Source organism: Erpetoichthys calabaricus, chromosome 18, assembly GCF_900747795.2.
Source record: "Erpetoichthys calabaricus chromosome 18, fErpCal1.3, whole genome shotgun sequence".
NCBI lineage: Eukaryota > Metazoa > Chordata > Cladistia > Polypteriformes > Polypteridae > Erpetoichthys > Erpetoichthys calabaricus.
In genome coordinates, this window is record NC_041411.2 from 22121378 (window position 1) to 22409735 (window position 288358).

Genomic DNA, 288358 nt, shown 5'->3' on the forward strand with positions numbered 1-288358 from the left:
GATAGCAAATTTCATCTGGCCCACTTCTGCTAGGACTTTCTGGCCCACTTACCACATGGATTGATGGCAAGAGGGTGGACCACATCTGGATGCCGCATCCCAGCCAAAACAAAATTAAAACTCAGCCAAACCTGCCGAAGTCTGCCCAGCACTGAACCAGATGAAAATTAACTGGGCCTCATGTGGGCCACAGGTCAGATTTTCACTTTGCTCATTTAAATATAAAATAATTTAAATATATAATTGTATATAATTTATAAATATAATTTATAATTTAAATATTACACCCTAGTAATATTATAAGTAGTAGTAAATATGGAGAAAATATTATAACTATATACTATATAGTTCTATACTATTCTATATGACTATAGTATTACATAGTATAATAGTATATAGTATTTTAAGTTACACTATTACTTATTTAATTACCAATTATTTACTCTTACTTTCCATACATGCTATCCGACTATCTACTGCATATCTTTAATATGAACAAACCCAAATACGCATATTTAAACTTATTACATTTTATTGTCATAGTGTAATGCATTTCAACAAACAGAACAATCCTGAATCTGCATTACATAATCAGTAACAATACATACTAAAGTTTGTAGATGTGACAATAATAAAAGTTATTTATATAGAAAAACAAAGTTCCTTGCGTCTGACATATCCAAATAAATAAACCACCATGACAAAATAGTCTATAATATTTACAATTTATACAGTTTTACATTACCATTTTCTTATGAATCATGTTATCATACAAATGGAAAACAAATAAGCCTGTATGTGCCTAAAAAACATCACATAGGAGAGATAAATAGATTTTTACTTTACATATTGAACTTAATTTTAACTGTTGTCTTGCACAATGAATTTAAATAAACGGGGAAAGGTTTCCTAAACGCAAGTCTTTAAAACAAGCACAAAACAAGAATCAAACAGTGATGGTAAAAATTTCAGTCAACAAAATGTACAAACATTTTATAAAGTCCATGATTGGATACCCACTATTACACAGTTCCAGATGGTGCCTGATGTTAGAACTCAGAAAGCATTGAATGAGCACTAATCTCTCTGGGAAGGTTGTGGCAGATCAAGGTATCACATTTGTCCAGCTTGTCCTCAGCAAAGGTTTAGAAGGCTGGTCTTAATGATGACTTGAAAGAACATGCATTTCACCTGCAGCCAAGAAAAGTTGATCAGTTACTTGAAATTATACTATTTCCTAATTAACTTCTTACTAGACGTGTTTGAGGGTTGATAGTGCTCACCTGATTCTTGATAGCTGTTCTTCCTCAGACGCTCCATTCTTGCTCGTCTCCCTCCATCCCTATCTGCAGCCAGATGAAGCCATCTCTTAATCCACATTTCTATTTCCTGAGTTGTGGCTCTTGATGTTAGAGTTTCTTCGTACTGCATCTAAAGTCATCATTATTACAGTCTGAGTCAATCAGCAGTTGATACTTGGTTATTTGTCAGACATGAGCATTGACTGCATCCAACCATAATGGTAAAGAAACAGGCTGCAAGTGCAGGCTATGTCTTTGTTGTTTATTTTCAGTAATAGAAGCGACTATATAAAATGTAGTTGTATTCTGACAACAAACAATATTTACAACTAGAGATATTTGTACAATACAGTATTTGCATTCGTTACTGCCTAAATAACTGGCTTTAAATACTTCCCTGTAGTTAGTTCACAAACATGACCAATTGCTTATCACTAATGTTTAACCCGACTACAGGTTAGCATCACTGCTGGCTGAAGACTTTAAGACCCAAAGTAGAATTTTATTCTGTACAAATAGATTGCACTCTGATGCAAAAGCTTCTTTCCCTCTGTGTCTCTGGAGAACAAGCTGGGGTATGCAAAAATGACAAATTCCTAATGTAAGAACTTTTATATGGAAAAGTAAAGTAGTTATCATACATGGCTATAATTTCCCTTTAACACCATTTAGTATTTTGCCCGATATATTTCATTTAATGTTAAACATTAGATCTTCCCCTCCCCCAATTCAACTGGGGTTTCCTTGGTGGCCGGAGGGCCCTGAGCAGCCACTTAGTTTGTTTACATCTTGACAGGACTATTAAAAAAAGTGTTTGTGTGTTAAGGTTTTTTCAAACAGTAGTTTGACAAGTGACATTTAATAAGGAACTATTGTCCATGTCAATGTGAAACTTAAGATGGTTAATGCAGAGAACATGTACACTTTATCTGGTCATAATGCATATAGTTTACCTTTAATAGCTTGATTGTAAACAAATCAAAAGATAATCTCAGAAATTTTCAGTCACAAGTTACTTCATTTTAAATGGCAGTGTATGCATATTGAAATTATAAAATACTCACCACTCACAATATCCTTAATGTGAAGGCTATGAAAACATGTTTTTCCATTTATTCCCCTCCAGTTAAGTTGTTTGGCCAATGAATTGGTGAAAGTTTGCCTCATGATTCTCCACACCGTGTCTCACATCAATGCCTCCTTGAATCCCAAGCAATGTAATCTGCCAAAGGTTTACAGAAAGAAAAAAAAATAATTCACTGGAGTTCATAACTTCTTAAAATGCTCGATGCAATAGAAACATTAGGAGGAATCCGAACAAGCAACAAAGTAAAATATACTAGAAGTTCAAGCACCTATGTTTTTAGGTAGCTTTCCAATAAAGCTATTAGGTGGAGCTATATAATAAAATGTACATGCTGAATCTTTGGGGTAAACTTGGACATGGGACTCCAAGCACCATTTCATATGATATGCCAGCAGTGTCAAATAAAAAAAGCTTTTGACAGTCCTTTAGCATATTGTCATGCCCAATACTGACGGCCTTTACAGATGTTCTGTGGTCAGACATGTCAAGTTATGAGCACTTCATTTAATTTTCAACAAAGATTTGACTACAGTAGCAGTCTTCAATACTCCCAAAAACTGACAACCATGCTCGGATAGGAATTTTTTCAGTCCTTTTAAAAATGTAATGTTGTAGACTGTTAGCTTTTCTGACTTAAATATATTTTAACTATGCCTACGATTTTGACTACACATCACAGCTTGTGCATATCTGATGAGCACCATTTGGGCATTTAAGACAATACAACTTGAAGCTGTCGTTGTTTGAAGGTATATGTTTCAGTTGTTATTAAAAAGTTCTTCCTTACTAGTTTTTTTTTTTTTTTTTTTTTTTTTAAAATCTCCACCAACTGCTAGGTCACTTTCAAGCTGTTGCATGGATGCGAGATCTTGAAGTGGAAGAATGTCTTTCCAGCACTGGATCTGAACCACTGTCACTACAGCATTTCTCATGTAGGTCTTGTACGGTTTTTAAATTCATTTTGACTTGCTCCATCATTTCCTGCTTAACCTGAATGTTTTGAAGAATGGCTAAAACAATGTACAACCACCACAAAATATCAAACAAAATATAATTGGCACAGACATTTACCAAAGGGGATGAAATGTAAACTAAAAATTGGCATGATGAAAAGTGGAAAAATAAAGGAAACAGATGAAGAGAATCCATCCATTCTCTTCCGCTTATCCGAGGTCGGGTCACCGGGGCAGCAGCTTGAGCAGATATGCCCAGACTTCCTTCTCCCTGGCCACTTCTAGCTCTTCCGGGGGAATCCCAAGGCGTTCCCAGGCCAGCCGAGAGACAGTCCCTACAGCATGTCCTGGGTCTTACACTGGGCTTCCTCCCGGTTAGACGTGCCCGGAACACCTCACCAGGGAGGTGTCCAGGAGGCATCCTGATCAGATACCCGAGCCACCTCATCGGACTCCTCTCAATGTGGAGGAGCAGCGGCTCTACTCTGAAAACCTTCTATGATGAATGAAAACTTGGGACGGCGTTTTCTCTTGCCTGGACGTGGGTCACCGGGGCCCCCCTCTAGAGCCAGGCCTGGAGGTGGGGCTCGAAGGCAAGCACCTGGTGGCCAGGCCTACACCCATGGGGCTCGGCCGGGCACAGCCCGAAGAGGCAACGTGAGTCCCCCTTCCCATGGGCTCACCACCTATGGGAGGGGCCAAGGTCGGGTGCAGTGTGAGTTGGGTGGTGGCTGAAGGCAGGGACCTTAGCGGTCCGATCCTCGGCTACAGAAGCTGGCTCTTGGGACGTGGAATGAAAAGAGAAGGTAAAATCAATTTAGCTGTATTAATGAATAAAGGTAATGAAGTGGGTCCTGTGAGAAACAAATACACACAAAGTTGCAGATTCATATTTACTCAAAATGTAAAACATTTAGGGGAATTTTCGTGCTTCACAGTTGAGTCTGGTTATCAGGGCTTTATTTAAAGTGACAAACAGAGGCAGCTATATTAGAGAAACTGAGATAAAACACTTACGGCCATTAATGTCTTGATTTGGTCCATCATTTTGTTGTGAGGTAGACCAGTGTCTAAATGCAGTATTTGTAATTTCCACACACTCTGGGGTTAGGTGCTCTTCCACTGTAGATGCACTTTGATTTTTGTAATAATTTCTCAGGCTTTTCATTTCTTGAGTGCATCTTCCACATTCAGTGGACCTACATTCAGAATGTAGCTGAACACTGTCAGGTTGATGCATCCTGCACATTGATTTTGCATTTCGTCCAAGTTCAAGGTCAGCCGATATCTTGGTGGTTGATTTTGAAAATTGAGGGGTTATCTTGGGTGGTGGAAGTAGATGGCTTTTGGGTTTGCTACAGACATCACCGTCGCCATCACTATCAAATCTTGTTTGCTCTTTGGGAAAAGATTAAGAAATTAGACAAAATACACAGTTAAACATACAACTGTACAATTATGAGAAAAAATGCTTTACCAATTTAGACAAATTTTCATGAATTAGCCTTGTGGTAGTTATACTAAATTACAGTATATAAATAAAATGAGAACTGGATCATTAAACTTAGTGTTCTCTTTAAAAGATCAAGTATTACAGCTTGAAAATTCTCTGTATTAACACAAGCAACAGTCGGCAGGTGATGCTACAGTTCAAGCATATTAACTATTTCAGGCTTACATTTTCCTTTGTCTTTTGGAATTTCATCGTCTTCATCTTCTGCTGTCTGCAAATCTGAGTGTCTTTCGGCAACTGGAAGCTTCAGTCTTGCAGTTCTGTAATTATCTGTTAAATTCCAGATGTAAGAGCATTTACTCTATAATATGGATATACAGTACTCAGGAATACAATTATACCAGGGTGGCACAGTGGTAGCACTGCTGCCTTGCAGTAAGGAGACCTGGGTTCCTGTCCTGGGTCTTCCCTGTGTGGAGTTTGCATGTTCTCCCCGTGTCTGCATGGGTTTCCTCCGGGTGCTCCGGTTTCCTCCCACGGTCCAAAGACATGCAGGTTAGGTGATTTGGAGATCCTAAATTGGCCTTAGTGTATGCGTGTGCACCCTGCGATGGACTGGAGCCCTGTCTAGGGTTTGTTCCTGCCTTGCACCCTGCTGGGATGGGCTCCAGCAGACCCCCCCCCCGTGACCCTTTTCTGGATATAGTGGGCTGGATGACACATGACAATTATACCAAATATTATAAATACAAACCTGTGTACATAACTTCAACCTTAAATGATTTCCAGTTTTCTTTCGGCTGCTCTTTATTATAGCCTTATGGATATCTCCAGTTTTATATGGTGGCCAAGCACACACTCCATTGGATACCCAATTGGATGGCACCAACTCAACTTCATTGCATTCTGAAAAATTCACACTGATACAGCCTACAAAAATTACTAAAAACAGATTTTTTTTTTTTTTTTTTTTTTAAAACATTTATAAAAGTCCTTGATAAATGCACTAACATGCATGCATGCTTACAATTACTAATCAAATATAAGTAACAATAATACATATGATTTATATACAGTAAATTATATTAGTTAAACATGATTTCATTTGTACAGTTGAAATAATCAAATTTGCTTACCTAGCAACTTCACACACCACCATAAATCAGTCCAGAATAAAGAATGCAAGTGGTGGGCTGATGAGAGTTTAAAAAACTAATTAGAAAAAAAGCACTTCTGAACTCTAACACAACAGGAAGGAAGAAACAAACAAACTGTACCAATTAATCTGTATTTACTGTATATGAAGTAGGGGGATTACAAGATATTTGTCATCTAGTGGCAAACTGACATATTTCAGCATGCCAGAACCAATAGGTAAACACTGAAGATTTGAGGAAAGCTTGGACACAACAAAAATCCCCAGGCATGAAGAATCAATTGGATATTCAAAAAATATGGCCTTGTGTTGGTATTCCTGACAGACATATTCCCTGTCTTCATGCACAATTTTGAACTATGACAATTTTGTCAATTTTAATACAGGAATCCCCTGTAGAAACTTTGATGACAAATCCATTAAACTCCACCTCTTTAAACTAGAGTACTACCTCAAAGTGTAATGGAACTGGACCATCTGAATGTTGCATTTTAAACCTCTTTTGAGGGTGTATGCTAAAATCAGAATTTAAATGCAAGAAGTCAAGCTCTGAAATCCTACGTATAACCTGTGTTAAAGGACAGTGAGGTCATCTAACCATTTTCTTTAGCTTTTAGATAATTTTCAAATGGAAAACCTGATATAACATCCATACTACCATGGACTTTAACATCTTGACTTAAATGAGTTAGCCCATGTACATTATAGCTGACCAACTCAGGACCATATAACTCACTAAAATGCTTGACAAATGCCACTAGCAGAGAGTTAGCAAAATCATAGTTGAACAGTACTCCGGACTTGCTAAAATGTATATACCCACAGAGAGCAGCATGAAATTTTGATACACCTCAGAGTGCACTCTCTCAAAACAACTGGACCCGTGTACAAGAATTGTCTCAACTCAGTTGCTTTCCACCGTAGTCTTTCAAAAAGTGAACGGGGCTTCCTTGCAAACTCGTTAGGAATGAAACCACGTAACACTACCAACTTATCAGAAATTGACACTTGACTGGCTGAAACACGGCACTGTAGTGGGCCATTGCTTCCTATCCACAAATCCAAGAGACGTCTCATTACTCCTAAGCATACAAGGTGCATGAAATCATGTGGGAATCCCTTAATTATATCTATGATTTCTGAGAGAGGTGAAGATTCTACATGGTGTGCATCATCTAATGTTTTAAATGATTCACCTGTTCAAAGACTTGCAGTGGTTTCTGGAAATGTCATACAGTGGTTTACATATACTCCTTTTTGTACACACTTATCACAACTGTGATATCCAGTGTGTGATTTTATGCCCTTAAGGCTCTAGCAGGTGCATCGCAAACTGAAGATAAAGTGATGAAAAATGTTTTTCCTTTCACAGGAAATCCTTTTCCAATTGTTTAACTCATTAACTAGAGCACTCAAGTATTCAGAAAGTGAGTTTGGTTTTGAACATCCACAGAACAATGCAATCAAAACTGGAAACTTAATATAATTCTTAATTCCAAGAACTGGCCAAAACTGAAGTGAAGAACTCTTAAAAATAGGAAGCCCATCAAAATTAAGTTGCAAATTAAAAGTGTGTCCACTTGGAACAGTTGACCATACCTTTTCAAAGAAAGCTCTCAGAGAATGTTTAATGCCAAAGTAATGAAATGAACCACCACCAAGCATTTCAACTGTGTAAGCAGTCTTAGTTTTCAGTAAGGACCTTGCATCTTTTGGCAAAAAAGCATGATTAATTCTGAGTATAGTTAGTAATGCAGATAAGGCAATTAAAGGGATACTGAACTGAACAGCCCAATTTCTCAAACTTGCCTGGAGGGCGTCCTGATAATCATTCTGCCCACAATCAGTTATCACTGTCACTGACTGGATTCCAAATCATCACAAGAACAACCAAACTGAGAAGTTTGAATCTCATCCACATGTATTTCATTGTGAGTGATTTCAATCCCACCACTAACCTGCCTTTCATTCTCCAATGAATCTATCAACTTATTCACCCTCTTTATAGCCCTTTTTCTCAGATTAATGCGTTACATTCCATTTTGCCCTGTCCATATTACCATGAAATACCAAAATACCTGTCAATGCCCAACTACTGTTCAATGCTGCAAAAGAAAAGGGACAAGAAAATATTTTTATAACGTATACATAGTGCTACGATTCAAGGCTTATACAGTGACAAACTACATTGAGATAAACGTTGCCTCCGTTCTGATTGGAACATTGTAAAAAGCTCCAATCGAGCACTCATTTGTCAAGACATACCTTAACAAAGTTTAAGTCTGATGCCACCTCCACCATTGGGAGTCTCTCACTCTATAAAAATAAACTCAAATTCGCGGGTTTTTACGTTTGCACTTCCGCTCATGCTAACTAAACGCACTAACAGCGAAAAATCTCGGTGTTTAAGCGGTTAAAAACTATATCACGTGCTAAAATACCGAATTTTAACGTTACTTGCTTGCCTTCGTCACCGCTTATTATATTTAATATCTGGATATCAAGTATTTAAGTAAAAAAAAAAGCCCGCCGAATAATTTAAAATGGCTTATATAACAGTTTAAGCACGTTACAGCACCTTGCATACTATGCAATTGGTTACGTTTTTCATAATATAAAAATTAACATGAACGATAATAATATATTAAATAATCGAATATTAACTTACCGCTTCACCATCAGTCAACTACAAACTTGTGTCTGACTGAACGGGCAACTGTTCGTCACTCAAGGTGTTCCCTCATTGGCTAACGAACGTCAGAAGGCAGTCTGATAATTCTCAATGGCTGGCCACAATGTCAAAGAAATTACCTTTTTTTTTTTTTTTTTTTTTTTTTTTAAGAACAGATTGAGAAAATTCGAATCCACAAAAAGGCTGAAAGCAGTCATGGCAGATGCTGGATACTTGTTGAAAATTCTGCCCGCCGTTTAGTGTTTAAAATTTGGAGAAAGTTTGTAAAGTTCACGATATTTCATCCTTGAGATGTGTGTTTGTACTTGTCACAAAGAAACGAGATCTAAAATAAAAAAACTCCGTGGTCAGTCTGATATTTACATGCATTTTGTAGCCGGCTCTTAACCACACCATCTTCGATTTTGAAATGAAAAATATATATTGACATATGCCAACTGTAAATATTGCATTTTATTTTAAAGACACCTCACCATGACCCGTCACTGCCCTATTCCGAGTCATGCATCCAATCGCAGAACTATGCTAATGGCCCAGTACTGGCCCACATATGCCGTACCGGAAGCTGATTTGGCGGATTCATAAAACTGCGCCACATGTGTCCCATATCCATCATGCCGCTGCCAGAAGTGAACCAGAGGTGCCAGTTTTAAACCAGATGTGGCCCACTTGCGGCTGCTATCTGGGTTAGGACAAGCGCCATATCGTTCACTCATTAAACTCGTTTTACACCAAGAAAATGACAAATATGAACTTGCGTAACTACCCGAGAAATACGTTGGCTTTTTAAAGCAAAACAACGATGTACAGTGTTAAAAAGACGCCACCTTTCTCGCCATGTCTCCACATGGACGGAAACGTTTCGTAAAGTAAACTGCTTACGTCTGTAATTAACGAAATGAAACACTCAGTACATTCGGAGTAAGATGGCTCTTATGGATAAGAGTTAGCTGAATGCTTTAACACCTAGAAATAGATGTGATGGGAAGTCAAATGAGTTTAAATCACAGTATAGTTTATAAAAATGAAACCGAATTAGAAAAGGTAAGCCATTTTTGATTTTGCGTAGCTATTTTGTTAACTTCACATACCAGTTTTTACAGTGCAATGAATAGCCTCTGCTCGTAAATCTAAGAAATCTGGTTTCTGACATACCAATTGTTTAAGCGCCCGGCGTACAGCATTATACATTTTCCGCAAACTGATCCCTTAGCACAACAATCAACCACACTCCCGCTTCACAGCCTCGAACAATGACATTAATTCATGTTCTTGTAATGATTCCCCCTCAAACTTTGCAAAGGAATGTGATCCTAAAACGTTTTGCAATATTTCTAAACGTTTGTGGGTTATGATGCACACCAAGCCCTGGAAAAGCATTTATCACTAGTGCTTTTCATCTTCCACCTGTACTTGACTCACATTAACTGGTCTCCTACCCCTACACAAAAACCTGTTTCACAAGGGACCACTTCTACTCCACTCAACCTTGCTAACTGCATTTAAGTGGACAACCACACATCTTCTGCCCAAATTTAAAACTGGAACATAGCCTCTAACACTGGTATATGTGCAACTGATATCTTGAGGGAAGCACCTTGAACAGCTCCACAAGGACTGAATATTCCAGCTCCTTTACACAGACACCTGCTTAGGTGTTGTGGCTCAAACCCACCCACTTTTACAAACAGACCATCAGGATGCCAGTAAAGGCACCTGTATACTTCCAATGCCTTTACCATGCAATGCCATATTGCTGTATACATGCCAATTAAAATTCTTTACCCCTTGACAAAATCATGACAAGTCATTCCAACTAAACCAGGAACTGCCCTCCATATTTCCCCAAAAGATGGATCACCAGCATCTTTCACCACCAAAATTCCTCTTTAGTAGCTTCTGACCCAGGCCACTATATCCAGTCCTAAACAGCCCACATATGGAATATCCAGCCCATTGGCTGCCTTAAGTCAAAGCCACCCACAATCAATTCCACACCCCTGGATTCAAAATCTCTGAAGAAACTAAGGTCTCCTAGATATAGGATCTAGGGTATCAATTCCAAGTACCCCTCCCATTACTACTGTCACTGTAGGACTCCACACAAGTGAAAGGTCGGACTAAATTGTGGAGCCAGTTATTTGGCCAGAGCCTGGCTGACCACCTCCTATTTAAAAGCTCTGAACAGGAGGGGGTTATTTCAGATACCCCAGCACCGGTCACCATATCCCAATTGTTCACCTCTTGTACTATAGCTGGCATGTAGTTCCTGCAGTTACAGGCACAATGCCCACTTTACTCACATTTAACAATTAGGTAACCTATCATATGCAGATTGATGCCACCTCCTAGATTTAAAACGCTGTCCTACTCAACTGCAGCTCCGTCATCGGTTAACCATTTAACTGTTCTTGCTGAGCTTTCACCATTTCAAATACTTCACTCAACTTTGCCGTTGTGCAAGAGTAAAATCAGAAATCGAAGTACTCCATTCCAGTACAAGACAAAACTCCCATGAGAGCCCCTCTCCTGCCCACAAAATTTAAACGTTTAATTCGTAGCAATTTTACTCCTATTTGAATTACTCAAAAAATTAATGCCACGCTGGATGGTAGTGACTGTATAACAAAAGCTAACATTCCATACATCTTTATTTGATCATACCCAGATAGTCGCAACAATGGAGTTATATTTTCAGAATTACACAATTAAATGTGATAATTTATTGAATTACTGACAAACTTAGTCTCCCAATCACGTGATGTCCCAAGAGTGAGGTAAACGGGAAAGACACGGAGTGAAATGGAGGAAGATGCAGCTCTTCAAACACTTCCTGCATTTACGCCAGCATATCCACTTAATTGAATGGCCGTCTTTTCCACTATTTCAGTATGCGATAGCGAAAAAATCCTGAAATAAGACGTGGAAGTCAGATTTCTGCATCGCTAAATAAATGTTAATCAGCACACCCATTACCTATGCAGAATACTAATTAAGAGGTCAAATACTGAGACAGTTAAACTGCTCGTTTACAGGTCGTAGTTTAGGACAAACGCCATATCGTTCTCAAACTGTCATTTTATTGGTGTAAAATGTTTAAAAAATATGAACTTGCGTAACTATCCGAGAAATGCGTTTGCTTTTTAAAGCAAACCAACGAAGTAGGTTAAAAAGACGCTACCTTTCTCGCCATGACCCCACATGAAGGGAAAGGTTTCGTAAAGACACCAACTGCTTACGTCTGTAACAATGAAATGGTAATTACAGAATTGATGTGCTTTATACTTGCATTCGGAGTAATATGGCTCTGATGGATAAGTTACAGCTGAATGCGTTGATGTAAAGACCTAGAAATCGATGTAAGAGGAAGTCATTACATTTAACTTGTGTTCAGTTCACACTATAGTTTAAATTATAACAATGACACCTAGAATTACAAATAAAAGGTAAACCCATTTTTATTAATGATTGTGTAGCTGTTTTAAGTTAACTTCACACATGTCAGATTTTTTACAGTGCAATGAATAGCCGCTGCTCGTAAATCAAATAAATCTGGTTTGACATACCAATTGTTTAAGCGCCCGGCGTAGAGCATTGATACATTTTCCGCAAACTGATCCCTTAGCACAGCATCTATCAACCACACTCCTGGTTTACGGCCTCGAACAATGACAATACATGTTTAACGATTTCCCCCTTAAAAAAAAAAAAAACTTAAGGAATGTCATCCCAAAACATTTTGCAATATTTCAGAACTTTTCCGTGGGTTGTTACCCTCAGCAATAGAGCGATGTTCTCTCCCCCTGGGCCAGTCCTTTCAACTGTTCATAAACAATCTGCTGGTTCTAATAGGGTCACCCGACAAGCGTTCATAAGATGAAATTTCACTCAATTCAGTGAAAGTCAAGCAAAATTACCCCTTAGACAAAAAAAAAAAAAATACAATAAGCAAGCTTTCAAAACAGCTCATCTTGCCTGAAGTTTCCTCGAAAGCTTGCATATTGTAATCTTTACTGGCCAACTAAAACAAGGTGTCATTTTGCTCAACTACTACATTCATAATGGCTAACACGGTACAACACCCTAGTACTACAGCCCTCCATTCACATAGCAATAGAGAACTGGGACAAGGTTGTCCCCAGAAAAAACATCCCACATTTCCTCTAGTTATGAACATGAGCCACTCTTTACTAGGTTCCATGGAACCACCCAGAGTCAAACCTGACAGTCCTCTTGCAGCAAAGCATCCTTTTCAATTCTCTCCTTTAGCAGTCTTTCCATTAACACCTGGAGTTGTTGCTTCAGGTCCTCCAATATTAAACCACCACATCTGCTGTCCAAGGCGCTACCCGAGATCTTCAGGCACACCCTAGAGCAGGGGTAGGCAACGTCGGTCCTTGAGTGCCACAGTATGTGCAGGTTTTTGTTCCAACCCAGTTCCTTAACGAGAACTCAATTATTGCCGATGAAGCACATATTGCTTAAGTGACATTTTAATGCTTCATTTTAGTGGTCTCACTTATTTCAATCTTAAACTGCTTCATTCAGTGTTTTAATTGCTCCTTATTAGCAATAAGATGTAAAAGACAAAGCAGCCAGCAGTTCTCCAGCTAGCTTCCCCCCCCCCCCCCCCCCCAATTACATCTGTGTGTTCATCATGCACGGATTGATTTAACACTTAATAGAAAAGGGACAGACTGAAAATGATCTGTTTTAGGCTTCAAATCATTTGGATGATATCCTTGGAAAGGAAAAAAATCTACGATATAAAAGCCTTACATTGCACAGACTAACAAGCCATAAAATTAAATAAGGTCTGAGATTGGCAATGATTGGTTTCAAATTAAGCAATTGGGTTGAATGAAAACCTGTAGCCACTGCAGCTCACCAGGACCGACATTGCCTACCCCTGTTTTACATCTTATTGCTAATAAGGAGCAATTAAAACACTAAATGCAGCAGTTTAAGATTGAAATAAGCAATTAAGGTTGGAGAACCTTAAGCAAGACCACTAAAATGAAGCATTACAATGTCACTTTAGCAATATGTGCTTCATCAGCAATAATTGAGTTCTCGTTAAGGAACTGGGTTGGAACAAAAACCTGCACATACTGTGGCACTCCAGGACCAACGTTGCCTACCCCTGCCCTAGAGGACTCTTTAGAGCTGGTCACGTTTACTTTCCTATTACCAATCCAGATTTACACAATACAGTTACTCAATTCACCTGTATTCTTCAACAAGGCTACACCAAATTTCTGTAGCACAAGTCCAGCATTTAAAACAAAGGCTCATGCATTTACTCATAAATTAGCAAGTAATTAGATACAATACAACTCACCAAGGCTTGTATGAACACAAATGAACTTCCTAACATGCATGAAAACCACAAACCAAAAAAGTGAAATAAAAAAGCAAACCATGCAATAAAGCAAGCCAAACATTGAAAATACATGACAAGCCCCTTATATCAAAAAAAAAAAACCCTTTCAATTAGTTACTACATCTTGACTCTTAGTACACAATATACTAAATAAATACTTAAAATTCCCCCTACAAAACCCTTTAAAAAATAAATAAATAAAAACATACCATAAAACCAACCAGTTAAGGCACAGCTTTCACATCCTTGCTGCAAACACCCAGCTCAGCATTGCTCTCCTTGCACAGCTGCCTTGAGGTGCCTTCTGGGCCAATTTATACAGGTGGGTGGCTTAATTTCTTAAAGAGACACTCACACTATTTAGGCCATCCACTTTACTAATCCTACATAAATGTCACAATTGTCAAATTAGGAATGAGCGCAATATTTTTGTGAAGAGAACAATGCAAGTAACTCAGCTTTAATGCCCCCAGAACTTAAGTGTAAGTGTAAAACAGAGGACCTGGCGACTTCTTACAACCGAGACAAATCTGAGCAAAACATTCAAACCGTCATATTTATTTAAGACTAACGTTTAGCTCAGGGGTAGCGAACTCCGGTCCTGGAGTGCCGCAGTGGCTACAGGTTTTCATTCTAACCCTTTTCCTAATCAGTGACCAGTTTTCACTGCTAATTAACTTTTCCCCCATCGCTTTAATAGCCCTGTTAGAAGAGTTCAGCCCTCTGAATTAATTCCTTTCTTCATTAAATGACAGCCAAGCAGAAATGAGATGTGAAACGATCTAACAGATGACCAGCTAAACTGGGGCTTCAAACTCCAACCAATTTCACTCCAATCACTTTCTTAATTAGAAGCCAATTCTTGATGTTAATTAAACCCATCATTTAATTCCATGGCTTGTTGCTGCTCTCATTCTGTCACAGCACACATTTTGAAAACTGTTGTTTTTCTGTTTTTTCTAAGAGCACCGTCAAAATGTTTTGGTGACCTGAGAGATCAACCTTACTAAGGCCATCACCTCTTTAATTTCAGATAATGTGTAATGGGCACAGGGGAGCTGGTCATGTGGTGGCTTGTTTTGTGTCTCATTATTGTTTGGCTGCTAATTAAAGAAAAAGAAACAACTATGGGATCTGAATCAAGTTAATTAAAAGAAGTAATCAGCAGCAAAAACTGGTCACTAATTAAGAAGATGGTAAGAATAAAAACCTGAAGCCACTGCGGCACTCGAGGCCTGGAGTTCGCCACCCCTGGTTTAGATAAAAGTCTAAAATGGCCTAGCATTAACAACGAATTTTCAAAAGATGTCATTCTAAGAGCATTAAGTAAACAATTCTGCAAACCATTTTGATTTTCACTTGTAGGACACATTTATCATGATAGCATACTAGTGATGTACTTAGAGCTGGAGTAATAATTTTAAACTGCCAACAAAATAATTGTGCAGGAGCAGGTCAGACGTGTGAACCGATAAAAAACAATGCAGGATAGACAGATGGCAACAGGTCTGATTTTTTTAGGGACACTGGTAATGTAATCAGTTTAAAGTACAGAATAAAGAAGATAATAATGGAAAATGCAAGTTAAATCAAAAGATGTTATTATGCTTACAGACAATAAAATAATACAACAAAAATGCACATCTTTGTATATAAGACAGGTATTGAAATAAGGACTGAATGTTGTGAAAATCTTACATTTTGTAGAATAATGTGGAACATTATATTTTCTATTTTATCAGATAATAATAGTAACAAACCATATGTTTGGCATATCTTTGTGTATGTGAAACATAAATAACATCTAGCTTAAAAAAAAAAGATATACGTGAGACCCAACCATGATGATGCTGAGTTGTAGTCAGACATGCTACCATCTGCCCTATTGTGCCACTACTGTAGACTGACACTAAGATCCGCCTTTTCTGACTACAAAATTTAAATCATCATTGTGGTTGTCTCTCTGTTTTTTCAAGAACCAAATGCATTTTTATGCAAGGTTGACCGATTAGTCAAAACCATTTTTTCATTGATTGTCTGCAAATAGCCAAGAATTTGTCAGTGAGTCCATCAGCGAGCATGTATATGTCTCTCACAAACATGCTTGAAGGTTTTTGAACCCCTCAAGGTAGTCCTCATTATTTTAGATATTGTAGGGATATTACACTAAACATTTTAACTCATTTATTATTAGACTATGACATTTAAGAGATGACCAGATATTGTTGTGTGTGGAACACAAGAACTGTTATCTGGACAGAGAAGTCCAAAATTAAACCGTACTTCCAGAACTTTTCAAGGTTGTCCAAGTGGTCTCTGGCAATCTTCAAAAGGGCGACTTTCATATTATTTTATAGAAAGAGCAAATTCCTGGTGACCTGTTTATAGATGACCTTTTAATTTAAGGTTCTTCTACTTGATCTGTGTGAGATCTGTGAATATCATTGTACCTGTTTCCTCTTGTATTATATCCCTAGAGAGAGTTTAGGAGGGCAGGGTGTTTTGGCAGTGTTCCCATCACTTTAAATTCCTTCCACTTGTATGCTATTTTACTACAAGTAGGATTTTGAAATGGTTTTATAACCCAGTTTGACAAGTTTCCACCATTTTTCTTCAGTTCTGCTGATATTTCCTTAGTCCAATATATAATGCTAGACTTTTTTTCCACCCCCACCAATCTGATTTTTCAAATCTTCAATTTCAATGTTTAGCTTGGTTAATTGGTTAACATTCCACCAATTGACCCACTTCACCTTATATTAATTGAATATAAATCACAGGACCAAAGAATAGTATAAGAAAACTATAGGAACAACATTAGTTAGATACCTCAGAGTGACAAAAGTCTTTTTTGAAAAATGTATCCTGAATGTGTTCTAAACTCTCCTAGAAACCAGCAATGAAATAAACAAAAGCTTTCTGAAGTTAAACTGAGAGGTCGCAATTATCTCCTTGACAGTAATGATCAGGCATATTAATCATCAACACCTGTGTATTTATTATTAGTATTAATATACTGTACTTATTAATTAGGAGCAGCTGACTGAAAAATCAAGGAAGAGACCAGAAGATAAGGAGTAGTGTAAATGTTTAGAGAACTAGCAACAAGTTACTCATACTTTAAAAGCGGCCTGTTATGCCCTGGCCGTGTCATTAACATTTATCGAACTCTTAAATCGGTTTCCCGTAATAGTTAATCACGTGCAAGGGTAAGACTGCAACCAAAAGAAAAGCACACAAAAGCCAATTATCCACTTAATCCCTCTTTAATATTAAATTATGAACGTGTTAATATGGAAACACTGACGCAGCTGCTTTGATCTTTGTGCATAATTATTACCAAACGTATTGCTGAAAACTGGAGAAATTGTGAAGTTTTAACCAAATGTTACCGTAATCGAATCATCAGAGCCGGGCCGAAGCATTAGCGAACTAAGCGACTGCTTTGGGCTCCCGAGGCCGCCAGAGGGCCCCCAAGACCGCTTGAAATGTCCCATACGAGAACTTATTTTAAATTGTTATTATTAGAATTACAAGGTTCTAACTTGCAAAACATGAAAAGAAGAAGCAGTAAATTTCAAGGAACATAAACAGTTTATTCATTAATTGTTACAAAACACAAACTGGTGTTGTAGCAGTGTCTGCATTTACTGTATTAGATGCTTTCTACAGTTTAACTGGTCTGGTTGAGTGATACGACAGACCTTTCTGTTGTCTATACGTTGTCAGCAGCCTGAAGAAAGTGAATACTTAATTTTAGCATTCTCATGACAGCATCTTTCCAAGTCCAAAATAGAACAATGTCTTTCGTTTTCTTCTTTGAGCTTGAAAAAATTATTCCAATTCATCATGTCATCTTTCATGGCGACTCTGCCGAGTCATTTTCGACAAATTGTCAGTCTCGCCAAAAAGCAACTTCTCGGGTCTCCCGCTTTGCCAGGATTACAGAGCACCCATCATGTTATTAAAACGAGGAAATACTTTGGAGGGCACAAATGAACGCTATTCCCCTATTTCTGTATGATGCAATTTACTCAGAACATACTGGAAAATTGCTGCATTTTAAACTTAAAATATATGTAATTTTGCATGGCGTCGGACATAAAATGTGATGTATAAATCGTGACGTATTCTGGCATGGAGCCGTGTCACTCAGATTTAATTTACGAGATTTATTCAAAATCTCATTAATTACTACGTGTTACGGCCCCGCAGTGAAGCAGTGACAAGGAAATGGGAAAAATGATGGATAGAACTTTATAATCTTAAGGGAACATATTCATATTTTGTGAAATATTATGTCTACAGTAATCACACAAAAACACAATATTATGTTAAGCTTGTGTGTGCTGGTGTCACGAATCGTGTGCATTTTAAAGGATATTATATTGGATGCGGGGCGGCACGGTGGCGCAATGGGTAGCGCTGCTGCCTCGCAGTTGGGAGACCTGGGGACCCGGGTTCGCTTCCCGGGTCCTCCCTGCGTGGAGTTTGCATGTTCTCCCCGTGTCTGCGTGGGTTTCCTCCGGGCCCTCCGGTTTCCTCCCACAGTCCAAAGACATGAAGGTTAGGTGGATTGGCGATTCTAAATTGGCCCTAGTGTGTGCTTGGTGCGTGGGTGTGTTTGTGTGTGTCCTGCGGTGGGTTGGCACCCTGCCCAGGATTGTTTCCTGCCTTGTGCCCTGTGTTGGCTGGGATTGGCTCCAGCAGACCCCCGTGACCCTGTGTTCGGATTCAGCGGGTTGGAAAATGGATGGATGGATGGATATTGGATGCGATCAGTCAGACTAACATTAGGTTACAGTCTTCTCTACGTCGAAAAGCTGCAAAAAATATGTCACAGAAAAGGACATATCCTTCTGGAGCAGAGAAAAGAATCCATTCATCCATTATCCAACCCGTTATATCCTATCTACAGGGTCACGGGAGTCTGCTGAAGCCAAACCAAGGCCAACACAGGGCACAAGGCAGGAAACAAACCCCGGGCAGGGCACCAACCAACCGCAGGGCACAAGCACACACCAAGAGCACAAAGTTAATTTGTTTTTGAGTTAATTTTATGTTCTTCCAGTTGCATTAAATGCATTGCTTTTGATTATGTCCATTTAAGTTTAACCAGGCATCTTAAATCACACGTTTAGCTCGCATGTGTTTAGTGGAAGTACAAAGAGTCTCATTAAATATTTCGTAGTTATTGATTACTGGATTGTATTGATAGACTAAAAAGTTGCTTTTATAAACAGTTGTATTTATATTTCGTATATGGTGGAAGTAAAAAAAAAAAACAAACATAATGACTTTTTATAGTGTTTTCACGTTCGGAGTGAAAACCTAACTGTAGAATGTGTAGATTACCTTTGGCCCAAGTCACTCTGCATAATTATTTAGGAGTCGGAGTCATGGAGTCAGAATCAGAGTCGGAAGCAATTGCTGGGTCAGTAAAAGTATACTTACTATGATTCCAACAAAATGTAAATGCTGCAAGTGATGACCGCCTTGTATCTTGTGCCATTTTAATCACATATTCTTTCTTTTCCTAGGACTGTATAAGTATCCACGAGTCTCTCAACTTTCTACCCACCTCAAAAATACTCCATTTTACATAAAAGAAAAGGAGCGATGGAGCTAAATTACTGTATTACAATCACAGTAACTTTTAGATTACTTGATTTTGGTTGTTATTTATTTATTTATTGAACTTCTGCAAAACGCTAAATTTCACACGTTGGACGTATCTATCTATCTATCTATCTATCTATCTATCTATCTATCTATCTATCTATCTATCTATCTATCTATCTATCTCGTTTCATAGACGTAACATCTCCGAGATATATTTTACGACATTTCTCACTGCTTGTCTGATTGAATATAACGCACATAAATTGCTCTATTCAAGCTATACGTATATACGTATTAACGTCTACATTAAATAACATTGTTTTGCGCAGTCCAGGTACTAAAATAAGGAATCCGAAGAGTTCAGCAGCCTGCTTTTGTTGACCGACATCAAATGAACCAATCATGTTCGTCTATTCCTATTTCGACACTTCTTATTGGCTATAAACTGATTATTAAGAAGCCCGCCAACCAGATTTCCAGAGAACGCATCCACAGCAGTTTAGTTTGGTAGTTAATGACGTCGAGAGAGTTTGTAGTTTTCGTTCATTTTTAAATATACAGTATACATATAGTTTCCTTTTCAGTGCACCTTAGGCAGAACTTCAAAAACAGACCTACATTATATGGCAGTTCAACATCAGAGGAGAAGGTTACAGAACAAACATGCCGCAGAAACTGGAGAAAAGGAAAGTGAAAGTCAATTTAAGACTACAGCTGTTCATTGATTTTACTCCTGAAATTTTAGATTATGTTTCACTGTGACAAAGTAAAAGACCTACAATATATATTTATACGTCTTCGCCCGAGGAAAGTGGCAATAAGTTTTCTGCGACATTCGTTCGGTCAGTACAAGTGGCTGTTATTTTTCTACAAGGGTCGATGGTTGCTTCTACAAAAATGGCATTTCATTTGAAGTATACCGTTTGGGCAGTGGAGGCAATACATAAAGCTGAGAAACTGACCAGTTTACCTTTCAAGAACGGGAATAATGCCTTGGAAATATTTAGAGACCAAAGAGAAAGAACCAAATTGATTCAAGGAATTTTGCAAAACACACTTCTAGACATATCACTTAAAATAGACTCTGAAAAGAGAAGACTGATTTGGGAAAATGGAGAAAAACTGGAAAGCGAGAATGGAACACAAGTATTCTTTGTCCCCCAAGAAGCTACGTTTTTGGGGGCTGATCGAGTGGATTCAAGACGAAGAGCCCACAATCAAAATGATGGCAATCTTGGCGACAGCGGAAAAGAAGGTAGGACCGCAAAAGCTCAGTCGGCTGCGCGCAATTGCAGCGAGTTCACAATCTGAATGCTTGTATTATACATTCTTTCATCAAAAAATCATCAAACTTTAATAACGTTCAACAACACTCAGGCTGAGAGACGGTGTTCAAGATTTGGGACCATGATTGGTGTACGAGGCAGCACCATGACACTCGTTCTCGGAGCGTGGGGACTTTACAGTTACAGCTAAGGTGATTCAGAATGTCCACTGCAGGAGGAGAACGGAGGATAGATTTGGTGTTACAAGGTAACAATGTTTTTTTTTTTAAATTCCGCTACCCCCTGAACATCACATTTTTCACCCTGATCCTGTTTTACATTGATTGACTAGAACAGATGGCATTTGAGACGTTTTTATGGGTTGAACAGATGACATGTATGGTGCTTTTACTGATATCAAAATCCCTGTCAAATTTGATCTGAAGACAGTGTAATGGTTAAGAACATATACAGTGCATTCAAAAAGTATTCAAACCTTTTCTTTTTCTGGACACTTCATTATGTTATACATTTATTGTTCTAAATGGGTAGATTTTATATTTTTGCCCCTCAATCAACACTTGATAACCAATAATTGCAAAGTGAAAAGATATTTTCAGAAAGGTTGGCAGATATATTAAAGTCAAAAACTGAAATATCATATTTATGTAAGAATTCAGACCCTTTGCTGTGGCCCTTCAAACTGTGGTTGGGTGCACCCTGTTTGCTTTAATTATGTGTCCAGGACTTGGCTAGAGCAAACCTGTGGCGAATTGAATTAATCGGAATTACTTAGAAAGACACACACTTGTGTATTTAAGGTTCCACAATACTGCATGTTGAGACAAAAACTAAACCATGTAGTCTAAGGAACTCTCTATAGATCTTTGTAATCATATTCCAGTGAGGCATAGTTCCAGACAAGGTATAAAACCACTTCTTAAAGCTTTGAGTGTTCCCGGGACCACAGTGGCTTCACTGATTGTGAAATGGAAGAAGTCTGGAAACCACCAAGACTCTTCTTAGAGTTTGCTATCTAGCCAAACTGAGTAATCAGGAAAGAAGGGTCTCAGTCAGGGAGGTGACCAAGAACCCAATAATCATTTTAACAACACTTTGGAAATCATCTGTTGAGATAGGAAACCTGTCGGAAGGACTACCATCTGAGCAGAACTTCATCAATCAGATGGAAGCCACTCTTGAATAAAAGGCATACAACAGCTCATTTGAAGATTGCCAAACGACTTTTAATGGACTCTGATAGCATAAGGAAAAATATTCTCTGGTCTGATGAGATAAAAAAAAAAGTAGTCTTTGGGCAGAACTCCAAGCACAATGTCTGGCTAAGACCTGCTCTTAAATTCACTGCTCTTCTCCTGCCTAATACCATCCTTCCATTACATTGAGGCATGGTGGTGGTGGCAGCATCATGCTATGGAGGTGCTTCTCAGCAGCAAGGACAGGGAGACTGGTTGGAATTGAGGGAAGGATGAATGCAGCCAAACACAGCTAATTATTTGAAGAAAATCTGCTCCAGAGTACATGCAACCTCAGACTTGGGTGATACTTTACCTTTTAGCAGAACCGTGACCTGAAGACAATGCTGGAGTGGCTTCAGGACAAGTCTCTGACTGTCCTTGAGTACTCCAGTCAAAGCCCAGACTTAAACCTCATAGAACATCAGTTCGAGAGATCTGAAGATGGTAGTTTATAGATGCCTCCCATACAGTGTGGCAGAGCTTGAGAGGATCTGCCAGGAAGAAATGGATAAACTGCCTAAAAAGCTTACATAGAATTACCCAAGAAGAATCAAAGCTGGAATTTCTGCCAATGGGGCTTATACAAAGTTTTGAATTATGGGTTTGAAAACATATATGAATGAGAGATTACAGTTTTTGATATTTTTTTAATTTGTATATCTTTCTGAAAACACATTTTCAGTTTGTCATTATGGGTTATTGAGTGTACAGTAGATTACTGGACATAAATGGCAATTTTATCAATTTAAACTTAAATATACAACACAGTTAAGTGTGCAGAAAGTGAAGGGGTGTGAATACTTTCTGAATCTATGTATAGTTGTATCCTTATTCTGTTTGAGTAGCATATGCTAATAAGAATTTGACTGTACTCTGTACATGTAACAATGATGACCCTAGAAACTTAATAGAAGTACAATTTGTTAAAATGCAGGATATCGGAAAAAGTAGTTAATTAATTCATCTAAAGAATAATAGACTGTTGTAATACTTTATAATCCAGCTGTTTAGATCTGTTGCTTGCTGTTCTACAGTTAATATAGTTAACCCCCAGTTTCTTAAAAGTCATTTAAGACATTTGTTTCCAGTTCATTCTAGAGCTACTTTTTGTACATATGAACTCATAAATTGATTAGGCTTTTATAATATCTTAATACCAATAACGCAGGACTGGAACTCAACATGTGATAGACCTAGGGTAAGATACGTGTCATATTACATAAAAATATTGGACAATAGTTTAGCAAAATACAGTATTAGACTATCCAATTACCAGAGAGGATGGGGTAGCTAACTAGCTTGGGAGAAGTAAACTTTGATTTGACTTGACCTTAAGTCTGCATCCTTAATATTTTTTCTTAATCCCCTGTTGCATGACCATAGTATAATGTATTTTACAATACATTACAATACCACTTAATCACTCAGTGCAGGGAGCCAAAGTGGTCACAATAAAACAAGTAAGAATTTCACTCAGCTCTATACAAATGACAAAAATAAACCAATCTACAGGAGTTTCCCTGCCAGTTGATTATTAAAAAAAGGAATCACAAAGTAGAAAGCCTTGTATCATCTGTTACACTGATTCACTTAAAGAGAAAAACAATATATCATTTGACATTATCCTGGCAATAATCCATAATTTCAAAACTACTAAAATTGAACCAATACAGTGAAGACGATAAAAAAAACACCTAAAGTACAATGTCTAGTTGCACCATGAGGGTCACCACATCTTCACTATTTGTATAACAGCATGCTATCTGGAAGAATCAATAAAAGCAAACCATCATTAATGTCAAGAAACAACTTGAAGCAACTAAAGTTGGCAAACATTCTTTTTGAACTAGTAATGGGGGCCACGTTGAGATGAAACCAAATTGAACACTTGTCATTCTCACCATCAGAAAGTTTAACATACAAAGAAAATGATGTAATTGCCACCATGAAATGTGGTGGATTGATGTGGGCTTATTCTGTTGCTCCCAAGGCCCTTGGTAAGATCACTGGCATTATACACTTGATATATATCAGTACACTCTGGTTGCTTCTGGTAGAACATTAGAAAATTGTGACAAGAACACGCTATTCAGCCCAACATGCTCATCCATCCTATTCATCTAAATTGTTAAAATAACATCAAGTTGAGATTTGCATGTCCCTAAAGTCATCCTCATGACACTACTTGGTAATTTATTTCATTTGTCTACAGTTCTTGTGGTAAAGGAAACTCTATAATATTCATATGAAACCTGCCTTTAACAAGCTCCCAGCCATTTAACTTACGCATAACCTCCATTGACTTGTACTGTACACATCGTGATATATATAACATAACATTCTACTAGTGCTCTTGATCGTTACTGTACACTGTTTTGATGTTAATCATGATGAGTACGCTATAACCCCTTGGCCCTTCTGATAAGATGTACTTTAATGTTTCAGCCCTTTGGTTGGTTTCTCATAGAATTCCAGTGTGTGTGTGAAAACCGACCTTCCTTGTCTGACACTACACTATTTGTATTGGTTCCTGAAAACAAAGTTCATGCAGTCCAAACTTCTTCAGTCTCTCCTCATAGCACATATATACAGTATCAGTCCTCATAGGTAAGTAGGCAAGTAATCCCCTCCTACTATATACCTTTTAATATGTATTGAGAGGGCAGCAACGCCTGTGCCACACAGGATCAAGGTAAATCACTAAATCCAAAAGCTAGTTTAAGAAGGCATTTGGAGTGTTCAGGAGTTGCTTTGCAAGTGTGTCTTGATCACCTGTGCAGGTCTCAACACCCTGGCATTAATCCCTTCTGCCTCACAAAAAGAAGCTCCACATCTGCATAACTTTAATACTTATTCTAGGCCTGACACCGGTAACACAACAGGAAGTGATGCGTACTAGACAAACATTATTATGAACAACATTTATTTAAGCTAGCAACATATTGCAACATGATGTATTAGAATATTGACAACTGGTTTGTGAGAAATTAATACACATTTGTACCATTCTGCCACAACACCCATCACCAGGAAAGCAGATGGGAAGATGAGAGAAGTATATTTGTAAACACTGCACCAGCTTAATCAGTCAAGGTATTTAAAATAAAAGCACTGACAGTTCTTGGAATTCCCACCATTGCCAAAAAAACTTTTTTCCATACTACTTCAGTTTTAGGCAATTTGATTTGGTTAGAACCATACCAATAAAAGTCTGATAGAAACATAATAAATAAGGATAAAAGCAATTAGCATTTCTCAACTGACTATATCCAACTCTTTTAACAATTAAACCTTGGATATATTCGTCCAGTTAGTGCCGAGGACAAAAGAAGCTCACAACTGTTGCATAGCGACTTGACAGATATAGGCTGTTTACATATTGGAAGAAGAGTGAACAGAGGATTGGTGGTCTTCTAGGGGTCAGATCAGGTCATTAAGGTCAAACTTGTAGGGCTGCAGGAATCCATAATGAGCATCTTAGGATTTTAGGTGTACTACACTCCACTCTCTTGCTGTTTCTTGTCCTCGGCAGCGATGGAAAACTGAAACAGAAAAGGTCAAATCAGTGGTGGCCCAGGAGAAAAGGGATATTGTTTCCCGTGACACACTGTTATTTAATAGTCTCATAAAGAATATCCTTCTTTGCTGGAAATGGTGGTACCCAGTAATTTCAAGTTTTCCTCTAGTTATACAAGCTGGCTACTGATAAATAGCAGTTGGAGTTTTCTTTTGTTTCACTTAAAGTCCACAATCCATTTTCCTGACATGCATTTAATTCCAATTAATTTAGGCTGTACTGTTTAATCAGTTGTTATCTTATTCTAGAAGCACAGAGACTGAATTCAGGATGAGTGTTGCTAGATTATCTTGACAGAATATGAGTATGAAAAGAATTCTTTGTGCGTTACAAATAAAGGTGTGGTGATAATGCACAACCTTCTGGGGCACCTGTCTTCGATGTGAGGGACTAAGGGATGTGATCACCCCTACATCCTACAGGAATTGAAATCCAATAACAGAATACAGACCACAGAATACAGTTATACTTTTTTTTTTTTTGATATGCATGTTCCATAAACAACCCAACTTCCTTCCATACCCAGAATGGCAATACAAATATCATGATTTAACACATTCTGAATTACCTTTAAATACCACCTTAACACATACAAAATAAAATGTTATCTTTTTGAAACATACATTGCAACAAATTAAAAGGTACCCTTAGTGAAACAGTTTAGTAGTTTTACACTTTCATCCTCCAAGTCCCAGCTATATAAACTTTTCTCTCATGGACAAATGCATCGCCCCAAAACAACAAAAAAAACAAAAAAAAAAAAAAAAAAAAAAACCACAGTTCTTCAACTTAACATGCAATGAATACAAGTTTGCAACCACACAAGCAAACCATTTTTTTTTTTATCATTTTTCCTATATATATTTTTCTGACTGATATTTTTCAAATAAATGGCATTTTCTGTACATACTTATAAGTAAATATAAAATGAGTAACAACATCTCGGCAAACAGGCTTTAAAGTGGCAGACATTTGGGATTCTGTGCGATTCCATGTTTGTAAAACAAAGTAAAAAAACACAAACATTGCACAAAAACAAGTAAATAAAATTATAATCAAATGATAAAGAAAGGGATGTAAAGAGGAAAAAAAACCCTCTAGAGACCCAGCTCAATATATTGATTTAGGAGACAGAGGGAGAAAACATGCCATTATAAATTAAATACATCCATCCATCCATTTTCCAACCCACTGAATCCGAACACAGGGTCACGGGGGTCTGCTGGAGCCAATCCCAGCCAACACAGGGCACAAGGCAGGGAACCAATCCCAGACAGGGTGCCAACCCACCGTAGGACACACACAAACACACCCACACACCAAGCATACATTAGGGCCAATGTAGAATCACCAATCCACCTAACCTGCATGTCTTTGGACCATGGGAGGAAACCGGAGCGCCCAGAGGAAACCCACGCAGACACGGGGAGAACATGCAAACTCCACACAGGGTGGACCCGGGAAGCGAACCCGGGTCTCCCAACTGCGAGGCAGCAGCGCTACCACTGCGCCACCGTGATTAAATACATTCTTCTTCATATCATTTGCTTTGCCAGTTCAATTCCTAAACTTGCACCAACAGCTGTTTATACATAAGGTGCTGCAGTTTTGTTTTGTGGGTCTTACATTGAGTATTATATTGGTCATTAACAAACAAAACCACTGCAGATTATAGATTAACACCCCAATTTTATCATGTTATTAATGTTATTTTATATTTGCTTCAGAAAAAGCAGCCACCACAACAGAACTGACAACTTATCCCTATAAACCCAGGATGTTAAAAACAAATACATTGTTACTGATCCTTGTCTTCCTTTTGATGCCCACATTAGAGTGACTAAGGAGACTCGCTTGAGGGGAGCATGTGAATATTTTCCATGTCATCTGCTAGTGTGCTCCCACTGGGATCAATCTTCACTGGCTTGCTTTTACTCCGTTTAGTTTCTGATTGTGTACCATTGTTACTTGTCAGTTCTGTTAGCTCTCCTTCAGTGCTATTCCAGGTGCATATGGACTGATGAACGGTAACTGTGTGTTCCTCCATTTGTTTCTGCAGACTGTCCATCTCCTGCCTGTTTGGTACAAAAACAATATATATAAGGAGTGGTCTATTACAATATAAAGAAGAAAAAACTTCAGTTATCCATGTTCCAATTCTAAGGAAGAAGCAGAATAGTTTTATTTCAGCTCTGCTGTTCTTACACCATATTATTATTCTGGATAATCAGATTAAGTATGCTAAAAATTAAACCGCGAAGAGACAATTTAGTACAGTTTAATTTGTTTTATACAAAGTCTTTAAATTGACACTTCTGAACCTGTGCTTGTGTTGATTGGGGGTGTGGGAGTTTCTAGGTCATGTAACTCCTGATTGAGACAGTATAGCATTTTTAGTAAGCATCCTGGTATGTCCAACACATAAAATACAGAAAAGTGTGTTTTAATTAAGAAATGGACATAGTTGTATTCCATAAATTATTAAGCACATTAGGTTTTTGTAACTAATAAATGTATTACATTTTATTTTATTGATTTGAGCATATATTTTACAGTAAAATACAATTGTAGGCACTCAAATACTAGTGCAAATGAAAATATTTTCCAAACAAAATTTACTCCTCATACTCCTACCTTTTAAAGAAATGTTCAAACTTAAATGACTCACCAACTAAATTGGAGCTAAATCTGAATGGGATGCCAGTCAAACACAAGATGAATTCAGGGTCCAGAGGTTGGGATCAACTGGTGCCAAGCACTCAGTCACCATTCCACCCATGAACAGCTGTCACTGCTGTTTGTGTAAACCATTTTAAATGGTTAACACTTTGCTCAATCAGTAAAAGCCTACCTTTAAATCTGCCAAATACATTTTTATATTTTTAGTTTACATTAATGGCAAATAAAGTAAGATATGGTGCACAGACTCCATTCCACCTTCTTTACAATATACAGTATATTAGAACTGCCGATGAATTATTCCTAATACGAGATTAAGATATTAAAAATCGCAGGGATTACATTTTAACGCACCCCCTAGATGCATTAATTTAATTCAGTATATCTGACCATGCTTCACACTTAATGAAACAATGGCAAGTGAATCCAAATCTACTAACAGCACTTGATCGTTTCATGTGTTGGTTCTTGATAATGGTCTTCATCCACACACACCAGTACAGTTGCCATTCAACCGTTGAAATACGGGACTATCCCATATTGGAACACAAAATACAGCATAATGTACTGAATCATTAAGGAACACAATGTCACCTATTTTCGTACACATTCTTTTATATACACTAGCTCTTCAAAGTGCAGAGAACAATATGATAACATGTAAAATTAAAGCAGTTATACAAACGCGGTGAATGAATTTTTGTGCCTCACTAATGTTGCAGACAAACACACACTGAGGGCCGAATGAGATTGCGTATCAGTGTAACCCTTGCCATTATGTTATGTTTACATATTGAAGGTTGCAAAAAAATAACCAAACTGTACCTCTTTTACATATAATTAGTATAGGATCATAAAGGAGAACCACTACCTTCTTAGTTACATATTCTGGCTGCGCCTTCTGAGGGAGTCAAGCCGGTACGATCCAAGTACTTGGCACCATTCTCTCTTCCATACCACCATGCGGTCTTTTCACAGAAATATTTCATGAAACAGCAATGTCGTATGTGTGCCCGAGTTGTATGAATGAAATGCGTGTTCGGCTACTTGTCTGTTATGCTTACACTAAGCATTACATGTCGTCAGTCCGTACCTTGTTCCTGCAACGCTTGCGTTAAGTAAACAGAGGAAGAAAGGTCGGTGCCACCCCCTGGAGGTTAATACAAGTATCCAACTGAACTCTGTTCAGTTTACTCTTGGGCGCCCGGCAAGTTGAGTCTGGATTAGTATTCTATTATAATTCTGCAGTGAAAAAGGAAGTTCAGTATTAGCACAGAAAATAATCCTAAAACCAAACAAAGAAACGTCACGCTGTACAGTATATACACAAACATACACATATATAAAGTGTACTAAATTGTCCTAGGCCAACCACTTTCTGAAAAAGATCATACCAAACGCGATGGACAATTTTATGGGTGATTTGTGAGAAGACCAGTATCACAGGTGACAAACATCAGCACTCGGCAGAAAAAAAAAAAAGTGCTAACACAGACACTGAGAAAAAGGGTAAAGACTTTATAATGGTAAATCAAAAACAGTCTATATACATTTAATTATAAAGCAATCCAAGGCAGCGGTGTAAATTTAAAAAAAAAAAAAAAAGCTTTGATTTAAATGCTGGGACGTTTCTAGAATCGATAGGCAAATCATTGCAACGTATGACTAGATAAATGTTCTGTCTCCTTCACTAGTTTTGTCAAAGTCAGTTAGTTTATAGAGCAAATTTACAACAATATCAGTAATGCTGTATCCAAAGTGCTTTACATTAAAACATACAATAAAATATAGAAATAAAGTACAATAAAATGAAATACAGCCAGCAATGAATTAAAGAAAAAAAAGAAGATGACTAATAGTAGGGTAACCATCAGTATCAGTGAATATCACTGAAAGCAAGACAATAGAAATTAGTTCTCAAATTTATTATCATAATTTAAAACAAAAAGTCAGCATTTTAAGATTGAAATTTACAGTATTTTCTGGACGACAGCCAATGTAAAGAGGGGAGGAGCCAAACCATTTACAACGTTTATGTGCAGGAAGAAGTTAATAATCAACTTTCAATTTAATTAAGGTCATCTATAAACAGTGTTATAAGGTAATGTTTAGTACTAGGTGTCCATGTTACCATATCTGAACTAACTGCAGAGTAGTAGATGAATGATTTACAGGCTGAACCTAAAGTATTACAGTAGTCATTTCTGCTTGAAACTAACTATTTTAGCCAGTATTTTTTTCTGGAGAAAGCAGGTTTTAAAGTTTAGAAATTTTTAATGAACTCACCAACGGATTTTGAATTGAGTATTTTGCCTTACTAATTGTTACATAAATATTTAATCAGTGTTATTTTTAATTATATTTCTGAATTTCCCCATGGGATTCATAATTTTTTTCATAAGAGAAGCCCATGTTGTAGAAATTACATGAATTTATTTTTGGGCCTCCACCTTAATTTCTTTTATCTATCACAGACATGAAACACACAGCAGACTTCACAAACTGAAAAGCTATGATATCTAGTTAACCCAGGCATTAAGCGGATAGCAGAAATTCATACCCCATTCTTAAAAAAAAAAAAAAACCCAAGTATTTCATTAGACCTGGTTTAACTCAGAATGCATAGAAATACAATTAATGTTGTCTTTAGTATTTAGTAACCCTTTAGTATTTGTGCCTGCTTGCTATAATTGCATTTTTGAAAGAATTATTTGAGCAAAGTGTTATTAGGTTTGCTAACCCAAATTGTTTTTTGTTTCAGGGTTGAAAAAGAATCGGACATGAGGCAGGTGGTAACCAGGACTATACAATAGCCCATTGCAAGATATGCTCAAAATGCCATCTTCGGGCTGTGGGAAGAAAGTGGATTATCTAAAAAGAAACATTCAGGCACAGGGAGAAAATGCAAGACCAACACAGAGTGACTGGAACAGAACCTAGAACACCCTGCTATGGTAAGCAGTAGCACTAACCACTATTTTTCTCACACTAATAAATGAATATATGAATCCATCAATTATTTGCTTAATTGACATGGATTCTTGGATGAAACATGTGAATAATCTTCTAACCACATCATCAAACCTTCTCCTGTTAATTCATTTTGACCTTCCTAAGAAAACAATACCAAGAATCTTAAGTAAAACACCTCAGTAACTGAGTCACTGATAAAGCAAATGTTTGAAATGAAAAACTTGCATATTCTGCAGTCCCCTTTGTCCAGGATTTAAAAGTTCTAAATAAGGTAAATCAATCACTTCTAAAGATTAGATATCCATCCTTTTTCCTAGCAGGTAAGTTAATACTTGACTATAAGTCGCATTAAGTTAAGAAAATGTCATTAAGAGGCAGGATTACTGCTGCAACTTTTTTTCTTTGGAATTGACTTAATTTAACATGTTACATTTATATATAGCTAACATTCTCAACTAATTCCATTAATGATTATCAATTAGTGAATAGATTTCAGTTGAGGAAAGTCATTGGTAACAGCTATAGTAGAATACTTATTGGACTAGAAGTGTACAGTATGTCCTAATCTTCACCCCCAACCCACTGCTTACAACAAAGCAGTTTCAATGTCCTGGTCCCAGTGAGCTGACAATCTTAAGGTAAGTTAGAAATGGGCCAAAAATTCTGTCAAAAGTTATTGAGCATGTTGTAGCCTTACAACGCACCAGTTACTTAACTTTTAATAATCTGATGGAACCCTTTCAGTCTGGTTTAAGGCACAGCACAGATGTGAAACTGCTCCGCTTCAGGTAACCAACGATTTACTTATGGCAGCAAACTCTGGACAAACCAGGATATTAATTCTGTCAGACCTAAGCACAGTATTTGACAGACATGACATTGTACTGTCTAGAATGAAAAACATGCTGGGTATCTCTGGCACTGACCTCCAGTGCTTTGTCTTACCTGACTGATAGGCAAGAGTTGGTTAGTCTTGGCAAAAGCAGGTCCAGCTCCGCGCCAGTCACACAAAGAGTTTGTCAGGGCTCTGTCCTCAGCCCTCTGCGTCTGTTTTTATGCAGATGATAAACTATTTCAATGTTAAAAGCAAAACTTCAGAGCTTTCTCAGCTCATAACTTGCCTCCGTAAGATTAAAACCGGGATGGAGCAGAACTCTAAAATTAAATTGCAACAAAACGGAACTCCTGCAAACTGGCACTAAAGCACAACTTAAGAAAATGAGCTCCTTCTCATTCACTCTAAACAAGATTCCTTGCATTAGAAGGTCTGATGAAATCACTGGTGTCATTTTCGATTCCTCCCTTTCTTATTCCACCCACATAAAACATTAAACTCCCACTTTCACCTTCATAACATATCCTGTGTTCACTCATTTCTCTCCTTTAATGCGGAGAAACTTCTCCCGGTTTTTAATCACATCCTGCATCGATTATTGTACCTACCTACTGGCAGGTTTCCCTTCTAATCTTATATCACGGCTCCAGTTGATGCCAAGCTCTGCTTCAAGAGTCCTAACACAGACCAGCAAACACATCACACCCATCCTGCTTTGTCTTCAGTGGCTTCCCAAGTCTAAAAGAATCAAATATAAAATTCTATTATTTACCTACAAAGCTTTAAATGGCTTTGCACTGGACTACATTAGTGACTTTCTCCATCACTCTGCTCCTGTTCACCCACTAAGATCCTCCGATTCTGTCAATCTTGTTGTGCCCCACACGAATCTGCACTCTATGGGTGACAGGGCCTTCAGCTGTATAGCACCCAGACTTTGGAATAACCTCCCTAAATTAGATCAGCGGACTCCATTCTTTTAAAAAAATTGAACACTCATCTCTTCAGGAAGGCTTTTACCATAACCGGATATTCTGCCACTCTGTTTACCTACCTCTCTAGATGCTCAGGATAATTTGTGTATGCTATATCACAAATGAGTTAAGGCTTTTTTTAGTATAGAAAAAATATTGGTATTTTACTCTGGTTTGTCTTTTATACTACTTAATGCTTTGCATCTCCTGTATTTATCTGTTCAGTATTATAAGCAGAACTATTTGTACCCAATATTACATATATCCTGCTGTTTAAGTGCCTTGAGCATGGGAACGGCGCTATTAAATTGAGTGGATACATTGATTTTACACTTATTCCAATTTTAAAAACTACAGTATTTACTTGTAGACTGCAGAATAATTTACATTACTTACCATTTAAACGTAGTGAGACACTCAAAATATTTAAGTTGGCTATCCATTCATTCCAAGTCACTCAACATTTGGCAAACACCCATTGAGTTTTGCTGGCTCCACTTGCTGCAACCACCAACGTATATTTGTAAAGCTCTGTCTGCCTCAGTGTTCTAATGGAGACCAAAGGTCCACCCATTATCTCCTGCATTTTCATGTTTTCTTTATTTACAATTTTCCACAATTTTTGTACTTCAGTTAGGAAGGCAGTGACAAAATAAGCTATTTAAATTCTAACTTAGTGCGCAAGTGTCAAATGCTTGATCAAGAATTAATCATGTGTTAATTTCTTCCCGGTTTTGAAGTTCTGTACATCTTTCAATGGTTGTTGTTTTTCTCTACCATTACAATGATGCCTTGCTCTTTACTGTAGCCTCTCAGTGAATACATTTACTTTTAATACTTGCCCTTAAAAATATGTGAGCTATATTCATATTATGCTCCTGTTGTAAATGGCAGACTTCTTGCATATATTGTATTGGTCCTGTTCATTTTTAGCACAACTGAATTTAACCCTTACAGTACATGTCAATTTCCAAAATACTGTAACCAATCGGCATTTTCAAAGGAGTTTATTGCAATATTTACAAACCCTGATGAATTGACTCTAAATTGGCCCTGTATGAATAAGTATTTGTGCTCTGAAGGCCTTGTATCGCAGGGTTGCTTCTTGCCTTGTCTCAACTGCTGTTCACTACCTTAGATAATTACATTTTCTGTTGGGAGGCCTTATGCCTTTCCAATTTTGAATGTTGTAATTTTACCTATTTAAATTCCATATTTTGATTTATTTAATTGCTGGGATTTGAACTTCTGGCTGTTAATCATAGCAGATCATAAATTTTACTTCTGCATTAAGTTATGTCCCTTTCTGCCCCTCATTGTGGGAAGTCCAGCATTTAACACAAATGCCCATGACCACTCCTGTACCAGAGTAACTTGCTCCCCAGTAACCAATCTACTGGGATCCTGAGACAATGCGGGTTCTGCTCCATGCTCCCTCCTTACTTTTGGGAGCCCTGAACCTGACACCGTCGGTAATGTCACTGATGAGTTTGGCAGGGAGGCACAACAAAAAAGGAGCAAGGGGATGGTGTAAAAAAGGCCAAGTGCTTTTTATTAAAAATCAAAACAGTGTCCAAATAGTGCAGTGCTTTAATTTCTCCTAAATAATCCATTAAAACAGTGAAATAGAGGTTTAAAATCCTTTAAAACAAGGTTAAAGGTATAGCTGGATCTAAAACAGAGTGCCCTTTTACCTGGCGGCTCCCCTGCTTCTCCCATCAGGCTTCTCAACAGGGGAGTCCCCTTCAGCAGACGGGCTCTCCCATCAACTGGTCTGGAGGCTTCCTGATCCCTGGCTTCGGTTAAGCTCCCTCCAGACAGACTGCTTCCCAAGCGACCAGGATGCTCTCACGGGGGCTCTCCTTCCAAGCCTGCCGCCTCCGCTGTCTTTTGCAGTGAACCACCCTCCTGCTGGTCACTCCCACTCCTCAGAACACCAACTGCCTTTGGCCAACATTTAACACCCCACTAGGTCTCACTGTCCAGCTGCCTAGGAGTGCTTGCTTGTTCTCACTCACACTGCTCTCTCCTTGCTGCTTCCTGCAACCTCTCTTCAACCCCCTGCTAACCACCTCTTAAGTGAGGTTTGCCTACATCACAAATTACCCTGGCAACTGATCAGCCACACAGTTTGTTATAAACCTGACCCTTTTGACATAGGCTGTGGTATAATGGGTCCACAGCTCAGGTGACCCCCTGAACAAGAGGTAAAGTGGAGAATAACCTGTGGAATGATTCAGTCACGTTATAAGCTAAAACCTCCTCAGATAACATGTGGACCGATTTTTTTGGTCTCAATTCTTAAGGCTTGTAATTGCGTCAAGTTCTAGTAAACCTTTCACATTTTCCATTCCCTGTGGGTGATATGGGGCGGTCCTGCTCTTCAAACCATAAAAGGCACACTGATAATCTTGTGCTTCAAAACATCCAATTAGAATAATTTGAGATACCATACCTAAACATCCATTCCTTTAAAGCACTGACCACAGTAGTTGCTCTTCGATTGCTTGTTGGCACTGTAATAGTGAACTTTGCAGACACATCTGTAACAAGACATCAATTCCATCGTGTGGTGGTTCAAGCAAAAAAAGCCATGGTGACAACTTCCAAGGGCTTACATGCTCTCCATGTACCCACTGCAGTTTAATCCTTGGGTTATACATCCTTTGATGTATGGTGTGAAACCTGTGAGCATTGTTTTACCAACTGAAAAAAAATTCAATTGGCAAGTGAGTTATACAACTTGACAACCACATCTTCCTGTACACTCTTGCACAACAATCTGCTTTTTCCCAATCTTCCCCCTCATTCACCACTCTGTACAGAATCCCAGCTTGTTCTAGAATTTGATAAGGCAATGGTACAGTGTCCATCTTGACTCCTTACCCCATTCAGAGGCTGGGTGGCTTACTTTTCCAAAAAGAGGAATCTTCCAATAATTTCATCCAAATCTAATAAACTTAGCTGTTCCTGTGAGAATTCTAGCAAGAACGACACTCTGCAAAGCATAGTCTAAATCTTTAGATTCTTGTGTAATGCATCCTTTAACACTTGCAATTGTTTGCACAGAAGTAGATTGTAGTTCAGGAGATGTTATGAAGCCTCCTACCTCTTGAACAGAAGATGCATCTGCATTACTATTCTTTCCTGGTCTGTAAATATCAAAAATCAGGCCAACTGAGAAACCCATCTTTGCTCTACTACCCCCAACAACCATCTACAAATAAGTTGTTCTGTAAAGACTAAATTTTCTCCCCAAATTGTGGGGCTTCAGTTACTGCCAATTTCAGGGCAAGAAATTGCAGTCATGCCATGAAGCATGAATCTACTTGCATATGCTTTGTGAGTGGCATCTCCAAAACACAAGTCTGATATTTGTATATGCCAACATTGGGGCAAGATTCACTTGGCTTTTAATTCCACAAAGGCAGCTTTGTAGTCCTCATCCCACAATTGCAGCAAATGGACCGGTGGAGATGACCCAACCTTTTCATTATTTTTAAAATCAAAACATTCCATACAAATAGATCAACCCCCAGAACATGGCCAGCGGAGTAAAACTTTGCTAGTAAACCTTTCCTGTTCTTACCAGCCCTGTGTGTAGCAAAGCTATGTAGAGGGGCTACAAACACTACCAGTTTTTCCTCAGTCAGTTTTTAAACCCCATTTGTAGAAAACAAACATGCCCAATGCTTAGTTTGGGCTAGGGTTTACTTTTAAGCCAAATCCTTTAAGGCACCCAAATACATGGTCCAGTCTATGTTCCACAACTGTGGCAGAAAAGAACCACATCATTCAAGTACAGCAATAATCTCTTCAACTATTTTAAGTTATTTGGGGCATTGCAAAGTCCAAATGGCATTTGATTAATCTCAAACAAGCCATATGGTGTACAAAATGCAGTTTTGGGCCCTTTTTGGCAACTGCTACCTGGTTATATCCTCTTGCAAGGTCCATTAGAGAGGAAAAAAAAAAAAAAAAAAAAAAAAAAACCCCACCATTTAAGGCATCCAAAGATTCTTTAATTTGGGGGAGTGGGGAAAAAAAGTCTTGCTTTATTCTGCCATCTGTAATCCACAATTGAGGGAACCATCCCTATGGGTCAAGTAGGGGCTACAACTAACCACCTTTGTTCTGAATGTGCCTCAACCTTCATATTCTCAGACTTCCAAATAGACAGGAACTTTGAGGTAATTCAGCAGGAGATTCCCATTGTATCCCAAATCATGGTCACCAGTGGACCAGATGCAGGTTTTTCAAACCTTTAACCTTTTCCACCTGACCCTTATCAAGCCCTGGAAAAGAGGCATTTCTCACCATCTCTTTAGTGCTTCTCTACCTGTACTTAACTCACATTAACTAGCTCCCCCCCAAAAAAGGGACTGGTTTCACAAATGACCACTTCTGCTCCACTCAACCTTGCCCACTGCATTTGAGTTGACAACCACACATCCTTTGCCCAAATTTTAAACTGGAACATACCATCTTAAGGGAAGCACCTTAAACAGCTTCACAAGGACTGAATATTCCATCTCCTTTGCACAGTAGACACCTGCTTAGATTAGTTGTGGCTCAAACCCACCCACTTTTACAAACCAACCATGAGGATGCCAGTAAAGGCACCTATTGTTCCAATGCCTTTACCATGTAGTGCCATATTGATGTATACATGACAATTATGAATTCTTTACCCCTTGACAAAATCATGACAACTACAGAGTCATTCCAACTAAACCTGCAACTGCCCTCCATATTTCCCTAAAAGATGGATCACCAGCATCTCTCACAACCAAAATTCCTCTTTAGAACTGGATATAGTGGCCATGGGTCAGAAGTTACTAAATAGCCCACATGTAATAACCAGCCCATTGGCTGCCTTAAGTCAAAGCCACCCACGATCAATTTGACACCCCTGGATTCAAAATCTCTAAATGTCTTCTGGATATAGGATCGATGGTAACATTAGTAATGGGAGGGGTATCTGTAATGTTACTGTAGGACTCTGCTCAAGTGAAAGGTCAGACTCAATTGCAGAGCCAGTCATTTGGGCAGAGCCTGGCTTACCACCTATTGAAAAGCTCTGAACAGGAGGGGGTTAGTTCAGATACCCCAGCACCGGTCACCATATCCCAATTGTTCACCTCTTGTACTATAGCTGGCATGTAGTTCCTGCAGTTACAGGTACAATGCCCACTTTACTCACATTTAAAGCAATTAGGTTACCTGTTTACATCTGCAGATTGAGGTCACCTAGATTTACAAGGTGGTCCTACTCAGTTGCAGCTTTGTTATTGGTTAACCATTTAACTGCTCTGAGCTTCCACCATTTCAGATACTTCACTCAAAACAGTTCTGATTTCACTCTTACAGAATGGTAAATACTCCATTCCAGTACAATGGAAATGCCCAAGAGTCCCTCTCCTGCCCACACAATATTTAAACTTTAGGTAAATTTAAATTCATGGCAAGTATTTTACTCCAATTTGAATTACTCCATTAATGCAACACTGGATAGTTGACAGTATAACAAAGGCTAAAATCCCATACATCTATTTGTTCATACCTGATCACATTTTCAGAAGTGGACATTTAAAAATCAAATGTCCAATTATTGAATTACTGACAAGCTTAGCCTCACAATCACATAATGTCCCAAGAAAGAGGTAAAAGGGAAAGAAACCAAGTGAATGAGCGAAATGGAGGCAGATGCAGCTCTTCAAACACTTCCTGCATTTACACCAGCATCTGCTTAAATGGTAGTCTTTCCACTACTTCATTATGCAATAGCAAAAAAATCCTGAAAGATGTAGGAAAATCTGATTTTTCTGCATTGCTAAATGTTAAGTTAGCCAGCACACATTGCCTAATAGTCACAGTATTTGACCTTACTGTTCTGCATAGGTAAACAGCTTGTAGTTTATGACAAATGCCATATTGTTCTCAAACTTCCTGTCATTTATGTGTAAAAAAAGAAAAATATGAACTCTAACCAAGAAGTGTGCTTGGTTTTTAAAGCATGTAGTTCAGGAGATGTTATGAACCCTCCTACCTCTTGAACAGAAAATGCATCTGCATTATCATTCTTTCCTGGTCTGTAGATATCAAAACCAGGCCAACTGAGAAGCCCATCTTTGCTCCACTGCCCCCAACTGTACCCAAGTCCTGTAAAGACTAAATTTCCTTCAACAAATGTTGAGCTTCAGTTACTGCCCTTTCCAGGGCAAGAAATTCTAGCTTCATAGCACTAATTATGCATGTTCTTCTGTTGGCTGCAATCTTCTACTTGCATATGCAATTGGTCTTCTGAGCTTCTTGATCCAGTGACAGAACTGCTCCCAACCCTTGGACCGGCATCTCCAAAACACACGTTTCACTGACATTTGCATATGCCAACATTGAGGAATTAAAAGCAAAGTTAATCTTTCGCCAAAGGCAGCTTCGCAGTCCTCATCCCACAATTGCAGCAAAAGGGACCCGTGGAGATGACCCAACCTTTTCCTTTTACAAGTACACATCCCATACAAAACGGATCAATTTATAATCCGATAAAAATTGATCAACCCCCAGAGCATGGCCAGCACAGTAAAACTTTGCTAGTAAAGTTATTGTTCTTACCAGCCCCTTATGCAGCAAAGTGACGCAGAGGGGCTACAATCCCTACAATTTTTCCCCTCAGGATTTTTACCTGATATGTAAAACATTCCCCCTCCCCAAATGCTTTAATTCTTTAAAGAAAACCCCCCCCCCACACACACCACATTTGCTAGGGTTCACTTTAAAGCCAAATTCTTTAAGGCACCCAAATACATGGTCCAGTCTGTTCCACAACTGTGGCCAAAAAAAAAAAAAAAAAAAAAAAAAAAAAAAAAACCACCACAGACCACAGCATCCAAGTACAGCAATAATGCTTGAAAGCGCTCATCAAGATTCTCACCAACTGTTGGAATGTACTGGGGCATTGCAAAGTCCAAATGGCATTTGATTAAACTCAAGCCAAAATGTGTACAAAATGCAGTTCTGTCTGACAGCTGCTACCTGGTTGTATCCACTTGCAAGGTCCATTAGAAAATGACCACCATTTAAGGCATCCAAAGATTCAATCTGGGGGAGTGGAAAGTCATTTTTGCATTCTGCCATCTGTAATCCACAATTGAGGGAACCATCCTTACGGGCCAAGTAGGGGCTGCAACTCTCCAACCACCTTTGTTCTGTCGAATATGGGCCTTAACCTTTATTCTCAGATTAGATTCCCATTGAAGTTTCCGTCTGTGGAAGTCACATGCTAAATTACCTCATATCCCAAATCATGGTCACCAGTGGGAAAACAGATGCACATTTCTAACATCCCTCTAGCCTTTTCCACCCCGACCCTTATCAAGCCCTGGAAAAGGGGCATCACTAGTGCTTATCTTTCACCTGTACTTCAGTCATTAACCAGTCTCCCCCCCCCCCCCACCACAGGGGCCATTTCACAAGGGACCATTCTGCTCCACTCAACCTTGCTAACTGCATTCGAGTTGACAACCGCACATCCTTTGGGCAAATTTAAAACTGGAACATGCCCTCTAACACTGGTTAAAGTTGCACACACACACACACATCAGGAGAGAAGCACCTTAAACAGCTCCACAAGGACTGAATATTCCAGCTCCTTTGCACAGTAGACACCTGCACCATACCGGCTTAGATTTGTTGGCTCAAACCCACCCACTTTTACAAACCGATCAGGATGCCAGTAAAGGCACCTGTATACTTCCAATGCCTTTACCATGCAGTACCATATTGCTGTATACATGCCAATTACATTTATCCCTTGACAAAATGACAGAGTCATTCCAACTAAACCAGGAACTGCCCTCTAATTCCCCAGAATATGGATCACCAGCATCTTTCTCCACCAAAATTCCTCTAGTAGCTTCTGACCTATGGCCACTATGTCCAGCCCATTGGTTGTCTTAAGTCAAAGCCACCCACAATTCCACACCCCTGGATTCAAAGTAATTGTTACCATAGATCCCATATCCAGGAGACCTTGTACAGGTACCCCTCCCAGTACTACTGTCACTATAGGACTGCCCAAATAACTAGCTCCACAATTTAGTCTGACCTTTCACTTGGGCTGAGCCTGGCTGACCACCTCCTATTGAAAAGCTCTGAACAGGAGGGGGTTAGTTCAGATACCCCAGCACCTGTCACCATATCCCAATTGTTCACCTCTTGTACTATAGCTGGCATGTAGTTCCTGCAGTTACAGGACTGATGCCCACTTTGCTCACATTTAAAACAGGTAATTTACATCAGAAGCAGAAGAACAGCCTTCTAAATCTAGGTGGCATCATACTCTGTTGCAGCTCTGTCATCGGTTAACCATTTAACTGCTCTTGCAGAGCTTACCATTTCAAATACTTCACTCAAAACTCCATTCCAGTACAAGACAAATCCCATAAGCCCCTCGCCTGTTCTGCCCACTAAATTTAGGTAAATTAGTGGCAATTTTTACTCCTATTTGAATTACTCAAAAAAGTAATGCAAAGCTGGATAGTGGTGACTGTATAACAGGCTAAAATTCCATACATCTTTATTTGATCATACCCAGATAGTCACAACAATGGAGTTATATTTTAAGAAGTACAATTTGAAAATCAAATGCGATAATTTATTGAAATACTGACAAACTTACAAAGTCTCCCAATCACAATGTCCCAAGAGTGAGGTAAACGGGAAAGACACGGAGTGAAATTGAGGCAGATGCAGCTCTTCAAAAACTTCCTGCATTTACGCCAGCATATCCACTTAATTGAATGGCCGTCTTTTCCACTACTTTTCAGTATGCAATAGTGAAAAATCCTGAAATAAAAAGACGTAGAAGTCAATTTTCTGCATCGCTAAATTAACCAGAACACATTACCTATGCAGAACACTAAAATAATGTCAAATACTGTGACGGTTAGGCAAACTGCTTGTTTAGGCTACATGTAGTAGTTTAGGACAAACGCCATATCGTTCTCAAACTCACTCTACACCAAAAAAATAAAATATGAACTTTAACTATCCGAGTTTGCTTTAAAGCAAACCAACGAAGTAGGTTAAAAGACGCCACCTTTCTCACCATGTCTCCACATGAAGGGTAAGGTTTCGTAAAGACAAACTTCTTACGTCTGTAACTGACGAAATGTACTAATTACAAAATTGATATGCTTTATACTTACATTCTGAGTAAGATGGCTCTGATGGATAAGAGTTACAGCTGAATGCATTGTAGTAAAGACCTAGAAATCGATGCGAGGGGAAGTCATTAAATTTAACTAGAGTTCAGATCACAGTACTGTAGTTTAAATTATACAAAAATTAGAAATTTATTGAATTAGAAATAAAGGTAAACCCCATTTTTATTAATGATTTTGCATTGCTATTTTAGGTTAACTTCACACATGCCATTTTTTTTTTATATATATATATATATATATATATATATATATATAAAAAACAGTGCAATGAATAGCCTCTGCTCGTAAATCAAAAATCTGGCTTCTGACATACCAATTGTTTAAGCGACCGGCGTAGAGCATTATCATACATTATCAGCAAACTGATCCCTTAGCACATCAACCAACCACACTCCCGGTTTACAGCCTTGAACAATGACATTAATGCACGTTCTTGTAATGATTCCCCTCAAAATAAAAAAAAAAAACCTTTGCAAAGGAATGTGATCCTAAACATTTTGCATTTTCCCCAAACTTTTCCATGGGTTATTACGCTGAGCAATAGAACGATGCTCTCCTCCTGGGCCAGTCCTTCCAACTGTATGTAAAACAATCTGCTTGTTCTAATGGGGTCACCTGACAAGCATTCATATGAAATTTCATCCCTCCATTCAGCAAAAAAAAAAAAAAAAAAAAAGCAAGATTACACTTTTTGGCTAACTAAAAAGATTACAATATGCAAGCTCGAGGCAACTCGTCTTGCAAAGGGGCCAACGTTTCCTCAAAAGCTTGCATATTGTAATTTTTATTGGCTAAAAGGTAATTTTGCTTGACTTTACTACATTCATAATAGCTAACACAGTACAACACCCTAGTACTACAGCCCTCCATTCACAGCAATATAGAGCACTGGGCCATGACCCCAGACAAACATCCCACATTTCCTCACATTATGAGCATAAACCACTTTTACCAGGTTCCATGGAACCATCAAGTCAAAAACAATCATCTTTGCAGCAAATGATCCTTTTCAGATTCTCCTTTACCAGTCTTTCCATTGAGGATCTGAAGCAACAACTCCAGGTGTTGTATACTAAAACACCACATCTGCAGTCCAAGGCACTACCCGAGATCTTCAGGGACACCCTAGACTCTTAAGAGCTGGTCACATTTAACTTTCCTACTACCAATCCGGATTTACACAAACTCAATTCACCTGTATTCTTCAACAAGGCTGCCAACTACACCAAATTTCTGTAGCAAAAGTCCAGCATTGAAAACAAAGGCTCATGCACTTAGACTCAAATTAGCAATTAGATACAATTCAACTCACCAAGGCTTGAATGAGCACAAATGAACTTCCTAACATGTATGAAAACCACAAAAAAAAAAACTAGTGAAATAAAAAGCAAATAGTACAAACAACAAAAGCCTTAGCACAGCATCTTTATCAACCACACTACCGGTTTACAGCCGCAAACAATGACATATTAATGATTCCCCTTAAACCTTGCAAAGAAATGTTATCCAAAAACATTTTGCAATATTTCAAAACTTTTCCATGAGTTGTTACACTCAGCAGTAGAGTGATGTTCTCTCCTTCTGTGCCAGTCCTTCCAATGGTTTGTAAACAATCTGCTTGTTCTAACAGGGTCACCAGACAAGCATTCATAAGATGAAGTTTCATCCCTCCATTCAGTGAAAAGTTAAGCAAAATGACTTATTGGCTAACTAAAAAGAAAGATTACAATATGCAAGCTTTCAAGGCAACTCATCTTGCCTGAAGGGGCTGAAGTTTCCTTGAAAGCTTGCATATTGTAATTTTATTGGCTAACTAAAGTGTCATTTTGCTTGACTTTACTACATTCTTAATGACTAACATAGTACAACATCCTAGTACTACAGCCCTCCATTCACATAGCAATAGAGCACTGGGACCAGGTAGTCCCCAGAAAAATATTCCAGTTTCTCATTATGAGCATAAACCACTTCCTCTTTACCAGGTTCCATGGAACCATCCAAAGTCAAACCCAACAGTCATTTTCTTGCAGCAAAGCATCCTTTAATTTTCTCCTTTAGCAGTTTTATTAACACCTGGAGTTGTTGCTTCAGGTCCTCCAATACTAAACCACCACATCTGCTGTCCAAGGCACTACCCAAAATCTTCAGGCACACCCTAGATGACTCTTTAGAGCTGGTCACATTTTTACTTTACTACCAATCCATATTTACACAAAAAAAAAAACTCAATTCACCTGTATTCAACAAGGCTGCCAACTACATCAAAATTTCTGTAGCAAAGTCCAGCATTTAAAACAAAGGCTCATACACTTAATCATAAACTAACAAGTAATTAGATACAACTCACCAAGGCTTGTATGAATACAAATGAACTTCCTAACATGCATGAAAACCAAAAAACCCACCAACAAAATAAGTAAACAGTGCAACAACAAAACAAGCCAAACTAACAATACATTGTGAAGAAAAACCATGACAAGCCCCCTTATATCAAAAAAAAAAAAAACCTTACAATTAGTTACTACATCTTGACTCTTAGTACACAATATACAAAATAAACTTAAAATTCCCCCTACAAAACCCTTTAAAAAAATAAATAAATACATACCATAAAACCAACCAGTTAAGGCACAGCTTTCACATCCTTGCTGCAAACACCCAGCTCAGCTTTGCTCTCCTTGCACAGCTGCCTTGAGGTGGCTTCTAGGCCAATTTATACAGGTGGGTGGCTTAATTTCTTAAAGAGACACTCACACTATTTAGGCCATCCACTTTACTAATCCTACATAAATGTCACAATCGTCAAATCAGGAATGAGCGCAATATTTTTGTGAAGAGAACAATGCAAGTAACTCAGTTTTAATGCCCCCAGAACTTAAGTGTAAGTGTAAAACAGAGGACCTGGTGACTTCTAACAACCGAGACAAATCTGAGCAAAATAGTAAAACTGTCATATTTATTAAAGACTAACGTTTAGAGCAGAGGTGGCGAACTCCGGTCCTGGAGTGCCGCAGTGGCTACAGGTTTTCATTCTAACCCTTTTCCTAATCAGTGACCAGTTTTCACTGCTAATTAACTTTTTCCCCATCACTTTAATAGCCCTGTTAGAAGAGTTCAGCCCTCTGAATTGATTCCTTTCTTCATTAAATGACAGCCAAGCAGAAATGAGATGTGAAACGAGCTAACAGATGACCAGTTAAAATGGGGCTTCAAACTCCAACCAATTTCACTCCAATCACTTTCTTAATGAGAAGCCAATTCTTGATGTTAATTAAACCCGTTATTTAATTCCATGGCTTGTTGCTGCTCACATTCTGTCACAGCACACATTTTGAAAACTGTTGTTTTTCTGTTTTTTCTAAAAGCACCGTCAAAATGTTTTGGTGACCTGAGAGATCAACCTTACTAAGGCCATCACCTCTTTAATTTCAGATATTGTGTAATGGGCACAGGGGAGCTGGTCATGTGGTGGCTTGTTTTGTGTCTCATTATTGTTTAGTTGCTAATTAAAGAAAAAGAAACAACTATGGGATCTGAATCAAGTTAATTAAAAGAAGTAATCAGCAGCAAAAACTGGTCACTAATTAAGAAGATGGTAAGAATGAAAACCTGCAGCCACTGCGGCACTCGAGGCCTGGAGTTCGCCACCCCTGGTTTAGATAAAAGTCTAAAATGGCCTAGCATTAACAACAATTTTTCAAAAGGTGTCATTCTAAGAGCATTAAGTAAACAATTCTGCAAGCCATTTTGATTTTCACTTGTAGGACACATTTATCATGATAGCATACTAGTGATGTACTTAGAGCTGGAGTAATAATTTTAAACTGCCAACAAAATAATTGTGCAGGAGCAGGTCAGACGTGTGAACCGATAAAAAACAATGCAGGATAGACAGATGGCAACAGGTCTGATTTTTTTAGGGACACTGGTAATGTAATCACTTTAAAGTACAGAATAAAGAAGATAATAATGGAAAATGCAAGTTAAATCAAAAGATGTTATTATGCTTACAGACAATAAAATAATACAACAAAAATGCACATCTTTGTATATAAGACAGGTATTGAAGTAAGGACTGAATGTTGTGAAAATCTTACATTTTGTAGAATAATGTGGAACATTATATTTTCTATTTTATCAGATAATAATAGTAACAAACCATATGTTTTGCATATCTTTGTGTATGTGAAACATAAATAACATCTAGCTTAAAAAAAAAGATACACGTGAGACCCAACCATGATGATGCTGAGTTGTAGTCAGACATGCTACCATCTGCCCTATTGTGCCTCTACTGTAGACTGACACTAAGATCCGCCTTTTCTGACTACAAAATTTAAATCATCATTGTGGTTGTCTCTCTGTTTTTTCAAGAACCAAATGCATTTTTATGCAAGGTTGACCGATTAGTCAAAACCATTTCTTCATTGATTGTCTGCAAATAGCCAAGAATTTGTCAGTGAGTCCATCAGCGAGCATGTATATGTCTCTCACAAACATGCTTGAAGGTTTTTGAACCCCTCAAGGTAGTCCTCATTATTTTAGATATTGTAGGGATATTACACTAAACATTTTAACTCATTTATTATTAGACTATGACATTTAAGAGATGACCAGATATTGTTGTGTGTGGAGCACAAGAACTGTTATCTGGACAGAGAAGTCCAAAATTAAACCGTACTTCCAGAACTTTTCAAGGTTGTCCAAGTGGTCTCTGGCAATCTTCAAAAGGGCGACTTTCATATTATTTTATAGAAAGAGCAAATTCCTGGTGACCTGTTTATAGATGACCTTTTAATTTAAGGTTCTTCTACTTGATCTGTGTGACATCTGTGAATATCATTGTACCTGTTTCCTCTTGTATTTCATGGCGACTCTGCCGAGTCATTTTCGACAAATTGTCAGTCACGCCAAAAAGCAACTTCTCGGGTCTCCCGCTTTGCCAGGATTACAGAGCACCCATCATGTTATTAAAACGAGGAAATACTTTGGAGGGCACAAATGAACGCTATTCCCCTATTTCTGTATGATGCAGTTTATTCAGAACATACTGGAAAATTGCTGCATTTTAAACTTAAAATATATGTAATTCTGCATGGCGTCGGACATAAAATGTGATGTATAAATCGTGACGTATTCTGGCATGGAGCCGTGTCGCTCAGATTTAATTTACGAGATTTATTCAAAATCTCATTAATTACTACGTGTTACGGCCCCGCAGTGAAGCAGTGACAAGGAAATGGGAAAAATGACGGATAGAACTTTATATAATCTTAAGGGAACATATTCATATTTTGTGAAATATTATGTCTACAGTAATCACACAAAAACACAATATTATGTTAAGCTTGTGTGTGCTGGTGTCACGAATCGTGTGCATTTTAAAGGATATTATATTGGATGCGATCAGTCAGACTAACATTAGGTTACAGTCTTCTCTACGTCGAAAAGCTGCAAAAAATATGTCACAGAAAAGGACATATCCTTCTGGAGCAGAGAAAAGAATCCATTCATCCATTATCCAACCCGTTATATCCTATCTACAGGGTCACGGGAGTCTGCTGAAGCCAAACCAAGGCCAACACAGGGCACAAGGCAGGAAACAAACCCCGGGCAGGGTATCAACCAACCGCAGGGCACACACACACACACACTAAGCACATACTAAGCGCACAAAGTTAATTTGTTTTTGAGTTAATTTTATGTTCTTCCAGTTGCATTAAATGCATTGCTTTTGATTATGTCCATTTAAGTTTAACCAGGCATCTTAAATCACAGGTTTAGCTCTCATGTGTTTAGTGGAAGTACAAAGAGTCTCATTAAATATTTCGTAGTTATTGATTACTGGATTGTATTGATAGACTAAAAAGAGGCTTTTATAAACAGTAGTATTTATATTTCGTATATGGTGGAAGTAAAAAAAAAAACCATAATGACTTTTTATAGTGTTTTCACGTTCGGAGTGAAAAGCTAACTGTAGAATGTGTAGATTACCTTTGGCCCAAGTCACTCTGCATAATTATTTAGGAGTCGGATCCATGGAGTCAGAATCAGAGTCGGAAGCAATTGCTGGGTCAGTAAAAGTATACTTACTATGATTCCAACAAAATGTAAATGCTGCAAGTGATGACCGCCTTGTATCTTGTGCCATTTTAATCACATATTCTTTCTTTTCCTAGGACTGTATAAGTATCCACGAGTCTCTCAACTTTCTACCCACCTCAAAACTACTCCATTTTACATAAAAGAAAAGGAGCGATGGAGCTAAATTACTGTATTACAATCACAGTAACTTTTAGATTACTTGATTTTGGTTGTTATTTATTTATTTATTGAACTTCTGCAAAACGCTAAATTTCACACGTTGGACGTATCTATCTATCTATCTATCTATCTATCTATCTATCTATCTATCTATCTATCTATCTATCTATCTATCTATCTATCTCGTTTCATAGACGTAACATCTCCGAGATATATTTTACGACATTTCTCACTGCTTGTCTGATTGAATATAACGCGCATAAATTGCTCAATTCAAGCTATACGTATATACGTATTAACGTCTACATTAAATAACATTGTTTTGCGCAGTCCAGGTACTAAAATAAGGAATCCGAAGAGTTCAGCAGCCTGCTTTTGTTGACTGACATCAAATGAACCAATCATGTTCGTCTATTCCTATTTCGACACTTCTTATTGGCTATAAACTGATTATTAAGAAGCCCGCCAACCAGATTTCCAGAGAATGCATCCACAGCAGTTTAGATTGGTAGTTAATGACGTCGAGAGAGTTTGTAGTTTTCGTTCATTTTTAAATATACAGTATACATATAGTTTCCTTTTCAGTGCACCTTAGGCAGAACTTCAAAAACAGACCTACATTATATGGCAGTTCAACATCAGAGGAGAAGGTTACAGAACAAACATGCCGCAGAAACTGGAGAAAAGGAAAGTGAAAGTCAATTTAAGACTACAGCTGTTCGTTGATTTTACTCCTGAAATTTTAGATTATGTTTCACTCTGACAAAGTAAAAGACCTTCATTCGAAGACCTACAATATATATTTATACGTGTTCACCCGAGGAAAGTGGCAATAAGTTTTCTGCGACAATCGTTCGGTCAGTATAAGTGGCTGTTATTTTTCTACAAGGGTCGATGGTTGCTTCTACAAAAATGGCATTTCATTTGAAGTATACCGTTTGGGCAGTGGAGGCAATACATAAAGCTGAGAAAGTGACCACTTTACCTTTCAAGGACGGGAATAATGCCTTGGAAATATTTAGAGACCAAAGAGAAAGAAAGAAAGAACCAAATTGATTCAAGGACTTTTGCAAAACACACTTCTAGACATATCACTTAAAATAGACTCTGAAAAGAGAAGACTGGTTTGGGAAAATGGAGAAAAACTGGAAAGCGAGAATGGAACACAAGTATTCTTTGTCCTCCAAGAAGCTACGTTTTTGGGGGCTGATCGAGTGGATTCAAGACGAAGAGCCCACAATCAAAATGATGGAAATCTTGGCGACAGCGGATAAGAAGGTAGGACCGCAAAAGCTCAGTCGGCTGCGCGCAATTGCAGCGCGTTCACAATCTGAATGCTTGTATCATACATTCTTTAATGAAAAAATCATCAAACTTTTATAACGTTCAACAACACTCAGGCTGAGAGACGGTGTTCAAGATTTGGGATCATGATTGGCATACGAGGCAGCACCATGACACTCGTTCTCGGAGCGTGGGGACTTTACAGTTACAGCTAAGGTAATTCAGAATATCCACTGCAGGAGGAGAACGGAGGATAGATTTGGTGTTACAAGGTAACAATGTTTTTTTGATTTTTTTAAAATTCCGCTACCCCCTGAACATCACATTTTTCACCCTGATCCTGTTTCATATTGATTGACTAGAACAGATGGCATTTGAGACGTTTTTATGGGTTGAACAGATGACATGTACAGTGGTGTGAAAAACTATTTGCCCCCTTCCTGATTTCTTATTCTTTTGCATGTTTGTCACACAAAATGTTTCTGATCATCAAACACATTTAACCATTAGTCAAATATAACACAAGTAAACACAAAATGCAGTTTGTAAATGGTGGTTTTTATTATTTAAGTAGAAAAAAAAATCCAAACCTACATGGCCTTGTGTGAAAAAGTAATTGCCCCCTGAACCTAATAACTGGTTGGGCCACCCTTAGCAGCAATAACTGCAATCAAGCGTTTGCGATAACTTGCAATGAGTCTTTTACAGCGCTCTGGAGGAATTTTGGCCCACTCATCTTTGCAAAATTGTTGTAATTCAGCTTTATTTGAGGGTTTTCTAGCATGAACCGCCTTTTTAAGGTCATGCCATAGCATCTCAATTGGATTCAGTTCAGGACTTTGACTAGGCCACTCCAAAGTCTTCATTTTGTTTTTCTTCAGCCATTCAGAGGTGGATTTGCTGGTGTGTTTTGGGTCATTGTCATGTTGCAGCACCCAAGATCGCTTCAGCTTGAGTTGACGAACAGATGGCCGGACATTCTCCTTCAGGATTTTTTGGTAGACAGTAGAATTCATGGTTCCATCTATCACAGCAAGCCTTCCAGGTCCTGAAGCAGCAAAACAACCCCAGACCATCACACTACCACCACCATATTTTACTGTTGGTATGATGTTCTTTTTCTGAAATGCTATGTTCCTTTTACGCCAGATGTAACGGGACATTTGCCTTCCAAAAAGTTCAACTTTTGACTCATCAGTCCACAAGGTATTTTCCCAAAAGTCTTGGCAATCATTGAGATGTTTCTTAGCAAAATTGAGACGAGCCCTAATGTTCTTTTTGCTTAACAGTGGTTTGCGTCTTGGAAATCTGCCATGCAGGCTGTTTTTGCCCAGTCTCTTTCTTATGGTGGAGTCGTGAACACTGACCTTAATTGAGGCAAGTGAGGCCTGCAGTTCTTTAGACGTTGTCCTGGGGTCTTTTGTGACCTCTCGGATGAGTCTTCTCTGCACTCTTGGGGTAATTTTGGTCGGCCGGCCACTCCTGGGAAGGTTCACCACTGTTCCATGTTTTTGCCATTTGTGGATAATGGCTCTCACTGTGGTTCGCTGGAGTCCCAAAGCTTTAGAAATGGCTTTATAACCTTTACCAGACTGATAGATCTCAATTACTTCTGTTCTCATTTGTTCCTGAATTTCTTTGGATCTTGGCATGATGTCTAGCTTTTGAGGTGCTTTTGGTCTACTTCTCTGTGTCAGGCAGCTCCTATTTAAGTGATTTCTTGATTGAAACAGGTGTGGCAGTAATCAGGCCTGGGGGTGGCTACGGAAATTGAACTCAGGTGTGATACACCACAGTTAGGTTATTTTTTAACAAGGGGGCAATTACTTTTTCACACAGGGCCATGTAGGTTTGGATTTTTTTTCTCCCTAAATAATAAAAACCATTTAAAAACTGCATTTTGTGTTTACTTGTGTTATATTTGACTAATGGTTAAATGTGTTTGATGATCAGAAACATTTTGTGTGACAAACATGCAAAAGAATAAGAAATCAGGAAGGGGGCAAATAGTTTTTCACACCACTATAAGGTGCTTTTACTGATATTAAAATCCCTGTCAAATTTGATCTGAAGACAGAGTAAGGGTTAAGATCATATACAGTACATTCAAAAAGTATTCAAACCTTTTCTTTTTCTGGACACTTCATTATGTTTTACATTTAATGTTCTAAATGGGTAGATTTTATATTTTTGTGTATTTAAGGTTCCACAATACTGCATGTTGCGACAAAAACTAAACCATGTAGTCAAAGGAACTCTCCATAGACCTTTGTAATCATATTACAGTGAGGCATAGTTCCAGACAAGGTATAAAACCACTTCTTAAAGCTTTGAGTGTTCCCGGGACCACAGTGGCTTCACTGATTGTGAAATGGAAGAAGTCTGGAAACCACCAAGACTCTTCTTAGAGTTTGCTATCTAGCCAAACTGAGTAATCAGGAAAGAAGGGTCTCAGTCAGGGAGGTGACCAAGAACCCAATAATCATTTTAACAACACTTTGGAAATTGTCTGTTGAGATAGGAAACCTGTCGGAAGGACTACCATCTGAGCAGAACTTCATCAATCAGACGGAAGCCACTCTTGAATAAAAGGCATATAACAGCTCATTTGAAGTTTGCCAAACGACTTTTAATGGACTGTGATAGCATAAGGAAAAATATTCTCTGGTCAGATGAGATAAAAAAAAAAAGTAGTCTTTGGGCAGAACTCCAAGCACACTGTCTGGCTAAGACCTGCTCTTAAATTCACTGCTCTTCTCCTGCCTAATACCATCCTTCCATTACATTGAGGCATGGTGATGGTGGTGGCAGCATCATGCTATGGAGGTGCTTCTCAGCAGCAAGGACAGGGAGACTGGTTGGAATTGAGGGAAGGATGAATGCAGCCAAACATAGCTAATTATTTGAAGAAAATCTGCTCCAGAGTACATGCAACCTCAGACTTGGGTGATACTTTACCTTTTAGCAGAATGGTGACCTGAAGACAATGCTGGAGTGGCGTCAGGACAAGTCTCTGACTGTCCTTGAGTACTCCAGTCAAAGCCCAGACTTAAACCCCATAGAACATCAGTTCAAGAAGATGGTAGTTTATAGATGCGTCCCATACAGTGTGGCAGAGCTTGAGAGGATCTGCCAGGAAGAAATGGATAAACTGCCTAAAAATAAAAGGTGTGCAAAGCTTACATAGAATTACCCAAGAAGAATCGAAGCTGGAATTGCTGCCAATGGGGCTTATACAAAGTTTTGAATTATGGGTTTGAATACATATATGAATGAGAGATTACAGTTTTTGATATTTTTTTAATTTGTATATCTTTCTGAAAACACATTTTCAGTTTGTCATTATGGGTTACTGAGTGTAGATTACTGGACATACATGGCAATTTTATCAATTTAAACTTAAATATACAACACAGTTAAGTGTGCAGAAAGTGAAGGGGTGTGAATACTTTCTGAATCTATGTATAGTTGTATCCTTATTCTGTTTGAGTAGCATATGCAAATAAGAATGACTGTACTCTCTTCATGTAACAATGATGACCCTAGAAACTTAATAGAAGTACAATTTGTTAAAATGCAGGATATAGGAAAAAGTAGTTAATTAATTCATCTAAAGAATAACAGACTGTTGTAATACTTTATAATCCAGCTGTTTAGATCTGTTGCTTGCTGTTCTACAGTTAATATAGTTAACCCCCAGTTTCTTAAATGTCATTTAAGACATTGGTTTCCAGTTCATTCTAGAGGTACTTTTTGTACATATGAACTCATAAATTGATTAGGCCTTTATAATACCAATAACGCAGGACTGGAACTCAACATGTGATAGACCTAGGGTAAGATATGTGTCATATTGCATAAAAATATTGGACAATAGTTTAGCAAAATCATAGACTATCCAATTCCCAGAGAGGGTGGGGTGGCTAACTAGCTTGGGAGAAGTAAACTTTGATTTGACTTGACCTTAAGTCTCCATCCTTAATATTTTTTCTTCTTCCCCTGTTGCATGACCATAGTATAATGTATTTTACAATACATTACAATACCACTTAATCACTCAGTGCAGGGAGCCAAAGTGGTCACAATAAAACAAGTAAGAATTTCACTCAGCTCTGTACAAATGACAATAATAAACCAATCTACAGGACTTCCCCTGCTAGTTGATTATTAAAAAAAGGAATCACAAAGGAGAAAGCCTTTTATCATCTGTTACACTGATTCACTTAAAGGGAAATACAATATATCATTTGACATTATCCTGGCAATAATCCATAATTTTAAAACTACTAAAATTGAACCAATACAGTGAAGATGATAAAAAAACTCCTAAAGTACAATGTCTAGTTGCACCATGAGGGTCACCACATCTTCACTATTTGTATAACAGCATGCTATCTGGAAGAATCAATAAAAGCAAACCATCATTAATGTCAAGAAACAACTTGAAGCAACTAAAGTTGGCCAAAATGCTTTTTGAACTAGTACTGGGTGCCATGTTGAGATGAAACCAAATTGAACACTTGTCATTCTCACCCTCAGAAAGTTTAACATACAAAGGAAATGATGTAATTGCCACCATGAAATGTGGTGGATTGATGTGGGCTTATTCTGTTGCTCCCAAGGCCCTTGGTAAGATCACTGGCATTATACACTTGATATATATCAGTACACTCTGGTTGCTTCTGGTAGAACATCAGAAAATTGTGACAAGAACACGCTATTCAACCCAACGTGCTCATCCATCCTATTCACCTAAATTGTTAAAATAATATCAAGTTGAGATTTGCATGTCCCTAAAGTCCTACTCATGACAGTACTTGGTAATTTATTTCATTTGTCTACAGTTCTTGTGGTAAAGGAAACTCTATAATATTCATATGAAACCTGCCTTTAACAAGCTCCCAGCCATTTAACTTAAGAATAACCTCCATTGACTTGTACTGTATACATCGTGATATATATAACATAACATTCTACTAGTGCTCTTGATCGTTACTGTACACTGTTTTGATGTTAATCATGATGAGTACGCTATAACCCCTTGGCCCTTCTGATAAGATGTACTTTAATGTTTCAGCCCTTTGGTTGGTTTCTCATAGAATTCCAGTGTATGTGTGAAAACCGACCTTCCTTGTCTGACACTACACTATTTGTATTGGTTCCTGAAAGCAAAGTTCATGCAGTCCAAACTTCTTCAGTCTCTCCTCATAGCACATATATATCAGTCCTCATAGGCAAGTAGGCAAGTAATCCCCTCCTACCATATACCTTTTAATATGTATTGAGAGGGCAGCAACGCCTGTGCCACACAGGATCAAGGTAAATCACTAAATCCAAAAGCTAGTTTAAGAAGGCATTTGGAGTGTTCAGGAGTTGCTTTGCAAGTGTGTCTTGATCACCTGTGCAGGTCTCAACACCCTGGCATTAATCCCGTCTGCCTCACGAAAAGAAGCTCCACATCTGCATAACTTTTAATACTTATTCTAGGCCTGACACTGGTAACACAACAGGAAGTGATGCGTACTAGACAAACATTATTATGAACAACATTTATTTAAGCTGGCAACATATTGCAACATGATGTATTAGAATATTGACAACTGGTTTGTGAGAAATTAATACACATTTGTACCCTTCTGCCACAACACCACTCACCAGGAAACCAGATGGGAAGATGAGAGAAGTATATTTGTAAACACTGCACCAGCTTAATCAGTCAAGGTATTTAAAATAAAAGCACTGACAGTTCTTGGAATTCCCACCATTGCCAAAAAAACTTTTTTCCATACTACTTCAGTTTTAGGCAATTTGATTTGGTTAGAACCATACCAATAAAAGTCTGATAGAAACATAATAAATCAGGATAAAAGCAATTAGCATTTCTCAACTGACTATATCCAACTCTTTTAACAATTAAACCTTGGATATTCTCATCCAGTTAGTGCCGAGGACAAAAGAAGCTCACAAGTTTTGCATAGCCACTGGTATGAAACCTGGAACTCCTAGTCTTGACAGATATAGGCTGTTTACATATTGGAAGAAGAGTGAACAGAAGATTGATGGTCTTCTAGGGGTCAGATCAGGTCATTATGGTCAAACTTGTAGGGCTGCATGAGTCCACAGTGAGCATCTTAGGATTTTAGGTGTACTACACTCCACTCTCTTGCTGTTTCTTGTCCTCGGCAGCGATGGAAAACTGAAACAGAAAAGGTCAAATCAGTGGTGGCCCAGGAGAAAAGGGTCATTGTTTCCCGTGAGGCGGAGTGGTGGCTCTGAGGCTAGGGATCTGCACTGGCAATCGGAAGGTTGCCGGTTCGAATCCCGTAAATGCAAATAGGGACTCTGGTCTGTTGGGCCCTTCAGCAAGGCCCTTAACCTGCAATTGCTGAGTGCTTTGAGTAGTGAGAAAAGTGCTATATAAATGCAAAGAATTATTAGTCTCATAAAGAATATCCTTCTTTGCTGGAAATGGTGGTACCCAGTAATTTCAAGTTTTCCTCTAGTTATATAAGCTGGCTACTGATAAATAGCAGAGTTTTCTTTTGTTTCACTTAAAGTCCACCATCCATTTTTCTGACATGCATTTAATTCCAATTAATTTAGGCTGTACTGTTTAATCAGTTGTTATCTTATTCTAGAAGCAGAGAGACTGAATTCAGGATGAGTGTTGCTAGATTATCTTGACAGAATATGAATATGAAAAGAATTCTTTTGTGCGTTACAAATAAAGGTGTGGTGATAATGCACAACCTTCTGGGGCACCTGTCTTCGATGTGAGGGACTTAGGGATGTTATAACCCCTACATCCTACAGGAATTTAAATCCAATAACAGAATACAGTTATACTTTCTTTTTTTGATATGCATGTTCCATAAACAACCCAACTTTCTTCCATACCCAGAATGGCAATACAAATATCATGATTTAAGACGTTCTGAATTACCTTTAAATACCATCTTAACAAATACAAAATAAAATGTTATCTTTTTGAAACATTCATTGCAATAAATTTAAAGGTACCCTTAGTGAAACAGTTTAGTAGTTTTACACTTTCATCCTCCAAGTCCCAGCTATATAAACTTTTCTCTCATGGACAAATACATCCCCCCAAAACAACAAAAAAAAAATAACACAGTTCTTCAACTTAACATACAATGAATACAAGTGTCCTTGCATCCACACAAGCAAAGCATTTTTTTTTTTAATCGTTTTTCCTATATATTTTTCTGACTGATATTATATTTTTCAAATAAATGGCATTTTCTGTACATATAAATATAAAATGAGTAACAACATCTCGGCAAACAGGCTTTAAAGTGGCAGATATTTGGGATTCTGTGCGATTCCATGTTTGTAAAACAAAGTAAAAAAAAAAAAACATTGCACAAAAACAAGTAAATAAAATTATAATCAAATGATGAAGAAAGGGATGTAAGGAGGAAAAACCCTCTAGAGACCCAGCTCAATATACTGATTTAGGAGACAGAGGGAGAAAACATGCTGTTATAAATTAAATATATTCTTCTTCGTATCATTTGCTTTGCCAATTCAATTCCTAAACTTGCACCAACAGCTGTTTATACATAAGGTGCTGCAGTTTTGTTTTGTGGGTCTTACATTGAGTATTATATTGGTCATTAACAAACAAAACCACTGCAGATTATAGATTAACACCCCAATTTTATCATGTTATTAATGTTATTTTATATTTGCTTCAGAAAAAGCAGCCACCACAAGTGAACTGACCACTTATCCCCATAAACCCAGATGTTTAAACAAATACATTTATTACTGCTGATCCTTGTCTTCCTTTTGATGCCCACATTAGAGTGACTAAGGAGACTCGCTTGAGGGGAGCATGTGAATATTTTCCATGTCATCTGCTAGTGTGCTCCCACTGGGATCAATCGTCACTGGCTTGCTTTTACTCTGTTTAGTTTCTGATTGTGTACCATTGTTACTTGTCAGTTCTGTTAGCTCTCCTTCAGTGCTATTCCAGGTGCATATGGACTGATGAATGGTAACTGTGTGTTCCTCCATTTGTTTCTGCAGACTGTCCATCTCCTGCCTGTTTGGTACAAAAACAATATACATAAGGAGTAGTCTATTACAATATAAAGAAGAAAAAACTTCAGTTATCCATGTTCCAATTCTAAGGAAGAAGCAGAATAGTTTTATTTCAGCTCTGCTGTTCTTACACCATATTATTCCAGATAATCAGATTAAGTATGCTAAAAATTAAACCGCGAAGAGACAATTAAGTACAGTTTAATTTGTTTTATACAAAGTCTTTATATTGACACTTCTGAACCTGTGCTTGTGTTGATTGGGGGTGTGGGAGTTGCTAGGTCATGTAACTCCTGATTGAGACAGTATAGCATTTTTAGTAAGCATCCTGGTATGTCCAATACATAATACAGAAAGTGTGTTTTAATTAAGAAATGGACATAGTTGTATTCCATACAATAGACAATAGAAATTAGTTCTCAAATTTATTATCTTAATTTAAAACAAAAAGTCAGCATTTTAAGATTGAAATTTACAGTACTTTCTGGACGATAGCCAATGTAAAGAGGGGAGGAGCAAAACCATTTACAACGTTTATGTGCAGGAAGAAGTTAATAATCAACTTTCAATTTAATTAAGGTCATCTATAAACAGTGTTATAAGGTAATGTTTAGTACTAGGTGTCCATGTTACCATATTTGAACTGCAGAGTAGTAAGTTAATGATTTACAGGCTGAACCTAAAGTATTACAGTAGTCATTTCTGCTTGAAACAAATTAACTATTTTAGCCAGTATTTTTTTCTGGAGAAAGCAGGTTTTAAAGTTTAGAAATTTTTAATGAACTCACCAACGGATTTTGAATTGAGTATTTTGCCTTACTAATTGTTACATAAATATTTAATCAGTGTTATTTTTAATTATATTTCTGAATTTCCCCATAGGATTCATAATGTTTATCATAAGAGAAGCCCATGTTGTAGAAATTACATAATGAATTAATTTATTTTTGGGCCTCCACCTTAATTGCTTTTATTTATCACAGACATGAAACACACAGCAGACTTCACAAACTGAAAAGCTATGATATCTAGTTAACCCAGGCATTAACCAGATAGCAGAAATTCATACCCCATTCTTAAAAAAAAAAAAAAAAAAAATCAAGTATTTCATTAGACCTGATTTAACTCACAATGCATAGAAATACAATTAATGTTGTCTTTAGTATTTAGTAACCCTTTAGTATTTGTGCCTGCTAGCTGAAATTGCATTTTTGAAATAATTATTTGAGCAAAGTGTTATTCAGTTTGCTAACCCAAATTGTTTTTTGTTTCAGGGTTGAAATGAATCGGACATGAGGCAGGTGGTAATCAGGACAATACAATAGCCCATTGCAAGATATGCTCAAAATGCCATCTTTGGGCTGTGGGAAGAAAGTGGATCATCTAAAAAGAAACATACAGGCACAGGGAGAAAGTGCAAGACCAACACAGAGTGACTGGAACAGAACCTAGAACACCCTGCTATGGTAAGCAGTAGCACTAACCACTACTTTTCTCACACTCTAATAAATGAATATATGAATCTATCAATTATTTGCTTAATTGACATGGATTCTTGGATGAAACATGTGAATAATCTTCTAACCACATCATCAAACCTTCTCCTGTTAATTGATTTTGACCTACCTAGGAAAACAATACCAAGAATCTTAAGTAAAACACCTCAGTAACTGAGTCACTGATAAAGCAAATGTTTGAAATGAAAAACTTGCATATTCTGCAGTCCCCTTTGTCCAGGATTTAGAAGTTCTAAATAAGGTAAATCAATCACTTCTAAAGATTAGATATCCATCCTTTTTCCTAGCAGGTAAGTTAATCCATCCATCCATCCATTGTCTCCCGCTTATCCGAGGTTGGGTCGCGGGGGCAGCAGCTTGAGCAGAGATGCCCAGACTTCCCTCTCCCCGGCCACTTCTTCTAGCTCTTCCGGGAGAATCCCAAGGCGTTCCCAGGCCAGTCGAGAGACATAGTCCCTCCAGCGTGTCCTGGGTCTTCCCCGGGGCCTCCTCCCGGTTGGACGTGCCCGGAACACCTCACCAGGGAGGCGTCCAGGAGGCATCCTGATCAGATGCCCGAGCCACCTCATCTGACTCCTCTCGATGCGGAGGAGCAGCGGCTCTACTCTGAGCCCCTCCCGGATGACTGAGCTTCTCACCCTATCTTTAAGGGAAAGCCCAGACACCCTGCGGAGGAAACTCATTTCAGCCGCTTGTATTCGCGATCTCGTTCTTTCGGTCACTACCCATAGCTCATGACCATAGGTGAGGGTAGGAACATAGATCGACTGGTAAATTGAGAGCTTCGCCTTGCGGCTCAGCTCCTTTTTCACCACGACAGACCGATGCAATGCCCGCATTACTGCGGATGCCGCACCGATCCGCCTGTCGATCTCACGCTCCATTCTTCCCTCACTCGTGAACAAGACCCCGAGATACTTGAACTCCTCCATTTGGGGCAGGATCTCGCTACCAACCCTGAGAGGGCACTCCACCTTTTTCTGGCTGAGGACCATGGTCTCGGATTTGGAGGTGCTGATTCTCATCCCAGCCGCTTCACACTCGGCTGCGAACCGATCCAGAGAGAGCTGAAGATCACGGCCTGATGAAGCAAACAGGACAACATCATCTGCAAAAAGCAGTGACCCAATCCTGAGCCCACCAAACTGGACCCCCTCAACACCCTGGCTGCGCCTAGAAATTCTGTCCATAAAAGATATGAACAGAATCGGTGACAAAGGGCAGCCCTGGCGGAGTCCAACTCTCACTGGAAACGGGTTCGACTTACTGCCGGCAATGCGGACCAAGCTCTGGCACCGATCGTACAGGGACTGAACAGCCCTTATCAGGGGGGCCGGTACCCCATACTCTCGGAGTACCCCCCACAGGATTCCCCGAGGGACACGGTCGAATGCCTTTTCTAAGTCCACAAAACACATGTAGACTGGTTGGGCAAACTCCCATGCACCCTCCAGGACCCTGCTAAGGGTATAGAGCTGGTCCACTGTTCCGCGACCAGGACGAAAACCACACTGTTCCTCCTGAATCCGAGGCTCGACTATCCGACGGACCCTCCTCTCCAGGACCCCTGAATAGACTTTTCCAGGGAGGCTGAGGAGTGTGATCCCTCTGTAGTTGGAACACACCCTCCGATCCCCCTTCTTAAACAGGGGGACCACCACCCCGGTCTGCCAATCCAGAGGCACTGTCCCTGATGTCCATGCGATGTTGCAGAGGCGTGTCAGCCAAGACAGTCCTACAACATCCAGAGCCTTGAGGAACTCCGGGCGTATCTCATCCACCCCCGGGGCCCTACCACCAAGGAGTTTTTTGACCACCTCGGTGACCTCAGTCCCAGAGATGGGGGAGTCCACCTCTGAGTCCCCAGGCTCTGCTTCCTCATTGGAAGGCATGTTAATGGGATTGAGGAGGTCTTCGAAGTATTCCCCCCACCGACCCACAACATCCCGAGTCGAGGTCAGCAGCGCACCATCCTCACCATATACAGTGTTGACACTGCACTGCTTCCCCTTCCTGAGACGCCGGATGGTGGACCAGAATCTCCTCGAAGCCGTCCGAAAGTCATTCTCCATGGCCTCCCCAAACTCCTCCCACGCCCGAGTTTTTGCCTCAGCAACCACCAAAGCCGCATTCCGCTTGGCCTGCCGGTACCTATCAGCTGCCTCCGGGGTCCCACAGGACAAAAGGGTCCTGTAGGACTCCTTCTTCAGCTTGACGGCATCCTTCACCGTCGGTGTCCACCAGCGGGTTCGGGGATTGCCGCCACGACAGGCACCGACCACCTTACGGCCACAGCTCCGGTCAGCTGCCTCAACAATAGAGGCACGGAACATGGCCCATTCGGACTCAATGTCCCCCACCTCCCTCGGGATGTGGTCAAAGTTCTGCCGGAGGTGGGAGTTGAAGCTACTTCTGACAGGGGGCTCTGCCAGACGTTCCCAGCAGACCCTCACAACACGTTTGGGCCTACCACGCCTGACCGGCATCCTCCCCCACCATCGAAGCCAACTCACCACCAGGTGGTGATCAGTTGACAGCTCCGCCCCTCTCTTCACCCGAGTGTCCAAGACATGTGGCCGCAAGTCCGACGACACGACCACAAAGTCGATCATCGAACTGAGGCCTAGGGTGTCCTGGTGCCAAGTGCACATATGAACACCCCTATGCTTGAACATGGTGTTCGTTATGGACAATCCGTGACGAGCACAGAAGTTCAATAACAAAACACCGCTCGGGTTCAGATCAGGGGGGCCATTCCTCCCAATCACGCCCTTCCAGGTCTCACTGTCATTGCCCACGTGAGCATTGAAGTCTCCCAGCAGAACAAGGGAGTCCCCAGAAGGTATGCCCTCTAGCACCCCCTCCAGGGACTCCAAAAAGGGTGGGTACTCCGAACTGCTGTTCGGTGCATACGCACAAACAACAGTTAGGACCCGTCCCCCCACCCGAAGGCGAAGGGAGGCTACCCTCTCGTCCACCGGGGTAAACCCCAATGTACAGGCTCCAAGTTGGGGGGCAATAAGTATACCCACACCTGCTCGGCGCCTCTCACCGGGGGCAACTCCAGAGTGGTAGAGAGTCCAGCCCCTCTCAAGGAGATTGGTTCCAGAGTCCAAGCTCTGCGTCGAGGTGAGTCCGACTATATCTAGCCGGAACCTCTCAACTTCGCGCACTAGCTCAGGCTCCTTCCCCTTCAGAGAGGTGACATTCCACGTCCCAAGAGCCAGTTTCTGTAGCCGAGGATCGGACCGCCAAGGTCCCCGCCTTCGGCCACCACCCAACTCACACTGCACCCGACCTCCTTGGCCCCTCCCATAGGTGGTGAGCCCATGGGAAGGGGGACCCACGTTGCCTCTTCGGGCTGTGCCCGGCCGAGCCCCATGGGTGCAGGCCCGGCCACCAGGCGCTCGCCATCGAGCCCCACCTCCAGGCCTGGCTCCAGAGTGGGGCCCCGGTGACCCGCGTCCGGGCAAGGGAAAACGCCGTCCAAAATTGTTTTTCTTCATAGGAGGTTTGTTTAACCGCTCTTTGTCTCATCCCTCACCTAGGACCAGTTTGCCTTGGGTGGCCCTACCAGGGGCATAAAGCCCCGGACAACAGAGCTCCTAGGATCATTGGGACACGCAAACCCCTCCACCACGATAAGGTGACGGTTAAAGGAGGGGAGGTAAGTTAATACTTGACTATAAGTCACATTAAGTTAAGAAAATGTCATTAAGAGGCAGGATTACTGCTGCAACGTTTTTTTCTTTGTAATGGACTTAATTTAACATGTTACATTTATATATAGCTAACATTCTCAACTAATTCCATTAATGATTCTCAATTAGTGAATAGGTTTCAGTTGAGGAAAGTCATTGGTAACAGCTATAGTAGAATACTTATTGGACTAGAAGTGTATGTCCTAATCTTCACCCCTAACCCACTGCTTACAACAAAGCAGTTTCAAAATCCTGGTCCCAGTGAGCGGACAATCTTAAGGTAAGTTAGAAATAGGCCAAAAATTCTGTCAAAAGTTATTGAGGATGTTGTAGCCTCTCAACGCACCAGTTACTTAACTTCTAATAATTTGATGGAACCCTTTCAGTCTGGTTTCAGGCACAGCACAGATGTGAAACTGCTCTGCTATGGGTAACCAATGATTTACTTATGGCAGCAAACTCTGGACAAACCAGGATATTAATTCTGTCAGACCTAAGCGCAGCATTTGACACAGTCAGACATGACATTCTACTGTCTAGAATGAAAAACATGCTGGGTATCTTTGGCACTACCCTCCAGTGCTTTGTCTTACCTGACTGATAGGCAAGAGTTGCTTAGTCTTGGCAAAAGCAGGTGCAGCTCCGCGCCAGTCACACAAAGAGTTTGTCAGGGCTCTGTCCTCAGCCCTCTGCTCTTCTGTGTCTGTTTTTATGCAGATGATAAACTATTTCAATGTTAAAAGCAAAACTTTAGAGCTTTCTCAGCTCATAACTTGCCTCCGTAAAATTAAAACCTGGATGGAGCAGAACTCTAAAATTAAATTGCAACAAAACGGAACTACTGCAAACTGGCACTAAAGCACAACTTAAGAAAATGAGCTCCTTCTCATTCACTCTAAACAGTGATTTCATCAGACCTTCTAATGCAAGGAATCTTGGTGTCATTTTCGATTCCTCCCTTTCTTATTCCACCCACATAAAACATTAAACTCCCACTTTCACCTTCATAACATATCCTGTGTTCACTCATTTCTCTCCTTTAATGCGGAGAAACTTCTCCCGGTTTTTAATCACATCCTGCATCGATTACTGTACCTACCTACTGGCAGGTTTCCCTTCTAATCTTATATCACAGCTCCAGTTGATGCCAAGCTCTGCTTCAAGAGTCCTAACACAGACCAGCAAACACATCACACCCATCCTGCTTTGTCTTCAGTGGCTTCCCAAGTCTAAAAGAATCAAATATAAAATTCTATTATTTACCTACAAAGCTTTAAATGGCTTTGCACTGGACTACATTAGTGACCTTCTCCATCACTCTGCTCCTGTTCACCCACTAAGGTCCTCTGATTCTGTCAATCATCTTGTTCTCCACACTAACCTGCACTCTATGGGTGACAGTGCCTTCAGCTGTATAGCACCCAGACTTTGGAATGACCTCCCTAAATTAGATCAGCCAACTCCATTCATTTTTTTAAAAAACGGAACACTCATCTTTTCAGGAAGGCATTTAATATAACCGGATATTCTGCCACTCTGTTTACCTACCTCTCTAGATGCTCAGGATAATTTGTGTGTGTATGTTATATCACAAATGTGTTCAGGCTTTTCTTTTAGTATAGAAAAAATATTGGTATTTTACTCTGGTTTGTCTTTTATACTACTTAATGCTTTGCATCTCCTGTATTTATCTGTTCAGCGTTATAAGCAGAACTATTTGCACCCAATATTAAATATATCCTGCTGTTTAAGTTCCTTGAGCATGGGAAAGGCACTATATTAAATTTTGAGTAGATACATTGATTTTACAGTTATTCCAATTTTAAAAACTACAGTATTTACTTGTAGACTGCAGAATAATTTACATTACTTACCATTTAAACGTAGTGAGACACTCAAAATATTTAAGTTGGCCATCCATTCGTTCCAAGTCACTCAACATTTGGCAAACACACATTGAGTTTTGCTGGCTCCACTTGCTGCAACCACCAACGTGTATTTGTAAAGCTTGGTCTTCCTCAATGTTCTAATGGAGACCGAAGGTCCACCCATTATCTCCTGCATTTTCATGTTTTCTTTATTTACAATTTTCCACAATTTTTGTACTTGTTAGCTTATTTTGTCACTGTATTTAATTTTAACAGTGCACAAGTGTCAAATGCTCAATCAAGAATTGATCATGTGTTAATTTCTTCCCAGTTTTGAAGTTTACTGTACATCCTTTCACTGGTTATTTTTCTCTACCATTACAATGATGCCTTGCTCTATACTGTAGCCTCTCAGCGAATACATTTACTTTTAATACTTGCCCTTAAAAATATGTGAGCTATATTCATATTATGCTCCTGTTGTAAATGGCAGACTTCTTGCATATGTTGTATTTATGGTCCTGTTCATTTTTAGCACAACTGAATATTTAACCTATGCACGTCAATTTCCACAATACTGTAACCAATCTGCATTTTCAAAGGAGTTCATTGCAGTATTTACAAACCCTGATGAATTGATTCTAAATTGGCCCTGTATGAATAAGTATTTGTGCTCTGAAGGCCTTGTATCACACGGTTGCTTCTTGCCTTGTCTCAACTGCTGTTCACTGCCTTAGATAATTACATTTTCTTTTGGGAGTCCTTATGCCTTTCCAATGTTGAATGTTGTAATTTTACCTATTTAAATTCCATATTTTGATTATTTTAATAGCTGGGATTTGAACTTCTGGCTGTTAATCATAGCAGATCATAAATTTTACTCCTGCATTATGTCCCTTTCTGCCCCTCATTGTGGGAATCCAGCATTTAACACAAATGCCCATGACCACTCCTGTACCAGAGTAACTTGCTCCCCAGTAACCAACCTACTGGGATTTTGAGACAATGCGGGTTCTGCTCCATGCTCCCTTCTTACTTTTGGGAGCCCTGAACCGGACACCAGTCATGTCACTGATGAGTTTAGCAGGGAGGCACAACAAAAAAGGAGCAAGGGGATGGTGTTTAAAAAAAAAAAAAAAAAGTGCCAAGTGCTTTTATTAAAAATCAAAACAGTGTCCAAATAGTGCAGTGCTTTAATTTCTCCTAAATAATCCATTAAAACAGTGAAGTAGAGATTAAAAATTCTTTAAAACAAGGTTAAAGGTATAGCTGGATCTAAAATTTAAAGCAGAGTGCCCTTTTACCTGGCGGCTCCCCTGCTTCTCCCATCAGGCTTCTCAACAGGGGAGTCCCCTTCAGCAGACGGGCTCTCCCATCAACTGGTCTGGAGGCTTCCTGATCCCTGGCTTCGGTTAAGCTCCCTCCAGACAGACTGCTTCCCAAGCGACCAGGATGCGCAGACAGGGGCTTCTCCTTCCAAGCCTGCCACCTCCGCTGTCTTCTGCAGCGAGCCATCCTCCTGCTGGTCACTCCCACTCCTCAGAACACCAACTGCCTTTGGCCAACATTTAACACCCCACTAGATCTCACTGTCCAGCTGCCTGTGAGTGCTTGCTTGTTCTCACACTGCTCTCTGCAACCTCTTTTCCTTCAACCCCCTGCTAACCACCTCTATTATGGAACAGCTGTGGCAAATCAGCAGCTTCTAGGAACAATTTGATGCAGATGACTCCACCCCTATGCACTTAAGTGAGGTTTGCCTGCATCACAAATCACCCTGGCAACTGATCAGCCACACCTAGTGTTTATTATAAACCTGGCCCTTTTGACACAGGCTGTGGTATAATGGGTCCACAGCTCAGGTGACCCTCTGAACAAGAGGTAAAGTGGAGAATAACCTGTGGAATGATTCAGTTATGTTAGAAGTTTAAAAAAACCTCAAATATGTGGACTGATTTTTTGGTCTCAATTCTTAAGGTTTGAGACAATTGCGTCAAGTTCTAGCAAACCTTTCACATTATCCCATTCCCGGTGGGTGATATGGGGCGGTCCTGCTCTTCAAACCATAAAAGGCACATTGAAACTTGTGCTCCTAACATCCAATTAGAATGAATCATTTCTGAGATCCCATACCTAAACATCCATTCCTTTAAAGCACTGACCACAGTTATTGCTCTTTGTTCTCATGTTGGCACTGTAATAGTGAACTTTGCAAACACATCTGTAATAAGACATCAATTCCAGCTTGTGATGGTTCAAGCAAAGAAAGCCATGGTGACAACTTCCAAGGGCTTACATGCTCTCAATGTACCCACTGCAGTTTAATCCTTGGGTTACACATCCTTTGATGTATGGTGTAAAACCTGCGATAGCATTGTTTTACCAACTGAAAAAAATTCAATTATACAACTGGAGAACCACATCTTCCTGTGCACTCTTACACAACAATCTTTTTCCAATCTTCCCCTCATTCACCACTGTACAGAATCCCAGCTTGTTCTAGAATTTGATAAGGCAGTGGTAAACATTGTCCATGTTGACTCCTTACCCCATTGAGGCTGGGTGGCTTACTTTTCCAAAAATAGAGGAATCTTCCAATAATTTCATCCAAATCTAATAAACTTAGCTGTTCCTGTGAGAATTCTAGCAAGAACGACACTCTGCAAAGCATAGTCTAAATCTTTAGATTCTTGTGTAATGCATCCTTTAACACTTGCAATTGTTTGCACAGAAGTAGATTGTAGTTCAGGAGATGTTATGAAGCCTCCTACCTCTTGAACAGAAGATGCATCTGCATTACCATTCTTTCCTGGTCTGTAAATATCAAAAATCAGGCCAACTAAGAAACCCATCTTTGCTCTACTGCCCCCAACAACCATCTGCAAATAAGTTCTGTAAAGACTAAATTTCCTTCCCAAAGTGTGGGGCTTCAGTTACTGCCCATTTCAGGGCAAGAAATTGCAGCCATGCTATGAAGCATGTATCTACTTGCATATGCAATTGGTCTGAGCTTCTTGATCCTGTGACAGAACTGCTCCCAACCCTTTGACTGGCTTCTCCAAACCACAAGTCTGACGTTTGTATATGCCAACATTGGGGCAAGATTAACTTGGCTTTTAATTCCTCAAAAGGCAGCTTTGCAGTCCTCATCCCACAATTGCAGCAAATGGACCTGTGGAGATGACCCAACCTTTCTTATTTTTAAAATCAAATCATTTCATACAAATACTGTAGATCAATTTTTAACAATAGGATTAAAACAAAATCAACCCCCAGACCATGGCCAGCAGAGTAAAACAAACTGCTAGTAAACCTTTCCTATTGTTACCAGCCCCTTGTGTAGCAAAGTTATGTAGAGGGGCTACAAACCCTACAAGTTTCCTCAAAGTCAGTTTTTAAACCCCATTTTTAGAAAAAAAACCTGCCCAATACTTTAGTTTTGCTAGGGTTTACTTTTAAGCCAAATCCTTTAAGGCACCCAAATACATGGTCCAGTCTGTATGTTCCACAACTGTGGCAGAAAAGAACCACATCATCCAAGTACAGCAATAATATTCTCTTCAACTATTTTAAGTTACTTGGGGCATTGCAAAGTCCAAATGGCATTTGATTAATCTCACAAGCCAAATGGTGTACAAAATGCAGTTTTGGGCCCTTTTTGGCAACTGGGCCCTGGTTGTATCCACTTGCAAAGTCCATTAGAAAAAAAATGACCACCATTTAAGGCATCCAAAGATTCTTCAATCTGGGGGAGTGGAAAGTCATCTTGTTTTTCCATTCTGCCATCTGTAATCCACAATTGAGGGAACCATCCTTATGGGTCAAGTAGGGGCTGCAACTAACCACCTTTGTTCTGAATGTGCCTCAACCTTCATATTCTCAGACTTCCACATACAGGAACTTTGAGGTAATTCAGCAGGAGATTCCCATTGTATCCCAAATCATGGTCACCAGTGGACCAGATGCAGGTTTTTCAAACCTTTAACCTTTTCCACCTGACCCTTATCAAGCCCTGGAAAAGAGGCATTTCTCACCATCTCTTTAGTGCTTCTCTACCTGTACTTAACTCACATTAACTAGCTCCCCCCCAAAAAAGGGACTGGTTTCACAAATGACCACTTCTGCTCCACTCAACCTTGCCCACTGCATTTGAGTTGACAACCACACATCCTTTGCCCAAATTTTAAACTGGAACATACCCTCCAACACCAGTATCTGTGCAACTACCATCTTAAGGGAAGCACCTTAAAACTGCTTCACACGGACTGAATATTCCAGCTCCTTTGCACAGTAGACACCTGCTGAGATTTGTGGCTCAAACCCATCTACTTTTACAAACCGACCATGGATGCCAGTAAAGGCACCTATTGTTCCAATGCCTTTACCATGTAGTGCCATATTGCTGTATACATGCCAATTATGAATTTTACCCCTTGACAAACTACAGAGTCATTCCAACTAAACCAGGAACTGCCCTCCATATTTCCCTAAAAGATGGATCACCAGCATCTTTCACCACCAAAGTTGCCCTTTAGAACTGGATATAGTGGCCATGGGTCAAAAGTTAAATAGCCCACATGGAATATCCAGCCCATTGGCTGCCTTAAGTCAAAGCCACCCACAATCAATTCCACACCCCTGGATTCAAAAATCTCTAAACAATGTCTCCTGGATATAGGATCGATGGTAACATTAGTAATGTGAGGGGTACCTGTAATGTTACTGTAGGACTCTGCTCAAGTGAAAGGTCAGACTCAATTGTGGAGCCAGTCATTTGGGCAGAGCCTGGCTTACCACCTATTGAAAAGCTCTGAACAGGAGGGGGTTAGTTCAGATACCCCAGCACCGGTCACCATATCCCAATTGTTCACCTCTTGTACTATAGCTGGCATGTAGTTCCTGCAGTTACAGGCACAATGCCCACTTTACTCACATTTAAAGCAATTAGGTTACCTGTTTACATCTGCAGATTGAGGTCACCTAGATTTACAAGGTGGTCCTACTCAGTTGCAGCTCTGTCATTGGTTAACCATTTAACTGTTCTTTGAGCTTCCACCATTTCAGATACTTCACTCAACTGTTCTGATTTCACTCTTACAGAATGGTAAATACTCCATTCCAGTACAATGGAAATGCCCAAGAGTCCCTCTCCTGCCCACACTAAACAAACAAGGTAAATTTAAATTGGTGGCAAATATTTTACTCCAATTTGAATTACTCCATTAATGCAACACTGGATAGTTGACAGTATAACAGGCTAAAATCCCATACATCTATTTGTTCATATCTGATCACATTTTCAGAAGTGGACATTTAAAAATCAAATGTCCAATTATTGAATTACTGACAAGCTTAGCCTCACAATCACATAATGTCCCAAGAAAGATGTAAAAGGGAAAGAGAGTGAATGAGCCAAATGGAGGCAGATGCAGCTGTTCAAACACTTCCTGCATTTACACCAGCATCTGCTTAAATGGTAGTCTTTTCTACTACTTCAGTATGCAATAGCAAAAAATCCTGAAAGAAAGATGTAGGAAATCAGATTTTTCTGCATTGCTAAATGTTAAGTTAGCCAGCACACACACTGCCCAATCGTCACAGTATTTGACTACTGCATAGGTAAACAGCTTTACAGGTTGTAGTTTAGGACAAATGCCATATTGTTAAACTTCCTGTCATTTTCTGTGTGTAAAAATAGAAAAAAAAATAACTATCCAAGAAATGTGCTTGGTTTTTAAAGCTTGTAGTTCAGGAGATGTTATGAACCCTCCTACCGCTTGAACAGAAAATGCATCTGTATTCTTTCCTGGTCTGTAGATATCAAAACCAGGCCAACGGAGAAGCCCATCTTTGCTCCACTGCCCCCAACTGTACCCAAGTCCTGTAAAGACTAAATTTCCTTCAACAAATGTTGAGCTTCAGTTACTGCCCTTTCCAGGGCAAGAAATTCTAGCTTCATAGCACTAATTATGCATGTTCTTCTGTTGGCTGCAATCTTCTACTTGCATATGCAATTGGTCTTCTGAGCTTCTTGACCCAGTGACAGAACTGCTCCCAACCCTTGGACCGGCATCTCCAAAACACACGTTTCACTGACATTTGCATATGCCAACATTGAGGAATTAAAAGCAAAGTTAATCTTTCGCCAAAGGCAGCTTCGCAGTCCTCATCCCAGAATTGCAGCTAAAGGGACCTGTGGAGATGACCCAACCTTTTCCTTTTACAAGGACATCCCATAAAAAGGATCAATTTACAATCCGATTAAAATTGATCAACCCCCAGAGCATGGCCAGCACAGTAAAACTGCTAGTAAACCTATTGTTCTTACCAGCCCCTTATGCAGCAAAGTGATGCAGAGGGGCTAATCCCTACAACAATTTCCCCCCCCTCAGGTTTTTACCTGATCTGTAAAACATTCCCCCTCCCCAAATACTTTAAAGAAAACCCCCACACACCACATTTGCTAGGGTTCACTTTAAAGACAAATTCTTTAAAGGCACCAAAATACATGGTCCAGTCTATGTTCCACAACTGTGGCAGAAAAGACCACAGCATCCAAGTACAGCAATAATGCTTGAAAGCGCTCATCCCAAGATTCTCACCAACTGTTGGAATGTACTGGGACATTGCAAAGTCCAAATGGCATTTGATTAAACTCAAGCCAAAATGTGTACAAAATGCAGGTGTCGGACAGCTGCTACCTGGTTGTATCCACTTGCAAGGTCCATTAGAAAATGACCACCATTTAAGGCATCCAAAGATTCAATCTGGGGGAGTGGAAAGTCATCTTGTTTTTCCATTCTGCCATCCACAATCCACAATTGAGGGAACCATCCTTACGGGCCAAGTAGGGGCTGCAACTCTCTCCAACCACCTTTGTGCTGTCGAATATGGGCCTTAACCTTCATATTCTCAAATTAGATTCCCATTGAAGTTCCCATCTGTGGAAGTCACATGCTAAATTACCTCATATCCCAAATCATGGTCACCAGTGGAAAACAGATGCACATTTTTCTAACATCCCTTTAGCCTTTTCCACCCCGACCCTTATCAAGCCCTGGAAAAGGGGCATCACTAGTGCTTCTCATCTTTCACCTGTACTTCAGTCATTAACCAGTCTCCCCCCCCCCCCCCCCCCCCCATTGGCCCCCAAAGGGGCCATTTCACAAGGGACCATTCTGCTCCACTCAACCTTGCTAACTGCATTCGAGTGGACAACCGCACATCCTTTGGGCAAATTTAAAACTGGAACATGCCCTCTAACACTGGTTAAAGTTACACACACACACACACTATCAGGAGGGAAGCACCTTAAACAGCTCCACAAGGACTGAATATTCCAGCTCATTTACACAGTAGACACCTGCACCATACCCACTTAGATTTGTGGTGGCTCAAACCCCCACTTCTACAAATCAGGATGCCAGTAAGGCACCTGTATACTTCCAATGCCTTTACCATGCAGTACCATATTGCTGTATACATGCCAATTACATTTATCCCTTGACAAAATGACAGAGTCATTCCAACTAAACCAGGAACTGCCCTCTAATTCCCCAGAATATGGATCACCAGCATCTTTCTCCACCAAAATTCCTCTAGTAGCTTCTGACCTATGGCCACTATGTCCAGCCCATTGGTTGTCTTAAGTCAAAGCCACCCACAATTCCACACCCCTGGATTCAAAGTAATTGTTACCATAGATCCCATATCCAGGAGACCTTGTACAGGTACCCCTCCCAGTACTACTGTCACTATAGGACTGCCCAAATAACTAGCTCCACAATTTAGTCTGACCTTTCACTTGGGCTGAGCCTGGCTGACCACCTCCTATTGAAAAGCTCTGAACAGGAGGGGGTTAGTTCAGATACCCCAGCACCTGTCACCATATCCCAATTGTTCACCTCTTGTACTATAGCTGGCATGTAGTTCCTGCAGTTACAGGACTGATGCCCACTTTGCTCACATTTAAAACAGGTAATTTACATCATAAGCAGAAGAACAGCCTTCTAAATCTAGGTGGCATCATACTCTGTTGCAGCTCTGTCATCGGTTAACCATTTAACTGCTCTTGCAGAGCTTACCATTTCAAATACTTCACTCAAAACTCCATTCCAGTACAAGACAAATCCCATGAGCCCCTCGCCTGTTCTGCCCACTAAATTTAGGTAAATATAATTAGTGGCAATTTTTACTCCTATTTGAATTACTCAAAAAAGTAATGCAAAGCTGGATAGTGGTGACTGTATAACAGGCTAAAATTCCATACATCTTTATTTGATCATACCCAGATAGTCACAACAATGGAGTTATTTTTAAGTACAATTTGAAAATCAAATGCGATAATTTATTGAAATACTGACAAACTTACAAAGTCTCCCAATCACAATGTCCCAAGAGTGAGGTAAACGGGAAAGACACGGAGTGAAATTGAGGCAGATGCAGCTCTTCAAACACTTCCTGCATTTACGCCAGCATATCCGTTTAAATGAATGGCCGTCTTTTCCACTACTTTTCAGTATGCAATAGCGAAAAATCCTGAAATAAAAAGACGAAGTCAATTTTCTGCATCGCTAAATTAACCAGAACACATTACCTATGCAGAACACTAAAATAATGTCAAATACTGTGACGGTTAGGCAAACTGCTTGTTTAGGCTACATGTAGTAGTTTAGGACAAATGCCACATCGTTCTCACTCGCTCGACACCAAGAAAATGAAAAAATATGAACTTTAACTACCCAAGAAATGCATTTGCTTTAAAGCAAACCAACGACGTAGGTTAAAGACGCTACCTTTCTCGCCATGTCTCCACATGAAGGGTAAGGTTTCGTAAAGACACCAACTACTTATGTCTGACGAAATGAAATACTAATTACAGAATTGATATGCTTTATACTTACATTCGGAGTAAGATGGCTCTGATGGAGAAGAGTTACAGCTGAATGCGTTGTAGTGAAGACCTAGAAATCGATGCGAGGGGAAGTCATTAAATTTAACTAGTTCAGATCACAGTACTGTAGTTTAAATTATACAAAAATTAGAAATTTATTGAATTAGAAATAAAGGTAAACCATTTTTAATGATTTTGCATTGCTATTTTCGGTTAACTTCACAAATGCCATTATTTTTATATTATATATATATATATATTAGTGCAATGAATAGCCTCTGCTCGTAAATCAAAAATCTGGCTTCTGACATACCAATTGTTTAAGCGACCGGCGTAGAGCATTATCATACATTATCAGCAAACTGATCCCTTAGCACATCAACCAACCACACTCCCGGTTTACAGCCTTGAACAATGACATTAATGCATGTTCTTGTAAGGATTCCCCTCAAAAAAAAAAAAAAAAAAACCTTTGCAAAGGAATGTGATCCTAAACATTTTGCATTTTCCCCAAACTTCCATGGGTTATTATGCTCAGCAATAGAACGATGTTTTCTGTCCTCCTGGGCCAGTCCTTCCAACTGTACGTAAAACAATCTGCTTGTTCTAATGGGGTCACCTGACAAGCATTCATAAGATGAAATTTCATCCCTCCATTCAGCAAAAAGTCAAGCAAAATTACACTTTGGCCAACTAAAAGAAAGATTACAATATGCAAGCTCGAGGCAACTCGTCTTGCATGAAGGGGCCAACGTTTCCTCAAAAGCTTGCATATTGTAATTTTTATTGGCTACAATAAAGGTTTAATTTTGCTTGACTTTACTACATTCATAATGGCTAACATGGTAAAACACCCTAGTACTACAGCCCTCCATTCACAGCAATAGAGCACTGGGCCCAGAAAAACATCCCACACTTCCTCACATTATGAGCATAAACCACTTTTACCAGGTTCCATGGAACCATCTCAAGTCAAACCCAACAATCTTTTTGCAGCAAATGGTTCAGATTCTCCTTTACCAGTCTTTCCATTAACACCTGGAGTTGTGGTGGTTTAGTATATGAGGACCTGAAGCAACATCTGCAGTCCAAGGCGCTACCCAAGATCTTCAGGCACACCCTAGACTCTTTAGAGCTGGTCACATTTAACTTTCCTACTACCAATCCAGATTTACACAAAAACTCAATTCACCTGTATTGTTCAACAAGGCTGCCAACTACACCAAATTTCTGTAGCAAAAGTCCAGCATTTAAAACAAAGGCTCATGCACTTAGACTCAAATTAGCAATTAGATACAATTCAACTCACCAAGGCTTGTAGGAGCACAAATGAACTTCCTAACATGAACAAAAAAAAAGAAAAAACCCACGTGAAATAAAAAGCAAATAGTACAAACAACAAAAGCCTTAGCACAGCATCTTTATCAACCACACTCCCGGTTTACAGCCGCTAACAATGACCTGTTAATGATTCCCCTTAAACCTTGCAAAGAAATGTTATCCAAAAACATTTTGCAATATTTCAAAACTTTTCCATGAGTTGTTACACTCAGCAGTAGAGTGATGTTCTCTCCTTCTGTGCCAGTCCTTCCAATGGTTTGTAAACAATCCGCTTGTTCTAACAGGGTCACCCCACAAGCATTCATAAGATGAAATTTCATCCCTCCATTCAGTGAAAAGTTACACAAAATGACTTATTGGCTAACTAAGAAAGATTACAATATGCAAGCTTTCAAGGCAACTCATCTTGCCTGAAGGGGCTGAAGTTTCCTTGAAAGCTTGCATATTGTAATTTTATTGGCCAACTAAAGTGTCATTTTGCTTGACTTTACTACATTCTTAATGACTAACATAGTACAACACCCTAGTACTACAGCCCTCCATTCACATAGCAATAGAGCACTGGGACCAGGTGGTCCCCAGAAAAATATGCCAGTTTCTCATTATGAGCATAAACCACTTCCTCTTTACCAGGTTCCATTGAACCATCCAAAGTCAAACCCAACAGTCATTTTCTTGCAGCAAAGCATCCTTTAATTTTCTCCTTTAGCAGTTTTATTAACACCTGGAGTGGTTGTTTCAGGTCCTCAAATACTAAAACACCACATCTGCTGTCCAAGGCACTACCCAAGATCTTCAGGCACACCCTAGATGACTCTTTAGAGCTGGTCACATTTTTACTTTACTACCAATCCAGATTTACACAAAAAAAAACTCTATTCACCTGTATTCAACAAGGCTGCCAACTACATCAAACTTTCTGTAGCTAAGTCCAGCATTTAACACAAAGGCTCATGCACTTCATCATAAACTAACAATTAGATACAACTCACCAAGGCTTGTATGAATACAAATGAACTTCCTAACATGCATGAAAACCACAAACCAAAAAACCCACGAACAAAATAAGCAAACAGTGCAACAACAAAAGCCAAACAATACATTGTGAAGAAAAACCATGACAAGCCCCCTTATATCACAAAAAAACCTTACAATTAGTTACTACAAAATAAACTTAAAATTCCCCCTACAAAACCCTTTAAAAAAAATAATAAAAACATACCATAAAACCAACCAGTTAAGGCACAGCTTTTACATCCTTGCTGCAAACACCCAGCTCAGCATTGCTCTCCTTGCACAGCTGCCTTGAGGTTGCTTCTGGGCCAATTTATACAGGTGGGTGGCTTAATTTCTTAAAGAGACACTCACACTATTTAGGCCATCCACTTTACTAATCCTACATAAATGTCACAATTGTCAAATCAGGAATGAGCGCAATATTTTTGTGAAGAGAACAATGCAAGTAACTCAGTTTTAATGCCCCCAGAACTTAAGTGTAAGTGTAAAACAGAGGACCTGGTGACTTCTAACAACCGAGGCAAATCTGAGCAAAATAGTAAAACTGTCATATTTATTAAAGACTAACGTTTAGAGCAGAGGTGGCGAACTCCGGTCCTGGAGTGCCGCAGTGGCTACAGGTTTTCATTCTAACCCTTTTCCTAATCAGTGACCAGTTTTCACTGGTAATTAACTTTTCCCCCATCACTTTAAGAGCCCTGTTAGAAGAGTTCAGCCCTCTGAATTGATTCCTTTCTTCATTAAATGACAGCCAAGCAAAAATGAGATGTGAAACGATCTAACAGATGACCAGTTAAACTGGGGCTTCAAACTCCAACCAATTTCACTTTAATCACTTTCTTAATGAGAAGCCAATTCTTGATGTTAATTAAACCCGTTATTTAATTCCATGGCTTGTTGCTGCTCACATTCTGTCACAGCACACATTTTGAAAACTGTTGTTTTTCTGTTTTTTCTAAGAGCACCGTCAAAATGTTTTGGTGACCTGAGAGATCAACCTTACTAAGGCCATCACCTCTTTAATTTCAGATATTGTGTAATGGGCACAGGGGAGCTGGTCATGTGGTGGCTTGTTTTGTGTCTCATTATTGTTTGGTTGCTAATTAAAGAAAAAGAAACAACTATGGGATCTGAATCAAGTTAATTAAAAGAAGTAATCAGCAGCAAAAACTGGTCACTAATTAAGAAGATGGTAAGAATGAAAACCTGCAGCCACTGCGGCACTCGAGGCCTGGAGTTCGCCACCCCTGGTTTAGATAAAAGTCTAAAATGGCCTAGCATTAACAACGATTTTTCAAAAGGTGTCATTCTAAGAGCATTAAGTAAACAATTCTGCAAGCCATTTTGATTTTCACTTGTAGGACACATTTATCATGATAGCATACTAGTGATGTACTTAGAGCTGGAGTAATAATTTTAAACTGCCAACAAAATAATTGTGCAGGAGCAGGTCAGACGTGTGAACCGATAAAAAACAATGCAGGATAGACAGATGGCAACAGGTCTGATTTTTTTAGGGACACTGGTAATGTAATCACTTTAAAGTACAGAATAAAGAAGATAATAATGGAAAATGCAAGTTAAATCAAAAGATGTTATTATGCTTACAGACAATAAAATAATACAACAAAAATGCACATCTTTGTATATAAGACAGGTATTGAAGTAAGGACTGAATGTTGTGAAAATCTTACATTTTGTAGAATAATGTGGAACATTATATTTTCTATTTTATCAGATAATAATAGTAACAAACCATATGTTTTGCATATCTTTGTGTATGTGAAACATAAATAACATCTAGCTTAAAAAAAAAGATACATGTGAGACCCAACCATGATGATGCTGAGTTGTAGTCAGACATGCTACCATCTGCCCTATTGTGCCTCTACTGTAGACTGACACTAAGATCCGCCTTTTCTGACTACAAAATTTAAATCATCATTGTGGTTGTCTCTCTGTTTTTTCAAGAACCAAATGCATTTTTATGCAAGGTTGGCCTCAGTGCCGTGAGGTTGACCGATTAGTCAAAACCATTTTTTCATTGATTGTCTGCAAATAGCCAAGAATTTGTCAGTGAGTCCATCAGAGAGCATGTATATGTCTCTCACAAACATGCTTGAAGATTTTTGAACCCCTCAAGGTGGTCCTCATTATTTTAGATATTGTAGGGATATTACACTGAACATTTTAACTCATTTATTATTAGACTATGACATTTAACAGATGACCAGATATTGTTGTGTGTGGAACACAACAACTGTTATCTGGACAGAGAAGTCCAAAATTAAACCGTACTTCCAGAACTTTTTAAGGTTGTCCAGGTGGTCTCTGGCAATCTTCAAAAGGGCGACTTTCATATTATTTTATAGAAGGAACAAATTCCTGGTGACCTGTTTGTAGATGACCTTTTAATTTAAGGTTCTTCTACTTGATCTGTGTGAGATCTGTGAATATCATTGTACCTGTTTCCTCTTGTATTATATCCCTAGAGAGAGTTTAGGAGGGCAGGGTTTTTGGCAGTGTTCCCATCACTTTAAATTCCTTCCACTTGTATGCTATTTTACTACAAGTAGGATTTTGAAATGGTTTTATAACCCAGTTTGACAAGTTTCCACCATTTTTCTTCAGTTCTGCTGATATTTCCTTAGTCCAATATATAATGCTAGACTTTTTTTCCACCCCCTCCAATCCATCCATCCATTCATTTTCCAACCCGCTGAATCCGAACACAGGGTCACGGGGGTCTGCTGGAGCCAATCCCAGCCAACACAGGGCACAAGGCAGGAACCAATCCTGGGCAGGGTGCCAACCCACCACAGGACACACACAAACACACCCACACACCAAGCACACACTAGGGCCAATTTAGAATCACCAATCCACCTCATCGGCATGTCTTTGGACTGTGGGAGGAAACCGGAGCACCCGGAGGAAACCCACGCAGACACGGGGAGAACATGCAAACTCCACGCAGGGAGGACCCGGGAAGCGAACCCAGGTCCCCAGATCTCCCAACTGCGAGGCAGCAGCGCTACCCACTGCGCCACCGTGCCGCCTGCCCGCCCTCCCTCCAATCTGATTTTTCAAATCTTCAGTTTCAATGTTTAGCTTGGTTAATTGGTTAACATTCCACCAATTGACTCACTTCACCTTGTATTAATTGAATATAAATCACAGGACCAATGAATAGTATAAGAAAACTATAGGAACAACATTAGTTAGATACCTCAGAGTGACAAAAGTCTTTTTTGAAAAATGTATCCTGAATGTGTTCTAAACTCTCCTAGAAACCAACAATGAAATAAACAAAAGCTTTCTGAAGTTAAACTGAGAAGTTGCAATCATCTCCTTGACAGTAATGATCAGGTATATTAATCATCAACACCTGTGTATTTATTATTCGTATTAATATACTTATTAATTAGGAGCAGCTCATAGATTGAAAAATCAAGGAAGAGTCTAGAAGATAAGGAGTAGTGTAAATGTTTAGAGAACTAGCAACAAGTTACTCATACTTTAAAAACGGCCTGTTATGCCCTGGCCGTGTCATTAACATTTATCGAAATAAATCGGTTTCCCGTAATGGTTAATCACGTGTAAGGGTAAGACTGCAACCAAAAAAATCACACAAAAGTCAATTATCCACTTAATCCCTCTTTAATATTAAATTATGAACGTGTTAATATGGAAACACTGACGCAGCTGTTTTGATCTTTGTGCATAATTATTACCAAACGTATTGCTGAAAACTGGAGAAATTGTGAAGTTTTAACCAAATGTTACCGTAATCGAATCATCGGAGCCGGCCCGAAGCATTAGCGAACTAAGTGACTGCTTTGGGCTCCCGAGGCCGCCAGAGGGCCCCCAAGACCGCTTGAAATGTCCCATACGAGAACTTTTTTAAAATTACTATTATTGGAATTACAAGGTTCTAACTTGCAAAACATGAAAAGAAGAAGCAGTAAATTTCAAGGAACATAAACAGTTTATTCATAAATTGTTACAAAGCACAAACTGGTGTTGTAGCAGTGTCTGCATGTACTGTTGGCTATTAGATGCTTTCTACAGTTTAACTGGTCTTGTTGTCTGATACGACAGACCTTTCTGTTGTCAGTCTCGCCAAAAAGCAACTTCTCGGGTCTCCCGCTTTGCCAGGATTACAGAGCACCCATCATGTTATTAAAACGAGGAAATACTTTGGATGGCACAAATGAACGCTATTCCCCAATTTCTGTATGATGCAGTTTACTCGGAACATACTGGAAAATTGCTGCATTTTAAACTTAAAATACAGTATATGTAATTCTGCATGGCGTCGGACATAAAATGTGATGTATAAATCGTGACGTATTCTGGCATGGACCCGTGTCGCTCAGATTTAACGTACGAGATTTATTCAAAATCTCATTAATTACTACGTGTTACTGCCCTGCAGTGAAGCAGTGTGGCCACATGACAAGGAAATGGGAAAAATGACGGATAGAACTTTATAATCTTAAGGGAACATATTAATATTTTGTGACATATTATGTCTACAGTAATCACACAAAAACACAATGTCATGTTAAGCTTGTGTGAGCTGGTGTCACGAATCGTGTGCATTTTAAAGGACATTACTTTATATTGGATGCGATCAGTCAGACTAACATTAGGTTACAGTCTTCTCTACGTCGAAAAGCTGCAAAAAATATGTCACAGAAAAGGACATATCCTTCTGGAGCAGAGAAAAGAATGAAAAAGAAAATAGAAGACGAGAAAAACGGCAAGATAATGGTATGTTGCTCGAAGAATTTCAGCATTTCACCATAATCACTTGCTAAATTGCGTTATTCAGTTCAGTCAGGGTATGTTCGGCTAACGTTAGCTAGTTGGGGGGTGAGGGGGGGATTCATGACAAGGATACAAACGCATCTGTGTCCTCGTTAAATCAATGTATGCCATAGACCCAGTTTCTGACAAAAAGTTAAGTTTATATATATTATTTTATAAAAGATGCATCGGTTTAGAACGGCATCGACTATGTCAACTAACCGTGGCAGCCCTGCTATTCGGGCATCAACAACAAAGTTGGCCGTCAGATCTCTTATAATGAGGTCATAAATGACTTTGCGTCCAGAAAAGCCAGGAAAGAGAGATTGTAAAGTGACAGTGAGGTAGATTGTAAGAGGAAGAAATAAGAATATCTGAAAAAGAAACAAATGCCTTACATTTTACTTTGGAATTTCTTTGCACGTCTGTACATAGTTTTCATAATTATTCAGCTTTATATTTTATTGTTGGAACAGTTAATATAATGTTGTTACAGGCTCTTCTTTTCATTTTATGACATTATTTATGTTTTTATTTAATTTATTTGATGTTGTCTTTGTTTTGGGTTGCATTTTTTATTTTTAAAATAAGTTATTTTATTTCATTAGAAGTTGATAGTTGTTCTGTACTTTTACATGTTGAAAATTTTTTATCAACAAAGTGTTTTAACATGCTTACAGTAAATGCATGGGTTACTGGTTTATTTGGTTACTTTTCAACACACCACATACAGCATACAGTTTATCACTGTACTCCAATCAAAGTACTGTATCTCTTTGAATAAGGATTTTCATCCCAGTCCTCATGTAGACAGACCAATTTTTTGCTCTAATTTCCCATTGGGATTAATAAAGTATCTATCTATCTATCTATCTATCTATCTATCTATCTATCTATCTATCTATCTATCTATCTATCTATCTATCTATCTATCTATCTATCTATCTATCTATCTATTCTAACTCCCCTCTTCAACAGAGCCAAGCAATCAGTAATTCTGAACAGCTGTTTTAGGTGTGCTGAGAGTTAGAATAAAACAAAAAGTGTCTAGTGGAGCCTGAGGGCTGGGATGAAAATCCCTGTTCAAAGAGATACATTACTTTGAGTAATATATATATTAAAAGATATAAAATGACCATTGTGATCAGTGTTTACTGCTGATACAAGTGGACTATTGACCTTTTCCATATATGACAACATAGGTCAGTCCGCTTACTAAAGTAGAAACAACAGCTTTAAATCATCATAATCTAAAAGTGTGACTGGCGCCAGTTATCCAGCCGTTCAATATATTTGTCTAATTTAAGTTTTGTTTTGTATTGGTACACTTTATTAATCTATGTACATCTCGCTGCCTATTTCAGATTTAGGAGATTAAAAACAATTAGGTAATTCCAGTAGAATTGTCATCAGTGTGGTGAAGGGGTGATATTTAGCTAAATCCCCCTATTGAAGTGAAGTTTTGTAATCGCGTGTTTTTTTTCTCCAGTACTGGCTTCGCTCCGTTTGATCTCTCTCGGCTTCTGTAGTTTTGTAATTCTGTTTCAGGTCTACTGCATTAGTTGGCTGGTTGGGCTGCTTTCGAAATGATGAAGTGAAAGCGGAGATCCAAAGCATCGGTGACTAGTATCGTTTGTTGCCACACCATTTTTAGTTTTTACACTTAAAATGTCGTACTTTAAGGTGGTCCGACGTCTTTGCGGACTGGCTGGCGGCTCTGCGGTGCTAGTTGCTGCTGCTGCTGCTGTCTATGCTGAATCCCGAGATTCATCTGGGGAGAAAGGCGGAGAACAACGCACGAGACGTTGGGGAGCGATTGGGTCTCTCTATGCAGCCCAGAAGTGGAGAGCTGGGACCGACGAGACGGAACCCAAAAAGGGAGGCTGGGACACCAACTGGGACAGGTAGATATTTATTGCTAATCGACAAGGAAAGAAGCCAGCGCAGCGGTACACATCCGTACGCGCGAAAATACTACAGTACTGCTGTACTACATCAAAGAGGAGAGACGACAGGTCAAGTTGTGGTGACTGTAAGGAGCTAAGAATGCGTGGATAACAGTGCGTTAAGTCAGTTTCAAGATCTTGTACTAGAATATTTGTATGGAATTTGAATATTAAAAAATGTGATGTATATTAAGAGCATATGGATGCTTAGAACAGAGAGGCGTTGTGCAAAATATATCACAACTCCGCTCATTACAAGCAGGGGGTAGAGGGTGACCAGCAAACCACCTGATTTCAACCACAGTATAGCCTATGTAAGAATCATGCAGTCAGTTATACGCAAACCATGGAAAAGGTTGTGTCCATTGCTACACTTACACAAAGCAAATTGTTCAGGATTATAAGGCGTTTATGGTATCATTTGTATTCTGCACAAAATGATCATGCAGGGCAGACTGAACAAATAAGATAGGAAGTGAAATTATGTTATGTTTTGACCATATGGTTGAAAGTGGGAACATATATGGTGGAACATATTATAGAAATGTGTATACCGTTATAGTGATGAGCAGAAAGGCTAGAGTGTGCATTGAAGAATATCAAAGGGGCATCTAGTCCATGTAGAACAAAGGTTTTGATATGTTTGGAAAGTCCACATGGAGCCAAAAAAAAACCCAAAAAAGTTGGTAGGTGAATTTGTTTTGGATATTTGTGCTGTGGTGTTTACACGGAATTCATTTATGGCTTGAACAATTCAAAGATACTTCTTTTTTACTCAGTTTTGTGTAAAAACCTTTTTTTCTTGTTATAGGCGGGAACCAGCATTTCAGACAAATGGAAAGAAAAGGGGAACAGATGCAAATGACATAGAGCTCTTTGTAGAGAATAAAAAGCCCAAAGCAACAAGACATATCTTATTAATCCGACATTCACAGTACAACCTGAATGGTCATTCTGATAAGGACAGGACTCTTACTGGGTTGGGTAAGTAAGATCTGCAGCCACCTTGTTGTTTATAGTCTGTTTCTGGTTGTACAATTGAACACTTGTATTCATCAAGGAGAGTTTTATCTAGGTACACAGTTTTCTCTTCTGGAAATGTTTGTGCTAGAGTTGTGCTATTATATGTTTATGTTCTTCATCCAGGTCATCTTCACTCAATTTAGGGGTATTAAATACTCACAAAGCACAAGGCAGGAATGGGGCAGTAGTTTTTAGCCAAGCACAATTACTCATACAAAGCCAATTTAGAATCAGCATTCAGCCTAACTTGTATGTTTGTAGGAGGAAAGTGGAATATTAGTACAAAAATCCATGCAAATGTGTAAAAGGATATGTCAGCACTCCATGAGCTGTAACGGCATTGAAATTTAAATGCAGTCTATTAGAAAGGTTAGACAGCTGCATTAATTAGTAACCAATTTATGAACATTGCTTGCTTATTAATAATTTCAGATTGTACATTTCATTGTTTTTTTGTCATGACTAAATAGACAGCCTTGTTTTTTAAATAGTCTGAATTGTTTTTATAAACTGTGCACTTAATAAGCCCTGAACACTAATAGTTAGTACCATGAAAAAGTATTTGCTCCTTCCTATTTTCCTCTGTTATTGGTATTCAACCAAAATCTAATGTAAGGTAAAGGGTACATGAATAGTTAACATTCTTATTATTACATTTATCTGTTTGACAAAGTTACGCAGCACCAGCTGATATTCTGTAGAAAAATTAAATGATCTATATTTAAATTAACCTAATCAAGTGTATAGTGAGAATCAGATGATTGAACATATTCTTGTTTGATGATGTCTAACACTGCTCAGTATACATCTTATGTATTTTGACCCTTACCATCAAAGTCAGTTTACTAAGCATAGAAAGTGAAACAAGCACACAATGCCACAGTCAAGGAAAATATTTGAAGAGATCAAGAAAGAAAGAAATACAAAAATATTAGTCTGTAAAGAGCTGAAAAACCATTTCTATGGCTCTGGGATGCCATCAAACCACAGAGAGGCTGGTCCTCACCCTGACATGTACTGTAAAAACTACAAAGGCCCTTTTGACATAAGGTAGTTGAGCTTGTAGTCATGAGGATTGGTTTTTAGCAAGAACTCAATGGCAGGAAGAAGAGAGGCCAGAGGTGATAGAAAAGTATGGAAATTATGTTACAATACATTCTACCCCAGCAGTAGCACTGGGCATACAAGGGATAGCAACCCTGGACAAGGCACTTGTTCATTGTAGGACCCAAACTCCAGGTCAGTTTAGAGTACCCAACACACACATCTTTGAGAATGTGCAAGGAAGACCCACAAGGACGCAGGGACAATGTTCAGAATCCACATGGTCTACAACCAGCAATTGTGCTGCACAGTTGTGTTTTTTTGCAGCAGGTTTAAACAAGTTGAATGTGTTTTTAAGTTTAACATTGTACATACACGGCATGCATGCACATCACTACACTGTTGCTCCAGGGGCTATTTTCATATAGATGTTTTTTTAATATTTATTTCACTGTCCAATACTGTAATGGAGTCCTGGTCCTATCACCCTGATTTTCTTTGTTGATTTTCTGTGGACATTAAGAGGCCACATTTCTGCCAAAAAGAATACTTTCTTAATGTGAAAACAAACATGCTTGCCTCATGAGTGCACTTCTTTGTGGAAGATGATGATGCAGTCATAGTTTTGGGTGACTGTATGATTAATCATTTGTTTGATTATTGAAGTCGTAAACAGCTGCATTTATTTTGAGATGGCTGAAAGCGCACAGCTTATAATTAAATGGGTGCCCATGATTCATGCCTGTTTTGTATTTACCTCCCAAATACACAATTAAACACTCTTTTAACTGTAGAGAATTTTTTTAAACTGTTTATAATGAAAAAATTAAAGTCTAAAATTGTGTAAATATGAAGATGAAAATATTTTTGTGACTGGCAATTCAGATGTTTTTAGTAAATCACTATGTTTAAGTAGCCAAGCCTGTGGATTCAAATTACTTTGTGTAATTATATAAGTTGATTGACAAATGGAGTTCTATAAATTGGGCAGGCTGGAAATCTGAAACACACATGTGCATGCTGGTTGACGGTAGGCTCTAAATTAAGCCAGTGTGTAGTTGTCTGGTCAGGAGCTTCCTACCGCCTAATGTTCAATTACCGTGGAATGTACAGTGTTAATTTGTCCATCCATCCATCGATCCATTATCCAACCCGCTATATCATAACTACAGGGTCACTGGGGTCTGGAGCCAATCCCAGCCAACACAGGGTGCAAGGCAGGAAACAAACCCTGGGCAGGGCGCCAGCCAACCATATTTCGTAGTTATTGATTACTGGATTGTATTGATAGACTAAAAAGATGCTTTTATAAACAGTAGTATTTATATTTTGTATATGGTGGAAGTAAAAAATAAACAAACATAATGACTTTTTATAGTGTTTTCACGTTCGCAGTGAAAAGAATTTGTAGATTACTTTTGGCCCAAGTCACTCTGCATAATTATTTAGGAGTCGGAGCCATGGAGTCAGAATCAGAGTCGGAAGCAATTTCTGGGTCAGTAAAAGTATACTTACTATGATTCCAAAAAAATGTAAATGCTGCAAGTGATGACCACCTTGTATCTTGTATGTTGTGTCATTTTCATCAATGTAGTAAATATAGTAATCTAATTCCAAATAGATGAGTTGGTGATACCATAAATTGCAGAGTCAGAGTTTGAATTTAAGGTTTTGTGTAGTAACGCCACAGCCCTGTTTTTTATTATTTATTTGCTTACTTATTTTTGCCAAGAGTGAGTTCATACAGTGTAAGCCTTACGCTGAATGATGTCAGCCTGTTGCACACTAGCCTTGCCCACACTCTGTTATGTAGTATTTTTTATTTTCACTGCCTTTGCTTTATTTTTTTAATAACTAAACTTGTTTTCATATCTGTATAGGATAGTTTTTTTTACTGACATAGTTTTATTAGACCAAGTTCTGTTTAGGCCATATCTGAACAATTTGTGCTGCTCTTTTCCTGTTTTATTACTAAAGATAAAAATCCTAAACCAGCTAAGTGAAGGACGAGGGTTATGTATTATTTGATGGCTGTCTGGTAATAATCTTTCCTCAAAGAAAATCCCTTCAGCTTGGAGCATTTTCATTCCATACAACTTTTGTTGCTAGCCAGTATGGAAGTGCTGCTTTTTACCACCTTGCACAGGCTGCAACAATCGACTTACAGTTGTTGTCAGCATTATTGAATTTTTCATAGATCATGTACAATATCTACAATACAATAAATCAGCTGCACAACTGTCTTTCTGAACTAAGATCCTGGATGGCTAATAATTTTCTTGATCTGAATCAAAATAAAACGGAGGTGCTTATAGTGGGTCCATCAGCTAAAGCCCAAATTGGTCTTAGATTTCTCGGCTCTTTCTCTGTCAAGTCCGCAATCTAGGTGTTATCTTTAACAGTAACCTCTCTTTTGAGAAACAAGTAAATTCTGTAGTCAAGAGTTGCTTTTTCCAGCTTCATCTTTTAGGTAAGATCAAGCCTTTTTTATCTTCTAGGGATCTTGAGAAAGCTACTCATGCTTTTATCTTTTCTCGCCTTGATTACTGCAACTCGCTGTATTCTGGGATTAGCAAATCCCTGATACACAGGTTACAGTTGGTCCAAAATGCTGCCGCTCGCTTTCTGGTTGGGGCAAGAAAGTATGACTCTGTCTCTCCAATATTAGCTTCTTTACACTAGCTGCCTGTCAGTTTTCGATTTTATTTTAAAATCTTGTTGCTAGTTTTCAAATCTTTATTTATCTGAATTGTGTGTTTTACACCAGCCATCCAGAGTGCTTAGATCTTCTGGTCAGCTGTTTCTGGTTGTCCCTCGTACCAAGTGCAAAACCAAGGGGGACAGGTCTTTTGCAGCTGCTGCTCCTCGCCTGTTGAACTCTTTACCTCATCACATAAAGGAGTCGTCTACAATTGAACTGTTCAAAACAAGACTAAAAACTCATTTCTATTCACTTGCTTTCCGTGACCTTCAGTAATACTGATGGTTTCCTCATTGTGATTATGTAACATTACTTCTATTTATTATTTATTTTATATATGTTCATTTATTTTATTTCTATTTATGTTATTCATGTTAATTGTATGTTTTTCTTTAATTCTATCATTGTAAAGCACTTTGGCCACAGCATTCCTATGCTGTTTTAAATGTGCTATATAAATAAAGTTGACATTGACAATATTATCCCCTCCTGAAAATAAAATTTGCTGGAAAATAATTTTGGTCTGAATACACCCATTTGTTTAATGCAGAGCAGCATAAGATCAAGCAATAGTAATTCTAAAAGAAAACATGTCTTGAAACATTTTCACTTGTTTACACCCCTTCCTCAGAATCGTTATCACCATTTTATAAGGATTCAAATCAGTATGATTAGAAGAACTGAATTTGCACTGCTGCAGCATTAGACTTCCTTGTAATCAATTGCCAATACACCCATGACCTGAATTAACCAATGACTGATTGCTTTATTGCCTTAAGAAATGTCACTTTTATTCCCTGCTTATTATTGACAATATTAAAGCCATGAAGGGTATGGGAGGCCATCAGAATAAATAATTTCACCAAACATAAAAATGCAAAAGGGTAGAAAGTCATTTCCTGAGACACTGGTATTCAGATTTTCACAGTTTACACTATGAAACTGCCAAGACCCTCCCAGGATGTTGTGCGAAAAGGAAAACTGATCAAAGAAGTTTAATTTGAAATAATCAAAGAATTTGAAGCTGACTTGGAGTAATCTGGTTTCAAAATCAGAATGATTGAAAAGGAAAAAAATGGAGCATGTTAAACTAGCCAGCACTGAATCCTGATCTCAATCCCATTGAAATATTTTGAAAGTAGCTTCAGTTTGCTACTGGTAAAAAGAATCCTTCAAACATTCGGAAGCAACAACAAGTTGTAAGTGAAGAGTGGAAGAAACAAGAGGTAGAAGGGGGCAGAACATTCTTAGATGACTGCAAGAAATGTTTGGAGTCTCTTACTGTCAAGGGTGATGTCATCAAGGGTCTTTAATACCTATTACGTTTTATTAAAGTGCTTTTTTTATATTAAATACATAATTGATTTTTCTCTTCCCTTCCTTTTGTGATTAGGTCAAGAACAAGCAGAGCTGACTGGACAGCGATTGGCTACTTTGGGGCTGAAGTATGATGTTCTCATTCATTCTTCTATGACAAGAGCTGTGGAGACAGCAAACATTATTAGTAAATATATACCAGGTAAATAAACAATACATTTTCTTTCATGGAAGATTTTTTTTCTTCAAAAGCTAACCAAACAATTTTAAAAGACTAAATGGTCTGCTTTGGGGTGTAAGTGATTTATGAAGTCCTATGTAAAATAATGGCTGTGATCATGATGTCTGATTAAAAACTGCCCCTGAATAGTCCCATAAAGAATATCGGTAATGAAAAATGCAACTTTTAAGAAGTGTACCTACTCAGAAATACTCTGATGTGAGCAATACTATGCTGATTTCATATGGTCTCTATATCCATTTACTTTGTACCTCCACAATGGGCTTCATTGACAGAGCCAGGTGGTCTGTTTTGGTGATTACCTTTCAGTACACTCCTTTGGTCATGTGTAAATCTTGTTACATGAATATTTGTCCTGTTATGCACTTAGGAATTCAAAGAGTGAGCTGTGATTTGCTTAGGGAAGGTGCTCCCATTGAACCAGATCCACCAATTAATCACTGGAAGCCAGACTCTGTGGTATGAATTACTTTTTTATTATTTGATTTTTTTTTTTCCGCCTAAAATGCAGCTTTTAGTTGATGATACTGTACATTTACACTCTATTGCTTTACTACCCTAAGCATCTGTAGACAACTAGTTGGTGAAACAGAGAGCTTATTTTTATTTAGCTGGAGCGATGCATATATTTACTACAAAATCTTGTGATTTCAGCAGTATTATGAGGATGGTGCACGCATTGAAGCTGCCTTCCGACGCTACATTCATCGAGCTGAGACCAATCAGCTGGAGGATACCTACGAGATTATTATTTGTCATGCTAATGTTATTCGGTACTTCGTGTGCAGGTAAGCACAGCCCAGGACTATATGTCAACAGTACTTTGACCAGTTAGAATTATAGTGACTACGTTTAGGAATTTCCAGAGAGGTATCTGAAACTCTATTAGTATTATATACATTTGTCACTGGAGAGGAATTGCTTAGTGTTTTGCTCATCTCTTTCACATCCATTCATGGGCGGTGGTGAAGGGCCTCCCAAGTCAGAAATGAATGCTTATTTCAGCTTTGCTAGAGAGGGATCTCCCCATGTTGCAGTGGTTAAAGCAGGCAGTTTTGAAGTCCTAGGGTCCTGCATTCACATCCCACTAAGGAAGTAAAGTACCTGAAAGGGGAAGGGGTGAGTGTTGTGGAGGCATGCTTCTATGTAAAAAGCATTTTACTTTTAGAAACTCGTTTTGGCTGTTAAGCTTGTGGAGAATTCTTTTTAACAAAGCTTGATAACCATTCACTGCTGATCCTGCCACTGCTGCAGATTTTCCATCTGAGGACAGAAAATTGAGAGGAGTGAGATCCTGAGTGATTCCTTGCCTGTGACAGCATTATTTGTCTTGCTTGCAGCATTGCTAGCTGACATGATGAACCCGTATAAACATGATTTCCTCTCACTGTAGTAAGTCAGCATTATATAGAACTGTGTCTGGGAATTGTGCCATTTGCATTTCTTTTTTCCCTGATGTGGCAGGGCTCTGCAGTTCCCTTCTGAGGGATGGCTGCGAATGGGTCTGAATCATGGCAGCATCACATGGCTTACCATCCGCCCCAGTGGAAGGGTGATACTCCGAACACTTGGTGACTCAGGATTCATGCCCCCAGAGAAAGTGACACGCTCCTAATGGGATTTGCTCTTTTATACCCACCAGTCTCGGGTGTTTCAGGCATCTGGAAAGGTGGAATCTTTTCAGGAAATGGCCTCAAGTGTCTTGAATTTACTGGTTTTTAATTGTTTTGATAATTTGTATTGATTTTGTGTGTCCAAGAAGTTTTTGTATTTTTGTTAACGTGGATTGTATCTTTTACCTGTATTGCCATGCAAACATAATCCAAAATCTTGTCAAGTTTAGGGCCTAGTTAACCTGTATGAGAAAGTGAGATTTGATCTTTAAGAAACATCGCAGCTTTAATTAAAACTCCTGTTTGTCCTGACTATTCTTAAATCATGTTGCTTTGAATTCTTGGAGCTCCGTCTTTGATTTTAAAGTGAGAAGATCCTGGACTTTGAAATCTCACTTAAGATTGCATATTGGGTTATTTGTTTTGGCCTGGTGAATTGTGTAGTGGTGTTACAATGTCTTATTTAAAATACATGTTGTGGGCTGCAAGTTCTTCATGGTGGCCCAACTTCCATATTAATTTAGGTGCAATTTCTGAATGAAAGAGCAACTGTATAATTGATTAATTTTAAGTAATAAATGTTATATTTGTATACAAACATTTAGATTGTTTGCATTTGGCATATTTTTGAAGTCTTGTCTCCTAGAATTATGGGATCTTTAAATGTGGAAAGTGAAACTCCTAAAGCTGACCCAAGTTATAAATCATTCAGAAATACTTCAAAAGTGAATAACCTAGTTGATGATTCCCTTGGCTGTGAAACTGAAATAACTGCTGACATCTGCCATTTAACTGTGAAAAGGTGTCATAATATATAAAGGGGGCGGTAGGGATGGGCTGGTAATGCTCAAAACTAAGACTGCCAGGTGTGCAACCACATAGTGGAGGAGTCTGTTTTACAACAACTGTTTTGGTAAGTACAATTGTATTCAAGAAAATTTGAAGTTATATTTTTGATTACAGTAAAAGAACCAAATTATGAAACCCAGTTGGTGGAGAAGGCAGGTGCTACTCTGTAGTTTCACATCCCTCCATTTTATGACTTTGGTCATGTGTAAGACTCTTAAATGTTTTATCTGTTTTACATGCATTGTGGAGAAACATCTGGGGATTTCACAAAAAAGACAAACCAACCACTGCTACTCTGCATATAGAATTGAGGCTCTGGCTCCATCAAACTCTGAATTGGATTAAGTAGATTTAAAAATGTTATTTTGAATTGTACATGTTATATTTTGCTAATGTTAGTGTTTCATGTGTTTTTAAATTGTAAGTATGATGGCAACCACAAATTATAAACTCAAAGTAATATGTATATATACAAATGTATGAAACAAATTATGAAATTTTGCATTGTTCAAAATTTATGCATATTGGCTGATATATTTCTCAGATGCTGTTTTAGCATTTAACTGGGAAGAGGGGACAGCTGTGTCTCTGCCATATACAGTATGGTTTACTCCATGTTTTAGGCCTCTGTCATGTTGCATGCACTAGGTTATGAGTTTCACACTACATACAGATGACCTTATGTTGGCCTGTACACTTCCACAATACAATTTGGAATTCATTGTTTTCTCAGTGATGGGAAGCCATCCAATCCTTGTAGCACCACCACAATTCCTTCCACCATTCTTAAGAGTATGGAAGCAGTTGTAGCTTAGTAGCACATCTTTCCCCATAGGGTTATTAAACATTGAGGTGGGCCCCTTGCAGACTCCAGTGAGCAGGAATGTTTATTTTTTGGAGATTAGCAGTTTTCCTTGTGATATCCTATCACGAAGATCATTTTATTGTTTTTCTTATCCTAAGATTATTGTAACATTTAAGTATAGGTTACATTTGATAGCCAAGTAGACTGGGACAAACGTAAAAAAAAAAAAAAAAATAGTGGATACAAGATAAAAAAAATGAAGTACTGTGTTTCATTTAAAATTATCTGTTCAAATAAAACTATAAAAGGAATTATGTTTACTTTTCGCATATAAAAATGAAAAAAAAATAGTAACAATATCAATGCCTAGAACATGTGCAGCATTGAACAGGAGGTAACATTCGTATGAAGACAGATTGACAAGGGAAGGTGGGGACAGGAATCTTGGGTTGAACAAGGCGATTCTGTTGTAAATGGAAATCAACTCAAATAAAAGTACAGAAAATGCAAAAGACAACAGCCCTTCGAATACGTAAACGTTAATTAAAACAATAAATGGTATGAATACCTAAAAACCACCCAATTTGCAAGGCCTTTGCTCAGTTTTGTTGTATCTTCAGCCCTACATCATTACATTTTGATTACATCTTGCCTGAAGAAGGGTCCTGAGTTGCCTCAAAACCTTGCATACTGTAATCTTTTTAGTTGGCCAATAAAAGATGTCATTTTGCTGGACTTCTCACCACATTCATAATGGCTTACACGGTACAACACCCTAATGCTACAGATGTATTAATGGAAAGATGTTCTTTGAAACAAACCCATTTGTATTTGGAATATAGGTCGCATCATACCAGAATACATGAAAACACAAGGTCGAGTAGTTCAAGTTGCTGACTTAGTGTTCTGGTTTGACGTACAATCTGCAGTTTTTTTGCCAAGTACTGAGACATGCATCAGGATAACTGTCCTGCTGAGTGAACGTGGCTATGCACAAGAGGGTGTATTAGAACTGACAAACGTACCTACTGACCCTTCCATTCTCTACTCTCCACTCTGATGGGTGCAAGGGTTAAAACTAGCCTGGATGAAATGCTGATCCACCAGAAGGCTCAAGCACTAATAAAGAAATAAAGGTTGAAAATGCTAACGGGGTACTAATTCAAAACATGCACTTACGGGAACAAAGGTTCAAGCCTGCATTCTCTTTCCTTTTGAATGTCTTCGGGTTACTGGAAATGTTAAAAATCATCACTGAAATGTGGCTCTGGCTTGGTAATTTAATTCTTAATACAAACTGAAAGTCTTTAAAGCAGAGATACTAGCTTTTTATTTAATGAAGGAATTTTGGAAAGACTCTTCTGGATTAAATTGGCCAAGAAGATTGCAGACCTGGAAGGCTGTACCATAACATACAAGAGAAGAAGTGGCACAGTCAAGAAGGTGCCACACTAGTGGGTAACCACACTACGCCTTCCTATCCTCAGCTCAATGTTAATGCTTGCTCACATCCCCAGAAGTCTGGGTCATACCCTGATTTTGAACATGTCTGGACCCTGTGGGTGGGTTTGAACCTTAATGTAGAACCCTTAAGGTGACTATACCTGTACATGAGGACAGTTTCTTGCTAAAATAATGAATAAGAAGCATTTTACTCAGAGAAATCACAAATACACAACAGCAATATTTTATTGAAATATGTCAACAATTATTTATGAAATACATTTTTCTGTTGGCATTTGACTTACAGTACAATCCCACTGTGTGTAAAATGACATGAACAGGGAAAGACAAAACAAAAGTTCACTGTTAAAATATTTAAATGAAAAAAAAACAAAACACTGCTGTGCATATTTTCTAAATGGTTGAACTGTTTCTTAAACAGTAATGTCCAAGTGTGCATTAAACCCCCATTTTCCTTTTCCAAGTTGCTCATATCATCTGGTAACTTGGCACTGGCTCACTGAAATGTTTCAGTCTCAGCAGCTGAATGTGGCTTGGATGTGCTGGGCTGTACAGTCCTGGACTTGCCCCCAGGTCAGTCCCTGTAACGGGAGAGGACATGTACATTCCGGGGCTGTACCTGCTTGGAGAAAAAAGGCCACTTCTGCATGGTGAGCTGGTATTAGTTGGCTGAGGTGTACACCTTCTTTTGAGCATGGCTGGGCTTGGCCAACTGGAAAAGAACAAGGAAGAGCTATGAAAGGGTAAAGAAAACGCAGTTCTCCTTAGTTTTGGAATTCTATCATTAATCATCTTAAAGAAACATGCTGGGAATTCTGACACCAAATGTTAGGAATGCCCTTCAACCAATAGAACTTGAAATTATACAACCTTTAATTAAAATTACTAATTCTCTCCACAGCTGTTTTGATTCACATTGTGATTCATGATTTGTCATCAAAGCTTTAAAACAAAGTGAAAAATGTCACATAAAATCAGCACAATTCAGAAGTCGGAAAGGGATAAGAAGTATCACTGGAAGGTACAGCTGCCACCAACATTCAAAATATTATAATGGAGCATGGTGGGTAGAGATGTTAAGTGTCTCATTATTCCAGGCCCCACTCTCCATTTAGCCTAATCTGCATGTCTTTGGTAATATGCGAGTAAACCAAACCAAAGAAGGATGTGAACACCCCAGAAGGACAATGACCACATGAATATGCGGAACCCATTAAGGAGTAGTGCTAACTGCTATGCTGCCAACAAATTCATCATCTGCTTTTTAGTTTTTTTTTTTTTTTTTTTATAACTAGATAATAATGACTTGGGAGGGAATTACATGGTTTGATTTTTCCTAAATATAAAGTCTTTTCATTAAAAGATGGAACAAACAACTGAACATATCCTTATGAAGACATGATCTGTTTAATATGTGCCTATTTGTGGTTGTTTCTTGATGTCAGAAGTGTTTTCATCGTCTCAGAAAATTTTGCTATTCATTTTACAAGCATACATACATGACAAATTGTATTATTTTGCGTATTTCAAAAAGCATGTCATAGTTCCTTGTGAAAGTAAGACTTCATCAACATTGTCCCCCAACCTAAAAGGTTAAAGTGTTAATGTTGACTTTCACTGATGTATGAATAGCATTCATAAACGGTACTGATCTTTTCACATTTCTGTCATCCAGGCCAGAAAGCAACATAGAGATCCCTCACTCAACTTACATTTAACTTGCTATCCCTTGAGGGGTGTCCGGTGAATTGTTTTATTACCAGCATTGCAGCAGGTAAAGCTGATAATTATTTAACCGAGTGATCATACACCCCACACTACACTGTTCTCCCTTCAATATGCATGAGTATCCATAGAACCTCTACTGATCATACTGATGCTGAAACTCTTCAAAGCAAACACATTCACAGTGGAACTTCGGTTCACAAACGTCTCAGTACACATACAAATCGGTTTACGACCAAAAGGTTCAAACTTTTGCCTCGGTTCACGACCACACACTCGGTATACGAACAAGCCAGTTTCCCTATCAGTTTGTACATGTTCAGTCTCTCCTTGTGCATTTCCTGTGCAGCGAGAGAGCATGCGACACACACACACACACACACACAAGCAGCACGAGAGAGAGACAGACGCGCACACACACAGGCAGTGAAACAGAGAGAGGGGGCTGGACTCATAAGGTAGAGAAGGCAGTTAAAGAATGCACTGGGCTTGATTTTGTTTTCACTTCTGTTTACAGCGATCGGTTCGTAGCGTGCATTGTTGCAATGTTACTTTTCTTGGTGGTTTATTAAATTATGGATTTTTTCAAATGTTCATTTTTTTTTCCCTGTGCTTAAAACTCATTAAACAAAAGTGTTTTTAGCGAGCGGTTCGTAGCGCTATAGCGCGAACTGTTGCAGTGTTAGTTTTCTCTGTTGCTCAAGGTTTTGTCAGTGTTATTCAATGTTTTTACATTTAGTTTACTATTACACTGTGCATTCTGTGGTTTAATTAACTATATTTGTGCTTAAAAACTAAAAAAAATATATATATTTACATACAGTTCGTATGGTCTGGAACGGATTAATTGTATTTACATACAATCCTACGGGGGAAATTGCTTTGGTTCACAACCAAATCGGTTTATGACCAGAGTTTTGGAACGAATTATGGTCGTAAACCGAGGTTCCACTGTATTAGGTTATTCTTCAAGTGTAAACAGCCTCAGTTTGAAAAGCTACACTCCTTGATCGATACCCTCAATGATCGTAACAAATTGACCATTACATTCAAAGAACGTGACTAAACAATTCCATGTGTTCAAAATGCAAAACTTTGCCCACATTCATTGTTCCCAGGAAGGTCAATAAGGTCAGTTTTTATAGAGGATGCATAAAGTAATCAATTTAATTACTGTTATACATGAAGTTCACAATTAGCCTCTTAAAATACTGCATTCTATGTTTATCCGTGTTTCTTCTTTGTCTTCTCAGCCTGAAAAAATTGCCACTGCATAGTCTACTCCAAGTGTGCATCTGTAACTAAAATTATTGTCATTGTTTGTTAAAAAAAAAAAAAAAAAAAAAAAACTGCAGAGGTTTTACTTTCAAATGGTAATACATTTGTGTCAGTGTGCTGCATTAATTGCTTGAGAGTTACAGATAAGAAAACAGACACTTGAATGGGGTGAATGCTTATCAAAGTGACATACAGGTCGTTATGTGGTCGTTTTTTTAAATGCCCAGTGCCTCAGCTTTCCAAAGATCTGAGGTTTGTCTTTCCTAACGCATATTGACTTGCCTCTGTAAACCTCAGGGGTTGCTTAATCGGACAATTTAATTTGTCAATTTTATTCGCAGCTCACCAGCAAGCTTTCATACTACAATGGCTAGCAGCTGTTTCTCTAACAAGGTAACTGAAATCATCTGCTCTCAAAAGAACCCCCATATTACTGTGGAAGGATTTGGTCACTTTTTGTGCAGATAAGAAGCTTTCCCAAGCTGCTTTGCCAACTGTGAATTTTAATAGTGGAGTTTTTTCATGTACATCAAGTAAATCTTCATATATTACACACTCTTATAAAAACAAAATGCTTTACTTATAGACAGAATTGTAATTACAGAAATTCTTATATAGGCAAACAACTACAAAACTCTAAAAGAAAACTTGGGCTATCTATGGGTGTTCTAACTCTTTATGGTGAATCAAATCAATTGGCTCAGCTCATCCAGGACAAGTACTGTTTTTAAGCTTAAATAAAATTTTACAATCATGACTTATGATTGGTGTTCTGATGCTGGTTATGTTATTACAATCCATTCAAATGTAAATTTTTTTTGCAACAGTCACTCATCTCATTTTCTAGCCTGCTATCTCTGTTTATTCTTCTCCCTGCTCTTTTGTGTTCATCTCTGGTAGCTGCTAATGTGAGCAGTTAGTGTTAGTCTTGGGACAAATGGGAATCTGGGATAAATGCAAATTTAAATATGCTAGTAGGCCATCCAGTCTACTAAACAGGTACACTCTCTTTAAGCAGTTGTAATATGTGCAAATCAAAATGGGAAATTTTTTAAGGGCTAAAAAAAACAGTAAAGATTGATTAACAGAGAGGCTGACAGACTCCTCTATGGTAAACATACTCCTGTTTGTATAACGATAATAATGTTAATGAAATAATACCAATTATATGCAAATACATATTTCAGTTCAATACCAGCAATGATTAATTTATTCATTCATTAATCCCTTAAAAATATCTTCTACCATATAATTATCAGATGAGAGTGCATAACAACTTTGTTGTCAGTGAAGTTTATACTTTGTATTTAAGTCAACATGGGGTATATCATTATCTTTATAAAACATCAATTTAACAATTACACACTTATAGTAACATAGCTTGAAGTGCACATTTACAGGCAGTAGCACAAAAAGGGTCATTTCACTTGTTTAAATGTTAAATTTAAACATGTTCATATGAAAACATCATACATTTAATCTTTCTCTTTTCATTCACATTTTCTTCTATACTTAAACAAACCAGCAATAATCGTTAAAATATGCATCAGTACTTGGTCGTCTTTGCTGCCTACATGTCGAATTCTTAAAGCAGAAGTGAAACATCTGCCCCATCCTTCCTTAAATCTTAACTTGTCTTTAACTTTCAGATGGCCCTGAGGTTCACCAAGCACACTACATTAACAAATAATAAACTCCAATGAGTTGTGTACGCCCCAAGAGCTAAATTTTAAAAATAAGTAAACTTCAATTTGTGTTCAAGTTGCTCAACATTTTGTTCATACTTGATTATGTCAGCTATTTAAAAAACGTACAAGCCTACTCCATGTAAAAGTCTGGAGTGACTGATCAAATTCCAGCTGACATCAAATGTGAGTCAACTAGACAGATTGCAGAAACAGATGCACATGCTAATTTTTAAAGATCACTTGGCAATTTGCTACCCTGAAATAGATTAAGCGCCTTTGAGAATGTTTTTGTTATTTCATCTGACATATTTGTGAAAGCCAATGTGTTCTTAATTGAATTATCTAATTGGTATTGATAATGAAATGATGCATTTATTTATATCGTAAATTTTGTTTTTAAATCAACCAAGGAGCCAAAAAAAAAAAAAAGATTCAAGCACAAAATCAGCAGAGTAGACATTCTGAGATGCAAATTCCACAACCGATGAAAACTCACAGGTACCTTTACTCACAAAATCACGAAGAGAAAACACAGGGTAGATGAGCCGGGAAATACATTTGCATGTTCAAAGGTGGTTAATAAAAGGACAAAGTTAAGAGTTCAAACTCTGAGGAATAAAATATGTTAACCATTAATTATGACCCTAATGTACGTTTATTTTGTAGTAAGTATGGAGATTTTTAAATTCTGGAGACAAATGGTTTTAGGATTGTTCCCAGTTAGTCAAACATTTAGCTTTGTTCTTACCTTTGCATGTCAGAAGTAGTATATGACAGAACTGTGTTTTTCCATTTGTGCAATGATGGATATTTCTGCATATCAATCTCTACTTCTGCTAAGGCTAAAAGTACATCATTGTCCAGTTTTGTTGGACTGTCACTATAAAAAGGAAAAGAATAAAATATATAAATTTTTGGTTATAATCTTTCACCACATTATTTTACACAAAACTGAATGAATAAAGAAAAAACTCAAGGCTGCAATCCTTCAGGTTGAAAACAGTGCAGTTTCATCTTAGGTATTTTATAAAGTATTAAAGGATTACTCCACCCAAAAATGGTAAGACCCGCTTCTCCTTCTCATTCATTGGTCAATAGTCCTGCCTTCAATTCAGAAATACAGAATTATGGAAATATGGCTTTCTGCTTATGATGAATGCGATCTTACCCAGTTTCACATCGTTTGCACAGATCTGTTATATCCAACTATCTTCTCTTCATTCTACATGAAAAACATTTTTTTTGCTATCACTACAAACTACATGGAGTAAAAAAAAAAAATCAGTTTTGAATTCCCCATGGAACACTTACACAGCCTTCTACCACCCACTCCTAAATCTGCTCCCTTTAAAAAAATAAAATAAATAAAAAAGGGGAGGTTTGATAATAGGATCAGCCCTTGGGGGTGGAGTGGTGGCTCTGAGGCTAAGGCTCTGCGCTGATATCCCAAAGGCTCCCGGTTCTAATCTCTGTCACTGCCAAAAGAGATCCTACTCTGCTGGGCCCTTGCACAAGGCCCTTAACCTTCAATCTACTATTAATATATTCTAAACAAAACCTAGTCAAAACACTCTAGATGTAAACTACTTAATATTGGAGAAAACATTTGATTTCCTATTATGGCTTGTTAAGTTTAGTATTTTAAAGCATTTGCTTCAACGAAAAGACAAAAAATAGTCCCCGCTTAACTTGTCAGACCCTGTCAGAATAGCTTTTCAATATCTTCATTTTCTTAATCTGTGCTCGCATCTTTCTAGCCATTTCTTGTTTTGCATCAATTTCCTGTTTTGTGAACAGGTCAAAAGCAAGCCAGACTGACAAAAAAAATGGAAAAATCCATGCCCACACTGGAATCAATTTATATGATATTCATATGATAATATATTCATATTCCAAGACATTGATTCACTAGGCTTGTGTGCCCGGTGATGTACAATACAGGTATTGCTTTCCAGAAACAGCACAAACACACAAATTCATTATAACATCATCACATATATTTCCACTGCTTGCTGTTAGTCAGCTGCCCCAAACTCATGGCTTTCACTTTCCAGCCAGCACCTTGAATAGTACAACTAGTTGTATTTGCTGACCAGCATCCACCTCTTACAGTATTTATGAAAACAATATGTAAACAAAGCAACACTGTGTATGAAAATAACTAAATATGAATTCTTAACATAATGATCAGTTACAGTTGTCATTCTGCAATGCTAGTGAAGATAAAAAAAATATACTTAATTTCTCTACGCAGACACTGGAGGCAAAAAAAAAAAAACTATGCAGCCACCTACACATACCTTGTGTGTTATAATCTATTTTGCATTGACACAACATAGCATAAGAGGCCAAAAGAGAAAGAACCCCATGCATTTCTCCTGTTAGAGGGGCAAGTAACACAAAGACAAATGTACTGTATAATCTTAAGACCACATCATGAAAATCTGCCTGTGTTGATTAAAATACTGGACACCAACAATTGCCCACTGTACCCATGACGAATGAAAATGTGTATTATCTTAAAAAAGAAAAAAATAAATAAATCCATTTCTTAATTTTGATATACAAGGGGTGACCCAATTAATCAGTAGCACAGGCCTAAGATGAAGTATCAACTCTTCCGCTAGGTATTACGTGCCTAAAGTCTTGTTAACAGTTGATTGACATGTTTTTCTGACATTTATTTCTACCATTGCAGTTGACTTTGGCAATGTTTTTTCTATAAAACATCAAGGAAATGAGGAATGTGTTTTTGAAATTAAGAGACACATTGATAGAAATTTCTCTTTGAAGAGTGCTATGTGAATCAACAACATTACACTGAACTACTGAGGCATCTGTGAGAAAGCATCGTGGGCACTTGGAAAACTGCCTTTTGCGACATGACAGCACACCATGCTGTCATTGTCAGAGTTTGTGACCAAAACAATGTGCTTGTTGCTTTCTACCTCCCATATTGACCAGATCTCAAACCCTGCGACTTTTATTTGTTCCCAAAATTAATAGAGACTGAAAAGGAAGATGATTTGGTATCATGTTAAAAATCCAGAAAAAAAAATCTCAGGAGATTCTAGACGCAGTAAGAAAATGTCTCCAGGAATGGGAGAAGCACTGGGACAAGTGCAATGCATCTTAAGGGGAGTACCTGTATTTTGACAGTGACTAAAAAGGTTTTGTATTATATATATTTTAAACAATTCTAGGAACTGTTGCCCCCAATCCCACCCTTGCACATGAAGATTTGTTTCAAAAACCACTTTTATATATTTCAATTTAAAGTCATTGATCATAATCAATTGTTGGCCTTCCATGGGGAATGTAAGATGTTTAATCTCCAGTGCTTCCTAGGTGTTCCCCAGTATTTTCTTTCATTGGACACATGGTAGCAAGAACCTCAAAACAACTCATTATGCAGTAACTTTTCTAAACGGTAATCCTGGACTGTAAAGCTCCTCACTCAATCAGAGAGAGGGTATCTAAGTCACCTACAAAGTAGCACCACTCTGTGGGCTTATAGTGTACCCATAATCTCTTTCGCTTATTAATGCTGATGACCACAGTTGAGACTAGGTATTTATACTGACCAGTAAATCAAAAGAGTTTATTCAAGGACTTGATGAATTATTTTGAGCACTACTGTCTAGAACACCGTCTGGAGTAAAGATGCCACTGTACCAGTTTGTTATTCACTCTTCTGATCTCCTTTAACCTTTAGCATCTGGAGATAATTATTCTCCTTTACGGTGGGAAAATGCATCAACGTCAAAGACAGACAGCAAGCCACGCTACCAGCAAAAAACTGTGACATCAGCTTCAGGGGGCTTTATTTTCATCATGGCTGTATTACACTTATCTATGAAAGATCAGGTTAGAAATACTGTACAATACCTCAAATATCTGTGAATGTGCAAAGAGCTGCTTTATTGTCCTAAAACCAAGATCGAATCAGCATTAAGTTATTTAAACCCAATATTCAAATGTCAACTACACTCTGCCTTTTGTCGACTTAGGTCAGAATTTCTTGCAAATCGGACACCAATTTCTCAATAGTTGGAACAGATCTTTTAGTCCATCAAAGACATTCCAGCCATATCCATCTTCTACATTTATGTTCAAGTCTCTTGCACACCAAACCTTCTGGGCTAATGCAGCCATAGGAATAGATCACTCAGATGGTGTCCCCTTTGAGAATGGTGAATCCACCAGGTGTAGCTGTTCATAAGTATGTTCGTTCATCCTTTCGCCAATATCCCCAAAAAGTCATTCTCCACGGCTACAGCAAATTTTTCACATACACAAGACTATGTTTCCTTTCTCTACCCTTTATTAAAGGCATCTTTACCATGCATTGCATCCACACAGCCTATGGCATTATGGAGGACCACTCCCACCCCTCTCACAATCTCTTTGTCCCACTTCCATCTGGAAGAAGGTGCTGTAGCATCTGAACCAGTTCTGCCAGGTTCTGCAACAGCACTTTGGCTGTCCGATCTCTGAACTCTGTGCTGTACCCACCACCCTCAGATCTGCTCCTAGTAGTTTATTTACTACTAGTAGTGGTTATTACTGATGTTTTTATTTTTAGATCTTATATAATCATTACTGCCTAAATTAATGCATTACTATATATTTTTATTTATGGATCTATTTATAATATAGTATGTTTTTTATTTGTCTCTCACTTGCCCCATGTTTATATGTTCCACCACGGTCCTGGGGATCCTACGGTGTATGGACAATATAGCAATACAGCCACATGACTTGACTTGCTGGCTCTCAGCTTATTGTGAAAACTGTTCAATTGGCACCAGAAACTCTGCTGTTTGGGTCCCGTTTTGTTTTCATTATGTTTACTCAGAAGAAAACACATACTTGAAAACTGTACTGAGCCATAGTGTGTGCAGGGGCCTACTGACAATGTTTAATGTGTCTTGATAGTTTAGTATACAATATAATAAAATGTAGCATATAGGCAAACATAAAAAGTCGTAGCATACAGCTCTACATTCAATAGCATAAAACAGTGGCAACAGAAAACAAAGCAGTATAATGGATAGTACACGTATCTATCTCTCTCTCTCTTTTATGTTTGATGTAATCAATGTTTCAAATCCATGAGAGGTCTTTCTTACAATGGAGCAGCACTTGGTGGCAGTCTTAGTCTCATTCTGCTTCCCAGTATTTGTGGGAAAAATTGTGTGACATCATGTAAAAACCTGATTGCTTAACTCAACATCATCCCTCTGCATTAGAGTCCATGAACTTGCTTTTGGGTTGCCACCAAGACAGGCACTGGACATTTTTCAGCTCAAGTTATTTGCAGTTGCTTCCTCTACTGGTCATTTTCAAAGGTTGAAAGGTTCAACTTAACCCCAAAACAGCAAAGAAATGGGTGAATGAGTTGGATGCATCAGGTACCAAAGTATCTACATCTACCATTAAGACAATCATTCAACACCATGCCCATACTCAGAGACTGCTATAAAAACAAATACTGTATGGCCTAACGTTTGCAGGTAATCACCAGGACAAACAACTGGCCTTTTGGAGGACTGTTGTGTTGTTAGGTGAAACAAAATTGAAATGTTTGGCCATAATTATCACCACTAAGTACAGAGGAGGAATGGTGAGGATTTTAAGCCAAGGAACACTATCTCAGCTGTGAAGCTTGGGGGTGGCAGCATCACTTTTGCAGGGGTGCTTTGCTGGGAAAGGGACTGGGACTCATCAGAAAATAAATGGCATCATGATGAAGGTGGATTATCTAGAAATTCTAAAGCAACACATTAAGACATCAGCCAGAAACTTTAAACGTGAGTCATAATTTGTCTTACAGAAGGACAGTGATGCAAAGTATACCTCCAAAGTTGCCTTTAAGCCGTTTAGTTACAACAAGATAAAAGTTCTGGAGTTGCCACTAGAAAACCCTGACCTGAATCCCATTTAAAAAAAAATAAATAAAAAAAAAAAATAAATAAAAGTTGTGCACTGCTAATCCATGTCCAAGCAATGAGGCCCACAAACTTAACTGATTTACTTTTGTCAGGAGGAATAGGTAAAAATTCCCACAAAATACTTATGGAAATAAAGTTGATAACCTAATTGACTTAATATAAGAGACGAGTAGTCACATGACGTGTATTGTAGTGAAGAATTGAGTTTGGAAGTCTTTAGCCTCATTGGATGTAAACATTTGACATGGCATCTGTTTTCTATTCTGAACAGAATGACTTTAATACATGAACTTCTTACGGAGTAGGACACAATAGGAAAACTTACCCATGAATGAAAAGGCCTTTCTTTTTAATTGTTGGAGGAGTTCTCAACAGAAACTCCTCTTGAGAGTTTTCAAGTGATTTATAAGAGGAGCTGCTAGACCCTGAACTGTTTAAATCTTTTCCCCCTTGATCCCAAGACAAAGGTCTAGGTCCATCTAGCTCTGAGGTCAAAGAACTCCGTGTCCTCCCATTGGGCACCTCAAGGTCCTCTTCTGCAGTAAGCCATTCCTCAGAGCTTGTACTGGACTTATCTTCTGCTTCCATTTCATTCTCCATGGGTTCACAATTTTTCCAGAAGCTACTACTCTTCAAATTGACTTTTGCAAACACACTCTCCTCTTTTTCAGAAAGTCCGAAGTGACTCATCTCACTAATAACCTCAGATAAGCCAATACCTTTAATCTCTGGACTTTTTATACCACCATTTACATTTTCTGACAGATTCTGTTCATGTTCAGTACATTCCTCTAAGGTCAGTCTCTCAAATTCCACCATTAAGTTGGATATTGGTGACAAACTGCTGTCAGATGGGTTTCTAGAAGGCCGTTCACCATTTTGTATCCGCTCATTGTCCACAGGGGAGCAGAAACCATTTTTGTTTGAGGAAATCATCTCTTTTTCTAGCTGGTGTTTTTCATGTTCAGCTGCAGCTTCTATAAGATCAGTACTGTGGTTAACAGGAAGAATATGGCATTCCAAACCTCCTGTTGCCCCAAAGCAGTCTTTTGCACAAACTGATGAAATGTTTGTTAAGGCAGCATTCTGTCTGTTTTTGATTTCTTCGAGACTCATGTCATCAGTCTCTTCCAGAAATGCACCAACGGATATAGAGTTGCTGGATTTTTTTGGCCTGCCTGTAGAATGAATAAGATAACAATATAACAACATAATATAAATCCACTCAAGTCTCATACGAACTTCTATATTATATCCAGAAGTATAGTTACCTACTCAAAATGATGACTAATGACACCTGCAATTCCATGTTGACTGCTAGTAACCGATTGGACTTCGAATGTGCTTTCAGTTTAAGAATTTGTAATGACATTTTTATCATTCTCAATTTAAACTTAAGGTATCTTTTATTCTACAGAAATATTAGAACCCCCCCCCCCCCCTCAATTTTATACAGTTCAAAGCACATTATGTCTCTAATTTGCATTTTTGTCTAGTCAAAATGATATCTTAAGTGTCTAAAATATAAATTTAGACATGTCACAATATAAATATGACTAGTGAAAGAAAAGTATTCAATGTTTCAATGGCTTGAAGGAGGCAGAAGCGTCCTATCTATGCTAAAGAAAAGGCATAAATAGTTAAAGTTCAAGCATCATCAGACATGACTGCAATTTACAATTACACATGCAGTCACTAAAAGAGCTGTGGCATTAGCAGTCATAATTAAAAGTGAAACATAACATCATATTTAAACATTCTGCATCTAGTTGATGCTTAACTGCTTATACCTTTTCTTGCCAGGGCTCAAAAGCTAGATTACAGTGTTGCCAACACAGCATTAACGTCTTTAAGGACAAAGCTGTATAAGCACCTAGATAAAAAATGTAAGTATCCAGAAGAGACAAACTCTTATGGGATTACAGGTGAACCTGCAGGCAACAAGAAAAGAGAAAGCCTTTGGTTACAACAGTTTAGGTGTTAAAGTCTGCTTGTCAAAGAATAATATTAAGAGCCACAATGTCATTTTAAAACAAAGGCACCAACATCACACAGATTGGAGCACAAGCTGAGGCAGACTGCAAGTTTCAGGCTTTGTCCTAAAAATCTTTGTCATTGTTCACTTTTGTTCTGCAAATTTTTCCTTATCCAACTGATCATTTTGTCTAAGAATTCCGAAAAGACCTATGGTAGCAACAACTGAACATGAAAAATGAAAAGCTTGGAGTAGCCCACTACAGTCCAATAGGAACTCTTATATAGCCTTTTATCAACTTCTGTCAAGTTGGAACCCTGATAAAGTATGTAAAACCTAGAAACTTTAAAAGCCGGTTAATAAGAAAAATGGTAAATCACAACTTAAACAAGATTCTGGAAGTGTGGAGACATAAAAAGGACCAGTTAAGAAATGAAATTGTTTTGTCAGAAGCCTACAATGGAACAGCTGAAAGTACACATAACTTCAGTTTGCTGAAGCCTTTAAAATGTAGGCAAATGTATGTAAATGTAACATGTAATGTAAACAAGATAAGAATTTGTATTCTTTTAGCTTTAGTGATTTACTATGGAAATTTATACCACAGTGCAAGTACATTTCTGTGATGCACATAAGAGTTTATAATGTCTTATATAGCATTTGCCTTACGGTGATTGGCTACAACATCAATTATAGCTGTGGAGCGTCAATAGTTACACTAGCAATATATTTATACATATCACATCAACGTAGGAGATTGCTCATTTTGGGCACTAAGGAGACTTTACACCAACAGTGTTATAAGTGACTTTCTATTTTAAATGGATGCACAACGAAGTGAGGTTTTGTCTCTAATTTGATGTAACTCTCACTACTTCCCTACAGTCCAATACATAAAGTTTTTTTATCTCCAGATTGCTTTACATTTTCTGGGGTCTAGGATTTTCCTTGATGATTAACAAGCACACTACAGAAAAAAAATATAAAAAATATAAAGTTGGCAATTAAATGTAACCAGACATCTACTTATTTTTTTCCAAAAGCTCTAAACTCCTATCTTAATGATGGATAAAAATATTTCATAGCCCGTTTTTAAAAGAAAAAAAATACTTTTGTGATTGCCTTGTGCCACTGAAAGAGAATAATGGAGATTCTAAATCAAGAACACCTGTAGTACACTTAAAATATGTAAAACTGTACTAAAGCACATGTGGCACCACTAACAGGTCTTTGGAGAATAAGAATAAGAAAAATGTATGTGTACAGAAAGGATTCTTACCCAGCAGGCTCTTGAACCTATTGCTGGTTTCATTTTCTCCCATTTCTTGCTTAACGGGTTCACTTGTATCTTTTTTACTTAAATATTCCTCCATCTTTTGAAGGCCTTCAGAAGAAGCCAAGTCAATAAAGCAGTCAAGAAATTCCCAGAATTCAGCCCAAGGTAGTCCTCTTTCATGGGCCAAGTCTCTGTAAATAAAAAAAGAAAACAAAAATTTTACATATATGTACTAATGAATAGAAAAAAAAAAGCATTGTTAGCACCAGCGTCTGGTTATATTTTGCACATTTTTAGGTTAGGGCTCTTGCAAGTATTAAGCATGTCAAACATCACAGCCTCCAACAGAAGGAGTCAGAGTTCACATGTCAACAAAAGATATAGTGCTTAACATAGTATAAAACAGACAGATGGCTTTAAGAAAAACACACAATTCAAGTCATTGTTGTTAATTTATATACAAGAATGTAGGTGATTTTTGATGGTATTGAAAAGTCTTGGCTTTTTAAGGAAATATTTAATATTCCAGCAATTATTATGAAATAAATAATAAATATAGCAGAACAAGTGTGCCTACAAAATGCATTTCACTTCAACACTTTTCTTCTGAATAACTTGCCTTCCAACTCTTTCCACACCTCTCTCATGATCAGACTTCATCACATGGTGAAAGTGACCTGCACGGTCACGAGGAGGAGTTTTCCATATTTTTCTAAACTCATCTGCCTGGGAGGGACACAAAGAAGAAGAAATAAAAAACAAATAAGATGGACTAGTTGTCCAAAATGCTGTTACATCTCCCTTTAATTAAAAGGTATCATAAAAGCTTTTTAAATGCAACAAAACAAGAAAAATCTTAAAAAATATCATCAAAGAGCTACTTCTGATTTTGACAAATAACATAAAACCAACAGCAAAGAATAGACAAAAAGATTGCCATTGCTGAAGATTCTGTTAAATAAATTACAAAGTTATATTTGACAGGCAGTGTAGATGGACGCAAATTAAACTGTCACCTTTGATGGACTGAGGGGACCTGCAAATGCTCTCACTGCCATAACAGGGTCCTTTGGACTGCCCATATTTCTAGGGGAGAACGGACTGAATGCAGTCTCCTGAGGGTCAGGCGACCAAGGAGTCCCAATAACAGCTGGTGAAGAGTTGTCAGTAGCTCGCAGCAAAGGTACATAGCAGCGATCTGTATGGAATATTTTGTAAAAAGAAGAATACATTTTATTTTAATCCATAGCCTTATAAAAAAAAAAATTATTATATATATATATATATATATATATATATATATATATATATATATATATATATACACACACACACAAAATAAATCAGTTTCATTTGCATAAATTAGAAAAATCAGTTACCTTCTAAGTAATCTCTGACCCTCCTTTTTAGCTCTTCAGATTTATTTTTACTTCTTTCACAGATGACCTGTAAGACAGAATAAAAATAGATATTGAATTGTTAAAACAAAAAGCTGTTGTCTGCTCCCCACATAAACCTCTTTATTCTAATGTGTTTTTTTCAGATTATTGTAATGTAAAAATGATGTTAATATGCCTGCAGTATCAATTTTGGGTTAGTGCAAGAAATTAATATACAACTAAAACACTTTCCAACACAGTGTCACATTTCCAGTATTGCATGTTCTCCCCTTTTCTGTTTATGAGGTCCAAAACACTCACAGTTCCTACTCCTTGCAGCTGCATTCTTCACTTTGTACTTCTGGCTGAGTGCTCATTGGTTGCGACTGCTCTTGCACACACAGAGCCCACCCATATGACTTTTGACAAAATTAAACCGGAGTCGCTAGACAAATGAGACTACATGATTTGGGGTCAACTGCTCGTTAAGAGTATGTCAATGTTTTGGGTATGTGTGATTTACTGTGGACTTACACTTTTGAACAGTGGGCTTTAAAAGGTTCTACGGGGAGAGTTTTCTAATGATAACAATTTTATTGTAAACATTTTGAGGTCTGTGCAGAAGAAAATATTCCTCCAAGTAAGAGAATTTCCATAGGTATGTAAACAGCTTAGAACTTTTAAATGGACTACCTTTGTTTAAAGGAACCACAAATGTTTATACTTGGATGACACCTCTATTTGATATTTAGCAAGTTAGGAATAACTCATGGGCCTAAAACCTTAGCGATAGATTCTTCAAATACTTTATTGCTATATAATTAACAAATAATCATTGTTTATGAATATAGCAATACACTGTTCATAGTTAAGGAATAATAAAAAGAATAAAAAGACTTTGAAACAGCCACTGTAACTAGGAAAAAATAAAAAAATTAAACCTCTGATGAAAGCAGAGTTGAGTCTACGTTTACTCTAAAGCTGCAAATGTGTGAAAAATTATGTTTGGGGGAAAGGTGGCATAGATTTTTGAGGCTATAGTGGGTACAGACATGCCAAAACAGAAAGACTGGAAACACATAGCCTCGATTTTTGCTGAGGCACACAGATGGCAAGGTCAGCAATTGGCACCAACAGCATAAATCCATGCACCCAACTTGCCTTGTGTAATGGTGCCATCTTGGCACACTTTGTCCCCTTAATACCAATCAATCATTACTTGAATGCCATGGCTTCTTTGAGTATTGCTGCTGACCAGGCGCATCCGTTCATGGCCTCAATTCACTTATCTTATAATGGTCAGTTCGAGCATGTTAGTGAACCATCTCATAAAGTCATCTCAGACTGGTTTCATGAAAATGAAAATGAGCTCAGTGGTCTTCAGTGGCCTTTGCAGTCATCAGGTCTAAATCAAACAAAACACCATTGGGATATGGTAGTATGGGAAATACAACTGCACATTTACATTTATGTTGTGTAAGATCTAAAGAAATCGTGTGATGCAATCATGTCAACGTGGGCCAGAATCTCAAAGGAACGTTTCCAACTTCTTGTGGAGTCCATGCCACAAAGAACCAAAGCCTGCTCTGAGAGGAAAAAATATAGTATGCCAAAGAATTTACTCAGGGAGCGTCGATCAACCTGATCTCATTCTGCTAGGATAAGAAATACAGGAAATGACAACGCTGACTAGAATGAATAGCCCGTTCCCTTACAATGTTATGTTTTTGTAATACTTAAAATAGTGCAATTAAAAGAAGACAAAACTTTATTTTAAATATATATTTATAAGCCTAAAACCATGTTAATTTTAAAATAAGACACCTGGTATAGTTAAAGTCACCAGAAGTTAGTAAATAAAGAGCTAATATAAAATAATGGATTTATTCTGAATTTGAACTAATATCCAAGGGAGGCCTAATAATAAATGTTCATAGATTAACAGGCTAAGAGAGACACAAAAAAAAAAAAAAAAAACACATGACGTACGTCTGCTGGCTCCTGGCCGTATTTATTTTTGCAGTGCTTTTCAATGTACGGATGTGAACACAATACATTCACCACATCTGGACGGCCAAACTTGCAAGCGAAGTGAAGAGGCGTTTCAAATCCCTGTAAGGAAATAAAGCTGCATGAAACACTGAAGAAGTAAAATCATTTTAAAAGTTTAATGCAGATGCATAGCAACTTTATAACCCTATTACTTGTGCAGAAATTGCAAATACAAGACACCCTTGTCCCAAAGTGCTCATTAAAGTATTCAAAATGAAAAAAGGCTAAATTTGACATAAAAAAAACAGATTTTATGGACCCCATTTACTGCATTATTAAGCTGTTTCACTGTATTTCATTGTCAGCTAGTGGACACTTCTGGAATTGTACACATTAGTGTGATATGTGAAGATTCTGGAAATCTCCAGCAATCCAATTGGCATGATGAAGCATTCTGCCAGTTGACCGCAATCAACCTTTTCGCATCATTTGTCCTAAAAGATGACAGATTACATTCTTTCCTGCAATATTTGGGATGTTAATCTTTCGTGAACTATATGGCATGATTCAGTTTGAATCAGATTGGTACAGCATGGTACTTGCTACAGGTTCTACTTTCCTTAGTTTAAAAACAACAGTGCTTAACACCAGCAAGACAAATCATCTACCCACTCAGTTCAAGGTAAAGACTGAAATAGAAGTTTACAGTAAACACAGTAATACTAGAACTACATCTACAATAAAACTTTTAAGAAAGAAAGAAATTATTGAAAAAAATTCACCCCCACTAGGTTACAACCACCATCTGGCTGCATTTTTTCCCACTGATTTATTTACTTTTAAACTTTGCTGGCTGATGAATGAAAATGGTAGTAGAAGCACCAATTATACTTACCACTTTGTCAGGAGTGTTCAGATACAGATCCAGTATGTAACAAATGCGTTTTTGCAGCATAGGTTCACTGTCATCTGGGTACATAAGGCGCATAAAATCTGGGTTTTCCAGGGTATCCAGGAGAAGCTGGCAGATAGCTGGTTGGTTCTCCTTGGCTGCTACGTGCATGACATTGTAACGACATCCTTCCTGTGGCAAATCCAATTGATATTTTAACAATGATTAATACACGAATTCACACAATATTTAAACACATCTTGGCAGATGCACTATATAAACATATATGATTTACAGTTGTAAATATAAAGATCTCTTGGTACCTGGCACTCTGACTAAAGCACAGTATATATTTTAGGGGTGTCTGATCGAAATTCATCAAATATAATTTAAAAATTTATTTCAAAAATGTCTTATTCAAAGGCAAAATGCTGACATTCCATTGTAAAAAATAATAATTGCTCGTTTCACCTTGCACTAATTTTGTCATCTTGATAACTCAAGACATTGCTATGCAATACTGCGGTATTTTGCGGGTCTGTCTTTGCAAGTCACTTCCATTATCATCCATTTCTCAATTTTGGACAGTTAGCTTGTTATCTTCATTAGTAAATCCATACCTCTCCATAATGTCTGCCTTATTGGTGTAGCTTCTTGACCTACAGGTGAACTGAGGGAAGATTTTTAAACATTTCTGCATTATAATAAAAAGTATTTTTCTGAATTGGATCAAACTTAAACCTAATATTCTTGACTGTTACTTTAAACATCACGGTCTTCATTTCTATTTATCTTTTATTACTAAAATACTTTATATCCCCACTTTATAAGAGCCTTTTCAACATCCCATCTAGTTACCTCTCCCAAGACATGGCGTTACACAATTAGCCTGCATCTTATGTGGCTGCTGGGTTGATCTATAATACCTAAAACAATGAGGCATAATTAAAAATATTCAGGCCACCTTTATTACAATTTTGCTGCATCTGGAATGGAGGAAAAAAAGACCCCATTTAGTTTAACCCCATCGTATTCCTCGACAGCTACTTCCCACCTGCAGCACTCAAATGGTGTCTGGTGCCACAGATTTATTAAGACAGGTACACACACTTTGTCTATTTTGCATCAATAGCGTTTATTTTATTTTTTTTAACTACATCCTATGTCTCTTGTGATTTGCTTTAAAACTTTGCTCTTTGTCATTCATTGCCTTAGAAGCTTCCTGGTAAATATTCAAACTAATTTTACAGAATTTTTAAGTTGCTGTGAATAAAAATGTCTACTAATTAAAAATTACAATGAAGACTTAATACGTAAAGATAATGACAATGCAATATTTAGTTTTTTTTTTTTAACTTGTGGGACATAAATAGATTCATAGTATCTCAGTTTAGGTAGACAATGAATTTATGTGTTTCAAAGGCCAAAAAGTTACTTAGCTAAGGAAGAATAAAATAATGACTGTCTTTAGTATTTTTAGGCATCATGGACAATTGTGTTTGGGCTTCACAAGTGCATTTACAGGCAATGCTATGTATGTCCAGTTCTAACTTGTTTATGACCATACCACTTTGTACTCATTTTTTGTGAAGGGGAGTTTTTTCATGGGTGATTTTTGTTTGACGGCTATAGTATTAACTCGACAGTGCACAAGTTTTACAGACTCACCATGAGGAAAAAATAAATAAAAATAATGATAATGTAGCTAAGTGCAGCAGTTGCTTGCATGACTTCTAAGGACTTAAGCCCCTTCTCATACTTTATTTTATGGCTCCTATCAAGGACAGCATACCTAGATGTCAGTTCTAGACTGAAGAAAAAGATGGCAGTGCAGATGCTTCCATTTAACAGCGTTCTCCTGCTGTGGATAATGAATTCTTTAACATTTACTTAATGGTAGCCCAAGTACTGCTAGGATTTTTTCCTGTTTAAATGAGCTCTTTTGTTCTTGCTGTTGCTCATGCTGCCAGAATTATAACACCTAAGTTTGAATACATTTGAATATTATGTTTAATTTGAACAATCAAAACTATTTTTTTGCCGATTTGAGGCCCCATATATATTTTGTGATGGACAGCTGGGACACCTTCTTAAGGGAAGGAGCTTGCATTGGGCAGTACCTCCCCCAGTTCAACACAGGGCACCCCCACAGCTTACTACTGTGCCACAGGTTTGAAGCATGGAAGCTCAACACCATTGGGGCCCAGGGCTGAGCCCTTATCAACGTGACTGCTGCCATACCCGGATGCGCGCCTAGAAGGAGACCATAGGACACCCGGGTGCTCTATAAAATGAGCCACCTCACTCCATTCAGGGAGCCATATGCATACACACACACATATATATTAGTACTATAACAATAAAAGAATCCACAAGCCAGTACCAAAAAATTAAAGAGGCTCATAAAAATATTTTTGAATTGTACTTATTAAACTTTGTGCTTCAAGCAAATAACACATTTTAAAGGATCTTTGTGGGAAGCTTGTGAACTAGGACAGATATATGGAGTACTGTATATATATATAATATTCTGCTTCTTGATTTGCAAATAAACTCACAATTCGCTCTACAATCAACAGTTTTACTCTCATTTTACAGTGTTGAGTTCATGGTCCTCGCCTATCCTGAAACGATGCCATGCAAGTACCACAAAAATGTACTAGGACTTGCTACAAAGCATGAATATTGTAAATGTTAATTTTGATAACTATGGACATTCTTTTGACATGTTTCCAGTTAAGTGTGGTGATTAGTTCTTGTTAATCTAGCTACCTGAACAACTGTTGGATTATCTCCTGAGCCAATCAAATAGCGTGGATTACTCCAGATCAGTTCTTTAAAGGTGGCTTCATCTCCTTTCTCCACTGCCTTTCTCAGCTTAGCAGTGAGGTCTTGTGTTCGGGGGCTTTTAAAACTGTTGGCTCTTTCTCTGTTGACTGTGTCAGAATCCAAGGATGATGTGCCATCTGTTGATTCAAACAAAATTTTGCAATATCTTCAGTTTCCATAAAGTGAATACCAAGGTTTAATATCTTTTACAAGTTAAAAAAAAAAAAAAAAATCGTAAATCCTTTAAGACACTAAAGACCATTTCATTTTTTTCATGCATAAGAAATAAGAAATCACTGAAAGAGTTCTGTTCAAATCTGATTATGTTCCAAACGTAGAGACCATTTTCAATTAATTTTTAGGACTATTAAAAACATATCACAAATAACTGCTATAAATCAACAAATATACAATAAATATGTTCTTAAGCCTCTTTTAAAAGGACAGACAAAAATCTAAATAATACAGCAACTGAGAACACAGGCTTTTTTGATTAAACTGCAAAGGAAATATCCTTTCTTTAAGGCACAAACTTTTTTTGCACTAATAGCTTTTCAGATTTTTATTATAAAGTGTACTTCAGAATTTGATACATTCCAGTAATTGGTATTATTCTGCAAAGTTCCTTCTACGCTTAACTTTAATATTGCCATAAATTAAAAAAAATTAAAATTAGCTTAATTTAAAATATAAAAGCAAAGAAGCTTCATACATCAATGTACTAATCAAAACATTAAATTTTTGTCAAAACATTGTAGTCCATACATTGCACATGTGTTGAATAGTCCAAAGAATATTTATATAATGTTTCTTCAAAAAGAAAATATTTAAAGGATACGTTCAGCATTTTTCACAATGTATATTAATTTGCAACATCTTATCTGTGTTCTAATGTGAAGCATTTTTTATAAGTAAAAAAAAAAAAAAAAAAAAAAAGCCCATTCTTGAGGTTTGTGGGTTTCAATGATCAGAAGTTCAAAAGTAAAAACAAAAACCACAAAACTTAACTATGTATGTTAAGAGTTGATCCACATCTAGAAATTGCATACATAGTGTAAAATAGTGCATCCATCACGTTTCAGGGAGGAAAAAGCAGCAAAACATTTTTGTGACATTCAACCATTTTAGAAAAGGCTGGCTGTGTGCTTCACCTCAATGCTCCTCTCCCTATGGGGCAACCGTTGAGGTCCAGGTGCATGATTTCATGTACCATTTTCATTTCACTCCTTTCCTGATGCTGTAATAATTGACATGAATATAACTGACACCATTAAAAATGAATGTTATATACAGTTACCTTTGGAAAAACTCATTCCTGTTTTCAAAGGAGAGATGGACAAAGAAGAGGAGCTTGGAGATGGGAAGTAATCACAGATGCCTTTAGCAAACTTCTCAGCATCATCTCTATTGGAAAAGGCTTTAAACCTAGACCCTTTCATTGTTTTCACTGCCTGGAGAGCTTCTTTTTTATCAGTGTAAACATGTACTCTGTCTATAGGAGGAAATCAGAATCAAAATGTAAAGTACATATTCACAGTTAACTTTACCACACAAACCTTTGCATATTTAAATAAAATCAACAGGTACAAATACTTTTGTCAAATTAAAAGTGAAAAGTGATTACTTGTAATATAAGAATGAAAATCACAGCATCTACCTACTAGTTTTGTATTTATATTAGGAAACACAAATAACCCAGCCACAGGGGATGCACAGACCAGTGTGTTTCTTCGTGCCAGTCCCAAGCCCGGATAAATGGGGAGGGTTACGTCAGGAACGTCATCCGGTGTAAAATTTGCCAGATCAATATGCGGACAATAACACAAATTACCATACCAGATCGGTTGAAGCCCAGATTGACAACGGCCGCCACCAGTACTGTTATCCAACAGGGTGCTGGCCGAAACTGGGGGCAAAAGAAAGAGAAGAAGAGGGGGTAGAAGTGTGCAGAGGAAAGAGGAGAGGAGGAAGGTAAAGAGAGTGGAACTGAGGGTAGGAACTTTGAATGTTGGCAGTATGACTGGTAAGGGGAGAGAGTTAGCAGATATGATGGAGAGAAGGAAGGTTGATATATTGTGCATGCAACAGACTAAATGGAAGGGGAGTAAGGCCAGGTGGATTAGAGGTGGATTCAAATTGTTCTATCATGGTGTGGATGGGAGGAGAAATGGGGTAGGGATTATTCTGAAGGAAGAGTATGTCAGAAGTGTTTTGGAAGTGAAAAGAGTGTCAGACAGAGTAATGATTATGAAGTTGGAAAATGGAGGTGTGATGATGAATGTTGGTTAGTGCACATGCCCGCAAGTTGGGTGCTCAATGGATGAGAAAGAAGATTTCTGGAGTGAGTTGGATGAAGTAATGGACAGTGTACCCAAGAGACAAAAATTGGTGATGGGAGCGGATTTCAATTGAAATGTTGGTGAAGGGAACAGTGGAGACGAGGAGGTGATGGGTAGGTATGGTGTCAAGGAGAGGAAAGAAGGTCAGATGATAGTGGATTTTGCCAAAAGGATGGACATGGCTGTGGTGAATTTGTATTTTACTAAGAGGGAGGAACATAGAGTTACGTACAAGAGTGCAGGAAGATGAACACAAGTAGATTAAATCCTATGCAGAAGAGTCAATCTGAAGGAGATTGGAGACTGCAAAATAGTGGCAGGGGAAAGTGTAGTTAGGCAGCATAGGATGGTGGTCTGTAGGATGACGTTGGAGATCAAGAAGAAGAGGAGCAGAGTGAAGGCAGAGCCAAGGATTAAATGGTGGAAGTTGAAAAAGAAAGACTGCAAGGTTGAGTTTAGGGAGGAGGTGAGACAGGCACTGGGTGGCAGCGAAGAATTACCAGACAGCTGGGTAACTACAGGGCAAGACATCTAGACAGAAGAAGGAGGAAAAAGGAAACCTGGCAGTGGAATGGGGAAGTACAGGAGAGTATGGCGAAGGAGAAGTGGGATAGTCAGAGTGATGCAGAAAGTAGACAAGAGTACAAGGAGATAAGGCGTTAGGAGAAGAGAGAGGTGGCGAAGGCTAAAGAAAAGGCGTATGATGAGTTGTATGAGACGCTGGACACTAAGGAGGGAGAAAAGGACCTGTACCGATTGGCTAGACAGAGGAACCGAGCTGGGAAAGATATGCAGCAGGTTAGGGTCATAAAGGATAAAGATGGAAACGTACTCACAAGTGAGGAGAGAGTGTTGAGCAGATGGAAAGAGTACTTTGAGAGGCTGATGAACGAAGAGAATCAGAGAGAGAGAAGGTTGGATGATGTGGAGATTGTGAATCAGGAAGTGCAACGGATTAGCAAGGAGGAAGTAAGGACAGCTATGAAGAGGATGAAAAATGGAAAGGCCATTGGTCCAGATGATATACCTGTGGAAGCATTGAGGTGTTTAGGAGAGATAGCAGTGGAGGTTTTAACCAGATTGTTTAATGGAATCTTGGAAAATGAGAGGATGCCAGAGTAGTGGAGAAGAAGTATACCGGTACCGATTTTTAAGAATAAGGGGGATGTGCAGGACTGCAGTAACTACAGGGGGATAAAATTGATGAGCCACAGCATGAAGTTATGGGAAAGAGAAGTGGGAGCTAGGTTAAGAAGTGAGGTGATGATTAGTGAGCAGTAGTATGGTTTCATGCCAAGAAAGAGCACCACAGACGCAATGTTTGCTCTGAGGGTGTTGATGGAGAAGTATAGAGAAGGCCGGAAAGATTTGCATTGTGTTTTTGTGGACCTGGAGAAAGCATATGGCAGGGTGCCTTGAGAGGAGCTGTGGTATTGTATGAGGAAGTCAGGAGGGGCAGAGAAGTACGTAAGAGTTATACAGGATATGTACGAGGGAAGTGTGACAGTGGTGAGGTCTGTAGTAGGAGTTACAGATGCATTCAACGTGGAGTTGGGATTACATCAGGGATCGGCTCCGAATCCTTTCTTATTTGCATTGGTGATGAACAGGTTGACAGATGAGATTAGACAGGACTCCCTGTGGACTATGATGTTTATGGGTGACATTGTGATCTGTAGCAAGAGGTGGGAGCAAATTGAGGAGACCCTGGAGAGGTGGAGATATGCTGTAGAGAGGAGAGGAATGAAGGTCAGTAGGAACAAGACAGAATACATGATTGTGAATGAGAAAGAGGTCAGTGGAATGGTGAGGATGCAGGGAGTAGAGTTGGCGAAGGTGGATGAGTTTAAATACTTGGGATCAACAGTACAGAGTAATGGGGATTGTGGAAGAGAAGTGAAAAAGAGAGTGCAGGCAGGGTGGAATGGGTGGAGAAGAGTGTCAGGAGTGATTTGTGACAGACGGGTATCAGCAAGAGTGAAAGGGAAGGTCTACAGGACAGTAGTGAGACCAGCTATGTTATATGGGTTGGGGACAGTGGCACTGACCAGAAAGCAGGAGACAGAGCTGGAGGTAGCAGAGTTAAAGATGCTAAGATTTGCACTGGGTGTGACGAGGATGGATAGGATTAGAAATTAGAAATGAGGACATTAGAGGGTCAGCTCAAGTTGGACGGTTGGGAGACAAAGTCAGAGAGGTGAGATTGCGTTGGTTTGGATATGTGCAGAGGAGAGATGCTGAGTATATTGGGAGAAGGATGCTAAGGATAGAGCTGCCAGGCAAGAGAAAAAGAGGAAGGCCTAACAGTTTTATGGATGTGGTGAGACAGGACATGCAGGTGATGGGTGTGACAGAGCAAGATGCAGAGGACAGAAAGACATGGAAGAAGATGATCTGCTGTGGCAACTCTTAACGGGAGCAGCCGAAAGAAGAAGAAGAAGTAGTTCTGGTCATTTTGTCCACAAAATAGACTACATAAATTACATAATGAATGTTTACAGAGATAAATTCAGCAATTAGACAAGTAATACTGTTGCCATTCGTGAAATATTAAGAGATATTAGTGTTCAATACATAACATTAATAAGTAACTTAAAGTTTGAATATACATGTATTAATTAACAAATGAAGGCAAATTTGCAGTGCACACTGCATATTCACTGCACTACTCATATTCGGTGCTTGTGTGGAACAATTCTGGGTGTGTTTGTTGTTTTGTATGTGTGAAGTTCAGGGTGCAAGAGTAGACCAGTCCAATAAAAAATTTAGTGAGTTCCACTCATTCCACAATAATTCAACAGTCTACTCCAACACATTTAATTTAGCAGCGTATATGAAAATTAACATTCTGATAATAATAATAATAGTAATAATAAGTTATTAGTAACAACAAGTAGGCAGTGTGGTATAGTGGTTAAGGCTTTGAATGTGAAGCTCTGAAGTTGGGGGTTCAAATCCTGCCGACACTGAGTAATAATAATAATAATAATTTTTTTAATAATTTTTTGCATTTATATAGCGCTTTTCTCAATACTCAAAGCGCTCAGCAATTGCAGGTTAAGGGCCTTGCTTAAGGGCCCAACAGAGCAGAGTCCCTATTGGCATTGACGGGATTCAAACCGGCAACCTTCCGATTGCCAGTGCAGATCTCTAGCCTCAGAGCCACCACTCCGCCCACAAGTGACCACAAGCAAGTTACTTCATCTGCCGGTGATACAATTGGAAAAACAAAATACATGTAACCAATTGTATTTTTAATGTTGCAAGTTGCCCTGGATAAAGGCATCAGACAAATATTAAGAAATAATAATAACAACACCATGCATACAGTTACTACAGTAAACTGAAGAAAATCACTATAAGAAAGTTACATTCAAAAAATTTCATGTGCTTACACCTGAGAAATCCATCTCCTTTCGGTCAAAAGCTAGGTAAAATAAACTGCTCACACAGTAAAGGACAATGTAGACACTACTTAATAGGTTAAGGGTAATCCATCCATTTTGTAACCCACTTTTCCACTTCATTGTCACGGAGAGCTACTGCATACCCTAGCAAAAATGGATTTAAGGCAGGAAACTGTCATGTTTTTAAGTATAATGTGTTACATGAATTACTGAAAAAATATATTAATGTGCTGCACTGAAAACCTAGAAATAACAGGTCATAGGCTAGTGTATCTTACCGTTTCTTGCCAAGATATCATCCCAAACTGGGCAGACTCCATAGTACAGAGGTGGTGATGCTGGTGGCCCTTTTGAAGGAGTCTGACATATGAATATCTCTCCACTGTCAGACGTTGCAGACTCACACATCTGTAATAAAGCATCTTCTTCTGGAGGATTCAATCCAACATCGTAGCCAAAATCTCCATCCTCACTTTGAGAGGAGGTGCCTACCCTTTGTCTAAAAGAATCCACCGGAACAGAAGAGGAACTAAGAGTTTTTGATTGGTCCTCTTTGGATGAACTTCCATCCGTTTCTGTTGAACAGTTTGTTTCAGGCTCTGGAGTCTTGTTACACTCATTTTTCTCAGCCTGGTTTTCCAAGAGAGCTCGGGCTAGCTTCCTCTCAAATATTGTGCGAGTTGTTGCTGTAATAGGTCCACATTTCAGTCCTGCTCCAATGATTTCCTCCCGAAGCTCATCTGGAGAAAGCTCCTTAAGTCTGCTTAAAATAGCATCCATTCTTTAGCTACCTATTAAAAAAAAAAGAACAGTCAAATCAAACCTAGCAAAACAGTTATTAAAAAAAGTTAACAGAAAATAAACAGAAAAGCATTTTTTATTTTTCATGATCTAAAAAAATATTTTAATGCCACACATAAATATCCCTGTTAAATCAAATAGCAGCTTAAGTTGAAAATAATCAATTTGTATAATCCACTAAATCAAATAATGTATCCAGGAATTAATTAATTCAGATTTAAAAATGTTTTCTGCAAAAAAAAAAAAAGCAGGCCTGTTGTGTCAGGGTATAGGGACATTTAAGCTTGTCTATAAAAGAGCTTTTCACATTTAGTAATGCAACTTTTACCATTCATCTTAGTCTTGAAAATAATTGGTGACATAAAATTAAACACTTGGGCACCTCCTGGTTTTAAAATGTTCATCTGTTAACCCCCAAACTCCATCAAAAAAAGGGAATTAAAAAAAAAAAAATAAAAAAAAATCAGGAAAAACGCTGGCAACGTCCACAGAGACACACATGCACTTCAATAATTTGGGCAGAAGAATCAATATATAGAATCACTGCACCACTGTGGCTGTTAAGTAGCCGGTGGTCATGGCCAAACTTTAAACATGATAAACTGTAGTCACTTGGCCCAATGTCCTTATTAAAATTCACATACAACAAATAAAGGAAAAGACTAATAGAAAACATCAATATACCAAGTGACACACTAGAAATTATTATTTTAGATGTTAATTTGTATTACACATTGTATATATCTTCAACAATCACACATATTTAATAATTATATTAATTCATATATACAGTTCAATATTAATAGAATTTTGGAGATAAGCAAAAATATAACATAGGTGGCATGGCATGAGTAAAATGATAATGTGCAGTAAACGTGATTAACAAAAAGTGGAAAGAGTTAAAACAAAGGCTTATAAAGGAGGAACATGTTAGGGACTTCCTTTTTTTTCTTAGAAGTCTCAGCGTTAAACAAATGCATGTTTTTGTGTGGTTCATAGGAGTTTTCCAAACAAAGTGGACACAAAGGATTAATTTCTTACCAAAAATTCAGAACGCTGCAAGCAGACCATTGACTGCCATAAAAAATTCTGGAACCCACAAAGACTGCATGACAGTCAAGTGAGTAGCCAACAATCTCAGCAAAAGTATCTTACAAATAATATGCTATTAAGATTAATTTCTTTACGAGAAGCCATTAACAGAATTACAGCATATCATTGGCATGACATGTAGACAGAGCTTATTTAGACTTCCAGCTCGCAAGTCAGTGAGGTATTAAACTTAGATGATGTTCACAAATACTACAGCCATGTTTGTTTGTACTCCAAAAAGACCAAGGGCATTCATTTTATCCTGTTATGTGTGCAAAATTAACTGAGGAGGCAGCCTTTTTCAATTGGTAGTGAAGAAAATATGCTCTGTTTGAAGATTAGACAAAAGAGTAACAATCAAAGGAATTAGATAATTACATACAAACCATGCAATCTCCAGAGATTAAAAACAATTAATAAAATGTAGTTATCAAAAGATAAGAACTACACAGAGGAACAAACCAGGTAAAGCATAAAGTCAGTTCTCCATTGTCTCTCTCACAAGTATAATAACCAAAGCAGTAGGCGTGTTGTATGGTGATAGAAATGTTTAAATAAATGTTAACACTCACATTAAAGAAATATAAATTAAATTAATGCTAAATGCAATGTTCACTATTTAATCTAGATTATAGTGTAAAATATATATATATATATTATATATATATATATATATATATATATATATATATATATATATTTATTATATATGAGTACTGAGGGTGCACTTGTACACACAAAACGTGTATCAGCACCATGTGGAGCCTACTTATTAAACCAGCCAAGGCCATACATGGCCATCACTATTGTAGGTTTACAAACTTACCAGGAAAAAAAAAAAGCTATTTTTTGGCTAACAGTTTTAATGTGCTGTAAAGAAAAGCAAAGTTACCATTAAAGCAAAACATCCATGTTCTTACATTAAAAACAAAAAAGATGTTGACTACCAAACTTTTTTTTTGTATTTCTTTCTTACTTTAAAAGTAGGATGAATCATTTAATTACTGGATATAATGAACCTTGCAAAGCATATACATAAAAACAAAAAAGCAAATGTTGTTACATCATAGCCAAACATAGCCCACTTCATATTTACCTGATGGATGACCCTGGCTTACAAATGTGTAGCAATGGTTAACAGTACCTGCTTTGGCTAGCAATGCGGCACACAGAGTATAAGACTCATTTTCAGAGACCCCTCAACAAGATGTACACAGTGTTGTTACATGTAGTTAAAAATTTTACGCAGATACAAAAACCTTTAACAAAACTACTATTTTAAAAGACTGCAAGTCACCTCAGACCAACCAATCTAAGATAGATAGATAGAACTTTATTTGTCCCCAGGGGGAAATCTGGCTTTTTACAGAAGCCCTTTAAATAATAAAAAAATAACATAAATAGGTATATTGGTAAATAAACAAACACAAGCACATGCACTTTGGTCTGACCACGTCTCAGAATGACTATACAGCAAGAAAATTTAAAAGAAAAAAAAGTTCTGACTTGGCTGTCACAGTTACAATGAGGCATTATGCAGACATATTGCTTTTGGTATAAAGGAGACCTTGTAGCGTTTCTTGACACTAAATAATTAATTGGCTGAAAGTCCTCAGTGTTAGTGTGTTACAAAGAAGATGTGCAGCATTGTTAATAATGGCACTCAGTTTTGTTCTAATTCTCTCCTTCTCTATAACCTCCAGTGGGGTCCAGAGTGTGTCCTATAACTGACCTGGCCCTTTTAATTAGCACGTTGATTCAGTGGGCCTCTAATGAAGAGATGTTACCAGCCCAGCACACCACAGGGTAGAAAAATAACATTTGCCATCATAGAGTTATAGAACATGTCACTTACCACATTAAAAGGTACAAAGTCCGCTTAGGAAGAAGGGCCTGCTCTACCCTTTTTTTTTTTTTTTAAACAGTTTCTCTGTGTTCCGAGATCAGTACAACCTGTCATTAATGTGGACCACCTCTTAATTCAGTCCTTGAATAGTAACTGGACATAGAGTCTCTTTGGTGCGGCTAAAGTCAATAACAAGACTTTTGCTCAAAATTAGCACAATTAAAATTATATAGTACACCATGAAGCTTATAATTTCCAGACCCTAGTAGTTCAATAGCCCCTACAAACAGACCTCTCCTGTCATTTGTTTTTTTAATCCCATAGATCAAATAACCCTAACAATGGTTAATAAACCTATCTGAGGTTTCCCTGGTTTTATATTAAAGTAGTCAAAGTCCTCAGCATGTGCATTGTGCACAAAAGCCAATCGTATGTCACTTTTCAAAATCATGCACAGTGTGCCTGCCAACTTGTGAGCGGCATAATATGTAACAAATAAAGTGCTGGACCCCAACATTACAATGAATTTTGTTCACAGAGGTCCAAGTGTACAATTACTTCATGTTTGAAATGAACAACAGTCTTTTATTTGAGTAATAGTTTATAATATTTGACTATGCATGTTCATACCTAAAATATATGGTTGGGTTAAATGTAGCGTTCATATGTCGTAACATTCTCAACACTACCCTAAGCGGCATGTCACTCCTCACACCATCACTCTAAGGTACACTTTCTTCCAGTAGAAAATGCATGTATCTTAGTCTGATATGTTATTACATTAACTGTTCATTTGTAATGAACACCATGCAGAGTACTGTACTCAGTACAGTCTGGAAAGGAAACTCACGCTTGCTATGCTAGTCTGCACTGGCATCTTGATGAAATTAACTCGACTTTACTACCAGGCAACAGTTACTATAAATTGTTTTGATGTTATAGCCAGACCTATAACAATAAGGTTACATTGCTATATATAATAAATGACACAATCACGCATTAAATATGAGAAAGATTATTAGCAGCAGCGCAGGCTAATTGGCCATGTTCCAGATTTAACCAGGTTTGCAAGTTGCCCCCTAATCATTATACTCTGGTCTTTGTGATACCAAGTTCCCTTTGGGATGAGACTCATACTTTTCATATCATCTAACACCACTTTCTTTGGCCTCACCTCTTCCACATCCATGTTTGTGCATCACTTCACCCAGTTGTCCTCTGCGTTTTGCTCCACATGCCCATACCCCTTTAGTCCATTTCTCCTCAGTCAGTACAACACCTATTGCCTCCACACCATGTCTTTATCTTAACTTAGAATTTGTCTTCCTTTCCCTCAGTCACACTTCACACATCCATCTGATCATTTTTATCCCTGCTTAATCCAGCTTTGTGTTATGTTTAACCTTCACTAGCTCAACCTGCAGATCATACTACTCTTCACACAGCTTTCATAAACTTTACCTGCAGGGTCTTCTTTACAAATCAGAATTGGAAACAACTTCTAGAATTTCCAACATTGAACATTCAACCTCAACATCACTGCTATGCCCACTTGGCCATCTGCACTCAACTTGCCACCTATGTAAGACAACTTCCCTACTTTTCCCAATACAGCTCCAGTTCGATATCTATATGTACAATTACTACTTCAAAATCATGAACGCATCTCACACACAAAGGTTGCACTTACCCGCAGACTACACCACCACAAGTTTCATGCATCCACTTCCAACAGCCTGTGCATTGGACTGCATTTATCCCAACACCTCTGCTACACGTACTGTAATTGTCAGAGTGGATTTAAACATCAAAAGAATCCCAATTGACTGTCCATTGTCTTTCAAGTGTCCGGCTCTTAAACTAATTGTTCTTTATCATCATCTAAAATACAATGCATACTTCTTATCTGATCTGACTGAACTATTAACCCACTTAAGTTCCTTTTCCCAGAGAGTCATTCTTCTTGGTGATTTCAACATCCATAATGACATCCCCAAATCTACTAATATTTTACTGCAGTGTTTAATGTAGAGTAATTTATTACATTTATGTAGCACTTTTCTACCTACCCAAGCACTTTAGATAGATAGTGGGGGAATCTCTTCAATCACCACCAAAATGTAGCATCCACCTGGATGATACGTACAATGGTAATCATTTTTGCACCACACATTAGCTCTCAGGTGGTGAAGGGGCGAGAGAAACAGTTAATCAATAACACACAGGGAATGAATAGGGGACTAAAGTAACAAGACCGTGGTGGGCAATTTAGCCTGGACATCATGAAAAACTCTTCTTTAATGTCCAGGGATTTTTTATGACCACAGCAAGTCAAGACCTTTGTATCGTGTCTCATCCAAAGGACTGTGCCATTTTTACAGCACAGTATCCCTGTCACTGCACTGGGGCATTAGGATCAACACACAGTGCCCCCTAAAGGCCTTACAGACACCTCTTCCACCATCAACCTTTTCCTAGACCATCGCCCACCCAAACACTGACCAGGCTCAAACATGCCTAGCTTCAGGTGGAATGGTAATATACTCCTGTAAACCTGCTAGCCAAATATAAGTACTCCACCACCACACACATCCAAATGAAATTCCAATTTATTTACAATTTCACAATAATAATGACCACTGTTAATCACAGACTTTATATATATATATGTATATCCCCTGTGCCCATTCTTTAAACTTTGAATATTGTGTAGGTGGAGGAGCAACAGTTGTGATGCTGCTTTTGTCTGCATTGTCTGTTGCTGTGTCTTATCTATCAACCACCTCAACCACTCCTTGACAAACAACTTCATTAAAAGGACTTTGACTCATCTGTCTATTTCAACTACCTGAACTGCATCTTCCTTTAGGACCAATCTTCAATAGCAGGCTATAAGATTTCTTTCTTTTTAGTAATTCTGGTGTATATTTATAGAGGAGATTTTATTTGTTCATCGAGCTCCAGCAAAATCCCACATTTCCACGTGGGGGGAGAGGGGGTTCTCTCCATCTATCTACCATCAAATCTTTACCAAATTAGAGACGGACTCTAAACATTTATATGTGAGCAAACAATACCGACATAAAATACCCCAAATACACGACATACTAATATTGACTGGTCGGGAATCGAATCCAGATCTCCGAACCCACGAGGCAGCAGTTCAAGTTCGTCAAGTTACAATGCGACAGCAGTAACGACTACACTGCTCTCTTTAACAGGCGATTTCAGTATGAAACCATCAAAATAAATTCCCCAAGTACATAAACATAATACGCGCAAGATCTTAAACTCTGGAGCTTTCAGAACACTTGTCCGCTCATTTTTCCGAGTTTTTCATTAATCTGGTGACAAGAAGATGCGAATGATACAGCATGTCGTACAGCTCGAGCAACTTGTAACTACTGAGCTCTGTTTTTACGGGTTTGCGTGTGCATTGTTTAAGAGCAGTATGTTAGAGAGGACTCGGCGGACAGACGTGATAACTACAACCCACAGAACAGGGCACGATCGTGTCGTTGCCCCGCATATGGCATTCAGTATTAATTCGACGATGATGAGCCAGCGGCGACGCCGGCAGGCACAATGGATTTGCCACCCTCTCCTCCCCCGGGCGATATAAATACATAAAAGTTATCTGCCAATGGTGTGAAGACAAAAGGTGCATTTCCACAAAGCCCCTGTCAACGCGCCACTGTCTGGCTGACCGACTAGCACTCCGGCCTGCTACCCATAGACAAGCCCCTGCCGCTTCTCCAGCAAGATAACACATTCTCGAAGAAACGGCTCGTACTCACCGGCCATCCTCCGATTCGTACTGTGCTGCAAATCCCGATCCTTTCAGCGCTGGGGCTGGCAAGACAAGAAAAGGAGCGGTCAGGTGGGTCTTAGCATCGAGCTGCGCTCATTGTTTACACGCGCAGCAACACGCGCCTGCGCACTAGCCAATGTCAACTGTCAGCCGCTTTGCTGAAAGAACTTGTGCGTTTCTGCGGATGAAGGGTAAAAAAGGAGAAAAAAGAAAGAAAAGAATGACAAAGCGTAAAAAGTCAGGGCGGAGTAGCATCAAGAGAAGAAGTCTAAAGAAGAAACGATGGGAGGGGCGCTGTCCCGAAATTATACAGGGCGTGCAATTTGTGACGTCCAGTTCGAGCGCCTCTCCTATGAAAAGACCCCGAAGATTAAAAAAAAAAAAACGGACGCGACAATTTCTTGGGTTTTTTTTTGGAGTTAATATACTATCGTTAACACTTATCCAAAACTACCCAGCATCTCTATTTATTCATCGTTTACTATACCAGAATGGCTGTTTTTGAATATACGAACCTAAAGAGCACGAGAGAGTCGCTATGTGCCCACTTGTTATTTACGACATTTGCGTGGTTTACATTCAAATATCCAGCCAGCCAGCCACTTAATATCAGACCAATCAGAACGCGCGATGGGCAGAGCCTAAAAGTAAGCCAATTCCAGACGGGATGCCAATCCCATAGCCACCCACGGGGCCCTGGCCAAGTTAGCAGGAACGGGCTTTGGGATGTTGGGTATTTCAGACAAAGTGATGGCAGAAAAGGTGTAACCAAATCGATTTGTTAAATGGCTGTTATGTACAAATATACACATTGGTGTTTGAAGTGGTTCCCCGCTGTTTATGCAAAGCACTTTGAGTAGGTTAGAAATGCGCTATATAAATGTTATTAATTATTATTATTATTATTTCAAACTCAGCTTCTGGAGGGCCACAATGACAGCAGGTTTATTTATATTGTAACCACTCTCTTAAATAGTAACTAGATGCGGTTAGTATTGGAATATATTTAATAGTAATAAATTTTATTTATATAACACCTTTGCCATGCTCAAACCACTTATGTATCTTTAACAGCAAGGTCTGGCTTCTGATTATAAAATTGGTTGCAACAAAAACCTGAATGAGACCCCTGCCCACATCTGTATTTTAAATATTATTTATTTTGATTTTTGAGGAAATCAAGTGTTTTTTGGCCTGAAACAGCTCACAATTTGTTAAATAACAGCTAGTTTTGTAGAAACTATAAGTGATTTAGGCTAGGAAAAATTAAAAATAAATAGGGTCAACATAGCTTTGTGTGATCTATTAGCTGCACAAACTTTCCACCCATTAAGAAAATGGTTAGAATGAAACCTGCACCAACTGTGGTGGGCCATATTTGAGACCCCTAGAGTACTGTAAAACATGTAACATGGCCTACCTACTAGTTGCACATAATTTATTTCCTCTCAACCATTTGCATTTCACCATGTACAGTAGTACCCGCTGAAAAAACGGTTACAATGACCCTGAGTGGCTCCACTCAGCGCCTTGTGAGTGACTGCTGTACTGAGTAAAGACTGGATGATCAACTTTGGTCCGTAATTGGGCACGAATTTCTGTGGTGGCAGGACACGAGTTGCAACATATAAATTGTCCGTTTAAATGGAATGCTCCTTTAACCTGAAGAATTTGGTTGGAAGGAAGGAGCCACTTTACAGTGCCAGGGCTTGCAAAAACTCTTCTATAATCACGTCTTCAGTAAAATCAAGAAAAAAGTGTGCTGCTGTTTTTAATAAAGAAAACATCAAGGTACATTAGACTAGAGTGGTTAACGACACTAAAAGACCTCCATGCCCTCTTTCTGATAATGATTTGGAGGGAGCATCCTATCACTTAGTAACTTTTGCTGAACATTACCTTAACTTGTGCCATGCGGCAATAAAAAATTAAGGATTAATGCGAATGACAGGGCACAATAAAATGACAGTAATACAAATAAATAAAACGAACCCAGCACCTGCAAGACATAACGTTCTAAACAGCATATAAAACACCAGCGCAACGCAATGTAAGGTCCACATTAAAAAAAATCTTTTTCTTAGAATGGGACTTACGCAAGACTTCGACGGGTCCTCCATCCATCAATTTTCCTACATCGCGTGTTTTATTGAATGAATCAAGGACGCCAACAACATTCAAACCTATGATGAAAACGGACGTTTGCGGAAATTCTGCAGACAGCCACTTGAATCTTCCTGTCGAGATCACCAAATAAAGCGCAAGCAGCGGAACGTGGATTCACCTTCGCTGCCCAGCACATTTGCCCATCATCGGCACTGACATCGCAAATTTGCGAGTTCCTGACAACTATAAAAAGACATCTCTCTTACTGTACATCCCGATCAGACTAGCCTACGTGGAAACAAACTGCCAAAAACTCACCCGCCACTCGACTCTGTGTGTCCCAGCTTCACCTTGTCTGATGCTTACTTCACGTCTCGTCGCTTTCGTTTTAGTTCGAGATGCGAGGGCGTGGCCTGCTGGTATGCCGGAGTCGTGAAGCCGAATTCGGCTCTGCGCTGCCCGAGCTACTGCCTGCATAAAAATGACAGCCAACGAGGGACGTGCGCTTCTGAAATGAGAAAAGGCTGCGAGTGAAAGCCATATGCTGGAAGTGGGAGCACATCAGCTGGGCGAGATGTGGTTCTACTTTATAATTATTCAGAATATTACTTGAGACAGACAGGGCTTATTGCGTATTAAGAAACTAAGATGCGTGTTGAACTTAAACTAGCTGGTCAAAGAATAAAATTTTATTTCTAAGAAATTTTAATATATGTACAGTCCTGTCGACGTCAGTGGCAAATATAATCCGCTTTAGAAATCACTTCCTTTGGGCCGAGTAGTAGGGATCTGATAGATTTTCCCCACATCCATCCATCCATCCATTTTCCAACCCGCTGAATCCGAACAATGTTCCGTTAATAACGCATTTGTTACGTTATTCGATAAATACGTAATAAACACCAAAAAAAAAGAATTCACAGCTACACCACTAGAGGACGCCCAAGGTCTATTTGTTTTTTCCATATACTAAAAAACCTTAAGTAGATTTAGGTTAAAATTTTTATTGAAGTGTTTTGTTTAATACTATAACAGCTACTGCACATAATTGTACGCTGTAATATTTACAACCGTGAAAAATATTCTTTCTTTTCCTAGGACTGTATAAGTATGCACGAGTCTCTCAACTTTCTACCCACCTCAAAAATCCTCCATTTTACACAAAAGAAAAGGAGCGATGGAGTTAAATAACTGTATCACAATCACAGTAACTTTTAGATTACTTGATTTTGGTTTTTTATTTATTTATTGAACTTCTGCAAAACAATAAATTCACACTTGGGACGTATCTATCTATCTATCTATCTATCTATCTATCTATCTATCTATCTATCTATCTATCTATCTATCTACAGTATATCACGTTTCATAGACGTAACATCTCCGAGATATATTTTACGACATTTCTCACTGCCCGCTCATTGCCTTGATTGAATATAACGCACATAAATTGCTCTATTCAAGCTATACGTATATACGTATTAACGTCTACATTAAATAACATTGTTTTGCGCAGTCCAGGTACTAAAATAAGGAATCCGAAGAGTTCAGCAGCCTGCTTTTGTTGACTGACATCAAATGAACCAATCATGTTCGTCTATTCCTATTTCGACACTTCTTATTGGCTATAAACTGATTATTAAGAAGCCCGCCAACCAGATTTCCAGAGAATGCATCCACAGCAGTTTAGTTTGGTAGTTAATGACGTCGAGAGAGTTTGTAGTTTTCGTTCATTTTTAAATATACAGTATACATATAGTTTCCTTTTCAGTGCACCTTAGGCAGAACTTCAAAAACAGACCTACATTATATGGCAGTTCAACATCAGAGGAGAAGGTTACAGAACAAACATGCCGCAGAAACTGGAGAAGAGGAAAGTGGAAGTCAATTTAAGACTACAGCTGTTCGTTGATTTTACTCCTGAAATTTTAGATTATGTTTCACTGTGACAAAGTAAAAAACCTACAATATATATTTATACGTCTTCGCCCGAGGAAAGTGGCAATAAGTTTTCTGCGACATTCGTTCGGTCAGTATAAGTGGCTGTTATTTTTCTACAAGGGTCGATGGTTGCTTCTACAAAAATGGCATTTCATTTGAAGTATACCGTTTGGGCAGTGGAGGCAATACATAAAGCTGAGAAAGTGACCACTTTACCTTTCAAGGACGGGAATAATGCCTTGGAAATATTTAGAGACCAAAGAGAAAGAACCAAATTGATTCAAGGACTTTTGCAAAACAGACTTCTAGACATATCACTTAAAATAGACTCTGAAAAGAGAAGACTGGTTTGGGAAAATGGAGAAAAACTGGAAAGCGAGAATGGAACACAAGTACTCTTTGTCTCCCAAGAAGCTACGTTTTTGGGGGCTGATCAAGTGGATTCAAGACGAAGAGCCCACAATCAAAATGATGGCAATCTTGGCGACAGCAATTCAGAAGGTAGGACCGCAAAAGCTCAGTCGGCTGCGCGCAAGTGCAGCGAGTTCACAATCTGAATGCTTGTATCATACATTCTTTCATCAAAAAATCATCAAACTTTAATAACGTTCAACAACACTCAGGCTGAGAGACGGTGTTCAAGATTTGGGACCATGATTGGTGTACGAGGCAGCACCATGACACTCGTTCTCGGAGCGTGGGGACTTTACAGTTACAGCTAAGGTGATTCAGAATGTCCACTGCAGGAGGAGAACGGAGGATAGATTTGGTGTTACAAGGTAACAATGTTTTTTTTTTGTTTTTTTTTTAAATTCCGCTACCCCCTGAACATCATATTTTTCACCCTGATCCAGTTTCACATTGATTGACTAGAACAGATGGCATTTGAGACGTTTTTATGGGTTGAACAGATGACATGTATGGTGCTTTTACTGATATCAAAATCCCTGTCAAATTTGATCTGAAGACAGTGTAATGGTTAAGAACATATACAGTGCATTCAAAAAGTATTCAAACCTTTTCTTTTTCTGGACACTTCATTATGTTATACATTTATTGTTCTAAATGGGTAGATTTTATATTTTTGCCCCTCAATCAACACTTGATAACCAATAATTGCAAAGTGAAAAGATATTTTCAGAAAGGTTGGCAGATATATTAAAGTCAAAAACTGAAATCTCATATTTATGTAAGTATTCAGACCCTTTGCTGTGGCCCTTCAAACTGTGGTTGGGTGCACCCTGTTTGCTTTAATTATGTGTCCAGGACTTGGCTAGAGCAAACCTGTGGCGAATTGAATTAATCGGAATTACTTAGAAAGACACACACTTGTGTATTTAAGGTTCCACAATACTGCATGTTGCGACAAAAACTAAACCATGTAGTCCAAGGAACTCTCCATAGACCTTTGTAATCATATTACAGTGAGGCATAGTTCCAGACAAGGTATAAAACCACTTCTTAAAGCTTTGAGTGTTCCCGGGACCACAGTGGCTTCACTGATTGTGAAATGGAAGAAGTCTGGAAACCACCAAGACTCTTCTTAGAGTTTGCTATCTAGCCAAACTGAGTAATCAGGAAAGAAGGGTCTCAGTCAGGGAGGTGACCAAGAACCCAATACTTATTTTAACAACACTTTGGAAATCGTCTGTTGAGATAGGAAACCTGTCGGAAGGACTACCATCTGAGCAGAACTTCATCAATCAGATGGAAGCCACTCTTGAATAAAAGGCATACAACAACTCATTTGAAGATTGCCAAACGACTTTTAATGGACTCTGATAGCATAAGGAAAAATATTCTCTGGTCTGATGAGATAAAAAAAAAAGTAGTCGTCTTTGGGCAGAACTCCAAGCACAATGTCTGGCTAAGACCTGCTCATAAATTCACTGCTCTTCTCCTGCCTAATACCATCCTTCCATTACATTGAGGCATGGTGGTGGTGGTGGTGGCAGCATCATGCTATGGAGGTGCTTCTCAGCAGCAAGGACAGGGAGACTGGTTGGAATTGAGGGAAGGATGAATGCAGCCAAACACAGCTAATTATTTGAAGAAAATCTGCTCCAGAGTACATGCAACCTCAGACTTGGGTGATACTTTACCTTTTAGCAGAACCGTGACCTGAAGACAATGCTGGAGTGGCTTCAGGACAAGTCTCTGACTGTCCTTGAGTACTCCAGTCAAAGCCCAGACTTAAACCTCATAGAACATCAGTTCGAGAGATCTGAAGATGGTAGTTTATAGATGCCTCCCATACAGTGTGGCAGAGCTTGAGAGGATCTGCCAGGAAGAAATGGATAAACTGCCTAAAAAGCTTACATAGAATTACCCAAGAAGAATCAAAGCTGGAATTGCTGCCAATGGGGCTTATACAAAGTTTTGAATTATGGGTTTGAATACATATATGAATGAGAGATTACAGTTTTTGATATTTTTTTAATTTGTATATCTTTCTGAAAACATTTTCAGTTTGTCATTATGGGTTACTGAGTGTAGATTACTGGACATAAATGGCAATTTTATCAATTTAAACTTAAATATACAACACAGTTAAGTGTGCAGAAAGTGAAGGGGTGTGAATACTTTCTGAATCTATGTATAGTTGTATCCTTATTCTGTTTGAGTAGCATATGCAAATAAGAATTTGACTGTACTCTGTACATGTAACAATGATGACCCTAGAAACTTAATAGAAGTACAATTTGTTAAAATGCAGGATATCAGAAAAAGTAGTTAATTAATTAATCTAAAGAATAATAGACTGTTGTAATACTTTATAATCCAGCTGTTTAGATCTGTTGCTTGCTGTTCTACAGTTAATATAGTTAACCCCCAGTTTCTTAAATGTCATTTAAGACATTGGTTTTCAGTTCATTCTAGAGCTACTTTTTGTACATATGAACTCATAAATTGATTAGGCTTTTATAATATCTTAATACCAATAACGCAGGACTGGAACTCAACATGTGATAGACCTAGGGTAAGATATGTGTCATATTGCATAAAAATATTGGACAATAGTTTAGCAAAATCATAGACTATCCAATTACCAGAGAGGGTGGGGTAGCTAACTAGCTTGGGAGAAGTAAACTTTGATTTGACTTGACCTTAAGTCTGCATCCTTAATATTTTTTCTTCTTCCCCTGTTGCATGACCATAGTATAATGTATTTTACAATACATTACAATTCCACTTAATCACTCAGTCCAGGGAGCCAAAGTGGTCACAATAAAACAAGTAAGAATTTCACTCAGCTCTGTACAAATGACAATAATAAACCAATCTACAGGAGTTTCCCTGCCAGTTGATTATTAAAAAAAGGAATCACAAAGGAGAAAGCCTTTTATCATCTGTTACACTGATTCACTTAAAGGGAAATACAATATATCATTTGACATTATCCTGGCAATAATCCATAATTTTAAAACTACTAAAATTGAACCAATACAGTGAAGATGATAAAAAAACTCCTAAAGTACAATGTCTAGTTGCACCATGAGGGTCACCACATCTTCACTATTTGTATAACAGCATGCTATCTGGAAGAATCAATAAAAGCAAACCATCATTAATGTCAAGAAACAACTTGAAGCAACTAAAGTTGGCAAAAATGCTTTTTGAACTAGTACTGGGTGCCATGTTGAGATGAAACCAAATTGAACACTTGTCATTCTCACCATCAGAAAGTTTAACATACAAAGAAAATGATGTAATTGCCATCATGAAATGTGGTGGATTGATGTGGGCTTATTCTGTTGCTCCCAAGGCCCTTGGTAAGATCACTGGCATTATACACTTGATATATATCAGTACACTCTGGTTGCTTCTGGTAGAACATCAGAAAATTGTGACAAGAACACGCTATTCAACCCAACGTGCTCATCCATCCTATTCACCTAAATTGTTAAAATAACATCAAGTTGAGATTTGCATGTCCCTAAAGTCCTACTCATGACACTACTTGGTAATTTATTTCATTTGTCTACAGTTCTTGTGGTAAAGGAAACTCTATAATATTCATATGAAACCTGCCTTTAACAAGCTCCCAGCCATTTAACTTGAGCATAACCTCCATTGACTTGTACTGTACACATCGTGATATATATAACATAGCATTCTACTAGTGCTCTTGATCGTTACTGTACACTGTTTTGATGTTAATCATGATGAGTACACTATAACCCCTTGGCCCTTCTGATAAGATGTACTTTAATGTTTCAGCCCTTTGGTTGGTTTCTCATAGAATTCCAGTGTATGTGTGAAAACCGACCTTCCTTGTCTGAAACTACACTATTTGTATTGGTTCCTGAAAACAAAGTTCATGCAGTCCAAACTTCTTCAGTCTCTCCTCATAGCACATATATACAGTATCAGTCCTCATAGGTAAGTAGGCAAGTAATCCCCTCCTACCATATACCTTTTAATATGTATTGAGAGGGCAGCAACGCCTGTGCCACACAGGATCAAGGTAAATCACTAAATCCAAAAGCTAGTTTAAGAGGGCATTTGGAGTGTTCAGGAGTTGCTTTGCAAGTGTGTCTTGATCACCTGTGCAGGTCTCAACACCCTGGCATTAATCCCGTCTGCCTCACGAAAAGAAGCTCCACATCTGCATAACTTTAATACTTATTCTAGGCCTGACACCGGTAACACAACAGGAAGTGATGGGTACTAGACAAACATTATTATGAACAACATTTATTTAAGCTGGCAACATATTGCAACATGATGTGTTAGAATATTGACAACTGGTTTGTGAGAAATTAATACACATTTGTACCCTTCTGCCACAACACCACTCACCAGGAAACCAGATGGGAAGATGAGAGAAGTATATTTGTAAACACTGCACCAGCTTAATCAGTCAAGGTATTTAAAATAAAAGCACTGACAGTTCTTGGAATTCCCACCATTGCCAAAAAAACTTTTTTCCATGCTACTTCAGTTTTAGGCAATTTGATTTGGTTAGAACCATACCAATAAAAGTCTGATAGAAACATAATAAATAAGGATAAAAGCAATTAGCATTTCTCAACTGACTATATCCAACTCTTTTAACAATTAAACCTTGGATATATTCGTCCAGTTAGTGCTGAGGACAAAAGAAGCTCACAACGTTTGCATAGCCACTGGTATGAAACCTGGAACTCCTAGTCTTGACAGATATTGGCTGTTTACATATTGGAAGAAGAGTGAACAGAGGATTGATGGTCTTCTAGGGGTCAGATCAGGTCATTATGGTCAAACTTGTAGGGCTGCATGAGTCCACAGTGAGCATCTTAGGATTTTAGGTGTACTACACTCCACTCTCTTGCTGTTTCTTGTCCTTGGCAGCGATGGAAAACTGAAACAGAAAAGGTCAAATCAGTGGTGGCCCACTTAAAGTCCACCATCCATTTTTCTGACATGCATTTAATTCCAAATAATTTAGGCTGTACTGTTTAATCAGTTTGGTTATCTTATTCTAGAAGCAGAGAGACTGAATTCAGGATGAGTGTTGCTAGATTATCCATCCATCCATCCATTTTCCAACCCGCTGAATCTGAACACAGGGTCACGGGGGTCTGCTAGAGCCAATCCCAGAGAACACAGGGCACAAGACAGAAACCAATCCCGGGCAGGGTGCCAACCCACCGCAGTACTAGATAATCTTGACAGAATATGAATATGAAAAGAATTCTTTTGTGCATTACAAGTAAAGGTGTGGTGATTATGCACAACCTTCTGGGGCACCTGTCTTCAATGTGAGGGACTTAAGGATGTTATCACCCCTACATTTTACAGGAATGGAAATCCAATAACTCATGGACTTGTCAATAAAGGTATTGAAAAATGTTATGAAGCTCCAAGCACATTGTTAAATCTTTCTGTTCTATAGGCAGTCCTCCATACAGTAGGTCCAAGTGCACCTTAGACCAGTGTTTCCCAACCTTGGTCCTGGGGGCACACTGTGGGTGCAGGTTTTTGTTCCAACCAGCTTCTGTTTTTAATTGGACTCCTGGGCTAATTAAGTGATGTGTTATTTCCCAAGTTCTGTGTTTTGGGAACAATATAGAATTTATAAAACTAAGTTTGGTTAAACTGTGGTTGAAGCTTACTGGTGGGGTTATTAAGCACTTAACAGGATAGGCACTAAGTGCCAGAAAAGTACACTCTTGGTATAAAATGTACAATGCAAAATCGATTGCTACCCTTTTTATTTCCCTAAGAACTGGAGACTATTCTCCATAAAGAATTGATCAAAGTGAAGGACTTGTTTGACTGCATTCCAAGAGGATCTGTCGTGAAGGCCAATGGCTTGAATTTTGATGCTGCTTTGTGGGTATTGAGTCAATCACACTTGATCTTCAGCACTCACGTGATTAACTTTTTTGACTTCAGGCATTTGCTTGATTACCTCATTTTTACTTTTGCATTGGCAGTCATGCAAATTTGTGGGCTTTGCTTCTATGCACGATAGAGAAAAAAAATAAGAGGCATGATACATGCAAGTTTGTAGAGTGGCTAGTATCCTTTTAGACGCTTTATAAGTCTTGTTCACACCATTGTTGTAGAGCAGTGTTTCTCAGCCTCAGTCCTGGGGGCGCAGTGGGGCTGCAGGTTTTTGTTCCAACCAGCTTCTGTTTTTAATTAGACTCCTGGGCTAATTAAGTGAACTGATATTTCCCAAGTTCTGTGTTTTGGGAACAATATAGAAATTATAAAACTAAGTTTGGTTAAAAAGAAAAAGATATATATATATGTTAAAATGTACCAAGCAGTTATATGGGAGTAATGTATTTTTTTCTTTTTAACAATATTTTCATCTTGATTTTCATTCTACTTTTCTAGGTGTTCTAATTGTTTAATTAATCCATTATTTACTAATTAGTGGGTCTGATGCTAAAGTAGTTGCAGCATTTGATTATTCAGTGTTGTTTGCCAGCGTGTCTGCTCTGCTCATTTTTAATTGTCATTAATAAGATACAACGAAGGGGATAAACTGCACAGAGAAAGGGCAAAATATAATGAAATCAACAAAAGAGAGTTAAGCATTTAAATCTATAGCAAAAGCAGAAATATTTCTAAATGTCTTATAAATGTAAAAATCATGCTGCTGTGCTTTCTTAATGAGGAATAAAAGAAAAACAATACTAGCTAATTAAATGAGATCAGTGTTATCAGGTGTTGTCACTGATTAGGAATCTGGTTGGAACAAAAACCTGCAGCCACAGTGTGCCCCCGGGACCGAGTTTGGGAAACACTGCCTTAGACAGTTAGATGGTAACTTATGAGTCACTCAGATACTTTAATTACAACAGATGATAAAGTGATAACTTCTGTGTCATTTAAATATTTATCATAGTGGCAATGCTAACATGGAACGCTGAAATGTATTGCTTACAAGACTAAGCTGTTTAGCACAAGATTTCCTGGCTAAAATATTATCCTCCTGAGCAACTAAATACACAAAGGTTACTTTGTATAATGAAATATGAAGTGTTTATTTTTGCCAGGAAAACGATAGCTTTACAAATATGGCTCAAATCACCAATGTTCTTTACATCTATGTGGTCTCTATAGGAGACTGTGTACTGAAGGAATGTCTTCTACAACATTTTTATAAAGGATCTCCTTTATTTCTGCATTTTGGGTGCTGAAATTGCTTGTTTCAAAACTGGTAAAAAAAAAAAAAGTTATTAAGTTCATCTGCTAAAAGCTTCTGGTTTTCGTCAACTGGAAAATTCACTCTTTTTAGTACCCAGTCCTGTGATTATTTTTAGTCCTTTCCAAACCTGATTGTTATCATTAAACCACCTCTTAATTTTTCCCCTTACATCTTTTTATTTTGTTTATTTAACCTGTTAATGATTTTCTGTGACATTAATTTTTTTTCTATCTGATTTTCTTGATGAGCGTGTTGTTTTTCAAATAGGTAATGCTTTATCCTCTTTAGTGATCCGTGGCTTACTGTTGGGATGCACCTTGACAGTTTTTTCCTTAATGATCATAGATTCACAGAACTTCGTATTTTCACTTACAGTGAAAGTGGCTTCATTTAGTGACAGTGGATGTCAGCATATCCCAGTCAGTACAGGAAAAGCATTCCTACAGTTCCTCTACACCGTCCTTGCAGTAGTTTTGTCTTTTTAGTATGATTGGTTTTTCTTGTTTCAGTTTCTGTTCATACTTCAGCGGTAGGTGAATAAAGACGTGGTCCGACGCACCCAGGGCTGCACTGTGATGCGATATGTAGGCATCAGGGATGTCAGGGTCTCCCCGTGTCTGTGTGGGTTTCCTCCGGGTACTCTGGTTTCCTCCCACAGTCCAAAGACATGCAGGTTAGGTGCATTGGCGATTCTAAATTGTCCCTAGTGTGTGTGTGTCTGTGTGCCCTGTGTGCTGGCACCCTGCCCAGGGTTTGTTTCCTGCCTTGCGTCCTGTATTGGCTGGGATTGGCTCCAGCAGACCCCCATGACTATCTAGTTAGGATATAGCAGGTTGGATGATGTATGGATGAAATACTTATAGCAGGGGTCTCCAACCTTTTTTTCCCTGAGATTTTTTTTTCCCTAATTTTACAAAATGAAAATGGCCGGGAGCTGCTCATGTTTTCTAACATTTATTCTCATAGCTTATTTCAACCCAAAGAAACTGAATAAGCTTGTTATGCCTGAACAGTTACAAAATGTTGGTGTCCACAACTCACATTTTGCATTAAAACATCACAAAAAATATTTAGTTCACCTACAAGTGCATTTTGTATGTCTGTATGTATTTTCTAGTGTATCTCACACTATTGAATTAAAACATGAATGCTGTCAAAACAAAACAGTACAGTTACAAACATACAGATATTACTTATTCATTTGTCATTTTGTTCCATGTCACTGTTTCACTTCACAAGAGTATTCACAGGTCCTGTTGCATGTGTGATGTGTTTTTAGTTAGTGAGATAACTGGTACTGCTTGGAGTCAACAAGAGAGGTGTATGGTGAAGTGTAGCCAATCAGGTTCACTCTTATGGAGTCATTTCAATGTTCATCTGTCAGTCTTGTTCTGAACTTTGATTTCATGACATTCATGTCAGACTCACAGAGGTATGTAGACCCAAACAAAGCAGACATTTTCAGAGCTGCTTGATACCTGCAACTACAATGACAGCTATTCTGAGAACTCAACTGGAGACAGCGAGATCCAAGAAGCCAACGCGCTGGCCTAAATGCTGTTTTGTGGGCAGACATGAATGCTTTGAACAATTTTAGTAACCAACAATTTAATAGGAAAATTTTGGCTCCAAAAAGTGAAATTATGACGATGTTTGGTGTGATGCAGGACGAACTGGAAAAATGAACACACCCAGAATATTGCCCCCAGTCTCACTGTGCAGCTTCTGACAGCCCTTCGTTTTTACGCCATCGGTGGATTTCAGCAGACCGTTGATGTACATGACCTGAGCAAGGCTGCCGTATCCAAATCTATGCATTCAGTAATTAGATCAGTGTTGCTCCATGTATCAGCTACATGCACTTTCCACCAGGAGGGGTTACTTTCCATGACGCAAACATTGTTTTTCCTGCCATTAGATGGATAGATACTTTATTAATCCCAAGGGGAAATTCACATAATTGCACGTACTCTAGATATATAAACTATACACACCCCTGTCGAAATTGCAGATTTTTAATATCCGCTCTTTACCTATGTCTTTCATTATTCACTAAGATGAATACAGTAATGGAAAAATCACCCCAGATCATCAGCGTTCTACTCCCCCAAATGAGAATTGCTCCTCAGCTTTCAGCTAACCCAAAGAGAGCGACTGTCTTTCAGGTCTCCAAAGGGAGTGAACTGTCAGTATTTAATTCCCCAAAGAGCGAGGTGTGAAGAATGCTGCTAGTGTTGAAGGAAGATGTAACCTCCGGGAATTGAATCAGAGTTGCTTCTTCGAACGTTATTCTGGAATGCCGGTGGGGTTGTAAATGGCATTCTACATCCTTGTTAAATCTCCTGTCTTAAGAGACCTTTTTTGACAATAGAAGCCTATAAAAAACAGGCAATGCCTACTTTGTCCCACATTGTCAATGAATTTACTCATTCAAAAACCCCAAGCTTATTTCTTTTATTACTATACTAGCTGTGTAAGCCTGTGCTGTTAAAAGCCCCTGGTCCTAGAAACTATTGAAATCGTCAGAAAAAAAAAATAAATGTACAGATGTCAGGTAACTGAAAGGAACTACTCTGGGCATCTCTCTCCTAGGAGGACTCGTTTTGCCAACGTGCTCGCCTCGCTTGTGCATTAGTGGCGGGAGGAAAAGTAAAAAGGATACCGTTTTATTGATGTTAGCGGCTTAGCGACTTTGTCTTTCTTCTGAGGATTCGTTTTGCAGACATGCTCGCCTCGCTTGTGTTATTAGCGGCTGAGCGAGTTTTCTGTTTCCTCGGAGGCGGAGCCCTAACCCCGACTCCACCTCTCAATTCCGGGCCAGACAGACACACACACTTCCACGCATAGATGTTTATATATAAGATCAACAGAAACAGTAACTAATTGTACATTAATAATTGTGGCATTTCAATCCGTTCTGTTGTATGCTCTGGCTTTTCTTAGGTGTTTTTTTGATATTGTATGTACATAAGATCTGAGGCTTTTATTAAAAATACAAGGCAGTGGAATCAGTTCCTTTCAGATTTATTGCTATATGTACAAAGTACAACGAAACTTCTGTGTGCTCTTTTCACCTCAATGCTTCAACTCGCTGTACGTCTCACGTCTTGTGTGTAAAATAACTACGCAGATTGTGGGGGAGGGCTCGGTGGTTGGCTTGGCATTGTTATAATTTCACGGCCACAGCAAGCAGATACAACGAGCAAAAAACGCATCGTTAACAAATAGGACCAAGATTCGATGATAAAATGATTACTTCTAGTTTCTTTCCATTGTCACAAAAACGCCTTATACATGTGAAAGGCATGTCTTTTTAAATCAAAACCTTTCTCACTTCAAAGGGGGTGTGTTTGGTAAGTTCTAAGGCTTTTTCAATCACATATGGATGCTAGGTGCCCCATCATAAGCTGCAAGAACAGACAGGTTTTTTTAAATTTATAAAATAATTAATTTTAGAACACCATTTTATGTGGCAAATATATACCATTATTTAAAAAAAGATAACTCTGACTTGAAAAATGCCAAACTTATTCTTTAAAACCGGCCTATATTTGCCAAGTAGTAACATTCATGCTAATCACAAGGAAGATCTTAAGTAGTAAGTAAATAGGATTTTTTTTATTAGGAGAGAACAAATTATTGGAGATTTCCTGGCCTGGATTTAGGTTAAAGGACAGGCCAAACATTAATTGCACACTGTTTTAATAGGCAACTGTATTATTGAGGTGAGCAGTCTTACGAAACGAAGGCACAACCTAACCAGACAGATGTTTTTAAAATGTAAGCATACAGGGAAGTTTTATATTAAAGAAAAAATATAAATCCCATATCCAATATAATTACCTATTTACAGTTAGTAGTACAAAATACAGAAGACACCTGTGAAGTCCATTTCTAAAAATAGTTTATTGCACAAAACCGCAGGAATTTGCAGATAACACAAGCTTTCAGCTTGTTAAACTGTACAAGGTGTTTTTAGCATCAAGGAAGATTTGTGATGTAAAATTAATAAAACAGCATCAGTTCAAGTGGGTTACAGTAAATGCATTCTCAGTATTTTGGAGCAATTTACTCATACTCAAGACCCTGTCAGTTTGAAAAGTGACGCTTTTGGTACTTTAAATTTCTAATATCAGATGAGAACCAGCAACACATATTTGCATGACACCTAAACTTGGCTGTTCTATGAGGATACATTAATGTCTATTCCAAATTTACTTTTTGCTAAATACATTGCCTGTTACTAATAGACAATTCAGTAGTAAAATACTTCAGATGCAGTTCACCGAGTCATGAGCAATGTATTCAAACACAGCAATAAATCAGTTTTGTCTTGACAACTCGTGTCAAAAACATACAAGGTTACATTTATTTGCATCATCTGAAACATACGAGACAGCTGAAATGCTCACTTTATATCCATTTCAAACTAATCTGCACTTTTAGTGGCACTTATGTTTAGCACATGAGAGAGACTGAATGGATCCAATTAAATAACTACAAATGTTATAAACATTCCTTTAAGGCAGACTGCTTGGTTGATAATTGTCAAGCTTATGAATAAACATATAATGCCATTTAGACATTTATAGAGGAACTCAGACTTAATGTTAATTACTGTAGGTCACTTGGGAAGCCAAAATGGTGAAATTCATTTGACAGAGAACTCTTGGGAAAAGCACTAATGTAATAAGAGCTAAGCTGGCAACCTGCAACGGAGAGTCATGAAATGAAGGCACCATTCTCACAAGAAGGGCACTGTTATCATTTTTGGTCTCTTTATAATTCAAGACCCTCCATGCAAACTGATGCACATTTCAGTTGAAAGCTAGGCTTCAAAGTACAACATAGCAGCCTTATTATAGGTATCACACAGCATCTTTTGCAAGTGTCAGAGAAGTAAGAGCAGTTTGTAACTTAAATGCCGAGTCATTCTTTAAAAAAAAGAAGACAATGAAAAAGCCGTCTATAGTATATGGACATTAAATTTGTGGCTGTCCATTTTTCTAAGCTCTAACAAACTGAGCTTGTTACATACAGCCTTTGGTTTGCTGCATATCATAATGTTCAAATATCTTTCTTTTGAAGAAATGTTACAGAGGTGACACCATAAGCACAATTAAAAAAAATACGAATGACATAGCAGAATACAGTTATACTTTCTTTTTTTGATATGCATGTTCCATAAACAACCCAACTTCCTCCCATACCCAGAATGGCAATACAAATATCATGATTTAACACGTTCTGAATTACCTTTAAATACCACCTTAACACACACAAAATAAAATGTTATCTTTTTGAAACATTCATTGCAATAAATTAAAAGGTACCCTTAGTGAAACAGTTTAGTAGTTTTACACTTTCATCCTCCAAGTCCCAGCTATATAAACTTTTCTCTCATGGACAAATACATCCCCCCAAAACAACAAAAAAAAAATAACACAGTTCTTCAACTTAACATACAATGAATACAAGTGTCCTTGCATCCACACAAGCAAAGCATTTTTTTTTTTAATCATTTTTCCTATATATTTTTCTGACTGATATTATATTATTTTTCAAATAAATGGCATTTTCTGTACATACTTATAAGTAAATATAAAATGAGCAACAACATCTCGGCAAACAGGCTTTAAAGTGGCAGACATTTGGGATTCTGTGCGATTCCATGTTTGTAAAACAAAGTAAAAAAAAAAAAAAAAATTGCACAAAAACAAGTAAATAAAATTATAATCAAATGATGAAGGGATGTAAGGAGGAAAAAAAAAACTTGAGAGACCCAGCTCAATATATTGATTTAGGAGACAGAAGGAGAAAACATGCTGTTATAAATTAAATACATTCTTCTTCATATCATTTGCTTTGCCAGTTCAATTCCTAAACTTGCACCAACAGCTGTTTATACATAAGGTTCTGCAGTTTTGTTTTGTGGGTCTTACACTGAGTATTATATTGGTCATTAACAAACAAAACCATTGCAGATTATAGATTAATACCCCAATTTTATCATGTTATTTTATATTTGCTTCAGAAAAAGCAGCCACCACAACAGAACTGACCACTTATCCCCATAAACCCAGATGTTTAAACAAATACATTTATTACTACTGATCCTTGTCTTCCTTTTGATGCCCACATTAGAGTGACTAAGGAGACTCGCTTGAGGGGAGCATGTGAATATTTTCCATGTCATCTGCTAGTGTGCTCCCACTGGGATCAATCGTCACTGGCTTGCTTTTACTCTGTTTAGTTTCTGATTGTGTACCATTGTTACTTGTCAGTTCTGTTACTGTTAGCTCTCCTTCAGTGCTATTCCAGGTGCATATGGACTGATGAACGGTAACTGTGTGTTCCTCCATTTGTTTCTGCAGACTGTCCATCTCCTGCCTGTTTGGTACAAAAACAATATACATAAGGAGTGGTTTATTACAATATAAAGAAGAAAAAATTTCAGTTATCCATGTTCCAATTCTAAGGAAGAAGCAGAATAGTTTTATTTCAGCTCTGCTGTTCTTACACCATATTATTATTCTGGATAATCAGATTAATTTTTAGCATACTTAAACAGCGAAGAGACAACTTAGTACAGTTTAATTTATTTTATACAAAGTCTTTATATTGACACTTCTGAACCTGTGCTTGTGTTGGTTGGGGTTGTGGGAGTTGCTAGGTCATGTAACTCCTGATTGAGATAGTATAGCATTTTTAGTACGCATCCTGGTATGTCCAACACATAAAATACAGAAAAGTGTGTTTTAATTAAGGAATGGACATAGTTGTATTCCATAACTTATTAAGCACATTAGGTTTTTGTTGAGTATTTTGTGTAACTAATAAGAACAAATGTATTACATCTTTTATTGATTTGAGCACATATTTTACAATAAAATACAATTTTAGGCACTCAAATACTAGTGCAAATGAAAATATTTTCCAAACAAAATATACTCCTCATACCTTTTAAAGAAATTTTCAAACTTAAATGACTGTCACCAACTAAATCTGAGCTAAATATGAATGGGATGCCAGTTAAACACAAGATGGGTTGGGATCAACTAGTGCCAAGCACTCGGTCACCATTAAACCCATGAACAGATGTCACTGCTGTTTGAGCAAGGTGTTAACCTTTTAAAATGGTTTACACAATCAATAAAAGCCTACCTTTTCATCTGCCAAATACCTTTTTATATGTGTAGATTACATTAATGACAAATGAAGTACGGTATGATGCACAGACTCCATTCCACTTGCATTAAAATACGTATATATATTAGAGCTGCCAATGAATTATTCCTAATATATGAGATTAAAATATTACAAATTGCAGGGATTACATTTTAACGCACCCCCTAGATGCATTAATTTAATCCAGTAAATCTGACCATGCTTCACACTTAATGAAACAATGGCAAGTGAATCCAAACCTACTAACAGCGCTTGATCGTTTCATGTGTTGGTTCTTGATAATGGTCTTCATCCCCACACACCAGTAGAGTTGCCATTCAACCCTTGAAATACAGGACTGTCCCATATTGGAACACAAAATACAGCATAATGTACTGAATCATTAAGAAACACAATGTCACCTATTTTCGTACACATTCTTTTATATACACTAGCTCTTCAAAGTGCAGAGAACAATATGATAACATGTAAAATTAAAGCAGTTATACAAACGCGGTAAAGGAATTTATTTTATGTTCCTCGCTAATGTTGCAGACAGACAAACACTGAGGGCCGAGTGAGAATGCATGTCAGTGTACCTTGCCATTATGTTATGTTTACATATTGAAGGTTGCAAAAATAAATAAATAAATAAAAAGTCACCTCATATGTTGTAACAGAACATCCAGAACAAGACGCTAAACAGTGATGCAAGTTCGCCCTTGAAATGTAAGAGGCTATCGAGGTACAGGTCTAACTGCGAGACTTAAATGTCACTGGGTCAGCCTTGTCAGCAACAAATGCTTTTGACATGGAGCTTTTTTGGTTACCCAAGGAGGGATATCTGTCCTGAAACAGTAGTAGCAGGTGCTACTCATGTCTGAGTAGCTAAAGAGCACATAACGCAGAACAGAATGTTGTTTAACACTAGAATCTCTGAAGCCTTAGAAAACACTTGTAATGCCAGGCCACCTTGAATTCCCTTTCACCTGTTTGTCAGCATCTTTGTTTTGCAGATGTGTCAATCAGCACAAGCAGCTTGCTATCCCATCCCCCACCAATGAAGCTGAATTCCCCCCAGATCAAGTCTGTTTATCTGGGTGTGAGGTGTCTGGAGTTGCATAGGATTAATATATCGTTATTTGGAATACATACATTTCTTGTGTGTTCCATGTCTACAGTAATCTGTGTCAATATAGAGAAATGATGAACACATAATAAAATTAATTTTTTCATGTCAAAGTAATAATGACAAAATGCTGACGTGAAGTGTATAATGTGTGAAGACTGAAGTCCAAATATCAAACACTTTCACAAAAGGTATAACAAAACAACTATACTTTTATTGTTTTGACTTTACGGAACCACAAGACCCTCAACACCCCCAAACCTATTGCTTCGCCATATTAGGTATTTCACAGCCATCAAGAAGGAACAAAAGCATAGTGCGGCTCGATGGTGTGGCACACCTGGTAGCCTGGAGTAAGACTCCACAGGCATACGGCCTGTGATAACCATTTGTTTTCTCAAAGATCTTCTTTATCATGCATTTCATATGTAGATTGTACCCATATATAATTTAGCTGGATGGACATTTATGTTTGGTATTAAAATGCATCTTTAATGTCCATGTGTGTTTATTTGCACAGAATAAAACTACAGGTTAGTTGTAGTATACTAAAGGACACTGACTACTTATAATGACCCAATAAGAAAAAGTGAAAAAGGGTAAAATGCCACACTGCCATAGAGAACTTTAGTGTTTTAGGAAAATGCCCAAGATGAGACAGTCTCATGAAGCACATGGTAGCTCGACTATAATTTGACTACAAGGATAAGCGTAAATGTGGTAAGTGGGTATATCTTAAAATAGGTTAACTATGCTAAAGATGTGTTTTGGCTGATCAGAATGCAACTTACTGGTACATAGCCAGTAAAGGAAATATTTGACTTAAAAAAACAATCTAGTATTTAAAGGGCAATTTAAGAAAATAAGAAAAGAAAGAAACAAAAGTAACATACTTGAGCTGTCGGAGACAGTTATGAAGGTTATTCAGAGGCTCTTTACTAACTGTTGTTGATGGTTTCAGGAGCTCTTCAAGAAGACAGGCTGGAACTGGACAGTCAGGAATTTTTACTGGTGTCACTGGATTTGATGCATTGGTTTCACTCTTATATTCTACTCTCTATAAAAGCAGAAATGTTGCTTAGTAGTATGTTACTTAGCATGTTAAGTAACATACTAAAGAAACTGACAAGTATACCAAAAAATGAAATCAATATAGCATATGTGTTAAGTAGGAAGACGTGTATCATTTGAATACTTAATCTTTTTTTGCACCTTTTATTCTAGATATTTATTTTCAGAATCATATGTTACTTGTGTTATTCAATAAAATGCAGAAACCACAACCAGCTCCATTTACATGTTCTAATCAACTCAACAATATACATTCCAGTTACCCCAAGAGTTACACTTATTATGAAAAGCTAAATTTTAACATACCCTTCTGCTGCGATTCTGTTTCAGATCCAGTTTTAGCTGCTGGTTCTGCTGTAACAGTGTTTTCATAGTATTTCTTAGCTCCGCCACCTTGGCCTGCAGCATGAACTTGTCCTTTTTAGTTCCACTCAACTCCTCCTGGACTAGTTCCAGTTCAGCTTTAATACTCTACAAGAGAGTAAACCATTATGAATGATTTAATGATGAAACAGAGATGTGTAATAAAGGGACTTGACTAATATTACAAAATATGAAGAGCTTGGATAACAACAAAATAATCCAAGATAATCAGGTGATGAATCTCCTTGTTAAAAACACTCTCAACAGAATACAATTATTTCAACACTGTCCATAAGACACATGAACTTTTCCGAAAAGATGGAGCCTCTGTAAATGCTTCAAAGAACTTGATACTGCATGCTGTTTTTGTTCTAGGAAGTTACACACCTGCAGTGCACCCTTCAGGCTTTCCAGTTCTCTCAAGTTGCGCTGCTCTGTCAATTCAAGCTGTTGTTTCTGTGCTTCAATTTCCCGTTGCTTCTGCTCCACTGCCCATTTCAAATCTTCAACCTAATAAGTGAAATAAAATAAAACAGCTGGATAAAAGACAGTTGAACAAAGATGGAGTAAGACCACATGTAACATATTTATGAATCAATGTCATAAATACGGAATTTATTCCAATAAATGTTCATATTCCAGTAATCACTTTTTTACGACTTTTAGCTCCAAGTACAATTTTATCTCAGACTCCCATGTTTTTTAACTTTTGATAATCACTCATATCATCTGTGGCTGCGTAGGACAAGGCAGACTGCTGCAATTCCAAAACAATTATGTGCATGAAAAGCTAAAGCTGTAGCTGAAAAAGAAGTTGGGAGGATTCAACATGCTCTGATGCACTTTGCATATTGCACTATAAAATGAATTATTTAAAAAGCATACATTTAACTGAAACTGTAGCACATCACTTACACATTATTTTACAACATAACAAAAGTGCGAGTTACACAATATATTCTTCCATCAACAAAAGCAGTTCCTGTTTGTGATAATCAATGTTTTTAGCTAAGACAATGGAAAACTAAAATTTCTTTGGAAATAAACAGAAAACTGTATAAGCTTACTGTATCTGCAGTGGATGATAGCCACTGGATTGATTCTTATAATGAAAGGATGCGATTATGTGCACAAAAAACTGGAGAGCACTTAAATGTGTTATTGTTATGAACATTTAAATTGTGTATCCTATTGTTCATCTGCACAGCAGAAGAACTTTTAGTGAAAAGAAAATTATGTGAAGGCAGTATATGCAGAAAAAAAATATTTAAAAAAAGCAGTTTATTAAAACATGTGCTTTTCTTTGTGTCTTAAGTGCCAAAATAAAATTCAGAGTTATGTTGTTAAAAGTATGGGATAGCTTATTTAACCTAAGATGGAGTATATAAAAACAAAATAAAAAGCTGTTAGGACTTGATACACTAAACATAGAATTTAAGTAATGCCATAATCAAAACATTACATAACAGTCTTAAAACACACATAATCCAATTCAGGGTTGCTGGGGCTGGAGCCAGGGAGAATTTAGAATCACTAATTAACCTTGAAATTGTGAGTAAAGGGAGATAGATTCAAACACAAGAACGTGCCACCTCCACAGAGACAACAACCGGGGGTGATGGTGATGCAAATGACAGTGCCACACTATTGATGAAACATGTGTCATTTTATTTTACAGCAGTTTATTTGTTCTTGTTTTCTTTAGATAGTTGGATTTAATATGCATCTCTTGTATAAGTAATCGATTGGTCCTTAGTTTATACTGGAAAAAAATTAAAGAACAAGGTACACTGATAATTCTCATACCTCCTGATTTGTCACAGGCTGTTTACTAAGCTGTTCCTCCAGCTGCTTCTGTAAGAGCTGCAATTGTAAGTGTGCATCTGCCAGCTCTTGCTGAAACTGCAGTACTTCATTTGAATGCTTTTTGTCCTGTGCCCTGAAACGGTAAATACAAGAAACATTAATATTTAAATAATGATCCACGGCCGCAACTCAAACAAACAATTTCTCCTTTTATACATTCACTCAGTCTCTACATTGATTTTTCTTCACGTAGTTTGTATTATTAATGTGGTTAATTATAATATCCTACTAAATAGAAGCATACAGAAAGACCAGAGCTTCTAAAGAAGTAGAATCATAAAGGAAATGTGTCATCTCCTGAGTGTACAGTATCTGAGCATAAAGAAAAAAAGTGAATTTTTGTTCTTACCATTTTGCTTTCTTCAGCCACATACTATAAACACAAACTTTATTTAACCATTGTGAAGTACAGCAAATCAATAAAATGTTTAAAAAGGAGAGTGTTCACTTACTGAAGTTTTTCAGCTTCTAGTTTTAGGGCAGTGAAGATCTGTTCCTTGGCCTGCAAGTCCTTCTTAACTTCAGACAGCTCTAAAGCTGCTGCCCTGTAATGGCGTCTGTTGTGTGCTGCTTCTGCCTTTGCTGCAGCCACCTTAGACAAAGAAAAATGCTGAATATACACTCAATTTAAAAAAAAAAAAGATTTCAAGCCAAATTTTAAGCAACTGCTAAAGTAGTACCAAGTATGTGCTTAATAATTTCTCCATGTCCCTCGCTAATATACAGTATATTTACACACGCTTGACAAAAAATAACTGCACTCAGAAGTTTTTTTGAGCAGCTCCCGTGTAATCATTAGTAAGCAGAACAGTTAGCTGCAATTACTTAGTAGCAGCCAAATATTAACCAAACTAACTCACATGAAGACAGGAAGCAGATATATATCTTGCATGAAGCTTTGTTGAATATCTGGGGTACAGTTTAACTAAAAACAATGAGTTGCTTTGTTTAAAGTGTGTATCTTAGTGGGTCACCAGTCAGTACAATGTGCCCAGCCTGTTTTTTTAAATTGCTTTACAGACATATTTACCTTTAGTAAGTAGGGGTGTAAAAAAAAATTTCATATACTACTGTATCAATTCTCAAAAACATTGTATCGATTTTTAATTACTAGTTTGCATGGAAAGATTCATGGCAAAAGCAGCTCATTTTGTACTGCGTTTAAACCCTCGAATGTTTAATAGCAGTGTTACAATCTATCTTCCACTAACGTAACAACGTAAACTGAGACAGGAAATAGTGTAAAGGCACACCACTAACGTTAGCATTAGCAAACCTAGCTGAATAACATTACCACCAATGGCTGAATACAGAAGAGTCAGACTAGCTCCCACAGCATACAGAGCAGAAGTGTGGGCTCAGTTTGGCTTCCACAATGAACAAGGCACTAAGGAGAATGACAAAAGCAATGTCGTCTGCAAAATGTGTCATGCTAAAATCAAATAGTAGGGAACGCAATTATTCTGACAGCACAATTAGCAAGACACTATTCTGATGTACAGATAAGGGAGCAGCAAACAGGAAACATTAAACAAGAAGGTCCAGTGTTGTAGAGAATGGAGACTTCCGAAATATGGTGAATACAATCGAGCCTCATTACAACATACTTGCCTAACAGCACATCACTGACATCACTGTGCCCATTTTGCAGGAGGTGTAAAAATGAGGGTACTAGAATCTCTAAGCTCAGCTAAGAATTGCTTTGCGATGCAACATTTGGATATCAATGGCTACTTAACTGTATGTAACAATAACAGCATATCACATAACGGATGAGTGGAAGCTGGACTCTTATGTGCTATATGTGCTACAAACAAGAGTGATGCACGACAGCCACACAGAAGAGAAAATCACAGCATTACTAAAGGAGAATGTTAATGAATGGCGACTGGAGGTAAAAGAGCCAGTCACTGTACTAGACAATGCATGCAATGTCAATTTGTAGTCATGACACATGTATGAATCTTGCCTCTCAGAAAGCATTACCAACAGTGGAACGACTACTCAGCAGGATCAGACGTGTTATAACCTTTTTCAGAAGCAGCACCATAATCAGCCACCAGCTAAAACACAAACAAGACCTACTCCAGCTACTAAAACACAGGTTAACAACAGCAATTGTCATTAGGTGAAACAGCTCTTATGACATGATAGAAAGATTTTTTAGAACAACAACCAGCCATTTCTGCAGCACTCTTTTCAACAAAATCAGAAAGAGTAAAAAAAAAAAAAAAAAAATCTGTTTAATGCGTGATTAGCTGTACTCAGGGATTTTCTATATTAGGTTACATAGCATTCTAAATGAACTCCAACATTAGCATGGACTAATGTTTTGTATACTGGGTAAGACTGTTTTCTTAGTCTATAAAAACATTAGGATGTTTTTGGCTAAGTCCACATTCCTTAGTTCTTATCAAGAGCATACCTGTTGCTTGAGGTCATTAACATTGGCTTTTTCTTTTTCTAATGCTGCTTGCAATGTGTGTATGAGTTGTTTCATCTGCTGATCCTCCTCCTCTTTTCTTTTTAAAACAGCCTGAACCTGTAAATGGAGGACTATATGTGACGATTGAGATTATGTAAATAGTAGGATAAAATAAATCAAAATAGTTGTCAAGTTTGTTAAAATCATTTTGACAGAAAAACAATTTGTATAAAAGTTGATATTTAACAGACGTTAATATTAAGAAAGTAAAAACATTTTCTTAATCACCTGCATATTAAGCTGAACCAAGTCTGCCTCTCGTTTAGCCAGTGCCGTTTCCAAAATGCTGGTATGTTCCCGTAATGAGGCATGAGACTGCCCCAGCCCAACAAGCTTTCCTCTCTCATGCTCTAACTCTAAAGACAACTTTTTGTTTATATCTTCCAGCCGCCTGATTCTCTTCCGGAAGTTACGCGATTCCTGAAGCTAAATAAAGGAAGGAATATGAAAACAAAATGAAAATGAGAGGGGATGGATTGAGGGACAATTAGTTCACTACTTGGTATTTATTTTACACTTCAATTAAAAGTGCTGGAGTGTTACATGTCATGGTCGGATGGGCTCCTAATGTATTGTTCCTAAAAAAGTACTACCTCATCTTCTAGTTCCAGAACTTTCTCTCTATACTCTTCAAGTTCTTGACTAGTCAAAGAGATCACTTCCTGTAGTTCCTTTTCCAACAAGGCCTTGCTGTGATTGGCTGCCTGCAGATCCATTTGCAGAGTGTCTATTTTATTCTACAGATGAAAGTGACAAAATCAAGGTTAGAGTGGCAACGTCTGCATTATAGGAGTTCCCAAGCAATAGTCCTGCATTCTCTTGTTTACCTGGAGAACCTGATTATTGCCTCCATCAGTGACCTGGGCTTTTAACTTGTTTAGCTCTGCTTCTGTGGTTTCTTTGGCTGTAAGAGCTTCTTGTAGCCGTCGACTCAAAATACTCACTGCATTTTCATAGGCTTTATGCTTGGCTTTCATTTCCTTCTGGGCACTAGTCAGATCAGTTCCCAGCTTCTTCATTCTTACTTTTTGCTCAGAAATGGCTCTGTAAGAACATTTTTAGTAGCCTATGTTACTACCAATAGACAAAGCGCAATCAAGTGCAAATTCTAAAGACCAATGAAACTTTTTAAATGTAAGGAAAGTAACCAAAATTTACATAAAAATAAAAAAGGGTGAGAGATTAACCATAAATTATTGTTTTTTATCCTAGAAAAAGACATTTGAACTGACTGTATTCTTTCATTTTTAGAATAAGCTCTTACAATGGTTGAGTTTGCAATAAGGAATGTCTACAACTAAATTCTGGAAAATATAAAGGGCCTACTTTACACAAGTAACATTTTCCTCTTGTGCTACCAAAGTAACAGAATCATGAGACAGAGCAGGGGTGCCCAATTCCGGTCCTGGAGGGCTGCAGTGGCTGCAGGTTTTCAATCTATTCCTTTTCTTAATTAGTGACCGGTTTTTGCTTCTAATTAACTTCTTTGGAATTAATTTTAATTGACTTGGTTTTTAAGAAATGTTTCCCTGAATTTCTTCCTCATTCCTCTGAATTTCTTAATTTCTTTCCTTAAATGGCACCCAAACAGAAATGTAATGTGAAGTGAGTGAGTCAACAGAAGACCAACTAAGTCAGGGCCTCAAACTCCAACCAGTTGCTTAATGAGGTGCCGAGTCTTGTCGTTAATTAAACCTGTTCTTTAATTCCATGGCTTGTTGCTGCTCTCATTGTGCGATCGATAGATCGATAGGATAGATACTTTATTAATCCCAATGGGAAATTCACATTCTTCAGCAGCAGCATACTGATACAATAAATAATATTAAATTAAAGAATGATAATAATGCAGATGAAAAACAGACAATAACTATGTATAATGTTAAATGTTAACGTTTACCCCCCCGGGTGGAATTAAAGAGTCGCATAGTTTGGGGGAGAAACGATCTCCTCAATCTGTCAGTGGAGCAGGACAGTGACAGCAGTCTGTCGCTGAAGCTGCTCTTCTGTCTGGAGATGATACTATTAAGTGGATGCAGTGGATTCTCCATAATTGATAGGAGCCTGCTAAGCGCCCTTCGCTCTGCCACACATGTTAAACTGTCCAGCTCCATGCAACAATAGAGCTTGCCTTCCTCACCAGTTTGTCCAGACGTGAGGCGTCTTTCCTCTTAATGCTGCCTCCCCAGCACACCACTGCGTAGAAGAGGGCGCTCGCCACAACTGTCTGATAGAACATCTGCAGCATCTTATTGCAGATGTTGAAGGACACCAGCCTTCTAAGGTAGTATAACCGGCTCTGTCCTTTCTTGCACAGCGCATCAGTATTGGCAGTCCAGTCTAATTTATCATCCAGCTGCACTCCCAGATATTTATAGGTCTGCACCATCTGCACACAGTCACCTTTGATGATCACTGGGTCTATGAGGGGTCTGGGCCTCCTAAAATCCACCACCAGCTCTTTGGTTTTGCTGGTGTTCAGGTGTAGGTGGTTTGATTCGCACCATTTAACAAAGTCATTGATTAGGTCCCTATACTCCTCCTCCAGCCCATTCCTGATGCAGCCCACGATAGCAGTGTCATCAGCGAACTTTTGCACATGGCAGGACTCCGAGTTGTATTGGAAGTCCGATGTATATAGGCTGAACAGGACCGGAGAAAGTACAGTCCCCTGTGGCGCTCCTGTGTTGCTGACCACAATGTCAGACGTGCAGTTCCCAAGACACACATACTGAGGTCTGTCTTTAAGATAGTCCACGATCCATGCCACTAGGTATGAATCTAATCCCATCTCTGTCAGCTTGTCCCTAAGGAGCAGAGGTTGGATTGTGTTGAAGGCGCTAGAGAAGTCTAGAAACATATTTCTTACAGCACCACTACCTCTGTCCAAGTGAGAGAGGGATCGGTGTAGCATATAGATGATGGCATCCTCTGCTCCCACCTTCTCCTGATATGCAAACTGCAGAGGGTCAAGGGCGTGTTGAACCTGTGGCCTAAGGTGGTGAAGCAGCATTCTCTCCATGGTCTTCATCACATGTGATGTCAGAGCAACAGGCCGAAAGTCATTCAGCTCACTAGGACGTGATACCTTTGGGATTGGGGTGATACAAGATGTTTTCCAATAGCAGACATTTCCGAATTTGTGGATTTTCTCTTTTCTAAGAGCAGATCAGCATTCCTGAGACCTTCACCTTTCCTTATTTTCAGATATGTGTATGTCATGTTTTGGCTCATTTTGTATCTCATTATTGTTTGACTGCTAATTAAGGAAAAAGAAACAATTGAGGGGTCTCAGTCTTCAAGTGTAAGTCAATTCAAATGAATTCAAAAGAGGTTAATTAGCAGCAAAAACAGGTCACTAATTAAGAAAAGGGTTGGAATGAAAACCTGCAGCCACTGTGACCCTCCAGGACTGGAGTTGGGCACCCCCGAGATAGAGTACAGTAATCCCTCCTCGATCGCGGGGGTTGCGTTCCAGAACCCCCCGCGAAAGGTGAAAATACGCGAAGTAGAAACCATATGTTTATATGGTTATTTTTATATTGTCATGCTTGGGTCACAGATTTGCACACAAACACGAAGTTGTAGAGAGACAGGAACGTTATTCAAACACTGCAAACAAACATTTGTCTCTTTTTCAAAAGTTTAAACTGTGCTCCATGACAAGACCGAGATGACAGTTCCGTCTCACAATTAAAAGAATGCAAACATATCTTCCTCTTCAAAGGAGTGCGCGTCAGGAGCAGAGAATGTCAGAGAGAGAGAGAGAAAAGCAAACAAATCAATAGGGCTGTTTGGCTTTTAAGTATGCGAAGCACCGCCGTATAAAGCAGTTGCAATGAAGGCAGCAGCTCACACCCCCTCCGTCAGGAGCAGAGAATGTCAGAGAGAGACAGATAAAAACAAACAATCAAAAATCAATACGTGCCCTTCGAGCTTTTAAGTATGCGAAGCACCGTGCAGCATGTCGCTTCACGAAGCAGCTGCACAGAAGGGAGCAACGTGAAGGTAATCTTTCAGCATTTTTAGACGAGCGTCCGTATCGTCTAGGTGTGCGAACAGCCACCCTGCTCACACCCCCTCTGTCAGGAACAGAGAATGTCAGAGCAAGAGAGAGAGAAAAGTAAGTTGGGTAGCTTCTCAGCCATCTGCCAATAGCGTCCCTTGTATGAAATCAACTGGACAAACCAACTGAGGAAGCATGTACCAGAAATTAAAAGACCCCGCGAACCAGCAAAAAATCCGCGATATATATTTAAATATGCTTACATATAAAATCCGAGATAGAGTGAAGCCGCAAAAGGCGAAGCGCAATATAGCGAGGGATTACTGTATACATTTCGTACTTGCGTCCAAGGCTCAAAAAAAAAAAAATTAAATTAAAATAAAGCGTGTGCCTTAACCAAATGTATACAACTAAAAATTATTCATCATGTCTAGTTCCAACCCAAAATACACATTCTTTTGGAAATGAAGTGGTTATCCATACATATTCCATTTTCACTCTAAATGGTGCACAAGTTGACAAAGATCTTTAAAAAAATATTTAGAAAAGGAAGGGAAAAAGTAGCATTGTACTGCACCAACTAATGAAAAAATCTCTGTGTCCAACACATGCCTTTCTGTACATAAATACAAAAATATACACAATATGAGAAAATACAAGATACCAGGTAATATATCTCATACTTACTCCAGGTTTATTACTAAAAATCTATTTTTTCAAGTATTAACCTACTTATTTACTATAAATTTATACCTTTTCTTTAAATAAAAATCATTTAAAAAACTAGAATATACAAACCAAATGTGTAGCTAGTTTAGACAAGTTCTTTAATCAAATAAAACTTACTTTTTAGCCTCATTTTGCATTTCTTCCACTTGTTTCCTTAATCCTTCATTCTCTTGAGTAATACTTGTGAGCTGATTATGATCAAACTGCAGGGACTTAAATTGTACAAAAGAGTATAAAAAGTATTTATTTTTGGACAGAAGTAATAATTCTGAAACTTAAAAAAGTAACCTGACTTCGTTTAACAATAAATTACAACATTAACATATAATTAATTTATTAAATCATGGCAGCTCTTGGCAACTTAAATGACATTAAGCAGGCTAAAAGTATAAACAACTGGTGAGATTATTAAAATATAGAAGGATAAATGAGAGGAGAAATTAGATAGAAGCAGTAAAAAACAAACACTTGGCAGGCTGTCTGACCCCAACAACACACATGGCTGTTGACCGCTGTCTGCCAAGATGAGCAGCTCGTTGATCTTCCCACCACAGTAACACCACACACATGCCATCTTAACTCACTACTCGCTCCCATAAGGAGAGCCTCTGTCTCACCCTCTCTGACTACAGATTCAAAGACCCCACTTCTCCACTGAAGTGAACACCAATAATTGTCAGTTACAGCAAAACCCAGGTGAAAAACACAACCATACTCAAAGGAAGCTGTTCAAAATTTACTACACATCAAGCTAGAACTACCTTTAGCATCTCCTGTTGTCCCTACACCCTGAGGTATCCATAAAGCTTAATGCTGTATACATCAGGCATGGTCTACAGATTAGCCCAGCCCCTTATATTTCTATTTAGGACCATGTCTGCTTAGTATATCTAGCAACCACATGGTTATCTGGCTCTCCTGCCAGACCTCCATGACATACACACTCCATCTAAAAGGCAATTTAGTTTTTCCCATAAATATGTAATTAACTTGTTAACTCCTACTGTCCACGAGTTCCTGTGGCCTCCTAACAGCTTTCCCTTGCCTCACGTTCTTTTGGGTTAAAGTATTACTGTCCTCTGCAGAGTCTTCTACCTCTTCGTGCCACGGTTGATATGGCATACATCCAAATAACTTGCATCTTTTCCTCATAGATCTGTACTAATGGCCTAGTCTATTACCCTTCTGCAGCTTTCAGCACATGTGCAGAGTGTTTTGTTCTCTAGATGCCTCTGCACTCTCACACTGAGTTAATGTAGGTCTTTCTCTCCTGAGGAGGACTTAAACTGTAATTATGGCTGACCAATATTAACTTTTCAGTGTCTTCATACATGCATTTACAGTTTTGCTAGATGTTAGCAGTTACAAATAATACATAAAAAAGGACCAGCTATGATGTGCGAAGTTGAGAAATGGGTAGTAAAGGGAGTGCAGAAGGAGAAATTAGATGTGGCAGAAATGAGAATGTTGAGATAGATGTGTGAAGTTACAAAAAAAAATGACAGGATAAGAAATGAGACAATCAGAGGTATAATAAAAGTGGGAGAGTTAGCTAAGAAAGTACAGGAAAGTAGGTTGAAGTGGTATGGGCATGAGATGAGAAGATAATAATTTGATTTAAGTACAACAGAAATGAGAATAACCTGAAGCTGAGTATCTAGCTGATCCCGCTCATTCTGTACAGTCTGTAAATGCTCGTCCAAACTGGCCATCTGCTGCTGGATATGGGATACTTCCTTCTGCAGCCTAACATGTTCCAATTCAGTTGATTTCTTTTCACCTTGTACATTGATCAGTTCTTGCTTTAAGTTCTTCACTTCTGAAATTAGCCTCTTTTTTGTGGTTTTCAGTTCACTAATTAATTGGTCTTTAGAAGATGCATCCCGGCGGTAGGCTTCAACCATCACCTGAAGGATGAAAACCACACAAGCCATTTAGCATTCAATAAAGCTGCTTTTCTAAAGGTTAAGCAGAATAGCGTTAGCAATGCCTACTGGTATTGAAATCAAAGGATTAATCTATAGCTTTCTGATAAGGATTTTTAGTGCTTATATTCAATAGGAAAGAGACAAAAATATTTAAAGCATTGATTTACTAACAGCACCCTGTGTCAGTGCTTATTGTATTATAAGGGTCGTATATTGCACAAGAAATATGTTGGAATCAAGTGTACAATGCAACAATAATATAGATAAGGCTGATTTCAAGGTGGGCCTCCACTATAGTTTACAGTTAGAAAATCCTTACAGACACAAAATTCTGATATGGGCATATTCATCCTCACAGGTGGCGCAGTGGTAGTGCTGCTGCTTTGCAGTAAGGAGACTGTGGAAGATTGTAGGTTCGCTTCCTGGTTCCTCCCTGTGTGGATAGCGCTTTGAGTACTGAGAAAAGTGCTATATAAATGTAATGAATTATTTTATTATTCAATAAACTCTTAAAAATGGTAAAACGAGAAGGACAATTGCACAATGGGCCCAGTGTTGGGGCCATTGTTATGAAAGTCACAAAAGTATTAGGGTGTACTCACACTAGGCATGCTTGTTCCATACTGTGCCCAAGCACGACTGAAGCTTTTTCTACCAACTACAATTCATGTTCATAAGTAAGGTGAGAATAAAAAAAAGGTTTTTAACTTAAATGGTATTGAATGAAATGAGAATTGCACTGACTGACTTGTCACATCATTGACGTGATATCTGTTTTCCGTGTCCAGGCACATTTAGCAATCACACTGTTTCTGAATGCTACTGAACTGTGCTCGGGCCCACCTCTTCCAGGACACGGTACAGTTGGCTCAGCACGGACCAATCACACTAGTCCAACAAACTAGACTTTGCGGGGGTACATGTGGACAAACATGGTTGGGTATGGAACAAACTGCCAGTGTGAGTACACCCTTATTCATGTCAGTGTCATTGAGGAATTTACAGAAATCAATTAAAAAGAAGAATCATAAGTTACATTACAATATTCACAAAACATATACATAATGCATTTGTGAGACATATCTAAAACTTGTGTGGAACTTTGGACCCCATTCATAAGAAGGATATAACAGCTACGGAAAATCCCAAGACATTTTACTTGTTTCCTTTCTGCAGGGTAGAAACTTCAATGAATGACTAAAGGAGACGAATGTTTTCAGTATTAACAAATGTGAGAAACAGAAAAGTTATGATTTAAGTGTTTAAAAGTATTAAGGCATTAAGTAGTGTGGATTCTAGCATTTACTCCAAATCACATTTTTCACAAATAACACAGGCATAGTTAAAATTAGTAAAATGTACATTTTTCCAGATGTTAAGTTTTGTATTAATTTAAAATGAACATTGGAGATATATGGAAATATTTTATTTAGTAGTGAAATAAAACTGACATAAGATATAATTTAATGAGTTATGACAGTTTTTCCTATTATATATTCTATTTAAAATAAAAACACACTTCTATATAAGAAAAAAAATGTTTTATAAGGTAACTTTATAATGATAGTAAATATTAAAGGACTAACGTGACAAAATTACCTTTTGCTGGAGGTACTGCTCTTTTAGTTTTTGTGTTTGTTTCTTCAGACTGTTGTTTTCCTGTTGCATGGCTTCAATCTAAGAAATAGATACAATTTTCAATTAGGGGGGAAAAAGTCAGATACAAATATATGCAAGATTATTACTCAGTAGAGCATATGCAATACCTGATAGCCATGGTTTTAAAAACCTCATTCTATTGTGAAAAAAATCTTATTCTCACAGAAGTTTTGTCACTCATTAAAATTTATTTACAAACTAACTTGTAATGAAGAAAACTACACATTACTCTTTGTTGTGAATGTGAGATTTAAGCTTTTCTTAAACTGAATTAACTGTAGCTATATCTTATAAGATAGCTACAAATTAAATACATACATTTTTCTAGATTAAATTTGAGTTTAATGAACAAAACGTATATAAAAAAAGTATATAAAATAGCAAATAATGCTCTAAAAATGTAAAGTATTTCACTGGAAATCAGAACTACCTGAGTACTCTTTACTTTGATCTCCTGCTTTAGTTCATCGAGCATATCAGCTGCCACAAGTGTCCCTTCACCCAACTTTTGGGCTCCCTCATCCAAAACATCCTTTTCAGCCCGTGCTGATTGCAGTGCTACCTCTAGGACAATCCTTTCTTTCTGTAGATACTGAATGGTATCATCCTTGGCATTATCCTCTGTCTGTAGCTCATTGAGCTGAGCTTCCAGCTCTTCATATCGGGTCTGCAGGTCATTCAGTGACTGTTCTTTGGTATGAAGAGCCTCCTGAGATACTGTAAGCTGCTTCATCAGCTCCAAGTGTTCATGCTGTAGAGCATCCAGTTGCAGATCTTTCTGTGACAGGGTTAATTTTACCTGGAATAGATTTAAACACATCAGTGGGCAGCATTAATGATCTGAAAGACCAGCTTTTAATTTATGTTTTAGATTAAATGATGCATACATCTCAGAGTCAGTAGTTTTCTTCTACTGAAAACTGGCAAAAAGCTGACTAAGAGGGATTAAAGTCTAAGACTAAGACCCAGATTCAGTTATAAATTTTCCAGTTAAGTTGCACTGAACAAAATCAGTGGTCTTCTTAAAGACTCCACAGCAATACTTAAAAACGTGATCACCTGCTCAAGCTCTTTTTCCAAGATGCTGGCTGAATTGGCCAGCTGCTGAAGATGTTGCCTCTCTTCATCAAATTCACCAAGTTTCCGTTGTAGGTCATCTTCCACCATTGATTTGGCCTCCTGAATTTGATGGAATGCTGCTTCTTGGTCCATCATGTCAGCCTAGACAAAACACACCACATATTAAATGTAGCTGTTTTTTTTTTTAATATTATAACAGATTTTCTGTTTAAATAAAAAGAAGTGCTTTAAATTACAAAACACTGAATGCTAATAACTACTTATTCTCAAAAAGTGAATTTGAAGATTATCATATAGGTCAACCTGACCAAGCCTTTCTGTAGCAGTTAAAGCTCTTGCTACACTAAGTAAAAAGTTATTCACTGCACAGTAACACAGCACAGAGGCAAGTCTACCAAATACATTGGTATAATGTTTAAAAATGAAGGCTCATCTATTGACATAAAAGAACTTGTTACAATAATCTGAATTATTTAATTTTCAGCATGAATCCAGTGATTTGAGATGAACAGCTGCATTAATTAAGCTGCAAACTGGGGAGATGAAGTAATTCTCTAACAATTATTCAGGTATATACAGTATATGCAAAACACAGTTTGGTGGCACATTAATCATCATCATCCTATTTAACATAATGAATTCAGTTCTAAGTCATAGGTTCAGTGCCAAAAATTGATGGGGCGTCAACCAACCAAGTGGAGTGCACACAAACACGTAGTCACTTATCCATGTAAAACTGAAGAATGACCAATAAAATTCGCCTTCATGTTTTTGGGAGAGGGTGAAATAATTTCAGATAACATTCAGCACTTGCATCCTTTTCTGATCCCCAATCATGTGGCTGCACTCAGTGAAGTACCAGGCTAATATAAACCGTGTAATTTATATAATTACTGTATGAACTCAGTAAGGTTTAAGAGATTGCAGGCTACAGTATTGAGCTAGTCTTATAGTAAATAAAGGTTATTTTTTCTTTAACTATGAGACACAAAGAGTTGAAACAAAGCAAAGACAGTGTTATTTATTATCTGTGTGTTTCTTCTGAAACAAACACACACTTATTTCTGCAACAACTACATATTTACTGATGGCACACTGAGGCTATTAATGCAGTAATCAGTGTTAGAAATAACATAAAAATTATTCTGAAGCATTTACAGATATTAGAAGTGAACAATTGTGTAAGGTAAGAGTCCTGAAAAAATGTAAAGTTTTGCAGATATTCAACTTTTTATTGAAAGTTAATAATGGAAGCTTAATATATAGCATTACAGTGCTTAAGATATCAGAATTCCATCCATAACAAAAACACTAATTACAGGTTAAACATGCATGCATTGTATAATTTGAAAATATAGATATTTTAGTTCAAGGCACTATGAAGAATAAGTGGGTGGCTGGATCTCTAAGCATAATGACTCTCAGGCTGAGTGAGTAAGCATGCCTGTATAAAAACGACACATTGTTTAGAGGTTATTATCACAGCAAAGGCAACAGGGAGAGGTACTGTTTCAAAGCGACTGTTAACAAGCTCAGTAGACTTAATGCACTCCCTGTAGAAGTTCACCAGGATCAATGGTTTAGTTACAACTGTATAAAACATGGTATTCTACAAAACAAATGAGATTTTTCTCTATACCCAAACTGCTCAACAATGTCAGAAAATGAGCAATTAATAACTAATCAATCAGTGATTATGGAAAAAAAATACTTTATGATCAACCACCCATGGAGCTGTCCTTTCCTTATGTTATTCTAGAAAATATTTTTAAAGAATGAACATAATATAACCTAATGACGTTCCAATATTTGTACCGACTTCGGTGTATTAATACTGCATAAATAATGTAATTTTTTTTCCACAGCACGCCTATCTTTTAATTCTTAATAACTTCAGTTGCTGCTGTGATCTAAATTCAAACAATTTGCACTGATGGAAAAGTAAGTGTCTTTATTCTTTTAGTGCCAGAATAAAGGCAGTAAATGACTTGGAAAAACCCAGTATAGGACCAAAGTTATCAGCAGCTGCACAAGACACTGGCCTCTTTTTATGTAAAATGTTGTTAAAACAGAAAGATAAAAATATTTACGTGAAATTATTTCAATTCAGATACAGTTTTGGTGATTTAATCTTATATTTGTATGTTTTTAAATTATTTAATTTACAAAATGGTTCAATCTTTTTGAATGCATAACATTCCCATAAAGCTAACTAAGAGATTAACTAAACATTTGTGTAAATACATATTTTACATAGACAGATCATTGAACCCTTGATTAAAGTAGTGACATAGGAGCAAAAAAAAAAAAAAAAAAAAAATAGGCAAGGACAACAAATCCTGAATGTACACCTATATGTAGTTAATTATTTTTATGGTGCGTGTCCTACCTAATGCTTCTCCCTGCAATTATTCTAATAAAGGCATTTTTTGATAATGTAAAAGATTTTACCTCAATATTTTGAAGCTGAGCTGCAATACGTTCTTTCTCCTTGATAGACCGTTGCTGGGTTTCTGTTAGTTGATGAGAGAGTGTAACATTTTCTAGCTTAAGATGTTCCAGTTCCCCCGTCTGAGTTATTTGGCCAACCTAAATATATAAAATGAGAGAGATTATGATACTATCAAGACTTCATCTATTGCATGTATGGTTTTTTAAATTTTAATTTTATATCCTGAAATAACAAATTAAATTACATTTTAAGTTTCTTAAAATATTATTTCAACTGTGTTGAAGTATTAAATAAAACATTAACCTTCATATGAAAGTTTACGTTATTTGGTGTAGTTAATGAAAGGAAGCTAAAGGAAAAGGAAATTGCCAAATACAAACACAGCAGTCTCTTCCTTTATGTGGCTTGAACCAATGAGTTGGTAATCGACTTTAAGAATCACAAAGCAGACCACACTTAAGATTGTGCGGAGAGGGTGAGCTTTAAATTTCTGGGAGTCATCATCATGACTAAAGAGGGTACAACACATGTGTAGCTCACTGTTTAGGATATTTTTACATTTTAAATGCCAGTGAGTGATTAAGTGGAAAGATGACATAGACGGCCACAAACATCAATCTCACTTTGTGTTTAATTAAATGTAACAAAAACTTCCACAAAAGGACAAAAAAAAAAAAAAAAAAAAATTACCACCATTACCAAGAGTTGAGTATCAAATAAAGCTGCATGCACAAATTCTTTTAGCTTTTGAAAATATTCCCAAATGAATAATCTCTACAATAAAATATCTACTTTGATCATTTCAGTTTTATTACCTGCATATTAGCCATTTCACTTTGCAGCCGAATGCGTGCTTCCTGGGCTATTGTAAGCTGCTGATGGTACCACTGGCGAACCTGTTGCAGTTGTGCAATTTCAGACTCAGATGTTTTTAGTTTGTTCACCAGAGTACTCCGCTCCAGCTGGACCTGCTGAAGTTGGCTTTGCAGGCGAGTCACCTGATGGTGAAGCTCCTGAACTACATATAAAATCAAAAGGAAAACTTGATTAAATACAATAAACCAAATTTATAACTAAAGAGAATTTTAAAATTGTGCCTTTAAAAGCAGGCAAAGTCATGTTTTACATTTAATATCTAAAAAAAAAGATTATCAAATTAAGAGAAATACACGAAGTATAGCACAATAACAAAGCACAATTTAGTTCTTATACAAAGTTAACAATTTTTTTTTTCCCTCTAACCCATTCTAAACAGTTCTATGCATTTTCTTACCAGAGTTGTCCCTGGATGCTAATGTTTGCTGCATTTCTTCCACTTTTCCCATAAGCCTCTGGTACTGTTCTTCTGCTACCTGCAAGTCATTGCTGAGCGACAAGAGGCTTGAATTCTTGGCCTCCAGGGTGCTTTGTAGTTCTGCCATGGCCACCTCCAAATTTGCACAGTTCTTCCTTAGACTACCCACTTCTGAAGAGAGAGAAGTTTGTCTCTCATGATTCACCTGATTTTGCTCCAGCTGAGCCTGGAGCTTAGCGTTCACTGCAGCTAGCTGTGCTTGTAACTCCGTCTTCTCTTTCAAGGCCTACAGGGGAAAATACCGTTAGATTTAAAATGCTCCAGTTTTGTAATCATTCCAAGCCTTTACAATAATTGAAATTCAGCCTTTCATTTCCCTCAAATTCAGTAACTCAGTTTTTATAGTTTGTAAAGAAAATCACCTAACATGAATCCTGTCCAGTGAAAATTATAATAAAGTATAGGCAAAAACCAAGCTACTTTCTTTCTAAAGCATATCGCCTGTTGTTTTGACGTTAAGTCTATGTATATTAAATATTTAGAAGAAATTTTGCAGGAAAAACAGCTTGATATTCTTATCTCATGCCTTTGAAATGACTATTTGTAAAACTTCTTACATTGAATTTACTGTAAATTAAAATAGGGATGTTAAAGCAACTATGAAAAAAATTCTGAAGTTTCTGCTGCTATACAAAATATAGATACAAAAAAGGAACCACCTCTTAGAAACTGTATGCTTGAAACAGTTACACTCTACTACAAAGTCTGTAGCTAAGTGAATTAAGTTCAAAGTTATCTTTAACTATCCTTCTGAGCCATAAACTTTGCTTTGATTTCCAGGCAATTACACCATACTGTATACATAAATACATATCACAGGACCGTGTTCTATTACAATAAGCAACAGTGACACATAGCTCATAGTTCTATATATCACTTTAAAAAAGGAAACTTTCAAACAAACAGAAAAAGAGTCAGCATAAATGCCAACCTACATTTGTATACACTCTGTGAGCATGTACCTATTTATTTCTATGGTACCATGGTTTAACAGCCTCTCTCACCAAATTAACACATGTTCAGTCTCAGCACGAAGCAGCACACTTACTCTAAAGCAGCGCTAACTAGCCTGTTACACATTAAAAATGTACATACCTGGCTAGCCTCTGAGGACAGTGTCTCCAGCTGTCCCTCCAAACGCATTTTTTCTTTAAGAATCTGCAACATATCATCATGACTTCCCATTACAGAGCTACCTAGAGAGACACTTCAAAAGAAAAGATACATTACTCTACTGCAGTGCATTTTTCCCTTTTACTGAGCCACAAAACTTTTTACATCTAAACAAAAAAAAATCTCATTCAAAACAGGCTATTTAATAAGTCACTGAGTTCAGTAGGGATTACTGCAGTGATATATCATTAGTGGAGCATCAAGTGATAAACTTGAAAGCCAAATACATATGTTTTTAAGGATGTCGAATTGCAAGAAGTCATATCAGACCTGTGGCTCTTTTCCTTCCCCTCCCTTCCAATTATGAGCCCTGCTAAACATGCTCAAAGAGTTCAAGGTCTTCCTACATTTCTATTTGCTATTTTTTGTTATTAGAGATAAATGCAAGGGTCAACATTACCATTATGGCAACAACTAAACACTGCGGCGAGATGGTTTTGCCATCACAGATTTTCCTGTTGGACAGGACATTTAAGAGGTCGCTACTTCTCTTTGAAAATGCTGCACACTGCACTGTCCCTTAAGTTTTGCTCTCATCCCACATATGAACAGCATTTTACATATAAATAACAGTTCCATTTGTAGCATCAGAGGTAGTGTCGGACCCTGAAGGGAGATATGTGATGGTCATGGGCAACTTATATAACAGTAAAATGATTTTGATAAATGTTTATGCACCCAATGTTGATGATAAGGAATTCATGCAAAATCTATTTGCATCCATTCCCAATGTGAACACTCATAAAATTATAATGGCTGGGGACTTTAATTGTGTTTTAAATCCACTCTTAGATAGGACTCCTGTGACAGGGGGGACGACATCTAATACTGCAAAGATAATTACACAGTTTTTAAATGATCACAACTTATCAGACCCCTGGAGGTTTCTTAACCCAAACTCAAGAACATATTCGTTCTACTCACCAGTGCATTATAGCTACTCAAGAATTGATTATTTTTTTATAGATAATAATTTCCTGCTTACAATTAAATCATGCAAATATGACACAATTGTTATCTCTGACCATGCCCCTCTAGTCTTGGAGCTAAAATCATTAAGCCCCTCACACTCACCTCGCAAATGGCGTCTTAACCCTCTTTTATTGGCAGACGAGAACTGCACAGAATTTATATCCAAACAAATCAGCTTCTTCCTAGAGACAAACACCTCCACAGAGGTTTCTGCAGGAACACTCTGGGAAACTCTAAAGGCCTTCTTAAGAGGCCAGATTATTTCATATCTTTCCCATAGAAATAAATTAGAAACCAAGAAAGTGTCAGAGCTAAGAAATGAAATTACTAGAATAGATGAAGAACAAGCCAGGCGTCCAAGTGAAGCTCTTCACAGGAAAAGGCAGGCCCTGCATACAGAACTTAACATCTTAACAACTAAAGAAACTGAACAACTTATTTATAAGTCTAGACAGCATTACTATGAACACGGAGAAAAAGCTAATAAGCTTTTAGCTCAACAAATTCATAAACAAGAAGTTCACAATGCAATACCAGTAATCACCAACAAGAATGGAGAAGAAATCATCGACCATAATAAAATAATGCACACATTTAGAGATTACTATAAGTCTTTATATTCCACTGAGCCCAAAGAAGACAACACGCAATCTAATGCATTTCTGGATAATTCACAAATACCACAAATAGATGCTTTAAGTGCTGAGGAACTGGATAAACCTCTAACGCTAACAGAATTACTAGACGCTATAAAGTCACTACAAAGTGGGAAATCATCAGGCCCTGATGGTTACCCCGTAAAGTTTTATAAGAAATTCTCCACTCAGCTAGCTCCACTCTTATTGGCAACATTTACAGAAGCTAAAGACCACCAAATACTACCTCAAACATTTCGACAAGCATTAATCACCGTCTTTCCTAAACAAAATAAGGACTTGTTACAATGTGCATCATATAGACCAATTTCACTCCTGAATAATGATGTTAAGATACTCTCAAAAATCCTAGCTAGAAGGATGGAGAAAGTGCTGCCCACGGTAATATCACAAGATCAAACTGGATTTATTAAAGGCCGACATCTATCTTCAAATCTCCGACGCTTGTTTAATGTTATATATTCACCAGCAAAATCAAACACCCCAGAGATATTACTATCATTAGACGCAGAAAAGGCATTTGACATGATCGAATGGAATTACCTTTTCACTGCATTGGAGAAATTTGGGTTTGGCCCGAATATTTGTGCTTGGATCAAACTACTGTATACCAGTCCAGAAGCTTCAGTTTGTATTAATAACATTTGCTCAGACTACTTTAAACTAGAACGTGGTACCAGACAAGGATGTCCCTTGTCGCCACTGTTGTTTGCAATCGCTATTGAACCACTGGCGGTTCACTGCCGAAATTCTTATCAGATAAAGGGGATTGTCAGAGAAGGACTGGAACAGAAAATTTCTCTATATGCAGATGATATGGTCTTATATATATCGGACCCAGAAAACACTGTCCCTGTTGTTTTAACAGCACTAACAGAATTTCAAAAGATATCTGGTCTTAGAATTAATCTGAATAAAAGTATACTCTTTCCAGTGAATTCACAAGCATATAATATTAGATTAGACACCCTACCTTTTACCATAGCAGATCAGTTTAAATACCTAGGGGTAAATATCACAAGTAAACATAAAGCTCTTTATCAACAAAATTTTGGCGTCTGTATGGAAAAAATTAAGCAAGACTTGCATAGATGGTCAACTCTTCATCTCACTCTAGCCGGAAGAATTAACATTGTTAAGATGAATATCCTTCCTAAACTTCTCTTTTTATTTCAAAACATTTCAATATATATCAATAAATCATTTTTTAAACAGTTAGATTCAATAATAACCTCATTCATTTGGAACTCAAAACACCCACGTATCCGAAGAGCGACCCTACAAAGACCTCAGGCAGAAGGTGGCATGGCTTTACCTAATTTTCAGTTTTATTACTGGGTAGCAAACATACAAGCCATAAAAACCTGGACACAAGTAAATGAACATACACAGGCTTGGTCCGCAATAGAAGTAAAATCCTGTAGTACTTCTTTATATTCCCTGCTCTGCTCTCCAATAAATGAAAGTTATCGCAAATATACTAATAACCCAATTGTGCTTTACTCACTCAGAATATGGAACCAAATTAGGAAGCATTTTAAGATGGAAAATCTTTTATCAGTGGCACCTCTGCAAGAGAACCACCTCTTTCAACCTTCGCAAGTATATCCAGTTTTTAATACCTGGAAAAGTTTTGGGATTAAAATGCTCAGAGATCTTTATATAGACAACATATTTACATCTTTTGAACAATTGCGTTCAAAATTTAACCTCCCAGCTACACATTTCTTTTACTATCTTCAAATTAGAAATTTTGTTAAACAGAAATTGCCCGATTTCCCCCACCTTGCACCCTCCACAATGCTGGAAAAAATACTGCTCAATTCCGGAAAACAAACACTATTTCCGCAATATATAAAATCTTATTAGAGTCCCTACCTTTCAAAGATCCAAGAGGACATTGGGAAGAAGATCTCTTAATCAATATATCAGAAAAGGAGTGGAAGGTAGCAAAGCAGAGAATTCACTCGAGTTCTATATGCGCAAAGCATAGAATTATTCAACTAAAAATTATATATCGAGCTCATCTGTCTCGCTTAAAACTGTCCAAAATGTTTCCAGGCCAGGATCCAACCTGCGAGCGCTGCAACCAAGCTCCTGCCTCACTGGGTCACATGTTCTGGGCCTGCACCAAACTAACATCATTTTGGACAAAAATTTTTAAGTGCCTCTCAGACAGCCTTAGTATCACAATCCCTCCTAACCCACTAACAGCTGTGTTTGGTGTCCTTCCAGATGGACTGGAATTGGAGAAGGACAAGCAAACGGTGATTGCATTCACTACACTCTTGGCACGCAGACTTATTTTGTTAAATTGGAAGAATCCTAATTCTCCTCTTATAAGTCAGTGGGAAACCGATGTTTTATATTATTTGAAATTGGAAAAAATCAAATTTTCAGTTAGAGGATCTGTACAAAATTTTTTCAAAACATGGCAGGATTTAATCAATATTATTTTAGAATAAGAGAATTAACTATTATTGCATTTAACTCCCTTCTCCATCTCTTATTTATATAGATATTTACTTCTCCCCTTCTTTTGTCTAATGTTACCTTATTAAAAAGCTTAAAGCAATTTTCCTTTAGCTAAGCTCTCCTTCTCAGGGGTGGGGTTTGATTTGTCTTCAAATTTGTTGGGTTATAAATTGATCTGTTTGTATGGAATGATTACAATGAAAATTAATAAAATACAAATATTAAAAAAAAAATAAATAAATTATGCTGATCACACAAAAGAGTTGATTTTTTGGCAACACATATACACACAATGGCGCCTCTCATTTCCACTTCTTAAAGAAAGTATGCCATTTTCACCTGCTGGAGATGCTGTCCCTGCGGCTACGTGTTTCTCCATTCATGTCTGTATCCTGAGTAAGGAGATCATGTTCATCTTTAGCTGCCTGTAACACCTCTTGAAGTGTGGGGTACTGCCCAAGTGCTTCTGGGGAGATCTCTTGGCCATCAATATTGTAAGAGGCTTCACAGTGGTTCACCACAGAAGAAAGCATGCTGTAGACTCTCACACCAGAAACGCTACTGTGCATAGAGCTGTCACTTTCATTGCCATCCTGTCGGATCCCAGATTCACTGCCATCAACCTCAGATATGTTGTCTGCTATCAGAAGGCTGGTGTCAAGTCCATCTTCCATTTCAGAGTTTAAACTGATTTCTGAAACAACAGATGTAGAACTCAGACTAGACTTCAGCGATCCCATTGTTGTGTCCCCAGATTGCGACTTCATGCTGCCGTTCTTCATTTCCGTTTCGCTGACTCTGTAATCAGCTAAAGAACGAATTTTACTAGAACGGGACGATTTTGTGGACTTTTGTTTGCTAGATGAAGGGATGCCCAGGCTTCCCAATTTGGGTCCACGTGGGACATTGGTACGCATGAAGGAATATTCCTTTGTCATTGACACTGTGCTGGCACGGGGAAGGGTTTCTGGATGCATCATGAGTTCAGGGTCAAGAGTACTACAAGGACGGTTTTTGGGTGATGAGTTATGAGACTGCAAAGATATACATAAAAAAATCCAATCAAAAATCAAGCATATTTCAATATAAGACTTTTCAATTCATTTTTATTCATATTGAAACAATCTAAAAAATATGTTTACACAAGAAAGAAAAATACATACTAAAAAGTTACATTAATTATCAAAGCTTTGGAAGGCAATTATATTAGTTCTTTATATTGTAAGGAAAAAAATAATTTCACACTGTTTAATCAGTATCTGTAGCTATCAATAAAACAAAAACATTTAACAGAAAATAAAAGACAACAGAATTAAAGAGCATCATAAACTTTGCTACACTAAACAAGGACATCTGAGAATGTACACCCAACCCTAGAGGTCTTAGCAACTATATGAAAAAGACAAAAGCTCAGCTTCATCAAGTATCACCGAGTTTTGTATTCTTGCTACTGCCAAGTTACAAGTAAGAGATTAAAAACTAGTTGGGCGAAACAAACTATACATTTAAATACAGAAAAATACAATACAAAGTATCTTGCCAAGACAAAGTAGGTGATCAAACCCCCAAATGTAAAATTTAGAATGTTTCTTTAGGACTTTAGTTAAATAATCAGCCACAATTTCACTACTTTCCATAATTTCAGCAGTTAGCATCATAAGAGAAGAATCACAGTTTTGTGTAATGAACAGCATGGATGTTAAAGAGCTCCTAAAAAAGTGGGTGGTAAGTAGTTTTGTTCTATATTAAGTAAGGCTATTGTGTGCAAACCATACTTGTATTTTAGATATTTATTTCCCTCTGTATAATCCAGAAAACCTAAAAATATTTACAGGACCCATCTAGGCATCATTAATTAACATAAGAAATAATAAAATCTAAAGGGTATTTGCATATATCCTGCAGTTTAGAGCAACCTACCCTTTCCTTGTGTCTCTGGACTCTGTACTGTTTCAATTGTTCTTCCAGTCGGCGCCGTGCCTGTAGTCTAATCTGCTCCTCATTCTCCAGCTCCAAAGACGGCTCCAGAGAACCTACGGGTAAAATGAACACTGGAAAATTACACCATCATACTGACATGTACAAAAACCAAAGGATGCACAGATGGTTTACTTTAGACATGCAGTGTAACAGCTAGTTTGAGATAATAAACTAGACGAACAAAACCAAATTCAAAAAGTATAATTTTACATTTTTGGACAGCTCTATGAGCTAGTCACAACGCTCTGAAACATGCTTTGCAGGAAAAAAATAATATAATAAAAATGCTCTTTTATAATGATTAATAATTAGTTAAGATGCTATCGGAATATTTGCCTATATAATATTTAATTGTTGCCAAGAATACTCTAGTCACCATCAGCATATTATTTTTTTAAAACATAACATTTAAGTAAACAAGTGTCAGTTAAATTACTGTTGTATTAATGGTGCTGCACCTTAATTCAAGTTAAACTTGACTGGAATAAAAAGCAGCAGGTACTCTGGTATTCCAAGGGGAGGGATATGAGCTTGTTATAGATGAGTAGGCTTCAATAGGCAATATAAAACTTATCTAGATAACTGTGAGGCATCACCACTCCACTCCTATTTTATCCCTTTGACTTAACTAGTCCAAGTGAATGAGGTGTTAATGATAAATTTAAACGTTTTGAGCTTAATTACTACACCATATGGAAAACTATGGTTCCTGTAGCCAATTGGGGACATCTCAGACCCCCAAACCTCAGATACAACTGCACCAAAAACTGCCCTTGGTTCAAAAGACTTTTTTTTTTTATTTTCCTTTTCATATCTTTACAAAGACTCTTTCCCCATCCATACTACAAGAACAAACACACACAATTCTTTTTTTCTACTTTATTTCCCTCTTCCACTCCTCCCAAGAAAACTATGTCCCTCTCTTCTCCCATGCAAACCATTAATAATTGATTAAAAAGAATGAATCAAATCTCCAAGTATACCAAAGCACTTTAGCAGTGATTTTGCACCTCACAACTGCTTGTTTTACCAGATATACAAACAGTCAACTAATGCCACCTAGATTTTCTTAAAAAATTAGCCCTACACTTATAAAATGTGACCCTCTTCAAATGTTAAATAATGGCAAGCTGTCATAAGACAAACTGTATCTGACATGGAAGTCAAAACAATGTTTTCCATTTATTAAAACAGGAGTATCACTGAAAAGTCAGACATATTTGATCATTTTAAAATTTCTAAATAAGTTTAACAGTAATACGCTTGAGACAAAAAAAAAAAAAAAAAATAACCAGTGCAACCAGGTGTTAATAGCAAAAACTAAGACTTAAAGCCTTTTAAGTGCATTTACAAGAGAAAGTGGTAACAATATCAAAAAGCAGATCTTCACATGCATTACAGATTGTAATGGGGTAGCCAAAATGTTTAGAAATCACATGCAGTACTACTCTTAAATTGCAAAGGCTTTCAAATGTCACTGGAATCTGAATAAGCAAGACACCTAACCCTATTTATCAAACATTCAGCAGTAACTTCAAAATGAACTATTCTGATTTTAAATTTGTTAGCTTCAGCGTTCACTGTCGAGATTTAAAACTTTCTACACCAGGTGTAACTGAAAAGGGGAAACGGGTAAGAGCAGGCATTTGCTTATATAAGTGGAGTTTAATAAGTAAAACCCAAGGACATGGCCTCTCCCTCCCATTTGCAAGCACAGGCAAAATGTAAACAGGGGTTAGTGTTTAAAGGGAAAAAACAGTTTGAATAATGAAAAAGGGGAAGGGATGCTCTTTTGTGCAGATGCTTACACAATTCAGTTTCTTGCAAGGGTATACTTAGTCTGAGAGACTGCAAAGCATCCCATTTCTTAACAGTACCCTCAGAATTAACTCCCTGAGACTTCGTTAGCTTGTAAGCGGCCACACCTGAAGATAGCTCTGCCCTCTGGAGGCTGCTGGAGTGACTATCTTGAGTTAAGGACAAGGGTCCATTGGGGCAGTTCTGTGTCATGCCAACAGGACCTCCCTCACCAAGAGATTGGCCTCCTTTTTGCAGCAGGTCTGCTTGAATCAGAGAGCCTGAAATTAAACCGATGCAAAACATAAAAGATGACTTAATTACTTGTAATGAAAAATTTACATTAAACAATTATGGTAAATGTTGAATATTTGCAAAATTTGGTGATGATCATATGTATAATCATAAACACTGAAAACATACCAAAAAAGCATTTCCCTTATCAGTCGCATATTTATATTTGTTACAAATATAGCTTAAAACAAAGAATGATGGGCTTTATGAAAATGTGTAATACAATCAGACAAAAGTACATACTGTGCCTTATAAAAAAGAAAAACATATCTTTTGGTATTTCACTTTCCCACCTCAACTTTGGTCTGATTCCTGAAATGTTACAGCAGCTGCTAGCTTTAGTATTCATTATGTCACTTTTAATTCTGTCAAAAATGTGTCTACAAAATGTTGACTAAAGTGAGTTTTCAAACAAATGATCCTTTAATGTAAATTTGCAAAACAAAAATATAATACAGGGAAAAAAAAGTTAGTGGTGAGGGTGTGGGAGACAACATGATTTTCATTTTTATCAGTTCATTTTCTCAGAGAACGTTCTCTTAAAAGAAATGCTTCCCCACCACTCTCACTTTGTTTACTGTTGTTTTGCTTATAGCTAGGTATCAATGACCTATTACATTTAACAAATAACAGTAATTAAAAAAAATAAGTTATAATTGTGTCAGTTATTTTAGTTAAGTGTATTATTGGATAGCAACACCTTCAATTGAAACATATTCTAAAAAAAGGAATTCCTAACCTAGACTGTTCTCCATAAAAAAAATAAATAATTTTTTTTTGTATATTTAGTTTCCTAGCAAGGTAACTCTCCAATCAGTAGTTTGCAGAAGTCTTCAAGTTTGTTTTAGGTTTAATTTACCTTGTATTTTTATAAGTTTTTTTTTTTTTGCAAAGTAGCTTCCAGTTGTGCTCACAGTGACAGATTTGAATGAAAAAAGGGAAAAAAAAACTGGCTTTGATGCCATAAAGCAGACGGTCTGGTTTATATGGGCACACATCATGGCTGTCATGCGTTCCCAGAGTACATTTGATGCCCCCTCTGAGCACTTCCTCAGAAATTAACATGACGTGTGCATGATTTGCAGTACCAGCAAAAAATCACGGGGGATTCTGGGTGCATTGTGTTCAAGTTGGAACGTGATGTCAGAATCTCTGGTTATTATCAAAATGTGATTGCAAACCGCTTTTCAGATCAGTGTGCGTGCTTCGATGTTTGATAAATGGTTCAATGTGATGAAGCGAAATGCTGACATACAAATGTATTCGTGGTGCTTTTGTTTTAAAGCGTCACATATTACTCAACATAATGACGCAATACATTTTAATGGTCTGCACCTTCACAACAGCATCAGAATGTATGGAAGAGTTTTCGAGCCACAGAGAAAAAAAATTAGAGACACAGTGAAAATGTATATTTTGTGATTTACAGTGGAAATTTTGGCTTTAATCTCGAAATGTCCACTTTAAACTCATTATTTAATTTTGTTAATAATGTATACTATTGTCAACGTAATCTACTAACCGACCCAGTTATTAATCACTATGTGCTTCTGGGGCTTCCACCTGTGCTGACAGCAGCGGCAGGCAGCAACTGCCACACAGAACACATTAAATTTATGACATTTCAGCTCTCTGCACATTTAGAATCCTTAGATTTATACTTGATATCATATTAAAACCACAACCTTCTTGAAAGACACAGAAAAGCTTAGACTGTAAACCAAATGAGTATATGAGGGAAACACTGAACAGTTACATACCATGACCACTCCATGTGAACAGTTGTGGTAAGATTGGGCAACACCTAAAGTGCTCAGGGTTTTAACCTCTGTCAAAACTTTCTCTACCAAATATTAACTGAATGGGTTTAGCATGTTATTATTGTGTTCATTATAATTTCAGAGGGTTTGAGGAATTTTGTACTAGATTGTGTGCTAATCAATGGCAAAAATGCAGTATGTTATGGTTGCATTAAGTGATAGAATAAAATGAGCAAAAATGCCAAATAATTGAATAAGTTTTATAGGAATTGATAGTTTATTTTAATATCCTTTATTTAAGGAAATGCTACAGTCATTGTGCTTTACCCGTTACAATTATGATACAGATACCATCAAGCATCACAACATGCAGACAAATTGAGATGGAGTGCCATTTGCAGTTCTTTGTGTGTTTGCTTTATACTGAAATCACTTGAAATATGTTTATTTTACGAATGACAGTATTCCTCAGACCAGACTTCAGTTAGTTATGTCGTCTAATTTGTAAGTGCTTTGGTAAATTTTTATTTTTCTGTATGTTTTGCCATTAGGTAATGTCATTTGGAAATGTAGTCTTATATTCCTTACATATGCGGATTACATCAGATTCCATTTTAAATTTTGAGTCCCCATCCATCAAACAACCATTCATGAAATCCTTTAAAACACTCATACTTCAGAGAGTACATAACAATAACAAGATGAAGGCAGATAAATAGAGCACTGTTGGGAGTCAGAAACATCACCTATAGGGCTTGGATATTCTGGCATTGTCTACTTGCCAACTGAAAAGCTAACCCACTAGACTCTGCATTTACATCAAAGTTGTAAACCCATCCCGGTTCCTCCCTGTGTGGATAGTGCTTTGAGTACTGAGAAAAGCGCTATATAAATGTAATGACTTATTATTAAACAAAGAAAGCTATTATTGACAATTCTGAGTCTATATGAATTTTGACTAATTGCAGTAATCATTTGTGCTACTTAATGTTACTGGCAATTATGTGATACCACTTCACCACTCTGTTGAACCCCAGAATGGATAGGACACATACTGACATTAATGTTTAAAGACCTTTGTAGGTTAACACTAACATCATGACCAGAAGACATGATAAAAAGACATACAGTAGGATTGAAAAACCTTACAAAAACGTCTACACATATATCTTCAAAAACTTCATTATGTATTGAATACATTATTACATAAGTGTATATGTATTTTTGGCTAGAGATTATAAATGAGACATCCATCCAGACCAGATGGGATTGTTGTTGATAGTGTGGCTGTAAACAAAAAATGGAAGTAAATTAAACAATCAGACAAAATGTATGTGCTAATTAAACATGTTTGATCTCATTTAAAAACAGGTTTCATGTTGTTTGTAATGCTATTCAATTGGTATACAATATCTTTTGGAAATGTCACAAAAAAATCACATATACAGTAGCAGATTTTTAATGTTCTACAAAGAGTCTAAAACAAAATGGAAACAGAAACCCACACGATGTTACTCCATGTACATTTTGCTTGCTCTTCGTCACGGTCACATTTTACACATGCATTCTAAACTGTCCCAGGTTAAGCAAGTACAGCGAGTTTGCAACAGTGTGCCCTGCAACTGACCAGTACAAAGTTGTTTCTTGCCTTGTGCACAAGGGTTGTTACCACACAGTCCTGAATTGTATGAAGAGGACAGAATATGGATGGATGGAAAAGCAACACAACTAAAATCATTTGTTTGCATATGTAGCTGGCGAGGAATAGAATCAGAATACACAGCAATGTGGAAGGTCAAGAACAGTTTAAAACTACCAAGTGTACATATACACAAAAGTGGAAAATTTCACAAAAAGTAGTACAACTTGCTTTTCTAGAAAATACCAAATGTCCTTCTCCCAAGGCAAAATGACACACCCTGATATTATGTACTCCTTTATTTGCACAATGCATAAAAGTGTGAAACATGATATCTAAATGTAAATCATGTCAGTGGAAATCAAGATCTGAAAGCTAAGCTAGAATGTACAAGAAGCAACAGTGGATACTGTATGCATCAAAAACAACCATCCAAGTACTAAAAAAAGTAGACCTCAGCTACTACTGTACAATTAGAAATCATTTACTTCTGATTTTTACAAACTGACTAACAGTCAAAATAAACCAGTAATTAGAAGGGCACCAGAATAGGTTCTGATGCTTTTTAAGATCTTGCTGCATCCATTTTTCTTTTTTATGATTTTTTTTTTTTATAACAAAACATAAAGCAAAGAAATGTAACTAATATTAAGATATTACATCTTCTGCAACAAAAACAAACAAATTAAGAATATATAACTGTCTTCAGAAATAAGAATGATGAAAACATTCAACAAACAATGTTTACTATGATGTGATGGTTGGCAAATTGAGAAGAACAGTCCCATTGGTTTTATGAATATAACATGCACATAAAGATTAAGATGTTCACAGTCCTGAAACTAAATTTAGGAATGAAAGCCATTTATTTATAAATTATGACTAGTTATTCTTAATAAGTATATCTCATTTAAAATGTAAAAAATAATCTTAAATTCATGGGTATTAATGACCATTTATTTTACTTATGGCTTAATTTTACATTGCTTTATAATAGAAATGGAGAGGGTGATTATAAATATTGGATCTGAATTCTGACAGACGCTATATGGAATTCCTACATTTGGATGATACTTGCTACATCCCTAAAAACTGGACTAAGTGGGATGAATGAATTGATGGGTGAACAAATATATTTTCTATATAAATATGATGCACTGATGAAACCACTTCTTAGCATGTGTCAAATTTACTAAAGAGCAATTCTAGTGAGCTATGGCATCAAAATTCAGTTGGTAGACATTCTTCATCTACTCTTCACATGTCTTGATAAAATACAACCAAAACTAAAATTCACATTCTTTTTCAGCACATATTTCACTATTTCCTACCACAATGTGGACATATGGCCTCTATTGTACTACCACTAAGAGACACATATTTGAAACTCAAGCAATAGTGATGCTTCCAGGCACATATTTTTCTTTTAGAATAGAATTTGGGGAAAAAATAAATCCTTACCTATTAGTCCATTTGCCACTGATGTACTATTTTCAACAGCCTCTGGTTGTTGCAGTTCACTGCTGACTTCAACAGCACACAGGCTGTCAGTCTTCTCAGAATCTTGGTAATTTAGTGCCATTTCCATTGTACCGAGAATAAGAATCTGCTGGAGACTTCTTTTTAAATTCAAAAAGAACAGTTTTCTATTGTCCACAGGCTGCAGTACCTCGGCTGCAATGATGTTCAGTTTTGCACACCATTTTCAGCTAGTCATCTTTCTGTGAAATTTGAGCAAGATATGTAATTAACTTGTTGAAAGCTTTTCACTAGTTGTCCATGCAGATACACAAAAAGAAAAAGTAAAACAACGAAAAGAAACACATACAGACTCGCATACATAGTACACACATAGAAGTACACTTATATATACTGTACATATTCCACAACAGCCAGCATGTTTTTTTGTCTTTTATATACAGTATTTTCTCTTTGGATTAACATTTCTTAACCAGTTTGGAGAAGGCACACTTGACCATTACATGCAAAATGCAATAGACTGGTAAGTTCATTTGCAATATCCAATGTGTTCATGGTATGTCACTTACCAGCTTTCAAGTAATAATATTCTAGTAGCACAAAAAATGTACCAACCTAAGGTATTGTGACAGTAAGGCTCAATAACCTAGGAGATAACAGATTCTAGAAGCATTACATAAATACATTACACTAACTAGCTGGACCAGTGTTAAGAACAAGAATCCATGCAAAACTACCATATTTGTTTACACGGCATGAAAGGGATGTTTGAAACATATTTGTAACATTTACACTTTTAAAGTGGTGGAAGTCATTAATCAATGTGCTAGGTGGAGGTAAAAATAAAATATACAATGAATGGTCAAGTATCTGTAGTGCATGACTTTATACACTACATTTTTAAATGTATTTAAATCAATCAATACTCAAGAATTTATCTCATGAGGTAAAAAGTACACTTTGCAAGAATAATTAAAACCAAATGACACAAAAGGGTGATGGAACAATGTGTCTGAAAATGGAGAATCCTTCATAATAGCAGTTTGTAGATTTTTTGACTGGAAAATTCTATGAAATTGTAATCAGAGCCTTGGGCTCAGTCTTAATTGCAATACAATAACTCATGGGTCTGTCTCTAGATTGATTGATTGTCTGTCTGTCTGTCTGACATACATCCCGCCCCAGGGGGGAAATCTGCCATTACGTTACAAACATATAAGTGATACACAGTAAGAGAAAAAGGAAAAGGTCAAATACAACTGAAACAATGAACAACAGCCGGTGCATTTACATTGACTGGACCTGACAACATCCCATTGCATTAAACGGAGTCACGTAGTGAGCCTGACGCCGTCCCAAACCACGGAGCTCAATGACAACACGTGAAGCATCATGACACATACAACTTTTGAGTACATATACGAGTCTGAAAAGGATAACTGATCTCGTTGACTATGTGAAACGTATGTATTAGGCTCGATTATGTGATTTAAAAGGCCTTTCTAACTGCACCTCCTGCAATATTAAAATATGTCACATAAAATATGAAAAAAACAACGGAAAACAGTGTCTTGACATGCTGGCAACTAAACTATATTCAATTTAGATTACAAATGCATTTATTGAAATAAGTGTCCTTACGGAAAAGTTGCATTAAAATTCAAACAACAACCTTGTGCTTAACGACGACTGAAAATAAACACAAGAAGTACAAGGGTGGAACACGAGGATATACTTTCCGCCCTTAAACAAAATATCCAAAAACCACTGACCCTCTTTATCCTTCATCCCCTGCCTTTGCTTGCCGTATGCCCTCGGCTAATTTGAAATGTTTCCACTTTGTCGGAGTATTTTTTCCTTATACTTATCACATACATCGACACGACTTCAGTCCCCTGACGTGGCTCCCCGGTCCACTCACTTTTTCGCTCCTTCCTGCAACATCATGTGTTGATCCTTCGTTCTGTATGTGCAAGGGTTGGGTGCCAGAACAATAACAAATACAAATCAACTTCTCTTTAGCGTACGGAAAAAACTATACTTTCTAAAAGTATCCCGCTGAAAGACGCACGTCGAGACCTAAGACCGGAGACCAGTGGAACAAATGACTTGTATGCCGTGGCTCGTACGGAAGATATTTACTGGATGTACCTTCCTTTCCGCTCAAAGGGGCGGTGGGCCAAAGGGTGGTGTGTGTGTGTGGTTGAGTTGCTTATGACACAGTGTTGATCGGTACATTTTGCAAAACCAACGACTCAGTAATATTGATGATCAGTGTCGTTGATAGGTATACTTATTACAGAGGATGAAATTATTAAATATGACAAATGCATTAATTTTGTTCGTGTTTTAAAGACGATATAGGATCGATGGCAATTGTAAACCGATCATGCACAAATGCCCCAAAGATATTTTGCCCAAAGATGCATAACAAATAATTAACATTGAAACTTTGTAGTAATTCCGCCCGAATACAAGCAGGCAGCAACCAGCTACACAATGGCATCAAATCATTACATGCGTTAGTTATTCATAATTCATTTTCTGATCTATACATTCAGTAGCAGTGGAGCGGAGTGCGCCTTCACAGGACCAGTTCACGGCCAGTCACTAGTACAATGCATGGGAAAAATGATGGAATCACTACTTTTGGAAGATGATCATTAAGCTGTTTTACTTTATTGCAAAAAACAAAGCAAAAAAACACAGATGTGATACAAAACTATTTTATTTAACAGTAGAACATTCTGGCATGGCGATCCTAAATTGTCCCCAGTGTGTGCTTGGTGTGTGTGTCCTACGCCCTGTGTTGGCTGGGATTGGCTCCAGCAGACCCCCCGTTACCCCGTGTTAGGATATAGCGGGTTGGAAAACGACTAACTGGCTGACATTCTGGCATTGTGAAACATACGTCAAAAAAATAAATGCAATTGTTGTAATTAATTGCACATTTTTTGTTCTGACCAAGTAGAGGAAAAAATTATAACCTTGTCATGTCAGAACCAAGAAGACTGGAATCATTGCCAAAGGGCAGCGAGGGTCTGAATACTTGAATCAATGTGATATTTCAGTTTTTTGTTTTTTATACTTTTTTTTAAATTGTGAAATCCTGTTTTTATTCTATAATTCTCAAGTATTGAGTGTTGTTGGAGGTGAGGAAAAATGATTTTAACAAGAAGCTTAACACATTTTAACAAAGTGTGTAAAAAGTGGAGGGGTCTGAATACTTTCTGAACCTGTTGTGGTTGTATGTATGTGTGTATTGACTTCAATGAATGGTCCTGCAATCACTTGTATCACCGTTACTAATCTACGGGAGACAAGAATTTCCTTGTAATGCGTAGATACAGTATATGTCAATAAATTAGAATTTGTAGTTCACCACCTTTATACGGAAGTTAGTGACCTCTGCTGGCGGAAAGTTGCTATTGAGAATAATGTGTACCCTAAATGATCCAAGTTCACTCCTAGAGGCCTTTCGAGGCTGCAGGTTTTCATTCCAACCATTTATTTCTTTTAATTGGATACTTAAATCAATCAGGAACGTCGTTACTTCTCGGTTTGTGTTTTCATTTTTATTTATATCAATCCAAAAGTTACAAACTGGGTATGCTAAATTTTTACTGAATGACACAGTGATTTATGTGTCAAAAGCATAACAATTCAGTATTTGCTTTTCAGTATGTTGTCCTTTTTAGCTTTTTGGTTATTTATGCCATTCTGTCTTTTAGCATTCAGTGTTGTTTGCAATGGTGACTGTTCTGCTTGTCATTAATTGTCAGCATTCTGATATAATTAAGAGAGCAAATTCAATGGAAAGAGTGAATTAAAAAAATGACTCGATAAGTTAAGCATCTAAAGTAAAGATATAGTAAAAAAAGATAATTCTCTGTTTTTTTTATAAATGCAATTGATTATGAAATTGACTGGAGCAGAAAATTTGCAACCACAGGTCCCCAGGACTGAACTTGAGAACTACTGCCCTACATTACTAATGTTATTAAAACCCTGGATGCCTACTTGAAGACGTTTTTAATAAATTATCATAATTAACTACGATTGTACCAAAACTGCACATAAATGTCATTTTCATGATCGTATGAAGTGTTTAATAGTATATGTTCTGAATACATACAGAATTAAAAGAATTTTTGTTTTCAAATTCTTAGACATACTTCTTTCACCTATTTACTAACTCTACTCGATACAATTCTAGGATTTTGCCAGTACTGGATCCAAGACAGGAGTCATTACTAGACTGACTGCCTGTCTATTTCAGGGAATGTAAACTCAGGTCATTTCATTTCTTCAAAAAAAGTCATTGTTGTTAAGAAGCAGTAAAAACTGAGTTAATGGTTTTCCTTCTCCCATCTGTTATATTTGACACTTTTCATACAGAAGTGAAACTTGGGCCCAATTGTTTCAAATGTAACAATCTGAGCTGCCAGTCCCCCACAGGGTGCTGTAAAATTAGGTCACACACAGCTGTTTGAGAAAAGTAGGACTATTAAGATAAAAACTGGTTTACTTTACATACTACAATTTTTTTTTCAAATATTTGAACAAGATATCTTTTTTTTTTACAATGGCTATTTTATTATTTATTTATTTATTAAATTTTGTCAGTCAGTGTGGCTTTGCAGCTAAGGATTTTGACTTTTAGAAATAGGTAGATTGAACAGTGTTTCATGATTTGCAAGTTGCTTTCATTATAAATATGATGTAAAAAATCGGGATTGTGCACCCCTCATCTTTCTCATATACTGAGATAAAGGAAAAGGTCATCAGAACCACTTCCAGTTGCACAATATTTTTCAAATATCATATCTCTTTGTTTCTCAACATAGCTAATTGATAATATTGATACACAATCATTAATCTCATTTATAATCAAATTTTATAATAAAAAGATATTTTTGCACTTACGGAGATCAAAAGCGGTGGTGGAATTTTTTAATGATTACATATGGATTACTTAGATTATGTGCAAAGTAAAAAGAGTTCTAGCCACCAAAAAACAAAGAAAAAGTGTTAGTACATTATATAATATTTGTTCCAATAAATTGCTATAGATAAAACTGCATTTAGCTACATTTAAGTATGATACTGATGGTGGACATAAAAAAAAAATCATAAAATTAAATGTATTGCCAGGAACATGACAGGGACATAGCAGCTTATTGTTCCCATTACATCTTTATATTTAAATGGCATGTTCAATGTTTACACGTTATTGTTAAACTGATAATGTATAAATTCAAATAAAATTAATAATGGTTATTGAAAGAATATGTGTTATATTGAATAGTTTTTAATATCATGTATACATTTATATTTTCATGATACAAAAAATTTGGGTGGTTGTTTAAATAAAATACCATTTCTATTTGAGTAATTTTTCTTGAATTTTATATCTGTTTGTTTTTTATCATTGTATCTATCCAAAATGTGTATCATCTATCTGTAATTATAACCGTAGTTTACTTGAAATTTCACAAAAGTATTCAGTTAATGTATCACTTCCATTTGCTGGAAGTGGCCCAAAAGTTGATAGGAATCCTTATTTTTGACTTAAAGCAGGTCTCACATAAGTGTTTGGACTTATTAGACCGTTTCTGATGTTATAAGGTAGTGGTGCTGGCCAAATATGTCTTCATTCCGGTCATAGCACGATTGAAGAAGCTGGTATGCAGACAGTATTTTACATACTACAAGACAAAAACCTAGCAACTCCACTGACCAATGAGGAAAGACAGCCTACCAATGAAAATGTCAGATTATGTTCACATGATTTAAATGCTGCAACTGCGTGATTTAAATGGTAGGTGTTGTTGAATCTTGAAGAAAACAATATTGTGTATGTGAAGATCAGGAAAAATGAAATCTAGAGATCATTAATTATAGGGGCGACATAATTTTTTCACTTTGCTGAAAACTTGAAAGATGTGACATAATAGGTTTTTCCATAGCTAGTGAGAGCTGTACAAAATCTCATTGACCTAGGTCAAAGCGTTTTCGAGTTATCGTGTTTAAACACAGACAGACACAGACACATATCTTTTATTTCAAAAATGGTATTTTCGGATTCAGGAAAGTCTAAAACATGAAGATTCATCAAAATCTCGAGGTTGAATTTTGTTACAATTCCTATAGTTTCTCTATACTATGTATACGAGAAAGTAAAAAGGAGTGGGAATTGTGCTTAATGCGTATGGCTATCTCAGGTATTCAAGTGTCTTTTTGAACAAATCCCTTGCAGGAAAAAAAATAATCCAGAGGTTTTAAAGTAAGGCCCACATTTAGCTAGTAATAATTTCGAATTATGGCACTGGAAGTGGTAACATGTTACATTTTGACATGACAATTTCCAGACATGCAAGTAAGGGTTTCCTTACATGTGTACGCTTGGCAATAAACTTGAATGTAAATTTAAACAGATTGACCATGGCATAGAAAGGTAAGCTTATTTGTCTTAATAGTATTTTTTCAGGAAAGTATGGCCCAGTGGACTAAACAGTAAGACTGCTAGTTCATTGACTTACCATGTTACTCCAAGTAAGCCTCTTCAGCTACTATTAGCCTCAGTGTCAAGGTGTCAGTGTTTATCCTGCAGTTATTCAGGTCTTTTCTGTCCCTCTTCAGAGCAAAGGCCTAGTATTGAATGGAGAGTGTTTTAAATTGCAGCTTGTTCTCTGGCATCAGAATGGCATATCTGAGGTACTAGATTTACCCAACATTTACATTATATAACAATGGTTAAGATGTAAGTGGCAAAAGGAAAATGTACAGTATTAAAAGGAGTACAATATTTTGTATGTATTACCCTTTAGCAATTAGATTAAGATGTAAAGGGGAAAGAAATGTCTTGTCCAAGGCTTATTCCTATCTTGCACCTAAATCTTCTAGGATTGGCTCTAATCTCCCATGCCTCTGTATTCAAATGTATTATATTTAGAAAATTAATAAAAATATTATTCTTTGGCTGAAGACTGAGCTACTATGGTCCTATTAAGTAATAGTATTCAAAAAACAGTGTTTTGTGTATAGATAAACATTCTCACCACCAGGGTACTTTCTTCTATTCATTTTAACTCTACTATACATTTTTTTACATTAATTTTCCATGATAAGGTGATAAGTAAGACTAGCTTTATGTTGTTCTGACTTATGAAATTGCACTTAAGGCAGCTTCCCAGCCTAGCTATATAGTTTATTCCACTAAAGGAAAATTCCTGTAGCATGGAAAGGGCTATTCCCTTTCTCAATCCAGTGTTTGTGTCAATCTGTGACGGTATGCAGATTTGAATTGCTTTGTGTTATTTAGCACAATGATCTCCATGTTCAGCCCCATGACCTCTGCATTAAGTTGAACAGATTTTTGATCCTTAAAGTTTCTTCATTAGAGGATTACATTTTCCTGTTACTTACATTTGGCTTTAAAAAACATAATTGTTCTCTCAGTAAGCACATTTGACATATTCTTGTAAAAACCTTAATGATTTGTGTTACTTAGACAAATTTTGCTATATTGATGTTTCGGGGTGTAAATAAAAACATGTAGTTGTAGTCAGTTTTTTGCCAATGCTTTCATGTGAGAATTTTGTATAAAAAAGGCATGGTTGTAATTAAACCACTTAGGCAGCCTGTAAATTTGAATTAGCTTCTTACTGGAACAGCATACATTTACCACAAAGATATTTTGTATGTGGGAATAATTTTAGATTCGAAATAAGTAAACATAAAAAGTAACATTTTCAGATCTGTTCAATGAAAATAATGCTCAAAGAATGCTATAGTATATTCAGGGCAATATGGATCAAGGTGTAGAAACAGCCCTGGATCAGGTTAACTGGTGACATAACTGATGTTTTTAAGATTATAAAGAAGGAATTAGAACAGCAAATCCACATTGTTACTTTAAAATAAGCTCTTCAACAAGAATATGGAGACACAGTTGGAGACTTGTTAAGTGTAAATATCACACAAACATTAGGATGTTTTTCTTCTCACAGAGAACCACAGACATGTGGAAGAAATTACAAAATAGTGTGGTACAGTAGGACTTTAGAAACTTTCAGATCTCTCCTTGATGTTACAGTATTTTACAGGGGAATAGGGTTGTCAAGCTTTGCTGGGCTGACGTGCCTGTTCTCATCAAAGTTTTTGTAATGTTCTAATGTTAATTTCAATAAATATGGATGAAGTGATGGAATTAATGTGCTTATGTATATGTTTGTTTAGCAAATTCAAATAGCTTTTTTTAAGGTTGTGATGAAGTGTGGGTATAGTACATACTCTATCTAAGTACAGTACTATATAATCAATGTATTACACATTTCTATTCTGTTTGACATTTCATTTTGTGACCTCCTAAAGGTTTTGTCTTTTTGGTTATAATAGTAATGCTAATGGATGTTTTCAGTGTGTTACATTGTTTGTACTTCTTGGCACATAACACTTTTTCTAATAACAAATTACCCAATCTCCTTGTACGATTTGTTTTAAGAATGTTTTATTCTGCTATGCAGTGGAAGCTGCCTGATAACTATGTTGCCATAGTGGCCAGCCAGAAACTTTTGAAGAGAAACGAGGCACCCTCCAACACCACTGCCAGTGACTTATAAGTGCTTTATCATAGTGGAGCAGAACCACACATTTTAAATGAGGACCTGCCTTTCATGACTGATCTTTAACTGCAGGCATATTCATTGACTGTTCTCAGATTATTTCGCAGCCTCCACACCCAGCTGTTTGAAATTAAACAGAATCATTAATGGAGCCAGTAATTTTCAACAGATGTGGCCAAACAGATGAAAGTGAGACTTTTGTGTTTAATTTCAGAAGGTGCCTTCTTTAAGTGGAGGCATTTACTTTGTACACATATGTGTGGCGTTAAAAAAAGTTTGATTTTGAAAAGTGAAATGAAATGCCAAATGGGATGTACATTTTACTGGCATTCAGTATTGGTATTGCATTTAAAAAAATGTGATGCGGCTTAAAGGTGTTACTTAAGGACTGCCATACACAAATCAGCTACAGCAGCAGCTGCTCAGGCCATATATCTTTTCTAGCAACTTTGCTGACCCTTTTCTTTGTTGCTGTTAACACTGGTGCTAATTTAAATGCCTCTCCCAGATCTCCAATTTCTGGTGCCTCGATGACTACAAAAAATTCTTCCTATTCTTTAAAAAGTCTTTAATGTATTCTATTGGTGCAGTTATAGAAGGGCTATAAAAGTTGAATGCAGGACTGTCCAAAGAGTGTAATAAACCAGTAGATTCCAAGATGGGATTATGCCTTGCAATCTGCAAAATATTTCTTTTCTAAATGCACCTATTGTTTTTTGGCTGCTTCCTATCACATATATAACCTTAAACACACCCACCCCACTATACATACAAAAAAAACAGAATTACAAGCCCATCCTGTTACACTGATGTAGTCACTGTCCACTGAAGATACTCTCTTTTTGTCTTCAGCATTCCAAAGATGTTTTCAACTATACACATTAGTTGAAGGCTTTAAATTAGTCTGGTGTGAGTGAGAGTATCCTGTGATCCACAGCCACCCCATCCAGGACTGGTTGCTGCCTTGGGTTTAAGGATACTGAGATAGGTTTGTGGTCTGACAATCATGAAATTGATTAAGCAGATTTAAGATATAGATGAAAAGATGATCTGTGCATTGAAAGTAAAATTCCTACTGTGTTCCCTCACTGCACTAGTATACCAGTGGAAGCATCATGTGCTCAGGTTGTCTGATATTCTGAAGGTAGGAACTAGCTCTGTTTGATGCAGACGTCTGTCACATGGTGCACAAGGACAAACCCACATTCACACTTAGGCAATTTTGAGTCACCAGTTAACCTAACATATGCCTTTGGGTTGTAGGTGGAAAACCTGAGTATCCAGAGAAAAACCATAGTGGATACTTAGTAAATGTTCACACCCCACAAACAGTGGGAATGGAATTCAAACTTAAGATTTTAGATCCATGAGGCAGCATCACTAACCACTGTGACAATATGCCATCCACTGTGAGAGGACTTTTATAAAAAGACATGATGCATCTAATACAATTCATCAATGCCACAGTGTTCACTACCATTTCTCATCATCCTCATATCAATCAACCAATGTGCACATTTTGACTTTATTACCAATATTTTTATTACCTATATTATTAGGGATGAGTGATACTCATAGCAATGATAAAGATAAAGTTAGCATTTCAGTTAGTATAAACAGTAGCACTGTAATTTTTATTGTTGCACATAGACTATAACTAATAATTTTTACAAGTAATCTGCAGTAATGCTCAATAACAGACAGCATGTTAACACAAACACTGTATATTTAGCAAGACAGAGTTGCTTTTTTTAAATTCTATTGGTGTAGAAATCTACTATTGCATTACTTATTATTAGAAATAAAATAATTATTATTAATGTTAACAAAAGAACATTTAGTCATATAACACAATTTAGTGGCTAATGCTGTGATGTATATATTGTAGTGGCCAGAGAGTTTGCTATTTATGTGCATGAGTAATGTTACAAATGATTCAGGCCCTAGTGATAAACTTGCACTCATGAGCATAGGGTACATAGTGACCTTATCAGTCACAGGGGACTCTAATCACTGATGATGCCTGTACTCTGCAACAATCACATTTCAGACAGATATATATCAAACATTTTTAATGATAGATAGATAGATAGATAGATAGATAGATAGATAGATAGATAGATAGATAGATAGATAGATAGATAGATAGATAGATAATCTACTGAAATGGCTTCTTCTGATCCCATTAACATTGCTGTCTACCAATTTTGATCTCTAAGTATCTCTTGATCTATACTGTGGTCTTACTTTAATTTTTTCCCCCATGGAGCAATTTTCAGGTTAAGCGCCTTGTCCAAGGGCCCAACAGAGTAGGATCCCTTCTGGCAGTAACAGGATTTCAACCAACAACCATCCAGATACTAGCGTAGATTGGTAGCCAAAAAACCACCACTCAGTTCATGATATTTATATAGCAATCCACCTGTTAAAGAACATGTCATGTCTTGTCATTCTCCAACCCGCTATATCCTAACACAGGGTCACGGTGGTCTGCTGGAGCCAATCTCAGCCAACACAGGGCGCAAGGCAGGAACAAACCCCGGGCAGGGTGTCAGCCCACCGCAGGTTAAAGAACATTGTAACAAGAAAAGTGGTAGAAGTATCCACCTTTCAGTGACCTTCTTTATAACTGAAACATTGTTTGGATTATGCCATTTTAATTCACATTAAGAAAAGAAAAGAATTCTACTATCACCTACAATGCCAATGCCAAGTAAGTGTTACAGTATTAAAATTCTATATACTGTACATACATGGCAGATATACAGTAAATGAAAATTCAAAAATGATTGAAAAATGATTGAACTTCTTATTTCATATCTGTATGTTAACTAAAGAATTACAGACTATTGGACACATATTTAATAGAGAAAAAATAATAACCTGTGAAAAGCAGCACTTTTTTCTGTTAACACCAATACCTAAACAAGAAGTTATGATTTATGTTTTCACATTGTGAACCAAAAATGACAGTATTGCTTTTATAGGTATAAAAATGTTAAATGCATTATTATTTCTTATTGAATTTTAGTGAAGCTAATGTGACTGTAATGTAAGTGACAGCGTGTACAGTTATGTGTCTGTGTGTGCCTAAGAGCGAGTCCTGTGACAGATTGATGCCCATTTCAGTGCTGGTTGTTGTCTTGTATTCAAGGCTAGCTGGATTGGCTCCAAGAATGTATTAATTTATGTCAATATTATTAGTGTTTTAACCATATTACGTGGGGTTGATTATAATGAAGCCACGTATCCAAGTTATTTTGGCTACTGTACATCATTGTGTAGGGTGGCACGGTGGTGCAATGGGGTAGTACTATCACCTAATAGAGTAACCATGGGGAGCTGTGTCGCACTGATGCCATATTCAGGGCTGTTCCTCATTTTGCACCCAATGCTTCTACCTGCGTCCTTTAATTAGATTAAGCGGATTTGAAAATTAAACAATATTTAACATTTTATAATGTCTATAGAAATGAAATGCATAGTATTGCAATAGAGATTTGTGTACCCTTTTCCTTTGAACCCCCGAACTGAATAAGTGGTTCGAAATATAAAAGCATGGATGATTCCAATCCTTTGCGAGAAAGTATTGTTTCTGTAATTATTTTATAATTTTGTTTTATTTATATACTATAATAAACGGTCCGTTTAATTTCATGAGTGGTGCTGGAATTAATATTATCTCATTTAAAGCGAACTTCCTTTCGTCCCCCGGTTTTGAGCTCGCCAGCTGTAGCCGCGAGGCGCGGTCCCGTCGATGGTGGGTTGCGTGCGCGTCCCCGGTGCCGTGTTGGCGCGCCCCCGCAGTTCCAGGTGAATGGAATGAGAGACTGGCAGGGAGGAAGCAAGCCAGTGAGCGAGCAAGCAGCGGAGTCGGTGCGGCTCCAGTGCCGAGGACCAGACTGGCGGACATGGAAAAGACAGCGTGGGCTTGCGTCCTCATGACAGCCGCACTGCTCTGCCTACCAGGAGCGGCGCCACATAAAGTAAGCGACCGGGCCGCCGTTATGTTGTGCATCTCCGAGGTTTCCGTTGATGAGAAAAGCGGCCGAAGAAACACACCGAGCCGCACCGGCGACGGCGTTGGCGGCGGTGGTGGGCTCTGGCTCTTTGTACCCGCCTGTCCTTTGTGCCCGAACGTGTATTGACTCATGTCACTGGGCAGATTGATCAGTTTATAAGGTATCGGGTCTTGAAATCGCACCAGTCAGTGGACTGTGGGCTCGCGTTCGCTTTTTTTCCTCTCCCCACATTAGAGCAGCTCGTATGATTTCTCTTATCCGTTATGTACTAGTCTTAGAAATGAAGTTTCATCTTGAGCCCAGTGAGCTTGCACTCCAGGTCCTACTGGAGGACGTGACCCAAGGTGTGATACTAAATCGCATCGGGCTGCCGCACGGGGGCAGCGACAGGTTTAGCAGGACCTCCTGGGGGTCCGTTGACACTTGATAGTGAAACTTAAGGGGGGGGGTTGCGCACGGGGTAGAGGTGTTTCGTGTAAATAAAGGGGCACGTGGTAACGCAATTGACAAGAACAGCTGCTAAGGATGGATGACGGGCACTATATAAAGAAAGAGGAGACTTATCGAAAGAGCACTTTGACGTTTTCTAAGGTTTACTTCCAAAATATCGTGGTTGCTTTGGTTAATCGTAATGTGTGCAGCTGTTAGAATGAACTATTTCGTTTACTGCCATTAATGTATTTGTTGTGGTAGTACTGTATATGTATCCTACTCGTGTTTTCGGTTTCTTCCTGTCATCACTTGTTTGCTATATTTGGTCTGAGCTGTGATATTCCTTTCCTAATATTTTTGCAGTCAGACAAAGATCTGGCTTCTATGTGAACACAGCTGGGAGATAACAACAGGTTTGAAATTGAATGGATGGTTGTGATTGTTTTGGTAAGTGGAATGATTTATCCATCCATCCCTCATCAAACCTACTTAACCTACATCGTAATTGTCTTACTTTAGAATTGTTTCAGAGCCAGTGTGGATCCAAAAGTGTGCCCTGGTGAACTTGCATGTAGTCTATAGAGTTTATTTTAGCTTTTGTGTTCTGCTCTGGGTTGTATTCCGTGCAGTGGAAAAGTGGATTTGGTAAATACAGTGGAAGGAAGAGTAGTTGTTTTGCAGTTGTGAGAGGTGTTACATACCAAAAAATCAGCTGACTGTTATTACTATGGTGAATGAAACTACACAGTAATAATACTGAAGATGCATATTATGGATAGAGAGCTCAGTGCACAAGCCCTCATACAGAACAAAAAATTATTATTGAAACTTTTTATTTAAAAAATAATTAGTGAATTACAAAAATGTGAAATGAGAACAAGGAGAGAGTAAAAACGGAATGTTGTTCATCTATTTGAAGTTGAGATTGATGTTACCATGTATTGCAACTTTCAGAATGCTTCTGAATCCGTGAACTTTGGACGTGCTGTTATACAGAACTGATTAGGAAATGCACTAATGTCAGTGTTAAGCTTAGTGACCTTAATTGTTTTGTGAAGATCTTTCATAGGGGGTTCAGTAGTGAACCAGAGTTAAAATCACATCAGCCTCTGTTGAGTAATAGACTCACGGGCTTCAAGACTTCACAGTTGAGACTGACATATAGTTCATAACAGTGTGTGTGTGTGTGTGTGTGCGTGCGTGCGTGCATACTATAGTATGAGAACAGGAACCTGGGCGAATGCTGAAATCTCCATTTCAGTTAGCTGTATTCAGTCTGAGTTAGGCTGTTAGATATAAGCCAGTCTTCCAAACCTTGTCATTGGCTCTATTTTCTGGATTCTGCCTGTTAAACAGACGTAGTCACTGATGCATTTATTACTATTATAATGGACTTGAACATTAAAAAATGTGTCAGATGTACACATTTCCAAGGCCACAACTGCATAGGCGACCATAAGGTTTCTATAACAGGATTTATTCAGTATAGTTTTTATTTTTGGCACCTCTCTGAGGGCCTTTACCAAGGTGTTATTTAGACATTGAAGACCATAAGCCACTTAGAAAGCACAGAAATGTAAAAGCGGCTACAGCTGCTGACATAAAATCTTTGAAGAACTCCAGGCATTTTAAAATGTGGACAAAATGTTGATGTTGGTGTAATGTGCATTAGGATTAGTTGAAGCGTAATCAAAGACTTAGGAGTGTTCTTTGCAGAGAGGTACTCTAAAAGTCTGTGCCCAGATCCATGTTCCAAATGCATCTACAACTTGTAGTATTGTCTCTCAGTGGTTTACTAGTTTGGTTATAACATTATGTGCATCTTTTCTTCCAGGCTACAACCAATACCTTCTGACTGCCTGTTTTAAATAAATGTTAGTTATTGAATGGTTATATTAAGCAGACTCATGCAATGTTACCAAATATCTATGTATGTACCGTATATATTTTGAGGATAAGGATATTAGTGATGAGCTTTCTTTGTCAATAAACCAGTCACTGTTATGTGTTTTGATTTCTATAATAAATACTAAATTGAAGAATTGACTACATATGTAATACATTTGAAGGTGTTTCCTTTATGCTCACTGCCTTGTAAAAGGTGAAGCTATGTGCTCCCACCTGCTATAATGTGTGTTATAGATTGTTGAAGGCTGTGAACCTCTTTTATGACATGTTTTGTCTGATTAAGCACTATTTGCAGTAATTTACCTATATACAGTGGCTGAGCTGTTCTTACTTACCAAACCCCATTTCACCACAGGATGTTGAAGGGAAGCTTCAGTGGTTGACCAAGCACCATTTCTATGGGGGGGAAAACTTGATCTTTGAATTACTGATTTACTGCTATCAGAAAGAATGCATTTTAAGTCATCCCTAAAATGTGCAAATGTGTGATATTAAATATTTTAAATCAGTGGCTGATTTCTACTTTTGATATAAATCTTTTTTTATTCAAGACAAAAAGAACCATGGATAGTGTTTGAGCACTGCAAGGATGCTTTGACTAATGGCAGTCTTAGTTGGTTTGCACTTTGCAGATCGCATGTTAACCTGGATAGAGCTGTCAAGAACCAGAAAGTAAAAAGTGAGAAGTGTTGGGTGCGTGGGGGATTCTTTTTTTTGGATATGGTGGCTATGTTTGAATTCTGACTTGTTGCAGACAAGTAAACCTTTGCTCTCAGACCTTGAATTTTAGGATCTGTGAGTGGGAGACACTTCAGTATGAAACAGAAGCACAAAGATATAGTATAAGGGTAGTCCTCTGAGTCATTTGAAAAAAATATGTTGCAGTGGGTCTGTTGGTATGTAGTTAAGGAATAAATTCAGTCTGTTAAAGGGGCAGATATTCTCAATGGATTGCTAAGGGCAGTTGACTAGACTGGCTAAGGGCAGCTTATTCTATCTGTCTGAAGTATATGAGGGCAGCAGAGACTTCCGTGGCCAGTTAAAATGTGCTGTTCTCTATAGGTCAATGTTGCACAAATGTTGGCTTCTTGGACGCTTTGATAAAACACACAAGCTCCAAAATTACAAGTATGATTGGTAGACTGTTGGTTGAACTGGTTATTGGTTTAAATACTGACAATTTTCTGGATTTTGTTGTGTTTTTAATTGCCTGTTACTTGGAACTCTCTTGCTGGTATTGTGAATAGCTTATAGCGGAAGTGACCTGCAGATAGTAACATTTTGTTAAGGTATGTTTATTATAAACAGGCTGGATTAAAAACTGAAATAATTGAGCACTAGTCTATGAGCAAAGGATACATTTTTCCTAAATTTCTTCCACACGTGAAAGGCATCTTTGTAAATCCAAATACTGGGTGAATATTATACACAAGGAAAAATAGTAAAATAAAGGTTAAAAATGAGAAATAATTTTCCTGTACCTGGCACGGTTCTTAGATGTCCATTGGTCACCATACTATTTTGTACGTGGCACCAAAATGACACAATATCATCAAAATTAATCTGAAAGTCTGTAATACTCCAACCAGTATGTGTAACTATGGTATTTGTCTGGTGTTGTCCTCACAACGTGTCCAGTGTATTAATAAGTACACATGGGTCACCGGTAAATCTCCAAATCTGTGAACTTGCCAATCTGCATTTTTTAAAATGTCCAGGTGTCTGTCGGTGTGATTACCAGCTAGGGTGTCTAAAGAAGCCTTCACATGTCTCTGATAATACATAAGTTTGTGTGGAGTCTTCATATCGAGTTCTGTACTCCTTGTTGAGTGAATTCTGACTGAGTGAGGAGATTTTGCTACCATGAGTCAGGAAGATACAGAAGTATTGTAAAAATGGATTTGTTTTCAATCCTATTTTTTGTAAAAAAAAAAGATCTATTTGTATGGAATGTTGTGATTACAATAAAATTTAAAAAAAGAAGTATTGTAAAAATAAAATTCTGATCATTCAGAACAATGCCAATAACGGGCAAGGAAAAGCAAAAGCACAATCCTTAGTAAGGTAAATACCACACTCAAAAAGATAGGCAAATATGAATCCAGGAAGTCTGATGCAGAGGTTGTGAACCATAGAGATAACCATGAAACAAAAGAATAACAAAGGAATTAACTCAGTGGCAGAGTCCTGTATGGTAAAAAGTGCTTGCTTAATTAATGAAGCAATTAGGGCAAAAGGGACTTCATGAGACAGCGGAGTAATTTCATTTGTCCTAGAAGGCAGGCAGAGTGTATTTTGGTGTACTTGTTAGAAACTAAGATATTCTGACTCATCTATTAAGATAAACGTTTTCAAATCGTGTTTGCTGGAAAGAAAATATCTGTTATGTCTCAGATCTGTCTTATTAATGTGATTTCTAAATAGGTTCATTAAAAAGAAGCCTGCAGAACATGGTTAGCAATGTTTGTGTATTCAGAGACAACTATGGAATTTGAGGTGGATCTCTTAAGTTTATCCCTGGATTTTAAGGCCAGGTTGCTTTTAATCATATATCAATATATTTAAAGATATTAAGTGGGTTTCAGAATTGGCCACTTTTCTCTTTTTTGTAACACAGAACTATGCTGGAGTGAATTCCAACATTACTGTTTTTCAGCCTTATAACTTTACCTCCCTACCAGTTTGATATTTTGATTTGATAACCAGAAGCCAAAATTAGCATAGAAAATAGGTGAGTTTCCACTGAAAAAGGTTCACCAGAAATGTTTCAAGGTCATGCAGCAAGGCTTATTTCCTCCTGCGTGGTAATGAGCTGAAAGAATCTTTCCATGGAAGCATAGCTACTGTATACACGTGCTGTGCAGCGACTAGTTTAATATCTATCTTGTGGAACAAAGCAAGGATTAAATCTTAGAGCTGGTCTCCTTTCATCTCTGTCTGCACTTCAGTATGATTAATGGTATTGCATTTAAATACAGTTGGTAAACTGATAATTATATATTTTTTGTTGTATTTTGGACTGTATATTGTAATGTGTTTATGCTTGCTCATGGTTAATGGAGATGGTTAATCCTGTTTCTTGTTTTAGCTTGTAAATGAATGACGCTTTCATTTTTGGTAATTTTTAAATCCAACCAAAATTACTGCACACTTACTGGTTTCATAACATATTTAAAAATTGTTTACTTCTAAAGTTTAATTGTTCAGGCCATCTAACCAGGATTGCATTTTTTAATTTATTGAGTACAGTATATGCATCTATAAATAAGTTCCCAGAAGGGTTCTGTCTCTAAGTACCGACAACAGCTATATAACAGTACTCTTGCCTGATCCTGGCGCTTGACCTTGTTTCCGTCATCTGAGCCAATTTGTTGACTGACCCTGGCTGAGGATGCTGACCTCTCTTTTGTGATGCTCTGTGTTGTTTACTGCTTGTTTTGTACTATTTTGAAATTGGGACACAGCTCACTAAATAGGGGGCCACTTTCCTACTAAACCTGGAGAACAAAGGTCCACTGCATAGAGTGCGGTTCAGAAGGGTGTTTTTTGGGCATCTTGTTATTGCCTGCACTTGTCTTCCTAACAGAATACTCCATGTCCCTTTTCATCTTGTCTTGTGCCTTCTTAAATTAGTGAATATTACTATTTCCCCTATATAATTCTCACAGAAGTTACAGGAATTAAAAAAGTGTGTTTCTACAACTGTCTGACATGTGATTATTGATTTGCAAAGTGCTTCATAGTGAAGGTTTTTAGGTTAACTTAACAGATACACTGTTTTTGACATTCTGACTTCATACGCTCTGTGGTGACTTGCTGCATAAAAGGCTGTTATCCTTTTGCCTGAACACCTTGTATTATTTAGGTTTCTTGTTTTCTGCATTTAGATTGGATTAAAAAAAATCCTAACCCTAACATTTTGTTTAAAAAAAATGCCAAATAAGAGTTGTGGTAGTTACTGTGCACCCTTTCCACCCCCGGGTCCTAGAACTTGCATTTAATTCCAAACATCATTGTCTGTGTAGTGCTTGTTTGTCATCCCCGTCCGTGCTTGTGCTTTTCTAGGTGGACCAGTTTCCTTCTTCATCTCAAAGACACACAGGTTGAATTGTAAATTGGTGTGCTGTGACTTCCCGTGGATGGGTGTGTACCCTGTGATGAACTACAGTCCCATCCAGGCTAGTCCCTGCCTTGTGTGACCTGGTGCTGGGTAGTTTTTGCCTCTTTACAACTTAGGCCCTTGGCTTCCTTTCTGAATCATAAGCACTTGACATAGAAGAAAATTCTAATGAAGAAATCTAGGTATTGATATGTCTTTAAGATTAGACGACATTTTCTTATCATTCATTCCTTCTCTGTTTCACCACAGATGGCATACATTTAAAAAGCAATTATAAAAAGAAATAATAACAAAGTTTATATAAACAAACAAGTTGGACAGTAATTAATTTTTTTTTTTTTTTAGAAGTTATAGAATGTTTGCTTTGGGTTCTTTTTGACCTAATGGCAAAGAACCTAATTGTAAGGAACCAACAAATTTAACTTTCTAATCAATATATTTTGTATAACCACCATTTCCAGTACAGTACAGAGACTTAGTCTACTACAGCAGTAGTGACTGCATGACAAAAACTAACCATGGATGAGATGCCAGTCTGACACAGGGCACACACATTTGCACATACCCTGGGACAATTTAGAGCTACCAGTCAGCCTAACAGCTTGTATTTGAACTGGGCAAGGGAACAAGGGAACTGGTGAAAATACACCCTACAACTGTGAGAACATGAAAAAACAGAAGGTGAACTGCATGCACAGGACTCCAAAATCGGTGTCTTAGTACTTCGAAGCAACACTGATACTACTACTCAAGCTGGGCAAATAGCAAACAGTGCAGTCTAATGTTGCATTAATGTGGTGTAGAACAAATGGAAAATCAGTTTTGCAGTGGGAAATTTCACAAAAAAACCTTTCAATTGGTTCCTAGATAAACAGTTCATTGGAAACAGTGCTCTCCAAATTAGCCGCATTGTAACATAATATTTACTTCTCACATCTTTATATATAATACGCTACCGTGGCTGTTTGTTTTTCTGTTCAGGATTTTAAATCACCTGTAGCTCACAAACCGTTTGACCTATTGACCTGAAATATGGTACACATATACTACGAGACGTCTACTATCTGCTTTTGGGGTGATGATTGACCTCCAAGGTTATTCCTCTTTTTATTTTTATTTTATTTTATTGTAGAATCAACTCTCGGCAGAAGGGCGTTCTCATTCCCTACCACCTTCGCTGTCACTTCCCCTACCTCTTCATATCTTATATAGATTGAAGACTTAAGTGAAAAATTAAGGAAAACATAGTAAGTAATTGCAACACAAACACTGACTTAATCAAGAGTAGGTTGGAGAAAACCAGGGCTACTCAGGAAGCACCAAGTGCATCAACCTCTGAGAAAATGAATGCTAAACCTACAGAGAAAGAGGATGAAAACTATGAATGCTCAAGTCAAGTGTATTCACTGCACGTTATCGTGCAGTGTGCCATTACTGGTTGTTAAATAATATAACAAAGCATAACAGTGAGTTAGAAATTATATTTTATATTGCATTGTATTTGGAACAATGCAATACATGCTTGAAGTGTTTAGTTCGCTTTTTATTTTCATGAATGGAAAAAAATATAGGTAATTCCTAAATTGTACTTTTTGTGTGGCCTAAGTTACAAGTCCGCACCAGCCAGTAGGAAAATGAGATATCAGAAATGGTAACTCCAGAAATTTGTATAGCACATGAACTCAAAATTAAAACTGGGTTCTAATGATCTGTTCTGTGTGTGGTTCAGCACTGCTTACATTCAGATTTTCATGCAGAGTATCTCAAGAGGCTGTAAGCGGTGTCCCATTGTTGGTAAGTGTTTGTCTGAGTGTCAAGTTATCTTTGAGTGAGACCCACTTTAACCTTAAAACAGCCTTCTCTGGAAAGGGGCCTAGAGTTGTGTGGACAGAGATTGGCCGTCCAATAAGCTTTTAACCCATTGGTCTGGGTATAAGCTTGAAAAGATTCCTTCATGGAAGAGAAGAAACTGCACTAAGTTTTATTCTCATTACCCTGACAATGTGGTCTCTGGTAAAGATCTTTTAATAAATATTACTTGGGGTTACATCTCAGTTTTTCTCTGGAAAGATTCTGTTTTGCTTTTTGGATTACTATTTTTTTCTTCTCCAGAGATTGGGGATGTAGTTGCCAAAAGTGATACACAGCCTATTTTCTTCCATTTGCCTGATTTTGTCATCGGGTTAGGCTCTAATGGTTTTTAATCTTACACAGGGAAGAGGCAGGTATCTTAAAAATGGACAACTGCTTGAGAGAGTCATTCTTGGCAAATGAGGAAGCACTTGGTAAGCAGTAGAACCAAAAAGTGGTCATTGTGCTATTCTTACTGCAGATTTGTTATAAAATTCTTTGAGGGTTATTGAAATCAACTGTAAAGGTGGTGCAGTGATTAGTGCAGCTGAAGACAATAGGGTACATATCTTGGCCCAGTACCCATCTTTATTGAAATTTGTACTTCCTCCCATCTTGGTTTAGGTCTTTTTGAGATACTCTGGTCTTTCTTCCACAAATGTCTGCATGTTATGCTAATTGAGTGAATATGTCATGTGATTACTTGGCATACCATCCTTGTTTGGTTCTTGCATTTTGCCTGATGTTGCCTGTATAGGATACACTTCTCTGTGACCTCTAAATTGCAATTCGTATTAAGTGGCATCAGTAAATATTAACATCATTCTTGAGACAGTTCTAATGCCAGTAGTAAGGCTAAACATTTGCCATTCAAAGTTTGTTGTGCTCTTTCTAAACCAGCCACCAGATAATGTTGATTGAGCCTCCTGGTTGAGTGTGGTGGATAATAAAAACTGACTGATATCCTGGTAAAGATGAGTTCTTAATGCAGTATGCAGACAAGTAGGAGAAAATTGGGTGTGGTTTGGAAGAAACAGGAGTCTGTACAACAGTAATAAGGCCAGTACTCATTGTTATGAAACAAACTAAATGGCCCTTTAATACTGAGGGCACAAAAATAACGTGAAAGATGCTTTCTTCTTAAATAAAATATCCATCATTTGGACTGATGACAGAGTCCGTTAAATACTGTTCTCACTAGCATTCAAAGTCAGTTGCACTACTCATCACAAGAGCCCTTGATAAGCAACAAAAAGATGTTTCTTCCACACTTATTCACCTCCTTCCTTCCCTAAGTGGAGATGTAACACCTGATATTTGTTTGAATGTAACTCAACGACCTGTGCCTTAAGTCTGTTGCATACAAAATGAACATAACAGGCTCAAGGCAGGAGCTATACTGTTTTTATTTACTTTATGAATGAGTAATGCTTTGTGAAAATATTTATCTGCTCATATTACAGAATATAAAGGTTTTTTTACACCTGTTGCCATTATTGCTAAACTTGATTTGTAAAACGTAATCTAGAATTAAAATGGTCATCGTCCACCCCCACTCTCACCTGAAAGCTGTAAATGAAGGAGATGGCAGGCTTCACATTGGCTGACCCAATTACAATCAACATTAGCAATGGGAGTTGCACACACATGGAGAAGCTGACATCAGAGGTAAGATATGCGATAATCAGGAGGGTAGTATGTCAGCACAGCTGTGGGGATGTTGGAGTGCGGGCCCCTTATGCTCTTAAAGGAACAGATTTCTTTTTAAATTCACCCTTAGAAACCCCTCAGTTCTAACTATTATGGGAACAGCAGCTTTGAAAATATTGGGGTTCATTGACACTTTGTGTTTCTAGATGAGTGCAATAAGCCAGCACCTCACACATATGGGAGTTGTTACTAAAAAGGCTCCTCTCTGTTCTGGTATATTGAATAATCTTGTCTTTTTATTCTGTCTAATTTGAAAATTTTCACTGTTAATAAAATCACCTCAATGAACCAAGTAAGCAGTGAATATGAAACCTGTCCATACAGGTTTGTACAACTACTAAATGTTGGACTTTGAGGTAATTTAATATGTGAACACACATTACTCACAACTAAATTTTGTATGCGATAACAAACATAACATAATTAGTTTCTTTGAAACCAATTCAGAATCAACGCAGCATTTCTCAGCAGTATCTGATGCACAGCCTGAACCAAATGGGTCTTTGCAGGTCTCATGCACCCAGGGAAAGTTTTAAAAGTATTTAACAATCTAACACACAATAAAATATATTTTGGAATGTGGGGGCAAAACCCATGTAGAGAAGGGAAGAACATGTAAACTCTCCAGGTATGGAATTTGACCACAGGATGTTGGATTGTGGGGCTTTGTACCATCAAATATACATATACCAGTAACAGCGCACTGCACAATAACGTACAATGAATACACTTGGCTTTATCATAGTTTTCATCCTGTTTCTCTGTATTTTTAGCATTCGTTTGCTCAGAGGTTGATGCGCTTGCTACTTCCTTTTCTCCACTCTAATGGCCCGCTCCTTCTTTTCTTTCATCTGCATCTTTTTGCATTAACACTGATTAAGCCAGTGTTTGTGTTGCAATTACTTAGTATGTTCTCCTTAATTTTTCACTTAAGCTGTCACTTAAGTCTTTTAATCTGCCTCAAGAATGATTTAAGATATGAAGAGGTAGGGGAAGTGACGGTGAAGGTGGTAGGGATGAGAACAGTGCCCGTACCCATGTGCCACACAGCCGCCCTGTTGGCCGCTGCCGAGAGTTAATTCCACAATAAAATAAAATAAAAAGAGGAATAACTTTGAAGGTAAATCATCACCCTGAACGCAGATAGTAGACGTCACATAGTATATGTGTACCAAATTTCAGCTTAATAGGTGAAACGGTTTGCAAGCTACAGGTGATTTAAAATCCTGGACAAACAAACGAACAGCCACAGTAGCATATTATATAAGAAGATATAATATAAAACAAAAATTTGTGCTGTGTCTAGAACTTGACTGGAATCCACCTGTGGAACTCTCAATAGTTTGGACTTTGTTTAGAAAGGCCCACACCTGTGTATATAACATCCTACAGTTCACGCTGCATGTCTGACAAAAAACCAAGCCAAGAAGTCAGAAGAACTCTCTGCAAACCTCCTCAATAAACTTGGGGTGTGACATTGATCAGGGCAATGTTATCAGACCATTGCTAAAGCTTTGAGTGCTCCCAGTTGCATGTTTGCCTCAGTAAATGTGAAATGGAAGAATTTTGGAACCTCCAGGACTCTTCCTAGAGTTAGCCATCCAGCCAAAATGAGTAATTTGGCAAAGAGCGGCCTTGGTCCGTGAGATGACCAAGAACTGAATTGTCATTCTGATAGAGCTTCCAAAGACCTCTGCTGCAACGGAAGAGTCTTTTAGAAGTACAGCTGTCTTGACAGCACTCCAGTGAGGCATTAGAGTGGTTAACTCCAGCTTGGAATTTTTCCAAACGATATTTTAATGGACTGAGAGCATGAGGAATCTGGTCTGAAGCGACAAAAACGGAACTATTTGGGCAGACCTCCAAGCACTACATCTGACACAGACCAGGCACTGCTCATCACCTGCCTAATAGTGTCCCTGTGGTGAAACATGGTTGTGGCAAAGTCATGCTATAGAGGTGCTTCTCAGTGGCAGGTAAAGGGAGACTGGTCAGAATTAAGGGAAGGACGAATTCAGTCAAATACAGAGAGGCTCTTGAAGTAAACCTGCTCCAGAGTGCAAGTGACCTCAGACTAGAGTGACAGTTAACCTTTCATCACGACAGTGACCAGAAGAATACAGCTAAGACAATGCTGGAGTGGCTTAAGGGCAAGTCTCTGACTGTCCCTGAGTAGCCCAGACTTAAATCCCATAGAATATCTGTGGAGAGACCTGAAGATGGCAATTTACAGACACTTCCCTTCCAGTCTAACTGAACAACTAGAAAGGATCTGCCAGAAGGAATGGGTTAAACTACCTAAATCCAGGTGCACAAATCTTGTAGGGACTTACCCAAGAAGACTCGAATCTGTAATTGCTGCCAAAGGGGCTTCTAGAGAGTTCTGAACTAAGGGTCTAAATAATTATATGAATGAGTGATTTCAGTTGTTTGATATTTTTTTAATTTGTATATCTTTCTGAAAGCATGTTTTCACGTTGTCATTATGGTTATTGAGTGTAGATTGATTTGTCCATTTAAAAGTAAATGTACTACACAGTAACGTGCAGAAAGTGAAGGGGCGTGAATGCTTTCTGAATCCATTGTGTGTGTGTGTGTATGTATATATGTATATACATACTAATAATGTTAATAATTAAAATCTTATTATAGCCAGCTCATTCGGGACTTTGTGGGTCAGATAAATTCAGTTGTCAGGAGCAGCTTTTATCATCTCGAGTTAATTTTCAAGCTCAAGTCTTGTCTCTCTTTGAAGGACTTAGAGATAATTATTCATGGCTTTATTACTTCATGATTAGATTATTGCAATGCACTTTACTTGGGGTTAATCAGTCTGCGTTATATCAGTTATAATTAGTGCAGAATGCAGCTACTATGATGCTCATTGGTAATAGGAAGAGGTACTGTATATTGCCATTTTCAGCTGTTCTCCATTGGCGTTTTGTGGTGCACAGGATACAGTGCAAGATTTTGCTTTTGGTTTACAAGGCAATGTGTAGTGTGACTCCCTGTTATCTGGCTGAGCTACTTGTCCAGTATCAATGCAGTTCAGTAACTGATATCAAGGTCTTCAGAAGACTCACTTTTGATGTTTCTCCAGTCTTTTCATAAATTTGTAGCTTATTAGGGCTACTTCTCCTTTTAGTGCCTTTTTGGTCTAGGTTCATGAGCCTTTTAATAATTTATCTGAATTTGTTTTGATTTTTTCTTATTTTACATTAATTATTTTTTGTATTTTGGAATTTTAGGTGGTTGTTTTGTTGGGCTATTTTGTATAGCCTGGTTGGTCATGATAAAAAATCTGGTGTCAGTCCCTGTGTTACTGGTAAGGGGTCTCGTCCACTGAACTCGCCTCAACGTGAGTCAACCCAAGCCAGCAATACTCCTTCCTGGTCTGTTTCCATAATGCCTGTGTCTACCTTACCCACCTTTACCGAGCTCCACTCCTATATGCAGATACTTCATAGCTGGCTAAAATCTGTATGATGCAAGTCCTGAATTCTCTGTAATTGTAACTGCCCATAAAAACATAGCTGTCTTTGATCTCTGACGGTCTTTCTGTTTTTATTATTCTAATGCTTTTGGATGTACTTGTGCTTTAATGCTAACAGTGTCACCACGCAAGCGTGTCCCTAGTTGTCTGCACTAATTTCAAAATGTTATTGTCATTATGCTAGTTTGTATGCCTACTGTCATTTTGTATGTTCCATCTCCTGCCACTCTAATATCTTATCACATTTGATAGGGAACACAAAAGCAACACATGCACCACTTTGATTCAAGGCCATTATGTCATATCAACATCTACCACTGCACAGTGTTAGGGGAGTTACCAGCAATTGCCGTAATGCAGTTAAAAATGCCCCCATTCCATCAGCTTATTTAAATTAAACAATATTAATGTTGAAGGAGTTTTGCTGTGTTTCATGTTAGCTGGCATCTTTTAATTTGCTGTACCATCACATCATGTCTCATACATAATTATAAAGCATTTGGGATCTCACAATAAGTATGAAGTTAGACTTAAACACTTAACTCGTCTACTTAGGCAGAATCCACAAACCTGCTTTATTAATATACATTTGTTCCCCCAGGTTCTACCATTTATGAGCCTTGTCAAAACATTTCCCACTTCAATTAACAATGACCCATTTGGATTTATTTATTTATTTATTTATTTTTAATTAAGAAGAAAACAAAAACAAAGTGAAGGGCAGTCAATGAGTGAATATGGACCATTGTTTACAAGTCCTAAAGGCTAAAGATTGTAATTAGACAACAGCAGAGACATGCAGTGATGTAACAGAATTGTGAGGAATGGTGCTGCTGGAAGACATGCTGAGGAATTTCACAATGGCATCTGGGAGTCCATTCATGTTTATTGTGGCATATGCAGCAAGTATAATTAGATGCTCTGCTATGGGGTACCAGAAGCTGCTTGCTTTTGCACCCTGCTAAATTCCAATCATTAATGGTGGTTTTCTTGCATTGAGAATGATTTTTCACACTGTTGGATCAGTGCCCAGTTGTTTATTATGGGGCACTGAGCAGGGTCTTAGGGACAAGATCCCAGTTTTCATGAATGCATGTGTTAAATGACAGACATTCAGAAGAAACAAAAAAAAAATCTAACTTTATATGTTGATCTTTTCCACCTAGAATGTTGCTATAAACCAGATGGTCTAGCTCCTTCTGCTTGTACTCACAATGTAACTTCTAATATTTTAGACTATCATTTGCCATATTTCTCCAGTATTGTAGTTGATGTTGCAATGGACTCTGAGATTTATATTTGATTGGTGCCTTTGTGTATTTGTGAGTGTTTTAAAATAATGTCCACTCCACTGGCACTACAGAATTTATGACCTATGCCTCTTTCTTTAACTGTTTTTGATTTGTGTGACAAATGTGCCACATGTAACATTGAGTGACAGACAGACAGAAAGTGTTCGAGTTAAATGACTTATGACCTTCTCCAGGTAGCCAGCTGTAAATTAAATTGAAGAGCATATCAGAGAAAAGCAATTTTCAAGCTAAGTTCAGCAGTGGTGTTGTGAGCCAACCTTCACTTGGTAAGATTTTCTTTTTTTTTGTTCTGGGAACTTGGCAGGTTTATGCGTCTGTCAGCTTAAGATTCTCTTGTGAGCCTATTTCGTTCCTTTTCCTGAATGACGTAAAAATCCGCTTACGCTCTCTGGAATGGCATCTGACTTGTGGAAATATCAGCTGTGCCCAACAGCAAGTTTTCCTACTCTGGGCCAATATAGCCTGTGGCTACTGTGCTACTTCTGGTTTCAGGCAGGCACACTACATTGCTTTCTGACACAGTGAGCCTGGTAGGGTGCTTTAGGTGAGCTTTGAGGGAGGCATTTCAGCTAAGATAGAGATTGGGTCTTGTCAAGCTGTCTTTCAGTGGTTTTGTTGTGAATCGCCATGCATAGTACTTAGGAAGCACAGAAAAAATAAATAAATTTAAACATTGAAATTCTGCACCCCCAAGGTCTAAGCCCACTGCATGTTGTTTTTACTCTTTTTGTTCAGTATTACATTAGTATTTGCTTATTTATTTAAAATTACTTTTGCATTTCTTAACCCATTCCTACATAGGAGTGTTCAGAGTAGCTTGGCATTTCTGTAGTGTTCTAAACCAAGCCAGACAAATGTTCCAGCTGAATTGTCAGCACAGCTTCTGGAGCTCTCAAACTCTACTGTCTTTTGAAATTGAGTCCATATATTTTGTTCTAAATTGTTTGGAATAGTTCAAATGATGTAATTTATGCCCTCCCTTCCCCGAAAACATGTGATGGTCACCTAGTTCGGCAATAGTCATTTCACCTTTCAGTCCTTACGTTCAAGTTTGGAAACTGGTATCCCACAAGGAGAATTGGTAACCCTCCAATTTTATTTTCTTACTCAAATTAAATTACCTGTCTGTGAAAGACAGTAAATTTATAAACAAGAGTGGTCCAACCAAGCTCAGCAATACAGCCGTTTCATTTTAGAGTGACTGTCAACTGCTAAAACTGGAGAGACCTAAACTGAACTCTTCCAAAGACTCTGATATGCTATTTGAATAGCGTCCTGGGTGTCCAGAGAGTAGTCACTCTCATTGTTTAGATTACTATGTGTACAAAATTTTCTTTGTAGCCCTGTGTCTAGTGAGAAAGGAATGTGTCCTCTGGGTACCAATTTACAGAGCACATGCCAATGTTGAGTGCTGTCTGTATAGACTTAGGAAGAGAAGTATTTACTTTTATATTTTTGCTTATAGCTCTGAAGTAAATTAGGGATCCATTAAAATGAGACATTACACTCTTAGAAAAGTAGTCCAATAAGCCTATTCTAAGTCCTCCTCCAAAGGGCAGAGTGGTGGCTCTGAGGCTAGGGATCTCCACCGATTGCCGATTCGAATACCGTAAATGCCAGAAGTGACTTTATTCCCGGTAGGACATTGAGCAAGGCCCTTAACCTGCAATTGTGTTGTCAGCACATGCTCTCAACCACCTCCTCCTCCTAGATTATTCTAGAATGAGCTTCCTAAAAGAGAAATGCAGTATAAAATAAAATATCCCAGTGATGGTTCTTTAGTATGAATGCATTAACATTAAATAAACACGCACCTATGCAAAGTGTTTTCATGATGCATGACAGGCACTATATAACAAAGGTTCATGCACTATCCCAGTGACAGACACTTTTATATAAGTAATATATTGATTAATGGGGTGAATCAATGGCATAGCGGTTGGGGCCACTGCTTCACAGACCCAGCAGCCTATCTGTATGAAGTTTACATGTTCTATCCATGACCTTTTCTCTTGGTAGTCCAGTTTACCCCCCACATTTCCAAAGATGTGAAGGCTTGGTTAACTGCTGATTCTACACTGGAGCCTATGTGAGTGTGAATGGTGATGGATTGGCATCTGGTGCAGGGCTAGTTTCTGTCTTTTCTCCAATGCTGATAGAATAGGCTAAGGATAGGATTAAGGAGGTTTGAGAATGTTGTGTTCGATTTATTAATGTCCAAAAATGGCTTTACTACTGAAAATAATCACTCAAAGTAAAGATTAATTAACCAGAAATAGCCCTGTAGCCTATTGACACAACATATAGATGAAGCCAGTAAGTCTGAATGGTGTTGTTTTTTTTTTTTTTTTTTTTTTTTAAGGATTAGGAAAATTGCAAAATAATGGAAAACAGTAAAGTTCTGGCTTTGCATGAAACCTGATACCCATGAGACTGTGTTAAAATGCCAGTGTTTTCTCCGAGAAACGTGTATCTCATTAGGCTGTTTTTGTTATTGCGGTAAAGAAAAATCTAAAGAGCATCTCATTTCCCAGAAGTGTGCAAAAGCACAGTGCCACATCACTTGCAACAAATGGTTGGCTTTGTGATGATTTCATACATGGATTTGAAAAATAACAACATTTAAGAAGAAAAGCTGGCATCTGTAAATACTGGATATGAGTTAGTGAGTTTTAATTGAAACAGTTAAGTTTACAAGAGGCGTCTATGTAAGTGTAGGAATTTTGGGTTTACAAACAAATCACTTTTTGAATAGAAACATTGCTCCCCTAATGTTTATGCATCCAGTTGACTTGCATCTTTTTTTTTTTTTCTCAAGGTCTATTATTCTTGTGGTGCTGTGGTGGACGTCACAAACGCAGAAGAAAGAGGCCTTGTTTTGTCCCCTGGCTTTCCATACAGCTATTTTCCTGGGACACACTGTGTGTGGCGTTTCTTCGTGCCTGCAGGCTACAGGTTAATCATGGAGGTGCTAGAGTTTGATGTGTTCGAAAACCAGAGCAAAGAAGTTCCTTCGCCTGGCAGAAGGAGGTCCAAAGATGCAACTGGTGGCAGCACCTTGTCACCTGTTGACTTTAACAGCACTGGGTCCAAGGTGGAGGTTAATGTTTATGAAGCCTATTCCTTGACAACAATTACGCAGAATGAGCGCAGGTCCTCATTGTCTAAAGCTGAAAGTGACAAAGCAGATAATTCTGCTAGGAGTTTAATTCAGTTGGATCCTCCTCTGACGGCTGGCGCTGACTCTCTTATATTAAAAAGCACCCACTCCCCTAACAGAGTGACTCCACAATCCTACAGAGGAGACAGTGATGGCTATGCTCCAGACAGCCAAACTTCTCCTAGTGTATCCACCACTGATATAGGCAAATATGTCACCAGGCTTGTTACCCTTTCTTCCCAGCCCCCAGCAACGGACTCGTGTCCTCATGATGTGCTTTATATTTCGGACCTGATCACCTTCTCCTCTCGTTTTTGTGGTTCAAATAACCCTAGCGGAAGAAAGTTGGTCTTTGGCTCTTCTGCTGAAATGGTTGAGGTTATCATGGAGCTCATCACAACCACAGGATGGGGGAGAGGTTTTGCACTTCTCTTTGAGTACCGCAATGAAACTCAAGTAGTCACAGACCAGGATCGTTTCCTTGAGCCTTTGAACAATGGAGAAGAGACTCTGCTTGCAGTAGTGACCGGAGCTGCTTTCTTTATTGTTGTATTTATAATCATCATCTGTATAATTTTCAGGTAAGCAACTGACAGAAACAGACATTCTTTGTACTTATTAGTTGGCGAAGACAAGTTTGGTACATTTGATTTGTATATTCATTTGATAAAAGGTATCACATTATTTTCTCCATTTCCCCTCCACTTGTAACTGCTCATATAGTTTGCCATCACCAATTTAAATTGTTTTCCTTCCTTTGCTAATTCTGGTAAAGAAAAAAATCTGTACTACTTTAGGACTGCAATGATTATTCTCATTTACTGTACATTACATGGTTATGTAGCCATCATCTATAATTATTCTGTTTAGTCTAATATAATGTCAATGTGTCTTACCATACAATAAAAATAATTTTAAAATATTCTAAGTCAGGTAAGTAACAAATACCAAAAGAAATATTAATAAATACACCTTTTGTATTTTTATCATATTTTAGTTGTTCCAAAAATATGCATTACAGAAGTAGTGTTATAATAAGGCAAACATACATTTCGGTGAAACAAAATTAGGATATAGAGTTAATTCCATCTGTCACTAAGTGGAGACTATGTGATCCTTGGTGGTTGATGGACACAATAACTCTTAGGCCATATGCACTTTTCTTTTAATTTTATAACTCATCTTTCCTGAATTGCACAGTTTTCTTATGTAAACTTTTTACTCGCCCCTCGGGAATCAATAGATGGCATCAGGTTCAAGAAGGTCTCGCTTTGATGTCTCCAGCTTTGAGAAGACTTCTCAGTGTACAGAGCATGAGCATGCTAACAGTTCCAATATGGAGGCTCCTGTGGATAATTTGAAGCAGGGTGTGGTCAAGCAGCACTCTGCTACGCGTGAATCTCCACAGCAGAGCTTCCAGGTAGAGCTTGGTATGCTCCAAAAATGCCATACAAGAAATCAAAACTGAGTTAAAGAAGATGTCTTAGAGGAGTTTAAAAGTGCTAGTGGAAACTCTCCGTTATCATGATAAGCAAATTACTTCAGTAGATGGTTGGTATCACTAAGTGCTAAGCTCACTGAATTTAACGATAGAAATCACAGAAATAATTTTCACCTTCTGGTATTTAAAGAATAGAAAGCGGAGATACCATGAAATTTCCAAACAAACTCTGACCAACTTTGTTTCCAGCCCTTTGAAATTATTCACATTGTTGTTAAGAGGCTTCATAAAATCTACACACCTAATCATAGCTTTAACAACCACTATATTATTCTGAAGAAGACTAGGAAGGCACCTAACCTCTCCTGTGAAGGCCAGCAAATTTTGTTTTCTATGGACTTCAGTTTAGCCACAGCTCATGCTAGGAAGGATATGGCTGCAGCTGTGGAACGTGCGTGAGGACTAAGGCTTGCAACTTTTTTTACTGTACCCAGTCCATCTCAAGATTTCACATGCCTTGGACAATGCAATCTTTGGCAACCAAAAGTGTGCTCATGGGTAATGTTTTGTGTGCCTCTTGGAACATCCTAGGACTTGGTTACATTGTCAGACATGTTGGTGTCCTTGACTACTTAGGCTGAAAAGAGAGTAGTTGTGCCATTTAGAATTTCAAGCTGTTGGCCAAGGATGTGCCTAGATTGTGTACAAATGCTACATTGCAGTTGCCTCTTCTTTGGCAGTTGTTCTCCTCAGTTTGATTTGCAACCAAAGACACTCAGCATGGGTTCAGGTTATGCCGCCAAATTTGGTTATGTGCTGATTGATTTGGGTGGTAGGAAAGTAGCCCTGTGCTGCATTTATTAATTAACACCATGTGAGTCTGTTCTCTTTCCGCAGATAACTGACAACTTTGCATCTGAAAGGGTTTTACATAATTGTCAGTATGGAATGGATACAAACGTCTTTATGTATCCTTTGCTAGACAAGATGCCATCACCTCTCTTGATGAATCCTTCAGTCACCTTGATCGCTGTACAAATTTGCCTGTTATTTGACCTTGGTTAATTGTTTTCAGTTGTTAAAACCCTCTGTTAAAACTTTTGCTTTTTTTCTGTCCAGTCACCATTCTCACTCGAGATTCGATTTTTATTTCTCAGTTGCTTGCTTTCCTTCCTTTTAATGCAGCTCTTGAAATAGCCAGTCTCTCAGATCATCATTGCACCGTGATGGGAACTGACCTCCCGATAAGGTCACCCTGAGCCCCTTGGTTGGTGGAGGTTCAATGCATCTTTACTGTGCAATAAAGAATTTTATGATATACTTGCCTGAATGCTTCAAGATTTCATTAATATTAACTCAGCTGTTGTTGACTCTGCATATGTGTAGATGGTTATATTCATGACTTCATGATTGGATATTCTAGTAATTTGGCTTGGGCAAGCAGGTAAAAAACTTTTAAACCTGAATCTCGCCTGGCATTTTTGAAGGAAGCACACCCTTGTGTGGGTGAATCTGAAGCATAAGCCTTTGATCTCAGGCACACGCCCTGAATTAAATTTCAGATGCATCACAGCTGGGCTCGACATTATGTCTCTGGAGCTAAACTTGCCATGTTACTGGCATTGAAATTACAGAAATCTAAGACTTGCACAACTATTTCAGCAATTAATAATAAATCTAGAACCACAACTAACAACATTTTGGGTATAAAAAACATTTCTAAAGTTTTACTGTGAATTATTTACTGAAAGCTGTAAGTCTTCTCCTTCAGAAATGAATTCTTTTTTTGATAACTTGTCCTTTCCCACACTTTCAGCTGATGATTCTGCTATAGTGGATTCCTTAAATACATCAACAGAACTTAAGGAGGCTGTAGATTCCTTGGGTTCTGGAATCACTGGGGCCTAATTGATTGCCTCCTGAGGTCCTCTCTCGCCCTTACATGAAGATGCTGAACTCTGCAGTTTCTTCATCCAGTTTGAACACCTCAATTGATTCAGCATCGATTACCATCATTTTAAAGCAGAACAAAGAACTATATGAGTGCACTAACTATAGCCCTGTCTGTGTGAATTCTGGTACAGAGTTGTTAGTAAAACTCCTTGCAATATACCGGCTAAGGATTATTTATAAATTAATTCATCCTAATCAAATTGTTTTTTTTTCTTTTTTTTGCTTCTGCCAGGCAGCAGGTACCGAGAAGGCTTTTGACCATGCAAATTTGGATTTTCAATGGAAAGTTTTAAACACAATGGGTTTTGATGCAAGAGCAATATCGATTTGATCAAAAACATTATTCTCCTCCCACATGACATCAGTTCTTTCAGCCCTTTCTGATTCAAAATGGTGCCAGACGAGGCTGGGCTTTGTGTCCTTTACTTTTGTCTCCTTTACTATCTTACATCTCACTTGAACCCAAACTTGAGTTAATCCACTCCCATTGTAGTGCATGTGTTCACACCTTAAAATTTATTTATGTGCCAAAAGATATTTTGCTCCTTCTTATTTATTCACCTTCTGATCCGGCTCACATCCTAGGTATATTTAGTTCTCCTTAAACCCTGTCTATCTATGAAATTATTTGTGCAAAGCCTGCCTTCCTTCTATTAAATTCCCTAAGTCGCCAGTCAGTTCCCTCCACCCCCCTTGTGCGTTCCTTCAGAGTTTCTCATTTTCTGCAGGACATTATATCAACTAATTATCATCAAAGTTAAAAAGAATGTAGTCCCACATTTTAAACCTGTTAGTGTCATGCTCCCTCTCTCTCTTCCCATACAATAAAAAGCTAAGCTAATTGAGCTAAGAGAGCCACTGCATGTACTTGTGTACTTGATATGACTAACACAGCCACCAGTATTCCATAGTGTTAGCCAGTTCCACTTCCTTGGCTGAGATATACAGCACTTTTATTCTGCTGTTAAAATCCACCTTGGTCACCCAGGAACTGAGCGGATTAAGAGTTTTAGGTGTGGCTCAATGTGTGGTAAATCCCTCTGAGGGTGTGCCCCCATGCATGTGTGCACACCTGCTCTAGGATGTTGTTGATTCAGCAGTATTCCTCACTAAAGCAAAGAGAACATCTTTTTCATTTAATTGATTTTTTTAAAGACTACAATGAGTAAATTATGATAGTAGGTACTACATCTTATGCAAATCAGCTACCCTTAAGGGATGTTTACATCCAGATGACAGGGAACGAAAGATGACATATTTTGAGTTACAACTCCGATATTGGCAATGCTTCAGCTGTTCAGTTATTTGAGGTAACTTACTGTAAGTAAATGCCTGCCAGATCCTAAAGAACTTTTTGAATGGTTTTCATAAGTTGATTTTTTTTTCTGTTTAAGTAAAATGGATCATCCTTTCCTTATTTTGCCTTGGTGGATAGGTTAGGATTCTTCCACTTGAGCAGGATAAAGTAATGTGTCAGTGGTGTAGTGTAAGATTATCACAACAAATGCTTTATTAAACAGTCAAGTGTTAACCCAAACAGGGTTATAAGATTACTAGTTATTGTGTAGCTGAGACTGGCTGATAAATCATTCCCAAAATATGATCCAGTGAAGGTGGTGCTTGGTGATATTGTGCATAATTAGAGTATTAATCTGGATACATTTTGGATAGTATTTGGGTCTAGAAAAGGGTATCATATGATTTAATGTATCCTCATACCTCTTCCTCTCCATCCCTCAAAATGAAGTGAAAAGGGTGCAGCAGTTAGACTTGAACCAAACCATGTGTGCACTCCATCCATATACATCCTGGACTCTGCCCACCTGTGAAAAACATATTTTTTATAATGCTTCCCATTTTTTTGTCTTGGACATTTTGCTGTTTTTAGGAAAAGTTAGACAATTTCACATTTTTCAGTTTATAACGTCTATATAAAAAATAAGAAAAAAAATATCTGTAGCCTGGGTTTGGTAGAGGGGGTCCTGCAGACTTATAGCAATTTTCTCTGGAGGTCATTTTCTGTAATGGATAATTGTTTGTTGATATGCAGGGTGGGCTGCATTTTCCAAAGGTAAGCTTACATGTCTGTTATGTTTTTCAGACATAGAATTTGTGCAAAAAGAGACATCTCCTGCTCATCGAATAACCGTGAGGTAAAGGATGACTTAGCCTTTGAAGATTTTTTTCATAAAGAGATACTATGCTAAAACAATCTTGCTTGAAGAGTTGCCAAAATTATGTTTATGCCGATTATTTATTGGTTTATTTGCTAATTACTTATGAAAAGGCTATATAGTATCATTTTAGGATACCAGTATTAATACTATTACTGCCATACTAATAAATTAATCGTAATCTTTTTATCCAGTTACAAAGTGGTGTCCAAAACCTGGCAGCTGATGTAAGTGAACTTCAGCTGGTTGTCTCCAATCCATCAAGCCTGGAGATTTCAACTGATAATGAGAACATTTCCCCAAGCCCAGCACCAACAGGTCTGTTATTTTACTAATTTTACTATCCTAGCAAAAGCAGGTATGGAAGCATTTCCCATTTATATATATTGTACTTCTGTTACCATGTTTGGCTTCTTAGGTACATATTTTCTGGAAGCTTTCGTCTAATAACCCTCTTGAAAAAAAAAATACATGTATTTAATGTACTTCACACACATTCAAGGTTGAAGTAAGCTAGAATCTGTTCTGCCAGTATTGGTTTCAACACAGACATCATTCGTCAGTGGGGTACCAGCTCAACATAAGGTGCAGCTCACTTATACCTGACCATTCTAAAATCCTTAATTAAACTAGCACATACATCTCATGGAGATACAATAGTGATCTTTCTGATTATATTGTTGGAATGTTTATATATTTATTTCCATAGTTTTATATATTAAACTATGGATTCAGTTACACAAAGTATTAAAAAGATTATAGGCTGAAGTGTTCTAAAATGCCTTCAGGTACATATTGCAGGTAACCTAGACCTTGGGTCACAAGGAGACTTTCATGGCAGCATTGTGTGCAAGACAAAACCTAACCCGAATGGAAAACACATACACCCCCACACACTCTGTCACACTGGTCTATATTACTGATGCTCGTTTACTTGTTAAATACATCTTTAGGGTGTCAGAGGAAAGCCAGAATAATTGGAAAAAATTCTCACTGATAATGAGAGACTTCAAACAGATAGTGACTAGGCCAAGACCATTTTGAATAGTTTAAAAGACCTGGCTTTGTGTTGGCTTCTGAACTCTTCTAAATGAATTAACCCTGATTCATTCCTATTTTCCCTTCTTTAACTGTTGCCACTTTTAATGACTGTTTTAAAAAAAAAAAAACAAATGATAATTTCCTTACACCAGAGAGTAGATTTTGGCATGAACTATTTTATTTGTTGCCCTGTCTGCAAAAAATGAAACAGTTTTGGTATGCACAACATAGGCTACATTTTTCCTGGGTGTCATAAACAATTGACACTTTTGTGATACGTGTGAAAGTGATGCTAAAGCCCTGTCTTCCTGAAAGAAAATCGTCTTTTTTTCTGATATAACTGTAGGTTAGGTTTGGAATCATTTTGCAGAATGATGTTTCACCATTTGCCTCTCTTTCAGGGCCCACGGTCAGCAGTGGGATGGGGAATGTTTCCCAGAATGCTGAGCTGGAGGTATCATCCAGTGGTCTGTCGGTATCCGAGTCTGGTACAGATGAGGTGTTTGTGATCACCGCAGGACCAGGGCCCACTGAGCTAAACTTTTCTTCCTATAAAGTAAAGGTATGTGGTGGCAGGGTTTGCTGCATAGGGAGGCTTTTAGAAGGCTGTGCTGCAAGCATGAGAGTAATCCAGATCAACTAATGCCAGCTACTTCAATGGCTCATTCAGCAAGAGTAAGATTAAGATAGTTATTCAGTAATCACGGAGAAGCCAGTGTGATCCCCCAAGAGCACAACAGGCAGCATTTAAGATTTTCTAAGAAAGTGGTTGTAATGAAAGTAGTGATTGTGTCTTTGAGTACAGCCAGGCATCATGCTAGTAAAGCTACCCCTTTTCTGATTTTATTTAGTGTTTACACATTGTGTGACAACGCATGCTGTCCTCTGCCAACAAGCCCTTCCTCTGTTGGCATGCTCTTGCTAACTTCAGGGGATTGTATCATTGTCATAATGATTTATAGTTGGGACTGAAATGAAAAGCAGCTAACGATGCTCCCCTTTATCACATATTGTTGTGGCTTGGTGGTGCACAAAGAAGTCTGTGTGCTTTTTTCACATAATTGTAATATGAGCAGAAGAGAGGGGGAGATTGGTAGTGAGGTAATGAAGGTAACCACCTGAGTGCTTTGTTTATTTAAAGGTTTGAAACTTCTGTGTAGACATATAGTGGTACTGTTATAGGTCTGCATAGGTCTCGTCTGAAAGGATTTCTGGCACATTGAGAGGCAACTCTCAATCTTTCCCAAGATCAGTGAGAGTCTGTGTGAGTGAGTGAGTACTTTCATGATTAGAAATGTTTTCTTGTTCATAGCTAGTTTCTCTGTTACTGGCATTGTTACAGGAACAGGCCCCAGCTCTTTGAAGCATTGAAGAATGAATTTGTATTTATTTTATTATAATAAACAATTTTTTTAAATTATATTGACCTTACTCAGCAGATAAATTGTGCAGGTTACACACCACGTGACACCAACACAGGTTGGCTGCATAGTTGACTTGAAATTCCCAGTGGGCGTTGTCCAGTGACGGTCTCCAGGATTTCTACATCTGGCCTCAGGATAGGAGCGCCTGCATACATGTGGCCTCTGCTGCCAAAGGAAAGTGCAGATTAAAGCCTCTCTAATACGTGTCTAGACGAAGCGAGCAGTAAGCGACTCTTTGTAAGGATTATCTGGATCTTTTTGAGAGAAACGCTTGACTAACAGCTGACTAATGAGCTAGGATACATGCCTGGACGTTACAGCTGACGCATTTCACATCTGACTGGTAATTAAAATCAAAGGTCCGTTTCAGAGTGTGCCAGTATGTTAATGGGAAGAATTGACAGTTAGAGTTTTGTTCGTGTTTGTGACAGAATAGGTTCTCTGTTGTGGAGCATAATGATGCTTTGGAAGAATGTGAATGCTGTATCTTGAATGAGGGCTGGCGAGAGCTCTGTCACAATCACCTGGTGTCATCATCACCCTAATAAATGAGTTAGGTTTAGTGTCATTCCCAACTTGCCAATGTGCTTCATCCAGAGGTCTGTCTTATAACATCTTTCTTGGTAGTTCAGGCAGTGGAAACTTGCACAGATCCAAACTAAAAAAGCACAATTCTGCTAAAGGGTGGCATAGTGCTGAAGCCAATCGTAGCATCATTGGGTGCAGAGCAGCAGTCAGTCGTAGATGATGAGCTGGGTTACTCCAGACTTGCATTGGAAGGTACACTTGTTTTATCAGTTTTGTAAAGATGCTTAATGCATTGCAATTAGTCATTTGTTTAAGACTGTTTCCTAAATGTATACTGCATTTTTATTGGCAGTGGTAGTAAGCAGATCTCTTCTTCTTGTGTATCTAGAAAGATGAACCTCTTGTGGAAAGTGAGACTAGTCAGGCCCTGGTGTCTGACTGGCTTACTCCTCATATGACCAGCACTCCACCTTTTCCTGAAGTCAAGATCGACAAAGAGACTAGTGCCCCTAGACCACGGGCATGGAGCGTCCGCACCTTCCAGGATTTCCTGCCTCCTCTGCCACAGTTGCAAAGGAAATGGTGCAGCTGGAATTCCACCAGTCCCTTCACCAAGTTAGTTGATAATGTAAGTGTCAAAGGATAGATTGTGAGATGCTGAGCTCCTTTTTATGTCTTTTAATTTAGTTTCCTGAATAATAGGAACTCACCCAGGCATTTCTCTTTTTTGAGAATCTGGGCATTTTCAGCTGTGCTTTTGAAACTTGTCAGTGCCATTAGCACTAACCATTAAGTCATCATGCTGCCTAAAATAGCACTAAATAAAATAAAAATGAAAGGCAAATCAAATTTCCATTATCAATATGAAATTTATATCCTATATATTAAACAAGATTTTATTAATGGATTAGTGATCCATCCATGGCTGGTTCCTACCTTGAGCTCACTTATGCCTGCACAGGCATCAGCCCTCTGTGACTCTAAATTGGATTAAGCAATATTACATTATTGTTTATTATAGTCTGAATTTTGTAATATTGATATGAAATGTAGCAATAATAAACTTCCCTGTGTTCATGCACTGCATGGTCTTTGCCTAAAGTTATTTGGATCTTTCAGCTGATTAGCCTTTTATCATTTTTCATTTTTGGAACCTATTTGCCTTGTATCAAACATATTAAAACAATCTGTCCTATTTTTAGAGTGTCAGTGGTTTGGATGCAGACTGTCATCAGGGAAGAGACAGGAAAGTCGCTTCAGATGCACACCTGGAAGTCAAGGCACAGAAGAACCACTCAGATTCATCAGTGAGCAATGCCTCTTACCCCCTGAGCCAATCAGCCCAGCGGCAACGCAGGCTCAACTCAACCAGCAATCTGAAGAGGGCCAGGTTTGGAAGCCCTTACTTTGGGTTCCGAACAAATTCCTCGGAGGGTACTAGTTGTCAGGCTGGTCAGGTGGCACCAGTAGACGTCACCAGTAAACCACCTAATAGGACTATCTCTCCTGAAGGCAGTTTAATGACCAGAGACATCACTGCTGTTCAGTCTGATGGAGCTAGTGAACCTGTTTTTGCAATTTCAGAGGAAGATGATCAGCAGCCATTGGTTTTTGCAGAACACTTTGGGCAATCCAGTGAGGTATCAAATATTAATGGGACAGATAAGGATGTCTATGCTCAAAGTAAAAAAGACCACAAATCTACAATGGGCAGGGAGTGTCATGGTCTCGTAAATGGGTCACCTTTCAACCCCAGCACAACTCCTGACTGGAGCATGTGGGTAAACCCCCAACATGTAGACCATGAACAAGGTGACCAGAACTTGTATTGCAACTCTGAAATACAAAACTCCTTCTCTGTGCCAGAATCTGTAGGTACTTTTAACACAGAGACATTCAGCTTGCCCCACGCAGCCATCCAACCCTCTGCTGTCCTGGGGAGTGTCAGTGAGCATGTCTGAAGCCTGGAGAAAAGGAGTGAAGAGTAACAAGGAGAAGGGGTCTGTCAAGTGCCATCACAGAAACAGTGAGAGGCCGCTGGTAATATGCTGGCTGGCCCCAGGTGATCATTAAGTTATAGCTTCCTCCCTATGACAGGCTGGCTTTTGGAACTCGCTAAGATAGCCAGTCAATTTAAGTTCTAATAACATTTTCAACATCAGAAAAAGTTTGTTGTTTTTAATTTAAAAGAAAACATGCAAGAAATCCTGAGATACTATGTGCTTTCCTAAATAACTCGCCTGAACTGGTGTTCTAGTAACAGGTTAAGAGAATAATATCCTGCATTAAGCAATAGGAAAATCGAGGATACCTCTGCCAAATTTGATATTTTAATGAGGAATAAAATTGACGCCAGTCGCAACAAATTATAGTTTTTGTCTTGGCATAAGATGAAAACCTCCATGCTTTCTGTGTGGCCTGTTTTCCAGGGTTGATGGCACCCAGCACGTCTGAAATGGGTAGGCCCCAATGGGGAAGCTTATAAATGAATTGACAGCATAGACTGGACCAAACAGGGGAGTGCCAAAGGCTTGCTCTTTATCCGTCTCACTTTAAACCTGTATGATCCTAGAGGGCTGAAGGGTACTAGTGCAGAAATTTTTTAACGGGTAGAGACTGCTGTTTTAGCAGCCTTTCACAGCACCTTTAATTCTCTGAAATTGTTTCTTGTTCAAAATCAGCTATTTTCCCACAATTGCCGAAATCTAAACTGTTTAATTTTGTAATTTGTTAACAAAATATTTAATTAAAGAATATTATTCTGTTTCAGCCACATGGTGTATATAGGCTTATTAAGATTTATGCAGATGCACAAGAAGAATTGGTGGGGGTTCGGTGGCAACTTTGATGTATTGGGGGAGTCGTGTGCTAAACCAGCAGTTGATCTCGCATCAGACCACCTCTCGGGAGAGTGTTGTTTGTAGCAAGTAGAGATTGGGGTGGGAAGAGCAAATACTTAACTCTGAAGTTAAAGTTATTTTTATTTCTACATAAACATAGTTTTGCTATCGAGCCCTTTGATGAAATTAGTTTGTTGGTGCAAAAAAAAAAAAAAATTTGTTAAATACTAGTATAGAGATGGGATGTCTTTGAAATGAGAATTAAAAAAAAAAAAAAAAAAAAAACTGAGCTGCTGTCTGTTTAGCCGGGTGAGTAATTAAACCAGTTTACTTTTGTGAAAATGCCTTTCATGAGTAAATCTGTTTACTTCCACCTAAAGAGTGCAGGTGGGGTGGCGGTTTGTGGTGTTGAAGCTGTGCAAGTCCTTGTTTGCCTGCAGCTATCATTTCTTTAAAGCCACTGCTTAAGAACGCCATTATTGCTGAGAAGCCCTGCAAATGGGTTTTAAAAAAGTATGTGACTTAAAATCTGTTTTGCACAACCCATTAAAGGTGATAATTGGTGTGGCAGTGAGACACTTTTCATCAACGTAAGAGGAAACTGAAGTTATATTTAAGTATTAATTTAAGGATTTTAAAGAAGAAAACATTTGTGGCAGATTAGCCAAGCATAACTTCACAAAACTGGCGTAAATTCACTTAGTGCTTAGGCAGTATTCAACCCCAAGCGGGATCCTAGTCCCACTCATTATTACATTTACATGAATACATTTGACTGACTCCTTTTATACAAGGCAATTTACAACATTTGACATACGATTAGTTATTTTTTTTTCCATTTGGAACACAAGCAGGTGAAGTGACTTGCTGATGATCACACAATATTAATAGTGGGATTTGGACCCACAACCTCTGGGTTTGAAGTCCAAAGCCTTAACCACTATGTCATACTCATAGGGGAAATTTGGAGGTTTTCCAGTTAACACATATCTCGGGAAATGTCAGAGAAAAGCACCATGCAGATTGAAAACTGGGTGTGGAATACAAAGCTACAATGTTGGATCTGTGAGGCAGCAGCCACAATGTCACCTACAGTAGCTTGCTGTGTTAAATTAAACCACCAGTTTAGTGCTCTATTTTTTGTTTTTCCCCACACTTAAATATTATTCATACATTTATTTCAAATTTCAGGACTTTAAGTTTAGGAAGATGGCACATATCTCTTAAGCTTGCTATGTTGAACTGTGGATTTTTTTTTTCATTCCTGTCAAAGACTACACAATGCAGATTTTTATACATCTGCTGCTCAACAGAATTCCTCTGCCTGCGATTTAGACATGTGCTTTCTCATTGCATTGGGACGCAGTACATCTTAATGCTATTTTCAATACAGAATATCCAAATTTATTTTAACTGCTCTTGTACCCAGCTAATTGTTTTATTTTAGTCCTAGTGAGTTGCTTTGCTGCAAGAAAGAAGCAATTATTTGTGCTAAATCTAGAATATTATATAGAAGTATAATATTCAGCTGTTTTTTTTTTTTTTTTTTGAAGAAATACTGATTTGGTTTTTATTCCAGTAATAGGAAAAGATCATCCTGGAAAAGTTTTGTGAGAATTTGCCTGACAAAGTGAGACTGACCTCTGCTGGCAAAATACTAAATAGCACCCAAGGATGGCTTTGGTGGGGCGGAGCTGCTGTGAATCTGAGGCATTTGGCTATGCTTAGCACAAGGGATGTGGTTTTATAACAGCTTCTGCTACTGTCAGGTGGCCTACACCTCATCAGAAAACGTAGGTTGCCTTTTAAGTGAGACAAAAGCTTTGAAGTTTAGTAACAAGAAGGTCTTATAGCTACCACCTTGAAGAAAATAGCATAGTATACAAACTTTCTCAATTTGATTTAGGTTTAAATTTTCATAAGGGCAGCATGGATGATTCTTTTAATTATTGCATTGCATTTGGGTAAAAGATGTACACTTTTTAGGTACATTTAAAAGGTTTTTCAGAATATATGCACATCTTCTTTATTAATCATGTGTATATTTAAAAAGTCAATGTAGCAATACCACAAATCTATCCAATAGGATTGCACAGTTAAATAATGGTAATGAATTCTAAGTGAAGGTTATCCATTTGTAAAAGAGGTCAAGTGATATCTGTGATGTACATACTGTATCTGTTACATATGTTGGTAACTGACTTGTCCCTTTTGACATCTGTGCAGCTGTAAAAGGTCGCAGAGATCTGAAGAGGAACCCAACAGTCATCCACTCTGGCCAGAAAATGTTGGATAATTTATTTAGAAATTTCTGCACTGTCCGTATTTTGGTTGGATTTCCAAATGAGCCAACAAGGTGATTTCTATTTTGAAGACGTGTTACAAATGATATTAATGTTCTTAGGAGAATAATTACATTACTTAACTAAGAGGTGTCAGTCAGGGAACTCCCATGTGTATGCCTTCTCCACAAAGTAAGGTCAGTTTTAAGATGTAGGGGATGGTTGTCTTTATGGTATTGATTGCTTCTTTTAATCTACTTAAAATAATTGTGAAGAAATCAAGAAAAAGGAAAATGATCAAATGTTACATGACTCTGCTGCAGTCTTTAATCTGAACAGGCACACATTTTCCACTTTAAAGTTTACATGATATTTAGGCATGCTGCATAGACGAGTCATTTGTATTGTCTGTCATTACTCTCTGTTGGATCCTTCTATACCATGAAACTCTATCATTTTGAACCTCCAGTTCCTAAAAATATTGAAATGAAACTCATGAATCCTCATGTTACATGCAGGCATGGTGGTCCAGTAGCTAAGAAACTGGACCTCAATACCACAATGTTGTCAGTTTACTTCCCACCTCTGACAAATTTAACACTAGTCAAGTCTTTTAACCTCTCTATGCCACACTTGTTTTGGGAAAAAATCCTGCTGTAAGCTTCCTTTAAGAAAGGCAGCAGGAGAGTGTGGATTAGGATAGGGTGATTACCTGTTATTGATATCATATGAATGTATATTAAAGAATCATCCCCTTTAAAATATTCATATGTTGTATTTTTGTGTGGGTCTTTCTTTGAGGCAGCAAAGCAACAAGGTATTTCTCCAGCCATATTTAATAAATGTAACTTACAACAGCCAAGTGAAAGATGTAATAGCAACAGTTCAAAAAAATAAAAAAACAGCATGACCGAGATGGTTAAATGATCACCCCCCCTCCCCCCAATACTTGTAAACTCAATCAGACTATATAGATATAACTAATCACCTTCTCCATTGCACACCAAGCTAATTGGTTTCCACCTGTGATCAACTACAATCATTCAGATTAGTTCAGCATAAAAACAGCTATTCCTAGAGTATTCCAGTCCTCGGTAGTGCAGCTGAAATCAAACAATCAAATATGGGTGGCAAGGCACTGTCAGAAGATCTCAGGGATGAAGTCGTGGACAGGCACAAGTTGGGAGATGTATACAAAAAAAATGTATCAGTCCATAGGAGCACAGTAAAGTCCATAATAAATAAGTGAAAAGTGTGTTACTACTAGGACCCTTCACAGTTCAGGCCATCTCTCCTACCTGGACGGAACTGGTCAGAGAGGCAACCTAGAGGCCTATGACAACTTTAAAGCAGTTACAGGAATTTTTGGCAAAGGGTGGTCATTGCGTGTATGTAACAGCAATATCACAGATGCTCCACAAATGTGGCTTGTAATGGAGGGTTGCCAGAAATAAAGTCACTTAAAGGCCACATTAAGTTTCAATTGAGTTTTGCCATAACAACTCTTGATGATTCTGAGGCCAAATGGAATAAGTTCAAATTTGGTCTCATCTGACCATAACACCTATTTGCCCTCAATGCCAAATGGTACTATATATATATATATAATATATATATATATATATATATACCATAACACCTATTTGCCGTCAATGCCAAATGGTACTATATATGATGGAAGGCCTATAACAGTTCACCATACCTACAGCAAAGTATGGAGGTGGTAGCCATCATGTTGTGCAGGTGTTTCTCTGCAGCAGGGACTGGAACACTTGTTAAGATAGAAGGAAAAAATGGATGGGGCAAAGTACCATCAAATTCTTGAGGAAAGCCTGCTGCCGTTTGCCAGAAAAATATCAATGGGAAAAAGAACCTTTCAACATCACAATGACTCAAAGCACAAAATGTTGACCACACAGTGGATGAAGGAGGAAAAGGTGAATGTCCTTGTGTGGCCTAGTCAGACCCAGATTAAACACTATTGAAAATCTCTGAAATGACTGCAGTCCACTAACAGTCGCTGTCCAATTTGACTGAGCTTGAACAGTTCTATAAAGAAAAGGGGCAAATACTGCACAGTCTAGATGTGCAAAGTTAGTAGAGATGTATGCCAACAGACTCATGATGTAATCAAAGCAAAAGGTGGTTCCACAAAGTAGGGACACAGGGAGGTGATCCTTTAACCATCTCAGTGATTTTTTTTCTGGCTGTTATACAGTAAGTTGCATTGTGTAAATACAGCTGGAGAAATATTTGTTGTATTGTCTTCATTTCGGGTTGTAAAGCAACAAAATGTGAATATTTTGAGGTGGGGGTGATTCTTTTCTGTACTTGTTTGTATTTGCTACTACCGGTAACACAAAAAAAGCAGCATGACTTTTTCTGTGATGCATCAAGTTCCCTTAAAATCAGCTTTGGTGTCTTTACTTTTAGTTATTGCTTTTCATTAAAGAAGAATGAAAAATATACAGTATACACTACAGGTAAGATTAAGCAAATGCTTTTATGAATCTTGTCCATATTTTAGTTTATAAAAATTAATTTTCCCTTGGTTATTTTAGCAGTGAGTCTTTCCAATACCATTGTACACTTGAAGAGCTGTGCAGTACAATCACTGGCTACTAAGGGACCAGCTTGAGTGATAGGTGCCTCCTGCTGGTCCATAAGGCTGAAGTACATCATCATGCTGCCTTTGCATGTTCCCTTTCTTATAAGACACATCAGTATTTTTCACCTGGACATTTCTTGGCTCAAACAAGGGATTAGTTTGACCATTGGATTACTTATTCAAATGTCCAGTCTTGTTTGTTCCAGTACAGGATTGTAAGGAGATTGGAGCCTATTCTATTTCCAGTAAAATCATACACAATATACTAAGCAGCTCTAGATGGGGATCTGGTCTGCTGCAGCATTTGTAAACAGCCAAATCTGTCCAGTTCAGAGTCACTGTGAAGCAACATTAGTTACCCCGTTCCACCCAAATAAGCACAGTGACACTGTGTAATTTGTAATTTTTCCCTAATATTTGATTGATGGAAGATTCTAAATGATGTGTGGTTGATATTCTTTTAAAGCAGGGAACCTGAGATAATTAAGTTACAAAGTTTTATGTACAGCACATACTTTAACTTGTATGATGGTAGTTCTTACCAGGTATTAAAATGATTTGTGTAGCTGAGACAACTTTTTGCCAAAACTGAAGTCTGCAAACTAAATGAGGTAGCCATTCGTGGGTGATAACAAGGGGTTTAGTGTGCAGATACACAAATACCATATATCCATCACAATGCTATCCTAGGCACAAATATAGTTCAGTTATTTAAGTATAAGTGACATCTATTCTGCAGGGCAAACAGTAGACAACAATAACCAGACTGAACAGAGGGGACTGAAAAATGAACTGTTTAATTTCTGATTGGTTTCAAAAATACATGACAAACAAAATACAAAAATTAGTAATTGTTTTGCAAGTTAGAAAGAGGTAGCAGTTACAGTACTATAGGCCTAGCACAGTCTACCCAACTGCTTCAGCAGGGCCTTCACACCATTCAAAACTGCAAGCAAGAAGAAAACTGCTTAAAACAAGACAGTGATTATCAAGATCCTAGACATTTTTACTTTTTCCACTTACTCATTTAAAATTATTTACTTGCAACACCATAAATAAAAGACAAACCCAGATTCCACAACATATAACTCTTTTTGAGTTAAGATATGTTTTGCTAATGGAAGAAAAAATCAAGTTTAGAGTCTCTTCATTCAGCCAGATTTATTATAAAGAAATAGTACAGAATACTTAAGTAATAGCTGAAGGTGAAATGAAAGTCTAGAACAATCTGCAGTCCTCAGGAGGCTGTACCCATGAGCCCTTGATGCAGTCTAGGACCATTTTCTTGTCCATTGAAGAGATGTAGGAGAACATAGTGAATCCTAAGAGAAAACTGAGTGTGTGTAAGCAGCAACACTCAAGACTTTCCCCGAGTTGTCTTAATTTGAACTAATAAATGTGGAATAGCCCAGTTACCAAAAACAATGGTAACAAGTATGGAGAACACTACTGCCAACAGCAACAACTCTAGTAGAAGAAACCATCTTAACACTGATATATCTGTCACACTATCACAATGCTCACGTCAAGAAAAAAAAAAAAACTAAATTAAGGAAACTAGATCTACTGTTGGATAATTATTTCAGACATTTATGTCTGAAGCTTCTCCTTTAATTTCAAAATGAGTACTGCCATTCCTGCAACATTCATATTCTAACGTTTAAAGAGTAACAAGAGTAGTTGTGTGAGGTTTGAGGCATAGTACTTCAATAGGTAAAAGCTATACTGTATACTCTGAGGAGTACTATAGGAATGGAAAAAAGGCTTAAGAAACAAGTCTATACTTATCACTAGATTGTGAGTGTCCAGCACTTAGAGGTGACCCTGCCTGTAGCAGCACATTATTCAGTGATTACATGTACAAAGCACACAAAGACCTATGAATTTTCTACTTTACTATTGCCTAAATGTTTATTAGCTCTCCTGTAAGACAGTGTCTTATAAGTGCACATAGCTGATTTTTTAATTATTATTATTTTCAAACATAACCCCTATACAACATTGTGCAAAGCTATTCTTACTTTTAATGAGTGAGCACTCTGGCTGCCCCATTCATCACAAACATTCCCTCAAGTGCTGGCCATTGCATAGAGTGTAACTCCAGTCCCCAACCATCTCACAAGTTTACCATTGACACTAATTTCTCTACAACATTACCATGCCACAAAAGAAGCAGGTCCATACCAATTCAAGGTTCAAGCTTTCCCATGACTGCAATAAATCTGCTCAGCAGCTCAACACTACCTTATCCATACTTACGGAATTAAACTGTTTCACAGCGGCAGAGCACCCTTAAGGAGACGCAATCAACCAGCACAACGTGAATTTTACACATGCAGCCAGCAAGAAGGCTTAATGAGCTCCAATCCCACAGCCTGTATTTTACACCCTTCTCTCTCACTATCGTTATTTAGTTACAGTTTGGGGTGGCCTATCAAAATCTGGGCATAAAATTTTCTAATAGCTTGAACCTTAAATTATAGTAAACTATCAAAAACCCCAACTTTGCAGTCAGAAGTTAGTAGAACCTCTCATATATCATAGGTAGATTCTTGTGTAGAATGTTTAGTGGATATAAGTCACCATTTCCATTATTTGAGCCTTCACTTAACATGACCACATGATTTAGCCTTAATGAAGAACGATTACAAAGATCCGATCCATAAAGAACAGTCAACGTATCACTAGGCAGAGAATTGGCATAAAATGTCAGCACTCTTTATCGCAATACTATCTCAGTCATTGTAGTGTTTTCTTCACCTTTGTGCCTAATACACACTGCCATGTGTGCTTATATTAGTCAGTACAATATGACACAGTTGATGAATACCAACCTTGAGCTTCAAGGCCAGACATGGAGCATTCAGCTAAATGGGGTGTGTGACACTGGCCACCACTGGCCTCCAGTGCCATGCTGGATGAAATAATTGTCTTTTTGCTTGGAATTAATAAATTGTATACATAAGTGCAACTAACTAGACTTCCCCCTCCTTGCAGAGCAGGATCCAATGGAGACTGCAAGACGGTCTGCAGGAAGTTAGATTTCTAATGCTAATCATGACAACCTTCAAACAAAAAACAAAGAAATGTTAGTCGGTTAAGCCCCATCATCACAAATTTTGTCAATGCTAAAAGTAAGTGCAAAGTGCAGCAACATCACCCTGTTAGGTGCTGCCTGAAAGGGAAATATTCTTGAAATAAATGACCTTCTGAGTATCTGCTAACATTTAGGTATGAGGCTCTGCTACTTAAGAACCCCTGAAAAAAATTAATTGCCCCCCACCCCAACTTCCACCAACATTTTAAACATAGCACAACTTTCTGTGATTCTTATGTTAAAGTTAACTATCTCAATAATGCTTTAGTCTGGATATTTGCTTAGCCAAACTGCTTGGAAGATCTGAAGGTGTCCAATTATTTGACTTTGATATCATCCAAAGAAAGTGTGCCCTTAAAAAAAACAGATATAAGCAGATAACACAACTTTTCATGTCCATATTTCAAAAGAGGCGAGATTCTCTTTTTTTTCTTTCACAGCAACATATGCCATAAAGTAGGAACTGCCCAGCTGTAGCAAAGCAATTCACAGACACTGAACCAGATGCATTCAGTTCTTGAAACGGGTCTGCTCACAAATGTGGTTGAATTTTCTAAAAAAAAAAAAAAAAAAAAATTTAATAATAAATATATATAATACACATGAAGGATTACATTAATTATTGCAGACACACAAACAGTAAAGGATAGCCTGGGGTCAAGTGAGAATCAGAAAAAGCACAAGTCACCTCACAGTAAAGAGGCATAAAGTCCTTCACAGTTCCAAGCCAGGAGAATCTAGCCTTTGTAGTGTTTGCATTACTCCTGATATTCTGACCTTCTCCAGTTCATGTTCAGTTTCATATGTTGACAAGATACAATTTCTTTATTGATTTTAATGCAATAGGAGTCAAGAAGCTATTTTAACATTCTTGTTTGCATGCAGACATACAGTATGCACACGCAGGGATCCACAGAGCAAACACAACCAAGAAGTAAACAACTCTTAATAAACAGTTAATTGCCATAAAGAGTAAACTGATATGTGTGATTAAAGTCCCTCAGAGATCTGCAGTCAGATCTGTGATTTTTCTTATTTAGTAAACTTGTGAAATTCACAGATGACACAAACATGGACAAGAGGGCAAGGAAAACAATTTTAAAAAGACGTGGGTGGTCCTGAAACTGGGCATACATGCGGAGAGTGCAGTTTACTGCAGAGAGATGTGAACTGCTGCCACACAGGCAAAAGGCGCAATTGATTATGAAGAGAAGATGGACAACAATGTTATACGGAAAGCAACCTCTAAAAGAGGATTATGAAGTTTATGTTGACACAACATTGTCATTGTATAGATAATGTGCAAAAGCAAGTGAAAATGTAAACTACTGAGTTATATCATAAAAACCTTTTTTAAAGGATGTTATGCTCATATTCTGTAGCACACTTGTCAGACCACACACAGAGTAGAGTGTAAGTCCTCCTCTGACAGGGAATTAAACTTCTGCTGGTGACATGGCTACTTATTCATAATATTCAAAATTGCTGTAGGCATCAATATGATAAAGCCTCTTTTGTTTAAATAGTGAAAAAAATCATATACAGTAATCCCTCGCTATATCGCGCTTCGACTTTCGCGGCTTCACTCCATCGCGGATTTTAAATGTAAGCATATCTAAATATATATCACGGATTTTTTGCTGGTTCGCGGATTTCTGCGGACAATGGGTCTTTTAATTTCTGGTACATGCTTCCTCAGTTGGTTTGCCCAGTTGATTTCATACAAGGGACGCTATTGGCAGATGGCTGAGAAGCTACCCAACCAGAGCATGTATTACGTATTAAATAAAACTCCTCAATGATATAAGATATGCTTCCCACGCGGTGCTTCGCATACTTGACCGAGCAGCACGTATTGATTTTTGATTGTTTGGTGTTTTCTCTCTCTCTCTCTCTCAGACATTCTCTGCTCATGACAGAGGGGGTGTGAGCAGGTGGGCTGTTCGCACACTGGCCTGGAGGATACGGACGCTCCTCTAAAAAATGCTGAAAGACTACCTTCACATTTCTCCCTTCCTTGCAGCTGCTTTGTCCGGCGGTGCTTCGCATACTTAAAAGCAAAACAGCCCTATTGATTTTTGATTGTTTGCTTTTCTCTCTCACACTCTCTCTGACAGTCTCTGCTCCTGACGCGCACTCCTTTGAAGAGGAAGATATGTTTGCATTCTTTTAATTGTGAGACAGAACTGTCATCTCTGTTTTGTCATGGAGCACAGTTTAAACTTTTGACTAAAGGGTGTTATTTCATGTATAGAGGGCTCTAATAATGTTAAAAAACATATTTAGAAGGCAGTAAACAGAATTTCTATGCTCTAACTGCGAAAATATTTGATTTATAAATAAAGAATCCTACTTTGCGGAAATTCATTTATCATGGTAGAGTCTGGAATGTATTAACTGTGATAAACGAGGGTTTACTGTACTTGAGGACACCTTTTGAAAATGAAGAGGGAGTGAATCTAAGATGGGAGCACGTCTTCACACAGTCTATAAGAGCTACCAAGTCACGATGGTGAAGCTGAAACCTTGACAAATTTTAATAAGTATCTGGATGAGACACTGAGACAGACTGGCTATTAGCTAGCATTCTTAATGGACTGAATGGCCTCCTCTTGTATCCTGGAACTGTAACACAGTACAGCTAACTACAGTTCCACTCTGTGCAGGCGAGTTCAAAACGCATTCTAATTTAGATAGATAGATAGATACTTTATTAATCCCAAGGGGAAATTCACATACTCCAGCAGCAGCATACTGATAAAGAAACAATATTAAAGAGTGATAAAAAATGCAGGTAAAACAGACAATAACTTTGTAATAAAAAATGCGGATAAAACAGACAATAACTTTGTAAAGTTTTTTTTTGGCTTATTTTCTCATTTCAAAAATAGAAAACATTAATTACAACTACATCTGAACATTTTATTAGCTGTGTTTTAACACACAAAGAAGAAAAAGATAATCTACAATAACATTTTGAAAGTTTAATTGCACAGTTTCCCCATATGTATCTGACTTGCCAGGCTTTCAAATTAATGTCTATATTATGGAGTTTCCTTTGCTTTCTAAACCATCAATTAGAAATTAAAGTAGAACCTTCAATCCATTAAAACACAAGTGGACTTGCTGTGAGCTTACTGTTTAATTTGATTTGGACTACTCATTCAGGCTGCTTTAAGGCTAAACTGCCAGTCCATGTGCACTTCTAGTAATCTATAAGAATAGGCCCTTGGTAAAACTTAATATTATGTGACTTCTAGTGGTGGGGTATTCCAGACTTGTTCCACTGCAGTTGGTGATCTCTTTTCTGGACCGTATCGATTTATACAACTGAAAATCACTGGCCATGTCAGATTTACTGACTGAGTGCTGACCTTCCAACATTGCTGTGCTTGCCTCTTTATCGGACACCCAACAGTGTGCTACCTGACAGAGACTGCACTATACGAGGGGTTAATAGCTACAGTGAGTTCAGCTGCTTTCTTTTTTTTTTTACACTTTGCTAATTTGTGTCCTTTTTCTTTTCTTTTGATTGTCTGTCATGGTACATGAAGCACTAAACATCAGACAGATGAGCTTCTCTTCTGTTTGTAAGTTCCAAAACACTCACATTCTTTATTCCTCACTGTTGCATTATATGCATTGTACATTCGCATGAACATTCATTGGTTGTCAGCTCTCATGCACAGAGAGCCCACTCCTATGGCTAAAGACAGAATTAAACCAGGTTAATTTTATTGGAGTGAATGATATTAGGCGACTGGCTTCACGGAAACACATGATTGACTGCTTTAGACTCTCTACAATTTTTTAATTAAAGGCTACAACTGAAAATCTCTAGAAAATTTGCATAATGTGACATGGCCTTTAACCATTAATTCTCAAATCAAACCCAAACTGCTTACCCAGGCAGGACCAGGCACAAGAGACCGCAGGCCAGTTTAGAGGTGTCAATTATCACTAACTGCCTTTCTTTGGGATGTGTGAGGAAAGACTTGGACATGGGAAGAAGTTATAAATGTCAGGGTTAATCTGAACTTGAGGTTTGAGAGTTAACCTGTTCCAAATGTAGGTTTACCTCAGACTGAGGAAAAAATGAACACAAACTGGATTACCAAAGGCACCCTTACTCATAATTTTAATTACTGTAAAACTTTACAGATTTTATGTAAGGTAATATCAAGAAATACTTCTCAATATTTATAAAAGTCATTGTATTACCAGCAAGTCTGAACAATGACTTCATTCAGTATGAGTTATCTTCATAAGCAACATCAATTTCAAGTTCTGTCACCCAAAATCAGGCCTAAAGTACATTTACATGCACTTCAGCTACAACAAAAATCCGCTAGCAATAGGATTGGGTTAAGATGTTTCCTACACACATGCTCTAAAATTTTATCTAACTATCAAGAGCAATCAGATGAAGAAACTCTTACATGGCATGGTGTGCTTTAACTTGAGTACGGCAGTTGCGTCCCCAGTAACAGTCAGGCCGAGAAGTTACGAGTGCTGCAAAGAAAAAAATAATATTAAATATCATTAAAGCAATAAAAAAAACAGGTTATGGCAAGACAGGTGTAGGCCACGAAGGTCAATTGATATTCAATGTCCTACTGAGTTTGTGGCATACATGACTGTTGACATTTACTAGAGGTCTCCTGGTGGAGGACAACTGTGGATTCAAATGTTGCAAAACTGTTTAATGCAAGCGAAATATAAACTTGATTTTTGTTCTTCTGGTTACTTTGTCACCAACAAGTCTTTAGGTAGAAGTATAAGCACAGCCAGCTTTCCACAGAGCAATTCCCAGCAATAAACCTATCCCACCGAGCTGGATACAACAAGAAAATCCATATCCGTCAAATTTCTGCAGTCTATTAAAATGTACATGGAGGAGTATTCATCAAGCATAATTCTGCAAATGTCTGTGATCTCATGGACAAGACTTTTCTGCTGTCATGTGTGTTACATTTGCACTTGTGTGCCACATGCCAGCTAGTGAATAACAATCTGTCATCTTTTCTGTTCTGTTTATTTGAGCATGGGTTTCTCACCTGGAAGTTCAGTGCGAGGAATACTTTGTCGATATTGGTAAGCCAGCTCTTTGAAACTGCGCAGGCCACAGCAGTAGCACAGCACTGCATTCCCAGTGATGCGGTAATCTTTGATGAGAAGCATAAAGATTAAAATAAGATTAAAATATACAAAACATTTCTTCAGCACATTAAGATACAAATATTTTTCAGATGTTGCCAAGTAAAATAAGTTCAAAAGCAATGAACTTAGTCAACATTGTAAATAATAAATAAATCCTAAAATCCCCAATCAGAAAGACATAGAACCCACAACCCTCAGTAAGGAAGCAGTAGCAGAAATTAACTAACTATACACAAGAAAAGGCTTCATTCAGACAGCAGCGCCAGCCTCATGTCTCACCTGACAAATAGAAAACTCCTTGTTGGAGGCCACGTAGACACTCATGAAGCATGTCCTTCCAGGTCATTCCTCGAGAAGTCAAGTAGTTCTAAAGTGACAGAAAAGACTGTTATGCAAATTTACAATAAGATTCACCATTTCTAGATTTACAGGCATGCAACTTGTTCTGCAAAAGTGTTTTCAAAAAATAAATAACACTCAACTGAGAATGCAATCAATGGCATGGATTTTCATTTGCAATTTAAAAATTGTCACCGACTGCAAGGATACTGGTGTGTAGGCCAAGATAAACAGATTTTAAAAAGCACATAACTCATGACTCAAAAGTACAAAAATGTGGATATGTGCCTCAAACAAAAGCACCTTTATGGGATACTGTGAAGTATGAGGTAAAATGGCCTCTCTTTCTCCTTTGTGAAGGTCTCAGGGAGGGGATCTCTATTATAATTTAAAAGATAAATTCTGCAATATTTTATTTTTCAATAAACACATATTTAAGTATAATTGCACAACATAAACTGAATATTTTTGCCACCGATTTTCATTGTAGGCAACATTTCCATTTCAGGAGGGGAGGTGGCGTCATGGACAGACGAGGTTTTTTTTTTTGTTTTTTTTTTTTTAAAGTTAAAACCAGACATACTATATCTATGTCAATGTTAGTTCAACATTAATATTATTATAATGTACTTATTATATATATATATATAAAATCCTAAGCCTAAAAGTGCAACTATTTTATGTCACGTTTTTTGTCACGCTTTAAATCAGGCTTATTTTAACACCTAAATACTGTATATATGTTTGGTATCATTCTTTTCAGAATTTATCGAACTTGATGTTGTTAGATTTTCAGCTTCTTGTTCCATTTTTAAATTATAAACTAAAAAATATCAAGAACTCATGTCCCGCAAGACGAAACTTTGTGCCAAATGATTTAACCACACCCGGGGCCGGAAATAAGACAGAGTAGGACAGCTGCTGTACAGGCTTTTAAATGTTCGAAGCACCTCACGAGATGAAGAGCAGCAGCAAGCCAGCAGCTGATTGAGCAAAGAGTACGTGAAAAAAAAAAAAAAGTGTTTGTTTCCTGTTTAAGAGTATGTTTCGGAGGAGCGACTGCGTCTCCTTGGGGTGCGTTCATCCCCCCTCTTCACAACACAAGCGGCAAAGACATGAAGTGACTGGTGCGTAGCACAGGCCGTGGAGGTTGGCGAGAAAAGCAGGTGGGGGCAACCCCCTAGTATGTTATATTAGTTAACTCAAGTAATAACTTTGTGAAGTAAAACAGGAGCCTTGATTGCTAATTCTGAGTAGCAATTCATCTGGCGTTGTTAACGGTACATTTGGCAAATACTGCTAGCACAAGCTCTGCAGACCATATTTTATGGGCTGCTTACCTGGCTTCTGAGCATGCCAGGCTAAATATGCCCACTGACCATTTTAGATCCACAGAGGAAAAGGCTGATGCTACTCCGAGTGCATTCAGCACTGATCTGTTGGCTTATATTACCAGCCAATGCTGGGATGAGAATGGAAGGTGGCAGTTCATCAAAAACAGACACAAAGAGCTTTCTACTCTCTGAAAAGCTTGTTCACTTGCTTAAGCAGTGGATTAATGCAGACCAGGCACGCACATAAAATGCTGCTGGAAAAAATCTCAAAGGACTGGAAGAGTATATGACATAAAGAGACAACTGAAATTACAGAGACAAAGTAAAAGGAATTTCTGCCAACATCAGGACCTGAAATTAAGACAATCACTTGAAGAACCGGCAGTTTTTTGTTTTTTTTTTCCCCAGTTTCCCTCTTTTCTGCGATTCAACTGCTTTCGTTGATCCAGCCCGCTTTCAAAATGAACCATGATAAGCCCCACTAAAGAGCAAGATATAATTCACACCCTACTAAATACTGCTAGACTTGTGAATGTGTTGTCTGTTAAGTCAAAAAAAGGAAGTGATGAGGATACCTTCAGAATTTCAGATTCATGATTATTGTTGTTAAGCACACCATCCATGCACTTCTCAGTCAGATTCAGATCTGTGAAAACAAACCAAAACCTTTTATAACCTGGAATATTGTACCTAGCAAAACACAATCTAAGCAATACCTTCAACAGTTAACATTGCTAGAATAAATCGTCTCTTAGATTATAAATGAGGATTAACTACAGCCCTTCTTTTAATGATTTGGGGGAAGTGGATCTTCAATTCAAAATGTCATTCTTGTTTGAGTGCCCTCCTCTGCCATTCACAAGACAATTGATCAGAACTGCTTTATTTAACAATGGTTTAGCATAAATATATGTGTTGGGAACATTGAGAGCATAAGACTGGACATCTAGCATCTAAATTATAGAGCATAAGTAAATTAAGATTTTTTTTTCATGGACATTTTTATATTGTTGGCTTTTTGTTCAGTGTTGGTGCCCATTGAAGCCTATTGTACCAGGACCTTTGTTAGTGCTATTCTCCATAAAAACAAGGTTAACAATTTTTCTCAGACATCACTACAAACACCATGGGATAACCAACATATACAAAGAATGTAATTTTTGGGTGAAGTATTCCTTAAACATCATTTTCAACAATCCCTTCCATTGGATCCAAGGATTTGCTTTTTAAACATCCTATTGTCTGTAAGTGTGCAAAAGAATGGTATTGCTTCAATTACTATTTCTGAATTTGTGTAGTTGCATCAAGATTAAAAACGACAATGGTTTCCATTATCTGAGCTTGAAAGCCCACCAATGCAACAATGTGCCTTCATTGGCACATATTTACTTCAGTGATCATAATGTAAGCATAACACTGTTTCCTAAATAACAATGGGAACCTTTCTTCTGATAGTAGCACTTTTCCAAACCAATTTGCATCAATACCTAACTACCGGGATTAGACAGGGTCTGATTAAAACTCCAGGGGTGGCATTCCACCTCAAAAGATTTAACTTCACCTAAAAGATCTAAAAAATAAAAACAAAACTAACAACTTCCTATTTCCCATGAACATCTATCCAGTCATGATATGAATATCTTTTTCTCTTCTGTATAATATCTTTGCTGGTAGCCAGTGTCAGCCCCCACCCCGGCAGTATCATGGTCTGAAAAACACGCTTCCCCTTATAGCAAAGCGTGGGGGTTTAAATAAATAAATAAAATCCAGTTAGGACAAAATGCATTGTGCAGGTAGCAACAACCTCTTGGATAAAAAGGTTGATGGGGTCAGGAATGTGCTTACAGAAATGCTACCTGACAAAGAACCAAAACAAATGATGATTGTAAGCACACTTTGTGCTAAAAGTTTTTTTATTTTTCATTTTAATGTTAAGAAATAAGCACAGTGCATTTTTGTCAATGTAAGAATTCAGAGAATAACAAAAGTTTATAATCTTTACTGAGATGTAAACATTTGTTGATGTAAAGATTTAAATCAAGACAAATCCTTCACCTTTAGTAAGATCTTATAATCAGCAAAATTAATGTGAAAAAATCCATTATTTCAGGAAAAATAATTAAAAATAAAATTACCAGTTTCTTGGTTGCAATGGTGTGCAAACGTTTTGTAACATGAATTTTAAACATGTGCAGACACAAACAGTTAAATTCCAAATCAAATATTAATGTGATCCCCATTCACCTGACATTAATTCTGTTCAACTCTAAATAAACTCAGCTATTTCTGTAAAATTTCCCAAAAGTTTTCTTGGTGACATAATGCTGGCATAACTATGGTCCATAAGAATACACCTATGGCATCTAATTATTTAAAGAAACAGAAGGATAGAAAAACATTTAAAGTCATTACATATATCATATGTATGTGTTTAAAATTAACACCTCATTCTTTAATAACATGCAGTGGAACTACACTACCTATGCTGAAATTACATATAACCTCCAAAAACTGTAAATTATTAATAGTGAAAATATATTAGCCAAAAAATTTAATCTTGTCAAATTTCAGTGTTTCATGTCCATGGATTTATGATTTAAAAGCAGACAAAAAATAAGAAGAAAAGTATGAGATAGAGAGACAGATGCATACCATGAGGGCACTTTCAGATGAGATTACACCTGTCAAGATGCTGACTCTCATTCACTTATTTTGATTCTATTGCTTTCCTAAAGGCAGGAATATTTTAACATGTTTATTTTTCTATACTTTTGTAACTTCATTAAGTAACCCGATGATTTAGTTGTAGGTGACCCGACAACAATGTACAAGCAATAAACTTGGCTGGCTAGGTGAGTAAGCCATTGTCAAATTACTACTGTCAATAATGTGTGCTTCACAGAGTTTATGTCCATGCAAAGGCTTTACAGGTGCAGCAAGTTCAGCTGCAATCTCTGCCCTTTTATCCCCCCCCCCCCCCCCCCCCAAATTCTGTCATGGTACATAAAACACGTGACATAAGACCTACAAGCCTCTCTTCTCTTTGCAAAGTCCAAAACACCAGTGTTCCTTATTCCTCACAGCTGTGTTATATGCATTGTGGCTGCGTACTCATAGGTTGTCAGCTCTCACATATGCAGAGCTCATTTCTACAACTTAAAAAAAATTAGACTTGTTTGATTTTATCAGGAAAATGTGCAGCCTAGTTGGAATGAGTCACTGAGTATCTTGTGACTACACAAGTGGCTGTCATGCAGGCGCATGTTGACTGCCTATGACTTGCCAAGATTATGTATTTGTGTAACGTGACAGGGGCTTAATGGGACTTGACCTTAAGGGTAGCACACTTGGTATAACCCAGCTCCATTATGGTTTACGATCAAACTCCTTAGCTGCTTGAGGTGTAAAGAGGATGCAGTGAGCATCCATACCATTGAAATGCGCCAGGCATCCAAGACATCCAACTCGAGTGCACCCCCAGTACATGTGGCAAAATGAACGCTGGCATGCCATACCTGCACAAATGAAAACAGAGATAATTACCTTCATAATGTCAAAAAAAAAATTCACAGTACACCACCTTTGAAGTTCACAAGTCAAACCTCAAATAAAAGATTATAAATGTTGCTTTGTAACCTATTAACAGCAAAAATACTTGCATTGCTGATGAAAGTTCTGCTGGGTGGCTGCCTCTGCTCTTCGATCAGGCATGGGCTGGAAGCAGCATGAACACATCACATGACCCCCTTGGGGAGGACACATATATTCTTGGGAAACTGAAACAAACAGAAGGTGGGAGGGGTTGAGATAAAAGGCAGTCCCTGTAAGAAGCATTACAAAAAACAGATCCATACTGCAATAAAACCCTGTGAACTATAAAACAGCATTCAGACAGCCTTTAAGTTTGTACTCCCCCCTACTTAAGCACATTCTTTACAGAAGGCAGTACTACATTATTACAAGTTTTTAAATATCTGTTTACATATGGGATCTGCCCGTATATAAATATATTAAACTGTGTTCATGTGTCAACCAGCCAAATCTGTTATATGGTACCCAATGTTGAACGTTGTCATAAGTTACAATTAGTGACACATTTAGGTCACTACATTTTATGTTTGACCCTTCACTGGTTACTCAAAACTAAAGTTTTATTCCTTTGTATTCCTTTATAAATAATCTTTATCCACAATATAATTTTAAAATAAATGAATTCCAAGATTGCGGCAAATTTCATGACACAGCTTTTAAATGCACCCATAAGGTTTTTGTCTAAACTGCAGACCATCCCATCTACAATTTTGGATGGCAGGTACCTGTTGAGGTGGAGCTGGATGTCGAAGGTGCTTCTCCCACTGTCCTCAGAGGTGCTTCAACTGTCTGTTCAACAGATGGTTGACAAAGGTCTTTTCTGTACCATGGACACTGACGGCACACTACCCACGGCTGGCTGTGGAGGGGATGGGGTTTGGTTATGAGGGAAAAAGTTCAAAGTAATAATATCAGATAACTAATTAAGAAATGTGCAAAATCCCATTTTTTGAGCCAGGTCTGGGCAGTGTTTCAAAACTGGCATCTGAAATTGTTCAGGATGAAACCTACATCTAAGGAAAAGGGAGACAAGGTGATTGCTTAATCGTTAAATAAATGGGCAGCTTGGCATAATAAGCACACAATTTGTTGAGATGATAACAGCTGTAAGCTGGAATGATAATACACAAGGGTAGCAAATTACAAAGAATTTAAATTCTCTCAAGTAGCACAACAGACACACGGGACGTGATCAATCTTTTCTTAGGCTCTGCAATGTTTTTACAATTTAATACCATAAAATCTGCCTCACATTTTGAACAAGATACACTTGACCACTCTAAAGAGGTCTAACAGACAAGTCTGTTCAGAATCATAAATATCATTTCTAAAGTTAAAAAAGTTCCATTGTACGATTTTATTAAATTGTTAAAAAAAATATCGCCTTCAACAAAAACAAAAGTCAGCTGAACATTGTCAGAACTGCTTAATATTCTGTAGAGATGCAAAGCCAGTATGTTGTGTAAGCCTTCATCACAAATACTTCAAATAGTGTATAAGCATAATGTCTTGAAAATGTCAGCCTGTGCAGATTAGAGTATTCCCTGGATGCAGGCAATCAAATACAAGATATAGTTTTATTAATATGTGACTCAATTAATAAAGTCAACCATTTGAACACTATGGGAACGTTAGAACTGAAGGAATGCTTTTGAATGAAGTGTGACAGAAATAGGCAAGGGCAGGTGCAGTTATGAGGCAAGAGCCACAGCAACATCAAGCACTAAGGAGATATAATTCCATCCCAGGATTCCACAATGCTGCTACAGAGGCAGACACTGGATAGAGGATGGATGCAAGTAGGACACAGTGGATTAAATGGGAAAGGAGCTGTCCTTGTTTTTGAACTGCCCTTTCCGTTTCTTAAAATATCCGTGTATTAAAAAGGATGTCTCCCAAAGGAATGCGTGTTTAATCCTGTTGGTTCCTCATTTTTAAGACCATCCAGCCTTTTTGTTTTAAATAAGTGCATCTTCTGGACTGAATTGTGCTATCAATTTTAGGCTGTGCCTTCAACTTTTTGTATTAGATAGGAGGACATTAACTCTACTTATGTAAAACACATGGATAAAAGACAAAGTAAAACAAGCATGACTATAAACACAGAGCATCAATTCATTTTTATTATATAAAGCACAAGCTGGTTTTCACAGCAGACAAAAATGCAAAACAGGTCAGTAGTTTTGTTTTGACTACCATGATATATATAAGCACTGAAGAGGCAAAGCTTTTTAATTTGAGAAAGATTATGATTTACATTATTTTAATGTGTGATAGTTTAACTTGCTTAATATGAGGGAATGTACCCTGTAGTCTGGCTCTTGTTTTGGTGACTCTCATGACTCTGCACAGGTTAAAAATGGAAGGACAGATCAGTTTAAAACTCTTTTGGAATAAAGGCTTCATTATTGTTTGCATCTGTGCACTTGGAAAATGAAGCATTAAGGTCTATCATAGATTCCTCTGTAGTACTTTGCATGTGCCTTGTCACTTTAACATGTTAATCCACGGCTCCGAGTCCTACGTTTTAATATGTGTTCCACTTAGGAATGGCTCCTGACTGTATTTTGTGGTCATTAAATGTCTCCTAGTGTAAAGACAAATCAAAATACCAACTGGCTAAAATTAAAACACTGAGCTGACCTATACATTAGGATCCTGCTTATTCCCCAAAATGTATTCTCTTGATTGTCCCAAAAGTACAACTGAATCTCCAAAACAGCCAATCGTTTCTTTCCTCATTTTTTGAGTTATTACAGTGTTTTATTAAGTGTGGTGCAATTATGTACAGTGCCTCATAAAACATTTAATCATTTTTCAAGGATCTCAAATTCTACTAAATTACAAGTATTTAAACAATGTATTAAGTAAAAAAAAGCATTCCAATTTTAATTCAAGTGAATACTTATCAGTAAAATTATTTAATGTTTTATGGCATCTGTAGCTGTGAATCATGCCGAATGAACCAGGATTAACCCTGCGCACCAGACCATCAAATCTTTACATTTTTCTTTCCTACAGGCATTTCACTTTAGTTTGAAGTCTCTCAAGGGCAACAGATCTCCCCTCACATTAGCAGAGTCACTTAAGGATGTAGCAGTATGTAGTTTTAGCATTTGTCCTCATAACCAGACAAATATACAGGACTGCATTGGAACAAGACCAAAATACTTGTTGACAGATACATACACACACTATGGCTGTTTCAACAAAAACATTTGTTTTTATATCACATTTTCATACAACGGGTGTAACTGAAAGTGCTTTACAAGATGTCAAAGAAATAGTTACAAGCAAAGAAAATGCAAATGAAAATAAGATCAAATAATGAATAAATAACATACAAATAATAAATAAATCACACTTACATATGATATCTGCTTAATTGAGAAGTAGACTCCTTATGTATAGAATTGATTTTTAAGTCTCTAAATATAAAAGTCAGATGATATATATATAAAAAAAAAAAAAAAACCTACAGGAGTTCCAAGGCAAAAGACAGCCCAGCCCCCACTGGGCATTCTTCCTAACTGACGTGTTCTTAAGTAGTTCAAAAATAAATGAAAAAACATTTAAATAAAATGTAGACTAGTTAAAATGGACAGAATAGTAAAAAAAATACAGAAAACCTGTTATTTTCTTACTGCTTTGTCCAGAACCGGGTCACGGGGGTCTGCTACAACCTATCCCAGCTGGCATATTGTGCAAGGCAGAAACAAACCCTGGACAGGTCATCAGTTTATCGCAGGGAGAACACACACACACACACACACACACACACGCACACACACGCACACCCAACCACATACTAGGGCCAAGTTAAGTGTCACCAATTCACCTAACCTGCATGTCTTTGGACTGTGGGAGGAAACCGGAGCCCACACAGTCACGGGGAGATCAGGCCAACTCCATGCAGGATGCAGGATGAACCTTGGATGAAAACCAGGCTGAGGCACAAAATGAGTTGGGATCAAATAAGCACACAGATGGAAAATACAAGGCTAAGTAAGATACAGGCAGGAGTAAGCAGTTGCATTTAGAATTAGTAGTAGTTATAATAATAATAATAGTATTTATATATAAGACATGGAAAAAGATGATCTGCTGTGGCAACCCCTAACGGGAGCAGCCGAAATAAGAAGAAAAAGAATAGTAGTTATATATAGAGATAAGACAAAGGTCCTTCATGCTGCAGCTTTAAAACAAGCAGCAGAATAAATGAGAAACTATTTGTTGCAAAATACCCAAGGAGGCCATTCAGTCAAACCAACAGGACAGTTTACCTTCCAGAATCACCTGTCATTTTAGAATTTAAAAACCTCTTAACCTGTATTCTTCTAAAGCATGGCACTTCTGTCATGGGAAAGTCTTTTGTTTAACTTCACTGCCCCACTAGGAACTAGTCATCTGTGTCACTTCCATCCATCCACTTTCTAAACCAACTTATCCAGACTTGTCAAGGTAATTGTATACAAGTAAATGAGTCGAACTTTAGAATTGGAAACTGCATTTAGAAAATAGATAGCTAGATAGGTGGATAGTGCTTAGTTTTAGTTTTCAGCTTTGACTAAAAATATTTAATCAAAAATATGTATGCAGTAACAATTCCAGTTCAATTTCAATGAATTATATTTGAAAGGAGTGAGTAGCGGAGGAGGTGTGGGTCATTGTTTATAATGATAATGTCATGGAGGGTCACCACTCTGACAATCATGCTGAAGCCCAAAATGAAGATTTGACAATTGTACTCGATTCACCAAGGGGAAAGCACGCACCTCCCACTACCCCACTGGGTTGCAACACCAGAAAGTTTGAGAAACACTGCTCTATATAATACTGTAATAGTGTATTTGTATGTTATCTCTTTATAAATAATTATATGCTTATTTTATGAAGTTTCAAATGTCCTGCTTTGCCAACAAACAACAGAACCTGGGATGATTATTAGTATGCCAATAAATTATGTTAGGTTTATACATATAATAAAATCTGCTAGTTCTGCACTATAAACATGCACATTCCATGATGGCAGCTTACCATGCCAAAATGATTTATATACTTTTTCTCATCCATCCATCCATCCATTATCCGCCGCTTATCCGAGGTCGGGTCGCGGGGGCAGCAGCCTAAGCAGGGAAGCCCAGACCTCCCTCTCCCCGGCCAACTCCTCCAGCTCCTCTGGGAGGACCCCGAGGCATTTCAGGGCCAGCCGGGAGATATAATCCCTCCAGCGTGTCCTGGGTCTGCCCCTTGGCCTTCTCCCAGTGGGGCATGCCCAGAACACCCCCCTAGGGAGGTGTCCAGGGGGCATCCTAACCAGATGCCCGAACCACCTCAACTGACTCCTCTCAATGCGGAGGAGCAGCGACTCTACTCCGAGTCTCTCCCGGATAACTGAACTCCTCACCCTCTCTCTAAGGGAAAGTCCAGCCACCCTGCGGAGAAAACTCATTTCGGCCGCTTGTATCCGCGATCTTGCTCTTTCGGTCACTACCCAAAGTTTGTGGCCATAAGTGAGGGTAGGAACGTAGATCGACTGGTAAATCGACAGCCTCGCCTTTTGGCTCAGCTCTCTCTTCACCACGACGGACTGTTGCAGAGCCCACATTACTGCAGATGCCGCACAATCCATCTGTCAACCTCCCGCTCCATTCTTCCCTCACTCGTGAACAAGACCCCGAGATACTTGAACTCCTCCACTTGAGGCAGTACTGTGCTCCCAACCCGGAGAGAGCCTTCCACCCTTTTCCGGCTGAGAACCATGGCCTCGGATTTAGAGGTGCTGACTCTCATCCCCGCTGCTTCGCACTCGGCTGCGAACCGCTCCAGTGAGAGCTGGAGGTCACTGTCCAATGAAGCCAACAGAGACGAGATTCTGAGGTAACCGAACAAGACCCCCTCCCCTCCTTGGCTGCGCATAGAAATTCTGTCCATATAACTTATGAACAGAATCGGTGACAAAGGGCAGCCCTGGCAGAGTCCAATCTCAACAGGAAACGAGTCCAACTTATTACGGGCAATGCAGACCAAGCTGCTGCTCCTCCTGTACAGGGACTGGATGGCTCGTAACAACTCTTGGAGCACACCCCACAGGATGCTTTGAGGGACACGGTCGAATGCCTTCTCCAAATCCACAAAACACATGTGGACTGGTTGGGTAAACTCCCATGCCCCCTCCAGGATCCTGGCCAGAGTGTAGAGCTGGTCCAATGTTCCACGGCCAGGACGGAATCCGCATTGTTCCTCTTGAATCCGAGATTCAACCATCGACCAAACTCTCTTCTCCAGCACCCCTGAATAGACCTTACCGGGGAGGTGGAGGAGTGTGGTCCCCCTATAGTTGGAACACATCCTCCGGTCACCCTTCTTAAAAAGGGGAACCACCACCCCGGTTTGCCTATCCAGAGGCACTGCCCCCAATGTCCATGCGATGTTGCAGAGACGTGTCAACCAGGATAGCCCAACAACATCCAGAGCCTTGAGGAACCCAGGGTGAACCTCGTCCACTCCACGGGCCCTGCCACCTCGGAGCTTTTTAACTACCTTTTCTCATATGCAATATATTTCAAATGTCATTTGAAAGTGAAGAGCACATCATTTTTATAATAAAATACTCATAAGCAGCCACCAAATTAATGCCTCTTACTATGATAAAAAGCTTTGCTGTCTTAATTTCTGTGATGATCATTCAGCTTGTTAGGCCTCACATTCTAGTAGTTTCAACAAAATCTTTTTAAAACTTTTTTTATTGTATGGTAAATGGATATGGTTTAAATTCCAAATTTTTGTTACTGTTTAAAAGAAAAAAAATGTAAAAAATTAAAAATGTTTTTTTATTTTAAATCAAACTCAAGATTACAGAATGCACTCTCCTCTCTCACACATACACACACCTACACTCACTCATATAGATCCAATTTACAGTTGATAATTAATTTAACCTGAACATTTATGAGCTGTCAAAGGAAAATAGGAGTACTTGTGGGAAACCTCCACACAAGCACAATGCAAATGCACCACAAAAATATGGCTTTATATAACTATTTATATATACACACTACAATTTGGAAGTTTTCAGTGTGATTTGAAGGTACAAAGACTTTGGATACTTAGGATGCATATTTATAAGACATCATTGCTACCTGCAGTTTTTTATGATTAAAAGATTAATCTTAGATGTTCACAATACATCATAAAAAATAACACCTTCAGTATTCATTACTACCACAGTATACCATCACGAAAAATTGGAAAAAAACTAATTTTGTGCAGAAATACTGTATTTATGTCTCACTAACTATATGCATAGATGGCATCTGTTTTAACCACACTGAAGCAATCACAAGAAATGGTGAACGCCAGTAGAAAAAAGAAAAGTTTCTTACCTAATGTCAGAAGACTCGCTGTCTACATCTGAAAGTTCCAAGAGGTAATCAGAGCTGCCTTCTTCATCAGAAAAGTTCCGTTCTACCTTTGGCTGGACCATGTCCTGAGAAATTTTATTGCGGCTGTCCATGTTCTGCAACTCCTCAGCACTTCTGCACTTTTCTGAAATGAAAGGCATATTGGCTGATGATCTACTGTATATGACTAACTACAGCTGATACTAAATGTAAACACATAAGACATCACATGTAAGAAAATATTTACTATCTATACATCTTAAGCATCTATGTGAAGTACAGGATTTCAGTTCTGGAGGGTAGCAATGGCAGCTTAATTTCATTACAACCAGGTTCATGTTCACAGTCCAGTTAACTGACCGCATAAATTGTATGAGCTTGGTTACTGTTACAGAATGAATGAGGCATTGTAACAGGCAGGATACAGTCAGGGAAGAACCACATAATAAGAACAAACCAATCAAAGCACAATGGAATCAGCATTTTCAGAAATCTTCATTTTCATCCATCCACAGTGAGACACTGTGTCATCATTTTCAAGTCTCCGGCTCTGGAGACTATCGTCAGAAGTTTTGGTTTTCATGGGTTGATAATGCTGAGGTGGTGTGGATGAAAGGCGAAAACAGAGACAAACATCTGCATTTTAAATTTAAAATCTACTAGTGTGGATGGGATCTTTGCCTTATAGGACAGGAGTTTAACGCCTTTGCTTTAGCACAAGGCTTATTAATTCTCCTCAGCACATGTGCACTTTTCTAAGATTAGATATTGGCTAATGTTTCTTTGTTGCAACTGATACTAACTAAATCAGTTATGAGGTGTTTCTTTTGTCTGAACATTCTTTAATAACCAATTAGATTTCTGGACTATTCAAGTGCTCATTAACAGTTTTAACCATGGTATTATGTAGATGTGTTTACTTGCCCTTACCTGGGTGCTGAAGTAGGTAGGCCTCAACCAGGTTGTTAAGCATGTGATTCTTTCTGATACGCTCCACAGGACATCGACAGGTGGGACAAAAGGATGACCGTTCCATCCATCCTGAATAGCAGGCAGCACAAAATGTATGCATGCAGGGCTGCAGGCTATAGACAAGGAAAGCTGCAGTTAAAAATGATGAACCAAATACATTTATTTCATGCACAGTATAACAGAGGAATACCAATTCAAATCCTCATTTTTTTATATTATATTATATTATTATATATATATATATATATATATATATATATATATATATATATATATATATATATATATATATATAGACAAACTGGTCTACTTTTAAATGCATAGTGAAAATTGTTTCAACCAAATATTAGTCAGTGTGACTATGAAAACTTTGTATTCATATTTTGTTAACTACTTTACCTCACACAGTCATACAGCAAGTCCTGACAAATAATACACGTGAGAGACTCTTCCATCTTATCTGTTTTTAACTCTGCTTCTTTGCATACTTCTGATGACCGAGTTTTATGAATTTCTCTTTCTGGATGTTGGGTTTCTCCTTGACCAGAATCTGTTGATTTTCAGTGTATTATTAAAACAAAAAACAATTGTACTATTATAAAAATAGCTAATGCATACACATCTTCAAATAATTAATTTTATACTACTACTCTGAAAATAGTCTTCATAACAAATAAATACAAATTCATGGTAATAATGGTTATAGTAACTTTACTCTGTTGTTCTTATAATGAGACTGCAGAAAATGAAAAATCATTCCAAACATTTTTTTAACCTACTTTGTCCAATTAAAAACAGTTAAAAGCATCAGGTAAGCATGATTGGAAATCAAAGGGAGTCAATGTACAGGTGGCAATGAGCTAAACATGCCTGGAGTATTAGGGGCAACTGCAGTACAGGGAGAAACCCACTCAAACAAAGAGCTCCACACAGAGAAAAACCCATCCAAGATGCTGTGAGGCAGCATAACTAGAAAAGGTCTGCTTCCCTGAAATTAAAAAACAAAAATTCAATTTTCTGACACATTTAATTACTGTCATTAATGTCTGTTGTGATCTGCGTCTAGCCAAAAACTTGAACTACAGGTATCAGTGTTAAATTAAAATTTTAAGTGTATATCTGAAAACAATGTCTCCATGTACAAACACACATTTAAGGGATAGTACAATACTGTACAGGCTCATTTAAAACTGGTAATTTTGCTGTTTGATGAGAATGCTCCTAAAAAAATGAATCACTCTTGCCTGTTGTCTTCCTTTTTTTCCAAGGTGGTTCTGAGTCATCTTTCTCTGAGAGAAAACTGACAGAGCCAGAACTAACTGATGTTGTGATGTTGGTACCCTCTAAACCAGTGGATTCAGAAGAGACGTCCTCTTGACTTGAGAATGATGAACAAGGCTCAGAAGAAGAGATGGTCTCAGAAACAGAAAGGCTGCTAATTTCTACAGAGATAAATACACACAAAAATCCATGCTAAGCCACATTTTAATTACTTTAGTGATGCAAAAAATTACTGTACATGACTTATTAAAATGACGTGCTTGTACGGATGTTGCAGGCACCAATCCTATACAAACATTTACTGTTGAATTTCTGTGTTACCATCAATCCATTAATTTCCAACAATTTCATTGCCTAGGTATCTTTAGCCTTGAATATTTTTTCAGATGACACTCAACTACTAATGGGCATTAATGGTATGGCATGCACAGCAATAGATGTGACACATAAGGGAAACCAATTTGTTTTAGCATGTGCATAAGGTCTAGAATGGAGCATGAACACCTCTTTAGGCAAGTCACTGTATTGAAAAATGAGCTGAAGGTAAACCAATACTGTTACATTTAACACAAATGTCTCTTGGGATCTAACCATAGGTTTAACAACAAGAAACTCTTACAAGACATTACCTGATGGAGAACTAATAATGCTCGGAGTATTGTGGAGGTCAGACATGGATGTAGAAGGTACTGGCTCGTCAGATGATGATTCCTCATTGGTTAAGTTTGGTTGGTTAGAATCACCTGATGAAATTTCACTACATGAAAAAGGGCTTCCTGGAGCGTCACTGTTCAGAATGTCTGTAATCCAAACCAAACAATAGTTATTTAAAAAAACAGATGGGAAGTGCACTGTAAAATAGACTCAAATATGTAATAAAAACTTCATATATACTGTAACTCGGCATGAATAACTATTAGACAACCTAAACAAGTATGCTGAATCCATTATAAATTTGAAAATCCTAGTAATTAGTCAAAGGGCATAAGTTTATACATCACCAACAACACACATCGTGGCCCAGAGAAGTACACTTACATTTCTGCGAATCCAACAGCGATAATTTGGAATATCTGGGAATATTAAAGTACCTTTGGATAAAGGCATCACATCAGAGAACAATTATAAAATTACTTGTGTTAAGCTTTAAATTAAAAGACAAAGAGGAAGGGATGCACTTTCATATAAAGGTTTGGCAGTTAGAATTATCTGCTGCATCAAATTCCTGGAATCATGCACTCATAGGGTCAAGAAACAGAATGTTCTAGTCTTCACATTAGTGGAAACTTGACAATCTTCTTTTGATTTAGAATGAATGTTAATGAGGGGAACGTACGAAAAGTTCTTTCTGCATAACCCTAGAACTGAGTCATGCTTCGTCCAGTTTTCTTAACACACTTAATCCAAGGGAGGATCACGAGGCAGCTGGATCCTATCCCAAAAATCATTGAGTACAAGGCAGGAAAATCACCTGGATCAATGCCAGTGCATTGCAAGATTAATACACACACACGGGTCCAATTTAACAAGGCCAGTTCACCTAACATGTCGATACATAAAACAGGATTGTCTATAAGATTATCAGATTACTATTTTACCATATCTAAAAAAAAATCTACAGGTGGATACATGCTTGATTTCAGTACACATCCTCTTATCTCTCATCACGATCACCCAAAGATAAACACAGTACAATCTTGAGATAATCTTAACCCATATGAGAGGAATGGCTACAGTTAAACTTGACATGCTTGTCTCTACCTATGTCAATATCTAGCAACTGAACAAGGCTTTCTTTCAGGTAACACACTTTATTGGTTTTCTTGCATGTTTTTGAGCTGTTCTGTAGAAATGAATAACTCATATGGATAATGGATTTAATCATAAATTTCATTTCCTGGTTCTAAGGAATGAATGAATACTAACCTACTTTTACTTTGTTAAAGCCATACACCTACACAATATGTTAAGTATAAATACCTGCTGTAAGTAGTTTTGTTACATTCATTTAAACACACCTGATCCGACTTTCTCTTCAGCATTTACAGCTTGGTACATATATGCAATTTCTAAAAGGACATAAAGCATAAAAATGTGAGTAATAGATCTGGGAGGTATAAACAAAACTCAAATTTCAGAGAAATACAAATGCACATAAAATTAAGCCACATGTTAACATTTTTCTGCAAAATCATAATTCAAAACCTGCAGTATCTCGTTAAAGATTAAAGCATTCAACAAAGCTTTGGACAGGTAGTGTGGTCTAGTGGCTAAAGCCCTGGACCTTAGACCCCTAAAATGACTGGGTCAATCCCAAGTCACTTTACCCGCCTGTGCTCCAGTTGTAAAACACAGAAATGAGCATTTGTGCTACATCTCTGAATAAGTAAAACATTTTTAAAAATATGCTACATTTCAAGTTAAGAACGTTGTGAAAACACTTTCATTTAAAATTCAGACTTAAACCCAAAATCTACCTTTTGCAATCACCCACACACTCAAGTTGAAACCCATTTACAATGTCACAAAAGTGCAAGTATCTAAGCGCAAACAAATTCACAATGTGGGCAAATCCCAATTTCAACAAATTATCTGAACCACGTTGGGCAAGTTTTGAATCTACTCCCAGCCATGAGTCCTCATGGGATTTGTGAAGCTGACAAAAAGAAACACCATTTTAACAACAGTATCAGTATCACAAGAAGCAATACATGATGAGGAACACAATACCTTGTTCTGGCTCATTTTTTTTGCATACGACGTAGATTACGTCTCCATTTTGAAGCCGACATTTCTGACTCTTCACCACTTTTGATTCGTTAATCACTGTTCCTTTCACACTAAAAAAAAAAAAACATATAAATTAATAAGATAAAACTTAATACTGACCCATCAACAAAACTAAACATGACAAAAACATAACCTTTTAAAAATTCAATGATACAAACTCACCCTTCCATGCATCATCATTAATGCAGAGCAAAAGTTAAAACATAAAAATTCTTCACATGAAAACTGCCCTCAAGTTTTATTTAAGCCAGAGACAATAACATTTGGCACAGTGGTGGCACTGCTGCCTCTCAACAAAGAGGCCAGGGTTTGTGCCCTGGGTGCTCCCTGTGTAGAGATGTTCTCCACATGTTCACGTGGGTTTCCTCCCACAGTCCAAAGATATGCTTGTTAGGTGAACTGGCGTTCCTAAATTGACCCCTGCTGTGTGAGTGTATGTGTTCATACTGTGATGGAATGGTGCCCTTGTTCAGAGATTGTTCCTTTTTTTCTGCCAATGACTGCTGGCCCACAACCCTACCCTGGATAAGCGGGTTTGGAAAATGGATGGATGTACATTGAACAATACTGATAGCTTTCCAATGGTAAGAAAATTATGTATCTCTCTGTAGTGTACATCTGTTTCAATGCCTCATGAAAATAAAATAAATATATTTTGAGCAAATGACTCTCACATATACAAATTTTTATGGCTAACAATGTATTTTGATATTCACTTAAAACAAATCTAATTTTGTCAAGAGTTTCCAACTGCTGTGTGTCCTGATGTTGTGTGTGAGCAAAGAATTTTCTAATTGGAACATTCACTTCACTGCAGATATGCATATTACTTATGTCTGAGCACTGCGCCATTAACAGCATACTCTCCATTTGTCAAGGGATTACTAAACAAAGGCTCCCACTCTCTTGATGTGTTAAATTAGTGGGAAATGCAAAGAATCCAAGAGAATTAGTTAGCACTTAACTGTCAAGGTTTTGCCTGGCTGTTTAAAATGCAATTTGAATTGTATTCCTTGAGGTTAATTAGCTATGAATAATAAATTATGTGGGTTTTCACAGAGGAAACATCACCTGTATTCGGCAGATTTCCCTTTTGTCTCTTTTAAAGAGCTTCTTAATAGAAGAGCAAACAATGAATTATTCTTGTTCATGTAGAGAGGCCCTTTTTCGGATTTGGGAGTGGGGGGAGTGGAATAGACAGAAAAGAAGCCAGAAGTGGTTCTCCTACTCCGTCGATTCAGCACTTTGCAGAACACTGAGCTCTTTGATTACCCTGAAGTAACAGCAGAATCGTTACAGGCACAGGTCAGTTCACTTTTAATTATGGAGTCTGGCACTGTTCCATATTAATTATATATCGAATGCTACCAGAATGTTATTTGGTTAGATTTTGCTTTATCGACCTATGAAATGCACACGTTATCTAATGTTAAAAACTGTTAGTATTGCTTAATGGAGAAGTGCAGCTATACTGCACCACATTTGTTAGTAATTGACATATTGTAACAATAAATCAAAACCTGTCTATTTTACTGCATATACCGCTGAAGTCAAAAGTTTACATATACTTCTGATGAATTCTTTAAAACTCACTTTTTAACCCCTACACAGATTTTATACTCACAAACTATAAATTTGGCATATCATTTTAAGACATCTACTTTGTGCAGGGTAAACGTAATTTTTTCCAACAATGTTTGCAGAGTATTTCACTTTTTATGCATGATACCACAGTTCCAGTGGGTCACGAGTTTACATACACTTTGTCAACTGTGCCTTTAAGCAGCTTGGAAATTTCCAAAAATGTCAAGCCAAATGGCAATTAGACAGCTTCTTCTTCTTTTGGCTTATCCTGTTAGAGGTTGCCACAGTGGATCATCTTCTTCCATATCTTTCTGTCCTCTACATCTTGCTCTGTTACACCCATCACCTGCATGTCTTCTCTCATCACATCCATAAACGTTCTCTTAAGCCTTCCTCTTTTCCTCTTGCCTGGCAGATGAATTTTTAACATCCTTCTCCCAATATACTCAGCATCTCTCCTCTGCACATGTCCAAACCAACGCAATTTCGCCTCTCTGACTTTGTCTCCCAACCGTCCAACCTGAGCTGACCCTCTAATGTACTCATGTCTAATCCTGTCCATCCTTGTCACACCCAATGCAAATCTTACCATCTTTAACTCTGCCACCTCCAGCTCTGTCTCCTGCTTTCTGGTCAGTGCCACTGTCTCCAACCCATATAACAAAGCTGGTCTCACTACCGTCCTGTAGACCTTCCCTTTCACTCTTGCTGATACCCGTCTGTCACAAGTTACTCCGGACACTCTTCTCCACCCATTCCACCCTGCCTGCATTCTCTTTTAAACTTCTCTTACATAATCCCCGCTACTCAGTACTGTTGATCCCAAATATTTAAACTCATCCACCTTCGCCAACTCTACTCCCTGCATCCTCACCATTCCACTGACCTCCCTCTCATTTACACACATGTACTATGTCTTGTTCCTACTGACCTTCACACCCAATGCAAATCTTAGCATCTTCTGATAGCCAATTATCTTAAGTGGAGTCAACATGTGGATGTATATTAATGCCTATCATCAAACACACCGCCTCTTTGCTTGACATAATAGGAATATCAAAAGAAATAAGCCAAGACCTCAGAAGAAAAAAAAAAATGTGGACCCCCACAAATCTGGTTCATCCTTGGGAACAATTTTCAAATGCCTGAAGGTTCTACATTCATATGTACAAACAATAATACACATGTTTAAACACCATGGGACCACAAAGCCGTCATACCCCTCAAGAAGGAGATGCACTCGGTCTACTAGAAAAGAACGTACTTTAGTACAAAATGTGCTAATTAATCCTGGAACATGAGCTAAGGACCTTGTGAAGATGCTGGAGTAAACGGGTAGTCAAGTATCAATAGCCACAGTGAAACGAGTCCCTTATCACCACAACCATAACCTGAAGGGCTGCTCAGCAAGGAAAAAGCCACTGCTCCAAAGACACCGTAAAAAAGCCAGACTGCAGTTTGCAGTGGCAAATGGGAACAAAGATCTTACCTTCTGGATAAATGTCTTCTGGTCTGATGAATCCAAGAACAAACTGTTTGGCCATAATGACCATTGTTCTGTTTGGAGGAAAGAGGGTGCATGTCAAAGAGCACCATCCCAACCGTCAAGTATAACCTTAAAGAATATGTGTCCCCTTATGCAGAATGTTCTCTAACATTAGAGCAGACATGAAGTACACATGCTTGTGGTATGGGCAAAGTTGTTGTTTGTCCGCAAATCTGCAGTTCCTGCACATTTTGTATATGTATGTACTTCCTTTCGCTGCTGCTCTTGGATTTTGCTCTGCCAAGTGTCTGCACTACCTTTCTTCACAAATGACTTATCATGTGAGCATCTTCATAAATTGTTTATGAAGAAATGAAAAGACGCCTATTGCCCCAAACTTCAACAGTATCCCTGTTTGAATGTGGTCTTTGAAGCATATGTACAGTCACTGCAGACAACTCAATGCAGCCCTATACTTTGTAGGTTTATATACATCTCTCTCTCTCTCTCTTTCTGAACAAGTTAAAATTGGCATTGTCCTATGAGTGTGGATCCATGTACATGAAAGTATGAGTTGACCGTATGGTTTTATGTACTCGAGGACACCAACTGGAAAGGAGGGGGCAGTGCATTTAGGATGGAAGCCAGGAGACACTTCTTTGTTATTCACTTGAGTACTCGGCCAAGACATGGAGTTGAAGCAGAAACCTTGACAACCTTTAACAAGTATCCGGATAAGACACCCCACCTAATATTGTGACACAACATCCTATATGATCTTAATTGGAGTTCCAATTTCACTGATACTGTAAAACACCAGATAGAAATGGCATTTCTATTTATGGGATTCACATCTGGCTTGAAGAACTGACTTTTATGTAGTTAACTAAATTATAAGAATATGATTTATGTAAAATCAATGAGAAAAAAAAATCAGTTCAGGAATAAAGCTGAAAATCTTTAGTTATACACTAAGAACAGTAGGGTCTTTGTTAACCATTACTTTTGACTTTTTTGTCTTCCATCTAGTTTTTATTTTAGACTTCATACTTCATAATCCAAGGTTCAATAAATGGATGGACAAAACAAGAACTGACTTGGACAGATTTCCAATAGTACAATAATTTAGTCAGTAGATTTGCAAGATCATGCTCTCTATCCATGCTTCTAATCTCTTTTAAACATTTTTTCACATTCTACAGTAAATATGATGATGTTTTATATACTACTATCCTGCAAAGCTAGTGGTATAAAGCTCATATTTATTAGATGATTTTAACTAGTTATGATTTCTTCACACAGATAGAATACCTCATATTCTCCAACCACACCTCCCCTGAATCTTCATCCTGAATGATCTTACACTGATTACCAGACACCAGCTTGTTTGCAGAAAAGGAAAGATCACAGCCTGCAGACAAAAAAGAATGGTAAGTTAATCAGATCATTTATCACAGGTACACCACCAATGCTGGAGGGGATCTTTTGTTTTGCTTGTCTTGAACATGAGAGGAAAAGGACTCTCGTTTTTCAATCTGTCCACCACTTTACAACCTGCAAACTGTGCTTGAAACAGATAAAAAATTCAGTTTTCAGTTGAAGCTGGATTTAGGGTGCTGTGGGCGGTGTGTACCAGTTAATAAAGCAGTTATGTAACGTGAAATAAGACACTGACAAATGCTATGAATGAATCTCCTGTATCTAAATTAACACACTGTTCAATTACATGCAAATTACCAGTGATTTTAAATATGTGTGTTAGGCAATTTACACCCTCTTATTATAGTTCAAATATTGCATTATCCCTTGCCAAGAGCAGGCACCAGAGATTTAACATTTTTTAACAGAAACTCTATCACAATTATATAATTCAAGGTGCATAAACTGATATTGTTCTTCCTACATGAGTGATCCCATCCAGAAGAGGATGGCTTTGAAGAGGTGAATGGGTTAATGTGATGAGGTGTCAAGAAGTGACCAGTTACTGACCACTACTAAAAAGAAGAGCTCCTCACTCAAAGTCACCCCAACAATTAGAACCACAAACCACTGTGAGTTTCCACGCACCGCTAGGTATTCATTCATTAACAACCAAAAAACCTCAACACTAGTTCCATTCCATCTGAACTAGTGTGGTGCTGAGGTGTCACCTGTTGCAGGGCTGCACTCAGGTCCTAACCTGGGGTCCTGAGTTGGTTTGTCATGTGGTGGGTGCGGCAATGCACTGTATCAGCGCGTGCTCCTAAGTGTATGAACTTATCTAATTACTAGAAAAGGCTTGAAGTATACCTAAAACTCTATCCATTCACTTTAAAACTTGCATAATCCAAACCAAGGGTCGTGTGAGGCAACCTATATAATATATATAATTGATTTATAAAAGATGCATTAACTGTTGACTTAATCACACTCTTGTCCATGAAACACAAACATCATGTCAGGTATTTTCACTACAACATGTATAGACACATTTTTTTTCAGAATTAACATTAAATTGAACAGTGAATCTACTTCACACAGAAAGAACAACTCTCAGAAGTGATACCTTTCAGACCAAATAGGTGATGATGAAAATATGATGCTGACTGAAGTACTCATTAAAAAAGTGTGAACATACAGAACACACCTTTCATTTCATTTGGTAGTGTTAGCAGACACTTTTCAGAGATACCTAAACTGTAAATTAATCACTAATGCTTTTAATAGTGCCACAGCAACCCATCACCAAGTAGGAGCTAACCCTGAAGGTCCAGTTCAAGCCCATCACAGATCATATTAACGCGAAACAAAATCTAGCAGCACAAGATAGGGCAGAGGCTGATGAATTCATCATGCTATATCCGTCCTTTAACTTACTGAAGCTGTTTTGTCCATTGCAGGATCCTGAGAAGCCAAAATCAGATCTGGATGGGATACCAGGAAATACCAAAGAAAACCCATAAAGATGCAGGGGAAAATGCACAAAATCTACTAAAATCAGGTCAATAAACCAAGCAAGAAGCAGTTAAGATGAAGTGCTAAACACGCTGCTACCATGCCAAGTGCAACTTTTTTTTTTTTTTTTAATAAATATATAGTTTTAAAATTGGATTAGCACCATCTCCACAAAATAATTTTTTATCAGAATCTGTAATAATTAATCATTGGCATTCTTTAAACATTTAACAATGAATATTGTGAGAACATGTATCTGTGACGGAAGAGACATGTAAATGCTTTGTGGAGCAAGTGTCTAACAGTTCAAATTATTAAGTTCATTATTAATACACTTTATATTTAACCTCAGATATTAGCTTTTTTCCTTTTAGAGTTTCTGGAAGCTATTGAATGGTGCTGTGCAGGTTAAGAACTGCCAATGAAAGTTAAGATGGCACACTGCTGGCAGCTGTTTTCATTTGACTGACAAATTTCTTCTTGGCTTCTTTAAAAAAAAAAAAAAAAAAAAAAAAAAAACATTTAATACATGATTTACAAAAATGCACCTTCACAAAGTGACTTTTGATGCTGTCAGGTGAACAGGCTGTTAAGGTTTCAACTTTGGAAATGTTTTGTAATGCCCAAGACAAGAGGTGGTGACACAATTCAACTGTGAATTTCAATTGAATTATCCACTACAGAATCGCCATAATCCAGTACAGGGGTGCAACATCAGCCACAAAACAGGTGCACACCCACCTACATTGAGATATACAATTCCAGTTTAGAGATGCTAAATAAACCTGAAGAAAACCCACACTGCCTTCCAAAGAACAGATGGCTTCCACTCAGAAAATGGCTAGGCCGGGGAGCTGAACAAAGTACACCAGAGCTATGAGGCAAAAACATTAACCACTGCACCCCCAAACTGCTGTAAATGTTTATTATTACAGGTTGAGTATTCCTAAAACAAAATTGAAAAATGCAAATCTTTTTGAGTGCCATCTTGACACCACCTATGTTGCCTTTCATTTATTTTGGTCCCAATGATGCATCAAGCACCGCAAACAATGACTGGAGGTTGGACAGGGAGTGATGGGGGGGTGGTTGTACATTGGTACAGTTGTCCCACTTGAACAGCCATGAAGCTAGGACACACAATCGACAACTGGAGTTGGGGTCTCCCATAAATCAGCAAATGCCACGAAGCACCATCACTTGATTGACCATTGGAGGGTTAGGGACCCCTGAGAAACAATGCAACACTGTACAGATGCTGCAGTGGGGTGTGCAACAAAGTGCATGTCACAAGTGGAAAATTCTAGACCATGGGTCTCTTTTATAACACTTGGTTTGAAAGTGAGTGTGAAATATGTGTATGCCAAAAAAAATAGGATCATCCATACTCCAAAAAAAAATCAGATTTACAGTATAAAACCCACCATACACACATTTCGACAAAGTTTGCCTTTATGATTCACAATTATTTTGTAAATATGCATACAAAAACACACCTCACTGTGGTATCACAGATGACTTGCGTGTTGATGGAACGTCATGGCTCATGGTTAACAGAAGCAGCTCTATTCTCGCTAGGTGCCCTTATTGGAATGAGTGCAGTAAATTACTCCAATTACGTTAGGAAAACATGTTGTCTACGGTGCTTGTGGAGTTGATTGCTGCATTCATTTTTGATTAGAATGCAATTGTAGATTTATATTTCAAGAAAGATATCCTCCCACCCCCCCTTACTACCTGTTTGATTTACATTGCATAACATTCTTAGACCTGCTTAAGCCATGTTATGTTTTATATCTGTGAACCCACACCATATGAAAACTTAACGTAGCACCCTGTCATTCAGTTATTGGCTTCCAGCACAGCGGCCATGATGGAGTGAAGCTTGGCTGAGATATTACTGATGTATCAGCCATTCTGCTGAAAAGTGCTAGCCAATATAAACCGTTTAAAAAACAAAAATGCTCCTCAGTGCAAATACTCAACTCTTAAAATGGAACAGCTGTGCATTATACTCCTCACTACTGAGAGTTAATACGTTTGTCATATTGAAGCACATTATAATAACGGCTCAGTGATACAAATTATTATACAAGCAAGTCGTCATTTAGCTGATTTGGCTGCATTACCCCACTTGATCTTGTGTGTCCACAAGATAACTCATTATGTATATGGAAATACTCCAAAATCTGAAAATATCTGGACTCCAAAATGGTCCCAGGCATTTTGAATTAAGGATATATTTTTTTTTTTTGTCTTTTAGTGACTGGATTTGTACTTTTTGTATCTTACTTCTTTAATAGTACAAATGCAAAAAACTATACTCGGTGCAAAGCTTATTTTAAATAAATAGGTTTGTAAATTACTTAATTAAACTGACAGGTTTTTAAATGCTAATATAAGTGTGCTGAAATGTATGCTGTTTCGAACTGTAAATGCCATACCTTACCAATGGGTTATGTTCTGTTAGAATAGCTGGTGCTTTGCACAGAATTTGGCAGCAATCTGTCCAATGTTCTATTTAATCTCTTTATCTGACTCATTAAATCCAATGTAATGATTACTGGGAGCTGGAGATCTTTATTTTAAGATTTAAGTGCAGTAAAACATGACTTCTGTAGTTAAATTAAATATTGCTAGTCAAGCAGTGTGTCTCCAGTTATAAATAAATTATCAGTTACGTTCATAACATCTACTAACTTGTGCTTCATCTCTAATGTAGGCTACGTCCACCCTACTACTAAACGGCATTTTTAAATAAAAAATAATCTCTGTCAACACTCGCATTTCACTTTGTTTACGTAAGTATTTTTCATCTATACGAAAACAACCAAAAATGCCTACATAATAATCTGCCTACACTGGGCAGGTGTGCAGCACAGACGTCTTTAACTGGACACATGCTGTGCGATTTTGACATGATTTTAAGCCCAATTTGCAGTTGCCGGGTGATTTTCTGAGTCAGCCAGAATTGGTGCTTCATTGGCAATCATTTCACATGCAGTATGAAAGAGGCTGCTATTCCCGATTGTATCTTACAATTGGGTTGTTGCATGATCAGAATCATTTCTGCCATGTCTGAAATTTCAAATGGCCATCTTGTAGTGTAAACAGTCTCATATATCAACCACCTGATGTCACCATCAAATTTCCCAAAATTCATCAAGCAGCGACCACAGAGAGTGTGCATTGTACACGTACTGTCTGAACACCCATGTCAAGGCATATCAACCAGACTGAACATGCTGGTGCAGATTAAGCACATATACAACTGATAACTCTGATGAGCATTGTGACTACGTGCTTGACCACAATTTCTAAAAATTGAACAAAACACAATTTAGATGCATGCAGGTAAGCAAAACAACAAGTGACATGGAAAGCAGCTCCTCTGTGCAAGCTATGTCAAAAAATGCTTTTCTTCAGTGAAGGGTGACCAGTCAGGGAATAAGACATTGTAATGTATCCAATCAGGGCAGAGAAACGTAATAAGTACGAACCAACAAGAGTGCGGTGCTCCCTTCTTTTTCGGAAATCTACCTTTTTACACATCCACAGCATAAACAGTGCACCATGTTTTTAAAAGTGTCCGGCTCTGGTGAGCATTTTCAGAAGTATTTGCTTTCATTGGCTGAAGATGCCACTTTAGTAAAAGGCTAAAACGGAGACAAATGTCTGCATTTTTTAAACCAGTACGTAGTAGTGTGGATGGGACCTTAGGGTCACAGGGGATCACAGCCTATCCATTAGGACACTGTGGAACCCCACTGTGGTGGAATACTTAGCAATGCAGCTTCATGTATTCACCATCTTGGGGTCAAGGCAATTGCCAGGCTATTATTTGTGTGATGTGTCGGGATGATTTTTTTCCCATATTTTTCTTATATACCAAATAGGTGGTTGTTGTTGAGTTAACTGAAAAACATAAATTGTCACCTTGACAGTATGGGAGTTTGTGTGCCAAGGGCATTCCACCCAAGGTCATTTAACATCGTATGGCAGGTACTCAAACAGGTACTAAGTGGGGGAAAGTATCTTTCTTAAATTAATATGCAATTGTAACCAAGCCAAAAATGAATGTGGTGATCTACCCCACAAGCACTGTATGGCGAATGGAAAACATGCTATTAAAGTATACATTGGACTAAAAAGTATTTTTTCAGTCTGACTTAAAATGTAAAGGGAAAGGAGGGAGAAGAAACAACTTTATAACGTGTTTTGCTTATGTATTTCAGAAAAGCCACTTTTTTTTGTTTACTGTCATCACGATGGAGACAAAGAAACTAAGTCATCCAAGACCACCAGCAGAGTCGACACAGTAGGTAGCACATGAAGAGTCATCCTTGGAAAATTAAACAGTAAATACAGAGGTATGGTGTAGTCTTCCAAAAATGGTGTTTTGTTACTAGTGCCAGTTCCCTCCATTATGAGGTTGCCCCGAATCAACACACCATCAGATATTTCATTAGTCTTGCTGCAGCAGCAAAGAAGATTTTGCTTTTTGTAAAGATATATATTTGTGTTTGAATTTAGTTGACTCTTTAGTTGATGATATAGCAGCACTTGCACGTTCATAGTGCCTGTAGTAGTGCTTGAAGAGCCTCCTTACATTTGCATTTTAATCTGTAAATTGTTTTGTGGTTTTGAAAAGTTCAGTCAGTGTTATTTTTTCCATTGTGGACATATTTTCAATTTTTCTTTTATATAATCGTGTATTAATTGTTTAAATGATTGTGACCATACTCTGATCTATGCTGTTTAAAAACATTTACTTGTCTACCTCCTTCTTTGAAAATGCACCTTTTTTTACAAATTGCATTATTACCTCTTTTACCTCTGAATGGTTTTACTCTTTAGTTGTAAACCTCTCCTTCAGATTCACTGTGTTATCATTGATAGCTAATAAAAATTATCCGGAAAATGGAACAGGTGTGCAAAGACAGACGCCAGTGAGCAAGCAGGTATATCCTCAGTGGGGAAACGTCAGCAACCAGGGCGGTCGGACAACTTGTGCGTGCAACATGTTTTAGTCTTTTATATGAAGATAAATAACTTCTTTTTACTCTTTCTATAGCATATGAGTTAGTTATAAAAATACAAAATGAAACAAGAAGTCCAAGTATCATCTTTAATCCACTAAAATTGTAATAGTTTCCAACGGTTAGAATTTTCAAGCAAGGTGTTAGGGTAACATGCAGTACCTGCTGCATTCATGTTCTAAGGAAATTTATGGAGTTACCACTTGTGATGTCTCACCTTCCCACTTTATTGTACTCACATAAATTTCCAGTTGGGTTTTGGCAGGAATCGAGGGATGTCGTTAATTTACTACTTGGTCCACACAACAAGAAATTAAAGCTAAGCTCCATTTTTTTTTTTTTGGTGAAAAATCCAACTAGACAAATTAAGCATGCACTCCATCACTCCAAATAAAGTTAAACAAAAAAATGTCACTTTAGCCTGGACAGGTTATTCCTGTTTTATTTGATGTTATTCAATGAGGTTAGAGGTTAATTTTGTGTCACAACTCAGTTAATTTGTGTAACATAGTTTTCTCTGAATTTTCCCACTGGGAGCTACCACTTCAAAGGTTGTTCATGTTTAATTTCCCACCGGGAAACTCACATTTACATTCTGATCACACCATGTGAATGCTGCATTACTCCAAATGTCTTATGATATTCCAATCAAAAAAAAAAGAGAATGAAACTGGGGCAAAAAGACTAACTAGCAATTTTTGTGTGATTTGGTAACGTACTGTAGCACTCAGGACAAGAAAAAGTGAGCTTTAAAGTGTAGAGTTATTTGGAACACGAATAATTTCTTTTCTTGTGATGTTATTTCAAGACCTGTTGAGCGCCTATTGAGCCCACCCACAGCAATGACCCAGACAAACTTTTCTGCCAGACAAAACTACTTCCATCTTTCTAGGGCCAGATCCAACAATGAAAACCCAGACAGCTCTCTATTCGCAGTTACCTGTGGCCTGCCACCAGCTAATCAAGTTTATGTTGATGCAAAGCAGAGCTTAGGAAGACCAGCAAACGAGACACAATGAGACAGAAGTTTACCACACAAATGGACTGATTCATGCCACGCCAGCCTTCCCATCCCCCTTCTGTCTCAGGCTTTTCAGTTCTGCACTCGCCAGACTCAATGGGGCTTTCAGTGATATGAGACCAGAGGGAACTATGAAGGGGTGCACCTCCCCCTTTCAGATGCCCAACATCACGATAAAAAGAAAGCAAACTTTACAGCACTCTGCTCCCAGTGCCCACCGTTGACCAGAGTCAATTACATATTTGGTCAAACATTGTTCTGACTACTGGTTTCACTTTGATAGGAGAATTTCAACTCACATGTCATGAACAGAGATTATACAGGATGCACTTCTATTATTTGGATCTTGGCATATACATAAAATATTATATTTGATTCGCAAGGTTATACATCCAGTTATGTTAAATACATATAAAATCAATTTCATGCAGTGGTACATCCAATTGATCTTCTTTTGATGATGCAGCTGTATAACCATTTAAGAATAAAAGTGTTAAATCTGCCCACACAAGTTTGCTAAAATGTTTAATAGTTAATAAAGTGGGAGTTAAATCCACCATACCAAATGCGTTATTTAAACTAAAGCACATGCATCTCTATAACTTCAACTCAACACAATATTCCACATTTCATTTTCCATTGGAAGATTCACTGCAAAAAACAAAACTACACTACAAAAAATTAAAGGAGCCACGACCCCCACTTACCCCCCGGATGTATCATAAAAAAATGAAACAACAGCTACCTTTCCGTACACAAACATAAGAGTTAGATGTTATACAGCCTAAAATAATGTTGTTTCACAATGTACGTAACACAATATAATTTTCCATACCAATATATTTTCATATAAAGAAGTGCAAAAACATCCCATGTGGTTAACTAGCTTACTAAATGCGACATTTTGGAAAATGGATAGGGATTGTTTCCACTTTCAAAAACTTTGAAAGCAGAGTACTTCCTTAGCTCTCTACATTTTACCTTTCTGCACAAAAACAGCTATAAAAACCTTTTACTAGAAGTGGCTTAACTGTATTTTAGATTTTCTCTGGATCTGTGCAGGAATAAATGAGTGCCAAAATGGTCACGTGAAACAAACAAGCGTTAGTTCATTCACACCACCTCTTCTTGCCACACCATTTCTTCCTCCTTTTTGTGTATGCTTTCAGACCATTACAGTCATACAGATCAAGTGTATTATCTGTCATTTCATTTTTAAACCCTTTTTTTCAGTTTGGTGAGACACCTCACAATATTTTTCTCTCACTTCTAAGTACCACACATTTAACTTTTACAGCAATCACCCAATACAATCACACTAGGATTAACTATGACATCCTAAAGGGCTTCATATTCCTCTTGAGTTGATCCTACCTACTGTGTATCCTAGCATGGAGAGATGTCCAGGTGCCCCGAGGATTGGTGGTGGGTCCTCTCTTCTTTCTATACACCGCCTCACTAGGTCCTAGCACTGAGTTCTATGACTTTTTGTATCAGTGTTATGCTGATGATACACATCTGTACCTGCCCTTTCCTTCCAGTGAACCTACAGTGTATCAGCTAGAATTTCTGCATGCCTCACCGATATTGCAACCTGGATAAAGAAACACCATCTCCAGTTCAACCCGGCAAAGACGGACCTTCTTGTTATCCAAGCTATCTATTCAGCACCCCATCTTTTGATCAGCTTGGCTCATTATTGCTTACACCTTCCAAGGAAGTATGCAATCTTTGGGTCATAATCAATAATCAGCCTTCTTTCAGGAAACATGTTGCTGCAATCACTAGGTCTTTCAAATTCACTCTGAGATAGATAGATAGATAGATAGATAGATAGATAGATAGATAGATAGATAGATAGATAGATAGATAGATAGATAGATACTTTATTAATCCCAAGGGGAAATTCACTAATAAATGAATGCAATACACTCTGTACAATATACTTAAGATTAGACCGTATCTGAAGGAGTATGCAGCACAACTCCTGGTTCAGGATTTGGTCTTGTCACATCTGGACTACTGCAACTCTCCACTGGCAGGAGTACTAGCATATGTTGCCAAGCTACTGCAGATGCAGATTCCTGTACCAGCAGATTCCATATTTTCCATTTTCATCACATCACTTTACCCTAACACTCTCAGGGGTCATAATCTGTTCAGTACTGAATCAAAATCACTTTCTCCACACATGCTGCTCAATTTCATTGGATTACAGTATGTTTCACCCTCTTGCATTAATTATCAGGGGTACCACATTCTACTTCCAAAAACCCATATGCTCCCTTCTCCATAGGCCACCTTCCCCTGACTTCTTGAAGTAACCCTTTCAATTCACATTAGGTCAATCATAAGCATCACACTTTCAACTTTTTTTTTCTGGTTTACTCTTCTCTATGTCAGACTTTCCTCCCTGTGTCACGATCTCCACTTTAACGAGATGATTTTTACCACACTTTTAGGTGTACCACTGCCTATCCACAGACTGGCTTTTCAAACACGGCACTATTCTCACCACCATTTCCAAGACTCAACCGCTTTCCGTTTATTAAATTTCTTCTGGTGCCACGCTTTTCGTTTGCTCCTGATCGTAACGTTTTTTCAAGAAGCAGAATGTCCACACGGTTTCCTCTGCCTCTAGATGGAATTACACACACAATATTCATGGTAGCGCCCACTGGGTTCACAACTTGGATCCATTCGGAGTCGACCATTCCCGATCCCCAAACCTCAAGTCACTTTTCACGCTCTCCAGCCCTGCTAAGTTCCACTCCGTCGCTTACCTTTCTTTCCCTCGATGATGAACTCTTTGCTGAACAGCAGGATCTCAGATTCTTTCTCCGAGGACATACGGACAAGCTTCCCCCACGGCTGTCCACTTCTCGACTCTCCCGTTTCACTGCTTTGCATTTTTGCCAGACACTTTCGCAGGAGGGGACTGATGGATCACTTTAAATAGCCGCGGCGACTCTTTTTTTCCTTTCTTTTTTTGTGCAGTCCTTGCAGTGTTAACAGAGAGTGTATGAAATTGTAGCCGAGTTAAAGTAAAGCACCTTGATGTTGGCTGACACTGCCAGACACACCACCGAAGTGTCTCCTGAACGAAGAGACTCCCTCACTCGCGACCCACAGCAGCAGGGCCTCTCCTCCCCTCACCGACGACACCACCCGGCTGCAAAGCGACCAGGCCACGGGGAAGAAGACGAGCTGCTGGCATGCAATGAAGCCCCTCACTCGGCTCTCAGAAAAGTTACTTGAAACGATTCAAAAAACAATAAAAGAAAAGCCCCTTCATTAAGTGCAATTCGCAGCACTTCCTGGCAACCAAAGGTATTTACAGAAATCAGCTGATCAGGAAAGGGCGGAGCCAGGACTGTGAAGGGGCGGGGGAAGGGACTGAAGCCAAGATGGGGGCGGCCATCTTTAGAGAGGGCAGGTGTAACCGAGTAGCTTGGAAGAAGTATGGCAGAGACCAAGTGGACATCTGGCTTTTTGGAGCTGTTTCGTTTAAAAAATGAAGTGGGAACAAACCTTCAGAAACAGAGAAGGAAAGTGATGAACTCCTTTTTGTTTACAGGTCTTGTCCTCACTGCTTTGTACAGGTGATGAGCAGGGACAAATCTTAAGTCTAAGGGCCCCTAGGCCTAACAATACAACGGCCCCCCTCCTCTTCCAATCCCTGCAACCTGCTAGAGCCAACCTGTCAACACTCTTTTCATCCAACTGCAGATGCCTGTTTGTATTTATAGGACATCAAACACAATGCTGTAACTTGGTTGTACTAGCTGAGTAAATAGCACCAATTACATGCTTTTGTAACAATAATTTACATTGTGATTAGTGTGCTTTTTGTAAAGCTCTTTCAATATAATATAGGTACTTTGTATTCAGTAATAAAACAGAAATATGGTTAAACCCTATGATAGCACACCCCATAATAGTTTTTCTTTCCCCACAAGTGGTTACAAATATTCCAGTCACTAATTCACTCGACCTGAGGTTGTCTTCATTAAAGCTGAATGAGTGGCATTACATTGCATTTTGCTGATATGCAACATAGAGCACTCTGGTGCTGACGCTTACAAGGTGTGCAGTGAACGTCCAGTATTGTATAAGAGAAAATGTGGAAAAATAATATTTGTTATAACATTATTAATTATTTTGGGTAAGGGATAGATAGATAGATAGATAGATAGATAGATAGATAGATAGATAGATAGATAGATTTTTAAAAATTTGTTTATATTGGGTCTCTTTTGTTTCTGAGCTTATTTAAAGCATTGTAAAATTTCTTATAATTAACCAAGAAAAGCAATAACGTTATGGCCATCAGTATTCTCTCTGATTAATATACTAACTCAACTAACTAGTATAGGCCAACACCAATCACCAAGTCTAAAAACAGTAGGAAAAAAAAGTTTTAGAATAATAATTAATAAATCAGTTGTCCTACCTCACTGAGGCTTCTGCCTTACAGAAACCTGACTTTTCACAAGGTTCAAAATCCTTACTAGATCACCTGGGTTCAACTTCCAAAATCTCAGCTGGTTTAATTTTCATGAGGGTCCCACTGAGCTCTGGACCCCTGGGTGTGGGCCCAACAGGCCCAGTCAGGGATCCATCTCTGGTGATAGGACATAGAGCAACAGCCCCCATCATGACAAATGAAGAAAGGAGATCCTGTAAATCATCAGAGACACTTTAGAGTCTGAAGATGAGTCTGAGCTGCTTAAAGCAGATGAGAGCCATACAGTCTTGGCTCCATCACAATCAAGGCCTTTCATTTTAAACCCGGGGCCAAGCTGTAGGAGAGCCAGGCACTAGCAGTCATGGCACCTGCACTTTAGAACAGGAAATTCACTTGAAGCTAACCCCCTTAGCACTATATTTAGTCCCGTTAAAAACAAGCTAATGTGTAACAGAAACATGAAAATATCAAAATGTTAACATAAATTCAGTAGCAAAAGTCTGTTGAGTGTTCACTGCTGTAGTGATGCAGATTTAGTACATGTCTTTCGTGTGACATGTTTTGAAACAGTCACCAATGCTCAGACTGATGTCACAACTGGGACAGTAGAAGTGTGTTTCTTGGCGCTCTTTTCTTGTAATATTTTTTTCTGCTGCTAGCACATGAGGGGATAGAATGTCAGTGCCTGATCCACACTATTGATGTGCCCCTTGTGTTATTGTAGGGTACCACATTGCAAGGCTTAGTGTCCTCCACATTTCCCTGATACAAACATTGACAGTTGCTACATTGTGAATAGTGCTTAGAGGCTAATATCTTGATTGTCCTTCCATCTATTCCCATTAATTTTTGTTTTTTGCCATAGTGAAGCTTCACTATCACTGTAATTTGGTCGTTTTGTGCTGTATTCATCAGTTTCACATTCTGTGTCATCACTATTGCTGGATTGAACTAATGGTTCAGTTTCAGTTTGTTCCAAAACTGGCTTTATACCTTTGCGATTACTTACTATTGTGTGCTTTGGTTGAAGACTCCACCCCAACTCATGGATATTGATGAGTTATCATAGAGTTGTGAAATGCAGCATGATGTTATTCCATCCATCCATCCATTTTCCAACCCGCTGAATCTGAACACAGGGTCACGGGGGTCTGCTGGAGCCAATCCCAGCCAACACAGGGCACAAGGCAGGAACCAATGGTAGCAGAACACTGTCCTGAGTGTTATTCAGTCTTAATACTGTATATTGGCTCATAGCAGTTTAACCTGAGAGACACTTGGGGTTAGCCATTTATACATAAAATTCCAAGCCCAAGTGAGTCACGTGGTTAATGCCAAGGAGGCTCAGCATGTCTGTGCCCGGCCATTATTTGGAAGGGAGGTCACCAAGCAAAGGCTTGGGTTGCTACTGGAAGAGTTCTTACTCATTTTCAGTATGTTACTGGTCTTCATCTTGACCCAGTAGAAATGGCAATCAACTTTTGCAAACAGAACCTACAACGTCTTCCTTTAGAAATTCATTATTCTACAGTCAGTTTGGAGGAATCCTTTACTTTTTGGGCACACTATTACAAACACTCTCAGCCAGGACATTAATAATTCCATTACTAAGAAGGCTCAAAAGTGAATATACTTTTTTACACCACTTACAGAAATTCAATATTTCCCAGCCCTCCCTAGTACAATTCTGCAAAACCGTAAGTGAAGGTGTTAGCATATTTTCCATTGTTGTCTGGTTTGGCTGAGCAACTATCTGGTCCAAAAAATAAATTATGGTGTGTTGTGAGGTCTGCTGATAATATAAATGGTTATGGTATTCCATCTGTTGCACACCTGTGTGTATCTCATGTGATAAACCATGTCAAAGGGATAACCACAGACTCATTTCACCCCAGTCATCACTTGAACCAAAAACTACCCTCTGGCAAACACTTTAGATTAATTAAAAGTAAAACATATAGATGCCTAAACACTTTCTTTTCTAGAGACATAGGCCTTGTAAACCAGCAATTTAGCCTGTCTTCCTAGCTTATTTGTGTATTCCTTCATATACTGTATGAAGGTGTGTGCAGACACACTATACACACATATGCTTTCACTTGCGCATCATTTGCATATCAGCTTTAAAATTGATGTAATCTGCAACTGTTTATCATGTGTGTTGCTTAACATATTTTATTCCCTTTCTAATGGAAGACGCGTTAGTGAGGCCAGCAGGAGGCGCTTACCTTATGGTCTGTGTGTGGATTCCAATGCCCCAGTGAAATGACAGGGACATTGTTCTCAAAAAATTGACACCGGGTGGCGCAGGAAAACGGGAAATTTTCAGTTGACGTTCAATGCAAGAATAAACACATTACAAAATACATTTAATGATGCAATGTATTGTGCCGGATATTCAATTAATGATGGTAATGAATATTCATTTTATGTTTTGAAGAAAACATCGTGAAGGTGTCGTCCATTTCTCCATACACATTCCGACAGCCTGTTGTGGAAATTCTGCATTGCTCGACGTAACATGTCAAGAGGAATGCTAGCGATTTCCTCTTCGCTCCTCCATTCTGAGTAATGGTTACAGGACGTGTGCGGTACGCTTGGTTTTTAAGGTGCCCCCCAAAGTAAAAAAATCACAAAGAATAAGATCCTGGGATCTCGGAGGCCATGGCATGTCCCCGTCGCATTAAATGATGCGCCTTCCAAACAATCATATAATTGCTGCCATCGATTGTCGGCCAGTGTGTGAAAAAGCTCCACCTGGGGACTTCTTTTTTAAGGCTGAACTCGTTTCTTTGAAATTACGCACCCAGGTTGTAATCGCATGAGCAGATGGGACACAACCATGACGTCCTAACCGACAATGACGCCGAAATTCCGTTAAGTCACACTTAACACCATTTTTATAAAAGTCTTTCACAGCGAATGCTCGTTGTGCACCACTTTACTGCTTCATTATAACTAATGGCACGGGGTTGTAATCGAGGTCCCCAACACCCAGCTCCGAAATGTCCCGTTTCTCGGCGCCAATACAAACATTTTTGAGACATAGCAACATACAATTTAAAGAATATCACCGCACATTAAAAATAAAAATGTGTTTAACTGCTATTTAAAATTTCCAATGTTGTGGGGGAGATCGTATTGCAAAGAGCAAGCAGTAGAACCGCGGACCCACTACCTCAAAGGTGACCTAGAAGACAGAAATGAATTCATGATCTAACAGACAGTTGTGTGTAGGTGCTAATTCAATTGCCTGTGTGGCTATTGTCAGTTTGGGGTAGCAGAAGCAGAGACTGATGCGCCATAGACATGTAGGAGGCGTGCATAAAGGAGAGATGAATCGTCCCTACCTTCACCAGTAAGAACCTTTACCTTAGCCCAGAAGTCCAGTTCTGGGAGGTGACTTGCCTCACTGGATGCTGGGAAGGAATAAATTAATTCTTCTTGTCTGTGAAGGATTAAAAATGATTGTTCTGTGTGTATGTTAAGAAAAGTATATTTTGTCTTGGTGACTCATCTTTTTGGGAACATTTGAACCATATGCATTATTATTATTATCATTAACCTTATATTATTTGAGTGAGAGTGAGGAGCTCTCTTGGTGATGTAAGCTGCTCTCTGACTGTTCAGGACATTGGCCAAAAGAACACAATTTCTATGTCCTGTACTGGAAAAAATACCAGCATGTGAATTCTGTGATGCCAGAGGGCTATATTGGCTGCAGTTAAATAAAACCTTCTTGAACCTTCACTGTTGTGGTGTCCAGTCCCAGTTCTTCCACGATACCAGGGACACACAGTCATGACTCTTAGGCACCAGCACTCCGTATTTCGAATTATTTTTTTGTTGACTTAATTACTTAACAATTGGGAACACTGATGTCAGAGAGAACAGCTTCAGATAAGACAAGCTTCAGTCACAAGATATTTGTGTCCACCAGGGGGCATTAGCTCCTCAATGGATCAGGGTCAATGATGGGAAGTGCGCTATTGAAAATACGTTACACTTAATAGTGACGCTTCAAAGCCGCAATAATGACAGGTTCATTACATCAAGACCTAAAACAAATTGTAACATAAATAATCATTTTAAACTTAGCTTCTATTAAAGAATTATTTAGCACAACCTGCAACAGGCTTGCTGGGAGACACGTTGATTATTATTGGCAGGGTGATTCCTGCTGAAGCTGCTAGGATATGGACTATCTGTGCTCTGGCTGTTGTCTAGTCCAGCTGCTCCAGTCAGTCCAGGATCAATGCCGAGTTGTAATAACACCATTAGGGGAAGTGCCGTGAGATGGTTCAGGAACAACACGAGTTGAAGTGAGATTTTTAGTATGGCAAGGAAAAGAAACAGGAGGAAAACAACAATGGTCAACATCTGCACTAGCCATGGCACTTAGTGAGAGAGGGGGTACAGCAAATCAATCAGCATTTAACTAGGAGCATCTCCCCCTGCACACCAGGGCTGTCTTAAAAGCATTATAGACCCCCGGGCAAAGCAGTGCACTGGGGCCCATACCTACACAACCACTCAGCAAGTCACAACATACATAGATTAGCATGGAGCCCCTATGCGCATGGGGCCCCCAGGCAACTGCCCAGCATGCCCATGCGTTAAGATGGCCCTGCTGCACACCAATACTAGTTCATATAACATTCTTAGCATTTTTCCTGGCAGAACCCAAGAACTACCTTCTCAATGACCAATAAAGCATGGTAATGAAAACAAAAAGCAAGACATGTAGCACAATAATAATTAGTAAAAGGAAAATACATATATTGTATATGAAATAATAATCTGGCATAAGAAGGTTATGCAAATGAGTGCAAAACTTAGTGAATACACAGTGATGCATTGAATATTGCCTGAACTTCACTGCTGCCTACATCATAGTTGTGAAGGCACTGCCGTTGAGTAATTTGGCAAATTGTGCCCTGTGATTTATAGGAGTCCTGGTTAGCATAGGGTCTTAGGCTGGGCTGCAAGAATAGACTCTGCCCATACAATTCTGACTTGCATTAAACAGATATGAACATGGTTAAATGTACTTAAATGTGGTGCCATTGTGAAACAGTGGGCTTTAGTTCTCCCTATACTCCTCCTGCTTTATTCTGGATGCTCACCAGTCTAGGGAGGCACAACAGGAGAGATTTGTGAACGGGTCCCCAGCAAATGATAACAATGCTAAAATAATCAAGTTATGTACAGATTTTTTTAGCAAAATGTGCAATGTTTCAGATCAATAAAATGTTTCATGTTAGTGTGTTTATCAGACTTTTACATTGTTAAAAGGAAAGTGTAGAAAAAACACAAAATAAAATCTATGAGAAGAACAAAAATGTATGCTGGAAAGGTAACCAAAATCAATCTCTTTTCTAATCCAGCTTTTCCAGTGCAAGTGTGGACAGTGAGTTTATCTTGGCAAGAGCAGGAGCAAGACATGAACCAGTCATAGATGTGAGGTCAGAAAGTCAACTTGCAGTTATCAGCTCGCCTAAAAAGTAAGCTTTTGGATTGTGGAAAGAATGTAATAAAAAACAGATGTGTAAAATCAACACACAAGGACTTCCAATGGCACATATGACAAATCCCTTTAAAACACCAAGAAAATCAATCATAAAATGACAACAGTAAACTAAAATCATAGTAAGATATATTAATAAAGCAAGGGTGTGAAATAAAAAAGTCAAAACAAATGAAATGTAAACCTTAACCTAAGAACTAAAATACATTTTGATATTATCTGCACAATACTTATTTATTTATTTATTTTCTTACTTGCCTATTTATTTATTTATTTATTTATTTATTTATTTATTTATCAGCTAATTGATTCATTGGCTGTATTATCTGCCCTGTGAGTCTGTATCCTTGCTTTTTATGTTTCTGCCGCTGTATGCATCTGAATTTTCCCTTTGGAAAAGTAATCTTTAATTTAATATTGTTTTTTGTATCAGTATGCTGCTGCTGGAGTATGTGAATTTCCGCCTGGGATTAAGAATGAATGAATGAATCTTATCTATCTATCTATCTATCTATCTATCTATCTATCTATCTATCTATCTATCTATCTATCTATCTATCTATCTATCTATCTATCTATCTATCTATCTATCTATCTATCTATGATATATTGCCTTTCACATATCTGTCTATCTTACACACATTTTACAAACTGATTTTATGCCACCACTTTTAATATGTAGACTTGGGAATCTCAGGTAATTGTATAACATGTATTCCTGTGATGGCGTTGCACCCAGAAGTGCCTAGACAGGCTCCAGCCCGTTGTCATCCTTCATTGGATTAGTGTGTGTTCTATTTGTCCAACTGTTCCACACTAGATGTCCAGTGCAAAATGCTTCTGCATTTTTTTTTATAAGTTTTTAGGTTACTGGCTTCACTCAAGAGTGTGAAGTTAGGAAACATTCTATTCAAGAAATAAATTCTATGATAAAGTAAAGTAATGCTTTTAGATCAGATGAATTTTGAAGAAACTGGCATCAGAGTTTTAGCATAGCATTTAGAAGGAGTTCAGTACGTTGTATTCATATGATGTGTGGTAAGGAATGAAATGCAACACACTTGGCAGAAGGGAGGCCTGAATAATGTTGCCAGGTGGGTAGAACTGCAGGCCATTTGGCTATTTTCATCTCTCTCTTTGAAATAGAATAGGCATCTGTGACTTGTTATTTTTCTAGCTATTTTTAAGTAAATGTGGGGAGTCCAACGGTACTACATACAATCTGCTTAGATTTTCTGTCCAATGACAGTGTAATTATATTAATATGTATAAAGAAATGTCTCTTTTTAAGGGAAGTAAGGTAGCCATCTCTCTCTCTCTCTCTCTGTCTTTCTCCTTTTGTACATATTAGAATTTGCAGAAGGTTACTTTCAATTTTCATAAATAAATGAATAGAAAAAGACACAATGTAAAAAAGCCAATGGTGTCAAAAAGAGGTTTTGACTTGCAGCTCTAAATTGGGCCTGTATGTATGTGGAGATAAGATGCTGGACAGATGAGAGGAGAGCATTTAGTCTGCCAGGCTTGTTTGCTTAGTTTTCCTAATTGCCTAAATGAACTTTTCTTAAACGTCACTAATGTCATTCAGTATGTGATTCACTATTTAGTGGGAAGAATTCATCAGAATCAACTGCCTTAAGAATTTGGAACACCTGAAGTAGCCGTCTCTGCCTGGGACTGAACACAGTGAATTCTTGGAGTCTGTCAGAGCAGGACTTGCTGTTAGCCCTGTGATGCACTTGGCTGCTCTCCTCTGCACAGCTTCAACTTTCTTGTAGTGTGGTGATCACAATGGCACACAGTACTCCAGATGCAGTCTAAGCACAACTGTCCTTTGATTCATAGTCAACAGTTTTTCCCATATAACCTAACATTTTATTTGCCTTTTTAACTGCTTCTGCACATTGCTTTGAGAATGACAATGTTGTGTTAATGAATAATGTCTGTAGTACATTGGAAATGCTGCCTCAGTTCCTGCCTTACATGTCAACCTGGTTAGACAGGCTCTCCATGACCCTTATCTGGAATAAACGGGATTTAGAAAATAGATGATGAAAGTCCAACAGGCAAAGGATGAGGTGATAAATGCTCTTGAAACTCTAAGAAATTCTGAATTACCACTGGCCATGGTGAACAAATGGGATTCTTGTAATTTTTGTTTTATTCTACAGAAAAGTGAGCAATAGCGGTTCACTTTTTTGTGGGGTGTGAGCTGTCAAAATCACAAAGAATATTAGTCATTGGAGGGGGAAAATGAAAAAGGTTTGACCCAAAGATGCCAGGCAGAGTGGGTATCGTACTAATGGACTTTGACTGGCAAATCTAAATTGTCCCAGTATGTAAATACAGTAGTAGTAGTAGAAGCATTTGCTACCAACATGCAACACTTTGCAATCACTGTGTTCTTGTGGCAAACGATTAGGTTATAATATTGGTTGTAGACATCATCTGTTGGAATGAAAAATGCAATACTTTTTATTAGTACACGCAACTAATTCTCTGTCACTTTGCACATCAAATCCTTTTTGAAAATCAAATCATCCTCTACAATGTGCATACCTCAGCAGAATGTTGTGTGAACAAATCACAAGCTGGGCCTCAGACAGTCATTCATTTGGCCCCATCTATAAACAACTGGTAAAGTTAACTGGTAGTCAGCCAGTCAGTCATTTGCTCTGTCCTCAGCGGTGTGCCTCCTAAGATTGTAGGGCAGCCATCACAGGAGTATCTTCGTAGAACGCTCTCATTGTGCAGCTGTAATCAAGTCACTGATAGTGAGAGAAATATTTTTTGCTTCTGTTTCATTCTGGTTAACCCAGGTGTTTTTGGGTACTGTTTGCTGCCCCATCCAATCTGATGGTTGGCACCTCTGGAGAAAGCAGTTGGGCATTTTGCAGTGGGTCCATTTTCACCACATGGCCAAACCGTCTCAGCTGTGATCATCTGATGACTTGTTCAGTGGTCTCCTGTTGGTGGCATCTCCGTTGAATGGTCTCATTGAGACTGTGGTCAAGAAGGGTGATGCCCACAATTGTGTGTATTGGTTTATTGGTAGCTGGACAAAAGGTCCCAGAGTGTGGAAATTAGTGGAAAAGTAAACCTGGTGTTGTGTTATTTTTATTTTTACATTTTTTAATCTTTTTTTACTTTTATAGTAATATTTTTTCTTTTGTTTCATCTTAACATCTAAAAATACCTGATATTGTGAAAATAGCTGGGCACTGCAATGTTTTTAAATATGTTTTTCTCACTCTCTCCTTCCCACTTTCTCATAATACATAATACATAGATAATACTTTGTCATAATACATAGATAATGGCTCATACTCTATTTGTTTTTGGTATTTGACATGGCAGGCTGTGCCCTGATGGCGATCAGGTATAATTCTAAATTCTGGCATCAGATGTTTTGTCCCTCATTACCACTCATAATCTCTGACAGTGTTTCTGTGGTTTTTGCTGCTATCCACACACCTGTTTCATACTCTCACACTGTGCAGTTCCTATTTGAGTTTGGGTGACTCCAACCTTTGACATTATATGCTTAGTTTTCCTTGGTTCTTTCAGGATGCCTATAAGGAGCCCTGAAGAAGGGTTTAAGCCCAGGGCCATCTCCTTCCTAGGTCTGTCCTTGTGCATAGTTGCGCTATGTAGACATCATAGACATCACCATGTTCTGTAGTGGTCAGAAAGGTTTGAAGGAAAAGTTGGCCTGCAGTTCCTGTAATGTCTTAAAAATGAATAAGCAGGCTGTCATGAGGATCAACCACAAAGGTGCTGGCCCAGATTCATAGGCGTGGAAGAAATTTAAAGGGCACCTTCCACTGGGTATCCCACATAGGCAGTAAACACAGGCAGGAGAAAGTGTCAGTCATTATTCTTTATTATTTAAGTCTTCTAAGAGGCAACACAACATATTTTATTACCAAATGTTACAAAGGAAAGGAGTGTCCTCTGCACTATATTTATACAATTCAATGATTAGATCACAATTCCAATGAATTCATTACATAATCAGAAAACATTAAACATGATTGGTTACGCCCTGTTGCTAACGGGGCATAGCAAACATTGAAACCTTAAATAACCACAATTAACCCAGTCCACTAGGTGATTGATAGTCCTGTCAGTTTAGGAGTATGTGACTTTTTAAATGTGACCCTGAGATTTTGCTCCTTTTCCCTGTTTCCATGTTTTGTTAGACAATGGTCGAATTTTTTTGAATCCAGCTGGGTATATCAACAGAAAACTTAGCTTAAGCATTGCAGTACAACAATGATTATGCCTTACATACAGTAACACCATCTCTTTAGCGTTTATATGTATTAAGTCACTAAAATGCCTTTATCATAGCGAATACTAGAATAATGGCTTCAGCCTTTAGGCATAAGCTCAGAAGATAACATATGAAAACTCGATCACAGACTCCGCAGACAATAAAGTTGGGCTTCTCTTAACAATTACCTGGTCTTTCAAACCAGGGTGCAAATTCAGCTCTTATATAGAACAATGGCATTGAGGACTTTGCAGCAAGGAAGTCCAGAAAAGTAAAACTGGAAATTTAGAAGTTCTCATTGTCATCCATCCATCCATTTTCCAACTCGCTGAATCCAAACACGGGGTCACGGGGGTCTGCTGGAGCCAATCCCAGCCAACACAGGGCACAAGGCAGGAACCAATCCCGGGCAGGGTGCCAACCCACCGCAGGACACACACAAACACACCCACACACCAAGCACACACTAGGGCCAATTTAGAATCGACAATCCACCTAACCTGCATGTCTTTGGACTGTGGGAGGAAACCGGAGTGCCCGGAGGAAACCCACGCAGACACAGGGAGAACATGCAAACTCCACGTAGGGAGGGCCCGGGAAGCAAACCCAGGTCCCCAGGTCTCCCAACTGCGAGGCAGCAGTGCTACCCACTGCGCCACCGTGCCGCCTCTCATTGTCATGTCCATCCTTAAATTTTCAATTCAATTGTGACAGCTCTGCAGTTACTGTGTTATCTTTAAACGGTATGATGTGTACAGTTCCAGAAATAATGTGCTTTATTATGTTCTTAACATTCATATATTTTTAATTGTGTTTTTATCTTAAGCACCTATTTAAGATATTTATTATTATTGTTATCATATTTGTCCATCTAGCCACCCATTTTCTAACCCGTTTCATCCTGAGCAGGGTTGTGGGGGGAGCTGGAGCCCATCCCAGAAAGCATGGTGCACAAGGCAGGAACAATCCCCAGACGGGGTGCCAGTTCATCACTAGTGGTCCATTTAGCTTTGTCAGTCCCTCTAACCAGCACGTCTTTGGACTGTGGGAGGAAACGGGGGTAGACATGGGGATAACATATAAACTCAATACAGGGAGGACCCGGAACATGAACCCTGGAGTCCTTACTTCGAGCAGCGGCACTACCACCTTTATTGTATCATTTATCATTACCCTGTGTGCACTTTCCACATTTTTGTGTGCCATTACTTTTGTTCTATTGTATTATACAAACACATCTAGGGTATTTACATCCCAGGTCCTCCCTGTGGGGAGTTTGCGCAGTCTCCCGGTGTCCATTACCTTTGGGTACTCCAGTTACCTACTACAGTCGAAAGACGTGCTGGTTAGGTGGATAGAAGCATTCCTTTTAGCTTTTTATTTGAGAAGTGTGAACCTTGCTTAGGTCTTCAGTTGGGCTTTGACTGGCACAGCAGGCCCAGTTCAGGTTTTCTTGGCCTGTCAGTATTCTTCTAGGTAGCCTACTAGGCATTAACATCTCTATTTTGTCCACATATTAGAAACTGTTTTAAAGCCCAAAGACCCATCTTCATATTCTAGAAGCCCTTCCCAGAATGAGATGGTTCTTTGTCAAGCAAAGGTTCTTTAAGGAACCACACAACGTAGGAGAGTGACATTAAAGAACTGTTACTTTAAAGAGTGTAAAAAAAAAAGTACCAAAACACATAATCTCATGTATTTCTGTAAATTAAACAACAAGCTGTCCAGGGCCATTAGCACTTGCACCAGTAGGTTTAGAGACACGTGCTGTCCACAAGTTGTTAAGCTGCTGTACAGTCAATCATTAGAACATTAGAAAAAAAAATTAATGAGAACAGGCCAACAAAGCTCACAAGTCCTATTCACTTAAATATTCCAAAATAACATCTAATTGAGTTTTGAATGCCCCTAAAGTTCACCACACTACTTAGTAACTTATTCCAAGTGTCTATGGTTCTCTGCGTGAAGAAAAGTTCTTAAGGTTTGTGCGAAATTCCCCATTAACATGTCCAACCATGAATTGGATTCAACAAATGGATGTTTACGGTGGGAGATAACAAGCCGGCATTCGGTCAGTACACTAGGTGGCAGCAGTAGACCTTTTATTAGGCGAGAGGTCCGAAAAATCAGAGGAGCGGGAAAAAGTTGAATGGCGCAAGGACCCGACTGAACTGTTCACCCAGGCCGCCGTCCGAAGGTGAGTGGGCGTGGCCATCGTGGACAGGTGACCCTTTCTGGTTTGGCTCCGGTTTTGTTGCCGGATGTTTTCGTAGAGGATGGATGGACGACACAGACGAAAATACAGACGGCAACGACGAAAAAAGACGCCACTTTGTCACTTCAGAAAACTTATAGAGCGGAGTGTAAGCGTTCAATGAAACGAAACGAGAGTAGAAGAGCGCCGGGGCTTTGGCGGCATAAGCAAAGAGTTCGGCTTGTGTTCACAAGGACCACTAAACCGGGGGAATTCTGCAATGACATGGGAAACCAATTAACTTCACGCACTGGGCTAAATAAAATAGTCACAGGACGACGGTGATGTTGTCGTTTTCTTTGGAGATTGAAACTTTATACAAAAGGGAGTTCCAAAAAAAGTGGATATAGCTGTATTGGAGCCTGCCGACCACCCGGACTGAAGACACCGTACATTGGCGATACCACGGCCGCGTGAACAAGAGAAGCGGCGTGGCCCTGTTTTGGCGCGGCACAACTAATGGTGAGTTTGCCACATTCGCTTTTCTATTAATGCGTTTATTTTGTTTCGCTCAGTGCTCGTCAGAATTGTCAAATTGGCTTGTTTTGTAAACAGAAGCTAGAAGGCGGTTATAATGAGAGGTCAGGATGGCGTAGTGTCTCAAGTGTTTGAGCAGTTGATTGGGTGTTATATGTGTTCTCTTTGAGAGATAGAGTGTGTGTGTGTGTGTGTGTGTGTGTGTGTGCAGTCACCGGCCACTTTATTAGGAATACCTAGCTTGTATTGGGGTTGGACCCCCTTTGCCTTCAGAACTGCCATTAATTCTTTGTGGCGTTGATTCAAAAAGTTGATGGAAACATTCCTCAGGGTTTTTGGACCATATTAACATAAGAGCATCACACAGTTGCTACAGATTTGCCAGCTGCCTGTTCCACCACGTCCCAAAGGTGCTCTACTGGATTGAGATATTGTGACTGTGGAGGCCATTTGAGTCCAGTGAACTCGTCGTCATGTTCGAGAAACCAGTATGAGATGATTTGAGGTTTGTGATGTGGAGTGACATCCTGCTGGAAGTAGCCATTAGAAGATGGGTACACTGGGGTCATAAATTGATGGACATGGTCAGTAATAATACTCGGGTAGACAGTGGCATTTAAACGATGCACGGTTGGTACTAAGGGGCCCAAAGTGTGCCAAGAAAATATCCTCACACCATTACACCACCAGCAGCATCAGCCTGAACCACTGATACAAGGCAGGGTGGATCCATGCTTTCATAATTTTGACTCCAATTCAGCAGAAACCAGTAAACCCCCGATTCTCTAAAGAATCGCAAATGCAAGAATGGCAAGCAGTTTCTATTCCCTCCGATCTTTGGAGGAATGAAAAATGATGGAGGGTGGGAGCGTCCTGGTAAAGTTTTCATTTAATTAAATAAATATATTTGTACTAACATTAACCAATTTATTAAAATTAAAATTGAATTTTAATTGTTATATCATTTAAGTCCAAAATGTCTTTGAGTTGTTGCACTTATAAGTAAAAACAATATCGGAGTGGAAAGGTTTAAATGAAGTAAATTGGAAACAAAACATTCATAAAATGGTAAATTCAAATTTAGTTAAAAATCTCTTTATAAACAACATTTTGAGTAAAGATGGTTTCCTGTCCTTGAATTAGTTCTCCCTGGTATGGAGTAGTTAAAACCTTTACTTTAACGTCACACGAACGCTGAACTCTTGAAAAGGCAACATAAAGTTGTCCATGTCCAAATACAGGCTCAGATAGGTAAATGCCTACTTTGTCCATGGTCTGTCCTTGGGATTTGTTGATTGTCATGGCAAATGCAGCCTTAATGGGAAATTGCCGTCGTTTAAGTTTAAAGGGTAATTCCAGGTCAGAACTTGTAAGGTCAATTCTGGGAATCAAAACAGTATTGGTAGTATGAGATCCCGTAAGCACTTGTGTCTCAATAACATTTTCTGTCATGGTGTTCACGACTAACCGTGTACTGTTGCATAAACCTTGTTTAGTATTAAGGTTTCTTAATAGCATGACTATTGTCCCTACTTTAAGGTTAAGATTGTGTTGTGGTAATCCGGCCGGGTTAATAGTGTTTATATATTCAAATGTTTGTGATGAACAATTGCGCAAGCCTTGTAAATGCTTCTGCTGTTGTTCTGTTGTCTTGTTTGCATGCCTATATGATACCTGAGCTCTTTCTTTTTGGAGCCGTGACTTCTTTGCTTCTGCTGTTTCTGAAGCGCGCTGTAGGAGCCTTCGTTTATTGTTTTTATCCATGCGGTCTCGTTTTTGTTTTTCTGTGGCTGTGTCGTTAGGTAGAAGTCGTGTACTGTTAGGAATCATAATTCAACTTACTTTTAATACTGAATTACCGTTATGTGATTCAAATATGCCACACTGACTGCTTGCATCAAATATGCCACACTTATGGCACAGTGGATTAGAGCAAGTTTAGTTTACAGGTTATGTTGTTTGGGCGCCACCTACTGACTCTGGGAAGCCGCTGGGTTTGACTCTGGGGCGCTGAGGCTCTGTGCGCATGCGCCTCGGTGCGTCCTGCGTCCGTGCATATAATTATACAACTGTCGTTTAGTAATATAGATAGAGACTCATCTGAACTATAAACATTTTTCCAGTCTTTTACTGTCCAATTTTCGTGAGCCCGTGTGAATTGTAGCCTCCGTTGCCAGTTCTTATCTGACAGGAGTGGCTTCTGGTGTGGTCTCCTACTGTTGTAGCCCACCTGCTTCAAGGTTCGACATGTTGTGTGTTCAGAGATGCTCTTCTGCATACCTCGGTTGTAACAAGTGCTTATTTGAGTTACTGTTGTGTTTCTGTCATCTCAATCTAGTCTGGCCATTCTCCTCTGACCTCTGGCATCAACGAGGAATTTTCACCCAGAGAACTGTCACTCACTGGATATTTTCCCATTTTTGGACCATCCTCTGTAAACCACAGAGATAGTTGTGCATAAAAATCCCAGTAGATTAGCAGTTTATGAAATACTCAGAGCAGCCCGTCTGGCACCCACAACCATGCCACGTTCATAGTCACTTCAGTCACCTTTCTTTGCCATTCTGATGCCTGGTTTGAACTTCAGCAGGTCTTCTAATGATGTTTATAGGCCTAAATGCATTGAGTTGCTGCTGTGTGATTGGCTGATTTGATATTTGCGCTAATAAGCAGTTGAACAGGTGTACCTAATAAAGTGGCCGGTAAATGTACACAGGGGATCTATCTGTCAATGTGTGTATACAGTATATATATAATGTGTGTGTGGATAAGTAAACGTTTGGAAATGCTAGAATATTAATTTGAGTATTTTAGTACTTAATAGTCTGCCTTTTTCATGACTAGGTGCTGAATCTTGGAAACAGTCAGAAAACCGTTATGTTGAGAAAGTAACAGGAAAAATCTGCATTCTGTCTGGTGTTGTGACACATAGTAACTAGTGAATTTAGTGGCCAAAATAGCAACCTGACTGCTCCACATTTGGTTTAGTGGGCGGACAGGAGCATAATGATGGAGGAGGGTACCAGTGCAGTGCAAGTTTCATAGGTTATTAATAGAATTTTATATTCAGTCTTATAAGACTCAGGGAGCCTGTGCAGGCAGAGCAGGATGTGCTTGCTGATTTATGTCTGTGTAAGGACACTTACTGCAGAGTTTCAGTAGTTGATGTGGGATGTACTGCAGTAAAAGCATTCTCAGCCTCAAAAAAAGGACAGTAGTGAGCAAACACCGGATATGAGGTGGAAGTAGGAATTTTTCTGTGCTTTTTCTGGAATAAGATTAAGAAAGAATGGAATCAGAAATGACACCAAGATTTCTAGCAGAAGAGGGTGATTGAAAAGGAGCTCATGTTCTTAAGCTGAGCTTTAGGGCCAATTAGCATGACTTTGGTTTTGTTGCAGCTTAATGTTATAAAGAGTTGTGTTCCATCCTGGTTTTAATCTCACCAAGGCAAGTTGTAAACTGGGAAAACTCTGAGGAACTTTAACTTTTAATACCGAAACAGATCTGATCTGAGTATCATCCACATAAAAATAATTCACTCCAAAGCTACTTGGTCAAGGGAAAGCACGTAGATGCAGAACAGCAAAGGAGAGAACTTTGAGGAACTCCTTGTGTGACAAGATGACTCCCAGTTGAGCAAGATAACTCTGTGTGCTATTAGTGAGGTAAAGGCAATTACGATGTGTTTGTCCTTCTCCACTTTAACCCCATCTGGTAGTACACCAAACATTTTGGATAGTTTTATTTGAGATAAATGCACTCGATAGAAGATTCTAAGTTGAATTATTTGAGTTCTTTGCGAATATGGAGCTAGAAGGTATTGTCTTCCACTCCCCAGTGTATTCTGGGGTCTTTGAAAGGAAGGGACTTTAAAATGTATTTATAAATTTTGGAGATGCTGTCCGAGTCTTCAAGACCGACCAATATTTCTTTTGGAATATAAATAGGTGGAATCTGAAGAAAATTGGGCAGGTTCAGTTTAGCAAAGTTTCTAGCTTGAAAATAGTAGAAAATAGTGTTGATGAGAAGTTAAATTTGAAGCTTAATTGCTTGTAGGATGCAAAAACATTTTCGACGTACAAGTCATTTTTAAGATGAAATGCAGTAAAGTACATATATAACATTATACACATGCATTTTTAGCCTCATTTAAATAATATATACTGTTAATAAATAAAAGTGTGTGCACGGTGGTGCAGCGGTATTGATGAGTTGGCACCCCGCTCAGGGATTGTTCCTACCTCGCGCTATATGCTTGCTGGGACTGGACTGCACTTCTTTTTTTATTTTGGGCACTATGTGACTTTCTGAACTTGAACTTTCGAGTTTCCCCACCACTCCCTGTCACTCGATCAACTTCCTTTTGTTGTTTATACCACTGCTTAAATCAACAAATAGTACTTTTTCATTGCCTGTACTTGGTATTTGCTGAAATTCTTCTTTTTTCTCTGTGCTTTTGCCATTGTCTTTTCACAGAACGCAGAGTTCTATATTTTCACAGAACTTTCTTTTTGAACTGCCTTTCCCAAGGTTTCTTCAATTTTTTTTTCCCTACAAGTGTTTTTTTTTGTGAGTTTTTCCTTGTCTTCTTAGAGAGTCAAAGCTGGGGGGCTGTGAAAAGGCAGGGCCTGTTAAAGCCCATTGCGGCACTTCTTGTGTGATTTTGGGCTATACAGAAATAAATTATATTGGATTGTAA

General features: G+C 38.0%; 5 protein-coding genes and 1 long non-coding RNA gene across 14 annotated transcripts; 2 read left to right on the plus strand and 4 right to left on the minus strand.

Moving 5' to 3' along the window:
• Window positions 1-25481: 25481 nt before the first annotated feature.
• On the minus strand, window positions 25482-183784 carry golga3 (golgin A3). Of its 7 annotated transcripts, XM_051921260.1 has the most exons (25): window positions 183469-183629; window positions 181679-181938; window positions 176536-176805; window positions 174668-174780; window positions 173087-173781; window positions 168567-168678; window positions 167391-167697; window positions 166933-167135; window positions 166117-166254; window positions 163645-163806; window positions 163016-163384; window positions 162526-162603; window positions 160642-160905; window positions 159116-159210; window positions 155091-155307; window positions 154857-155000; window positions 154492-154689; window positions 154204-154320; window positions 152231-152370; window positions 151719-151851; window positions 150300-150422; window positions 149856-150020; window positions 149372-149535; window positions 27543-27823; window positions 25482-25713 (listed from the first exon to the last, which is right to left on the minus strand). In XM_051921260.1, exons 2-24 carry the CDS (start codon window positions 181803-181805, stop codon window positions 27589-27591), a joined length of 4569 nt encoding a protein of 1522 aa, XP_051777220.1. In that variant the 5' UTR covers window positions 181806-181938; window positions 183469-183629; the 3' UTR covers window positions 25482-25713; window positions 27543-27588. The 7 variants fall into 7 exon arrangements, with proteins under 7 accessions (XP_051777220.1, XP_051777218.1, XP_051777219.1 ...); XM_051921258.1 differs by lacking the exon at window positions 25482-25713 and having other exon boundaries at window positions 26207-27823; XM_051921259.1 differs by lacking the exons at window positions 25482-25713; window positions 27543-27823 and adding an exon at window positions 57267-58052.
• On the minus strand, window positions 73483-76663 carry LOC114668492 (uncharacterized). Its single transcript, XR_003718888.2, has 3 exons — window positions 76594-76663; window positions 74041-74100; window positions 73483-73675 (listed from the first exon to the last, which is right to left on the minus strand). It is a non-coding gene; the product is annotated as an uncharacterized LOC114668492 (long non-coding RNA).
• Window positions 82722-91683, plus strand: pgam5 (PGAM family member 5, serine/threonine protein phosphatase, mitochondrial). 2 transcript variants are annotated; one of them, XM_028824260.2, is made up of 6 exons: window positions 82722-83104; window positions 83958-84130; window positions 89308-89433; window positions 89843-89931; window positions 90127-90260; window positions 90937-91683. In XM_028824260.2, exons 1-6 carry the CDS (start codon window positions 82869-82871, stop codon window positions 91085-91087), a joined length of 909 nt encoding a protein of 302 aa, XP_028680093.1. In that variant the 5' UTR covers window positions 82722-82868; the 3' UTR covers window positions 91088-91683. The 2 variants fall into 2 exon arrangements, with proteins under 2 accessions (XP_028680093.1, XP_028680094.1); XM_028824261.2 differs by having other exon boundaries at window positions 90130-90260.
• ankle2 (ankyrin repeat and LEM domain containing 2) lies at window positions 94411-131011 on the minus strand. The gene is made up of 14 exons (XM_051921282.1): window positions 130912-131011; window positions 128474-128528; window positions 121216-121728; window positions 116489-116683; window positions 115135-115328; window positions 112366-112554; window positions 111468-111590; window positions 109479-109545; window positions 109116-109297; window positions 108719-108825; window positions 108103-108290; window positions 105174-106026; window positions 99643-99774; window positions 94411-94915 (listed from the first exon to the last, which is right to left on the minus strand). Exons 3-14 carry the CDS (start codon window positions 121715-121717, stop codon window positions 94672-94674), a joined length of 2976 nt encoding a protein of 991 aa, XP_051777242.1. The 5' UTR covers window positions 121718-121728; window positions 128474-128528; window positions 130912-131011; the 3' UTR covers window positions 94411-94671.
• Window positions 183785-194056: 10272 nt separating the features above from the next.
• Window positions 194057-223662, plus strand: si:dkey-112e17.1 (uncharacterized). 2 transcript variants are annotated; one of them, XM_028824576.2, is made up of 7 exons: window positions 194057-194309; window positions 211991-212913; window positions 217828-217879; window positions 218095-218218; window positions 219343-219503; window positions 221282-221521; window positions 222096-223662. In XM_028824576.2, exons 1-7 carry the CDS (start codon window positions 194235-194237, stop codon window positions 222852-222854), a joined length of 2334 nt encoding a protein of 777 aa, XP_028680409.1. In that variant the 5' UTR covers window positions 194057-194234; the 3' UTR covers window positions 222855-223662. The 2 variants fall into 2 exon arrangements, with proteins under 2 accessions (XP_028680409.1, XP_051777243.1); XM_051921283.1 differs by lacking the exon at window positions 194057-194309 and adding an exon at window positions 194410-194505.
• A 5739-nt stretch (window positions 223663-229401) lies between these two features.
• Window positions 229402-270003, minus strand: chfr (checkpoint with forkhead and ring finger domains, E3 ubiquitin protein ligase). Its single transcript, XM_028825426.2, has 17 exons — window positions 269438-270003; window positions 258972-259071; window positions 254531-254640; window positions 253819-253869; window positions 252430-252600; window positions 251764-251961; window positions 250919-251069; window positions 250478-250632; window positions 249530-249692; window positions 242870-243003; window positions 242213-242329; window positions 241985-242068; window positions 239129-239199; window positions 237160-237247; window positions 236778-236885; window positions 236160-236232; window positions 229402-232273 (listed from the first exon to the last, which is right to left on the minus strand). The coding sequence occupies exons 1-17, from the start codon at window positions 269562-269564 to the stop codon at window positions 232231-232233; spliced, it is 1944 nt and encodes a 647-aa protein (XP_028681259.1). The 5' UTR covers window positions 269565-270003; the 3' UTR covers window positions 229402-232230.
• Between the last annotated feature and the right edge of the window lie 18355 nt (window positions 270004-288358).

Coding starts and splice junctions, on each gene's coding strand:
- pgam5 (XM_028824260.2), top strand. CDS start 82,869: ATGTCGTACTTTAAGGTGGTCCGACGTCTTTGCGGACTGGCTGGCGGC. Junction 89,434..89,842: donor TATTAGTAAATATATACCAG/GTAAATAAACAA, acceptor TTATGCACTTAG/GAATTCAAAGAGTGAGCTGT. Junction 89,932..90,126: donor ACTGGAAGCCAGACTCTGTG/GTATGAATTACT, acceptor TTGTGATTTCAG/CAGTATTATGAGGATGGTGC.
- ankle2 (XM_051921282.1), bottom strand. CDS start 121,717: ATGGATGCTATTTTAAGCAGACTTAAGGAGCTTTCTCCAGATGAGCTT. Junction 116,684..121,215: donor TGATATCTTGGCAAGAAACG/GTAAGATACACT, acceptor TTCCTCCTATAG/ACAGAGTACATGTTTACACT. Junction 108,826..109,115: donor GTCCCCTCAGTCCATCAAAG/GTGACAGTTTAA, acceptor TGTCCCTCCCAG/GCAGATGAGTTTAGAAAAAT.
- golga3 (XM_051921257.1), bottom strand. CDS start 181,805: ATGGAAATGGCACTAAATTACCAAGATTCTGAGAAGACTGACAGCCTG. Junction 159,211..160,641: donor AGCTAGATACTCAGCTTCAG/GTTATTCTCATT, acceptor GTACAATTTAAG/TCCCTGCAGTTTGATCATAA. Junction 155,308..159,115: donor ATGCAAAATGAGGCTAAAAA/GTAAGTTTTATT, acceptor ATGTTCTTACAG/AGCCATTTCTGAGCAAAAAG.
- si:dkey-112e17.1 (XM_028824576.2), top strand. CDS start 194,235: ATGGAAAAGACAGCGTGGGCTTGCGTCCTCATGACAGCCGCACTGCTC. Junction 212,914..217,827: donor ATCATCTGTATAATTTTCAG/GTAAGCAACTGA, acceptor TATGTTTTTCAG/ACATAGAATTTGTGCAAAAA. Junction 217,880..218,094: donor GCTCATCGAATAACCGTGAG/GTAAAGGATGAC, acceptor CTTTTTATCCAG/TTACAAAGTGGTGTCCAAAA.
- chfr (XM_028825426.2), bottom strand. CDS start 269,564: ATGCAAAGCAGTGAAACGGGAGAGTCGAGAAGTGGACAGCCGTGGGGG. Junction 242,069..242,212: donor GCAGAACTTTCATCAGCAAT/GCAAGTATTTTT, acceptor TCATTTGTGCAG/GTATGGCATGCCAGCGTTCA. Junction 236,886..237,159: donor AGGAGTTTTCTATTTGTCAG/GTGAGACATGAG, acceptor TTCTCATCAAAG/ATTACCGCATCACTGGGAAT.